At 34.3% G+C, this 288,358-nt stretch overlaps 1 long non-coding RNA gene across 1 annotated transcript; it reads right to left on the minus strand.

Moving 5' to 3' along the window:
• Window positions 54,780–181,798, minus strand: LOC110262111. The gene is made up of 3 exons (XR_002346688.1): window positions 181,722–181,798; window positions 145,027–145,099; window positions 54,780–55,016 (listed from the first exon to the last, which is right to left on the minus strand). It is a non-coding gene; the product is annotated as an uncharacterized LOC110262111 (long non-coding RNA).

Consider the following 288,358-nt stretch of genomic DNA (forward strand, 5'->3'; position numbering starts at 1 on the left):
AGGATGCTAAGGAATGCCACACATCTATACATCTAAGGGTGGGTGCACTGGAACACACAGAAATGGTAAAACTGGGGGAATATCAGAGGTAGTGCCTATGATCCTAGACCTCTGGTCAAATGGCTGAGCTTGCAGTCCCAGAAAATCTAGTAGCATCAGAGGAGATGGCACAAATTCCCACCTGTTGACACCAGGAACTGAACGGCAGCAGCATAGGGACCTGTGACTCTGTTCATACAGATGTGGAATTTACATGACAACTCTGGTTTCTCGGCTCACGGTGATGGCACCTACAAACCTGACAACCCTGGATGTGGCAGAGGCACCTGAGGCCTCAAGTCTTCCACCTTTCCCTCCCTCCACTGAGGGGGAACCTGAAATCAGAGACACCAGGCAGAGTAGAGGTAACTACCATCTCAGTGCCCCAGGTGGTGATGGCAGTGACCCCCAGCAGCAAAGCACCAATGACCCTGGAAGCTTTAGCAACAAGAGCAATGGGCAACACCTCTGACAGAACTGACAGAAGGTGAAAAATGCACATTACCAAACATCACCAGAGGTAATTCATGTTTGGGAGAAACGCAAAACTTGTACTATATCGCCACCCACTGGAAGAAAAAAGAAAAGCTTCTAATTTGTAACCTGTTGAATCCTTAGAATCAAGTTTAAAAAAAGAAAAAAAGGGGGGCTATACCTAGAGAAAAAGGGTATTCACTACTTCAAATGGAGAGGAACAAATCATCCAGCACCATGACAAATTATGGTGAGATGGTACCACAAAAATTAAGTGACATTTTCCTAGAGACCAAACTTGAAATCACAGAATATTGAGATCTGATAGAGAATTTGAAATAATTATCAGGAAGAAACTCATCAGGCTAAAAGAAAACTCAAAAAAAGCAGGTCATTGAGATCAGGAATACAGTTAGTGAACAGAAGGAACGCTTTACCTAAGAGACGAAAACTCTAAAAAAGAACCAAACAGAAATTCTGGCACTGAAGAACTCAATAAATAAGATGAAAAATACATTAGAAAGCACTAATGATAGATCAGACCACAAGGAAGAGAGAATTAATGAGCTGAAAAATAGAAATCTAGAAACTATCAAATAGATGATGAGACATAAAATGAAGACATTCTGTGAGAACTCTCTGACTCTACTAGGATGGGCGACATTAGAATAATAACTGTCCCAGAAGGAGAAGAAAAGGAAAATGGTGCAGAGTGTTTATTTAAAGAAATGATAGCTGAGAATTTTCCAAACCTTGGGAAGCAACTGGAAAGACATGTCCATGAAGCTAAGAGAATGCCCAATTACCTCAACATAAAAAGACCCTTTATAAGACTCATTATACTAGAGCTGTTAAAAGTCAGTGACCAAAAAAAAAAAAAAAAAAAAAAAAAGTATTTTAAAAGCTGCCAGGTCAAAAAGGATAGCAACTTACAAGGGAACAATTTTAGGCTATTAACAAATTCCTCAGTAGAAACTAAGCTAGGAGAGAGTGGAATGGTATAACCCAAATTTTGAAAGATAAAAACTGTCAGCCAGAATATTCTGTCTAGCAAAGTTATAATTTAGATATGCAGGAAAAGTGAATGTTTCTCCAAACAAACAAATGCTGAGAGAGTTCATCTACACCAGACCTGCCTTACAGGAATGCTGAAAGGAGCTCTTCTACTTGAAATGAAAAGGCAAAAGTATACTAAATTTGACTAAAGTAATAATTAGACAGAATCAGAAGACTGTAACTCTTTATCAGGATAGGTTGTTAAACAATTATAGCCTAAAGCTTAAAGGGGAAAAGGCAGCAAAATAACTATAGTTATTTCAGTTTGGTTACAACATACAAAGCATACAAAGGAATAATTTGACAGCCAAAAAAAAAAAAACCCTCAAATAAGGAAAGGAAAAATATAGAACCTCTATCATCAAATGAAGGTGAGATGCTATCAGCAGAAAATAGGACTGTTTTATCTATGAGAGGTTTTTTTGGTTGTTGTTTTGTTTTTTGTTTTTGTTTTGTTTTGTTTTGTTTTGTTTTGCCTTTTTTCTAGGGCCGCTTCCTAAGGCATATGGAGGTTCCCAGGCTAGGGGTCTAATCAGAGCTGCAGCAGCTGGCCGACGTCAGAGCCACAGCAATGCGGGATCCGAGCTGCGTCTGCTGGAACTACACCACAGCTCACAGCAACACTGGATCCTTAACCCACTGAGCAAGGCTAGGGATTGAACCCACAACCTCATGGTTCCTAGTTGAATTCGTTAACCACTGTGCCACGATGGGAACTCCAATGAGAGGTTTTATACAACCACAAAACATAAATCTAGAGCAGGGGGAAAAAAAAAGAAACTGAGAAAAACTTTATAGATAATAAAACTAAAATGCCAAACAGAAGTAAAAAGGACAAAGAAACAATAGAGATATAGAGAAACCAGAAAACCAAAGATTAAGGTCTATACTAGGCCTTATTTATCAATAAATTCCCTAAATATAAATGGATTGAATTCTCCAAACAAAAGATGCAGAGTGGTGTATGGATTAAAAATATATACTGCCTCCAGGAGATTCATCTCAGGTCTAAAGACAAACACAGGCTCAAAGTGAAGGGATGGAAGTTCCTCAACAAATGAAGAGTAGGAGGTCTCTCGTGGGTCAGTGGGTTAAGGATCTGGTGTTATCACTTCTTCGGCTCTGGTTATAGCTGTGGCGAGGGTTTGATCCCTGGCCTGGGAATGAATAAATAAAATAAGGATAAAACTACTATATGAACCAGCTATTCCATTTCTGGGTATTTATCTCCAAAATATGAAGACATTAATTGAAAAAGTTATATGCACCCCTATGTTCATTGACCCTAGCATTACTTACATTAAACAAGATATAAAAACAACCTAAATGCCTATCAACAGATGAATGGATAAAGATATGGTATATAATACATATAGTTGAATACTAGTCAGTATTCAATCTCAATAAGATGAAAATTTTCTACTTGCAACATTAATGGACTTGAGTGTATTATAATTGAAGTCAGATGGAGAAAGACAAGTGCTATATCATTTCACTCATATGTGGAACATAAAAAATTTGTTTTGATAAATAATCAAACACATGGATATACAGAACAGAGTATGATTACTAGAAGGAAAGGGGGAGGGAGGAGAGAAAAATGGGTAAAGGGAGTCAGTTCTATGGTGAAGGATGTAAACTAAACTCTGATGATGAGCACACTATAGAGTATACAGAAGTTGAATTGTAAATGTTGTATATGTGAAACAATGTTATAAAGCAAGGTTATCTCAATGGATTTTTAAAAACTGGATAATATAGTTTCTCCAAATATATATTCTTTCATATTATTTTGTCTATTATGGGACTTTTATCTTCTTTATAAATTTTATAATCAGACTGTATCCACAAAATAGTTTGCTGGGATTTTAGTTGGAATTGCATTGAATCTATTGAATGAGTTGGGAAGAATTGATATCTTAGCAATATTGAGTCTTTCTACCCATGAACATAAAATCTCTCTCTCTCTCTCTCTCTCTCTCTATATATATATATATATATATATATATATACATTTTTTCCTTCTTTTATTTCATCAGGGTTTTATAGTTTTCTTCATTTACATATTTTATTTAACATACACCTACATATTTCATTTATTGGTGCTAATGTAAAGGGTACATATTTTTTAACTTTAAATTCTAGTTATTCATGGATGGTATATAGGAATATATTTTATAAATAAAATATAAAACATAAAATAATTATAAGCAATTATAATTTTATTTCTCCCTTTCCATTCTGCATAAATTTTATTTGCTTTTCTTGGTGTTGCAGTGTATTGGGTATACATTCTACTGCACTTAGAAAAGAATCATCCAGTGTTTCATCGGTTTTTAATGTAGGTTCTTTGTGACAGAGAGGATATTTCAAACTCTTCTTAGTTTCTGATAATTTTTGTCACAAGTAGGTGTTGGACTTTGTAAATGACTTTCTGCCTCAATTGATATGATCTTATATTTTATCTACTTTATCATGTTGATGCTGTATGATTGTTCAGCCTTTGTATACCTGGAATAAATCCCACTTGTTCCTGGTATATAATTATTTTAAAGCCTTGTTCATTCAATTTGTTAGTGTTTTATTGACACTTTTTTCCATCTGTTATTATAAGAGATTACTTTGTTGAATTCATCATTTCTTGTTAATTCTTTATATATTTGTATTAGAGTAATGCTTATCTTATTAAACAAATTCAAATGTGTTCTATTCTCTGCTCTTATTTTCTGAAAGAGATGGTGGTGGGTAAATATTTTATTACATGTGTTTGGTAGAATTCACCAATGAAACCATCTGGGTCTGCTTTTTCTTTTTTGAAAAATAATTAATTTTAGGTTTAATTTCTGTAATGCATAGAGACCTATTCAGATAATTTATCTTTTCTTGTGTTAAGTATTTTAGTTCATGTCTTTTAGGATATAGGACCATTTTAACTGTTACCAAATTAATGGGCACAGAATTGTCCATAGTATTCCTTTATTATCCTTTTAATGTCCATGCAATGAGTAGTGATACCTCTTCTTTCATTTCTGATATTAGCCATTTGTGTCTTCTCACCTTTAGTTAGTTAGTCTGTCTAAAGGTTTACATTTTTTTTTGATATTTTCAAATAATCCATTTATGGTTATGTTGGATTGGTTAATTATTTTCCAGTTTTTAATTTCTTTGATTTCTGCTCTAATTTTAATTTATTTTCTTCTGCTTGCTTTACACTTAAATTGCTCTTTATTTTCCCAAAGTGATTTTTTTCAATTTTTTATATTTTCTAATATATATATTTAATTCCGTAATTTTCCCTCTAAGCACTGCTTTTGACCACAAATATGGTTAAATTATATTTCATCATTAATTAATTTAAATTATTCAAAAATTTATCTTGATTTTTTTTCTCTGTTGACCTACGTGCTATTTAGAAATTTGTTGCTTGATCTCTAAATACTTTGAGCTATTTCAACTATCTATTATTAATTTCTAGTCTAAATCCACTATGGCCTGAGAGCGTATTTCATATGATCTCTATTTTAAATATGTTAGGGTATGTCTTGAGGCTCATACTGTGTTCTATCTTAGTGAATTTCATGTAAGCTTGACAAGGATGTGTGTTGGATGGGCTTTTCTATATTCTATAAATTCCAGTTACATCAAGTTGGTTTATGGTGCTTTTCAGGCCAACTGTATTCTTACTGATTTTCTGCTTTCTTTTTTTTTTTTTTTTTGTCTTTTTGCCATTTCTCGGGCCACTCTCGTGGCATATGAAGGTTCCCAGGCTAGAGGTCCAATCTGAGCTACACGGGATCCAACCCACTTCTGCAATCCACACCACAGCTCACGGCAATGCCAGATCCTTAATCCACTGAGCAAGGCCAGGGATAGAACCGGCAACCTCATGGTTCCTAGTTGGATTCATTAACCATTGAGCCATGATGGGAACTCCAATTTTCTGCTTTCTTGATATTATCAGTCTATGAAAGAGGAATATTGACTTCTCTAACTATAATTGGACTTATCCATCCTTTAGTTATACCTGATTCTCCCTACTATTTTCATACTCTGTTCTTAGGTGCATTTAGAATTACCATGTATTCTTAGAAGATTGATCCTTTCATTGTCATGTAGCATCTCCCTTTATCCCAGATAATTTTCCTTGTTCTGAATTCCGCTTCGTTTCAATTTAATATACTATTTTAGATTTTGTTTGTTTGCTTTTGTTATACGGTTAACACTGCCTATGTTTTTTATTTATTTATTTTTAATGGTTATTTCCCCAAATACAATTTTTTTTTCCTACTGTACAGCATGGTGACCCAGTTACACATATATGTACACATTCTATTTTTGCACATTATCATGCTCCATTATAAGTGACTAGACATAGCTCCCAGTGCACACAGCAAAATGTTTATCCTTCCCTTTACTTTTAACTATTCAGAGTATTTGCATTTTAAGTGTTTTCTAACATACAATTTATGCTTGGGTCTTCTTTTATTGATCCATTCTAACAATTCCTATCTTACCAATAGTGTACTTAAAGCATTTACATCTAAGTGATGATTGAATAGTTGAATTAATATTTACCATGCTTTAACTGTTTTCTATGTATTACCTTGTTATTAATTTTACTTCTTCCCTTTTTCTGTCTTCTCTGATTTTAATTAAGAATTATAATTAATTCTATTTTATGTGACTTCACTTTCCATGTGTCTGGCATGCCCTTGGGAAAGAATCTCATTAGTTCACAAACATTTTTCATTAAACCCTACAGTGAAAAAAAATCAAATATAATTTTAAAAAGTTAGTAGTTTTCAATGTACATTTTCAGCTAATCTAATCTTTTTCCACCTAAAATAAAACTACACCATTTCATTTGTAGTGCAGCAGTTCTAATTCCCCCTTTTAATCAATCTATCATTACTTTCATTCATTTCTTTTATACATATTCTATAATCACCCAATTTTAAAAGAAATATAGTTTATTTACAATGTTCTGTTATTCAATAATTTCAATATTATTAATTTAAATGGTTAACTTTTATACCAATTAAGAATAAAAAAATATGATTTATTTTACCTTTATTTTCTCCTTTTCTGACACTCTTCCTTCTTTTATGTAGATCTACGTTTCTGACTTTTACCCTTTCCTCTTGCTAAAGAAGAACTTTTAACATTTATTACAGGATAAGTCTCTGACAGTGATATACTTGAGTTTCTGTGTGTCTAAAAAAAGTCTATTTCTCCTTCACTTTTGGGGGATAATATTGTGGGGCACAGAATTCTACATTGTTTACCTTTGTCTTTTCAATAATTTTAAATGTTACTCCCTTCTTTTCTTGATGCATAGTCTGATGAGAAATCTCCTATAGCCTGTGTCTCTAAATTTAAGGTGTTGGGGGTCCCTGGTGGCTCAGCAGGTTAATGATCTGGTATTGTTACTGCTATGGCTCTGCTTAGAGCTATGGCATGGGTTTGATCCCTGGGTTGGGAACTCCACATACTGTGGGCATGGCCAAAAATAAATACATAGTGAGACTTGCAATTTTCAAGGCAGTTATATACCATTTGATCATAATAGAAAAACTACTAAAATTCAAAGACACAATGTCTTAAAGTAATCTGAGGAGAAAAATCAAGATTATATTTCAAAAGAGCAGCAATAGAGTTCCCCTTGTGGCACAGTGGGTTAATAATCCAACTTCAGTGGCTCTGGTTGCTTCAGAGGTGCAAGTTTGATCCCTGGCCCGGCAGAGAGGGTTAAAGGATACAGGTTTGCAGCAGCTGCTGCCTGGGTCACAGTTGTGGCTTGGATTCAATCCCTGGCTGGCGAAATTCCATATGCAACAGGTGTGGCCATAAAATTAAAAAAAAAAAAAAAAGCAGCAGTAAAACTGACTGTGACTTCCTACAAAATGATATAGTACAGGCTGTAAGATGATAGGCATTTGATTTCTGAAGATTTCATTTGTGATATAACATTTGAAAATATTTTTTACTCTCTATGTTATATTTCTCTTGTTTGCAATGCCATAAATATATTTTTTCCAGTTAAAAAAACTAAAATCTTTATTATAGGCTCAAATAAAAAGATAAATAGGAGGTTACTTGTAATTTTTATATTTGAAAATATGAAGTTGTCCTTAGAAAGTTCATTACTACTCACTTTAGCTTTTATCAGATGTGGCAGGATGATATCTAAAGTAACAATGAATTGTGCAGAATTATTAAATTAGAAATGACTCTGCAGCTTACTAAGTTGCTAAATGACATGAAATATTGAGGGAAACGCTGAATAGATTGATTAGGTAGGATCAGCTAGGCAGTTGCTGTTTTGGTGTCTGTAGTTTTACACATTATTTTCATCTTATAGGACTTTTAAAGATAATACATAACCTCTCACATTATACAACTTCCTCCTAAGATTAAGAAAGTTCTTTACTTTGGAATGGCAATTTAAATTTTCTGCAGTTGATAGTCTTACAGCCTCTCCAATATAGATTCGATAAGATATGGAGGAGACTTCACATATCCGTGAGCTAGGGTAAGGTAGTTTATTCAAGCAATCTCTAAAGTTTCAACTTCAAAATTACCAATATTAGGGCTATATTGTGGTAACATTATCCTAAAACATACATATACCCGTTCTTGCCTTTTACAGATAAGGACAAATAAAGAATGCCTGCTTTTCAGAGTTCCTGCTGTGGTGCAGTGGATTAAGAATCTGACTGCAGCGGCTTTGGTCTTAGGTTCAGGTTCTCAATCCCTAGTCTGGGAACTTTCATATGCTGCAGATGTGGCCATAAAAAAGAAAGTAATGCCCACTTTTCAAGTAAATGTTTCCAAGAAAAGATTACTTACTGAAATATTTGAGTATCTGTGTATCTGCCTCTGTGCTTGATTTAATTGTGTTTTCTTTTCCTTCCTGAAGTTGTTTCGATTCCTTGAATAACCTAGTATATATGAGAGTTAGGGTATATCCTAGTACATCTAAGAGTTGTATCTTAGATAACCTAGTATATCTAAGAGTCAGGGTAATTGGTCCCTTTGATTTGATGACTCAGAATGCTTTGAACAAATATAGAGGAAGTAGAAAACTTTCCTTCTAATGTTCACTTAGAGATAAATAAAACCTTAAGGCCAAGCATGCTTGCTGCTGCCTTCAGAAACCTCTTGGTTTCCTGAAACATAATGCCGCATTTGTAATTTTTGCCTGTAATCTGACTAAGGAGTCAAAATTCTGAAGAAATGGTACTTTTAAACAGTCATGATTATCATTTATTCTACTTAGAATAGTATAACTCAAAGCCTGAACCATTACCACCTATTTCAGAACATTTGCTTATATTTGGGAGGGGGAAGATACAGAATATGCATGCATTACAACTCTCCAAGTGATTCTTATATACCTTAAACTTTTACGGCCTTTGGTCTAAGATAACACATTATAATAACTCCCTGAAACATAATTCATTCCATTCCAAAGACTTTATCTTAAAACAACACTACAGATCTTTGTCAGGCTTGATAGTCCTAGAGTTTGAGCTTCCAGGTCACAGGAAGTTAGAGTATGAAATTGCTCTTATCACTGTAATGTTCATTTCTCTGGTGTTTAAAGTTAGTACCACATATGTATTGTATATACCATGTGAAAGGATTAATAATCTTTAACGTACCCTTTACTTTCTGTTTTGCTTATCCTGGTAGGGATACGGGTTTGATGCTACAGTTTTGTTGTCAGAATTCTAATATAGCATTTTTGTCTATTTTTTTTTTCCATTGGATAAATTTGACCTGGTTGGTAATAAATTCAGCTGCTAGCTAGAAACTTTTTCTAAAAAATAAGGAATTTAAGAAAAAAAAAAAAAAACTACTGGTGTATCTAACTTTCTTCATATTTCCATTTTTGCTCAGAATGCCGTTCTATCCAACATTCAATTGCTGCTTAAATACTAAAATTGGCTAATACCATTCCTAGTGCATCACATCCTCTGGATGCCAAATAACGCACTGTTTGCTAGCACTCCCATGGGTTCACTCCATTGCAATTGCAATTCCCTGGCCACCTGGTCCAGATTTTCCCCTGTTCTCACTGGCTCTGGTTGAGATTGCAATCATTTTGATAGTCAGTCTCTCAGTGAGATATAAATTGTGAAAACAGGCTTCCCTTATAACATACAGCACTTATCTTTGTTTAGAAACACAAAGTGTCTCCTCAACATTTCACATAAATTGTAATTAAAACAGAATATGTCATTTTATCCAATATTTTGATCTTCATATATGTTATAAATACACATATAAATAATACATATGAAATCATGACATATCATTTTATTAAAGGGAATCAGTTTTCACTTTAGATAATTGTTGAGGTTATCATTTGTGTTATTTAGGATCATGATGACAGGCACAGAGATGGGCCATATACAAGATACATACATTTTTAGTAAAATGTATTCTTATTTATGAGATGACTTAAGATAGTTCTCAGGTATAAATATCCTTATAATAAATAGAATGCCAGGAATTTTTAAAATTAAAGTTCTGCATCGACATATGTCTATTCTTTTTCAGATTATTTTCCCATATAGGTTATTACAAGCTACTGAGTATAGTTCCCTGTGCTATATAGTAGTGTGCATTTGTGTATATGTTAATCCCAAACGCCTAATTTTTCGCTTCCCCTTGCCCTGTTATCCTCTTTAGTAACCATAAGTTTGTTTTCTCTCTGTGAGTCTATTTCTGTTTTGTAAATAAGTTCATTTGTATCACTTTTTTAGATTCCACATATAAATGACATCACATTTGTCTTACTCTGTCTTACTTACTTCACTTAATATGATACTCTCTAAGTCCATCCATTTTGCTACAAATTGCATTATTTCATTCTTTTTTATGAATGCCAGTTATTTTTATTCTTCATTATAGGTACACAAAAAGAGGGAAAGTGTTTTCAAAAAATAATTTCACATATTCTCACTCATCTGTGTAAATAACCAGACATATAAGAAAAAATAAATTATATATTAGTGAGCCAAAGTCACTAAGCTGGATTACTGACATATCCCTCAGCATTATAAAATTCTATAAACATTACAAATATTTTAATCAAAATTACTTTAAATCATAATTATTCTCTCCTGGCCTCCCTTTCTATAAAAATGAGAATTTTGAATATGTGGAGATGGGTCTAAATGTGTTTCCTTCTTACTTCAAGAAGAACTTATGAATGCTCAGATTATATAATTTGCTGAAAGAAATTAATAGTTTTAGGTTTCTTTAGAAGAATACAAGAGACTCTTCCTGCATATATCAGTGATGACTGGATAGTCAGCAGCCTATTACCAGTAGAATTTTCATTTCAAAGTAGACTAATAAAAGTTGACTGATGTCTGCCTGTGCACATTTTCAAGTGATAATCAGTATAGAATTACTTGTCGGTAGAGGCTTATGTCATAAGCTGAATGTCTAAATGATGAATATATAATGAAATTAAACAGAATTGAGACAGATGGTTCTAACTTTTGATAAATGTGCATATCTTCATAATTAGATAATAAGTCCATTGCCTGGAAGATCAATTGGGACTTAATAACTTTGAAAACTAAATCATTTCATTGTTTGGCATTTATAAGACATGGTAAAAAGCAAATTCCATTCTAATTTACTTAAAATATTGCTTATTGTCTTCCTAAGCACTTGATTAAAAATGGAAAGCAGATATTCTCATTTTGCATCCTTCTTATATAAAATTATTTATTTTATTATATAGACTTTGGAAAATCATTTCAAAACCAAATTTTCTCAAATAATGGTTTCTCCTGGGTAAGAAAGAGGACATACAGCAGTTAAAGTATTGTAAGTCAAGTACCAGACATGAATGTGACAGAAAATGTGAATAATATTGTAAAATTTGTCTAAAATTACTTACTTTTTAAAGATAAATCTACAAAGTAAAAGTGGATCACCATGCTTGTTTTACTGGGAAGAGACTTGAGATTTGATATAGTCATATTTTCTGTACTTATTAAGCATTTTCAAATAAAATACACATATTAAGAAATAACAATAAAAGTTTCTAAAAAGTTTGAACTAGGAAGATGACTAAGTAAGACTAAGTAAGATAGTAAGATAGGAAGATGACTAAGTAAGATATACCTAGCTCCTATCTCTCCCTCACAAATATGTGGCTCTCATCCATGGACAAAAGTGCCTTGGTGGGAGCTGCAGGATTCAGCACCATACTTCAAGGGACCCTGGCAGGAGTTTCACATACCTGTGTGTCAGGTAATAGACATATAGACCTCAGCTCCAGCAGTAAATCATGAAGTGGCCAGTGAACTGGCTCCAGCTCCTCTTGGCCATTATCTGAAAATCTCTGGAAAATATTGACTTGGAATCATCCATGGATGAGGAGCCTCGCGGAAGTCCAAGATTCCAGCAGAGAAGTTTCAGTACATTGCTGGAGGAAAAAAAAAAAAAAAGGCTAAGATTAAACATACTGGAGAGTGTAAGAGGAAAACGTGACATTACCTATGATTCCTGTCCACCCAGGCGATGCAACTCAGTACCAAGAAAGTCCTTCTCGGCCCTGGATTTTTTCTGTGGGCAAAAGTGAGAGCACATGGGTGAGTGCCCAGTCTCCCTGTTGTGTGAGATGCAAAGAGGCCCTTTTCTCCCTCACCCTATGCAGAGTCCTGAACTGTGAGCTACACACTAGGGTTTTGTTATCAGCTGGGAGAATAGCATCTGGGGCTATGGAGACAGCAGAGGGACGTGAAGCCTACTAACCAGAGCACAGATTCCATCAGGATGCTGGCCCATGACTACAGATCCCCAGAACTGGACCATGGGCACCTAGAGCTCGCCTCACCTATACACATCTCTCACCCACTTCATGTCCAGCTCCTTGTGCACACTCCCAATTGCAGAGAGGGAACTTTGGCAAGTGGCTAATGAGCACACAGATAAAGCCTGCCCACATCTGTATACTGAAGGAGAGACATCAAAAAAAATCAGCATTTAGGGCTACCCTTAGATAAACAAAAGGTAGACTGTCAGCATGCAGACTGGTGTGCTGCAGGAGCTAGAGAAAGCATAAAATCTTAAGAAGTCTGCCACAAGAGGGAGCAAGAAGAGTAGAGAGGCATAACCAGAGAGGGTATGAACAAGTTTCAAAATTCCTTGCAGGGCTGTTGGAAGGTAATTCTCTACCAAAGTCAGTCAGTAAAGTCTAGAGGGAGTGACTGCTTCTTCAAATGCAAAGGCAGCAATACATGACTTCATGGAACATGAAAAATCAAGGAAACCTGATGCCACCAAGTGATTACAATAATCTTCTAGTAATTGACCCCAAAGACATGTAGGTCTGTAATTTACCTGATAAAAAATTAAAAGTAGCTCTTTTGAGGAAGCTCAATGAGCTAAAAGGAAACACAGAAATATAATTTTAAGAAGTCAGGAAAATAAGACATAATATGGGAAGGTTGACAAAGAGATAAAAATCATAAAAAAGAATCAAAACAAAATTCCGAAGCTGAAGAAAACAATAAATGAAAATGAAAACATGCAAGAAAGAGCATTAACATCAGATCAAAAAGAAGAAAGTATCTGTGGAGTTAAGATACCTTAGAAACCATCCAATCTGGGGATAAAAAACGAAAAAAGAATAAAAAATAAAGAAAACCTCTATGAATTATGGAAAACCATGGGGAAAAATATCTTCAAATTATTGGACTTACAAAAGGAGAACAGGAAGAGAAGGGGCAGAAGGCTCATTTAGATTTTGGAACTGCAACTGGAATAATAGCCATGTTTCCCTACTGATGTAACAGAATGCCATGATATCTACTTTAGTTGGCACACAATCACTGCACTTCATTATTTATTATGCCTTATTGCCTTGTCACTACCAACTGGGGAATGTACACTTTGTAAATGTAAATGCCACTTAACTTTGCTATTACCCTTGTGCAATTATTCACACTTTTAAAAATTCAAAATTTCACTTGACATTGCTACATTATTTGATATATAAATAAGAATTAGGTTTATTATGAGGTTTAAAATGCATTCATGCCTGACTATGTTTATTATCCTAAATGTATATAGATCTCTTAGAAACTGATACATTAATACATGCAAAATGTAGGAAATAAATATTTCAAAAGTTAAAAGGTACAGATACATTTTAATGCATCATTTGTTTCTTTTCAGTGTTTGTGCCTTAACTTTTTCACTGTACTTTTTTAAACTTCTAATTTATTACATTAATTTTCCAAAATTATTTTCTACCATAGCATTACTTCATCCACTCACTTTTGAAGACTAATTATCATTTAGTAATGTTAGAAACATTTTCTTATCCATAAATGTGGTATGTACTTATTGATATATAACCATGCCACTATTTACAATTGAAAAGTTACTATTAGGCTTAGATGAGATGAATCTGTGGCAGATCTTAAGAACATGTAAGCATTTGAGAGGAAAAATAAGCAAGTGACAAAAAAATGCAAAAGTAATAGAAATTTATTATAAAAATTTCTTCCAAGTCAGATTGTTTTGTTTATAAAATTTTAAAATATTTTAGTAAGAAATAGGAGATAATTACTCTAATGCTGAATAGTGATTTCCCACATTAAGATCTCTATACAGTTAATTTTAAGCTAAATTTGCCAAAGCTTTGTATTTAAATTTTAATAGTAACCCATCATGTCTCAGTGGTTAGTGAGTCTGACTAGGAACCATGAGGTTGCAGGTTCGATCCCTGGCCTTGCTCAGTGGGCTAGGGATCCAGCGTTGCCGTGAGCTGTGGTGTAGGTCGCAGATGTGGCTCGGATCCCGCATTGCTGTGGCTCTGGGACAGGCCAGCAGCTACAGCTCTGATTGGCCCCCTAGCCTGGGAACCTCCATATGCCACAGGTGTGGACCTAGAAAAGACAAAAAGGCAAAATAAAATAGTAAGATTATGCCATTGTGTTCAAAAAAGAGAAAATAAATAACAGACTTTTGATTGAAAGATAAATTCAATGTTAAGCAAAAATATGTTAAAGTTAACGTCTTCCGGTATCATGATGGAATAGTATATATAGACAGATGGATCGATGGATGTCTAGACAGATAGATTGGCAGATGTATTTGATAAACAGCAGGGAATTATTGTAATGACATCAATTACCAATAGAAAGCCTTGCATTTTGTTATATTAGCAAAGTTAAATGGATTTTATTTTATCCCTGACACTTCCGTATTTTCTTTTCATTGCATTGAAACATACTCTTTGTCAAAAAGCTTCTGTTCATTTATTTCTTTCACAGCCATGAACCAACAGTATGTTTAGTAAAATAAAGAACAACTCTATGCCATGTAATTCAGTTACTCTGTGGTCGATATCCATATCTACTCTTTAAAACATAAACTTGTCATGGTACCTATGTTTAAAGACTTTGAGGTTTGTACCATACAGAAATGCTATGAGATAGTAAGAATAAGAATAAATAATGATATATGTCAAATTAAAGTAAAATTCAATTGATTGGGTTTGGTATTGAAGTGCATTGATATTTGATCTTTAATTGCCCTACAATATCAAGATTTACATTAAATATACAAGTTATAGTTTTTCTTGGAGAAATAATTTATTCCCTCTGTCTTAGGAACATTTAGATTGTTAGGTTAAATCACTATGTTGGATTGGAAGAATTAATATTATTAAAATGGCCCTAGCAATGTACAGATTGAATGTGATCCCTATCAAATTACCTATCATATTTTTCACAGAACTACAACAAATAATCCTAAATTTATGTGGAACCATAAAAGACCCAGAATTTCCAAAACAATCCTGAGGAAAAAGAACAAAGCGGGAGGTAAAACCTTTTCAGACTGAGATAATTCTACAAAAATCCAGAAATCACAAAAGTGTGGTATTGGCACACATGAAGACATAGGGATCGATGACACAGAATACAGATCCCAGAAATAAACCCACACACCTACGCCAATTAGTCTTCAACAAAGTGAGAATATACAATGGGAAAAAGTCTCTTCAACATGTGGTGTTGAGAGATCTGGACAGTAGCATGTAAATCAATGAAGTAAGAGCACACCCTCACAACCTGCACAAAAATAAACTCAAAGTGGCTTAAAGACTTAAATATAAGACACAATACCATAAAACTCCTAGAAGATAATATATGCAAAACATTCTCTGACATAAATCATAACAATGTTTTCTTAGGACAGTCTCCCAAAGACAATAGAAATAAAAACAAAAATACACAAATAAGATCTAATCAAACTTGCAAGATTTTGCACAGCAAAGGAAACCATGCATAAACAAGATGAAAAGAAAACCTACAAATTGGGAAAAAATACTTGCAAATGATGTGACAGACAAGGGTTTAATTTCCAAAATACACAACAGGAACAAGCAAGGCCCACGCCATTTGTAAATGGGCAGAAGACCTAAATAGACATTTCTCCAAAGAAGATATACAGCTTCGGGTTAATAGATACAAACTATTGGCTTTGGAATGGATTAGCAATGAGATCCTGCTGTGTAGCACTGGGAACTGTGTCTAGTGACTTATGATGGAGCATGATAATCAAATGAAAATGTGTTCAATGCCACTAATCATTAGGGAAATACAAATCAAAACTACAATGAGATGCCACCTCATACTGGTCAGAATGGCCATCATTAACAGGTCTACAAATAATAATAGCTGGAGAGGATGTGGGAAAAAGAGAACCCTCCTACCCTGTTGAGGAAATGTAAATTGGTTCAGTCAATATGGAAAACAGTATGAGGTGCCTCAAAAAGCTAAAGAGTTGTCATATGATCTTGCAATCCCAGTCCTGGTCATATATCTGGACAAACTATAATTCAAAAAGATTATGCACCCGTCTGTTTATATCAGCACTATGCACAATAGCCTAGACATGGAAATAGTCTAAATGTCCACTGATGGATGAATAAAGAAGATACAGTAAGTCTATACAATGGAATACTAATCAGCTGTAAAAAGAGTTAAATAATGCCATCTGCAGCAGCATGGTTAGATTTGAAGATTATCATACTAAATGAAGTAAGTCAAAAAGAAAAAGGTAGATACCATATGATATTACTTACATATGGAATCTAAATGACACAAATGATCTTATCTACAAAACAAGTATAGAGACAGACTCAGACGGAGAGAATGGACTTGTGATTGCCAAAGGAGGGAGGAGGGATGGAGTGGGAATTTGGAGTTTCCAGATACAAAATATCTATATATAGAATGGATAAACAACAAAGTCATACTATATGGCACGGGGAACTATATTCAATATTTTGTGATAAATCATAATAGAAATAATACAAAAATAATATATAACATGTATAAAACTGAATCACTTTGTTGTACAGCAGAAGTTAACACACTATAAATCAACTATATTTCAAATTAAAAATCATTGTTGAACATTTTCAAAAGGAAGTTTTAAAAAGGAAAACTTGAAATGCACTGTTTATAAAGTTAATAAATCTAGGTAAGAAGCTTATAATGTTTTTAAGAAAATATTTTCTGCCTTTAACTAATTACAAAATTTTAACTTTCCTATGCATCAAAAATGCTATAAGCAACTTGCAAAGATAATTTTATTTAATGATTCCTCATTATATTTATGAATATCTAGTATTATTCTAAAAATACTGATTTATTTTGGGTGATGTTTTGAAGGGAGTCATTCACTTGCTCTTTTGTCCAGAATTTCATCAGAGAATCTCCACTTTAGTTAGCTAGATTCTATTTAAGAATAATAGTATTTAGAAATGCTTTTTTCAAATTACTTTTTACCTAGAGTACTCTGTTTTTAGCAACCAGATTGGCAATTAATATAAATTAACTTCACTTCTTTCTAATGACTACCAAATTAACAAGATCTAAGTGTTCATTTTATCTTCTAAAACTCTCTTTTCTTTGTTGGTATCTTATTGTTATTCTCAACATCAAAATTCTATTTGAAATGTCCTAGCTAAATCACTGTAATTTATACTATCAAATCCCTTCTTTATTCACACCTCTAAGTATATTTTTCTGGGACTAAGGTAAATAGGACCATTTAGTTTTACTTCATGAAATTTAAGGATCTAGAAGTAGTTCTTAATTAGGAAACATAAGCTTTTTTGATGACAGCAAAAGAAATGAAAAATGTGAAAACACTCTACATTTCTTAAGCTGTTGATAATGCTAAATATTAGATGCAGTTGGGGTTGGGGATCAATATATACAGCTGTGTTATGTTAAAGAATGAGAAGAATTCTAAAAAATGTCCTTTCACTACATATTACTGAAGACAGCCCCATTTTAGATTATCTCTGTTTCTGAGAGAATAATTTTCTTTCTGATTGCTGGTGATTTCTTTGGAAGTTCCAAGTAGTTACTTGATATTTGGTACAATCTTATAAACTTTTGAAGTTATGTGAATTGTTTTTTGATACTATTTTTCTTGACATTTTCATTTTTTTCCTAGGATTACTATAAAACAAAGTACCACAACATAGGTGGCTTAGAAATTTACCATCTTACAGTTCAGTTAGAAGTGTGGGATCAACGTGGTGGCAGCGCCTGTCTCCCTCAGAAACCACGAGTGAAATCCCTCCTTGCCTTGTTCTAGTTCTGGAAGCCTCAGATTTTCTGGGTTTGCAGTAGCACAGCTCCAATCTTTACATGGCATCCTGAATTCTCCACATACCCTTTCTCTGGGTATCTGAGTCTGTATCCAAATTTCTCCTTTTTATAAGTACAGATTTGGAATAGGGTCCATCTAATGAACTTCATCTTAAACTGACTGTGTCTGCAGAGACCCTGTTTCCAAATAAGTTCAGATTCAGACACAGTGGAGACAGAACTTAAACCTACCATTTGCAGAGAACACACCTCCAACCCATGAGAGCATCAGATAATGTGATCATCAAAATAGTATTCTTTACTGTCCTCTCCCCATCTTCATTTTTCTACTCCCAATACCTTCAATTACTAGATTCAGCTACCTTCTTTCCAAAAATATATGTACTATCGATTAATGTTAGTAAGCCCCAAGATAAATACACACACACACACACACACATATATATATTTCCCATTTATTCCACCACATGCTCTCATCCATGTCTGAACTTGGGTTTTCCAAAAGGTGATAAGATGATGAAAGTGTAGACGCCTCCTTGAATTCTTTCCAATATAAAATTTAATTATCAAATTAATAAGCACATTGATGTTTTTAACAGCTGAAAACCCTGTAAGATCTTGTGCTCTTCAATTCATTTGTGTAAAAGATATTTATTGGGTGCCTGCTATGTACTTTAGGTGCCAGGAATATAGTGGTAGATAAGAGAGAAAAGGCTCGGCTTCATGGAGATTATATTCTAATCCTGCATAACTAGAAAATCTAGAAAAAAGCAAACATTAGATTGAAAGGTACTTGAGTCGACATAGTGTCTTAGAGAGTATGCATTCTTAATTAGGGAGGTGCATTATCAGGAAAATCTTCTCCCAAAAAGTGGCATTTAAAACAAGATCTGCATGTTTGAGAAGTGGCTGGGAGAAGTGGCCTTTAGTAGTGGACAAAAACAAAATCATGGGACCTGTGGTTCCAATGACATGGTGTTACTTGTATACAAAGAATTTCAATGTAATTAGACTTTATATAATGAAGTTGAAGATGTCATCAGCAGCTTACTACTTTTGAATAGGAAGTTCTTTGGTTTTGGTTTTGTTTTTTCGGGGTTTTTTTTTTTTTTTTTTTGCTTTTTAGGGTCATATCTGTGGCATATGGAGGTTCCCAGGCTAGGGGTCAAATCCGAGCTGTAGCTGCCGGCCTACACCACAGCCACAGCAATGACGGATGTGAGCCACTTTTGTGACCTACACCACAGCTCATGGCAATGCCGGATCCTTAGCCCACTGAGCAAGGCCAGGGATTTAACCTGGGTCCTCATGGATGCTAGTCAGATTTGTTAACCATTGAGCCACAGTGGGAACTCCTGAATAGGAGTTTTTAAAAGTTTGCATTTTATTCTGAAGCAGGGAGCTCTTGGATGCTTTCAAGCTAAGGAATGACATGCTTTATATTTTAAAATGAAAATTACACCTTTGATTTAAAAATAGTGATGAAAGCAGCACCTATAGATTACTGAAAACAACAAAGGAGAGGAGCTAACAGAAACTCAAACCGCATTATGAGTGATAGTAATGTAATTCCAAACTATAAACCCAGTGAAAGCACGGCCAAAAGCAGAAGGTTGCTGGATAGATTTGCACAAAAATAAAACAGAGAGTTCATAATTTTAGGTCTCAGGAAGGAAGCTTCTAAGAGAACTCTGACCAGACCTAAAATATAAATATACTTTATAAGAAAAAAAATAAAGGATAAAGAAGAAATGAAGAAACAAATATAGTCACAACAGAGCAACTCGTTAAATAATAAAAATACTATTCATCTTGGTATATACCTGACCCTGTAAATAAAATAGCTGTGTGGTCTTGGCAAGCTATTATATTCTAGACTTTATTTTTATTTTGTTAATGAAATAAGGCAGTGACCATATATATGATAAAATAGTTCATTTAAATTTTAAAATAAGGGCTTTTTTTTTGGTTTGTTTTTGTTTTTACAAACTCCTATTACGTTAAGTCTGGAATTTCCCAGCTATCCTGATCTGAGCTGTTCTGCGATCTAGCATGCGCGGCATACCTCCTAAGAGAACTTTAAGTTTTCTCTGTGCATCTGCTCAGTTTTATTTTTCTATCATCCACTCCTGCTTACTACCATGTTCTCTTCCAGCATAACTTTGTCTTGAATGTGGTTTGCCAGTTTATCGTGTCTCATTCCACTTATCAAAACTTTTAAAAAGTGGCTTTCAAAACTCCCTGATTCACATTCTCAGGACTTCTTAGTTCAAACTAGTGAGAAATGACTAGGTTTCTCAAGTTACAGTTTTGATACAAGAGATGTCAAAATTTAAGAGGCAGCTTATCAATTCCCTTCTCCTTGGGGAAGGAGAATATATCACTGATTCAGCAGCTGCTGGCCTGGATAGGAGTCATGTAACAGTAAATAAGCACAGAAGGCTGCATGAGAATCTCTATTATAAACACATCCTTTACATAGTGGCATTTACACTCTTCTTCCAGTACTTAGAATATCAGCCATTCATACATTGCTACTGAAACTTTAAATTGCCACAGCTTTCTGTATGAATATCTATTAAAATTAGAAACAAACATAGATACCCTCTAATTCTGTATTTTAACTACTAGGAGTCTCTTCTATAAATATAACTGCCCTGTGGGAATTAATATTCAGTACAAGACTGAAGCATGATTTATAGTATAGATTGAAAGAATCTAAATTTTAATTAACCAGGACCTCATTTAGTAAATTATGCTATACCACTTAATGAAATAGTCTGCTAAAATAAACTGTATTAAAGATTTTACTACATATATTATGGAAATGTATATGCCTTTTGCTTGTATACATGATCTGATATTGAGAATACTGCTAATTGTTGTTGCTCTTGGTAGTCTCCCCAGGTAGTGACTAGGAGATAGGCGAGTGGGGAAAATTTTTGCCAAATTTGATTTTTAAACTTTTGCATTTTTTAATTGAAGTATGATTGACGTACAACATTATTTTGGTTTCAGGTATACAACATAATGCTTTGTCATGTGGGTATTGGAAAATGATCACACCAATAGGGAGTCCATTTACTCTCACCATAAAAAGTTGCACATTTCTCTTCTTGTGATAAGAACTTTTAAGATTTAATTTCCCAACAACTTTCAAATTTATAATGCAAATACATTACAAATTATTGATATTACTGACAAAAATCCATATGCTGTACATTTTGTTCCCATGACATTTATTTTATGACTAGAGGTGAAACCATTGAATTTTAACTCATCTAAATGTAACTACCTATATAAAGCCTATCTTGAAAAGAATAAAGCAGAATCATCACAGCCTATAAGGATATTATAGGAAGTTAAGTTCAGCGGCCATTTAGAAGGTTTTTAAAAATGATGAGAGATGATTGGGTTAGTAGGCAGATTTAAGACACCTTTTCAAAGCAAAATTGACACTATTTACTGAAGTGTAACTCTCAGAGTTTCGACTTGATTATCAGGATAGACAATGACAGCACTTGTAGAGACTGGAGAATTTTAGGGGGTCATGGAGGAGATTGAATCAGATCATGTGAGTGCCTCTTAGGAGATCAGAAACTGTGTGTAACCATAAATGTCCCATCATGTAAGTCAGCACAGGGAACACTCTAGGACATCGTCATCTCTCATCATTTTTAAGACCCTTCTAAATGGTCTCTGAACTTAACTTCCTATAATCTCATTATAAGCTATGATGATTTTGCTTTATTCTTTTCAAGATAGGCTTTATATAGGTAGTTATATTTAGATGAGTTAAAATTCAACAGTATGGCAAAAACATGCACGGAGAAGACATGCTCGGGTGTCTGTGGTGACTGTGGCACCATGGAGGAAGGGAAGGCTTCAGAAGGGCTTCCTTGAGGCCAACTACTTAGGCTGAGAGATACAAGGAGCAGAAATTGACTAGAATAAATGGAACCTGTACATTAAAAGGTCATAGGCTAGAAAGAAACATTTAAAAAAAAAAAAAACAATTTTGGGGAGTTCCCTTTCTGACTCAGTGGTAATGTACATGACTAGTATCTGTGAGGATGTGGGTTTGATCCCTGGCCTTGCTCAATGGGTTAAGGATACCACATTGCCGTGAGCTATGGTGTAGGTCGCAGACATGGCTCAGATCCTGTGTTGCTGTGGCTATGGAGTATGTGGGCAGTTGCAGCTCTGATTCACCTCTGGCCTAGAACCTCCATATTGTCACAGGTGTGGCCCGAAAAAGCAACAAAACAAAATGAAAAACAAAGAAAACAAATCCTGGCTGAAGTACAGACTGAAGCACATACATAAAAGGTATAAATAGCAGGAGAAGCTATTAAAGCTGGGAAATGCTTTTAAAAAATGAATCACGTCTAATAGATAACTGGGAATATATACTTAAAAAAATCTTCAATGAAATTTTACTTAAACTTTAAAAATTATTAATTTAGAACAGCGTTGTCACTGTATTTTATTTTTTCTACTTAACAGGCTGATTTTCTTTGAATAACCACTTTAGGGAAAAGTTACTTCACCAGTAGGTATATTTAGGGTGGTTTTATAGCACAGCAGTGCCTTCACCATATTTATTGTTGAAAATGTAGAGCTTTAAATGCTGAGATTAATTTTAAATTAAAATGATACATATATGACATAAATTTTCTAAGAAAATTAAATATCAGAATAGAGTTAGTATGAAAGTGGAGGTCATAAGAGGGGGAAAGTAATTTAGTTAAGAAAATAGAAAATGCTTTTTATAACAAATGATAGAGAATGTCTAATATTCATGCTGGGTGCTTTATATAGGTATTTCCTCTTAATGGGAGCAATAGCGCACACAAGACATTTGTGCTACATTTTTTCTACATTTTGTCACACAGTGGCAATTTGTATCTATTTGTAATTAAAAAGACTTTAAGCAGAGCTATTTTCAGTTATGTAATATTTCATAGTAAAGATCTCATATAAAAACCTTCACTAAGTCTATAGACTCAATTATATAATATGGATTACTGTGTCCCAGTGTGAAAAACAATGATACATTGTCCAATTACCTTCAAAAGACGACTTTAGTTTGAAACTTATTCATATCTTGCCTTTCATTGTTTCTTAATTGATTCATTCATATATGATTTGTCTGACCAACAGCTCTAAAAATGTATGGAACAGAAAGACTACAAATTAATTCATACTTTTACTTTATACCACTATGTACAGTAAAGGTGTTTAGAAATATCTACAGAGCCCAATGAGACAACAGAAAGATCTGTTTGTGAAATGGATGCATTGACTCCAGTGTCCTCTCTTTCCTTCCCTCCCTCTTTTCCTCCCCCCACCCCCACCCCAAGTCTCTTTGCTTATTTCTAAAATGGGATTAAGAATAACTACCTCCCAAGCATTGACAGCTTAGCACATTAGTTGGTTATGATGGCTAATAGAATTAAATTCCATTGTGGTATATAATTCTACGATTCTCAAGCCATTTCCAAATCATAAAAACTACAGATATAAACAATACAAATGCAATATTTTCTTTAAGATCTATTTGTCACTTATTCAATAATAGCTTTATGTACACTGTATTAATTTCTGAGGATTGCTGGAACAAAGTCCAAAACTAGATAGCTAAAACTCAGAAATGTATTCTCTTGTAGTAATTGAGTCTAGAAAATTGAGATCAAGATATTGGGAGTGCAGTGCTCCCTCTGAATCTCTGGGGGTAGATCTTTGCTTTCCTCTTCCAGCTTCCGGTAGCCCCAAGCATTCCTCGCCTTGTGATAGCATAACTTCAATCTCTGACTTCATCTTAATATGGTTATCTTAACTCCGTCTATATGCAGATTTCCCCCTTCTTAAAAGACATTGCTCATTTTAGGATAAGGGTCCACACCACTTCAGTGTGAACTCATCTTAAGCAACATCTGCTTTGACCTCATTCTCAAATAGAGTCTCAGTCACAGGTACTAGGGGCTAGGGTTTCAGCTTACCTTTCAGGAGACAAAATTCAACCTTAACATACACTAAAATGCATATAAAAACAATACATTCAGATTTGTGTTCATGGCTTCACTTTATCCAATGGCATAAAAATATTTGTGCACATAAGTGCATAAGTAGCACTTGACAAATTATAAGGAGTTAAGTAATAAAATTAGTACAAATTATAACTTAAATCTTACAACTAAAATTTAAGATGAAGTGATTTTTTTTTCATTGAAAAACCTTAGAACCCACTTATATAAAATACTCTTATAATAATTTTCCCAGTTTTTAAATGCTCCACTAGTTTAGGAGCTATATAATTTATGTCAAATAGAAAAAGAATCCAATATGTTTCAGAATATATTTGCTATATTATTTAAAACTATAGAGCTCTATTATAGAAAATAAGACACTATGAATAGATCAAGTAGCTGCCTTCCTAAACTAGTTTCTAAACTAGTTTTGCTTAGAAACTACTACTTCAAAGGTAGTATTCACAAAATTATCCTTAATAAAAGGATAGTTGAAATAAAAGTACAACAGATCCAATTTCATAGGATTCAATTAAGATGGTGCATAGAGAATAATTTCTAAGTATCTTTTTAAAAAGGAAAATAAGATTTTAAATCAATGACCTAAGCTTTCACCTTAAAAAACAAGAAAATGAAGATCAATCTAAACTCCAAGCTAGCCAAGGAAAAAAATTTAAAAAGATTAAAGTGTAAATAACAGAAACAGCAAATGGAAACACAATAGAAAAATAGTAATAAAATCCAAAGTGTCTTTTTTTAAAATATGAACAAAACTGACAAACTTTTGGTTAGGTTGACCAAGGGAAAAAAAAAAAGTCATGAAATAGTAAAATAATAATAAAATGAAAGAGAAAGAATTAGTAATGACATTATAGAATCAAAAGGATATGAATGTACTCTTATAATTTATGCCAACAAATTAGATAATCTTTAACAAATGGACAAATATCTAGAAAGACACAAAATCACCAATATAATAATCAAATATAAATTTTAAATAGATCTAAAATAAGTAAAAACAGTGGGTGAAAAATTTTGAACACTATTCAAAAAGAAAAGCCCAGAAAGAAGATTTCATTGGTAAATTTTACCAAATGTTAAAAGAAGAAATAGTACCAACACTTCACAAATTCCTCAAAAAACAGAAAAGGAAATGCTTTCTAAATCTTTCTGCAATGTCAATTATCAAGCTAGTACCCAAACCAGACAAAACCATGACAAGAAAACTACCAATACCACTCATGAATGTAGAAAAAATTTTCCTCAATAAATAGCAGCTAACTAAACTCAAAAATAATAACAAAAAAAGCACTATACCCCATGACCAAGTGAGGTTTATTCCAGAGATTCAAGATTAGTTTAACATCCGAGAATAAATCAATATCATATACCATATCAATAGGCTAAAGACAAAAAAATAACGATAGGATCATCTCAGTAGACACAGACTTGTGAAACCCATTATCATCTCATGATAAAAATATTCAACAACCCAGATAAAAAGGAATTCCTTCAATCTATAAATGCATCTGAGAAAGAAATGAATCCCTAATATTATACTTCATGGTAAAAAAATTGCATACCTTCCTGAAATATCAGGAACAAGACAAACATGTCTATTCATTGTACTTGTACTCAACATTTAAAAACATTTGACTATATGTTCTAAAAGTAGCAGTTAGACACACACACACACACACACACACACACACAAAGGAATCCAGATTAGAAAAGAAGAAAATAGACTATTTTGACTCAGAGATAATATAACAAACACTAAGGAATCTTACTTCATCTGAAAAAAAAAGAAGACACAGTATTAGAGTCCTAATAAAAGAGTTTGGCAAGGTTGCAGAGTATAGTTAGAATCAATCTACAAAAACTGATTATATTTTGTAGACTTGTAATGAACAATTAAAAAACAAAGATTATGATCCTGTATATAACAGCAACAAAAATAAACAAGCATAAGTTTAACAAAAGATGTACAAGTGTTATCTACTGAAAAGTACAAAATGATTTTCAGGAAATTTAGATATACCATGTTCATAGATTGGAATGCTTAGTATTTTTAAACTGGACCAAATTCCTAAATTTATCCACAAATTCCAATCAATTCCATTGAAAACTCTAGTAGCCATAAATATATATATATTTTTGCAGAAAATTAGTTATATTTAACTCTATAATGTACAGAATTCACAAAGACTAAAAACCTACTAGATATCAAGCACTAAAAAGTCATTGATTTTGATCTCAGTGAATCAGTTACTTCTCTGTATAGTGTATGTGTGTGTAAGGGAGAGAGGCAGAGAGGGAGAATGGGGACAGAAAGGATGAACATGTGTTTTAAATGAATATTCTTTTACTGCACACCATATTCTATGTTTAGAAATCTTTTAAATATTAGGAGTTCCCGTCATGGCGCAGTGGTTAACGAAGCTGACCAGGAACCATGAGGTTGCGGGTTACATCCCTGCCCTTGCTCAGTGGGTTAAGGACCCGGCTTTGCCATGAGCTGTGGTGTAGGTCGCAGATGCGGCTCGGATCCAGCGTTGCTGTGGCTCTGGCGTAGGCTGGTGGCTACAGCTCTGATTTGACCCCTAGCCTGGGAACCTCCATATGCCATGGGAGTGGTCCAAGAAATAGCAAAAAGACAAAAAAGAAAAAAAAGAGAGAAATCTTTTAAATATTAATGTAACAAAGTTGTAAAATTATATATTTCATTTAATTCATCTTATATTTGCTATTAAATATAAATAAAATACTTGAAATATTTGCAATAAAACAATATTAACTTGATATCATTAGGAATCAGTGCTTCTCTCATTTATATAATTATAGCAAAATGTTCCCAGTTAAGTTACTTAGACATTTCATCAAAAAGATTATGCAAGATGGAAAAAACTTTAATGGAAATAAAATAACTGTAAGGCAAATGGAAATTAATGGGATAGACAAGTTATTTTTTATAAAAAATCATTAAATGATACATTTAGAATAAAAATAGGATTGAAGTAACTTTAATGGGTCCTTAATGATTCAAAGGAATAATTCTACTGAATAATGACACATATTTACCACAAATATCAAATAAACTGAAGCCTGTGCCATTCAGAATCTCAAACTCAGTAGGCAACATGGGATAGAAGTCTCTATTAGGATAATTAATTTTATGTGTCAACCTCTAGGTCACTGGGTTCCCACAGATTTGGTTAAGCATGATTCTAAGTGTGTCTGTGGGGATGTTTCTAGATGAGATTAACAATTGATTTCAAAGACTGATAAAGCAGATTGCCCCCCTCCCAATGTAGGAGGCCATCAAACTGAAAGGAAGATTAAGGCCCTGTTGGTCAATTCATGATAAATTCCTTTTCACTATTAAGGAAGAAACCCAAATAGATCAGTTTTTTAATTTTCTATATAACATCTCAAACTTTCCAAAACTTTAAAAAATACATAATGGAGTTCCTGTTGTGGAGAAGCAGAAATGAATCCAACTAGGAACCATAAGGTAGTAGGTTCGATCCCTGGCCTTACCTAGTGGGTTAAGGATCCAGCGTTGCCGTGAGCTGTGGTGTAAATCACAGACGCAGCTCAGATCCGACGTGGCTGTGGCTGTGGTGTAGGCCAGCAGCTACAGCTCCAATTAGACCCCTAGCCTGGGAACCTCCATAATCTGTGGGTACGGCCTTAAAAAGACAAAAAAAAAAAAAAACATAATTACAGCTAAACACAATAATGTTAGACTTTTCTAGATACAGTTTGGCTCTTTTTCTTAAGTAAAAGAGAGGATGATAATATTAATAACTTCAGTAATATTTATTTCACTGCAAATTTGTCAAACATCCAAGACTTCAGGCAAAATTCTTCAATTTTTTAATTTAAGAATATTTTGAAGGTTAACATGCTAATCTTTGTTAATATTATTTGCTGTTAGACTAAGTAAGAAATATGGCATGGCTTAGCAAATTAGGGTTATTAAGAGAGATGCTCAAATTTTATATTAGATCCTCACAGACCATATTATAGAGAATATATTAGAACACTACATTTTGGGTTTTGTTTTCCTGAATTTCTTATAGTTGCAAAACTGCAAAGCAAATGCTACAATAGTTATTGCATCTGTATGTGTATCTTGGGAGAAAGAAAATCCTTTAGTGGTACAGTTACATCACCATTCCCTGCTGTTTAGTATTGAGGAGATGATAGAAGAGCCATTTGTCTACCTCACCAATCTGAGTAAAGATGCTGTAATGAAAGTGAGATCCAATAAGAGTTAAAAAAACAACTCATGTATGTCTTCATGGTTCTTACTGGAGTAGATAAAGACGGCACTTTTATTGCTCTTAAATACCGTCTTTATTTTAGCCGAGCATTCCTCTGTGCACATTCAGGCTCAGCAGGGTATTTCAAAGAGAGGCAATAGAGAAGAGCCTTGATAAACCAATATCTGAATAATTGAGGTGGCACTAAGGAGAACTGGGAATCATTAAGAGAGGCAATATCTTAGAGCAAGAGTTTCAAGTTTTGAGTACTATTAGTAAGAGAACCAATATAAAGCAATCGGGAATTCCCCTGGAGTTCTGGAGGTTGAAACTGTGGAGCATAGCTATTCTATGATAGGGCTCCAGTGCTTACGTTGAGAGTAAAACCTGTCCTCACAAATGCATCCAAATTTATCCACAGGTACTAGTAAGCAGCCTTTTTTTTTTTTTTTTTTAATGAGAAAATCTGTGCTAGGACTAATGGCCTACCTTCCATTCAGTTTTATTGACTCTGGTGTTGGATTTATCATCATTAGGTTGTTCTCCTCCTCCTCCTGAGCAATATCATATAGGTCCTTAAAAAGGGAATTAAACATTTTCAAATGCGCCAAAGCCTTCCTTCCAGACTTTCACCATTTCTTACTTCACAAAAATGAGCCAAGTTTTTACATGTACATGATTTTGAAACATATGGGAAATGGTACAATTTATTATGACAAATAGGTATGAAAAGCTGAGAAAAATTTATGCAGCAAAGATGAAGGACAAATGGCAGCTGTTTTCACTGCTCTCCTTTGGATTACTAAAAATGGTAACATATTTGGGCCACTGCTACCACTATGGTGCCTGATTTAAAATTCCCTAAGGAAATTACATTTAAATTAAAATCTATTTACATTAACAGCAAGGTGTGAAAACGGACATTAGTGACTAAAAGCAAAATTAACATTTAATTTAGATTTTTTTTTCCTCTTTAGTTATTAAGAAAATACCAAGAAGGAAGAAATGCTTCCTTTCGGTGGTGAAACAATTGTAGGCAATAGCATGGAAATGACAAGTAGATTTAACTCTAAACCAAGAGACAAGGAGTAACTATTAATTTCTTTTTGCTAGAAAATGTTGTCTTAGAATGGTCTTGAATGCCTTCTTATATATTTGCTGTACTTTTCTCCTGTATTTTGAGGCAGTCTCTTGGCCACTATTTTTCTTCATGAGAAGGTGTTTCGTTATAGATTCAGTATTTTTAATAAAGTAGTGTCCAGTTAAAAACTATATTTTTGAGGCATTTGTCCAACTTATTTAAGTTCTGACTTTATGGGGATAAAGTTTTTTCATATCTTGTTATTATCTTTCAAAATGGCCTGAGAACTGGTGGTGACCGTCCCCTTTACCTCAGTTCCCTTTTTTATTCTAACATTAACAAATGCTTATTTCATCCTTTTTTTTAAATATCATTCTAGAGTGTTATAAATTTAATCTTTGGATAAAGCTTTTGGCTTGATTTTCTATTTGGCTATTGAAGGAATATATGCTTCTAAGTGCTCCTAAATTTGAATAGAGCTACTGTAATATTCATGTGCAGGTTTTGTATGGATGTAAAATTTCAATTTATTTGAGTAAGTACTAAAAAAAAAGACTGCTAGATCATATGGTAATAATGTTTCATTTTGTAAGGAACTTCTAGCCTGTCTTACAAAGTGGCTGGAACATAATTCTTCAAAATAACTTTTAGAAGAAGTTTTAAAACCAAGGTTTTTTATGGACAGAGATCAAAGACAGAAAGTTAGGATAAACATATTATGAGGAGTATTTAGAAGTGAGGTTAGAAGACTGCACAAAGTCAAATCAAAATTTCAATTTCTGAACAAGAAAAATAAGAGTATATGAGACACTATAAATAGATAAAAGACCTATTATTTAAAGACATGGTAACTAATTAATTGAATAAATAAATTAAGAGGTGGAAGAGATGTAAAGAATAACCAAGAACAGGGTAAATTCTGATATGTTAAAATTTTACCAAGAATTTGAGGTAAAATACTCTATTTTAAATGAGCAGTTCTATCTCTGTATTAGTCCCTGCCCTCATGTTATATTAAAAGAATCTTTTCCTTATTACCAAAATCTTCAGTTGCAACCCTGTCAGCATTACAGAACAGGAAGAACATAAACTCCTAAAAATTTAACCACAGGTTGATGTAATATTATTAAAAGTGAACTTCAGATTTTTGTCATCATCAGAAGGCCAAATTGGAGAAGAATGGAACATCTGCCCAAAATCAATTGTTGCTACCTTAGTAAGTTTTCTAGAATACACGCTTTTTGTTATTTATAGTTGGCTTTTACAAAAAAAAAAAATTTACTGAAATAGGTTTAAGAAATTTTAAACTACTCTTCAAGTTAAAGAAAATAGAATTATACTCAGCCCTTATTTGTAATATGTTAAATCAGGTATAGGTAAAACTATAATTACTGACAGAGAGAAACAAGGAGAAAATAATGGCAAAATGACTTAGATACTTAAAATACATTCTTTCTTTGAAAACAGTGCATTACATGTGCTATAAGATGAATGTTTGCTTTTTCTCACTTTTAAAGTTTTATTGAAATATGGTTGATTTACGATACTTTGATAATTTCTGCTGTTCAATAAAGTGATTCAGCTATAAATGTGGACACATTTCAAATTCTCTTCCCACAGAAAATTGGGAAGAGTTCTCTGTGCTATAAAAAAACAAAGTGATGTTCCAAAGGAAGTAATTCATTGATTTATTTGCTAAGGAATAAAATCATTAGGCACTTGTTAAGATTAATAGAAAAGAGGGAGGAGTACTAATGTTAAAATTCAGAAAAATACAATCTAAATTTTTGAAGAACTGGAGAGCAGATGTGAATTAATACAGAGAAATAACTAATTATGCACACCAAGGAAAATAATTAGAATTACCTGTACACATATAAATTAATCAGAACCTCTCTGGAGGTGAGGAACACTAAAGATGATTGAATGGAAATGTTTGTTGAAGTGCTTCAAGGGTGCAAATGATGTGTTAGGTTTCACACATGCAGAAGAGTTTCACTACTTTCAATATAAAATAACTTCTTGAGGTATTCAAAGGCAGGTATTAATCCAATAATTCACCAACAAACAATTACTTATTTTTGACCAAAAAACCTTGTAATTAGTGAAATAATATTCAACTACCTAATTTGATTCCTCTTTTTTATTTCCTTAGAAAGTATAGTATATGACAGTGATAGTGATACTTGCAACTATGTCACTGAATGGGTTGTGTGCGTGTCACATAACTACATATGTAACTACTATGAGAATCAATGTGGAAAGCATTCTTTTAAACAGCTGGTCAATTCAAAGGGAAAATTTCAGGTAGTGCATTGTAATTGAATAGTGAAAACTATATATAGTTATGACATTTTTTTTTTCATACCGTAGAGTTAATGCAAACAAACTTTTAATAAAATTTATATAATTTGAATAAATACATAGTATATAATCTACTGTAAATATATACATCTTCATCTTAGGATGGGGTTATATCCTGATGAGCATACTGTAAATCGAAAATATTGTAAGTCAAGATACATTTAATACACCTAACCTATTGAACATCATAACTCAGCCCAGCCTACCTTAAACATGCTCACAATACTTACATTAGCCTACAGTTTGGCAAAATCATCTAACTCAAAGCCTATTTTATCATAATACTAAAGTCTTGAACATTTCATGCAATTTATTAAATATTGTACTCAAAGTGAAAACGGAATAGCTGTATGGGTTCAGAATGGCTGTAGGTGTATTGGCTGTTACCCTCATGACAGCATGGCTGATTGGGAGCTGTGGCTCGCTACCATGGCCCAGCATCATGGGAGAGACTGTGCTGTATAGAAAAGATCAGAATTCAAAATCTGAAGTATGGCTCCTATTAAATGCTTATTGCTTTTGCACCATCCTCAGGTTGAAAAATTTTTAGTTAAAACTATTGTTAAGTCATGTGCACTCAAAATAATTATATATCATTATGCTTAGGTAAAATATGACATTTTCCTTTTTTAATATTTGCATTCTTTTCCCTTTTTATTTTTTGTTATTATTATTTTAATAGTTATTTCCCCAATATGATTTTTTTAAATACTGTACAGCATGATGACCCAGTTATACGTACATGTACGCATTCTATTTTCGCACATTATCATGCTCCATCTTAAGTGACTAGACATAGTTGTGCCACACAGCAGGATCTCATTGCTAATCCATTCCAAAGGCAATAGTTTGTATATATTAACCCCAAGCTACTGAACTACCCCATTCCCTCCAATTTTTAAATGTAAATAGCCTTTAAAAACAGAAATGGGAAAAAAATTTCACAACTATGAATAAGCATTTATCTTAAAATCTTTCACTGTGATTTCATGTCAAAAGCCATTACCCAAATCAATGATATCTCTTAAAGGGAAAGATAAATTAAGAAGCCTTGAAATACCAAATGGCAACTTAAATCAGTTAATAGCGTCCATACTGCCAACATATAAGAAACATAATTTGAAATGTATCATACATAAAATTTTTATAGGCTGAAGTTAGTTCACTCATTTAAAAATTAGTATTTTAAAAATAAAGCATGAGATCACCAGATATCTTTTGTTAATGTTAATGCATTCATTGAATGAATATGAATGCTATGAATATTGTATTAGGTGCATGCACTCCATATAATAATACAGTACACTTTTTAGTCATTACAATTTGTTCAGATTTTTAAAGTCAAATTTTATCCAAAGGTGATATATTTAAGCATATAGTTCTACGAGTATATATATAGTTGTATAACCATCCCCAGCATTAAGATATAGAACATTCCATCACCCTAAATCATACCTTCATGCTCCTTATATTCAATTCATTCTACCTTTTCCCAGTCCTGATCTTATTCAGTCACTATAATTGCCATAACAGAATATAACATCAATGGAATCATGCAGCATGAAGTCTTTTGAATCTGACTTCTTTTACACAGAATAATGTTTTTGAGTTTCCCCCATGTTGCTGAATGCATCTGTAGTTTGTTCTTAACAATAAGTTTTAATTTAATTTCTCATGCATGCCTTCCATGGGAAAGGCTCATGAAAACTTATTTCTGTAAATCTGGTTATTGGAACTAAGTTCGAAGGTATCATGAGAATCAAATATTTCTCCTCTGGGTTTAGGAACAACGACTGAGATTCAAAGAGGTACCTTCTTCAAATGAAAGAAAATAATTGCTACTTGTAATAAAAGCCTTTGTAATAGCCTCATAAGCAACTGTTAAACATTATCCGTCTACATCTTCCTATTGGTCACTAAAGACTGTACAATTCAGAACAGGTTAACCCAAAGTATAAAACTCTTGATAAATATTGAAGTGTGACTTAAGATGGAACAGTAGATCCTTATGGTGACCCCTCCTCCTCTATTGGAGCCGGATTTCATGTAGTTATGTTCCTTGGGCATCCTAATAATTCTTTCCTGATGTCACCTTCTCTCTCCGGAAATATTTTCAGTTGGATTCTTCCCCACAGTCTGGCTATAAAAGTTGGTATTCCTTAGGTATATATTTTAGAACCTTTTTTCTTTGGGCTTGATAGCCACTCCTTGGCTTCATTTGACTTTATTTGACATCCACACGTCATGACCATATAAATAACAATTTCAAGATATAAATACCCTATCAAATACCTTTTTTTGTGTTGAAAACATGCATGAAACAACTTAATAAAATATCCAGTTAGATATCCAGCAGGAATCTCAAACAAATATCCAAAAATATACTTATTCTCTCCCTTCCACTTATTTCTTATCTGTCCCCACTCTCAAGGAGTGACACCATACTATGCTCATCTTCTTTATCCAGACAACAGGGGTGTATATTTGACTGTTTCTTGTCCTCTAAACCAATTTCACTCAGGTACCATGCGTTGGTTATCTCTTTCTCCTGTGTCTCTCTACGTCCTCAGTTTGTCTTCTTTTCTGCCACAACTGTCCTCAGTCCACAACATTATATACCCTGATCTTACTTCACTCTCATTCTAAATGCTTTCCCCCTTATCTGCATTCCATACTGTAACACATTAGAATATTCATGCTTTCTCAGAAATGACATTGACTATCCTTGCCCTAGAAAATCTAGGCTATCAAGTCTAATGCTTATGATCCATCAGCAATCTCTGTAGTTTCACCTTTCAGTAATTGCCCCTCACCTTCTGTGTAGAAAATTTACCTGAAGAGCCTCACCTCTTTGCCTTTTCTTCCTGGGGCAATGACTGCTTATGTGCCAAGCTAATTTCTACTCTCTTTTTAAAAAGAAGTTTTAATACCATCTTCTAAATGAAATTTTGCCTGATCCCCCTACAATAGATAAGGGTTTTTTTTTTTAGTATCTTTTTGTCTTAGTTTTCTATTGTTGTCATAACAAATCAGCACCAATCCAGTGGCTTAAACCCTGACATATTTATTACTTACAGTTCTGCAGAAGTTGAACACAAGGTGTCAACAGGGTTGTATCCCTCTCCAGAGGCTCTAGGAAAGAATCCATTTTCTTGCCTTCTCTTCTTTCCAGAGGCTGCTCCCCAGCCCTGCCTCATGAGCCCCTTTCTCCATATTCAAATCAGCAATATCACTTCTCTGTGACTCTTCTTCCAAAGTTAATGTCTCACTTTGCCCACAGGTGGGAAAGAATTTCTGATTTTAAGTACCTATGTGTTAGATTGGGCCCACCTCCATAATCCAGTATGTTCTAGCCTCACAATTCGAACATTTTAGGGTTTAGGACAATCACAGCTAGGACATCATGACAAGGGCAAATTGGAGAGTTTCACCCTACTCCCCACAGTCCCATTTTACCTTTACTTCTCCCTTCAATGTGTTAACAGCATTGCAATTTTTATTGAATGCCTATTTTCTTGGATTATTCTGTGAAGTACAAAGTTTGAACTTTGTTTCCCACTACCTTGAAAACGGAGATTTCTTCTTGAATATTTGTTAATCAAAGAAATGTCTACCTATTACCTGGATGAAAATGAACTTGAGACTATAAAAGAAATAATGTGTAATGTAATAAAAATTATTTTACAATATTCATAGTTATAAAATGATCATTCTCTTCAATTTTTTCCTAGGAACTCCTAGTCTTTAAAAGTCAGCATCCACAGAGAAAGAACAATCATTGGAGGCAGTTGGTATTATTTGAACTATGCTCCTAGTTAATGACTAGTAGGTTTTGGTCTTTTCTCCCCAACAATATCCAATTTCTTTTTAATAGAAATTTATTCCAAATCCTTATAAATTTTTTTTAAATTTAGATGTTATGATTGTATTTTTTTAAAAATTTTTTCATAAATCTCCATGTGTAATTTCATGGAAAATAAGAGACAATCATCAATAGCTTCTTGGCTAGGTCTTCCTAAACTGAAATAAATTCTTCTTCCACTTGTTTTTATGATATATTGGTTACTATTTTCATTTTTTAAATAAAAGTCATATCAAATGGTTGTATGGATTTATTCATCTTTGCTCTATATGCCCTCAAATATATTACCCACCCATCTTCTGTTATTCTAAGTTTCAAAGGGTGGGTTGTCTGCCTCAGCCTCCCCGATCCACCTGCACACATCGTTACAGGTTGAATTTGGACAACAGGTGACACTGGAATAGAATTAGATGGCAAGACACGAAGGGAGAAGCCAAGATATATTTCTCTTGCTTTTGGTCTTGAGCACTATCTACCTACAGCAATGAACATCTCTCTTTCATTGTTCCAGATTCATCATGTACTTGCCTCCTCTTTTAGTTTTCCTTTATTGCTCTCAGCTTTATGCTTTACTCATGATTCTATCATGAAGTATCACCAACTCGTTTGACTTTTTATCATTTTAACTATATTCATGAATTGAATTCTCCTTCTTTGAACCAGTCATATTTATTTTTTTATTTTTTGTTTTCCAGTTCAGACTCTAGCTTATATACTTGTTTTTATGTGCACATAATTAAAACATAAGTTCTTAGGCACACATTTAAAAGAGTTCTGGATAATACATAACACCTTATTTCAACAATAAGATATTTAAAGTTAGGAATACAGATGAATATAATCAAATATACATTTAAAACATCAAGCATGCTAACTTATTTGTACATTTTCTAAATATGACATACAAAAATATATTTACTGAGACATTTTGGCTTATTCTCTCATTCGTGAATGCTTTCTTAAGTTTTATTGAAGTATAGTTAACTTACAAGTCTGTGATAATTTCTGCTGTACAACAAATTGACCCAGTCATACATAGACACATATCCATTTTATTTCAGATTCTTTTCCCCCATAGATTATCACAGAGTACTAGATAGAGTTCCCTGTACTATACAGCAGGTCCCAGTTGGCCAACTGTTCCATATACCTCAGTGTGCATATGCCAATCCCAACCTCCCCCCATCTATCATTCCCACCCCCGACCTGTCCCCTTTGGTGACCATAAGTTTTTCAAAGTCTCTGAGTCTGCTTCTGTTCTGCAAATTAGTTCATTTGTATCCATTTTTTAAATATTCCACATATGGGTGATCTCATATGATATTTGCCTTTCACTGTCTAACTTGACTTAGCATGATAGTTTCTAAGTCTATCCATGTTGCTGCAAATGGCATTATTTTATATTTATGTCTGAGTAATATTTCATTGTATATATATATATATATATATACACAGCACATCTTCTTTATCCATTGCTCTGTGGAGGGCATTTAGCTTGTTTCCATGTCTTGTCTATTGTAAGTACTGTGGCAATGAACACTGGGATGCATGTATCTTTTTGAATTATGGCTTTCTCTGGTTAGATGCCCAGGAGTGGGATTGCTGAGTCATATGGTAGTTCTATTTTTAGATTTTTTAGGAACCTCCATACAGTTTTCCATAGTGACTGCACAATGAACACTCCCACCAACAGTGTAAGAGGGTTCCTTTTTCTCCACACCCTCTCCAGCATTTATTACTTATAGACTTTTTGATAATGGCCACTCTGGCTAGTGTAGGGTGGTGAACTGCAGCAGTCTCTCCAATAAGTTGTGCTGTGAAAACTGGACAGCCACTTGCAAAACAATAAAATTAGAACATTCTCTAATACCATACTCAAAAATAAGCTCAAAATGGATTAAAGACCTTAATATAATACCAGACACTATAAAACCTGTAGAGGGAAACATAGGCAGAACACTCTCTGACATAAACTACAGCAACATCTTCTCAAATTCACCTCCTAGAGTAATGGCAATAAAAACAAAAATAAACAAATGTGACCTAATTAAACCTAAAAGTTTTTGTACAGCAAAGGAAACCATAAACAAAGCAAAAAGACAACCCACAGAATGGGAGAAAATATTTGTAAATCAAACAACTGACAAGGGATTAATCTCCAAAATCATGTAATGCTTTTAGTTAAAATTCCTAGTATTCATCTTTGACATTAGTGATTTTGTCATCATTAGAGCTTCTTGTGAGTTGAGAAAGGTAATGATTTTCTACAGTACATCATCTGCATGTCCCAGTGAATGTTTTACGTTTTTTTTTTTTTTTTTTGAAGATGAGAATTTAATCCTACAAGTAGACACTGGCATAAAAATTTGGCAGACACCCTTACTTGTTCTGGTAGTGTTTAACAGTATTTCAAGCATAATTTTATTGCTTTAAGTAATGATGTGTAATAAAATTTAATTTCAAAAAATTCAATTCCTGCAATTTCATGTTCATATTATTATAACTATTGAGTTGTGTTTTAATTGAGCACTTTTTAAAATAAAATCAATTCCAACAGGTAAAATTTTCCATAAGCGATCAATGTTAGAAATGACTGAGACCTGAAATGTCTAGTGAAACTTCCCTCAATAGAACTTGGTTGTTTTAAAAGAATTAATTTTGAGAGCACTTTGTATTATGAGACTATGTAAGGACTCTTTTCTCAGGAATATTTTATGAGATAACATCACATTATTTTTGATGCATATGTCAGAAACTTACCTTTGTCTATGTACTGTCTGGACAGGAAACATAATGCTTGAAATAACCTTAATAATATATTAAAAACATGCCATTTTAGCAAAATAAGTATTTCTTGGTGTATTCGCAAAAATTTTAATTTATTAAAATGTCTTCTTTTAAAATGTATATTGGGGACAAGAATAGGAAAATAGTATAACAAATTACATGATAGCAGTTATGTAGTGAATATTATAATGTATGATAGGTTTACAACAGAGACCATTTCATTGCTTTATTTCTCTTGAGAGAATTTACTCAACAATCAGTCACCGAAGGGGATAGTTTTATGCATCACGTAACCAATTTTACTCTCCTAGTCATAATGACTCAGGAAGATTCAATTTCAATCAGATTTTATCTGCTAAGTATTTGAAACTTGAACACTGGAAGACTGAGCCAGTTTTTTGGTGAACAGAAAACAAGTTGCCCTAATGTATCTAATTACTAATAAGAGTGGTGCTAGATGTACTTAAGATTCTGTGGACAGCAGTTCTAGAAGGGTCTTGGTTTCTACACTTGCTCCCTGGTTCAGTGTTTCCTTGAATCTGTGAAATACTTCTTATAATAAACCTAGGACAGCTTGAATGACTTTTCAATCACTTAATTTTTTCTTAAATTCAGAGGGCTAAAATAATTAATTGGATAAAAATACAAGATTTGGCCATCTTTGCTTCATAAGATACACTGTCTCACTTTTTTTGTCTTTTGTCTTTTTAGGGCTGCTCTTGCGGCATATGGAGGTTCCCAGGCTAGGGGTCCAATTGGAGCTACAGCTGCTGGCCTACACCACAGCCATAGCAACACAGGATCCAAGCCGCATCTGTGAGCTACACCACAGCTCCCAGCAACGCTGGATCGTGAACCCACTGAGCGAGGCCAGGGATCAAACCTGCAACCCCATCGTTACTAGTTGGATTCATTTCCACTGAGCACAGTGGGAATGCCCTGTCTCACTTTTCTGCTATAAATGTAAATAATACCATGTCCGCTACCAAAATTTTTACACAAATTTTTAAATAAAAAGATAAACATCACCTAAAAGCCAGCTGCACATTAAATATGGTGCTATAAAAAGTGAAATTTTTTTATTGAATAATTTTGTTCTCACTTATTAAGTGTTGGTTCTTTTATATGCCTTCATGTCTCTTTACTTGTCTCTTCTGTATATCTAGCTATGGAATCATGTTACTTCTTTTCCTGGTACAGTTCATTTATGCGGCTATTAATTTGATCATATCTATTTATTGTATCATGTTGTCAAAAGTCCTATTTTACTTCATATACGTGAGTACACACACACACAAACAGCCAATTTAACAAGCACCTGTCATGTTCCAATATCATTCTGATCTAAATTGTCCAATATGGTGTCTACTAAGCCATATGATTCAATTCAGGCACTTTGAATACAGGCCAGTAGAATTGACATGCTCTGTATAAACAATAGATTTTCAATACTTAGGTTACATTTAGGACAGAATGTAAAATATTTTGCTAATATTTTATTTGATTATATGTTGAAATTATAATATTGAATCAAGCAAAATGTACCATTAAAATTTAACTCAACTTTCTTCTGGACCATAATGTGATTCTTTAAAATGTAAAATTACATATTTGGCTCACATTTGTGATTCACATTTTATTTCTATTGGCTGACATTTGTTCTAGATATTGAAAGACTCATTCGCTTTCAAAGAATATATGACCAGTATGCAATAATCATGTGCATAATAAAAATAATACTATAAGCACCATATATATTTCTCATGGTAAAAATTCAATTGTTGAAATTTGAAGACTAGCTAGAAGTTTATGGCTACAACTAGGCAAAAATTTTTGCCACACCGTATGGCTGATTGATATTTCCAAAGACTTATATATATATAGGATGATATGAATAAGCAGAAGGCAAGAGGCATGTAACCAGGTAGGTAAGATATCGCATCTATAGTGAAGAAATGGTCAGACTTTAAGATGTCATGTTCAAAGAGGGATGAAAATCCTGTGTGACTAATCATCCTAGAGATCTGAAAAATAAAGATGAGACAATATCTCTGGATTCAGAATTATATTTTAAAATTTACTCTAGTGAATAAGTCTAATTTTTAAATATTTGAAAAGCATACAATCCATTTTTCCAAGTTATTTTTGTAATTTTTCAATGTTATGTTTCTTGAAAGGGTAAAAGCTTGGGCATTCACTGTATGTGTATGACACATACAAGTATCATGGTTACTTGTGAATTCCATAATTTCCATCTAGCTTTGGTTTTTAAAAGTTTTGAATTTTGAACTTGAGTGGCCAAAGAAAAAGAAAATAACACTGCTAGAGATTTCATGTCCTGTTTTCCCTCATTATCTCTTGTAGAGTCTCCTACTGTTTATAAAATTGAAAAATCATGCTGAGCTGAGTGTCCAATGGCCGGAATAAAATCGATTTTAACATTGTGTATCCCTCATCTTAACTTAGTCATTGGCAGCAATAAAAAAAAGTTATAGTAGTCAATATTTCTTTATGTACTACATGTGTAAGTGCTGTGTCTTTATGCTATGAATTTACCTTGTCATGAGGAAAAAACCAACATTAAGTCAATTCTCAATCCTCTCGTTGAAAGTGATAAAAATGACACCTAAAATTTAAGAATACAGTCCATTTTAAAGTCACTCTGTACTTCAGATTACAGAATTGTATTATTTAATTTTGAAGGAGATGGTAAAATATAGCTATATTGTAGAAACTTCATAAATATTAAAAATTCACATTACCTCAAAAATACTGCATTAAGAATGAGAGGTATCAGAGATCACCATAGCATACTAAGCTAGATAAAGTAATTTTAGCTCATCTTTTCAGTTCAAACATACATGAAAATTGGACAAAATTTTTTATTTCTACCAAGTAAATATAAAAACATGAGGTCAAGTTAAAAAGAGTAGTAATAGGAAGAAATATTTGCTGTATTTTGTACCTCGGCCACAGTGTGACTAAAACTGTAATTGCTGTAAGGTTTACAACTGCATTATTATATTTGGCCTTAAATAATTTCTATGAATTCATTAAAAATTTCTGATTTCCATTCCCAGAATCTGGGGGCAGGATTTCATTTTTAAACCAAAGTTCAAAAGCCCTTTTCTCTTGATGCTAATATAATGATACTTGTTTTCTTGACTCAATGCTTTAATTTAATTAAACTTTCCTGCTGTTTGGAAACCATTGTTCAGGAATTCCGTTTTGTACTAGGAAAAGAAAAAATACTGAAATGTTTCAGTCCTTCAGAAGATGGTCTACTGGGAAGTAAGATCCCAGCATCCCAGAAGCTATTAAATATAAAAGTAGCTTGGCACCAATTCACCTTAGCGCGACTGCTAGAAAATTAGTTCACATTAAGCTGCATTTATGTAATTTAGCGTAGTAATAGTCTTCTAAAATATCTCCAAAAAGATGCTGAATATAAAAATAATATCTACATATCCAAGTGTCTCAAAGAAATACTGATGCCGCTTTTGATCCCATGAGGGTAATCAAACCAGAAATGACAATATAAAAAGCACTAATGGCAAACAGATTATATAGCTTGCTTTTGATACTGTTGCCTATTTTAACAATATTTACAGGAGAATTAACAAAAGCATAAGCTTAGGAATCATTATCTCTATGCATGTTTGTTTTCACAGGTGTGAAAGTACAGAATTATTTTTTAAAGTAGCCTTGCTGATCTTCATAATTGAGAAAAGAATAATTAGTTTAGGTATCTGATGAGCAATTAGGTATAAAATGCTTTAAAACTTGAAAATGTGGGAGTTCTCGTTGTGGCTCAGTGGTTAACGAATCCAACTAGGAACCATGAGGTTGCGGGTTCAATCCCTGGCCTTGCTCAGTGGGTTGGGGATCCGGCATTGCCTTGAACTGTGGTGTAGGTTGCAGATGCGGCTCAGATCCCGCATTGCTGTGGCTCTAGCATAGGCTAGTGGCTACAGCTCTGATTCAACCCCTAGCCTGGGAACCTCCATATGGCATAGAGCAGCCCAAGAAATGGCAAAAAGACAAAAAAACAAAACAAAACAAAAAACTTGAAAATGTTGCACAAAATGTAGTTATTATTCAACTACATGACTGTTGCTTAGTTGTTCATGCTATAACCCAAGCCATGCCCATTGATTATTAGTGGTAAAAAAAAATATTGCTTGGTTTACTTTATCAGAGATAATTATTACATTTTGAAAAATTAAAATACTATTTTTCATTTTAATTAAAAAAATATATTTCCATGAATTGACTTCAGGAATAATCCTTTTCATCAAACTGAGATAAATTTAATTTGTCCCAATCAGAATGTATTCCTGGAAGCAGAGAGATATTTATTACTATCATAAATTATATTAAATATTAAGTAAGAAATGTCTACCAATACAGGTGTCCAGTTCATTTATAATGATTTTTATTTTTTCCATTGTAGCTGGTTTGCAGTGATTTTTCAGTTTTCAACTGAAGCAAGCTGACCCAGTTACACATACATCTATACATTATTTTTTCTCATATTATCATGCTCTGTCATAAGTGAGTAGACATAGTTTACAGTGCTATACATCAGGATCTCATTGCTTATCTATTCCAAAGGCAATAGTTTGCATGTATTAATCCCAAATTCCCAATCCATCCCACTCCCTCCCCCTCTCCCTTGGCAACAACAAGTCTGTTCTTCATGTTCACGATTTTCTTTTCTGTGGAAAGGTTCCTTTGTGCTGTATATTTGATTCCAGGTATAAATGATATCATAGGGTATTTGTCTTTTTCTGGCTTACTTCACTTAGTATGAGAGTCTCTAGTTCCATTCACATTGCTGCAAATGGCATTATTTAGTTCTTTTTTATGGCTGAGTAGTATTACATTGTGTATATATACCACATCTTCCTAATCCAATCATCTGTCGATGGACATTTGGGTTGTTTCCATGTCCTGGCTATTGTGAATAGTGCTGCAATGAACATGCGGGTGCATGTGTCATTTTCAAGGAAAGTTTTGTCCGGATATATGCCCAAGAGTGGGACTGCTGGGTCATATGGTAGTTCTATGTATAGTTTTCTAAGGTACCTCCATACTGTTCTCCATAGTGATTGTACCAGCTTTCATTCTCTCCAACAGTGCAGGAGGGTTCCTTTTTCTCCACACCCCCTCCAGCATTGGTTATTTGTGGACTTATTAACGATGTCTATTCTGACTGGTGTGAGATGGTATCTCATGGTAATTTTGATTTGCATTTTTCTAATAATCAGTGATGTTGAGCATTTTTTCATGTGCTTGTTGGCCATCTGTATATGTTCCTTGGATAAAAGTCTATTCAGGTCTTTTCCCCATTTTTCAATTGGGTTGTTGGATTTATTGCTGTTGAGTTGTATAAGTCGTTTATATATTTTAGAGATTAAGCCCTTGTCAGTTGCATCAATTGAAACTATGTTCTCCCATTTTGTAAGTTGTCTTTTTGTTTTTTTTATGGTTTCTTTTGCTGTGCAAAAGCTTGTCACTTTGATTAGGTCCCATTAGTTTATTTTTGCTTTTATTTCTGTTGATTCAGGAGACTGACCTGAGAAAACATTTGTAAGGTTGATATTAAATAATATTTTGCCTATGTTCTCTTCTAGGAGTTTTATAGTTTCTTGTCTTACGTTTAAATTTTTAAGCCATTTTGAGTTTACTTTTGTGCATGGTGTGAGGGTGTGTTCCAGTTTCACTGATTTACATGCAGCTGTCTAGTTTTCCCAGAAACACTCACTGAAAAGACTTTCTTTTTCCCATATTATATTCCTGCCTCCTTTGTCAAAGATTAATTGACCTTAAGAGTCTAGGTTTATTTCTGGGTTTTCTATTCTGTTCCATTGGTTTGTCTTCCGTTTTGGTACTCAGTCTTTTGTGGTTCCATATAAATTTTTGGATTGTTTGATCTAGTTCTGTGAAAAATGTCATGGGTAATTTGATAGGGATTGCACTGAATCTGTAGATTGCTTTGGATAGTATGGCCATTTTTTCAAAATCATTTTTCCAACCCAGGAGCATGGAATATCTTATCACTTCTTTGCATCCTCTTTGATTTCCTTGATTAACGTTTTATAGTTCTCAGCATATGTCTTTCACTTCCATGGTCAGGTTATTCCCAGGTGTTTGATTTTTTTGGTGCACAGTTTTAAAAGGTATTGTATTTTTGTATTCCTTTTCTAATATTTCATTGTTAGTATACAGAAATGCGACTGATTTCTGAATGTTAATCTTATATTCTGCTACTTTTCTGAACTTATTGATCAGTTCAGGTAGTTTTTGGGTTAAGTCCTTAGGGTTTTCTATGTATAATATCATGTCATCTGCATACAGTGACAATTTTACCTCTTCTCTTCCTATTTGGATATTTTAATTTCTTTTGTTGGTCTGATTGCAGTGGCTAGGACTTCCAATACAATGTTGAATAACAGTGGTAAGAGTGGGCATCCTTGTCTTATTCCATATTTAGTGGGAAGGCTCTCAGCTTTCCTCCTTTCAGTATTATATTTGCTGTAGGTTTGTCATAAATGGCTTTATTATGTTAAAGTATGTTCCCTCTATACCCACTTTGGTAAGAGTTTTGATCATGAATGGACGTTGGACTTTGTCAAATGCTTTTTCTGGATCTAGTGAGATGATCATGTGGTTTTTGACTTTTCTTTTGTTAATGTGGTGTATGACATTGATTGATTTCATATGTTGAACCATCCTTGTGAACCTAGGATGAATCCCACCTGGTCGTAGTGTATGATCTTTTTCATATGTTGTTGGATTTGGTTGGATAAAATTTTGTTGAGAATTTTTGTGTCTATATTCATCAAATATATTGGCCTATAGTTTTCTTTTTTGGTGGTATCTTTGTCTGGTTTTGGAATTAGGGTGATGGTGGCATCATAGAATGTCTTTGGGAGTGCTCCTTCTTCTTCATCATTTTAAAAATTTTAAGGAGGATGGGTAAAAGTTCCTCTTTGTATGTTTGGTAGAATTCTCTTGTGAAGCCATCTGGTCCTAGGCTTTTATTTGTATGGAGTGTTTTTATGACATATTCAATTTCATTTCTAGTCATCAGTCTGTTCACTTGATCTATTTCCTCTTGATTCAATTTTGGCAGGCTGTAAATCTCTAGAAAGTTGTCCATTTCTTCTAGGTTGTCAAATATGTTGCCATACAATTGTTCATAGTATTCTCATATGGTTTTTGTATTTCTGAAGTATTTGTTGTAATTTCTCCTTTTTCATTTCTGATTGTTTATTTGGGTTTTTTCTCTCCTCTTCTTGGTGAGTCTGGCCAGAGTTTTATCAATTGTGTTTACTTTTTCGAAGAATAAGCTCTTGGTTTTATTGATTTCTTCAATTGTTTTTTGAATCTCTATTTTACTGATTTGTTCTCTGATCTTTATGATTTCCTTCCTTCTGCTGACTTAAGGTTTTGTTTGTTCTTCCTTTTCTAATTCATTTAGGCGGTGGGTTAAGTTGTCAATTTGAGATTTTTATTCTTTGTAGGGAGCCGAGGAAACGCAGGGACTCAAAGAAGGGACCTTGCCTGATGGCAGAAAAACCCGAAGGCAGGTTCCTAACCAAGGAAGGGAGCTCACCTGAACGGTGCAAGCCAAAGGTGGGCCTCTGGTCAGGATAAAAGCCTGCCCTCAGTTTTTCACCATACAGGCAGTCTTCAGCCTACCCTCGGTTTTTCACCATACAGGCAGTCTTCAGCCTACCCTCGGTTTTTCACCATACAGGCAGTCTTCAGACTGCCCTCGGTTTTTCACCATACAGGCAGGCTTTTATCCTGACCAGAAGCCCACCTTCGGCTTGCACCATTCAGGTGAGCTCCCTTTCTTGGTTAGGAACCTGCCTTCGGGTTTTTCTGCCATCAGGCAAGGTCCCTTCCTTGAGTCCCTGCATTTCCTCGGCTCCCCACAATTCTTTATTGAGGAAGATCTGTATTGCTATGAACTTACCTCTGAGCACTGCTTTTGTGGCATCCCAAAGATTTTGAGCAGTTGTGTCTTCACTATCATTCGTCTCAAGGTATTTTTTAGTTTCTTTCTTGATTTCCTCATTGACCCATTGGTTTTGTAGTAGCATGTTGTTTAGTCTCCACGTAGTCAGTTTTTTCTCATTTCTTTTCCTATGATTAATTTCTAGTATCATGCCATTGTGGTCATAGAAGATACTTGAAATAATTTCTATACTCTTAAATTGTTGAGGTTAGTTTTGTGCCCCAGTATGTGATCAATCCTTGAGCATGTTCCATGTGCACTTGGAAAGAATGCATATTCTGATTTTTTTGGATGTAAGGTCCTTAAAATATTAAGTCTAAGTTTTCTATTGTGTCATTTATGTTCTCTGTTGCCGTATTGATGTTCTGTCTAGAGGATCTGTCCCTTGATGTGAGTGGGGTGTTAAAGTCTCTTACTGTGATTGTATTCCCATCAAGTTCTCCTTTTAGGTCTGTTAGTATTTGTTGTAGGTATCTGGGAGCTCCTATATATTAGGGGCACATATATTGATGATTATAATATCCTCTTGTTGAATGGATCCTTTAACCATTAAAGAGTGTCCTTTGTCTGTCTTTAAGGCCTTCATTTTAAAGTCTACTTAGTCTGATATGAGTATTACAATTCCTGCTTCCCTGTCTTGTCTGTTGGCATGAAATATATTTTCCCATCCCCTCACTTTCAATCTATATGTATCCTTTGCTCTAAGGTGAGTATCTTTTAGACAGCAGATTGTAGGTTTTTGCTTTTTTATCCAATCTGCCACTCTGTGTCTTTTGATTGGACCATTCAGTCCATTGACATTTAAGGTAATTATTCATAGATACATATTTTTTGCCATTTTAAATTTTGTTTTCCAGTTGATTCTATGTTTCTCTTTTTTAGGGTGGATGATTTCCATTTATTTTATGCTTGAGTACTTTTTAGTTTTTGTGAATGTAATGTTTTGTTTTGATTTGTGGTTGCCCTGTTTAAGTGTGTTAACCCCTTCCTATATCTGCTTGCTTTAGCCTGATAGTCATATAGGCTTAAACACATTATTAAATTAAAAAAAACAGAATCTATATTTTCTTACTTTCCTTCCCCACATTCTATGATTTTGAAGTCTTTTTTTTTTTTTTAACATCTTTATGTTTAGATTGGTATCCTGCTTACTTAAGTGATTGCTTTCCAATTGTGGTTTCCTCCATCCTCTTTCTTCCTTTCTTTTTTAGAGAAACCCTTTCAGTATTTCTTTTAGAATGGGTTTAGTATTGCTGTACTATTTTAGCTTTTGTTTGTTGGAGAACTTCATTTCCCCTTCTATTTTAAATGACATTCTTGCTAGATAGAGTATTCTAGGTTGCAAATTTTTTCCTTTCACAACTTTAAATATATCTTGCCACTTCCTTCTTTAGTGTTTCTGCAGACAAATCAGCTTATAGCCTTATGGGGGTTCCCTTATAATTAATGCTTTGCTTTTCTCTTGCTGCCTTTAGAATCCTCTCAGTATATTTAACTTTAGTGATTTTTATTATATGTCTTGGTGTGGTCCTATTTTGGTTCAACATGTTTGGGGCCCACTGTGCTTCCTGTATCTTGATATCAGTTTCCGTCAGATTTGGAAAATTTTCAGACCTAATTTCTTCAAATATATTTTCAATCCCCTTTTCTTTTCCTTCTGGAATTCATATTATGTATAGATTGACCCACTTTATATTATCCCATAGATCTCTTATATTGCTTTCAGGTTTTTTCATTTGATTTTTTTGTCTGCTGTCTTGTTTGGGTGATTTCCATTATTCTATCTTCCAAGTCACTAATTCTTTCCTCTGCATTATTCATTCTGCTCATTAGTGTCTTTAGCTCAGTTTGTGTCTCTGCAAATGAATTTTTTAATTTTCTATGGTCCTCCTTATATCTTATAGTTCCTTTCTAAAGGAATCTGTATTACTGTTGATATCTGCTCTTAATTCCTTGATATTCAGCCTTAATTCCTTCAATATTTTCACTACCTCCCTTTTGAACTCAGTGTCTGTCAGATTGCAGAAGTCTATTTCATTGTTTGCTCCTTCATGTGAATTATTTTAACTGGGAATGGTTCCTGAGCTTCTTCATCTTGCTTATGTTTTTCTATGAGTTTAGGGAAGCCAAACTATAGTCTTGGAGGGCTACTTCTATGCAAGAGTGCCCCTTTGTATTTTGGGGGGGGGTAATATTTATTTTTGGCATGGGAGTTTGAATATTTGCTGTCTCTTTGGTGTGAGCACGTTTTTATCCTCAGGGTGCTGAGTGTGTTTCCAGCAAGAAGGAGGCAATGGGTAGGGCTAGTAGTTAGTGCCTGGTTGCTGGGCTCTTAACAGCAACAAGGACCTGCAGGAAAGTAGTGCAGGCTATTCTTAGTTGGAGGGCCCTGGGAAGTGGTAATGAGCCTAGGCAGATTTACAAGGTGCCCAGAGCATTTGGCAGTGGTAGCAGCAGGGTATGTGAGTTCCCAGGGGAGTGAGAGCCACAATAGGTAGTGTTCAATTGCAATGCCCTCCTCTGAGGTGATTAGAACCCCAAGTGGTGCCTGTTCAGGGACCTCTAGTGGTGGCAGTCCATGCCTTCCTCTGGAGTCAGAGATAACTGTGGTGGTTTTCCCTGGCCACCTGCAGACCATTTAAGAAGCACACTGTCTCACTTAGCTCACACAGGAGGTGCTTTATATGTTGCTCCTAGTTGCAGGATCCTGGAATGTGACAGATATCAAGCATATGGGCACTGCCCAGAGAGTGTGTGTGTGTATATATATATATATGCGAATGATGTAAAGGACTAATTGTGTCGTATATGTTATGAACTAATGTGACGATTATTCTGTGCCAGGATCTTAATGTATAAAGGTATTACTGGGTGCTAAGAGAGGCTCTGTGTAAGCAACGCATTATTTACATTTTACCACAGAAGGGGGCCTGCCATGCCACACAGGCCCAAGTGGCCAACACCAGGTTTTGACAAGGAAGCAGTAGAGAGGTGCTCTGAGAAAACCTGAACCAGAGCCTTGGCTGGTGTCTCTGCAGGAAAGGTAAGGCATGGCACAGGAGAGAGTGTCAGACTGGCTACTTGAGTAATTCAAGCCAGGCCTGGAGTAGAGGGTTTGACTCCATTGCCTGTACCTGTCCCTGGGGTAATTTTGGGCAGGGGAGCTTAGTGTGTGAGACAGCCATAAATAAGAAGGTGGGTGGGGTCACAGTCTTGGATCAGCAGGTCCTTACAGGAAAGGCAAGCTGACTTACAGGAGAGAGGTAAATACTTTGGTTGATAGTTTGGTCTGGTGTTAATGGAGGGGAAAAGACATACAGAATCTAAGAAAACACAATCAGAACAACAATGAATGTGGAAATTTTAAGTACAACACAAGGTGAGAAGAGATGGTTATTTCTGTGTGGAAAATTCTCTGTATGTTTTTGTCTAGATTCTTCTTTCCTCAATCAACCAGCCGGCTAGCTAGCTAGAAAATAAAGGATTAAACACTGTGTTTACCTGCAGGATTTTCCAATTTGACTTAGAGTGTGGCCTAAGGAAGAGACTGGATAAAACTATTTTCTTGAAGACACTTTACTTGGGCAATATGACTGACCGAGTTTCAAATATAAGCTCTGGTAAAACTAGCCACATGTCTGAGTAGCTTAGGGAATCTCTTTTTCTCCTCTATAAAACCAGTGATAGTGATTTTAGGCACTACTGTTCCCCACATTCTCCCTTTAGACAGGTGTTCTGTTGAAAAGATAGTTTTATTTGTTTTGAGTTAGAAACTGGAAATTATCAAGAGAACTTTCTATTACCTTGAAGTCTGTAAATTTAACCTCACCAGAAAAAGATGTATAAAATCTATTACAGTTTAATAACATAAAAATGAATCAACTTAACTTAAAAGATATTTAACTTTATAAAACTATGATGTCAGTGTTTTCAGATTACTTCAAATTGTTAAGAACAAAAGATATGACCCCATATGTTTATATGTAGATATATATCATTGAAAAGTAAAACATATTCAGTGTTACAAAACATGATATAGCATTGTTAAAAATAAAGCTTATCAGGAGTTCCCATCGTGTGCAGTAGAAATGAATCTGACTAGGAACCATGCGGTTGTGGGCTCAATCCCTGGCTCAGTGGGTTAAGGTTCTGGCATTACCCTGAGCTGTGGTGTAGGTCACAGACGTGGCTCTGATCTGGTGTTGCTATGGCTGTGGTGTAGGCCTGCAGCTATAGCTCCAATTAGACACCTAGCCTGGAACCTCCATATGATGCGGGTGTGGCCCTAAAAAACAAATAAATAAATAAATCTTATCATTTTCTTTCATTGTTGTTTAAAATAGGAAATTAAAAGTTTTCCTCTTTCAACAGTAAACCACCATAATGAATTGTCAATTTATTAAGCAAAACTTAATATTTTGGTCCTTGGTATTAAGAATCTAACTAATAAAGATCAAAATAATTATATGACCTTATAGAGAACATAATTTTTAGACAACTTGTTAATTTGAATTTCTCATTTTACTAAACGATATAAGGGAAGGTGAGTCATGGCAACTAGGACATGTAATATGTGAATTACATTAAGCACTGGTAGAATAAATAGCCAGAGTAGGCCCAGAAATTGAGATTCTTTAAAATTCATATATATACACACACACACACACAGAATTATATTATGTCCAAGGCATTGTACTATGTATTACAGAGTATATGAAGAGGATGAAGATAAATTACTTGTTATCAAGGAGCATATACAAGGAGGGCATGCCCATAGTATAACCATTGTCTGTTCTTCCTTAACTTTTCAATCAATAAATAGATGTTCTTAGAGCACAAATACCATAATAATTTGCAACTGATAGAAGATGCACTAAATCCTGAGACTCTCTAGATAATCAGGGAACAATTCTCCCTTCAATATAAGTGGCAAAGGAGAAGGATTGCTTTAAATCTAAATTTAAAATCATTACTTAACAATAAACATAATTGTTGAAACTCTCCAGTTAGGTCATGAATCTTGTTCTCTTTTAAGAAGCATTCTGTTTTTTTTTTTTTTTTCTACCTCAAATATAGTTAATAATAGTTTGTAACATATGGATAGCTAATTGTGCCAAATGATGGTGGCAGTGATAAGCTTAACAGAATATGGTGTGGTTATAAAACAGTTTTAGACTTGATTTATCATTTTGTTTCCTAGCTCATTAGTAGGGGAAAAAAAAGGCACATTTAATATTTTTTATAAATAAAAGGTAGAGCATATTATTTTTATCTAAGTTTTTAATTTTTCCACAGTTATTGAGTTTTTGGTGGTTTCTGACTTCAGGACTGTAAGAATAAAGATTTAGAATCAATAGAAATGTCAGGAACTCATGACAGTGCAATTAATTACAGAACTGTTAACTCACCTTTGGTTTAATTAGATATAATGCTTTAATATGAAGTTTCATCATTGTTATTTATGCAGTAAAACACTATTATTAAAATTACTAAATTTGCTTAGTGTATTTTTTCATTTATATTAAAATTTCATTTATAGTATTGCCAATATAAATACATTTGCTGTTTCTGGATATCTTCAGCAACGTGTGAAAAGTAACAGAAACTCAGTTTCCAATTATTGATCCCAAGAATGCTAAAATCTATCTGGGGTTTGGATGTAGTTCCAAGAAAGGCAATCACAGCACCTGTGTATTTTTAAATGCTTTGTACTCAAGCTTTATAATCTCTAAGATATGAAACCGTCACTCTCAATAAGGATATCACTGTCATTGAAAACCCTTTCAACTAGCAGCACATTATTAAAGTCTACATAGCTCATAAAACATGACAAGTTCATATATAAAGCAATACAGAATTTGAAATCAGATTTACTTTTTATTAAAAAATTATACAAGAATAACCTAGAATACTTTAATGTGTGATTGTAAATACTGACATAATTTCTCAATATTTTCAAATGTTTATTTGTCCTTATCAATATAACCAGATTTTCACAAACATTTTAACTGTCAAATGTTCCTTATGACAAGATGATTACATATTTTCCTTATTTGACAACTAAGTGTTTCAACAGCGTTCCACAAGCTTTCAAAAGTCTTTATTACATTAAATGTATCAAAATGCAAATTAAATGTATCCAAATTGTGTTTTAAAAAAAAAAAAAAAACAATCAACTGTTGGAGTTCCCTTGTGGTGCAGCACGTTAGGATCCAATGTTGTCACTGGAGCAGTATGGGTTGCTATTGTGGCATGGGTTTGATCGCTGGCTCAGGAACTTCCACATGCCATGGGTGCAGCCAGAAAAAAAAAAAAAAAAAAATTTAACTGTCAAAAGCTTTTTCAGTGTGAATTCAGTGAGAATATTAATTCAAACAATTAAAATGTTTAGCTAATTTTAATATTATATTTATGTTTTTGATTTCAAATAATTTTGTTTTTAAATAAAAATTTATACAAAAGAAATTCAAAATATTAATTACAATATAAAAAAAATTCAGTATTATTTCTAAATTTACTTAGGATCTTGGAAGCAATGGGTATTAATTACTGAGTGCCTTTCAAACTTTAAGATCTAGTTATAAATTTCTTGATAAAAATTTATAGCATCAGAATTGATGATTCTCATGAGATAAAGAATGCCTGACTGAGGTACTACCTTGTTTTATTTATAATGTTCTAAAATTAATATTTATATTAATAATTATATTAATATAAAATTTAACCTATTTTTCTTCAAGCTTCAACATCTCTTTAAAAATTACCATCATTTACTCACCATTTAATCAATCTTTGATTATACTTATACCTTTATGCCACACGAATAAGGCATCCATAAGTCTTCTTTTCAAATTATAATCCATTCCACTCTTTGTTTTTTGTTTGTTTTTTAAACAAACTAGTCCAACACACAATCACAGCCATGGATTCTTTTTACATTTACTCATCCAAAAAACATTCCCTCCATGATAATTAGAGTGGTCTCTTTAAAACTTCATAGATTATAAGGCTCATATGACTTCTCATTGACAAAATTTAAAACCCTAATCTGGCCTAGCATGACCTGCATTAATCATTTCTTATAAGTCTATTTTTATTTATTATTAGCGCTTAGTGATGATAAATTGCGGAAGGGGCAGAACTGCAAGATAACTGGGGAAAGGAATATAATAATTGTGAGAAATGGTAGTGATTTGAATCAAGATGCTAGCAGTGAAGGTTATGAAAGCAGTCATTCTTATACTGTGAAAGAAATGCCAACGGGTTTACCTGGTTGACTGGAATTAAGGTGAGAAATAATAAAAGGCATCAAGAGTGACTTACAAACTTGGTCCTGAAAAATGGGTTTGCAATTTGCTGACATGGGCAAAGCTGTAGCAGAACCTGAACTGAAGGTGGTGTTGCAAAGATGAGGCATTTCATTATTATACACGTAATAATTTTGAGAAGCCTATCAAATACCAAAATGTAGAGTCAAAGAGGCATTTGAATATATGTGCTTCTAGTTCAGAGGAGAGATGTATACTGTAAGGGTGAGAGTTGTCTACAGAGAGATGGCATTTAAAACTTGAGACATTCAACCAAAAATTTCAGTTGTTACAGACTGCGTGTTTCTCCTCAAAATTCATATGATGAAGTCCTGCTCCCTCAATGGGATGATATTAGCAAGTGGGGCGGGCATCTGGGAGTTTTTAAGGTTATGAGGGTACAGTACTGATAAAGGGGACAAACACCCTTATAAAAGAGGATCCTAGATAGTTCTCTCCTCCTCTTTCTCTCATGTGAGGATACAAGGAGAAGTCAGCAGCTTGAAATGAAGAAAAGGCTTCTCACCAGAACCTGACCATGCTGGCCTCTTGATCTTGGACTTCTAGCCTTCAGAGAAATGTGAGTGAATGAATTTCTGTTGCCGATAAGTGACCTAATTTATGGCATTTTGTTATAGCAACCCAAATTTGATTAAGTCATCAGTAGACATGAATAGATAAAAGAGGGAAAACAATATCCAAACCGGACAACTAGATATAGTGTCTGAAATATGGCCCCAAATATCATTATGTCAGATATAAATAACAAAGCAAACAACTGTATTCCTTTGATACAAAATAATAGTTATTCCCATTAGTGACAGGAGCATATTTTATTATATAAAATAACACAAAATTTGAGAGAACACTGACCTGTCTTACATGCCTTAGATGACCATCAAGTAGTTTAGAAATTTTGCAAATCTGAGAAATTCTACTCAAGAAAAACTCATTTTGTTGTTGGCTTCCTTTTACCAGGCAGAAGCTGTTTATTTTGATGTAGTCCCATTTGTTTATATGCTTTTTGTTCTTCTGCCACTGGAGTTAGATCTAAAAAAAAAAATACTAAGAGTGAAGTCAAGAAGCTTACTGCTTACATCTTCTTTTAGGAATCTTATGATTTCAAGTCTTACATTCCAGTCTAATTCACTGTGAATGAATTTTTGTTTATGGTATAAAATAGTCATCTAGTTTTATTCTTTTGCATGTAGCTATCCAATTTTTGGAATACCATTTTTTGTGAAGATAATGTCCTTTCCTCACTGATATTCTTGCCTTTTTTTAAAATCACATATTGACCATATATGAGTGGTTTTACTTCTGGGCTCTCTATTCTATTTCATTGATTTATGCGTCTGGTGTTTTCTTTTTTAATTGCTTCCCCCACCCCGGATTTATTGAGGTATAAATGAAAAATAATAAACTGTAAATTTTAAAGCTACATAGTTGGATAAGTTTTGACATATGTGAATACCTATGAAACCATTACCATAATTAAGATAACGTACATACCTATCACCCCAGAGGTTCTTCAGCCTCACTGTCAATTTTTCCTCATTCACATACAGACACAACTCTACCTACAGCTAACTACAGATGTGTCTCTGTCACTATAACTTAGTTAATATTTCCTATAATTTTACGGAAATATAATCATACAACTCTTTAAGATCATTTTAAAAATTATTTATTGAGGTATGGTTGACATTAATTTCAGATATATGACATAGTGATTAAAGATTCTTATAGATTATGCACCATTTAAAGTAATGGTTATATTCCTTGTTCTGTACAATACAGCCTGTAGCTTATTTACATAGCAGTTTGTACCTCTTAATCCACTAACCTTATCTTTCCCCTCTCCACCTCACTGTGCACACTGGTAGGCAATCGTTTGTTCTCTGTATCTGTGAGTCCTTCTACTTTGTTGTCTTTTATTTTTTATATTCCACAAATGAGTGATAATATAGAGTATTTGTCTTGCTCTGACTTATTTAACTAAACATCATACCCTCCAGGTCCATCTATGTTGTTGCAATTGACAACATTTCATTCTTTTTATGGCTGAGTGGTTTTCAATTGTATACATATACTACACCTTTTTCCATTTATATTTTGATGGACACTTAGGTTACTTCCATATCCTGGTTATGGTGAGAAATATTGCTATGATCATTGGGGTACACGTATCTTTCTTTACATTTTTTTAATTTTAAATTTTTTAAAAAAATTATTGATGTACAATGTTATATTAATTTCTGATACACAGAAAAGTGATTCAGTTATACATATACACTCATTCTTTTTCATATTCTTTCCCCATATAACTTATGACAGAATACTGAGTAGAGTTCCCTGTGCTATATAGCATGTTCCTACTCACCATCTATTCTATATATGTATAGGGGTACACGGATCATTTTTAATTATTTTCATTTTCTTCAGATATATAAGCAGGAGTGGAAGGGCTGGGACATATAGTAGTTCTATTTTTAATTTTTGAGGAATCTCCATAGTGTTTTCTATAGTGGCTGTACCAACTTACATCACTACCAACAGTGTAAAAGGGTTCCCTTTTCTCCGCATCCGTGCCAACAGTTGTTATTTGTAGTCTTTCTGATGACAGCCATTCTGACAGGTGTAAGGTAATAGCTCATTTTGGTTTTGATTTGCATTTCCCTAATGATTAGTGACACTGAACATCTTTTCATGTACCTGTTTGCCAGCTGCTTGTCTTCTTTGAGAAAATGTCTATTCAGGTCTTCTACCCATTTTTTTAATTGAGTTTACTTATTTTGACATTGAGTTGTATGAGATGTTTATATACTTTGGATATTAACCTCTTATTGGTCATGCCATTTGTAAATATTTCTCCTGTTCACTAGCTTATTTTTTCATTTTGTCAATAGTTTACTGTGCAAAATTTTTTAAGTTTATTTAGGTCTCATTTGTTTATTTTTGCTGTCTTCTTTGTACCCCTGGAGACAAAACAAAAAATATTACTATAATTTACCTATGCTTTTTTTCTAGGGATTTTGTTGTTTCAAGTCTTTAATATATTTTGAATTTTTTTTTGTATATGGTATGAGAAAATGTTCTAATTTCATTATTTTATATGTAGCTGTCCACTTTTCCCAGCACAACTTATTGAAAAGACTGTTTTACTCCCCATTATATATACCTGCTTCGGTTGTCATAGAATAATTGAACATAGTGTGTGGGCCTATTTCTGGGCCCTCTCTTCTGTTCTATTGACCTATGTCTGTTTTTGTTCCAGCACCATACTGTTTTGATGACTGTAGCTTTGTACCTTTGATTTACAATGCTATATTTACAATGATAGATAGTCTGAAGTTAGGAAGTGTGATACTTTCAGCCCTGTTCTTTCTCAAGATTGTTCCAGCTATTTGGGGTCTTTTGTATTTCCATACACAATTTTTTCTTTTTTTGCTTTATAGAATCACACCCATGGGATAGTGAAGTTTCCAGGCTAGGGGCTGAATCAGAACTACACCATAGCAACAGTAACATGAGATCCAAGCCACACCTCTGACTTACACCACAGCTCATGGCAATGCCAAATCCTTAACCCACCAAGCAGGCCCAGGGACTGTACCCGCACCCTCATGGAAAGTAGTAGGGTTCATTTCCACTGTGCCACAACAGGAACTCCCTCCATACACATTTGAAAATTACTTGTTCTGTGGAAAAATTCGTGGTATTTTGATAGGGAGTCCACTGAGTCTGTAGATTGCCTTGGGTACTATGTTCATTTCAACAACATTAATTCTTACAATACACAAACATCAGTTATCTTTCACGTATTGGTGTCATCTTAAAATTTTTTTCATCAATATTTTATGGTTTTCTGAATACCAGTCCTTTCCTCCTTGGGAAGGTTTATTGCTAGGCAATACAATCCTTTTTGTGTAATGGTAAATGAGATTGTTTCCCTAATTTTTTTTTATAGTTTGTTATTAGTGCATAGCAATTCATCAGATTTCAGTTCATTTTGTACTCTGCATCTTTAACCAATTCATTGGTGAGTTCTAATAGTTTTTGTTGGCATTTTGTAGATTTTCCATGTATAGTATGTTATCTACAAATAATGACAGTTTTATTTCTTCCTTTTCAATTTCACTTACTTTTTTTTTCTTGCCTGTTTGATAGGGCTAGGACTTCTAACATTATGTCAAATAAAGTGACAAGAATGGGCATCCCTATCTTGTTCCTGATCTTTAGGGAAATTCTTTTGAGATTTTCTCCATTGAGTATGATATAATCTATGCAGTTATCACATATGAGCTTTATTATGTTGGGATATATCCCTTCTGTACCTATTTGGTGAAGTTTTTATCATAAATGGATGATGAATTTTGTCAAAAGCTTTTTCTACATCTATTGAGATGATTATATGATTTTTGTTGTTAATTTATTAATGTGTTACATCAAACTGATTGATTTGAGGATACTGAACCATCTTTTCATCCCTGGTATAAGTCACATTTGATCAAGATTTATGAACTTTAATGTACTTTATTGGATTTCATTTGCTAATACTTTGAGAATTTTTTTTTAAATCTATGTTCATCAGTGATATTGGCCTATAATTTTCATTTTTTTTTTTGGTTTTGGTATCAGGTAAAATGGTTTTGGAAGAATAGTTAGAGAAGATAGGTGTTCATTCTTCTCTAAATATTTGGTAGAATTCACCTGTGAATCCATCTAGTCCTAGACTTCTGTTTGGTTGGAGACTTTTATTATTGATTCCATTTCATTACTGATATTGGTCTGTTCGTATTTTCTATTTCTTCCTGGTTCAATCTTAGGAGACTGGACATTTCTTGAAAGTATTAATTGGAATGTAGTTGTTGGTAGTAACCTCTTAAGAGCCTTTGTATTTCTGTGGATTCAGTTGCAACTATTTTTTAATTTCTGATTTTGTTTATTTGGACCCTCTTTTTACCTTGATAAGTCTGTCTAAAGATTTATCAATTTTGTTTACCTTTCAAGAGCCAACTCTTAGTTTAATTGGCTTTTTCTATTGTTTATTTTTAGTCTCTATTTCATTTCTTTCTTTCTTTTTTTTTTTTTTTTGTCGTTTTGCCATTTCTTGGGCTGCTCCCGCGGCATATGGAGGTTCCCAGGCTAGGGGTCTAATCAGAGCTGTAGCTCCCAGCCTACGCCAGAGACACAGCAATGCAGGATCCAAGCCGTGTCTGCAACCTACACCACAGCTCACGGCAACGCCGGATGGTTAACCCACTGAGCAAGGGCAGGGATCAAACCCGCAACCTCGTGGTTCCTAGTTTATTTCTGATTTTTATTACTGCTTTCCTTCTACTAACTTGGCTGTTTGTTCTTTTCCTTGTTCCTTGAGGTGTAATGTTAGAGTTTTTTTGTTTGTTTGTTTGTTTGTTTTTCTTGTATCCTGAGGTAAGCTTGTGAAACTATAAACTTTCCTCTTAGAACCAATTTGATGTATACCATATTTGGGAGGTTGTGTTTTCATTTTCACTTGCATCTAGGTATATATTTTGATTTCTTCTTTAATTTCTTTAGTGATTCATGGCTGTTCAGCAGCATCTCATTTAGCTTCCACATAGTTGTATTTTTTGCATTTTTTTTTATAGTTGATTTCTAGTCTCATACAATTTTGGTTGGAAATGTTGCTTAATATGATTTCAATTAATTTTCCTGAGACTTGTTTTGAGGCCTCACATATGATGTTCTTTGAGAATGTTCCATGTGCATTTAAAAAATTTATATTCTGCTATTTTTGGAAGGAATGCTACATAAATATATATAAATAAATATATATATATATATATATATACATATACATATGATACAAAAAACAAAAACGTAAAATATGATGTAAAACTACTGATGGTTGGATTGGAATAAAAATAAAGGGTAGCTAAAATGTATTTGAAATTAATACATAAGCAACTTAAAATAATCACACATATATATAGATTGCTATATATAATCCTTATGGTAACTACAAACCAAAAATCTATAATAGACACATGAAAAAGAAAATAATCATCAAATTACAAGGGGAGCAAACAGAAGAAGAACCAAAAAAGCCTATAAAAACAACACCAAAACATTTAACAAAGTGGCAGTAAATAATTATTTTATGTGTTAATTGACTACAATCTCCAAACAAACGACATAGAATGGCTAAATGGATATAAAAACAAGCCCCATAAATATTCTGCCTACAAGAGACTCACTTCACATCTAAAGAAATACAGATTGAAAATGAGGAGTTGGAAAATGTATTTAAAAACAAAATGGAAATTAGATGATAGCCAGGAGTAGCAGTACTTGTATCCAATAAAACAAACTTTAGAACAAAGGCTTTCTTTCACAAGAAATGAAAAAGGACACTATATAAGGATCATAGTATCAATCCAGGAACAAGGTAAAACACTTGTAAATATATATTCTCCCAACATAGGAGCATCTAAATAAAACAAGCAAATATTAACAGATATAAAAGGAGAAATGGACAATGATGCAATAATGGGGGGGAGGGGCTCTAACATCTCCTTACATCAATGGGCAGAAAATCCAGAAGAATATACACATGAGTGTACATCTTGTACTAAATCTTTTTGACACAATCATAGAAAGTAAAGTGGTTAAAACAGTAAATTTTCTATTTTGTATATTTTATCACAATAAAAATAAGTCCAAACACAAAAACCCTGGAAAACATTAGTTTTACTTTCCTTTGTTCCTCACTAATTTGCAGAGAAAGCATTACTAAGAATTGCTTAATTAGAAAGATCTTGTCTTGCTTTAGTCTCTGGCATAAGTAAATTGCATCTGTTTCTTTCTACTAATAGTTTATATTTGTTTTGTCTCTTTTGACAAGATGTAAATACATATTTCAAAACCATTCTTTAGATCAAACAAGATGCTGGGGTTTCCTTCACGGCTTAGTGTAAACAAATCTGACTAGTATCCATGAGGACACAGGTTTGGTCCCTGGTCTTGCTCAGTGGGTTAAGGATTTGGTGTTGCTAGGAGCTGTGGTATAGGTTGCAGATGCAGCTTGGATCTGGTGTGGCTGTGGTGCAGGCCAGCAGCTACAGCTCTGATTCAACCCCTAGTCTGGGAAACTCCATATGCCATGGGTGTGGCCCTAAAAAAAAAGATATGTTTTAGATATAACAATATTAAATTTGGATTTCTGTTTATGATTTAATGAAAAATATCTTGGGCTATAAAACCAATATGCATTCAAATCATAGCTCTACTAAATATTGTCTTTGCTTTTCCTTTATAATGAAATTGAACAAATCCTGACTTTTTTTAGTCTCCTGAAACTATACAATATATTTAACTATATATCTTTTGGACTGAAACAAACACAATATCAGTTTTCAAGCAACAGTATGGATTCTAAACTGAAAAAAAAAAAAGGCAACATATCAAGGATAAATTTAATCAATTTATGGAACTATATAAAGGAGATTTTTCATCATTGCAAACTATTTCTTATTTATAAACACAGCACTAATTACCTAACTTTAGAAAAAAATTAAATATTTTAAAATGCAATATATATGTATGCATATATACTTTATATATACATAATGTTATCAAAATATTTTATCTTCTTCACCAGAGGATGGAGCAGAATAATTGAATACAAGTTAGTTTGACTAGTTCCATGATGAGAATTTCAAATTATGAAAAAACCTTTATTTTTGCATATTAATGTACTTTCTCTCTAGAATTCATGTGACAAGTTCAGACTCTTGTTGGAACTTCTTTTAGGGATGGACAATCACATTCTACCAGGCAGCAGCTTTGGTAAACCACACATTATCAGAAACGTAAACGAGTGTGTAGATGATATAAAACTGACTTGGAGAAAAGACTTGTGGCTGCCTGATGGGAGGGGGAGGGAGTGGGAGGGATCGGGAGCTTGGGCTTATCAGACACAACTTAGAATAGATTTACAAGGAGATCCTGCTGAATAGCATTGAGAACTATGTCTAGATACTCATGTTGCAACAGAAGAAAGGGTGGGGGAAAAAATGTAATTGTAATGTATACATGTAAGGATAACCTGGCCCCCTTGCTGTACAGTGGGAAAATAAAAAAAAATATTAAAAAAAAATAAAAAAAAATTAAAAAAAATAAACTGACTTGGCTTCTACCCCATCTCATTAGCTTCAAAGTGAGGATAATACTAGTAGCAACTTCATATTCACTAGTAGCAACTCACTGTAAGGCTTTTCTAAGAATCTATTATAGAATGTCATATCATATATCATATAATAAGCCCTCAATAAATGTCAAATTACTAGTATTGTTTTTTATTATAGTGGCTCTAGTTTCTTTGTGGCTTAAAAAAACAAATAGGATGTGGGTGGATAGGTGGTTATTTGTGTCTGTGAGAGGCTAGCAGTCCTTAAAATATACATCTCCATCACTGCAACCTAATGACTATTTTTATAAAATCATATTAGAGTACAACATATTATATTATATTCTTGATGTTCATATATACCCTTCCCTCTCCTTAGAATTTTCCACTATCCTTCCTCAACCTACCCTTCAACTATCTTTTTTCTTCTTCCCAGGCTAGGGGTCTAATCAGACGTGTACCTGCTGGCCTACGCCAGAGCCACAGCAATGCAAGATCCAAGCCACATCTGCGACCTACAGCACAGATCCCTGCAACACCAAATCCTTAACCCACTGAGTGAGGCCAGGGATTGAACCCTCAACCTCATGGTTCCTAGTCAGATTCGTTTCTGCTGCGCCACGAGGGGAACTCCCATTTTTCTTCTTAACTGTTACTTTTTTTCAGAAGACATTCTGGTTTTCATCAAAGGACTGACTAGAAGCTGCCTTTTTTTTTTTTTTTTTTTTTTTTTGTCTCTTTAGGACTGCACCTGTGGCATATGGAAGTTTCCAGGCTAGGAGTCACATCAGAGTTACAGCTGCTGGCCTACACCGCAGCCCACATCTGTGACCAAGACCACAGCTCATGGCAATGCCAGATCCTTAACCCACTGGCCGAGGCCAGGGATCCAACCTGCTCCTTCATGGATACCAGTCAGATTCTTTTCCATTGAGCTACGATGGGAACTCCTGACTCGAAGCTTCTCAAGAATAAAATTAAATTCCAAATTCTAGTAAAGGATTATAGGGCTCAGAAAATATTTGTTTAATGACTGAATTTAGCTCCATATTTTAAGGGCATATTGTGTATATTTCATTCACACAAGCTGAGAAGGAGACAAACTATTTGGGAATTCCTTCTTGATAGTGTAAGGATATTTAATGGTATTATGCACTGTATGCAGGTGGAATAAGGCTGTAGAGATAAATGACTAGAGAGGAAAAAGAAAACAATTTAAAATATGACAAGCCTAAACAGTGGTCCTATAACATATTAATGAAAAAAGCGTAGTAGCAATAGGCTCTAGAATTCTAGGCTTTCTAAGTCAAGAATGTGGGACTATTCTGCAATCTGTAGAAGTCCAACAGATCAAGTTTGTTTTGTTTTGAATTGGAAATGTCAGTTCTATATGAGGTAAAGGGAAGTGGAGTAATGATTAAACTTGAGAAACAAGGATCACAGTCATGCATCAAGAAAGCACACTGAGTCAATTTCTGGTTTACTAAGAGGTCCCTATATACAGAAAGACCAGTAAATGCAATGTGAAACAGAGCTGGTTAGAAATGACAAATATTAGACAAGGTACAGACAACGTCAGACTGGCAAAAGTAAACTCCTGACCAATCTGTCCTTAGAAGTTTAAATTCTGTCCACTTATATTTCTTTGCTTCGATCCCAAATATTGTAGTAGAACAACACTACACTGAAATTCCTTTTTTTTTTCCCCAAGGGCTATAGATCATATTCTTTTTCTTTCTTTTTTTTTTAATTTTTCCCACTGTATAGCAATTCCTTTTTAATATCAAGAATTGTGGATTGTCTAAGATTTCACTCTACTTACAAGCTTATAAGCTAGCTAGTTACTTCTTCATGGATACTGGCAGAAGACTCCTGAGTGAGAAACAGGACTTTATTATTCATGGTAAAAGCAGTAGTGTATCAGTTCTCTTTTCTCTCAGTCCCTACAGGGGTTAATCTAAGGGCCTATGAAGAACGCCTCTATATGGGAGTTACAGGACAGGTAAGGATCACTGCATTGTGGGACTGCCTGATTTAAGAATAAGTAGAAGCAAGCTTGCTCTCTGTCAAAGGGAAGATATAACTCCATCCCTCAGAGTTGTTTATTATAAACATAGCATTGAAAAATGATCCAGTTAATGAACAGTAAAGGCCTTGCATTCTTGGCAGAGTCAGCAAGAACTTACAGGGGATTTCAGAGTCCATGGTGGATTGCCTCTATAGACACTTAACAGCTATTGATATAGCCTGTCAGGTGCAATGCCAAGTCATGCTAAGAGAAAGCTGAGACAGACTGAAAAAAGTATAGACTGACAAAGATGAGGTCTGAATGTCCTTTGATTATCACTGAGAGGGCAAATATTATTGTACCATCTAGCTATTTCACCATATAACTAATGGAGGTAAAAGATATTGCATCTTATTCAAAGAAATGCCATTTGCTATTAACAGACATTGGAAACCAAGGAAAATGCACTATATTCAACATTCTTTCAGTCTCTATTTAGAGATATCAACATTTTAAAACATCATAAATCTTCCTCAGATGCTTTTTATTACTTTAGGTCAAAAGTAATTTTCAGTTATTATCTGGGAATTAGCTTGCACATAGCAGATCAAAACTAAAATGTAATGTAGAAACATTTCAAAATGAATAATAGCTTTTTCATATTGGAAGAGAATAACTGAAAATATTTAGTTTAATGTATTTTTGGTAATAGTACTCACCATTTAAAAATGCCAGTAAGTTCTTTTCAGAGAAACACTGAAATCTTATGCAAATAAATTAACATTCCATATCCTGTACTTCTGTGTCAGGATAAACTTTAAAACAAAAGCTTCTAAGCTGACCAGGCTGATGTGTCCAGAAAAAACAACAACAAAATTTTCACACAAATAAGAACTGAGAAGTGGTAAGCTTTTCCTTACTATTTTCATGTAAAAAGAGGGAGAATATATAAGAAATTGAATGAGACAAATACTGTTTAAATAGAGCCATTATACTGTTAATTTTTTATGGTGAACAAAATATTTATAGCAAGCTTTATGAATAAATATTTAAATTTTCATTTTAGATTTAATTATATTATCTTTATTTGATGAAAAACAGTAGGTTAGCTAGATGTTTCTAACATTATTACTAGCCATATGATTACGGTAGTATTTCAAAAAAAGCGCCATGTAATAAAGAAATAAAATGTTTTAAGTACAGTTTGGCTCTTTTATTTTTCATTAACTGATAACAAAATAGAAAAATCAAACTTAGATTTTACAACTTAAATGAACATAATAACTACATATTTTGAGAAATAAAATTTTAAAGAAAATGAAGTAAATATTTTTACTTTGGTAAAACCAACAAGTCAGAGATAAGAGCACACTAAAGAATTATTTATTAATTCTATTTATGCTACAAAAATCAATATCAATTAAACAGTTTTGGGATCAATGTTTCATATGATGCAAATACTCTTATCAACACTGCCTTATATTATTTTTAAATGATACTCCTGGCTTGGGAGCAAGATGGTGGAGGAATAGGACATGCAGCAAACCTTCTCAGACAAATACCTCAGAAATACATCTCTATGCGGAACACAGAACATCTCCTCAATGCTGGCAGATCTAAGATTTTCAAAGGGGGTGACAATATCTGTAAACTGGGTAGGACAAAAGAAAAAAAGGAAAAAAGAGAAAGAGAAAGGGAGTGGGACAGAACCACAGGCCCTGGAAGGGAACTGTGAAAGAGGAAAGGTTTCCCAACCCTGGAAGGCTTCTCACTGGCAGGGAGAACAGCTAGGACAGAGGGGAAGCTTCAGAGCTGCCAAGGAGATTGCAGGAACTGGTTTGTGGAGGGCACACCAGAGAATGATCCGCACAGTCAAGTGCTGCTGCCCAGAACACCCAAACCTGAGACGCTCGTCCCCTGAGGTGGGGGTGGGGGGTTGGGCACTAGGGCTTGGGTTTTAGAGAAGAGACCTGGGAGAGGCCTGGGGATGGCTGTGTACAGACCACCTGAGGGGCCTAGGGTGTGGTGTGGTGCACCATAACCTGGGGAGTGTGGGAAGAAGCCTAGGCCTGAGAGAGGCAGGACACCACCGTTGGAGGGTGCAAGAGGGGAGGGGCGGGACAACCAGAAATGCTTCTTTTTTCATATGCAGGTTCTCAGGCCACATGGCACCTTGGCCCTGGATGAGCTACTGGGGCAGTTCCAGAGGTGGATGCAGACCAATGTCTTCACTGAGGGTCTCAGGAGTGGGCAGTGGTCCTACCGCTACCTTCCCAGGAGTGTGCATGGCCTACCACTGCCATCACCCTTGAAGGCCACACAACCAGGCACCGATCCCCGCCCCCCACATTCCTGGGAGTGAGTGTGACCCATCCCCTACACCAAGGTTCCTAAACGAGGTGATGACCCTTTGGTATCATTGAGAGCGTGCATGTAGCCTGCCACCAGTGATGCTGCCATCAAGGGTCCTTCAACCTGGCACCAACACTTGCACCTGCTTTCTCAGGAGTGCATGCGGCCACCAATGAGCATCCTGCAACTGGGCACCAACCTCTGCCCTTGCCATCTTACCACCTGAGAGGGAGTGAGGCCCATAGCTACCACCAAAGTGCCTGTGACCAGGTGACAACAGCTGACCAACACTGGGCTCTGGGAGGGGTCATGAAAGACATTGCTACCTCCCTAACAGATTTCATCCCAAGCCTGCATCCAGATCTAGGAGCAATTTTGAGGCACTGCTGCTCCTATCACATGCTCTGAGTGCTATTGTTAGCCATTGCCACTACTGACAACTCCAGGACTAGATACCTGTGTACCTACTGTCAAGGGGATGATGGCCAGCAAAAGCCGAGGAAAGAAGAGACAGGCACATGTACTAAAAACAGATCTGTGACTAAGAGCTGAAATCTCTCCTTCTAAGTAGGTGAACGGTGGGTTAATACTTCTATTGATGGCCTAATAAATTCAGTGCCAGTGGAACATCTGAAATTATATGCTCTCACAGCTGAGGTGAGTGGGTCCAGGTACATGAATATTGCAGTCCTGGGTCCTGACCTCTGTGTACCTGTGCTGGTGGCCTAGTCAAAACAATGGCTAAGAGACACTCAGGCCAATTAAAGACATATCCATGGTTGAAGTGGGGCTGAGAGTAGCACCAACAACAGTGGGCTTTATGAGCCCACACAATGGGGAAAAGATGACACAACAGAGCACACTCACAGGTGAACAGCTCCAGTGGAGGAATACTCAGTGGCTACTCTTTTCAGTGGGAATTTGACAAAATGAGATGACAAAGTAATATATTTCAAAAAAGGAATAATATAAAAACCTACAAAATAAACTAAATGAAGAGGAGATAGGCAATCCACCTGAAAAGGAATTCAGAATAATGACAGTAAGGGTGATCCAAGATTTTGGAAAAATAATACAGGCACAGATAAAGAAGTTATAACAAAGTTTAATACAGAGCTAGAAGATTAAAAGAGCAAGAAAACAAAAATGAACAATACAATATTGAAAAATACACTAGAAGGAATTAATAGAATAACTGAGGAAGAAGAATGAGTGAGGTGTAAGACAGAGAAATCAATATCATGGAAAAGAATAAAGAAAAAAGAATGAAAAGAAATGAGGACAGTTTAAGAGATCTCTGGGACAACTTTATTTTTATTCTATTTCTTTCAATGTATGGCTGCCCCTGAGGAACATGAAAGTTCCCAGGCCAGGGGGTGAATTGGAGCCACAGCTGCAGGCCCACACCACAGCCACAATAGATCCAAGCTGTATCTGTGACCCATACTGCAGTTTGCAGGAATGCCAGATCCCTAACCCATTAAGCAAGAACAGAGATCTAATCCACATCCTGATGGAGACTATGCGGTTTCATAATCCACTGAGCCCAAAAGGAATGCCTTCTTTTCAAGGGCACATGGGACATTCTCAGGGATATATCACATTTTGAGCACAAATCAAGCCTCAGTAAATTTACTAAAATTGAAATCATATCAAGCATTTTTTCCAACCACAATGCTATGAGACTAGAAATTAGCCACAAGAAAAAAAAAAACTGCAAAATAACATAAACATGTGGAGGCTAAACAATATGCTATGAAACAACCAATGGATCACTGAAGAAATCAAAGAAGTAATAAAAAAATGCTAGAGACAAATGACTATGATAAGATACACAAAAACCTATGGGCAAAAGCAGTTCTGAGAGGGAATAAAACCTCACCTCAGGAAACAAATAGAATCCCAAATAAACACTCTAACCCTACATTAAAGCAACTGTAGAAAGAAGAATAAAACCCTAGTAAGAGGACAGAAATTATAAAGATCAAAGCAGAAATAAATCATATACAATAGAAAAGATCAATGAAACTGAAAGCTGTTTCTTTGCAGTGATCAACAAAATTGATAAAATTTTAGCAAGTCTCATTAAGACACAAAGGAGAATGCAAATCAATAAAATCAGAAATGATAAAGATGTTATAATACCACAGAAATATAAAGGATCATAAGAGACTACTACAAGCAACTAAATGCCAAAAAAATGGACAACCCAGAAGAAATGGAAAATTTATGAGAAAGGTACAAACTTCCAAAACTGAACCAGAAATAAATAGAAATTAGAATAGACAAATCACAAGTACTAAAATTAAAAATGTAATAAAGAATGTTCAAAAAACAAAAGTTCAGAAACTGATGGCTTCACAGGTGAATTCAACCAAACATTTAGAGAAGAGTTAACATCTATTTTTCTGAAACTCTTCCAAAAAAACTGCAAAGGAACACTCCCAAGTTCATTCTATGAGGCCACCATGACCCTGCAGCAAAATCTGACAAAGACACCACAAAAAAAGAAAATTACAGGCCAATGACACTGGTGAATATAGATGCAACTATCCTCAAAAAATAAGCAAACTGAATACAACATTACTTTAAAAGGATCATACACCATTCTTGAGCAGATTTTATCCCAGGGATGCAAGGATTCTTCAGTATCTGCAAATCAATCAGTGTGATTCATCACACTAAAAAAATGAAAATAACAACCATGTGGTCATCCCAACAGATGCATAAAAATATTTTAACAAAACTCAACACCAACTTTTTAAACAAAAACTCCCCAGAAAGTGGACAAAGAGGAAACATACCTCAACAACAACAGAAAAGGCCATATATGACAAAACCACAGCTAACATCATGTTCCACAGTGAAAACCTGAAAGCATTTCTGCTAGGATCAGGAGTAAGACAAGATGTCCAGTCTCACTACTTTTATTCAACATATCTTTGGAAGTCATAGCCATGTCAATCAGAGAAGAAAAGGAAATAAAATGAATTCAGACTGGATAAGAAGTAAAACTATCACTGTTTGCAAATTACTTCATAATATACATAGAAAATCCTAAAGATGCTACTAGGAAACTATTAGAGCTCCTCAATGAATTTGGTAAAGTTGCAGGATACAAAATTAATACACAGAAATCTCTTTTAAGTTGTAATCTCTTGTAATCCTATAAACTAACAATGAAAGATCAGGAAGAGAAAATAAGGAAATGATCTCATTTACTATCACATCAAAGAGAATAAAATACCTAGAACTAAACCTACACAAAAAGGCAAAAGACTTGCATTCTAAAAACCATAAGATACTGATGAAGGAAACTCTAAAAACCATAAGACACTGATGAAGGAAACTGAAGATGACAGAAACAGATGGAAAGAAATACAGTGCTCTTGGATTGGAACAATCAACATTGTCAAAATGACTATACTACCCAAGGCAATCTGTAGATTCAGTACAATCCCTATCAAATTATCAAATAGTTTTTCATAGAACTACCAAAACCAAAATTTGTATGGAAATACAAAAATACAAAAGTTTCCATATAGCTCAATAAATCTTGAGAATGAATTCAGACTTTACTACAAAGCTACCATAATCAAAATAGTATGGTACTGGCAAAAAAAAAGACAGAAATAAAAAAGCAGTGGAAAATATAGAAAGCCCAGAGATAAATCCACCTATGATCAATTAATCTATGACAAAGGAGGCAAGAACATACAATGGAGAAAAGACAGCCTCTTCAATAACTGGTGCTGTGAAAACTGGACAGATACATGTAAAAGAATGAATTAGAAGATTCTCTTAAACCATGCACAAATAAACTTAAAATGGATTAAAAACCTAAATATAAGGCTGGATACTATAAAATTCTTAGTGGAAAATACAGGCAGAACACTCTTTGAATAAATCACAGCAATATATTTTTGGATCCACCTCCTAGAGTAATAAAAATAAATACAAAAATAAACAAATGGGACCTAATAAAATTTAAAAGTTTTTCACAGCAAAGCAAACCATAAAAAACAGCAACAACAAAAAATCCCAAAAAGCCACAGAATAGGAGAAAATATTTGCAAACATGGTCAGTTACAGGGGATTAATCTCCAAAATATAGGACAGCTTAGACAACTTTAGATCAAAAAAACCAAACAACCCAATCAAAAAAATGGTCATAAGACATACATAGACATTTCTCCAAAGAAGGCATATAGATGGACAAAAATCACTTGAAAATATGCTCGACATCACTGATTATTAAAGAAATGTAAATCAAAACTGCAATAAGGTATCATCTCACATTTGTCAAAATGGCCATCATTAACAAGTCTACAAATACAACAATGCTGGAGAGGGTGTGGAGAAAAGGGAGCTTTCCTACACTGTTGGTGGGAATGTACATTGGTACAACCACTGTGAAGATTAGTGTGAAGTTTCTTTAAAAAACTAAATATAGAATTACCATATGATCCACAACCCCACTCCTCAGCATATATCCAGAAGAAAACATAATTCAATCAGATACATGCACCCCAGTGTTCAGTGCAGCACTATTTACAGCACTATGACATGAAACAATCTAAATGTCTATAAACAAAGGATAAGATAAAGAAGATGTAGTACATATATGCAATGGACTATTACTCAGCCATAAAATAAAAATGAAATAATGCTATTTGTAGCAACATGCCTGGACCTAGATATTTTCATACTGAGTGAAGTAAGTTAGAGAAAGATAAACATCAAATGAGATCACTAATATGTGGAATCTAATAAAAAATGATACAAAGACCTTTTTCACAAAACAGAAAGAGAATGGAAGATTTTGAAACCAAACTTATTGTTACCAAAGTGGGGGGAGGAATATATAGGGAGGTTTGGATTGGCATATACACTCTACTATATAAAAAATTGATAAATAACAAGGACCTACTGCATAGCCCAGGGAAATCTACTCAGTACTCTGTGATAGCCTATATGGGAAAATAATCTGAAAAAGAACATGTGTGTTATACATAACTGATTCACTTTGTTGTACACCTGACATGATAACATTATAAGTCAATTATACTCCAGTAAAACTTAAAAAAATATTACTTACAGAATATACTTGTCTGATCATCATTCCCACCCTCTTAATACACAATTTGTCTGTCCATTGGAGGAATCCAGTGTGTGTGAATCTATTGGAAACTTTGTCAACTGACTGGCCAAAAATATAACAATGTAGCTTAAGGAAAGTGTATTAGTTTTTGTTATCTGTTTAAGCCAAAAACTTACCAGCATACAACAACAAAAATATGTTATCTAACAGTTCTGTAGGTCAGTAGTCCAAAATGGAGCTCACTGGGCTGAAAGTAGGGGGTTGGCAAGGTCTAGGTCTCTTGGCCCTAGTGGAGAATCTATTCCCTCACTTTTTTTTAAACCTTTCAATGACCATTCACAGTCCTTGGCTCATAGCCCCTTTCTTGAGCCGCAAATATGATGAATGATTCATTGCATATGTTTGAGGTAGACTGCACAGACAAATTCATATACAAAGCAGCTAAGGATAAAAGGAAAAATAATCTATGCTCTTTGTTAAAGTATTCATTTAAGATGTATGGATTACGAAATCTTCATACATTCTATACAGAGTAGAAATGATTATCAAGACAAAACTATTTCAAAATATGTAATCTAGTATCAATACAATTTGCGGAGTTCCCATCATGGTGCAGTAGAAATGAATCCGACTAGGAACCATGAGGTTGCAGGTTCGATCCCTGGCCTCGTTCAGTGGGTTAAGGATCTGGCATTGCTGTGGCTGTGGTGTAGGCTGGCAGCTGCAGCTTCAACTAGATGCCTAGCCCGGGGACCTCCATATGTCACGGCAACCCTCAAAAGAAAAATCAATTAATCAGTCAATAAGTCAATCAAAGCATAAATAAAAAAAAAAAGTTTTGGGAAATGAGACTTTTTAGCACAGAGGGAAGTCAGTGCTGTTCATTAATTTACAAAAAGCATGGATGACTTAAAACTCTATGCGTACTATAAAGTACTTTGGCAACTCCCTGGTGGCATAGTGAATGAGGATCTGGTATTGTCAATGCTGTGGCTTGGGTCACTGCTGTGGCATGGGTTCGATCCCTGGGCTGGGAACTTTCACATGATGTAGATGCAGCCAAAAAGTACCAAAAAAAAAAAACCAAAAAAAAACAAAAAAAACAAAAAAACCTTTGTAATCACAGAAGTACTTCATTTCTTAGTAACTGCACCCAGTGTTTTTGATAAAGCAGTTAAGAAGTCAATTATTTATATAAGGCAATCTTTAACATCTTATTTTAGATATATAAAAACAAAATATAAAATTAATTTAGCATATAAGAAAATTTTATTTTGCCTTTTATGTTAAAGGTACAGTGTTTAAAAAATAAAAATATGTATTATATAAAATGATTCCACATTTTTTCCAGTTTGGAACTGGGAGGAAATGTAGTTGGCTTTATGGTGTTTTGCTTACCACTGATTGATAATTCAGATTTTTTTTTTTTCTATCTTTTCTAGGGCCACTCCCAGGGTATATGGAGTTTCCCAGGCTAGGGGTTGAATCAGAGCTGTAGCCACCGGCCTACGCCAGAGCCACAGCAATGCGGGATCCGAGCCGCGTCTGCAACCTACACCACAGCTCACGGCACCACCAGATCCTTAACCTACTGAGCATAGGCCAGGGACCGAACCTGCAACCTCATGGTTCCTAGTCAGATTCATTAACCACTGCGCCATGATGGGAACTCCTGATAATTCAGATATTTAATTCGCTTTCCTCTGCATATTGGATTAAAATACTTTTAATTCTTGGGACTATATGCAGCAATTTGCCAATGTGCAAATTGTCATTAATAAACATAACTTATACTCAATAAAACATAACTCGAAGGTCTTCTCATTAATAATTTGTATTTCTTCATATGAATTTATAAGAGGAATGACTGGTATTTAGTAGAATGATATAGCATTGAAGTGAATAAACTGCCCTACATCAGTCACTTTATGACTAAGAGCTTAAAAAACTGAGCTAATAATACACATATCTATGTGTGCTATTATAAGGCACTAAACAAAAGAACAATAAAAACTTGTTCTCTGAATCTAGTCATATAATTAAAAAATGAATTAAAATGTCAATATATGTTTAATATAAACATTATAAAGGAAAAAACTACATAGTTGACAACAAATAAAATTTTCTTTCTCTGAGAAAAATCTGCCTAGCATTTCTCCTGTTTAACAACTGTTAAGGGTCTGATTATCAACAACTTCTAAAGTTCAAATACTAAAGCTGAACATAAATATCCAAATTTCTTACTCAAAAAGACCCATCATCATGATGAATCACTTGTTTACTTTCATTGATAAATCATATTCTATTGGGTTTTTTTTTTTGGCCCCACCCTTGGCATGTGGAAGTTCTGAGGCCAGAGATAAAACCTGCACCAGAGAAGCAACTTAAGCTCTTATCGTGACGATGCCAGATCCTTAACCCACTGTGCCAGAAGGGAACTCGACATTCTTTTTTGCGGTCTCTACTCACAACAGTGGTTCTTCCCCAATGACTGTATCCTCTTCTACCTTTTTATTCATGACTCCTGTCTTGTCTGGGATTTCCTCCACTGGTTTCTCACCTTCAGAAACATACCTAAATGCTTTCTCACTTAGGACTTGTTAACTTTTACTCGGCAAGCACTTCACATGAAAATTCTCTTTAGGAAGCCAGAAGACTGGCTAAATTACTTTACTGATATATTTCCATGTGTTCTGTGCATATACTCATCACAGCATTTATCTTTTAATATTGCAGTTAACTGCATCTATTATATTCTTTCCCATGCTTTTGGAAAGCAAGAATATACTTTTTCAAACATGTATACACAAATGCTCCTCAAATTCCCAGAACAAATTAACTGCCTAATAAACACTTGTGGAAAAATATTTATAATTCAATGACTGATGAAAAACTACTTGAATTGCAAATTAACACTATATTTTAGAGTTATGCTACTAGAAGCTACAATATCTTATGTGTTGGAGGATCGTGGGAATGAAAAGTGCTCACCAAAACTGAAAAAGTTATTTTGAGGAAGAAAAATGAGGCAGGCAGCGCCATATCATCAGTGGATCAGCTTATTACAAGGTAATTTACTTATAGGGTAGGTTCAGGTGGACAACAATCTGAAAGTATTCACAACTTCACTCTGTACCACTGGAAAGCCAATGCAACAGTTAATAGTTAACCTTACTATGATGTATGGGCTTAGAAACATGAAGAACATTCCTAGGTCAATATTTATGAATGGATAACTAGTTTTATGGGTGACTGGAATATGTCAGTGACGCTTTTCATCATTGTTTGGAGACTAACTGAACATAGAGGCCACTTGGACCTAACTATCACTAAACGACATCTATTAATTACAAAGCTCATTATGACAGAGAAGAGATTTATGATACAGTACAGCCCTAGGTAGGGACTGGAGGAACTGAAGAGGCCCAAGATTGCATCCTTTATGCTTATAGCCATACATGTATGTCTACTATAGTCTTATTATTTTATTTCTGACACAGCCTGAGGGGCTAGGGAGCCCAGTCCACCATGGGTTGGGGAGTGGAGCATCATGTCCGAGGGAGCACAGGAAGAGGCCTGGGCCTGCAAGAGAAGCAAGGTGCCCTTGATGGGGAGAAAGAGAGAGGAGACACAGGACTGTCAAGGAAATATCTTTCTCTGGGCACAGGAGTGTGGGCTTTGGGTGGCTATGGGCAGCAGAGATGAACCACCATAGTCATCTCAGACTGCAAGAGGTGGAAACTGCCCATCACATTTAGGAGTCCATGAAAAGGCACCACTTGCAGCAATAGTCACCTCAGGGACTGCTGATGAGGAGGGCACTGCAGCTGAGTGCCACTCATTGCCCTCTCCCACAAGAATGCATATACCCTGCTATTGCCACTGCCAAAGGCTCTGGGTGCTGTTGAGAGTCACTGCCAATTCCCAGGGCACTGCAACAAGGAGAACCGTGCACAACCTCCCCATGGTTTCTCAAAACTGTCAAGGGCCCAACACCAGGCACTGGCTATAGGCCCAGCCCACTGCCTCTGTCTTCCTGGAAGCATGCACAGGCCATACACTGGCACACCCCCTATCAAGGCGATAACAGCCTGCATACAGTGAAGAAAGATACAGCAAGCATCCAAATAAGAGATACCCCTCAAACAAACAACAAAAAAATTAGTAAGCCCTCACAAACCACCCGTGGGTCTCACATATAAATAGCCCTCCAAGACCACAGTAATTGTTTTCTCTAAATTCAAAGAGTAAGAAAAATATAAGCAACATGAAGATCAGGAACCACTCCCAGTTAAAAAACAAAAACAAACAAACAAACAAAAACAGGAGTATTCCCCTGAAGGAGAAAACAATAAAACAGACCTCTGCAGTCATCAGACACCAAGTTCAAAAAAGAGTAAAAATACTGAAGGAATTAGGAGTGGATATGAACAGTAATACAAATTACTTTAGAAAGGAACTAGAAAATATAAGAAAGAGTCGAGAAAAATTAGAAAATTCATTTACAGAGATACAAGCTGAGTTAAAGGCACTGAAGAGCAGAATGAATAATGAAGAGGAACAAATAAGTGACTTGAAAGATAGAATAATGGAAATTACCCAGTCAGGACAGCAGATAGAAAACCAAATGAAAAAATATAAAAGCAATATAAGAGATCTATGAGATAATATAAAGCAGGCCAATCTATGCATAATCAGGATTCCAGAAGGTGAAGAAAAGGAAAAGGGGATTGAAAATATATTTGAAGAATTATGGCTGAAAATTTTCTAAATTTAAAGAAACAGATATCAATACACAGGAATCACAGAGAGCCCCAAACAAACTGAACCCAAACAGACCCACACCAAGTCTTATAACTAAACTAGCAAAAGGTGAAGGAGAAGATTATAAGGGCAGCAAGAAAAAAAATTTATAGGAGAACCCACATAAGGCTATCAGCTACTTTCTCTCAAGAAACAGTATAGGCCAGAGAGAGTGGCAAGAGATATTCAAAGTTCTAAAAGGGAAAAATTTGCAGCCTAGAATACTCTACCCAGCAAGATTATTAATTTTAAATGAAGGAGAAATAAATAATTTCTCCAATGAACAAAAACTAAAAGAATGCAGCAATATTAACCTATTCTAAAATAAATACTGAAAGATCTCCTCTGAAGAGGAAAGATAAATGAAGACATAGGATGGAGGAAATCACAATTGGAAAGTAATCACTTAAATAAACCAATATACAGCTCTAAAAGGGAAAAAAAACTATTTATAAAAGTAATGATAAACACAAGGAATAGGAAAAGATAAATATAAAGTTGTAAAAAAAAAAAGGACATCTAGATCATAAAATGTGGAAAAGGAAATGAAGAAAATCTACATTTTTCATTTTTAGAATATGTTTGAGCCCATATGACTATCAGGCTAAAACAAGCAGCTACAGGAAGGGGTTAACTTACTTGAAAAACAGGGGAACCACAAATCACAACCAAAAAATAGATTCACAAAAACTAAAAAGAAGAGAACACAAGAATAAAATAAAAGGAAAGCTTTCAACCAAAAAAGAAAGAAACAAAGGAGAAACAAAGAACCTACTGGAAAACAAGGTTTAAAATGACAATAAATACATATTTATCCAAAATTACCTAAATGTCAATGGACTGAGTGTTCCAATCAAAAAGAACATAGAGTGGCAGACTGGATTAAAAAAAAAAAACTTCCTCATGCCACAGGTTTGGCCCTACACACACACACACACACATATACACACATACATATACATGTATATATATAGAGAGAGAGAGACTTTCTTGAAATTGTATGAAGTTTCTGAAATTTGGATATGTTCTTGTCTAATGTAATTCTAGTTATTTTAAAATGTATGTCACAGCAACTTGCTTAAGCTTCTTTGTCAAAAAATATAATCAGATCTTTAACTTTGCTTTTCAGTTCTTTGTTATTCACAGACATTTAAGCTGATGCTTGGCAAAACTAATTATAAGAAGACTCAAAGGAGTTTTTGACAAGTACAGTTTTTGATAACTTTTAAATCATATTCTTGAACTGGGTATGATAATTTTAAAAGTCTGATCGGGGGAGTTCCTGTCATGGCTCAATGGTTAACGATTACAAATAGGAACCAAGAGGTCGCAGGTTCGATCACTGGCCTCGCTCAGTGGGTTAAGGATGCAGCATTGAAGTGAGCTGTGGTCGGATCCCGTGTTGCTGTGTCTCTGGCGTAGCCAGCGAATACAGGTCCGACTGGACCCCTAGCCTGGGAACCTCCATACACCACAGGGTGCGGCCCTAGAAAAGACAAAAAGACAAAAAAAAAACAAAAAAAAAAAAACTCTAATGGAAACCCTGATTTCATAAAATTTAATAAAAAAAAAAAAAAGAAGAAGAAGAAGTGTTGGTTACCTAGGATTGAGTAAACTGATGAATGTGGTTATAATTTTTTGTTTTCCTCTGCAATATTATTGGCTTTTAAATCTGTTTTTTTCCAGATATGAGGAAACCTTTCCTCTTAAACCAACTATGACTTATAGTAAGTTGGTAAATCATACTTTTGAAGTAGAACTGAAAGATTTTTCTATCAGATTCCTATAGAAATTAGCAACTCTTAGGTACCAAAGCTTTATCAGGTAAATTAGGAAGTCCACTTCTGAAGAGGTGCAAAAATTATAAGGTATTTTGGGGACTTTGAAAAAGGAGGAATTCACCCAATTCTGTAAGGTTAAATCTGTGACAATTCTATGGCATAACTTTCCTTGCCCTGAGAGACTTTTCAAAGTTTAGTCTGAGATGCCTTATGAAAAGTTCCAGGACAGCCAGTTTAAAAGAGCCTGCATGATCAATAGTTCAGACATACTCTGCAGACAAGTTAATCTTGATTTATCTATATTTGATAATAATGAGGGTAATTTTAGAGAGAAAAAAATTATTCTCAAAGGATATCAAGTTCTGACTCTGTTAAGTGAGGTCTGCACTTACTGTCTAAGACTCACTTCCCAGGTACTTCCTTGTTGTCATGCTACATAATCATAAAGGTAAATAAATTACTAAAAGGATACTCTAAATGTGTTTCTGAAGCTTATCACAATAGTCTATCTATGGTTGAGTATCGGATGTCCCAAGACCTGCAGCAAGAGGATTAAATATACTGGAAGGAGCATCATTTAAAGGACTGTCTCCAACCTAGATAAAAGGACCCTAATCAAGCACTCTTAACTAGCTCATGTGTAATAAACAATGAAATTGACCCTTAGATTCATATTACCCACTTAAAAAGGGCCTTTGCATGGGGCTAGTTTGTAGAGTGAACTGCTGACCCCAAGTGACAGCCACACCAGAATAAGAAGGAAAAAACAAAAGACAAGCGTGGTGGGCAGCTGACCTAGGAGTGTGGACCATGCCTGTAAGACCTATCATAATAACCTAATTGAGCTATTTACCAAACTGTTTATCAACATTGAAAATTACTGTTTTACTTCCAATCACACTGTTTTCCTCAGTGTTTTGAGATGTGAAGGTAATCCTCTAATGGAATTGTCACAGAGTGTAACTGCTTATGATGTACAACACTGCTTGAAGCCTATTGCTAAAGGCACATGTACAATGCTTGTGTTACAATCGGGTATAAGTGATCAAATATATGGCCTATAAACTGTTTCCCAATTAACATACCTCTGAGCTGGTTCACAATATTGGATTAATTTACCCCGACATGGATAACTAGGCAAATATAAAGGAGGCATAGCACTGAAGGACATGATCTGGACCAGGGATCCACCTTGGCTTTGAGGGATGGATATTTTTATCATCAGTACTTTCTGCTGAAATATTTATAATCAAAAGGAGAAATGATAGAAAAATCTGCACATACTGTGGTATGGGGAAGTCATTCTGGCTTATCCATGGTATAACCTGAAATTTACTGAATAAAGCAGCCTGTTTTATAGCCTTTTGGCCATGCATTATACATCTGCTTTGGTTGCTGAGGAGAAGAAATGCATTTATTTGAAAGCCAAAATGAAGTAGCTGTAGTTCAGACATCCAAGGTAATGCCAACTGGCTTTTGCGGATGATTTCAGACACATTCCTGTATTTTTGAGAATTGGCATTTCCTGAGCTGTGTCAGACTCAGGATGCCATCAGCTATTTCGAAGCATGGTCTGTTGATGAAACTGAGCAGGGCCCTTTGAGTTCCTCTGTCAAGTGTATGATTAACCTCTCTATCCAAAACTTTCTTCTTTTTCATGTTCTGCACATTTTTCTCCTCATGATTGAGAAGTATCAAAGAAAAGAGGGAAGTACTGAAACTGAGCAGAACTCTGTGGAGTCCCTCCACTCCAACTACAAAGATCTCTCCCTGTCCCCTGCCTCTTGTTTGTAGAAAAGGAGAAGTCTCCCAGGCCTCACCGAGTCACAAAAGAGCAGACTCAGAAGTTAATGATTAGGACAGCTTTTAGGGTTTGATGTATATTCCTGAGTTATTCTACAGATACTGTAACTGACACCAGAGGTAAAAAGCTAACTGCATGATTCCTAGACTCTAGTCATGACATTAGCTGATCTATCTAAGGCTAGCACAATTCCAAGAACTGGCCTCAAGAAAACAGGATTAACATTATTACTCATAATAATCTATATATTTGTGGGCATCAAAATAATTGCAACTTTCTCTGCCCGTATATGTAAGTAGCAACCAAACAGCCACAAGATGCTACAGACCCATGTCAACATCTTCCACTATGAGAACACAGCACCTTATGTCGGCATGAAGAAGCTATAGAAGATGGACTTTTGCCCCTAATCCCATAGAAGTGGAATTATATCGGATGAGGGAGGATTTGTAAGCAGCTCTTTCTCCCCTTTCCTGTCTATTTCTGTTCCCTGTCTATTTCTGTTCCCTGTAAACCTTAATTATAGAAATGAGATCACTATGTAACATTAACCTAACTCTTGACTTATGCTCTATTGGATGCACGTGACGCCTTGCCTAACCTGTTGATTCTTTTCCCAGATTAAAAGAAGTAGGAATGAATAATTAAGTAGGTAAAGAATGACGAGCTCTCAACTTACAACAGCCTCCTTAGCTATCCTACGGGTAGACAACTAGGACAAGGTAACATCCCTGAAGAAAGATCATGAGAAATCAACCAGCCTGCATGCAATGGAAAATGATGCAGAAACTAACCCTGTGCTGCAATGGTTAACTCAATTGTTTCCCTTTACCACTTTAAAAACTGTCATGGTTGAGCAGAGTCTTTGAAGTTGGTTTTGGGGCATGAGTCTGCCTTCTTCCCAGAATGTAAGCTTTTCTGATTAAAGCAACTTTCCTTTCAACCAGCACTTGCTTATCAAGTACTGGCTTTTGAGTGACCAGCAGCAACACTCTATTTTGGTAACAATAACCCTATCACATCCATTGTACACACTGTAACAATCTGAAAGTATTATGAAATTACAAATTAATTTTGTAACTATATTTCCTGTATATCCAAAATGATATTAATATCTGGAATTTGCACTATTTAGTTTAGAAAGTACTTGTAATTTTAAACCATGAAAACAAGCCTACATCTGTTCCAATAATATAAACTACAAATGGACAGATTGAGGAACTGTATCTATGCTAAACTCTGTTTGAAAAATAATCCTATATTTTTAAATAAGAATATGTTTATTTTAATCAACTTTCTCATAAAACCGAATAATTTAACCCAAATAACCCATGTAAAATGTTTCAAATCCTCACAGACTTATAAAAATATATTGATCTCATTTCTGCTTTAGTCTCTACAAAGAAAATATTATTACTTCACTCCTGACTACCAAGATTACCTGACAGAAACAGTAACATAGCAAAAATAATGCTTACATTTATTGGACAAAAAACATGCCAAACATTTTTCTACATACTTTATATATTATCTCATGTAATTTTTATCATCCTCTCATGTATTGGTGATATTCATAAGTGTAGAAAATACCAAATAGATTTTTCTGTAGTTGCCATTTTTGTACGTATAAGTAGAAACAGCAAAAAGCAACTTCAGTAAACATGACAGTTCTGGTTATGCTATATTGCTCATTTTTTGAAGCCCAGCTTTGGGATATATACTTGAAAGTGCTTGTGATGTAAATTCAAATTATATTCTAATTATAGAAGTCTGTAGATACTATTTTAGCATTGCCTGCAGCTAAAATGACTGTCAGGAAATAATTGGGTTTAACACTAATTATAATATTAAAAGACCTGGGCTTAAATTTTATGTATTGCAGAAGCAGAAATTTACATTTAAATCTAGAAATATTAATACAATTTTATTTCGTTTATTCTGATGCACAGATACAATCATTACTTTAATTCTGTCTTGGGCTCTTGAGTGATTTGCTCCTTTAGGAAAACCATACAAAAGAGGCAAAACAGTAGAGATGCTAAAGCTAATGGGCGTTAGAAATGACAGAGCTGGACTGGACTCCTGGTCCAGTTCTTTATAGACATGTGACTGTAAACAGATCACCTGACCTCTCTATGCCTATGGTGTTCTCATCTAAACTGTGTATAACAGTTCTGACCTCCTAAGGCAAATGAAAGGAGTAAATGAGATACTGTTTGTAAAAACTTTAGCCAGTATGAGCAAGGCACATAGCATTTACTTGGTAGATGTAATGACTTCTTGGAAATTAACCACTATAGTATTAGCAAATTGATATTCATGGTGAGTAAATGAGTATCGAGCTTATAACAGAATCAAGACAAGTCATTTTCTAATGATCTAACAATGGTTCTAATTGACCCTGATTTGCTATTCATTAGGTGTGAATTAGTAAAGTTTATTTCAAATAGGTTAACCTATATAATCATTATTTTAGCCTGAGTTCCTTTTTAGTTAATGTTGCCTGAAATGTGAATCTGGTGAGTAATGCATTTTAGTTTCATTGCTGAGAATTCTGAGAATATTCCCAAATTTGCTTGGCAAATGAAGTGTATCTCCATAAGGTCACAAATTTAACACATTGATATAAAAAAGGGGGGGAAGCATATAATCATAAAATTTAAAATCTTTAAAAAATTATAGGTACCATATGGTAATTTTTTTTGTTAATTGCAAATGCAATTACTTAAACATTTATTTTCTAGACCATATCTTTATCTATGTGGTATGGAAAATAAAAGTAAACTTAATCCCTGCATTTGCAAAATATAATTATATATGCTTTCCACTTTTGCTTAAAGAGTATTAATGCATCTCATATCATTATTAATATATTTTTACACAAAGTAATTAGTTTGAACACTTCCTATTCATAAACTATATGTCCTGGGAACTTTCCCCATTGGTCCATATAGTTACATTTTATTCTTTTGAATGGTATGTAAAATTAACATATGTATGATATGCATTAGAACTTAATGAATATGGCTGTAACACATAACAAGGGAGAAGTGACAGACTCAGTGGAATAGTTTTATTCAGCTTTGCATAAATTGTGGATGAGCCCAAGGATATTTAAGTAGTTTGTACTTTAATCTTCCATATATTTCTCAGGGCAAGTACTTTACATACCACCAAATTTTATTGACCCAGAGAGGTTCTGAAATACTTAAAATGACAAACTAAAATTTTATGTCGGAAAAGAAAAAAAAAATACCTAATCTATTTTTATCTCTTTTTGTTTTAAATGTCTTTTAAACTGTTGATAAAGAAGGTGAAGCCAGAATTGAATGTTCCATGTACTTTCAACAATAACAAATTGCTGACACCACTTTTTTCTTCAATGTAAACCATTTTTGGCTCTTTATAGAAAGGCTCTTAGTGAAAGAGGTGAAAGCATCTTTTGAGTCACCAGCAACATCCACATAAAAAGATAAACCTTCAAAGGATTTTTTTGCTGGACCATGTTCTAAAATGATAATGCCTTTTAAGTCAAGCTTTAAGAAATGCCTTTCAACTGATATTTCTGCCTTTGCGGTGCAGCGTGAGTGGCATATAACCTTATAAGCTGCAATGTAGCACAGTACTTTAGCTGAAACATCTGAAAATAACTGTTCTCAAAAATCAAAGTGAAAATTGAGAATAAAAATCAACAGTTTCCGAACAAATCATACTTATTTATAGAGCCTATAATTTTCAAAAGTTTTGAAACAAGTTCTATTTTCAGAAATGTACTTTCAGGAGAATGCCCAAATAATGGCATTCTGCATTTTTAAGTAAACTGGTAAATTTACATCAATTTATTGAATTTTCTTTCTCTTGCTATCTTCAGGAAACAGTGAAGAAGTTTCGGAATATGTATTACTGGGTTAGAATAACTCATTTTACTTTGTTTTTTAAGAATATTCATTTCTGGGAGTTCCCGTCGTGGCGCAGTGGTTAACGAATCCGACTAGGAACCATGAGGTTGCGGGTTCGGTCCCTGCCCTTGCTCAGTGGGTTAACGATCCGGCGTTGCCGTGAGCTGTGGTGTAGGTTGCAGATGTGGCTCGGATCCCGCGTTGCTGTGGCTGTGGCGTAGGCCAGTGGCTACAGCTCCGATTAGACCCCTAGCCTGGGAACCTCCATATGCCGCGGGTGCGGCCCAAGAAATAGCAATAACAACAACAACAACAAGACACACACACACACACACACACACACACACACACACACAAAAGAATATTCATTTCTGTTAAAAATGAATTAGTATTACTAGAATGAAATATAACTAATGACTTATTTAGGAATGTAATTAGCTCACATGCAGTAGTTATGGTCAGAGGTAATGAAGTGGCCCAGGAGCCACCTGGTGACAGATATGAAAAATACCACATGGAAAAGGGTCCTATTCTGGGCCACATACTATGGAGGGTCCCATGTATACTAATAGTCGTGAGCTGTGGTGTAGGTTGCAGATGTGGTTCAGATCTGGCGTTGCTGTGGCTCTGGTGTAGGCTGGCGGCTGCAGCTCCAATTGGATCCCTAGCCTTGGACACTCCATATGCCATGAGTGTGGCCCTAAAAGGACAAAAGACAAAATATATATATACTTTAGAAAATATATATAGCTGTGAATATATTCATTACATATAGAATTACTTTCTTTACATTCTCTCAAGAAAGCTTGTTGAAAATTTGTAACTAATTTAGTGAATGAAATATACTAGAGCATGTGCTTTGAGAACTTTTCATGGCAGGCCAGAAGACACAATGAAACTGAGAACATGTGAGCAGGTGGAAGGGAGGAGAGAACTCAAGTCACTGGGAGAGTGTGTCTAAACCACCCAGTTCCCCAGACAAAAGGTCCTTCTTTTCTACCCTCTGCTGTTGTAGGTCTGGGAATTGCTGAGTGAAGTGTGGTATGGGGGAGGGGAACCAGCCTGTCTTACTACCCTGGAGTCTTTGACCTTGTCAGTCTCTGGTATAGTTTTTGTCCCAGGAGTCCTGGGCCTCAGGCCACTTTCATGACATCCTGCCTCAGCACATCCTTGCCACCAGCATGGCCCATAGGCAGAAAGTGTGGCGAAAGAACGAAAGAACGAACGAAAGAAAGAAAGAAGCTCCTTTGTTTTCCTATGATGAAGAAATCCCTGACAAGGAGCCACATGTCTCTTACAACAGGGAAGAGCAGGCTGTGAGTAAAATTGCATTTATAACTTTTAAGTATTTAGATGTATGTATGTGGATCCCACATATGTTCTGGGTGAAATTCTTTACAGTAAGATGGCTGTGGTGGAGCTGACAAGAAAGCCCAAGCTTAAAGACCCACCAACAGAGATTACTGATTGATTATTTGACCTGTGAGACAAAAGTCACCAAGAGCAGTCACTTACCAAAACAGAGAATACTGAGAGATCATCAGGCTTTGAGGAAAATGAAGTTTTTAAAAAACATGTTAATTTTGATACATTTTACATATCAAAGAGGAAATATTAAGAAGATTAATTTAGTTTTAAGTTTGGGTAGAGTCAGATAATAGATGATATTAAAATATGTGGGACTACATATGATCACATAGGGACTGAGTTTAGAGAGCAAAGTCCTAGAGAATGTCAACATTGAAAAATTAAAGTGAAGCAAAGGAAACTGAAAAGATGTGGCTAGTGAGAGCAAAAAAGAAAACCTTCTATTAAGGGTGAGGGTGGGATAAATCATGTTAAGCATTGCTGACTGGCGAAATAAAAGAACTGAGAAATAACCACTGGGATGGTAATAAGGAAGTTATCAATGACAATAACAGATCATATGAGGACAGGTGAGGGGATGAAATTCTGCTCATAATCAGTTGAGGAGAAAATGGTGGGTGGTTAGGAAACAGGGAAAATAATTTTAACTAATAAAATTTAATTCCTGTAATTGACAGCTTGGACTTGAACATCTGACCAAATAATACTAGCAGTAAGCAAGCATGGCTCAATTCCCACACTTTTCTCACATCAGTCTTACTAGTGATCATTATTTGCCTTCTCTATCATGTCAATTTCTCTCCTGAAACTGTGCAATTATAAAAAGCACATGCAATAGGCTCATCATTGTCTATGACAATATCTTATGAATAAATAATATTTCTTCATACATAAAAATGCTCACACTAAACGAATAATGAAAAGAATAGATTCAGGTCAGACTAGGTAATTTCCAAATAAATTGTAAAAATATACTTTAAGGATTCTTAGATTTTGGAATTACAATAAATGTATCATAAATCTCTAACATCACTGAAGCCAGAAGTCTCTTTGTAAACAACATCTAGAAAAGTTTTCTAACTACAACACATTTTATTTATTCATGAGAAGACAACTAATGACAACATGTGTAATATAACCTACATACACAGTATAACTCAAAACTCTAGTTAATTCTATGACTATGGAATCAATACCAGGCACTTTGTCTAACTTGCTTACTACAACACCTTACATTTGCAATATGGTTGGGCATAATTAGAGTTAAATAGCTACTATTCCTTTCCTCTTTCTTCACAGAATGCTACTAATTGTGTGAAAGAGTAAACAATGAAAAAATTCTCCTAAAATATCCAATTTTAAATAATCTTATACTGTAGGAATGAGTCTCAGGTTTCTGGTGATGTAATTTTATTTTTTCAACCTCAGTTTAATACAAAACCATATTATTATCTTCCCTATGTTTTCAATTCCCCATCCATGTTTTTTCCTCATTGGACTTGTCAAAATTCAAGCTTTATTTTATATATTAAATGATATCTTACCAATATACTATACCTTTTCACTTTAATATATATTTTAATAGCTTAAAATATTTTCAATCTCTTCCAATTAATCTTCATCAGACTTGACCATGTGTCAACTAACAGAGCATCTGTTCCAAAATTCTTATGTGGATTAAAATCCTAATCATTCCATTAACCACTGGGCAATAAAGTAAATCAAATAATTTTGTGCCTCATTGGTCTCACTTGCAAAATAAGGATAAGTGTGATACCAGCTCTATATGATTGTTGAAAGAATAAAATTGCTTAAGACAGGTAAGACACTTAAAAATAAGTGCCTGGCATAAAAATAGGCCTTATGTTAAATGTTTTATCTTATTACTATTTTGTTATTTTTATGATTAATAGCATAAATATTTCTACCATCATCCTTTATTTGTTCTCAAATTGGCCTATTTCTTATATAAATCTTCTCCCATCTACCAATACTATTATCTTTCAAAGCCACTTCTGATCATTATCTTCTGATTTCCATTTATGTTGTCTCAATGTCTTTTTCAATTTCGGCCTTCTCTATCTTAACTGCAAAGTATTAAATATCACTAATGTGGTGTGATTTGTATTTGGTGAAAAGTGCAAGGAAAAAGAAAAGGACAAAAAGGTTAGGGACTAATGTTAACCTTCAGGGAATTTCTTGTGCGAATGAGGTCCATTTCCCAAATAGGTGCAGTTAACACTGATATGGACGTTAACATATAACTGAAAGTGAAAGACACTTGTAAATTCTACAAATGAAACATGACATACATGTAACCAAGAATGTCCTCTTATCATACAATTAGGATCCATGTAAAGTCTACAGATTCAGTTCAGAGGAGGAAACATGTTAAGACACTTTCTCTCTGAAACAATAGAAAGACTGGCAAATGCTCTTATGTAATAGCAAAATGAAAAAAAATTTTGTCAATTCTTCATATAAAAAGTAAGGTAATTTAATATAATATAGAACCATCAAACCAAAGCAGCCAGTAAAAATTAAAATTCTAATACAAGACAAATATTTAACACTAGAATTAATTCTTCAGGTTGAAAGACCATCCTATACTCCAAGATGACCTCATACAAGTCACAAAAAAAAAGAGTACTTCTTGGAAAAAAAGAAAGATCATTTACAATGAGAAAGATAAGCTTACTATGAGGGAATGTCTGAGCAACATTTAGTGCCAGAAGGCAATGAAAAAATGCAGACAACATTTTGTAGTAAAGAAATTTGAACAGGAATTCTCTTGTGGTGCACTGGGTTAAGGATCTGGTGTTGTCACTGTGGTGGCTGCAGTCACTGCTATAGCATGGATCCAATCTCTGAGTCCCTGGCTCAAGAACTTCCACATGCCTTGGGCACAGAAAAAAAAAACAAAAAAAAAAGAGGAGGTGGGATCAAGATGGTGGAAGATTAATACGTGGTGCTCACCTTCTCCCACAAACACATCAAAAAAAAAAAATTTTAATGTAGAATGACTTACATGGGACATCTACTAAACACTGGCACCTAAAGTCAGCAGAAGGAAGTAATCATAAAGATCAGAGAGGAAATAAAAAAGTGATTCAAAAAAATATTAAAAAGCAATAAAACTGAGAGCTGGTTCTTTAAAACAGTAACCAAAATTAACAAACCTCTGGCCAGACTTACCAAAAAGAGAGAACACAAATAAAGAAAATAAAAAAGGAAAAAGGAAAAATCTCAATACTGCAGAAAAAATAAAAAAACACAAGAGAATACTATGAACAATTATATGCCTACAAATTTGACAACCTACAAGAAATGAACAACTTTCTAGAGACATACAGCCCACCAAAACTGAATCAAGAAGAAACAGATTATTTAAACAAACCTATCACTAAAAATGAAACTGAATATATAATAAAAACACTCCCTACAAAAGTCCAAAACAAGATGGCTTCAGAGGCAAATTCTACCAAAAATACAAAGAACTCATATTCACCTTTCTTAAACTTTTACAAAAGATTGATGAAGAAGGAACGCTACCAAAGACATTCTATGATGGTGCCATCACACTAATACCAAAACCGGACAAAGATACTGCCGAAAAAAGATAATAGGCCAATATCTTTGGTGAATATAGATGCAAAAATTCTCAGAAAAATTTTAGCCAACCAAATCCAACAACACATAAAAAATATCATACATCACAACCAAGTGGGATTCATCCCAAGTCCAAAAGATGATACAACATAAACCAATCAATCCACGTCATACACCATATTAACAAAAGTTGGAAACCATGTGATCATCTCAATAAACAGAGACAAAGCATTTGACCAAATTCTACATCCATTCATGATAAAGATTCTTACAAAAGTGGATTATATCTCAACATAATAATAGCAGTTTATGACAAACCCATAGCGAATATATTATTCAATGGAGAAAAGCTGAAAGTCTTCCCACTAAAAACTAAAACACAACAAGGGTGCCCACTCTTCACCACTTTCATTCAGCATAGTACTGGAAATCCTAGCCACAGCAATCAGACAAACAAAATAAATAAAACATATCCAAATTGGAAGAGAAGATGTAAAATTGTTACTATACACAGATGACATGACAGTATATATAGAAAACCCTAAGGACTCCATGTAAAAACTACTAAAACTGCTCAACAAATTCAGCAAAGTAGAAGGATATAACATTCAGAAATCAATGGCATTTTTGTGTATTAACAATGAAAAATTAGAAAAGGAATATAAAAAAAATCTTTTAAAATCACACCCCTCAAAAGTAAATACATAATAATAAACCTGACCAAAGAGGTTAAATATTTATATTCTGAGAACTGTAAAACATTAATCAACAAAATTAAAGAGGATTCAAAGAAATGGAAACATATCCATGCTTCTGGATTAGCAAAATTGTTAAAATGGTCATACTACACAAAGCAATATATAGACTAAACGTGATCCCTATTAAGTTACCCATTATGTTTTTCACAAAACTAGAAAAAAACAATTAAAAATTTTATATGGAACCATAAAGATCCAAAATTGCCAAAACAATCCTGAGGGGGAAAAGAAAAAAAAAAAATCAAGAGGCATAACACTCCTAGACTTCAGGAAATATTACAAAGTTACAGTAATCAAGACAGTGTGGTACTGGCACAGAAACAGACATATGGCTCAGTGGAACAGAATAGAGAGCTCAGAAATAAACCAAGACACCTAAGGTCAATTAATGTTTGACAAAGAAGACAAGGATATAAAATGGGAAAAATTCTCTTCAGCAAGTGGTGTTGGTGAAACTGGACAACTGCACGTAAATCTATGAAACCAGAACACACCCTCACACCATGCACAAAAATAAACTCAAAATGGTTTTAAAACTTTAACATAAAACAATACATTACAAAACTCCTAGAAGAAAACATAGGCAAAATATTCTCTGACATCAACCATACAAAAAACATTTTCTTAGGTCAGTCTCCCAAGGCAACAGAAACAAAAATAAAAATAAACAGGACATAATCAAACTTAGAAGCTTTTGCACACCAAAGAAACCATCAACAAAATGAAAAAACAACTTATGGAATGGGAGAAAGTAGTTGCAAATGATGCAAGAGACAAGGGCTTAAACTCCAAAATATATAAACAACTCATACAACTCAACAACAAACAAACAAATAACCCAATTGAAAAATAGGCAGAGAATTGCCGAGACCAGCTCAGCAGGATGGGGCTGAAGAACGGGTGCTATGGAACTTAAGGAAAAAAAGTTAACATAAAAAAAGACACAGAGACATTTATCTTAAGTAAAGGTGGGAACCGGGGGACTCAAGGTCTCAGGGACCAAGAGCCCTGCCTCAAGAAACCACACTGCTTCTATTGTGCTCTGGAGGATTGTAGGTACAGGGTATAGGTTTTTTTTTTATTATTTTAAAAGCCACTTAGCTGGTAAATGGTTAAACTTTTTACTCTAAACTTTAGGCATTTAAGAATCATTAGCATTTGAGTTAGCTATCTATGCATAGCATTTCAGAGAATCCTCACTGTGCTTCTGCAAAAGGCATGCTTACTTGTGGCAACCCTGGGTGCCTAGGTTTGCACCTTGGTTCTCTTTGCTAATGCATATTCTGTTAATGACCACTTATAAACCACTTGGTCATGAGGTTCCTCTTTCTCTTATTCTTTAGAGGACATATGCTTGTGCAAATGGTGTGCCATTCTGCACAGGTCCAGTGCGCCTAGACCATTGTATTATATCCACATTCAGCTGACCCTGTGAATAACTCATACCCTTAGGTCTTTGTTCTTAAGCTTAAGTCATTTACCATCACCGAGACTGTTTCTCAAGCAGGAAGACAGGACAAAGTAAGGAAGGACAAGATGGAGTTTTCAGCAAAGAGGCTAAGAAAATATTATAAAAACATGTCTCGTAACAGAGGACCTAAATGGACATTTCCCAAAGAAGACATATGGATGGCCAACAGGCATATGAAAAAATACTCAACATCCCTCATATTAAAGAAATGCAAATCAAAACTACAATGAGGTTTTACCTCACTCTGGTCATAATGGCCATGATTAATAAGACTACAAATAACAAGTGCTGGAGAGGGTGTGGGGAAAAGAGAACCCTCCTGCACTGTTGGTAGGAATGAAAATTGGTATAACCACTATGGAAAACAGTATGGAGGTTCCACAGATAAATATTCAGAAATACCGGAGTTCCCGTCGTGGCGCAGTGGTTAACGAATCCGACTAGGAACCATGAGGTTGCGGGTTCGGTCCCTGCCCTTGCTCAGTGGGTTAACGATCCGGCGTTGCCGTGAGCTGTGGTGTAGATTGCAGACGCGGCTCGGATCCTGCGTTGCTGTGGCTCTGGCGTAGGCCGGTGGCTACAGCTCCGATTCGACTCCTAGCCTGGGAACCTCCATATGCCAAGGAAGTGGCCCAAGAAATAGCAAAAAGACAAAAAAAAAAAAAAAAAGAAATACCATATGATCCAGCAATCCCACTCCCGGGCATATATCCAGACAAATCTACAATTCAAAAAGTTATATGCACCTGTAGGTTCATAGTAGTATTCACAACACCCAAGACAATAAAACAATGTAAATGCTAATTGATGGATGAATGGATTAAAAAGATCTGGTATATATACACAATGGAATATTACTCAGCCATAAAAAAGAACAAAATAATGCCATTTGCACCAATATGGGCATAACTAAAAATTATCATACTAAGTGAAGTAAGTCAGAAAGAGAAAGGTAAATAACATGATATCAATTTTATGTGGAATTTAAAATATGGCACAAATAAACCTATCTACAAAGTAGAAACAGAATCGCATACATAGAGAACAGACTTGTGGTTGACAGGTGGAGCAGTGAGGGAGTAGGATGGATGGAGAGTTTGGGTTTAGTAGATGTAAACTATTACATTTTAAATTACACAAGCAATAAGTTTCTCCTTTTTTGCACAGGAAACTATATCCAGTCTCTTGAGATAAACCATGATGGAAGATAATAAAAGAAACAATGTATGTGTATGTGTGTGTGTATGTGTGTGTGTGTGTGTATACACTGAGTCACTATGCTGTATAGCAGAAATTGGCACAACACTGCACAACATTGTAAATCAACTATGCTTTAATAAAAAATAAAATTCAATCTGATATCTAAAAAATTGATTTATAGTATGTTACTGTTAAATTATTATTATAAGAAGAATAAAACAGGAAGTTCACTTGTGATACAGTGGGTCAAAGAGCCTACTTTGTCAGAGCTATGGCACAACTGTAAAGCAGGTTCAATCCATGGCCCAGGAACTTCCACATACTGCAGGTGCAGCCAAAACAAAATTATTTTTGACAATGAAAATAATGTTAATGAAGAATCAGCATGAATAATCTCATAACAGAAAAATTATGGTAACAGGGCTCATAGTATCAAACACACTGGAATAATTAATACTTATTATAGTGAAGAATCATTGCAAAAAATATATAAATTGTATAAACATTGGTAGCATAATGTGAAAAACATTATTAACAAGGAGGAGCAGATGGAGGGAAGCACTCGAGAAAATTATGAAAGTGCTAATATAGAGACTTTCATAACCAAAAGTTAACTAGTATTATATGTAATTGAAACTTGTTTGTAAAAATAAACCACAATCACCACAGATTAAATTCTTTTCATTTACTATGACCAGAGTTGCTTTGGTTCAGTATATTTGTGTTGGTAAGGGAATATTTTTTGAAATATGGTAGGTCATTCCTTTTATTCCTGTTTTCTATTGATTTCAATGTATATTCTATTTGATAATGTGTAAGACTATTGTTTTTATAAACATGTTTCTAAGCTGCAATCTACTCATCTTTTTCTGTAAATATGTAGAGGAATATCTGGAATAATAATGTTGTCAAAAATAATGATTTTTTTCCTCATGGGTTTTGGAATTTTGTAATTCTTCCATATTGCTTAAATTTCTTATAATAGGTATACATACCTGTATCATTTTACAAGTGCAAGAGAGTGCATTTTTAAATGGTAAAATAAAATATAATAAAGTCTCTGCTCATCAGAAAGTTTCCTGTAATAATAAAATTGTTTCTTTATGCATCTCTCATTTACAACTGATTATATTCTATAAAATAATAGGCAGAGGGAGTTTCCATTGTGGCTCAGCGGTAACAACTGGTAACCATGAGGACGCGTGTCCAATCTCTGGCCTCGCTCAGTGGATTAAGGATCCAGCATTGCTATGAGCTGTGGTATAGGTCACAGACACAGCTCAGATCTGGCATTGCTGTGTCTATTTATTTTGTTAAAATAGAAAGAAAAAAAAAAAGAGGCAAAAAAATGATACAAAGATCAAGTTTTCTAAACCAGGTATGACTATGTTAAAACAAAATAAATTTATTGCCATTTTAATTCATACCATATTTTGAGAATATTTTACAATATTTATACACAAAATATTTAGGAGACATTTATTAGGCTCTGCTGCTAGACCCAAAATTGTGCTACTTTTGAAGTCTGGGTTCAAATTCATTAGATTTACTAGTTCAACAAATTTAATAAATATACATGTATTTTCATTTTTATTTCTAATGTACATGCCTATGATATTTGCCCTTCCTGGGTACCTCCTTTATTTCTTTAAAGGAATCTATTTTATTGCTTTATTACATTCCTTTGGAAGTATTAGAAGTTAGAGGCTTAAGGAAGACATTACTTATGAATACTGAAGTGACATGAATTGTTAATATTCTAAACACTCATCTAAGATTAGAAAAATCCTTAAGGGCAGATGAACATGAGTTACGGAGTTTAAATTTTGTCATATCTAACTTTGTCTCTCATGCTAATTCCACTGTTATTGTCCTCGAAAAGAATGAACACAACTAAATCCCAGCAAACTCCACCCCTTTATCTTTTAAATCTATTCATTAATGTTTCTATAATTTTCTGAGCACATTTTCCTTAAATATAGGAATATTTAAAATACTTTCTGTATTTATATTATATTGTCACATAAATAAATGCATTAGAAATTAGTATTTAAATTTAGTCACCCTGGGTGCATGCCTCAGGATATCTAAATGAGAAAATTTAAGTTCACATTCTGGAAAATATGCCACAGGCTATTTTGAGTTTCTATGGAATAGTTTCAGTTTAGAACCATGTTTAATATGCACAATACAGAGAGAAGACCTGGTTCTTTCCCTTTTCCTATCTCTTAAGTCACCATCTTTAAGGATCATGGATCCCTGTGGAGAAGGTCCAGGAGATTATTCACTATATAAACTGAGACTATGTTGAAGGGTTCTTCAAAGAGACCCAGCTTGCCCCTCATCAAATGCTTTTAGAAGAGAGGAAGAGTCCTGTGAATATTTATGATAGTAACTCAAGTTAGATTTCTGTCCATTGGGTCTAAGTTTCTATATTTTTGTATTAAAGAGATCTTCAACGCATAAGCAATTTGGGGGGTTTGTTTTAATTCCTAAGGACCCTGAAATTGTTTCAAAACACTCTAATATCATCCTATCCCTAGCTTACTGTTGCACTTGTAGTCTCATTTTCTCTGTCTACTACCGCCATTCCAGTATCTCCTTTTATCCATTCACCTTCATCCCGGCCCTACAGATATTCATGGACATCTTGAATATGTCCCTTATCACCAAGGCAGTTTTAATGCCTTAAAGAAAATGTCCTCCTACCCTCCTTTGGAGTATGGTTCAAGGATAGCTGAGCAGGATGCGCATAACAGGACAACTTTAACGGTTTATTTCCCCTTAGACTTATTCCTTTACACATCAACAAAGCTCTGGCATTCCAGGCTATGAATTATAAAGCATGGTGAAGCATAGGCTTCATTTAGTCAAATTAGTAAAAAAATAATAGTAAAAATAAAAATAAACGGCACTCCCACATGATCAATGAAAATCACTGAATTCTTAAAAATTTGTTAACAATTTATGAAAGAGAAAGTGCAATTTTCGAATTGGTCTCTGCAACTGCTACTACCTATTTCTTATGAACCACCTTAATCTCTACCTGTTCCTCTCCAGCCCTCTTGATAAATCCCAGCTGACCAACCAAAACTTCCTACTTCTTTAAGAATGATTCCTCCATTTTTGAGAAACTTTTTGATGAATTATTTCTGAAACTGAAGACTTTTACTAAAATTTTATAAAATCAATCTCATTTTCTCTCAGTCTCAGTGTCTGCCCTGAATAATTTAGTATAAATAATATCTATGTACATTAGAATCAAAAATTTCAAAAATTTTAATTAACTAATGGCTAACATTGGTTAAGCCAATTTTAGATTGGCCTGAAAAGACCATTAAAGGACAAAAAAATTCTAAAGTTATTCTTCCTAGAGACTCCTGAATAAAACCTAATGAAAATGTGAAATATCTAACATCCAAACTTAAATTTTCCTCACCCTATTCTGTTGCAACACAGGATTGGCATTCTGTTTCTTGTACTTTTTTTTTTTTTTTGCTTCTCCTGTATCTGTTGCACTTCACCAGACCCTTTACTCTTTCACACACTGGCTTTCTTAAACATACTGCACTCATTGAACCTTATCAAAATGCCTTATATTGTGATGGGATATAATGACCAAACTCTGGCTCCTTAATTTGAAATTCTGCTTGAGATCATAACTGGTCAGGAAAGATGAAAGTTTATTGAAGAATTTATGATTGTTCTATGAACTTTTAGTCCAGGAATCTCTGATCTCTATCAGTAAATTTCTTTGCAGATCTTAGATATGTGAAAACTTGGTTAGAAAAAGCAAGAAGGATTGATTATAAAAAGGTTATCAAATGTATGAATCAAAATTTGACCATGGATGAATATAAAATTAATATAAGAATAGGAAAATTCAATTTAGTATTTCTATCTGTGGTCTTTTTCTTAAAACTGATTGATCAAAAATTCAGTCTGGTAAATGGCGGAAATAAGCATCCATTTCAGAGTCCACTTACATGTCACCTTCTGGAAACACACTGCTCAAGATAAGGGTGAAGGTATCACAAAACTGTCTCTGTGCTCTTTGTTGCTCATATTAAACTTTCTGTTACAAACAGAAAATAAAATGGCAGACTGCCTTTCTCTCCTAAATTCAAAGCACTTGCTGAGCTCTTGGAAGATACTGTGACGTAGAAAAAAAGAGAAATTACACAACAAATTAATAGCACTTAAGATCAAGTAATTAGCTGAACCCAGGATAAGGACACCAGGGCTAGTCTAGAAAAGACACCATCAAAACTGTAAAGAAAAGAAACACTGAAAGAAAATTGATTTGATAGAATGACTTCTCTCCAAGGAAGCAGTCTCTCTTGTCTACCCACAATTTCTTTAACACAAAAGGAATGTGATTATTGAAATCACATCTAGGCTTTACTGTTCACCAAAAACCCTTCCTCCTTTCATCATTCCTTTGTCAGGATAACAAAAGGACTTTCAGTAGTAGGAATCTCAAATAACCTTCAGATTTGGTCTTATCTCAGCTACTGCCTGTGTCTGCAGTATCTTTTTTAAAACACTTAAAAAAAATTGTGATTCTGCTCAAGTTAATAAGACTTACTTTGTAAATGTGATGTCATTTTATTTTTTTATTTTTTTATTTTTTTTTAATTATTTTCCCACTGTACAGCAAGGGGGTCAGGTCATCCTTAGATGTATACATTGCAGTTACAGTTTTTTCCCCCACTCTTTCTTCTGTTGTGACATGAGTATCTAGACATAGTTCTCAATGCTATTCAGCAGGATCTCCTTATAAATCTATTCTAGGTTGTGTCTGATAAGCCCAAGCTCCCGATCCCTCCCACTCCCTCCCCCTCCCATCAGGCAACCACAAGTCTCTTCTCCAAGTCCATGATTTTCTTTTCTGAGATGTTCATTTGTGCTGGATATTAGATTCCAGTTATAAGTGATATCATATGGTATTTGTCTTTATCTTTCTGGCTCATTTCACTCAGTATGAGATTCTCTAGTTCCATCCATGTTGCTGCAAATGGCATTATGTCATCCTTTTTTATGGCTGAGTAGTATTCCATTGTGTATATATACCACCTCTTCCGAATCCAATCATCTGTCGATGGACATTTGGATTGTTTCCATGTCCTGGCTATTGTGAATAGGGCTGCAATGAACATGCGGGTGCATGTGTCTCTTTTAAGTAGAGCTTTGTCCGGATAGATGCCCAAGAGTGGGATTGCAGGGTCATATGGAAGTTCTATGTATAGATTTCTAAGGTATCTCCAAACTGTTCTCCATAGTGGCTGTACCAGTCTACATTCCCACCAGCAGTGCAGGAGGGTTCCCTTTTCTCCACAGCCCCTCCAGCACTTGTTATTTGTGGATTTATTAATGATGGCCATTCTGACTGGTGTGAGGTGGTATCTCATGGTAGTTTATATTTGCATTTCTCTTATAATAGACGATGTTGAGCATTTTTTTCATGTGTTTGTTGGCCATCTGTATATCTTCCTTGGAGAAATGTCTATTCAGGTCTTTTGCCCATTTTTCCATTGATTGATTGTTTTTTTTGCTGTTGAGTTGTATAAGTTGCTTGTATATTCTAGAGATTAAGCCCTTGTCAGTTACATCATTTGAAACTATTTTCTCCCATTCTGTAAGTTGAAGAAGAGGAAGAACTAGGACTGAGGAAACTGCAATCAGAGAGAAGTCACTCAAATAAGCCAGCATACAGATTTAATCATGAACATGCTTCAAACAAAATAAAATTAAAAAGAAAAAAATAAAAAAGAGTCATCAAAACCATAAAATGTGGGCAAGGGATGTCAGGAGGTAAATAACCCTTTTTGTTTATATGTATGTCTCTCTTCTTAATTTTAATATAGTAATGAAGTGTTTGAACTTACAGGACCATCAGGCTAAAACACACAATTATGGGAAGGGGTTAGCATACTTAAAAAACAGGGCAATCACAAGCCAAAACCAAATATTGCATTTGCAAAAAATGAAAAAAAAAAACCACTCAAGCAGATAATAACAGGAGACCATCCAACCAAAAAAAAAAAAAAAAAAAATGGAGAACCATAGAATCAACTGGAACACGAGGTTCAAATGGCAATAAATAATCATCTATCAATTATCACCTTAAATGTCAATGGACTGAATGCCCCAATCAAAAGACACAGAGTGGCTGAGTGGATAAAAAGGCAAAAACCTTCAATATGCTGCCTACAAGAAACTCACCTTAGGACAAAAGATACATATAGATTGAAAGTGAAAGGGTGGGGAAAAATATTTCACGCCAACAGATATGACAGAAAAGCAGGAGTCGCAACGCTCATATCAGACAAAATAGACTTTAAAACAAAAGGCATAAGGAAAGACAAAGAAGGACACTATTTAATGATTAAGGGATCCATCCAAGGAGAGGATGTTACTATTGTCAACATATATGCCCCAAATACAGGAGCACCCAGATACACACAACAAATACTAACAGACATAAAGGGAGATATTGATGAGAATACAATCATAGTAGGAGACCTAAATACCCCCCTCACATCAATGGACAGATCCTCTAGACAGAAAACCAATAAAGCAACAGAGATCCTAAAGGAAACAATAGAAACGTTAGACTTAATTGATATCTTCAGGACACTACATCCAAAAAAAGCAGAATACACATTCTTCTCAAATGCTCATGGAACATTCTCAAGAATCGACCACATATTGGGACACAAAGCGAATCTCAATAAATTTAGGAGCGTAGAAATTATCTCAAGTATCTTCTCTGACCACAATGCCATGAAATTAGAAATCAACCATGGGAAAAGCAAAGAGAAAAAACCTACTCCATGGAGACTAAACAACATGCTACTAAAAAACCAATGGGTCAATGAGGAAATCAAGAAGGAAATTAAAAACTACCTTGAAACAAATAATAATGAAGACACAACCTCTCAAAATCTATGGGATGCTGCGAAAGCAGTGCTCACAGGGAAATTTATAGCAATCCAGGCCTTTCTCAAAAAAGAAGAAAGATCCCAAATTGACAACTTAACTCTCCACCTAAACGAATTAGAAAAAGAAGAACAAAAAAGTCCTAAAGTCAGCAGAAGGAAGGAAACTATAAAGATCAAAGAAGAAATCAATAAAATAGAGACTCAAAAAACAATAGAGAAAATTAATAAAACCAAGAGCTGGTTCTTTGAAAAGGTGAACAAAATTGACAAACCCCTGGCCAGACTCACTAAAAAGAGGAGAGAAAGAACCCAAATAACCAAAATTATAAATGATGTCATTTTAATTGTGGACCAGTCTCTTTCTGGAAATTCTAGAAAGAAAAACCATTAGACTATAATTTGATGATAAGCCACACTGGTTACTCTATAGTTCTTTACAGCTTCTATAGCAAATTTACACAGTCTTAGTGGCTTAAAACTACAAACATTTATTACCTCACCATTTTGGAGGTGAGACTCCCAAAATGAGTCTTAAGGGACCAAAACCAAGGTGTCTACATTCATTCCGGAGGCTTCAGGGCAAAATCTCTTCACTTGCTTCTTTTAACTTCTAGAGGCTGCCCAAATTCCTTGATTCATGGCCCCATCCTTCGCCACATCTATCACTCCATGTCTCCAGTCATATATTTTCCTGACTTTGACTGAAGATTTCCTCTTATAAAGACCCTTATGATTACATTGTGTCCACTGAGATAATCAAGTATAATCTTGCCAGCTTAAGGTCATTAATGCAATCAATCACACCTTTAAATCCCCTTTTGCCAAGTAAGGTAATATATCCATTGTTACCTTAACCACATCTGAAGATGTGAACATCTTCGGGGGGTCATTACTCAGCTGATCACAGTTACCATCTATAGTCGTGTTAGTTATTCAATCTGTTCCTAATTGTCCTTCGCCCAAAACATCTTTCACTTAAGACACATAATCCTAAAAGTTCTTGACTGACCTGCCTACAGCCTTACCAAAAGTGTCCTGGGGCAGGGGGTTAGCAAGATTGAGGCCCGCTACAATTGCATACTTTCAGGAAGGTCCCATTCATCCTTTTACTGGCCTCTATAATATCTTTTGCTGCTGATCCAAAAAAAAAAAAAATGATTGGTTGAGGCTACTATTTTGAATAAGATAACTGAAAATATTTCACAAGTTTATATATCAAAAGGGCTCACAAGAAACCACAGAGCATAATGTTATAAGAATTTTATTTAAAGGAAAATAAATGGTGCCGGCAAAGACAAACAGAACAGGTAACACAGGAGGTTTGAGACACATCCAGGAACAAGCTCTCTAGAGACCTTATGTGTATTATGAATATGTTTTGTCTACAAGGTAAATCCTACCTGTGTTATAAATCTTAACTGGGGAGACCACAAAGGAGATGTTTCCTGCCATATTTTTGGTTACGTCATCTAGTGAGGCTGTCTGATCTGTTATGCCTTTTGACAATCATCAGTGAACAAACTGAGCTGGGGGTAGCCAAATGAATTTTGAACTTTAAATAGCATGTCACAAATAAATCTGTTTTCATCTTGGACAGGAGTCAAAACCAAACATACTGGCATTCCCAAATATAAGACAGAATTTACCATTTCAGCTGTAAATTCACTCTCTTCTAGGAAGTCAACTCCTAACACTTGAGCAAGTCTCCTTAATTATGAATTGCTATGATCATTTCTTCCCATGCATTTCTTGAAATATTCATAGAACAAAAAAGCAAAAGAAAAACTTACAAATACTATTTTTGCATCATCAAATGAAGTATAGGTAAGTCAAATTATTCTTACTAATTATATATTACACTAAATACCAACTGTATTATTAGTTAATCCAAAATTATTACAAAATAAGTCATTTAGAATTATCATAGTTTTTATTTTAGGGTTTCCTAACAAAGCAGTCTTGTCTGTATTATCAAATGCTGCCATGGATTGTGTCAGGAGTCAAATTTTGTTTTTTACAGCCACAACTGCGGCATATGGAAGTCCCCAGGCTAGGGGGTCGAATCATAGCTGCAGGTGCCAGCCTATGCCATAGCCACTGCAACACCAGATCCAGCTGCATCTGTGACCTACACTACAGCTCATGGCAATGCTGATTGATCCTTAACCCACTGAGCAAGGCCAGGGATCGAACCCGCAACCTCATGGATAGTAGTCTGGTTTGTTACCACTGAGCCACAACAGAAACCCCAGGAGTCAATTTTTTGTTAATTCTCTACCTCACGTCTTTTATGGGGGCAAAGCCATATGACCTGTTCTATACTACAAGATTATGCTAAGTTTCATGATGAGCCTTATGTTTAAGTAAATTTTCAACCACTCCCAGCCCCATTTCCCCAAACATACACATACACACACGTAAAGTCTTGGTTAAGCTGAAAGGTTTGCAATTCCAGCTATTCTATTAGGTATTTCTGATGTTTGTTTATACCCAGGGCCTTGACAGCTGGTTAGCACCTATGCAAATTCCATCCTTCATTTAGGGATTTCCATAACATTAGGTAGACCAAAAGTCTCCCATAAAGTTTGTCGCTTTTCCTCTGTTGCCAAGATTCAGACCATTGTCCTTGAGCTACCTCTGGTTTCAGCTCAAGGAACCTTCTTAGCACCCCTTGGTTCAGTGTCCACGCTTTTCCTATTGTAACTATCACACTTTTTAACTATCCTTTGAGGTTATTATATCCATTTTTCAAAGAAGTGTGATCTGCTAGGGGGCTTGCATTCTTTTCCTTTCTCCTGAAATAAATTCCCTTTTAAGTGGCCAATAAAGGCCAGTAAGACTTTGTCCTCAGTAGGTCTCTCCTTAGCAAAAGCAAAATTGGCCTTGTCCAAGAATTCCTATACTTGTCCCAACTTCTCCCAGGGCTCTTTTAGGTAGGATATTTCAGTAAATGTTAGTTTATCTACCAAACATTTTGTTGCCTTAGAATATTTATTTGATACTTACAAACTGAGTACATATTTTGGACTCAAAAATGTTGAATTTCCCAGGGCAGTATCATATGGATTGCAATCATCAAAACAGAATTTAGTGTGAGCATGTCTAAGTTTCTCACAGGCATACTTGGCAGCCATTTGAGCTGTTAGAAGCAAGAAAATATGCTACCTATTCATCTCTAAGCCAATACAGATCTCTGTTTTCCAAGTGTTCTTTACCTTAGCAATTTCCCTCACTTCCCTCCATACACACCCACAAACACACAAATGCACACAAATGTTCTATATGCACTAAGACGCTGTTGATAAGTCAGGAATGGAGCAAGTATTTTGACACAATGGATACCTTGAGTGTCAAGATAATTTTTTTGTCCCTCTATAAAGAAGCAGTTGAAACTAAGTCCCAACAGCAAACTAGCAACTGTTTTTTAAATAATGTATGACTTGAAACTGTAACAGTAAATTTGTCCCAAATCCAGATGATCTCTGCTGGGTGGCAGCAACAGGCTTTAACCTAGTACCTGACCATTATGGCCCCAAATTCCAAATACTTCCAAAATTATCTGTATATACTGGATTATACCATGCATTTTTTTTAAGCTCCAAGGAAGCTTTTTCTTGAACAACAACAACAACAAAAATATCAAATTTAAGTATTTTGCTGGTTACTCTGTATACAGGTACTAATAATATTCCCCAGTTTGTTACAAGATATCTTTAGAAACTAAACAACCCAATAAATCTATATATTTCTTAACTGATTTTAGAGCCAGCAGAGGTAATAACTTATTGCTGATTGAGCAATGTTTCTATTGACCCCTATTTAAGTGATAAGAATTTTTATTATTTGCTTTGAGTTCTGTAATTTATTTGGGTTAATTAGCCATCCTCTGATGGTCATATGATTTAGAATTTTTAATTATTTCTTGAATCAATCTTTTGCATGGGCTATCAATTATTAATATAATGAGTAACAGCACTTTCCAACTAGATCAAACCTATATCTCTTCTTGCCAAGTTGTGGCAATCAAAGAGAAATTAGATACTCTTGTGGTTACACAGTAAATGCATATTAGAGTCAATACAGGTGAATGTGAATAAACTTTAACTTTCTTCTAAATAAAGCTAGAAAAACCAAACTATGTCCTTTAGTTTGTGGCATATTTTGAACTTCTGAATTGTTGAACTTCTGATTGTTGATACCATCATAGGTATAACTGATGCTTTTGAATGCACCATTTTATGCTATTCTCCATGATCTACAGTTATCTTTCAAATTTCATCAGTGTTTTATGGGCCATGATGGACTATTAAAAAAAAGGAGTTTGGTGATAGTAATATATTTGCATCTAATAGCTCCTTTATTAAACCAGAATAGTTATACTTCCCAGGTATCCTAAATTATTTTAAATGGAGCATTTGAGTACATTTAGATTATTCTAAATGTTCCCATGTAAATTATCAAATCAAAACAGCTGGAAAAGCATATTTGCATATCACCCTTTTTCTCTATATTTTGGATAAGGGAGAACTCTTCCATTTAATTATCACATATATTCAATAATACATTGTCCTTTTTTTTTTTTTTTTTTTTTTTTGCTTTTTAGGGCCGCACCTGTGGCATATGGAGGTCCCCACCCTAAGGCTCAAATCAGTGCTGCAGCTGCCGGCCTACGTGCCAGAGTCATAGCAATGCCAGATCTGAGATGCAACTGCAACCTATATCACAGCCCACAGCAATGCTGGATCCTTAATCCACTGAGTGAGGCCAAGGATAGAACCCACAACCTCATGGTTCCTAGTCAGATTCATTTCCACTGAGCCATGACAGGAATTCCTTTCCACTGAGCCACAACAGGAACTCCATATTCTGTCAATGGTGAACCAAAACCCCAAAATAACTTTTCATCATAAATTCCTACTTTGGGATATATCTCCACCTGACAACTTTCTATATTTGCATCACTGTATCCTACTAATTTTATTATCTTCTAACTTTTCATTAGCAGGTTCATAAAAGGATAGTATACTAACACCAGGGTCCAGCAATTCTAATACATTTTCTTCACCAGCTCCAGTCCATAAAATCCATCTCAATGCAAATGACCTTTGTTCCTCTACTGGGGATTGTGCCAAGACCCTGGCCCTCTTATCATTCAGCCTCTTGATTCTGTTTTAATTGGCATTGACTCTACAATGCTAGTATACTTCACTTTTCTATAATCATCAGATTTTTAAAAGTGTATCAAAGCCAAGATAAGTGAATTTGTTACAGTCCATTTACAACCTGAGTAGTTGGTAGGGCTGGATGACCTGGTCTCTCCTAGTCATCAAAATTTTAGTAGCTACTCCATTTATTTCTTCCTTTTTTACATGTCATTTTTAATTGATGCTTGGAAGAATTTCACAGAGTTCAATTCCACATCCCAAGGGTTTTCCTGCTTTTTCTTTCTTATTGCTCCCTTTTTTTGGCATAATCCTGAATAATTTCCCACCATTTAGCTCCAATTTGGGGGCTTAACATCTCTAACACCTTTTCACACATCATCTTTTCTCCTCAACAATAAAGTCAATACAGGGCATACTTATAGGGTCGCTTTTATTGGAGCATCAGTCATCACTTGGTGAGGGGTATGGAAACAGTGGAGACTTTAGTACCATGCTGAAGTGCAGGTCATAGTTCCAATAGCTCTGGCAACCTCCAGCTGATTCTCTGTTACCTTCAATTTTACTAGAATATATTAAAAATACACGGAGTTCCCGTCGTGGCGCAGTGGTTAACGAATCCGACTAGGAACCATGAGGTTGCGGGTTTTGTCCCTGCCCTTGCTCAGTGGGTTAACGATCCGGCGTTGCCTTGAGCTGTGGTGTAGGTTGCAGACGTGGCTCGGATCCCGCGTTGCTGTGGCTCTGGCGTAGGCCGGTGGCTACAGCTCCGATTCAACCCCTAGCCTGGGAACCTCCATATGCCGCGGGAGCGGCCCAAGAAATAGCAACAATAACAACAACAACCAAAAAGACAAAAGACAAAAAAAAAAAAAAATACAGCAAATTCTCGGCTGATTTATCTTTTGTAATACATTGAGCTATCCCTCTAGCCCTGGATCCATAAATTTCAAGTCTCATTTGCAGTTTTCCTCTGGTCAGTGTAGTGATGTTTGTGGAGGCTAAACCCATCAAAGGCCAGAAAGTCAATCTGGAAACAGTGATTCTACTTCTTCAGCTTTATTTCTCCCAAACCTTGTCTTAGCCATTATTGTCTAAATTGTATTGTCAGGAAGGGTTTCAAATATCCCATTTCCTTGCCAACTACAAAGATTCCATACATTTTTTTTTTTTTCTTTTTATGGTCAAACCTGTGCCACATGGATGTTCCTGGGCCAGCAGGTTGAATCAGAGCTGCAGCTGGAGCCAATGCCACAGCCACAACAACACTAGATCTGAGCTACATCTGCAACCTATGCCACAGCCTACAGCAACGTTGGATCCTTAACCCACTGAGCGAGACCAGAGATCAAACATGCATCCTCACAGAGATAACAATTAGGTCCTTAATCTGCTGAGCCACAATGGGAATTTCAAGATTCCATATATTTTGGTTTTTAAAAGGTCTCAAAAGTTGTACAGGACATCCAAATATAAGGCTTATTTAAAAGCAACAGAAAGAGGATGGTAAATCAGTGGGAATCAGGAGACATTCAGGTGCAAGCTTTCAGGATCCTTATTCACATAAATTTTCTTTGTCTCCAAACTGAACCACCAATAATTGTGCAATGAATCTTGATTTCAGAAATTTCCATGTAGAATGAATGTACCTGTGGGGTTTTCATGTCCTCTGATCACATATTCAAGCCAAGGTCCCTGAGTATTCAATCCAAGGTCCCTGAATATTCATGCCAAGGTGCCTAACCAGTTACGCCAGCTAAAAACCACCAGTGAGCAAAACCAATCCTGCAGTTACTAGTGTCCTAGAGCAGTGCCTCAGAGGAACACAACTGTGACCCATCAGCATCTGGAGTACAGCCTAGCCTCAAGGAAGGACCTGGAAAGGAACTACAGTATTTACTACAAGTAATCAATAGTTCTAAGGCACATCCTGGAATCCATATATACATTTCACCGAATCATAAAGTGAGAAATGGAAGGTATCTGTTTAGTGCTTCCTAAGTTAAAAGGCAATATTATGCTAAGAGCATTACACTCATCATCTCTGATCCTGGCAAAGTATTTATTGTATCAGTTCCATATTACAGATCAGGACACAGAGACTCATCAACTCAGACTGGTAACTACTTGTCCCTGTCCACTCAGCTGGTTAAGTGGTGGAGCCAGTTTTGACATCCAAGCGCCCCCCCCACATTTAATCCCTAGTTCACCACATAGCATGTGGAGTATGTCTCAGGATGCTTACAAAAGCATTAATGTTCATAAACATCAATCTGATACTACAAGATTCTTAGTCCTCAAATAAAGAGAAGATCATATTCAGTAAACTGAGCTTCTTAAATAGGTTAAAAATGCCCAACCCCAACTGATAAAATATTAAATGAGGACTGAAGTCATCAAGGAGGTCTGGACTTCAAATGGCACATTATAAATGACCCTGCCTTTACCATGGTAAAGAGTTAAAAGATAGACCAGGCATCTCCAGAGGTAAAAAGAGTTTTTCAGCCCATCTGTGAATTCACTCTGTCTTAAATAGGAAGACTTAAAGCTGTCTATACTAAAAGCAAAGCTATTCTGTTTATCCAAATACAGCACAAAGGAAATGAATACTCAAACTAAAATAGGAATAATATTGCACATAAAACTAAATTACATGAATTTTATATAAATTATTACATAAAAATAATAGTTCCCATATAATATGGATACCTACAAATAAAGATAAGCTAAATAAGTCAATTATGTAATGTTTTTAAAACTCAAATACATTATTCATTCAGGAGGCAACCTGAATAGCCAATAATAATATGAAAATGATGCTTGTCATCATTAGAGGTAAACATAATGAAAATTAAAACTAATAACAGTTATGCTGATGATTTACATTAATCATCTTTGGCATGCAATATTTAATGAAATAATTTTATGAAAATATAAGTTAAATATGTATGTAACTTTAAAGTATATTTAAATAAGAAATGCCAGATCTAAAAGGGGCTGTATCTACTACACAGAATATCACTAGCCAAGGACAAAGGTGTTTCCTTCATTCTATTAAAAGCATTCTGACCTCAACATTAGCCTCTTTCAGCTTATTTCTACTTTTTCACCAACAGGCACTATTCTTCTTTATATATTCCTGAAAAAATGGAACTTGGTTTTAAACACATATTCTAGCACTATGATAAACTATTTTGAGACAAATAAGGCTGGTACAAAATATTTTTTTCTTATATGTGTTCAACAAGAGTAATGACAATAAGCATCCCTTTTTATCATTTTCCCTGACTTTTTTTTTTTTTTGCATGAACATCTAGATATTTTATTTCCATATAAATTAAGAGGGACACCACTTATCAAATCTGCAGGTGACCCAAAGCTGGGAGAGATTTTTTTTTTAATGTTTTATAATTACTCAATGAATTTTATTACATTTATAGTTGTATAATGATCACCACAACCAAATTTTATAACATTTCCATCCCAAACCCCCAGAGCATCTCCCTATACCCCAACCTGTCTCATCTGGAAAACAGAAGTTTTTCAAAGTCTGTGAGTCAATATCAGTTCTGAAAAGAAGATAATTTTGTCCTTTTTTTAGATTCCACATGTAAGTGGTAGCAGTTGATGTTGGTGTCTTATTGTCTGACTGAATTCACTTAGTATGGTAATTTCTAGGTCCATCCATGTTGCTGCAAATGCCATTATTTCTTTCCTTTTATTGGCTGAGTAATAAGATTCCATCGGGTTTATGTACTACATCTTCTTTATCCACTCCTCTGTTGAAGGACATTTAGGTTGTTTCCATGCCTTGGCTATTGCATATAGTGCTGTAATCAACATTGGAGTACATGTATCTTTTCAAGTCATGGTTTTCTCTGGATAGATGCCCAGGAGTGGAATTGCTGGATCAAATTGTAGTTCTCTGTTTAGTATGCTGAGGAATCTCCATACTGTTTTCCACAGTGGTTGCACCAATTTACATTCCCACCAACAGTGTAATAGAGTTCCCTTTTCTCCACACCTTCTCCAGCACTTACTGTTTGTAGGCTTTTTGCTGATGGCCATTCTGGCCAGTGTAAGTTGGTACCTCATAGTGGTTTTGATTGGCATTTCTCTAATAATGAGTGATGTTGAACATCCTTTCATGTGTTTTTTGGCCATCTGTGTGTCTTCTTTGGAGAAGTGTCTGTTTAGAATTTCCACCCATTTTTTTCATGGGTTTTTTTTTGGGGGGGGGTATTGAGTTGCATAAGATGTCTATAAATTTTGAAGCTTAATTCCTTGTCAGTTTCTTCATTTGTAAAGATTTTCTCCCATTCTGTGGGTTGGCTTTTCATTTTGTTTAGGGTTTCCTTTGCTTGCAGAAACTTTTAAGTTTAAGTAAGTCCCATCTGTTTATTTTTGTTTTAATTGTCATTACTCTAGAAGGTGGATCTGAGAAGATGTTGCTGTGGTTTACCTCAGAGGTTTGGCCTATGTTTTCCTCTAAGAGTTTTATAGTATCTGGTCTTATATCTAGGTCTTTAATCCATTTTGAGTTTATTTTTGTGTATGGTGTTAGGAAGTGTTCTAATTTCATTCTTTTACATGTAGTTGTCCAGTTTTCCAAGCACCACTTATTGAACGAGCTGTCCTTTCTCCATTGTATATCCTTGCCTCCTTTGTCATAGATTAGTTGGCTGTAGGTGCATGGGTTGAATTCTGAGCTTTCTATCCTGTTCCACTGATATATATTTCTGTCTTTGTGCCAGTACCATATGGTTTTGATGACGTAGCTTTGTAGTATAGTCTGAAGTCTGGGAGCCTAATTCCTCCAGCTCCATTTTTCTGTCTCCATTTTTCTGTGTCTTTGGCTATTCTGGGTCTTCTGTGCTTCCCAACAAACTTTAAAATATTTTGTTCAAGTTCTGTGAAAAATGTCCTTGGTAATTTGATAGGGATTGCATTGAATCTGTAGATTGCTTTGGGTAGTATGGTCATTTTGAAAATATTGGCTCTTCCAATCCAAGAGCATGGTATGTCTTTCCATCTGTTTGTGTCATCTTGGATTTCTATCAGCATTCCATAGTTTTCAGAGTACAGGTCTTTTGTCTCTTTAGGTAGGTTTATTCCTAAGTATTTTATTATTTTTGATGCAATGGTAAGCGGGATTGCTTCCATAATTTCTCTTTCTGATCTTTCATTGTTAGTATAAAGAAATGCCACCTATTTCTGTGTATTAATTTTGTATCCTGTGACTTTTCCAAATTCATTGATGAGCTCCAACAGTTTCTGATAGAATCTTTGTGATTCTCTAGATATAATATCACATCATCTGCAAATAGTGATAGTTTTACTTCTTCCTTTTCAATTTGGATTCCTTTTATTTCTTTTTATTCTCTGAATTTCATGCATAGGACTTCCAAAACTATCTTGGATAGTAGTGGCGAAAGGAGACATCCTTGTCTTGTTCCTGATCTCAGTGGGAATTCTTTCAGCTTTTTACCATTGAGCATGATGTTAGCTCTGGATTTGTCATATATGGCCTTTATCATGTTGAGATAGGTTCCATCTATGCCCACTTTCTGAAGGGTTTTTATCAGAAATGGGTGTTTTTGTCAAAGGCTTTTTGCTGCATTTGTTGAAAGGATCATATGGTTTTTAGTCTTCAGTGTGTTAATGTGATGTATCACACTGATTTGCAGATATTGAAGAATATTTGCATCCATGGGATAAATCCCACTTGATCATGATGTACAATCCTTTTAATGTATTGTTGGATTTGGTTTGCCAGTATTTTGTTGAGGATCTTTGTATCTATGTTCATTAGTGAAATTGGCCTGTAATTTTCTTTTTTGTGTGGTATGTTTGGTTTTTGTATCAGAGTGATGGTGGCCTTGTAGAATGAGTTTGGGAGTGTTCCTACCTCTGCAGTTTTTTGTAATAATTTCAAAAGGATAGGTGTTACCTCTTCTCTAAACGTTTGATAGAATTTGCCTGTGAAGCCATCTGGTCCTGGGCTTTTGTTTATTGGGATTTTTTAAAATCACAGCTTCAATTTCAGTACTTGTGATTGGTCTGTTCATCTTATATTTCATCTTGGTTTAGTCTTGGAAGATTGAACTTTTCTAAGAATTTTTCCATTTCTTCTAGGTTTTCCATTTTATTGGCATATGGTTGCATATATTATTCTCTTATGATCCTTTGTATTTCTGTGATATCCATTGTAACTTCTCCTTTTTCATTTCTAATTGTATTGATTTGAGTCCTCTTTTTTTCTTGATAAGTCTGGTTAAGGGTTTATCTATTTTGTCAATCTTTACACAGAACTAGCTTTTAGTTTCCTTGATATTTTCTATGGTTTTCTTTCTTTCTATTTCATCGATTTCTGATCTGATCTTTATGATTTCCTTCCATCTGCTAACTTTAGGTCTTGTGTGTTCTCTCTCTAGCTGCCTTAGTTGTAAAGTTAGGTTGTTTATTTGAGCTTTTTCTTGTTTCCTGAGGTAGGCTTGTATTGCTATAAACTTCCCTCTTAGAACTGCTTTTTCTGCATTCCATAGGTTTTGGAGTGTTGTATCTTTGTTGTCCTTTGCTTCTAGGTATTTTTTAATTTCCTCCTTGATTTCTTCAGTGATCCATTGGTTGTTTAGTACCGTGTTGTTTACTGTCCACGTGTTTGTGTTTTTTGCAGTTTTTTTCTTGTTGCTTTTTTTTTTTTTTTTGTCTTTTTGCCTTTTCTAGAGCTGGTCTCGTGGTATATGGAGGTTCCCAGGCTAGGGGTCTAATCAAAGCTATAGCCACAGGCCTACACCACAGCTACAGCAATGCCAGATCTGAGCCGTGTCTGTGACCCACACCACAGCTCATGGCAATGCTGGATCCTTAACCCACTGAGCAAGGCCAGGGGTCAAACCTGCAACCTCGTGGTTCCTAGTTGGATTTGTTAACCACTGAGCCACAACGGGAACTCCTTGATGATGATTTCTAGTTGTATAGCATTGGAGTCAGAAAATATGCTTGATGTGATTTCAATTTTCTTAAAAAAGTTACTGAAGCTTGATTTGTGGCCCAGAATGTGATCAAGCTTAGAGAATATTCCATGTGCACTTGAGAAGAATGTGATTTCTACTGCTTTTGGATGGAATGTCTTATAAATATCTATTAAGTCAATCTGGTGTAGTACTTCATTCAGGGCCTGTGTCTCCTTATTGATTTTCTGGCTGGATGATCTGTCCATTGCTGGAAGTCCCCCACTATTATTGCCAATTTCTCCTTTTAAGGTTGTTAGCAGTTGCCTTATATATTGTGGTGGTCCAATGTTGGGTGCATATATTTTTAAAATTGTTATATCTTCTTCTTGGATTGATCCTTTGATCACTATGAAATGTCCTTCCTTGTCTCTTAAAATATTCTTTAAGGTATATTTTGTCTGTTATGCGTATTGCTACTCCAGCTTTCAATTCCCTTTTGCATGGAATGTTTTCTTCCATCCACTCACTTTCAATTTGTATGTGTCCCTAGAAGTGAATTGGGTCTCTTGAAGACAGCATATACATGGATCTTGTTTTTGTATCCATTCAGCCAGTCTATGTCTTTTGGTTGGGGCATTTAGTCCATTTACATTTAAGGTCATTATTGATATGTATGTTCTCATTGCCATTTTATTAACTATTTTAGATTTTTTATTGCTTTTTTTCTCTCCTTCTTCTCTTGTTTTCTCCTCTGTGCTTTGAGGATTATCTTTAGTGTTGTATTTGAGTTGACTTTTCTTATTTGTGTGTGCATCAATTGTAGATTTTTGGTTTGCAGTTACCCTGAAGTTTTGCTATAGGAGTCTCTCTCTATATATATACATGAGACTGTTTTACATTGTTGGCCTCTTAATTGTAAGTGCATCTCCAGTGTCCTGCACTTGTACCTCTTCTTCTTATGATTTCTGATTTTGGTAGCATATTTATGCATGGATGATTTCCTATCTTTACTGCATATATACCTTTACTGCTGAGCCTTGTAATTTGTGGTACTTTTAGTTCTACTTGTAGCCTTTTCTTTTCTGACTAGACAAGTTCCTTTAGTATTTGTTGTAAAGCTGGTCTAGTGATGCTGAATTCTCTCAGCTTTTGCTTATCTGTGAAGCTTTTGATTTCTCCTTCAAATCTGAATGACAGCCTTGCTGGATAAAGTAATCTTGGTTGGAGGTTTTTTTCCTTTCATCATGTTAAGTATATCGTGCCACTCCCTTCTGGCCTGCAGAGTTTCTCCTAAAAAATCTGATAACCTTACTGGGGTTCCTTGTATGGTATTTGTTTATATTCCCTAGCTGCTTTCAGTGTTTTCTCTTTGTCTTTAATTTTGGTCCTTGGACTATGTGTCTCAGGATGTTCCTCTTTGGGTTTATTTTATATGGTACTCGTTGTGCTCCCTGCATTTGAGTGAGTGGTTCCTTTCCCATGTTAGGCAAGTTTTCAGATATTATCTCTTCAAATATATTTTCCATCCCTTTCTCTCTTCTCCTTCTGGCACCCCTGTAATGTGGATATTGCTCTGTTTAACATTGTCCCAGAGTTCTGAATCTCTCTTCATTTCTTTTAAATTGTTATCTCTTCTTTTCCTCATCAGTGATTTCCACTAGTCTGTACTCCACCTTGCTTCTTCATTCTTCTGCCTCCTGTATTCTGCTCTTGATTGCTTCTAAAGTGAATTTATTTCAGTTACTGTATTTTGCATCTCTGCTTAAGTTTTAAATCTTGTATTTCTTTGCTCAATGTCTCCTGTTAATTATCAACCTTTGCCTCCAGTTTATTTCCAATGTCTTGCATCACCTTCAGCATCATCAGTCTAAAGTCTTTTTCCTGGAGGCTGATAATCTTCAGATCACTTAGCTGTTTTTCTGGTGTTTCTTCTTTCTCTCTTATATGAGTTATAGGTCTCTGCTATTTCATTTTTGTAGGTTTTTGGTGTATTGTCCTTTTTGCAGATAATAGATTTGTAGCCTTCCTTACTTCTGATGTTTGCCCTCCTTGTGGCTGAAGTCAGTACAGGGGCTTACTGTAGCCTCCTGATGGGAGGGACTGATGCCTGCCCACTGGTATGTGAGGTTGATTCATATCCCTCTGGTGAGTGGGGCTTTGTCTCTCGGTGAGATTAGAAGCAGCTTTGTGCCTGGGGGTCCTTTAAGTAGCCTGTTTACTGATGTGTGGGGCTGTGATCCTACCTGGATTGTTGCTTGGCCGGAGGCTTCTCAGCACTGATCGGTGGGGCCAGATTTTCCCAAAATGGCCACCTCCAAAGAAACACAAGCTGATGAATATTCCTGAAAGCCTTGCTCCAATGTCCTTCCCCTACAATGAGCCACATTTACCCCGTTTTTCCAGGATATCCTCCAAGAGCTCTAGTCAGAGCTGACCCAGATTCCTGTGGAGCCTCTGCTTTGCCCTGGGACCCAGTGCACATGAAAGCCTGTATGCGCCTTTCAAGAACAGGGTCTCTGTTTCCCCCAGGCCCATGGAACTCCTGTGCACAAGCCACACTGGCCTCCAAGGCCAGATGCTCTGGGGGCTCTTTCTCCCACTGCCAGATCCCCAGGCCTGGGGACTTGACGTGGTGCTCAGAACTCCCACTCCTGCAGGTGAGTCTCTGTGATACAATTACTTTCCAGTCTGTGGGCTTCCCATCCAGCAGGTATGTGGTTGCTTATATCACATAATTGCCCCTCCTACCTCTTGATGTGGTCTCCTCTTTGTCTTCTGAAGTAGGATATCTTTTTGAAAGTTTCCAGTCCATTTGGTTGAATGTTGCTAGCATAAGGTTGTAATATTGTTGTTTCTAGGAGAGAAGTTGAGCTCCCTTCATTCTATTCTGCCATCTTAATCCCTAAACTAGTTTTTTTTCAGGTGCAGCAAGCTGGGAACCAAGATGAGGGAAAGTGGACCCAGGTGCATTGTGCTGGCTGGCAAAGCATCTCACAAGCTGCATGCCCTTGCCTGTCTCTTGCGCATCTCCACTTCGGGGAGCAAGACTGAGGATGCCAGGGACACTGTGAAGTTCTCTCATTTTCCATATGTCTAATGTACATTAACTCATTTGATCCTCAAGAACTGTAAGAGAGTTTTTCTCCATTATACAGAGAAGAAAACAGGCACAGAACAGTTAAGTAATGTACCCAAGTACACATGACAAGCAAACTGGGGAAGGATGGCTTGAATTACTTCCAATTTCAGTTCATGGAAGGAAAAAAGAAAGGACTTAAGTGTCACCAGGACTTTAATATGTTAATAAAAAGTTAACGATTGTATTAAATTACTTGGTTGATATTCATGACCAATTTATGTTTATATGATTTATAACTGACCAATTTATATGTTTATATGACCAATTTTTATGATATTTGTGACCAGTTAAGTATGCTCTTATTAAATATCCGTTGAAGCTGTACCTTATGCAAATGCTTGACACTAACTGTATACATGTGTATCTCTATTTCATTAGATATAGTATCATTTATCCAGATATTTTTCTACTGTATAAATATATGTATATACATGTTTGATTTTTAATAAATGAAACAAGTTCTAATTATTACATCCACTTAAAGTATACCCTCCTGAGGTATTTCAAATAGTTAATATTTGCTTTTTAAAAAATCTTTTATTTTTTAATGCAAAATGTCCAAACTGAATACATTTATTCCACAATAAAGATTTCTCAGTGGCTCAGGCTGTAACATGGTCAGATCATTTAAGCACACATTCTGTAACACAAAACTATAAACTTGAAATCAGACTGTAGAAACAAAGGGTTAAAATTAAGGCTCTCAGACAAGAGGAAAATAAAATGCCCCATGTAAACACAAGTGAAGAAAGACCCATGATTCTTCCTGAATAGTTGCAAGTAAAAATGAAACCTCATGTTTCTCCCTAAGAATTTCCTGTCATTTCAAGCTTAAAGAAAAGTGAAGTGTATTTGGTTTACAAGTGTATACATATTTGTGATTCAAATTAGCATCAATATTATTTTTTGTCAATTGTGTTTTGTGTTTGCTTGAATGGCCCTTGGTGGCATCTGTTGAGGGACCAATGAGAATAGTGATGTGGTGAGTCAAGTTTTATTGTGTTTTGCCAGAAGCAGCAACCTAGCACCACTGCAGTGACAACACTGGATCCTTAACCCACTGAGCCACATGGGGACTCCTCAAGCTTTTTGACTTTTATTGTTCTGGATCTGTTTGTTTATGACTAATTTCACAGAATGATAAGTTTCTTTTAAGCAGAACAGACCCTACTCCTCTGGGAGATCTGCTGTCTCAATATATTATTTTTAAAGTCATTTCAAGAAAAGATCCCTTTAGAATGAAAAATTTTAATAGACATCATTGAGTAAAAGAAATGGTTCTTAAAGTAACTCAGTTTTTGAATAATCATGAAACAAACCAAATTTCTGCTACTTAAAATATTTTAAATGTAAAATGAGAGATATGTCTAACTATATCACGAATACATTGTTAAAATTAATTTCTATCACTATTACCTACTGTCCTCTCATTAAGGTGTCATTTCATAAGTATTAAAGCAACCAAATGAATAAATTACTTAACATTCTGGAGTGCAGCAAAATTCTATAATTAATACATTACTTGTATGTTTAATAAAAGAGTTTAAGGAATCCATAAACTGAATATTCTACCATTTCTTTTGGCCTTTAATTTGTTGGATTCTGAGAGTCTTTCCTTATGCTCAGTGTCTCCAGATGGTCACCAGACTGTATTAGGTACAGCCTCATTAAGTAACTTTTCACTTCTAATTTACTCTTGTGTGGACTGACCTATGTCAGGTCCACACCTCGCCCTGCCTCCTGAGATACCCAAGCCATCTAATTCCTGATCCTGACTGGACTTCTTCAGGATAAACTGTCTTGAGTCATAAGATATTTATTGTGGCCAACATTTAGGTTTTATTTTTTTCTACTCTTTACATGAGTTTCTGATTCTTCTAATTTTGCCCTTCAAAAACTGTGTGAATCTCTCTCATCAACTACTCTCTCCTTCATTCTCTTTTCAAGTACAATATAGAAGAGGACATTCAAGAATGTTCAATTAGAAGTCCATGCATATTAGTCCATGTTACTAGCACCTAAATTAAAAATGCACAAAAGGGTTGATACACTTTTTAGTACTATATAAAATAATTCACAATAACAAATTTCAATCTTTCTCTGTTGGTGTAAGAATTATAAGCAAATGAAGAATGAAGAGTCTAGTAATCTTCATTTCTTTTCATTTGGTTGATCTACTGAATAGCAATATGTAGTCCTCATCAGCTGAAATTTTGACAGACCCATATTGATGCAGCTAAAGTCTCTGAAATAGAATTCCCACATGTAATGGAGAAAAGAGTATTTTTCTCTCTTTGTTTTAAAAGGCTCTAAGGCATTCACTTCTTAGGAAAAAAGGTACTATATTTTGGATGTAAGTTAAATCACTTTGATATAGTCCAACTGCTATTACACCCATAACATTCACATAGTTTATTCTCTGAGTATATAAAACCTTCCTGGCTATCCTATGCTCAAGCAGAAAGTTACCCATTTCAGCATCTTAAAAGAAATACACTTGTGATTATTTATACTCAATATATTTATGATTGCATATATTCATTATCCTTGAATATCCTATTACTGACTATACACATTTAAATTATGAATTCATACTGATTCATTTAAAATCACAGTACCTACTAAAGGAAACGCCTGAAACTAATCATGTGGGGAAGATATATTTTATTTTCATCTTTCTAAGGATAATCTTATATACAATTTTCCAGGTGAGGTTTGTCAAAAACCTTTACTCATTAATTACTGTGATATTCTGGTTTTCATTTTATACAGATTTACTCTAATTGTTCCATTTTGGTACAAAATATCAAAAACTATATAAGATTGCTTGTCTGTTGTCATTGATTGTCATACAAATTCTGTGAAATCCATAATACCTTTAGAAATGCACTTATCATACTAAGTGAAGTAAGTCAGAAAGAAATATCATGTGATCTCACTCATATGTGGAATCTAAAATATTACACAAATGAGCCTATCTACAAAACAGAAATAGACTCGCAGACATAGAGAACAGACTTGCAGTCGCCAAGAAGTGGGTGGGCTGGGATGCACTGGGAATTTGGGTTAGTAGATGCAAACTATTACATTTAGAATGGATAAACAGCAAGATCATACCATACAGACAAGGAACTATATCCAGTCTATTTCCTGGGATAGACCACAACGGAAAACAATGCAAAAAAAAAAAAAAAAAAAAAAGAAGAATGTGTATGCATACACACACATACACACACACGAGTCAATATGCTATATAGTAGAAACTGAAAAACATTTTAAATCAACAATACTTTAATAAATTTTTTAAATTAAAAATGCACTTAAAAAACATATCCCCTATCTTCAATACGCTCCTCTTCCTCTAAATAGAGCTTGTTCTAGTGGTGGGTGGTTATAGTGTTTTCATTATACATAAAGGAATTAAGAAAATATTAAAAGGAAATAAGAGCAAATGTATAGTGCTGAACTTAAAAAAATTTGATTCTTATTACAAGTTCAACGATAGTGGGGAGATAATGGGAAAATTTTTAAAAATCAGGTAAAAGTATTATGTGTAAATTGTACAGCACATAGTACTTTAAGTTATATTACAGTGGTTTTTAAACATTTCTGAAAATATATCAGGCAGCTTAGAATAAGAAGAGCTCACAGTATGCAGAATTTATGTGTTTGAAATGGTCAGAATATGATTATTTATGGATTGAATACATGTTTAAAAGCATTTAATAATAGGCACAAAGTGTTTTTTAAAAAGTGAGTATATTAAGAATACACATCATAAATCTTTAAAAATTATATTCTGCCAAAGGGTTATTTTTTTTATTCAAGAGATTTGAAGGGTGAGTCATCCAATGCAATATGGAGATAAACTGGCTTGGGCTCTATTTTCCTGGAATTAGTAAAATGTGTCATAAGCAAAACTCTCATTGCATACATACAATGAACAGGTAAGAAGAATAAATCTTAAATTCTAAGGTACTGAAAGATTTAGGTACTCCCCATGCTGATGTTAAATATTACGGTCCTTGAGCTTACTGCAACTGAAGTCAGAGAACAGTGCCTCAAACTGACAAATACTGTGTGAAGCACATGTGAAACAACAAGCGAGACTTAATGGATATTCCGATAAGTATATAAGCTTCCTGCTATTTCCTATCAATATTCCTGGCAGAACTATTTTTTCCTAATATAAATCTTATGTCAATGCCCTGCATAAAATCCTTTCTTTTGCTTCCCATTCAAAAAGATAATTGAAATCCAAACTCCTTAAGACAGAGGGAAGAAGCCTGAGCAATTTGGCTGCCTGCCGTCACAATTTCAACCTCACCTGTTGGACTGCTACCAATCCTTTGTGTGCTCAAGGTGCACAGCTACAACTACTTAGTTCATGAACTATCCCAAGCACTTTCTTAACTGAAAATCTTTTATTACTACTTTTTCCTTAGTCTAGAACACTCCTCCAATCAATCCACCTGCTATTTTTCAGTCACTAACTCCTATATATGCTTTGGATTCTATCACTGTAATTCTTCAGGGAAGGCTTGACTTGTGCTTTCCCACTAAATTTGTCCTCATTGCCATTATGTCTATATTATATTTTCTTTGCCTTCACAGTATTTCTCAGAGTCTGTAATGATAAAATCATTAGTGATTGTTTATAGTTATTTCTCCCACTGGACTCTGTTCATCATTGTATTACTAGTGATCTGTTAAATGTCTGTGACTTGTAGACACTTGATTGCATGTGAAATAATCACACTAAAGAAACATACAAACATAGCATCACTTGAATGAGATAAACATCTCTGAGAAGTTATTGTGGGCCAGGCCCTCATGCTAGATTCTGATGGTACAGGTAAGTGGGTCTTCTGCTAGGACATAGAGTCTATTAGAACAAACATACAATTAAAACAAAGGTACAAATTGGTTATTCAGAGAATGAAAACCTGAGTGGCTACCATTTCTGGTGACATTATGGCATTTATTGGCATATTGAGCTCCCTACAGAAGAATGGGTTAATGTTTGCTAATTAAAACTGAAAGAAACAGCAAAGCTTAAAACTGGTATTATAAGAAGCTCCATGGAGAAAGGAGTGAAGACATGTACAGTTGAATTTTACACTGTCATTAAAAGGAACACATTAAAAAACTACAGCAACGACTTGATCAGTTTGTGTGTGTGTGTGTGTGTGTGTGTGTGTGTGTGTGTGTGTGTGTGTGTGTGTTAGAAAGATGCTTCTGAGATACAGAATAAAGACTAAGTTTGGGCCAAATACAGCAACATGAGCATCTCTTGGGAGTTGGATAGAATCAAGAGTCTCAGGCCTGCACAGAATTACTGAATTGGAATCCATATTTGAAGACACCAGGTGACTTTTATTTACTTTTATTAACAATCACTGCTATAAAGGATAGGGTAGAGGGAAGATAAGATTGGAATTTAGAAAATGAAAGAAGAGTTATTTCAAAGGCCCAGAGACTTGATGATGATAACCAAAGGAGAACAAGAGCATTCCTATTTCAAGGGGAGGTCTAAAATTAAGTATATATGAAATATATTCTTTCCAAATTGAAGTCCATGTCCAAGAATCCCATATTGCCCCACACTAGTGGATTACAGCACTGTTCAGCAAATTTCAGTTCATGTTCTCCTCCCCTAACTGCATGGAAGGAAGTGCTTATGCTTTACCAAACTCAATGTTTCTCTTTTATTGTTGGTTATCACCCTCATATCTGCCCTGTGACTTTTGTCTTGATCATTGTATGTTTTCAGGATTGGGGCATTAGCAGACAAGGAACAAGCAGAGGATTTCAATACATTTGCCTGTTGAGCACTGTTCTTTTCCTTCTGGAATTTCCAAGAGAAGAACTGAATGACCAGCTAAGAGGAAAGAGATGAGATGCACATAAGGATGACCTGAACTGAATAACTCTTTTTTCCTTTTCTTGGCCACACTTGTGGCATGCTGAAATTCTGGCGCCAGGGATTCAACCTGTTTCCTAGCAGTGATCCAAGCTATAGCCATGACAGCGCTGGATCCTTGGCCCACTGCACTACCAGGGAACACCTCAATAATTCTTTACAAGCATATTACAGCTACTCTTAGATATTTCTTACATAATAATTTGCCTCAAAAAAGTGAGAGCAACAACAAAAACCTGTTGAACTTTTGAATTAATAGCATTAATTTAGGAATACTGGAATTTTATATTGTTTTCCCATTTAAGAACATCTAATTTTATGTCCTTTGAAGATTTTATATTTTTGAATATATACAATGTAACATTTTTATAAAGCCTGTACATATTTTACAAATGTACTGATATCATGAGGGATATTTTGCTTTTCTAAGTGGTTTGTTTTACTACAAATAGAGAAAAACACTTGATATTTAAAATTTTCCTATTATGCATCTTGCTGAATTGGTTTTGTTTCTCTAGAGAACCATGACTAATACAAGAGGAATGAATTTTCTTCCCAAATTTTCTATTTCTCTAAACACAAAGCATTTTGTTTTATCATCTCTAATGATTTGATTTATTTCACTCAGGAATTTGGAGTTGGTTTAGCTAAGCCATGCCAGATCAGGGTGTCCCTGTGATTGGCCCTGGCTCATTGTCTCTAGTTCTTCATGTAGTCTGAATGATTTTTCTCTGTGGTTTTTCCACTTGTGGTGCCTACAGAGCAGCAAGAATATTCATGTGAAAACTCAGGGCTCCAGTACCAGTAATCTAGAGAGACAGGCATAAGTAGCAGAATAATTTAGGATATAAATCTGAAATGCAATTGTATCACTTCCATTATGCACTATTGCCCATAGTTACTAAGGTTGTCAGAGCTTCAAATGGACTAGAAAAGTAATCAATATAATTTATGCAGAGTAATCACTGGGGTTTTGAACTTGTTGTTAGAGAAAGAGTGACCATGTGTTCATTTGTACACAGATGTTAGTTAAAACTTATTAGTCACACACATTGTTTTATCATTGTGGGTTAGAAGTTTAACAGAGGTAAAACAGAGTATAGATACCAATAAATATACTGTTTCATATTATATTTTTTTTTAAAAAATGTTGAATTCTCTTTTGTATACTTTTTCCCTGCAGAGAAAGATAGAAAATTACAGTCTCTCATGTTTTGACACCACACTTATAATTGTGGTTCTGCTAGAGAGGGATATTTACAGAAGTTTTGGAAGATGGAAGAGAAATTGAAAGTATTCTTAGATAAGAGCTTCAGACAACTGCATGGGCACTTAGCAAAGTATGGGTTTGTAGTGGCTTCTGGCAAGCATCCTCCAATCACTTGTGTGTTATAGTATGGAGAGATTCTGCACTTCTGGATTTTCCAAGCTACTTCAGGACCTTTATTCTTCAGCCTACCAATTATTTAAAAATACTTCTAATATCTAAAAAACCTCCTTATACTAGGAATATTAAAAATAATTTGCAGTACTTAGAATTGTCATCAAACATGGAAACAACATACTTCAGAAAATGGTGGAATTTAGTATTTATGAGCATCTCAGTGATATTTTACAATATGACTTCTCAGGTCTATACGAAAGACTTAATGAGCAAACACTTAACCTATTACAAAACAACAATATAAAAAATAAACTAATCTAAACCTCTCAGTATTTTTTCTTTGTATAATCTGTCTATTTTTCTGTTCATCTATCAATCTAATAATACAATGTTCCTTACTTACATTTCTCCTACTCCTTTTCCCAAATGTCTTTGTCTAAATAAATACTGGTATGAATGTTTAGGCAAGTAAATTTTAGTCTAGTTTTATATAATTAAAGCATATTTATTTATCATTTTATTAGTCTTGAAATGTTCACATTTAGTTTCCTGAACACAGTATATATATATATATATGCTCAAAATTTTTCTGTGGGGACAAAATATGCATCTCCTAGGGATTCAAAATACATAATGGAATATTAAATGTTCTGAGAATCTTCTCTTAAATATTCATGATAACTTTGAGTGGCTGTCTCTGAACTATTTTTGATAGAGAAATCCCACTAAACTCTTGATATTAGAAAAGGCTGACACAGAAGGTTTGATCAGAGCTGTCAAGCATTCTAAATAATTAGCAGAACAGATTAATTTATTTTCAGATTTTCAACTACTTACACTGATGTCAACACTATCCAGAGTCATCACATAATCACTGTGCTGTGAAAATAAAGTCAAATGCATCATTAAATGTGTTGATCAGCAACTCTTAGTGTGAAAGGGGAGAAGTAGTATAGGGAGAGGGACCAGCTGTTTCTCAAAAAGGTAGAGAAAAACAGAGAGCAAGAGAAGAGAGAAAGGGAAAGAGAATGAGAGAGACAGAGAGAAGCAGGTGTATTTATTGAGCATGTGGCACTCCCAGGAGAAAACCAAAAACATTCCCCAATATGTAATTATTCTAATATGTGTAACCATTCTAATAAAGTTAGCATTTATACTGTACATATGAAATGTTAATTTTATATCAAAGATGATTCTTGAGAGAACAATGAAGTCATTAAAGTATACAATTTTATAATAATCTTCAGTTTCACATACTTACAGACTTTAAGTTAGATGCCCAATACTCATTAGCTTAAAATTGAACCATTCATTTTCATCAATGTTTGAATTCTCAATTGAGAGCTGACATTTTATCCCTGCCACTACATCAATCTAGAATCTTTTCAGAAATAAAATTTCAAAGCCTTACTGAATAAATTAATTTATGGTATATTAACTAGTTTCAAATTAATACTACACTGTCTTTCCTTCTGCAGATAATTATAACTGAGCATTCCTTCTCCAGACTTTTAAAAATTAAAATTATTGCCATAGTTTGAAACTAAAACAGGAGAGGAATATTAAAAAACTTACTGTATGAAATAAAAATTTAACTATGGAAGAAAAATTATGTCAGTTTCCTTTGCTAATCTGATGTATTATATTAAAATAGTTTATTATATTTAAATCCAGGCATTTTATCCCACAAGAGTATATTCTATAATGGTTTTCAAAACTTTTCTCAAATGCCAACTTTATTAGGATACTTAGTCTGGCAGAACTATGTTACTAATTCACCAAACTATAACCTGAATTGTTTACACTTCAGAACTGCCAAGCAGGGACATTTAACTATGTTCTGGGAATATGAATGTGGAAATCATATATATATATATATATATATATATATTACATATATATACACACACATACATATTATATATACACACACACACTTATATATATATATTTATAAAACAATTCTATACCCTAAAATCTATGTATAATACTACATGCTAACTTTCTTCTTTCAGACAGATGATACCAAGCTAACCTTGAAGCCATAGGCTAAAAGTAGCAGACTGAATTATAGAAGCCATCTTGTTCCCTGAATGACCGTGTGGAGCACAGTTTTCTTTTCCTCCTCCCCATCAACCAAAATGGGCTGTAAGTTGAGTAACAAATGATCATTATACAAAGAATATGAAATTTCTTATTTTATCACATAGAATAGCTCTCATTAAATACCCTAAGAATGTTCCTGATTAGAACACATGTAGACACGCTGTAGGATCTAGGAGTGGTTGCAGGAAATTACTGCCCTTGTAGCCAGGGACTCTTGGGGCAAGTGCAAACAGCCACCACTATGGGCTCTGGGAATAGAAAACAGCCATCATTGCTGCTTCCCCAGACTCTGGGACAGGGGCAAGTAGCCACCACCACCATCAACACCAGCTCCAGCAGTAAGCACAAACCACCACATCTGCAAATCCCTTACCAAGGGGATAACATAGCACAAACTGAGGAAAGAGACAGCAGACATCCATAGTAAAAACAGCCCTCAAACCAAAATATTAAATCTGCAGAAGCTACATAGGAACACTCTCACATAAATATAGACTTCCAATGCCAAAGTAGATAATTGTTTCTCCTAAATTCACAGACTAAGAGAAACAGAAGTAAAATGAAGAAGCAGATACACCACTCACAGTTAAAAGACCAAGAGAATTCCCAAGAGAACAATGAAACAGATCTCTTTGGTTTAATAGAAATCAAGTTCAAAAGGAAATAATAAAAATGCTGAAGAAATTTAAAAAGGCTGTTGAGAAAAATACAGATTACTGTGAAAAGGGACTAGAAACTATAAAGAGGATCCAAGAAAAATTAGAAAATTCATTTGCAAAGATAAAAAGTGATATAAATCAATAAATACCAGAATGAATAATGCAGAAGAACAAATAAATTATCTAGAAGGTAGAATAATGGAAATCATCAAATTAGAACATCAGACACAAAGCCAGATCTTTTTTTAAAAAATGAAAGCAATGTAAGAGAGGTACGGTATAACATAAAGCATGCCAATCTATTCATAACATGGGTTTCAGAAGAAGAGGAAAGATAAAATAGGATCAAAAACTATTTGAGTATATCAGGGCTTAAAACTTCCCATACCTAAAGACGAAAATAGATATTCAAGTGCAGGAATCACAAAAGATTCACATAAGATGAACCAAAACTGATCTACACCAAGCCATTATTAAAATGAAAAGAAAAAATTAAGATAATTATGAGATTCTAAAGGGAGTAAGATAAATGTAAAGAGTTAATTATTAGAGAAGAGCCGTAATGCTAGCAGCTGATTTCTCTACAGAAACATTACAGGCCAGAAGGAAGTGAAAAAATAAATTCGAAGTCCTGAAAGAGAATAATCTGCAACCTAGAATACCTTTCCCATCAAGATTATCACTGAGTAGGAGATAAAGAATTTCTCAAGCAAAAACTAAATGAATAAAGCAATACTAAGCCTATCCTAAAGGAAATATTGAAAGGCATTCTCTAAGTAGAAAATACATGAGAAGCTATTTGAAAGAGAAAACCACAATTGGAAAGTAAACCACTTTAAGCCAGTATACAGATTAAAAAGAAAAAAAATGATGAAAGTAGTGATAATCACAATGAATAGTAAAAGGATAAACATGGAGACACAAATGAGAATATCAAATTAGAGAATGTAGTTTTTTTTTTAGAATGAATTTGAGCTTATAGACTTCAAATCTTAAGTAACTACTCATGGGAAGGAGTAAATGTACTTGAAAAACAGGGTAAAAACAAGTTAAGAACATACAATACAGTAACAAAAAACAAAAAGCAGAGAACAGAAGCATGAAATAAAAGGAAATCCTCAAATCACAAAAGGAAAAACAGAAGAAGGAATAAAGAAGAAACACTGAAGCAAATAGAAAGCAAGGTTTAAAATGTCAATAAATATTTATCAATAATTACCTTAGGTGTCAATGACCTATATGCTCTATTCAAAAGACACAGAGTTGTACACTAGATTAAAAGAACAGGAGCCTACATTATGCTGCCTACCTAAAACCCACTTTAGGGCAAAGTATACACATAGACTGAAAGTGAGGGGTTGGAAAATAGTATTTCATGCAAATGGAAATCACATGAAAACTAGAGTCACAATGCTTATATCAGACAAAACAGACTTTAAAACAAAGACTATAAAGAAAGATAAAGGACACTAAATAAGACAAAAGGATCAATACAAGAAGAGGATATTGCTCTTTCCAACATGTATGCACCCAATTTAGGAACACCCAAATACAGAAAATACTCACAAACGTGAAAATATAAATCTACAGAAATATAATAATAGATTTTAACACTCCAGTCACATCAATGGATGGATATTCTTGACAAAGTCAATAAGGCAATTGAGATCCTATATGATACAACAGAACAGCTAGACTTAAGTAATATTTTCAGGACATTACATCAAGCTAACAAAAAAGAATACACAGTCTTTTCAAGTGCATATGATATATTCTCTAGGACTGACTACATAGTAGGGCCTCAAAAAAATAAGAGGATAGAGGTTATAAATGTATAATTAGTTTAAAGAACTCTGGAAGAACATCACACATACCAACATTTGAATTTTAGGTGTTCCAGAAGGTGGAAAGAGAAAAAGTGGTAAACTATTATTTTAAGATATAATGGATGAAAACTTTCGTAATCCGGGGAAGAAAGGAGATATCCAGATCCAGAAAGCAGAGTGTCCCAGAGAAGATGAATCCAAAGAAATTCACATCAACACATATCATAATTAAAATGACAAAAGTTAAAATTAAGAGAGAATTTTAAAGCCAAAAGGAAACAAACAAAAAACTAGTCACACAAAAGTGAACACTGTTAAGGTATCTGCAGATTTTTCAGCAGAAACTTTGCAAGCCAGAAGAGAGTGTCATAATATATTTAAAGTGCTAAAAGGAAACAAAAACCTTACAAGCCAGAATACTTTAGCAAGCAAAATTATCACTCATAATTGAAGGACTGAGTTTCCCAGACAAGCAAAAACTGAAGAATTCATCATCACTTAACTGTCTTACAACAAAAGTTAAAGGACCTTCTTTAGGCAGAAAAGAAAGAGCTATAATTTGAAATATGGCAATATATAAAAGGAAAAATCCAGTGATGAAGGCAAATATATAGTAAATAAAGTGAAATCAGTCACTTAAAACTTAGTTTGAAGTTTAAAACAATAAATTTATAAAACCCAACTATAACTGGAATAAGTAGATAAGGGAGACACAAAGAAATAAGATGTAAAATATGACAGCAAAACATAAAATATGGAAAGAACAAATGAAAATGTAGTGCTTTTAGAGTACATGTAACTTAAATGACTATCAGCTTAAAACAGAGTGCTACATATATAGGTCAATATACATGAACTTTATAACAACCACAAAGCAAAAACCTACAAAAATACAGAGAGAGAGAGAGGAAACCAAACACTAAAGAAAATTGTCAAACCACAAGAGGAGATAATAAAAGAAGAAAGGAACACAGAAGAAATATAAAACAACCAGAAAACAATTAATAAAATGCATTAAGTACATACCTATCCATAGTCAGTTCAAATGTTAACAGATTAAATGTGCCAATCAAAAGACACAGAGTGGCTGAATGGATTAAAAAAACAAAAACAAAAACAAAAAATAAGGATTTTCTGTAATGGCACAGTGGTTAATGAATCTGACTGGGAACCATGAGGTTGCAGGTTCAATCCTTGGCCTTTGCTCAGTGGGTTGAGGATCTGGTGTTGCTGTGAGCTGTGGTATAGGTCACAGATATGGCTCAGATCCCACATTGTTGTGGCTCTGGCATAGGCCAGCGGCTACAGCTCCGATTAGACTCCTAGCCTGGAAACCTCCATGTGCCATGGGAGTGGCCCTAGAAAAGGCAAAAAGACCAAAAAAAAAAAAAAAAAAAAAACCAAAAAAACAAACAAGCAAAAATAAGATCTATATGCTACCTACAAGAGACTCACTTTAGATCTAAAAAGATAGTCCAAGCAAATGGAAGCAGAAAGAAAGGTAGGGAAGCAATACTCCTGAAAATAAAAATAGACTTTATAGGAAAGTCTGTACCAAAATAAAAATAATTACAGGATGATAAAGGGGTCAATCCAAGAAAAGTAACTATTTATGTACTCAACATAGGAGTACCTAAGTATATAAAGCAAATACTGACAGACAAATTACAAAATTTACAGGAATGAAATAAAAGTAGTGAACTTTGATAACTCACTTCCATCAATGGATAGATACCCAAACAAAAAAACAATAAGGAAATATTGGCCGAAAACAACACCTCAAACAAGATAGAATCAACAGATATATATAGAACATTGCATCCACAAACTGTTGAACACACATTCTTTGCAAGTGCACATAAAACGTTAGGCTACAGTATACATCTCGAAAAATTTGAGAAACCTGAAATTATTTAACACATCTTTTCCAACTGCAACAGCATGAAACTAGAATTAATCACACAAAGAAAACTGGAAAATGAACTGCATTGAAATTAACCAACATGCTAAACAACCAATGGGTCAATTAAGAAATCAAAGAAGAAATAAAAAAAAATTTGAGACAAATGAAAATCCCAGTACAACTTTCCTAAATTAATGGGACACAGCAAAAGCAGTCCTAAGAGAGAAGTATATAGCAATACAGATCTATCTCAAGAAACAAAAAAAGTCTGAAATAAGCCATCTAACTTCACACCTAAAGAAAGCTCAAAATGGAAACAATGAAACAAACACTGCATACATATATACATAAACATACATATTATATTAATATATGTATGTGTGTATATATATAAGATTAAGGAAAATAAGAGCTGATTAATATTATTATTTTTTGGCTCCACTCATGGCATATGAAAGTTCCTGAGCCCAGAATCAGACCCATGTCACAGTAGCAGCCATGCCACTGCAATGACAATGTGAGATCCTTAAACTGTTGTGCCACAAGGGAACTCCAAGAACTGGTTCTTTTTAAAAGATAAACTGACAATCTTTAGCCAGACTTATCAAGTAAAGGAGAGGGCCAAAGTAAATAAAATCAGAAATGAAAAAGGAATGTCACCAATATCACAGAAATACAGTCATAAGCATTTACTACAAACAATTACCCACAACAAATTGGACCACCCAGAAGAAATGCATAAATTCTAGAAACAAACACTCTTTCAGGACTAAATCAAGAAGAAAGAGAAAATATGAGCAGACTGGTTACTTGTAATTAATTCAATCGTTAACAAAATTCAATCTCAATAAAAACAGAAAAAAGTTGACAAAATTCAACATTTATGATTAAAAACTATCAACAGGAGTTCCCATCGTGGTACAGTGGTTAAAGAATCCGACTAGGAACCATGAGGTTGCGGGTTCGATCCCTGCCCTTGCTCAGTGGGTTAAGGATCCAGCATTGCCGTGAGCTGCAGTATAGGTCGCAGACGCGGCTCAGATCCCTCATTGCAGTGGCTCTGGTGTAGACCAGTGGCTACAGCTGATTAGACCTCTAGCCTGGGACCCTCCATATGCTGTGGGTGCAACCCTAGAAAAAAGGTAAAAAGACAAAAAAAAAAAAAATCTCTCAACAAAGTAGATGTAAAGGGAACATACTTCAACATAATAAAGGCCATATATGACAAACTCACAGATAATATTATATTCATTGGTGAATAACTGAAAGCTTTTCTTCCATGATCAGGAGCAAGACAAAGATGACCACTCTTGCTTTTATTCAAGCAAGTATAGGACGTCCATCCACAGCAATCAGACAAAAAATATACAGCATCCAAATTGAAAGGGAAGAAGAAAAACTGTCACTATTTGCAGATGACATGATATGATACAAAGAAAACCTTAAAGACTTCACAAAAAACTATTAGAATTAATGAATAAATTCCTTAAAGCTTCATGATACAAGATGAATATACAGAGGTCTGTTGCATTTCTATACACTAATAATGAACTATCAGAAAAAGAAATTAGGAAAACAATACCATTTACAATTGCACCAAAAAAACTGAAATACTAAAGGATAGGTCTAACCAAGGAAGTGAGAGACCTATACACTAAAAACTATGAGATAATAATGAAAGAAAATGAAGATGACAGAAATAAATGGCAAGATATACCATGCTCATGAACTGGAAGTTTTAATATTATTAAAATGTCCACAGTATGCAAAGTAGTCAACACATTCAATGCAATTCATATAAAAATACCCATGGCATTTTTCACAAAATTAGAACAAACAATCCAAAAATTTGTATGGAATCACAAACACCCCACATAGCCAAAGCAGTCTTAAATAGGAAGAACACAGCTAGAGGAATCATGCTCCTTGATCTCAAACCATCCCACAAGGCTGCAGTAACCAAAACAGTATGATACTGGCACAAAAACAGACACACAGACAATAGAACAGAATACAGAGCCCAGATAAACACTCACATCAATTAATGTATGATAAGGGAAGCAAGAATATACAATGGAAAAAAAGCAGTCTCTAGAATAATTCACATTGGAAGAAATGGACAGCTATATGTAACAGAATGAAACTAGATAATATTCTTACACAAAAACAATAGACCTATAGAGTATCATGCTATGTGCAATAAGTAAGAGAGATAAAAACAAATACCATTTGATTTCACTTATGTAGAATCTAAAGAAAACAAATTAACAAACAAGTGAAGGCTAGCAGAGGGGAAAGAGGGGGATGGGCAGAATAGGTAAATGAGAATAAGAGGGAAAACTCCAGTTATAAAATAAATAAGTCATGGGGCTGTAACATATAGCATAAAAAGTGAGTCAATTAATATTGTGATAACTTTGTATGGTGACGGATGGTAACAGAACTTACTGTGGGGATCATTTCCTAATGCAAATAAATATTGTGCACACCTGAAACTGATATAATTTTGTAAATCAAGTATATTCCCATTAAAAAAAGAAAAATATGATTTTTGCTTATCCATTTGTATTAAAATATAGTTAATTTACTTGTGCCAATTTCTTTTGTACAGCAAATGACACGTTCATTTTCATGTTCTATCACAAGAGATTGGATAATATTGTAAGTCAAGCATACTTCCATTAAAAAAAAAAACTAAAATATGACTGAGGAAATAAAAAAGTATCATGCAATGAAGTATGTAGAGATGTTAATCATTAAACCATATTATTGTAAAATTCATCAATGAATATATACTTACGATTATCAGAAATAGTTAATGTCAGGTTATGTGCTATGACAATAGTTATTAGGTGATACTAGCAAATATAATTATGGTGATAAAAAGGATCATAAAACATTGTTTATTATGAATTTTAAATTGGAAACTAGATATAATGTTGGAAATAGCAACTCCATTTTACTACTATTTTGTATGATAAACATGGACTGTCAGAGTTACTGATAGGTTTTGGAAAATACAAATCTTTCAAGGGCTAGAAATATAAAACAACTCAAAGGACACTGGGAAATTATATTCAGGGGATTAAGCTCTCATTCAGATTTGATGGAGAGATTAAAAGCTTCAGAGACAAGCAAAAGCTAAGAGAATTCAGCACCTCCAAACTAGCCCTACATCAACTACTAAAGGAACTTCTCTAGGCAGAAGAGGAAAAGCCATAGTTAGAAACAAGAATATTAAAAATGAAGAGTCTCACTGGTAAAGGCAAAGATAATTTAAAAACAGGAAATCACCCATTGACAAATATGATATCCAAACTAGCAAGCATGGAAGAGGAGAGGACAAATGCATAACATTGAAAATGCATTTGAAATTAAGGAGACCAGCAAGATGAAACAATCTGCACACATATAGATGGATATATCAAAATAGGGAACCACTAGTCAAATGGTTAAACACATAAATAAGAAAAACCAAGACAAAGATAAAATATAACACTAAACATGGTCAGTAAATCACAAGAAAAGACAGTAAAAAGAGTAAGTGAAGAAAAAAGACCCAAAATAGCAATCCAAAAAGAAAAATAAATAAAAATACATACTTATCCATAATTACATTGAATATAAACTGATTAAATGCTCCAACTAAAAGGAAAAGACTAGCTGAATCGATTCAAAAGCAAGATCCATATATATGCTGTCTCTAGGAGACCCACTTCAGAGCTAATGACATATACAGACTTAAAGTGAGGGGATGGAATAAAATATTACATGCAAATGGAAATTATAGAAAAGCAAGAGTAGCAATACTCCTATCAGACAAAATAGATTTAAAATAAAGAAGGTCACAAGAGACAAAGAAGGACATTACATAATGATCAAAGGATCAATACAAGAATAAATAACAATTTTAAATATATATGCATACAACATAAGAGCAATACAATATATATAAGGCAACTACTAACAGCCATAAAAGTGAAAATTAACAATAACACAATAATAGTGGGGGACTTTAACACCCCACTTACAGCAATGGACAGATCATCCAGACAGACATCAGCAAGGAAACATAGGCCTTAAACGATACACTAGACCAAATACACTTAACTGATATCTATAGAACTTGTCACCCCAAGCAGCAGAATTTACTTTCTTCTCCAGTGCACACAGAACATTCTACAGGATAGATCACATCTTGGACCACAGATCAAACCTTGATAAATTAAAAAAATAATTGAAATTATTTCAAGTATTTTCTCTGATCACAGTGCTCTGAGACTAGAAATAAACTATAAGAAAAAAACAACAAAAACACAAACTTTTGAAAGCTAAACAATATGCTACTACACAACCACTGGATCACTGAAGAAATCAGAGGAAATTAAAAGATACATAGAGACAAATGATAAAGATGCAACATTTCAAAACCTATGGGACACAGCAAAAGCAGTTCTGAGAGGGAAGTTTATAGTAATACAATCTTATCTCAGTAAAGAATAAAAATGCAAATAAACAACTTAAACTTACACTTTAAAATCTAGAGAAGTACAGACAAAGCCCCAAATTAGTAGAAGGAAATAAATCATAAAGGTTAGGGCAGAAATTAATAACAGAGAGAAAGAAAACAAAGCAACTGTATTCCAATAAAATAGACAACCTAGAAGAAATGGACAAATTCTTACAAAGCTACAACCTACCAAGACTGAGCCAGGAAGAAACTCAAAATATGAATAGACCAATTACAAGTACTGAAATTGAAATTGTGACTAAAAAACATCCAAAATACAAAAGTCTAGGACACAGTGACTTCATAGCTGAGTTCTACCAAACAATCAGAGAAGAGTTAACACCTCTTCTCAAACTTTTCCAGAAAATTGCAGAGGAAGGAACACTCTGAAGCTCTTTCTATGAAGCCATTTCCCGATACCAAAACCAGACAATGATACTACAAAAAAAGAAAATTACAGGCCAATATCACTGATGAACATAGATGCAAAAATCCTCAACAAAAATTAGCAAACTCATACAAATATACATTTAAAAGATCATACACAGTGATCAAGTAGGATTTTTCCCAGAGATGCAAGGATTCTTCAATATCAGCAAATGTATCAACGTTATACACTACATCAAACTGAAAAATAAAAACCACATGATCATCTCCGTAGATGTAGAAAAGGCTTTTGAAAAAATTCAATATCCATCCCTGATCAAAATTCTCAAAAGACTGGGCATAAAAGGGAACTACCTCAATATAATTAAAGCCACTTATGACAAACCCACAGCTAACATCATTCTCAATGATAAAAAACTTAAAAGAATTTCCACTAAGATCAGAAACAAGACAAGGATGTCCTCTTTCACCAATGTTATTCACCATAGTCTTGGAAGTCCTAGCCATGGCAATCAGAGAAGAAAAGAAATAAAAGGAATCCAGATTAGGGCAGAAGAAGTAAAACTATCACTGTTTGCAGATGACATGATTCTATACCTAGAAAATCCTAAGACACTACCAGAAAACTATTACAGCTCATCAATGAATTTGGTAAAGTCACTGGATACAAAATTAATACACAGAAATCAATTGCAATTCTACATACTAACAATGAAAGATCAGAAAGAGAAATTAGGGTAACAATCCCATTTATCACTGCATCAAAAATAATAACATACCTAGGAATAAACCTACCTAATGAGACAAAAGACCTGTACTCGCAAAACTGTAGAACATTGATGAAAGCATTCAAAGGAAACACAAATAGATGGAAAAATACACCATGCTCTTGGAATGGAAGAATCAACATAGTTAAAATGACAATACTACCTAAGGAAATCTGCATATTCAAAGCAATCCTTATCAAATTACCAATGATATTCTTCACAGAACTTGGAGAAAATATTTTAAAATTTGTATGGAAACACAAAAGACTCGAGTAGACAAAGCAATACTGAAAAGAAAAAACGGAACTGGAAGAATCAGGCTCCCTGACTTCAGATTATACTACAAAGCTACAGTCACCAAAATGGTACAGTGCTGGTACAAAAACAGAAATATAGATCAAAGGAACAGGATAGAAAGCCCAGAAATAAACCCAACACCTATGGCCAATTAATCTATAGCAAAGGGAGAGGAGGAAAGAGTTGCTTCAATAAATGGTGCTGAGAAAACTGTACAACTGCAAGTAAGAGAATGAAATTGGAACACTGTCTAACACCATACACAAAAATAAACTCAAAATGGATTAAAGACCTAAATGTAAGGTCAGACACTATAAAACTCCTGGAGGAAAACACAGGCAGAAAACTCTTTGACATAAATCAGAACAACATCTTATTTGATCTACCTCCTAGGATAAAAACAATAAAGACACAAATAAACTAAATGGGACCTCATTAAACTCAAAAGCTTCTGCTCAGCAAAGGAAATCGTTAAAAAATGAAAAGGCAAGCCAAAGAATAGAAGAAAAAACATTTTTGCAAATGATTCAACTGACAAAGGATTTAACCTCTAAAATATACAAACAACTCATGCAACTCAACAACAAAAAAACCAACTGAAAAGGACCAAAATAGACAATTCACCAAAGAAGACATACAGATGGCCAGCAGGCACATGAAAAAAAATGCTCAACATCACTAATTATTAGAGAAATGTAGATCGAAACTACTAAGAGGTACTACCTCATACTGGTTAGAATGGCCATCATTAGTATGACAACAAATAACAAATGCTGGAGAGGATGTGGGAAAAAGGTAACCCTCTTACACTGTTGGTGAGAATGTAAATTGCTACAACCACTATGGAAAACAGTATGGAAATAACTCAGAAAACTAAGTAGAGAACTACTATATGACCTGGAAATCCCACTGCTGGGCAAACATCCAGACAAAAATTTCATTGAAAAATATAAATGCATCTGCATGTTCATCACAGCACTATTCATGACAGCCAAGACATTGAAACAATTTAAATTCCCGTCAAAGGATGAATGGATTAAGAAGATGTGGTACACATAAACAATGGAATACTACTCAGCCATAAAAAGGAACGAAATAATGCCATTCGTGGCAACATGGATAGAACTAAAGACTCTCATACTGAATGAAGTTAAGTCACAAAGAGAAAAACACATATGACATCACTTACACGTGGGGTCTAAAATATGGTACAAACAATCTATGGAACAGAAAAGTTCATGGACATGTAGGACAGACTCATGTTTGCCAGGGGGCTGGCAGCAGAAGGAGGAGTGGAATGGACTGAGAATCTGGGGTTAGCAGATGAAAGCTCTTGCATTTTGAGTGGATGTGCAATGAGATCCTGCTGTATAGAATAGGGAACTATATATCTAATCACTTGTGATGGAACATGATGGAGGATAATGTGATAAAAAGAATGTATATATATGAATGACTGGGTCACTTTGCTCTATCGCAGAAATTGACAGAACACTGTAAAAAATGTCAATCATAATAAAAATTTTTTAAAAAATAAATTGAAAGCAACCCCCCAAAATGAAGTAAAAAAATAATTATACTTTTCAAAAATAATAGTCAAAGAGTAACACTGTTTTACATTTCCACAAATTTCCTTAATAACTGGTGTGATGAAGGCATAGAATTCTCAACTTCTTGAATTCAGTCTGTGACAAGATCACTTGTCCTAAGGCCTTTTGAAAAATCAACTATATACTCATTAGGGAATGTGAATGAAAAACGATTGTCATGACAGTAGTTGTGACCTCTGGAGTCCCTAAAGGTTCTTGGGAGTTCAATTTGAGATCCATTACTATAAAACATACTATAATACTACTACAAAAGGGAATATGATTCCCAGGAGATTGGTTAACTGTTTTGTAGCCTAGGTAGAGATAGAAAAGTTGACTATATTTAGACTAGTCAATGTTATTTAATATCTTGAACTATCTCATGCTACTTGTTACTATGGTTTCAGAATTCTATGCTTAATATTGACATCTTTCATCTACTGTCTGAAGCTATTCAATAGCTTATTCAGGAATCCACTTCAAGGACCTTCCTGACCTTAATGAATTTCTTAATTTCATTTATTTTTTATTTTTTATTTTTGTCTTTTCTGGGGCTGCATCCGCGGCATATGGAGGTTCCCAGGCTAGGGGTCTAATCAGTGGTGTAGCCACCAGCCTATGCCACAGCTATGGCAATGCTAGCTGCCTCTGCAACCTACACCACAGCTTACAGCAATGCTGAATCCTTAACCCACTGAACGAGGCCAGGGATGGAACCCACAACCTCATGGTTCCCAGTTGGATTCGTTAATAACTGAGCCACAACGGGAACTCCAGCTTTATTAAATATATTGTTTAACTAGGAAAAAAATCTGTTGAACAGGACTAAATAAACCAAGAATAAAGCAGGATTTAGTACCATACCAATTGTAATTAAAATATTTAGCCCAACAAATAGAATCAGTGCTTACATTTTGATGAAAGTATTTTGAAGTCATGTGAATCAGAAGAATATCCAACATCTCTGGACTGGTAGAAGTTGAATATTTGAGACAAATTATTCTCAGAAACAATAATATGAATAAAAACTTCTTAATGATATATGGAGACAATTAAGCCTATTTTAAATAATTTAATTAATAATATAAAATGACTTCTGTTCATTTCTTTCCTACAACATCATTAAATATTATTGAGTTAGGTCCTGACATTTTATTCAGAATTATATTTCTGGCATTTAATTATTCAGCTCTAAATGTTAAGGATGTCAATTATATAAGCATCCATCTTTTTCACTATGGTCTCCCATCAAACATTAATAGTGGAAGCCTTAATTCATTTCAAGTAGTCTCAAATATCTGTCCTGAAGAAGGCTAACACTCTACAAGTGCTCTGACATCCTCTGTTAAGTAATTACTCTTAAAAATATCTCAGTAAATTCAATGCACTCCCAGAGGCATTTTAAATTATATGTCGTTAAAATGTAATGCTTTCTAAAATGACAAGGTCATGCCAAAAAGCAAAACTACGCTCTATTTTTATCTGAGACATATCTACTCCAATAAAAATGTTACAACTTATGCTTTAAAACCAGGAAAATGAGCCTGTGCTACACTAAGAGATGTAGTAATCAGGGCAAATTGTTATATACACCAACAATAAATCAATACTATGGTCTAATTCTGTGTGATAAAACGCTCCATTTGTGCATAGAGTAGGGCACTGAATATTTTGATATAATTTGGGACAAAATGTACTCACAAAACTGCATGTTGAACTGTCTCTAACATTCCCTCCTGACACTTCAACAGTTTCCTTCTTTTGGGTAGCTAATTTCTAAGTTAGAAAACATGGAAGTTACATGAAATTTTACCTCCGTGTTTAAATGAATATATAAATGAAGGAATGCCTTGCAAGGAAAACTGACCACTATACATTTTTGCCCCTCATTGCAAAATAATAAATACAGTTGGAAAAAATGTAAACATAAAATCCAAAGAGAGTTATGGGGGAAAATTAACCTAATTCCATTCTTACACTACAGAACAGAAAAATTTTTCTTAGTAAAACTACTTTGATAATCTGGAAATAATTATGTACTGGGTATGCTTTCTAAATTGTCCAGAGTCAGGATATTGACCAAATAGAATCTATTTTATTATTTCCATAAATTCAATCCCCTAGGAAGAATAAATATCATGTCTATGGAGACTGGATACTTATAACAATGACTGAATATACTAAGATTAATACTTTGCTAAGAATTTGATTTTGACATTTAAAAAGAAAAAAATAGTGTATAGAAAGATACTCATTTTCTAGTCTATTGTAAACATGAAAAAGGTATACACAAGTGATAGTTTTAATTTAGATGATTTTTAAAATGTTTACATAATATCAACTCTTACTTGAGTAAATCACTTCTAATATCTCTTCCACAAATATTCTTAACAAATTTTAAATAAATAGCCATCTCACACAAACTCTTCTAGTGAAAAGAAAAAGAGAGAACTCCATTTCTGAAGACATTTGAGCAAAATGAACTAGACAGCAAAACACAAAAAGAACATTAAAAGAGAGGGAAATAAGTTAATCTTGCTCATGGACCTAGATGAAAAATCTTAAAATACAAATTCATTTAGCAAAAGATTATCAATCAAATGAAGATTATTCCAGAAGTTGAAGTTTTTTGTTTTTTCAGTAATATTCATGTTATTTGTTTCAATGCATAATAAAAAAAGAAAGAAAAATTATGTTTTCTTTTTTAGATACCCTGGAGAGCATTTTATAAAAATGTATTGATATGTTTACAATATTAACAATAAGCATATAGCAGACATCTTATCCATAATGAATTATTTAAAGTTTTTCTCAAAAGGTAGACAGACCACCAAAGGAACAGAATTTGGTGTCCAGATAGCTATCTGTACATATATTGTCATTCAAATTGTGCTAACAATGACACTAATTCAAACTGAAGAAGAATGATCTTTCTGAAAAAATGGTTTTGGATAACTGAATGTCTCTAAGAAAATAATTGAAAAAGGCAAACCAATTAAAAAATCACAGAATAAAATATAGGAGACTATTTTATGTCCTTAGTTATACAAATATATCTTTAAAAAGACATGGAAGTGGAAAAGAATTTGGTTATATTAAGAAACCGTGTTTATTGAAAAACACAATTAAGAGAATGAAAAGACCAAAGAGAGTGGTTGAATATTTTCAGTATGTACATCCAACAAAAATTCATATATAGAACACAAAAGGCAAATTAACAACTCAATGGGAAACAAAAATAGCTACCTCAAAAAGTTTATCCAATTATCCAGTTAACACATTGAAACAGTATGTAACTTAGTCATCAGAAAAATGCAAGTTAAAATCAAAAGGCAATATTATTACACACCACAAAGACTGGCTAAAATTAGGACAAAAAATTCAAATTTATCTGAATAAATAAAATATAAAATTAATTCAAAAATAAATTCAGGAGTTCCCATTGTGGCGCAGTGGTTAATGAACATGACTAGGAACCATGAGGTTGCAAGTTTGATCCCTGGCCTCATTAAGAATCTCATGTTGCCAGGAGCTGTGGTGTAGGTTGCAGACACAGTTCGGATCCCACATTGTGGGGTAGGTTGGCGGCTATAGCTCCGATTAGTCCCCTAGCCTGGGAACCTCTATATGCTGCGGGTGCGGCCCTAGAAAAGACAAAAAGACAAAAAAAAAATCCAAATGTAGGTTATAATATAGAGAAAAGGAATTCTTCTGCACCTTTGGTGAAAGTGTATTATTTTTAACTAATTTGGAAAACTTCTTGGCAGCATCTACTGAGCTTAATATATGAATATTATTTAATCAGCAACTACACTCCTTGCTATAATCCAAGAGATCTTTTTATGGATGTTTGCCATGATATAGGAACAAAAAATATAACTAACTACTCTTATTGTAGGAAGCACAAATGAGAAACAACTCAAATGCCTTCCAATGCATGTGGTATATTCAAACATTGAACCTTTACATGATACTGAAAATAATTATATACACATGTAACAAGAAAGATGAAACTTAAAATATTTTAATACAAAAAAATGGAAACTTAGGTACATGTAAAAGCTCTACATATTTTATTCTATTTAAAATTTAAAACACAACAAAAATCTTTCTGTGAAAAGTCAGCATTGTGGATACTCTTGGAATAAGAAGTGACTGGAATCAGTATTTGGAGTACTTCTGGGATGCTATAAACTGTAGTTCTTAATTTGGGTACTGTGCAACTCATTAATCTGTGCTCTTGTAATTTTAGCACTTCTCTACAAAGTACTTCTAAACAAGCTTATAATATACAAAATATAGGTTGGGAAAGAAAAAAGTTAATATATTAATGTACACGCTTAAATTGAGAAAAGTGATAGAAACTGATATAGTAAGAAATAAATTTATCTTTGCAAACATTTGAAAGCAGAACTGAACAGCCGGACAGCAAGGACTATGAAACTGCTGTGTTACAGTCTATATGTAAACAGTGTGTTTTCTTTATATTTTTACTTTAATGTTAAGATTTTTCTCAAGACCATTACAGATTCCTTTCAGAAACGATATACAAATACAGAGGAGTGAGAGAATGAATCCGAATAAGAAATTAGATTTATTTATCTATCATCTGAGCCAATGTAGAGTGCAAAATTTTCATTAATGCTAAACTAGATATTCACTTTGTCTCTGAAGAAATTACTGTAGATGTGATGTTGGATGTGATGTTACATTGAGCTAATATTTAATATTTAGGAGAATTAACATGTGAGAGCCATCAGAAATATTTTTTTAGATTACATGTTCGTTAGTCATCATTATACTAAGAAATGGGATGCATATGTTAATAAACAGTATTCAGGGAAGTTCCCTTTGTGGCTCAGCGATTAACAAACCCAACTAAGATCCATGAGGATGTGGGTTCAATCCCTCGTCTCGCTCAGTGGATTGAGTATACAGCATTGCCATGAGCTGTAGTGTAGGTTGCAAACAGGGCTTGGATCCTGCATTGCTGTGGCTGTGGTGTAGGCTGGAAGTTACAGCTCCGATTCATCCCCTAGCCTGGGAACTTCTATATGCCACAGGTACAGCCCTAAAAAGCAAACAAATAAACAAAATACAAAAAAAAAAAAACAGTATTCATAAAGGACATAGTGAGAAATTATTTAAAGGAAATGTAAAAAAATAAGTTAATATTACAGGTAAGTCTCATCTACTATTAAATAATAAAATCTATTATATATTTTTATAGCTAACAATAATTGCTAATTTTATTCTTTACCATTTAATGCATTTATTATGCTGACTCTAATGAATTTTATGCTATTACTAGTTTTTTTTTTATTGTGGTGAAGTCGACAGTACAAAATGTACCATTTTAAGAAGTGAAAGCAAGGACTTAGCTATTTGTATACTCATATTCAGTAGCATTATTCACAAGAGCCAAAAGATGGAAGCAATCCGAGTTCAATGATGACTGAATGGAGAGAAAAAATGTGGAATATGCAGATGGTGGAATATTATTCAGCTCTAAAAAGGAAGGTAATTTTGACACATACTGGGTGAATCTTGCAGACATTATATTAAATGAAGTAGTCAGTAAGAAAAATGATTCCACTTATCTAAGGTACCTAGAGTAGTCAACTTCATAGAAACAGAAATGAGAATGGTTGTTGCTAGGGGGTGGGGGGATTTTTAACTATTTTAAAACTATTTTAAGTATTTTAAACTAAGCAAAAAAGTTAAAATGGAAAATTTATCACAATAAAAATTAAAAATTACCTTATAATCATTTTTAAATGTACATTTCTCTAATACTAAGTAAATTTGCCTGTTGTACAACCATCCCCACCAACAGTTCCCAAGACTTCTCATTTTCCCAAACTGACTCTGTTGTTAATAAAAAATAACTTCCCATTTCCCCATTCCTCCAGATCCTGATAATCACCTGTATGATGTTGCTGACACTTTTTCTTTTGTTTTTATGGCCACACCTATGGCATATGGAAGTTCCTGGGCCAGTGGTCAAATTGGAGCTGCAGCTGTAGGCCTATGCTACAACCACACCACCACCAGATCCAAGCCGTGTCTGTGACCTATGCCGCTGGTTGGGCAATGTCATATCCTTAATCCACCGAGCAAGGTCAGTGATAGAACCTACATCCTCATGGATACTAGTTGGATTCTTATCTAGCTGAATCACAATAGGAACTCCCTACTGATGCTCATTCTATCTACCTATCAACAGGCATACTTCAGAGATATTCTGGGTTTTGTTTCAGACCTCTGCAATAAAGTGCCTATTGCAATGAAGCAAGTCATGCAAATATTTTTGGTTTCCTAGTGCATGTAAAAGTTATGTTTACCCTATACTTTACAGTCTCTTACGTGGAATAATAGCATCATGTTAAAAAAAAGCCATACTTTAATTAAATATACTTTATTGGTAAAAAACACAACCATAATCTGAGCCTTCAGTGAGTCAGAGTAGTAACATCAAAGATCTCTAATCACAGACCACCCTAACAAATAATAATGAAAAAGTTTGAAATATTGCAAATGGTACCAAATATGACACAAAGACAGGAAGTAAGCAGATGCTGGTAAAGAAAATGCTGCTTATAGTATTTCTAAATGCAGTGCTGCCACAAACCTTCAATTTGTAAAAAATGCAATTATCTGCAAAGTGGGATAAAAGGAGGTATACCCGTGTCTGTTTCTCTACTTCCCATCCATCTTTTGATCACATATCTATTTATCTATCTCCATCTGTTCAACATCACAAATACTACATTTACATTTATTTTCTTTCTTTTTCATTCCTTGCTACAACTATTCCATATTATCTACATTTTTGGTTTCAAGAAAACCCTTTAGGATGCCCTTTAGTGGAGGCCTATTGCATCAAATCCTCTTTCACATTTTTTTGTACTAGACATATCCCTATTTTACCTTCATTCTCAAAATATATTTTCGTCGGCTATTAAATTTTGTGTATGTTGTTAATTTGTCACTTTTAAGATAAATGAAATTATCTTCCATTATTTGTGCCAAGAATTTAACACTGTTAATTTAATGAAAGCTTCTCAGAATGTAATCTACTGTTACCTTTTCCCCTCACTTTAAAAGAGGTATTTTACTATGATATGTTTAGAAAAGAATATGTTTAGAAAAGAATATTTTACAATTACTTATACTTGTCATATTTGTTCATATTATTGAATCTTTCCCAATAAGTTTCATTTCTTTTAAAGATGTAAGCCAGTATTTTCTCAAATACTGGATCCTCCCCATCCTCTTTTCCAATCTTTCTGGAATTCCAATTACATGTATGTTAGATCTTCTTCTTTTTAATATTTCCATGTTTATATATTTTCAGGTCTGATTACATGTAGTTTCTCCTGAGATGTTTCTTCATTCATATATTCACCTTCAACTATGTCTAACCTGTTAAAACTATATGCTGAGTTATTGAGTTATTTTAATAATTATATTTTTTCATTCTTAGAATTTATGTTTCATAACTGATATGAATATTCTATATACAGTCCACTCCTGTTGTTACTACCAAGTTTTTAATATCAAGGAATATAGTCAACAGTGTCACTATGAAAAATCTATGTCTATTAATGCCAGTATTTATTAGTTTTCAGTCTATTTCCTTTTTTTCCTATTATTTTTCATAGACCTCACATGTAATACACTTATCTTTTCAAACATATTTTTAAGTAGTTTGTAGAAAATATTTGGAGGTTATGAATGATATTATCTTCTTTTAAGTTCCTAAGAAATGTGAAATCTGGAATCATATGATAATCCTTTATATAGTACTACGCTGATTCAAAGCTATGTTGAAGTTCCTATTAAGTCCAGTATAATTCTGTTTAACCCTTATTCCTAGGGAATAGCTCTTCAAGATTCCAATCCAAATGCTAGGTCACTTCCCAGCTCATGTCCTCAAACTATAGTGGTTTCTGAATTCCAATGTTATATATCCATTTTCAGCCCTTCCCCTGACAAATCCAGAAATAGCAAATACTAAACTGGAGAAAATCAGCCTCATATACTGACTTTCATTTCTGAAGCCTGTCTTCTTTTGAATCTTAGCCCAGAGATTAATAATTTAGTAATGTCTAAATGGTTATCTAATGTCTTCAATGTGTGTGTATGTGTATGTTCATACACTGTGACAAACACACAAGACATCTTTTGACATTAGAACACTCGTTTAGTATGAGTCAGAATCATATTAACATATGTTAGACAGAGGTTATATATTTCTATTATAATAGAAATGTAACACATATGCTAATACATAATGTACATGGTAAGTAACCCTATGTCAAAGAATGGAATTGCCTTAGTTTGGCCAGACACATACATACACACGGACATACAACTTCACTTCTATGTTAATCTTCATTGACTATCTTCATAAAGTAGGGCAAGAGCTCATGAAACTAAAATTATGTTAAATCCACACACTAATAAGTTTAAATGCATATAAAATTTATATCATTTACTGGCATCATTAAAAAAGAATACAAGTAATGCACAACTACTTATAAGAGCAGTTGCAAATATATACATATACATACATTCATATATACACTAATATATGTGCAAATAATTATGCATATACAAATGCACAGATAAGAATAGATTTTCAAATTTGTACCACATATTAAAATACTGTGTATAGACTTTTTCAGTGTTATAAATTCTGACTGGTTTTGACCTTTCTCTTTGAGATTTTGCTCAAAAGAATATAAATAAGAAAATATAAGCTCAATAAATCAATATTCAGCCCATAAAAAGTCAACATTGAGAGTATTATCAGAATATTTCACAAAATATATGTTGTATTAAAATTCACATACTATAGTTTTTACATGAAAAACTATACATGGATCTTCTGTCAAGGGAATCAAAAATTTTTATCTGTGTATGTTTTTAGGATTTCTCTTTCTTTGTATAAAGCAATTACCTTAAAATCTGTAGTTAAAATATAACTGAAACAGGTACAAATAATTATCATAACTTAATTTTTAGTGTAATTTATTCTTTGGATTGAACTGATTAAACTTACTGAAAAAGCTCTAAGTATGTTCTTTATCTAGGCATTTAAGTTGCTCTGACTTCTCATCAACGTTTCTAAGCAAGATGATTTATGTAGAATATTTTGAATTATAGTAATACACACCTTAAGAAATCCAGAAAATGGTGTATCTTCCAATTATAATACCACATTCACTATCCAAGGCAATATCTTCCTCCTTTAGTTGGGAATGGGTATACATGGTTAGGAATAATTTTGACAATATTAACATAACATCTGAATAATATAATGTCATAAAATGATGGTGCTAGGAACAAGTCTCTCCCAAAATTTATTTTGACCTAAAAGTATTTGACATAAAATTGGAATATAAAGACTAAATTTTGGTCACACCTAATTGTAAAAAACAGTATTCTAGAAAAGTTATACCATATTTTGGAATAGATGCACAAGTCTAAGGGAATACTGATATTTAAAAAGAGTGGTCACTTTTGGAAAAAAAATTTTACATTTTAAATAATTATAATTATTTAATCTTAATTTTTCTTACTTATCTATCTACTCCATGATCATCTTTACTCCATTTTAATTTTATTTAATACTTCTTAAAATAGTTCCCTCAAAACCAACAATGATTTATTTTATAGAATTTAATAATACTTTGAATACCCAAGCCTCATGACATAGATTCCAGAAATACTTAGTTTCAAATGCCTTCTTAGAAATTGTGTGCCAATCAACTTAAAGGTGGTAAATTCATGTCTTTGAACTTTTTGTTCATTTTAAAAATGGGAAAAATAATAAAATCCAATTAACCTGGTTGCTAAATTAATCTGTTGAGAAACAGCTTGGTGGTTGGCAGAAAAACAGCACTCAAGAAATTACTACCACTATTAAGTATGATTATTAGTAATACACTTAAACTGGATTATTCTGGAAATAATACATTTTTAATAAAATTGTTTCCTAGTCTAATGATTTAGCTGGATTTTCAGAAAGTTTGCTCTAAACCTTACACTATATAGTTTTGAATCGTCTTTCAACATTCAATTTTTTTCCAAATGTGAACTAATAATGTATTAGCTACTACATTCTAATAATTTTAACCAAAGCCACATGACAAAACTCATTCGTATTACTTCTTCTGTAAATTAAATATTTTTCTACAGAATGATAGTGTGTTAAATATATTAAAATACCTGATAGAAATATGCAGAAAAATAAGACAATTATTACATAATCCCAAATGCCAATTATTTCCATTCTGTTTTTGGTCGTTTCCTTTCTTTGCACATATTCATTTACAGATTTATGCAATGACATTAGAAATGGATTTTATGAGGTATCTGAAATAAAGACTGAAGATGAACTTAACATCAAAGCTAGAGACAAACTAATGACAAAAAAAATAAATTCATAAAAAAGATGGGAGATTGGATGTTTTTGTGGTATTGCACATATATCAGGTAAGCTGTGCATACCTAGGAAGAAAAATTAGTCTTTTTGGTCATTATGCCATACTCAGAGTTCTCAAACAAAAAATTGAAGAAATAAGGAAGCCAGATAGCACACAAATGCAAGTGTCTTAGGATGACAAAAGAGGCTTAAAATCAAATCCATACTGTTAAAATATAAGGAAGGAGCAGTTGAAGAAAAACAAAAAATAACTCTGAACATTCAATTCTACATGACTTGGAAACAAAAAGGATGTAGGAAGAGAGAGTGATAGAGTGCCTTTCTCTGGAGGTAGCCATTTTGGGAAAATCTGGCCCCACCTGTCAGCACTGAGAAACCCCAGACCAAACAACAATCTAGGTGGGATCATAGCCCTGTCCCTCAGTAAACAGACTGCCTAAAGACCCCCCAGGCACACAGATGCCTCTAATCCCATCCAGAGACAAAGCCCCACTCACCAGAGGGATAAGAATCAGCTCCACCTACCAGTGGGCCCACAGCAAGCCCCCATACAGACTTCAGCCCCAAGGGGTGCAGACACCAGAAGTAAGAGAGGCTACAACTCTATTAGCTATAAAAAGGTCACCACACCAAAAACCTAAAAAAAATGAAAAGGCAGAGAACTATAACTCAGATGAGGGAGAAAGAAAAAAACCCAGAAAATCAGCTAAGTGATCAGGAGAGTCTCAGCCTCCAGGAAAAAGACTTTAGACTGTTGATGCTGAAGATGATGCAAGACATTGGAAATAAACTGGAGGCAAAGATGGATAACTTACAGGAAACACTGAGGAAAGAGATACAAGATATAAAACTTAAATGAGACGCAAAATACAATAACTGAAATAAAAAATTCACTAGAAGCAGCTCACAGCAGAATACAGGATGCAAAAGAATGAATAAGCGAGGTGGAGAACAGATTAGTGGAAATTATGGATGCAGAAGAGAAAAAAAGATTGAAAACAAATGAAGAGAGTCTCAGAGAACTCTGGGACAACATTAAATGCACCAACATCCGTATTATAGGGGTGCCAGAAGGAGAAGAGAGAGAGAAGGAGACAGAAAAAATATTCCAAGAGATAATAGCCAAAAGCTTCCCTAACATGGGAAAGGAACCACTCACTCAAATCCAGGAAGCACAATGAGTACCAGATACAATAAACCCAAGGAGGAATACACTGAGACACATATTGATCAAATTGACCAAAATTAAAGACAAAGAGAAAATACTGAAAGCAGCTAGGGAAAACAAAATAAAAGGGAACCCCCATAAGCTTATTGGCAGATTTTTCAGCAGAAATTCTGCAGGCAAGAAGGGAGTGGCATGATATACTTACTGTGATGAAAGGAAAATAAACTCCAACAGAGATTACTTTATCCAGCAAGGCTGTCATTCAGATTTGAAGGAGAAATCAAAAGCTTCACAGATAAGAAAAAGCTAAGAGAATTCAGCAACACTAAACCAGCCCTACAACAAATACTAAAGGAACTTCTCTAGGCACAAAAGAAAAGACAGCAACAGGAAAAAAAAAAATACCACAAATGACAAGGCTCACCAGTAAACGTATATAAAGATACGAAATCATCCATGCACAATTATGCCACCAAAATCAGAAATCATGAGAAGAGGTGGGTACAAATGCAGGACACTGGAGATTAACTTGCAATTAAGAGACCAACAATTTAAAACAATCTCATGTACATATAGACTCATACCAAAACTTCAGAATAACTGCAAACCAAAAATCTACAATTGATACACAAAGAAAAATCAACTCAAATACAACACTAAAGATAGTCATCAAACCACAAGAGGAGAGAACAAGAGAAGAAGGGAAGAAAAAAGAGCAACAAAAACAAATCAAAAGCAATTAATAAAATGTCAATAAGAACATACATATTGGAGTTTCCATTGTGGTGCAGTGGTTACCGAATCTGACTAGGAACCATGAGGTTGCAAGTTCGATCCCTGGCCTTACTCAGTGAGTTAAGGATCCAGTATTGCCGTGAGCTATGGTGTAGGTCACAGATGTTGCTGGGAACCCACTTTGCTGTGGCTGCGGCATAGGCCGGCGGCTACAGCTCCTATTACACCCCTGGCTTGGGAACCTCCATATGCCATGGGAAGCGGCCCTAGAAAAGCCAAAAAGATTAAAAAAAATAATAACATACATATCAATAATTACCTTAAATATTAATGAACTAAATGCCCCAACCAAAAGACACAGACTGGCTGAATGGAGATGAAAACAAGACCCATATATATGCTGTCTTCAGGAGACCCACTTCAATTCTAGGGACACATACAAACTGAAAGTGAGAGGATGGAATATTTCATGCAAACGGGGATCAAAAGAAAGCTGGAGTAGCAATACTCATATCAGAAAATAGACTTTAAAATGAAGAATATTTTAAGGGACAATGAAGGTCATTGCATAATGATCAAAGGATCAATACAACAAGAAGATACAACAATTTTAAATATCTACACACCCAACATAGGCAACTGCTAACAACCTTAAAAGGACAAATCAACAATAACACAATCATAGTGGGGGACTTTAACACCCCATTTACAGCAATGGACAGATCAACCAGACAGAAAATCAATAAGGAGACACAGGCCCTGAATGAAGTATTACACCAGATGTACTTAATAGATATTTATAGGACATTCCATCCAAAAGCAACAGAATACACATTCTGCTCAAGTGCACATGGAACATTCTCTAAGAATGATCACATCTTGGACTACGAATCCAACCTAGGTAACTTTAAGAAAACTGAAACAATATCAAGCATCTTTTCGACCACAATGCTATATGACTGGAAATTAACAAAAAGAAAAACTGCAAAAAACACAAACACATGGAGACTCAACAACATGCTACTAAACAACCAATGGATCACTGAAGAAATCAAAGAGGAAATTAAAAAAAACCTGGAAGCAAATGAGAACAAAGATATGACACTGCAAAACCTATGGGATGTGGCAAAAGCCATTCTAAGAGAAAAGTTTATATCAATAAAAGCCCACCTCAGGAAACAAGAAAAAGCTCAAACAAATAAGCTAACCTTATATCTAATGCAGCTCTAGAGAAAAGAATAGACAAGACCTAAAGTTAGTAGAAGGAAAGAAATCATGAAAATCAAAGCAGAAATCAATGAAATAGAAACGAAGAAAACCATAGAAAATATCAAGGAAATGAAAAGCTGGTTCTTTGAAAAGATCAACAAAATTAATAAACCCCTAGCCAGACCTATCAAGAAAAAAAAGAGGACTCAAATCAATAAAATTAGAAATGAAAAAGGAGAAGTAACAACGGACATCACAGAAATACAAAGGATCATAAGAAACTAATACATGCAACTATATGTCAATAAAATGGAAAACCTAGAAAAAAATGGACAAATTCTTAGAAAAGTACAATCTTCCAAGACTGAACCAAGACAAAATAGCAAAGATGAACAGGTCAATCACGAGAACTGAAATTGAAACTGTGATTAAAAAACTTCCAACAAACAGGACCAGATGGCTTCAGAGGAAAATTCTATCAAACATTTAGAGAAGAGCTAACACCTCTCCTGAAACTATTTCAAAAAAATTTCAGAGGAAGGGATACTCTCAAATTCATTCTATTAGGCCACCATCACACTGATACCAAAACCAGACAAAGGTCCCACAAAAAAAGAAAACTACAGGCCAATTTCACTGATGAACATTGATGCAAAAATCCTTAACAAAATACTAGCAAACCTCATCTAACAATACATTCAAAGGATTGTACATAATGATCACGTGGGATTTATCCCAGGAATGCAAGGGTTCTTCAATATCTGCAAATCCATCAGTGTGATTCACAACATTAACAAACTGAAGAATAAAAGCCATATGATCCTCTCAATAGACGCAGAAAAAGCCTTTGACAAAATCCATCACCCATTTCTGATAAAAACCCTTCAGAAAGTAGCCATAACGGGAACCTACCTCAACATGATACAGGCCATATATGATAAACCCACAGTGAACATCATTCTCAATGGTGAAAAACTGAAAGAATTCCTGCTGAGATCAGGAACAAGACAAGGATGTCTGCTCTCTCCACTACTCTTCAACATAGTTTTGGAAGTCCTAGCCACAGCAATCAGAGAAGTAAAAGAAATAAAAGGAATCCAAAATGGAAAGGAAGAAGTAAAAGTATCACTATTTGCAGATGACATGATACTATACCTAGAGAATCCTAAAGGCTCTACCAGAAAACTGTTAGAGCTCATCTATGAATTTGGCAAAGTCGCAGGATACAAAATTAATACACAGAAATCAATGGCATTTCTATACCCTAACTATGAAAGATCAGAAAGAGAAATTAGGGAAGCAATCCCATTTACCATCACATCCAAAAGAAGAAAATACCTAGGAGTAAACATACCTAAAGAGACAAAAGACCTGTACTCTGAAAACTATAAGACACTGATGAAAGAAATCAAAGATAACACAAAGAGATGGAAAGACATACCATTATCATGGATTGGAAGAGTCAATATTATCAAAATGACTATGCTACCTAAGGCAATCTACAGATTCAATGCAATCCCTATAAAATTACCAAGGACATTTTTCACAGAACTCGAACAAAATATTTTAAAGACTGTTTGGAAGCACAAAAGACCCAGAGTAGCCAAAGACATCCTGAAAAAGAAAAACGGAGCTGGAGGAATCAGGCTCCCAATCTTCAGACTATACTACAAAGCTACAGTCATCAAAACTGTATGGTACTGGCACAATGACAGAAATAGAGATCAGTGGAACAGGATAGAAAGCCCAGAATTCAACCCACGCACCTATAGCCAACTCATCTATGACAAAGGAGGCAAGAATATACAATGGAGAAAGGACAGCCTGTTCAATAAGTCATGCTAGGAAAACCGGACAGCCACATGGAAAAGAATGAAATTAGAACACTCCCTCACACCATACACAAAAATAAACTCCAAATGGATTCAAGACCTAGATATAAGACCAGACACTATCAAACTCTTAGAGGAAAACATAGGCCAAACCTCTCTAACATAAACAAGCAGTATATTCTCAAATCCACCTCTTAGAGTACTGACAGTAAAAACAAAAATAAACAAATGGGACCTAATCAAACTTAAAAGTTTCTGCAACACAGTAAAGAAACCCTAAACGAAATGAAAAGCCAACCCACAGAATGGGAGAAAATCTTTACAAATGAAGAAACTGACAAGGGATTAATCTCTAATATTTATAAACAACTTTTGCAGCTCTATACCAAAAAACCAAACAACCCCATACAAAAATGGGCAGAAGATCTAAACAGACCATTCTCCAAATAGACATACAAATGGCCAAAAAACACATGAAAGGATGTTCAACATCACTCATTATTAGAGAAATGCAAATCAAAACCACTATGAGGTACCAACTTACAGTGGCCAGAATGGCCATCATCAAAAATTCTACAAACAGTAAGTCCTGGAGAGGGTGTGGAGAAAAACGAACCCTATTACACTCTTGGTAGGATGGTAAATTGGTGCAACCACTGTGGAAAACAGTATGGAGATTCCTCAGAAAACTAAAAATAGAACTACCATTTGATCCAGCAATCCCACTCCTGGGCATCTATCCAGAGAAAATCATGACTTGCAAAGACACATGTACTCTGATGTTCACTGCAGCACTATTTGCAATAGCCAAGACACGGAAACAACCTAAATGTGCATCAAGAGAGGAGTGGATCCAGAAGATGTGGTACATATACACAATGGAATATTACTCAGCCATTAAAAGGAATGGAATACTGGCATTTTTAGCAACATGGATGGACCCTGAAATTGAGTCAGATTTTGTGTTATGTTATAACAGCATAAGGCTGAATTACAAGGAATGTGATGTGAAAATTGATAGAAAAATAAGTAGTTTAAAAAGATTAAGAATAAATCATTGGAGAAATATAGTTTTTTCAATATATAGCAATAATTAGATCTACATACTGTACAGCACAGGAAACAAAATGAAATTATTAAATTCATTATATATCTTAAAGATAAAAACATGTATGTATCATTTTAATAATTTTTAAAGATCCATATTAAGGAAATTTTTATCATTTTATCTTCTAAATAATATAGTTAGTTTTAATAGAGGTAATGATATCCAAGAAAATTCTTTCAAATCATGGGTAGATATAAATCAATATTGTGGTTCTCTTTGCTTTATCACTAAAAAACAAATCTTTATCTTCCGTGGTGTATTTTTTTGACGTGTGAACCAATGCAAAGTTTTTCAGAAAGTTCTTTTGTACAGGTACATTAGCAGTCTACATAGGGATCCTCTAATGGCATGGATATTATTTTAATGGTTATTTCCAAAATGTGACAAGAAATTCAAGCTAAAACAATGTTAATGAGAACAAAAAACAGACTCGGTGTCTGTCCATGCTCAGCCCATTAGCCCCCACCATTCTTGCTCCCCTCAGCAATACAAGTTAATGAGGGTCGGAGAGCTTCACCCTGAGTAGAGATTGAGAGGGGCAACCCTATCATGTTGAATGTCTTATGATTTTACTCTGTCACTCATGCTGTTAAGTTACTGATTTGTTGTTGTGATTTTTTTTCTTATAAATTTAACCATACTTGCTGGTAAGCTTTCATTTGTCTAAAAAATTATATTACTTTGTTCCAAATGCTATTTTTCCTACATAGCATTGCTTAAATTTTTTTAAGTGTTGTTTATACTACCTTAGTATAAAAACACTTATCAGAAAACTACAGCAAGACCTTATTTTTTAAACATATATTCACATCATTAAATTATAATTTTAGGTCCTATTATTCTCCTCATTCCACCTTGGTATTAACTACTGCAAAGAAAGTCCAGTAAATGACCCTCTTATATACTCTCATCTCATCAAAATAATAAATAATAAAAATAAATAATACTTGGAAATATAAATCAAATACAACTTAAATATTCTGTACTTTCAGAGTTACCTCTACTCAAAGAAAATACAGAAAGGATATAGGAGACACTGTGATTAACTGGGGGTTGGGGAGTATGCTTCTTCAGGCCAGAGAAATTATCTAGATCTATGTCCATAAATGTCAACAACATGGCACCAGCTATAGGTCCTTTAAAAATCATATAATCTCTTTGACTCTTGTTTGTGTCCTTTATAAAAGCAATAATAAAAACTAAGGAATATTCTAGGAAAAATTTCATCATGTAAAATATATGTGTGTCTATACACAAAATATTAATAACCAACTCCATAGTGAAATATGTGTATACACAAATACATGAGGGTACACAAAAAATACAAATATACACATATATTTACATATTTAACTTAACTAAAATAATGAGAATTATGATGTTTGACAATGGTGTGTAACAGTCCATTATTTTTTGTTCATTTATTGATCCAGTTGTTCATCTCCTTGATTTGAATATGAATTCCATGAGACATGGAACAATTTTGTTCACTACTTAATTTCTGGCATCTGGAACAACATCTTGCATCAATGAAATATGGACAAATGACAAAAGGATAGAAACATGGTCATTGGATTAGAACAGCATGATGACAGTAATCTGGATGACAACTGTAGCACTGAAGCTTAAAATAAACTGAAAGACATTATTAATGTTTTGAGGTGACATGCTTAAGTAAAAAGAAAACTTGGTCACAGATTCGATCTTAGAGTGGAAAAATGATACAAAAATAAATGGCTTTAGTGATGTGAAAAGTAGTTGGAAATTGACAGAAAAGGGAAACAAATTGAAATGATATAAAATGGACATGTACTTTACATTAATTTAGGAGACAGTTAAAAGAAGAGTTATGTAAGAAGTTATCAAAGAATTGAGCTCTTGTCAAGACTAAGAACTGAAAGAATGAAAATACTGGGACCAAAATAAAATTGAAGACTGGTAGGTATGGCTATAAAGGTAAGCAAAGATTTTTACCATTTAAAATCCTGTAGGGTAGTTTAAGAATTTTGAGATATCTTATAAGAGCAACATGGAGTACCTAAATAATTTTAGGCAAAGAAGTTGAAATAAAAGTTTTGTATTTTTTGAGAAATTACTCTCAGTGCAATGATAAAGCTAAGAATTGATATGAGTAGACTTGTAAGGGATGGCATAGGAAAAGAAACATGCAGCCTTGATATGGTATCAGTAATTAGCAAGGGAAAAAGTGGATGATTCAAGAATTTAGGAGAAGCCCAATTGTGAACTGGTAATTAATATAATGTAAAATTTATGAAAAAGCCATTTGGAACAAAGACTTAGATTTCTAGTCTAAACAAAACTATTGTGTGGTAATCACATTAACTGATATTGGGAATACTAGAACAATCATAGTGAAGAGAGTGATTATAAGTTATTACACTTTTGGGCACATTTGTCTCAGATTATCAATAAGACATTCATTTGGATAATTCAGTTATATAGTAGTTACACAGATATGAAGTGCAAAAGTATGGTCTGGAATTTTTCTATGGCAGATCAAGGTGGTGTAAAAGGACATGGAGCTCACCTCCTTCCACAAATACATCCAAAATACATCTACATGTGGAACAATTCTCACAGAATACCAACTGAACACTGACAGAATATGACAGACACCAAGTGCGAGAGAGATCTCTATGTAACCAGGAAGGACAAAAGGAAACACACACACACACACAAGGAAGCAGGACAGGACTTTCATCTTTGGGAGAGAGCTGAGAAATAAGAAAGGTTTCCACACCTGGGGAGCCCCTCAACCATCAGGAAGATCAGCCACGACAGAAGGAGAGGTTCACAGGCTCAGAGAAGAGCACAGCAGGCAGCCTGAAGCAGGCAGAAAGGCGACACCAGCACAGTGGATCTGTGCTACCCCCTGCAGTCCACAGCCAAGATATGCCCTTGCCAATATATAAGGGGGCTAGGTACAGAAAGCAGGACTGCAAAGGACAGGCCCAGAAGAGGACTGGGGTTTGCTGAGCAGAGACAGGCTGAAGGGGCTGAAGTGTGGTAAGGAACCCTACAGGTGGTATACAAGAATAACTCTGACCTGCCACAGAAGCAAAGCGCCATTATTATGGGGCATGTAAATGGATGAGTGGGGCCATCATAGCAGCCTCTTTCTCTGCACACACTCAGCCAAAGTGATGCTGCCTCTACAAGCTCTGGGAGCATGCTAACACCAACAGATTGTCTACATACAGAAGCAAGGCTGGTCCTCAGTGGTTGCGCCTAAAGCAGGGCTAAAACCAGAGCCCTCACCCTGTAGCTTTGTGATCAGCAGATTTATGCCACCACCTCCAGCTTTGTAAACTCAGTGCTTATGGGATATGCGAGTAGACAAAGGATGCTCCTGTGCCTCAAACAGGTCTGGCCTTAGCATTGTGGGCATTGTGGGTGTGTATGCAGGAGATGAACTGGGCCAGGGTCTGGGTTACAGAGTTCCCACAGCAGGTACCGGTGCAAGCAACTACAGTCCTGAGACCTAATATCAGTGGATCTTCCTTGGTAGCCTTGTGAAAACAACACCTAAGGGACACCAGGGCCAACTGTCATCATTTCCAAGGTTGAGGCAAGTCTGAGGGCACTGCCAAAAATGGTATAGTTTGTGAATCCCCACAGTGGGATACTGGTGGCACAACAGAGCACACTGCCTGATGGACAGTTCCAACAAATGAATACCAAGATATATTCAAACTTTTGAAAGGACAAAATATGTTACATAGAGCAGCAAGATTATCATTTAGAATAGAAGGAGAAATAAAGAACTTCTAAGACAAGCAAAAACAAAAAGAATACAATACTAAATCTATCTAAAGAAAATATTGAAAGATATTCACTCAGTAGAAAAGAAGCAATAATCTGTAAGAAATAGAAAATAACAATTGGAAAGTAAATCACTTAAACTAGTACACAGATTTTTTTAAAAATCCATTTTTTTTATTTTTTAGCAAAAGCAATGAGAACCACAATTAACAGCAAAATGATAAACACGGATATGTAAAAGATGACAACGAAATCATAAAATTTGGGGAAGGAGAGTAAGAAAATATAGATTCTTTCTTTTTTTAGAACATGTTTGAGCCTAGATGACAACAAGTCTAAAGTACTTAGATATAGAGAGGGGTTAACATACTTGAACAATAGGGTTACCACAAATTAAAAACATACAAAACAATTTCACAAAAACAAATAGAAAAGAATACAAGGGTAAGAAGGAAAAAAAATGTTCAAACTACAGAAGGTAAAACAAAAAGAAAAATAAAGCAACAAAGAAGTACAAAATCCACTAGAAAGCAAGGTTTAAAAATGACTATATATATATATCAATAATTACTTTAAATGTCAAATCAAAAGACAGTGGCAGACTGGATTTAAAAAAAAGAATAGTCTACTATACACTGCTTATAAAACATCCACTTTAGGGCAAAGGGCAAACATACATGAAAGTGAGGGGATATAAAAAGGTATTTCATGAAAATAGAAATGACAAGAAAGTGGAAGTTACAATGTTCATTTCAGATGAAAAAGACCAAAATAAAGGCCACAAAGAAAGATAACAAAGGACCCCATATATTAATAAAAGGATCAATACAAGAGAGGATATTACATTTGTCAGCATATATGCACCCGACATAGGAACACTCAAATACATAACACAAATTCTAACCAACATAAAGAGATAAACTGACAGTAATACAAGAACAGTAGGAGATTTTAACACCCCACTCACATTAATGAATGTATCTCCTAGTCAGAAAATCAAAAGGGCAAGAGATTCTAAATGATAGAACATATTTTCAGGACATTAACTGACATTTTCAGGACATTACATGCAAACAAACAAACAAAAAAACCCAGAATACACATTCTTTTCAAGTTCACATGGTACATTCTCTAGGCTGACCACATACTAGGACATGAAACACGCCTCTATAAATGAAAGAGTATAGAAATTATTTATAGCATGTCCCTGACCAAAATGATATGAAAACTAGAAATCAACCACACAAAAAGAAAAAAAAATAATAACTATTACACGGAGAGTAAAAAATATGCTACTAAAAAAACCAGTGGGTCAACATTGAAATCAAAGGGGAAATTTAAAAATACCTTGGGACAAATGACAGCAAAAACACAATCATATATATATCTATTGGATGCAGCAAACATAGATATTAGAGGGAAGTTAATACAAGTCTTCTTTAAATAAACAAGAATTATCTCAAATAAAGAGCCTAACCTATCACCAAATAAATAAAGAAAAAAGAAACAAAATCAAAAGCCATCAGTAGAAAGGAAATAATAAAGATCAGAGAGGAAATAAATAAAACAGAGATTAAAAAATAGAAAAAAAAAATAAGACCAACAGCTGGTTCTTTGAAATGGTAAACAATTTGACAAAATTCCAGCAAGGCTCAACAAAAAAAGAGAGGACCCACAAAAACAAACTAACAAAAAATTGATGTGGATAAATTATAACCAATATTGCAAAAATACAAAAAAAAATATAAGAGAATACTGTGAATATTACATGCTAACAAACTGGATGATCTAGAAGCAAATGGACAAGTTTTCAGAAACATACAGCCCAGCAAAACAAAATCAAGAAGAAATAGCTTGAACAGATAGATCACTAGCAGTCTAATAAAAGCTATAATAATAGTAATAATAATTTAAAAACTCCCTTCAAACAGAAGTCCAGAACTGCATGGCTTCATTGAGGGATTCTACCAAACATACAAAAAAGAACTCATACTGATTCTTCTCAAACTCTTCTAAAAGACTGAAGAGGAGAGAAAACTCCCAAAGTCATTCTATGAAACCACTATCATCCTCATAAAACTAGACAAAAGACACTACCAAAAAGAAAATTAAAAGCCATTATCTTAGATGAATACAGATGCACAGTCTCAACAAAATATCTGGAAAATAGAATCCAAAAATATCATACACCACAACCAAGCTGGATTCATCACAAGGTCACAAGGATGGTGCAACATATGTAAATCAACAAAGTGATACACTACAACAACCAAAGACAAAAAACTCATGATCAGCTTAATGGTTGCAGAAAAAACATCTGGTAAAATTCATTATCCATTTGTATTTAAAAAAATAAATTACAAAAGTGGGTATAGGAGGAGTTCCCATCATGGTTCAGTGGAAAAGAATCTGACTCGCATCTGTGAGGACACAGGTTCAATCCCTGGCCTTGCACAGTGGGTTAAGGATACGGCATTGCCATGAGCTGTGGTGTAGGTCACAGGTGCAGTTCAGATCCTACATTGCTGTGGCTATAGTGTAGGCCAGCAACTGTGGCTGTAGTGTAGGCCAGCAGCTACAGCTCCATTTGACCCCTAGCCTGGAAAACTCCATATGCTGTGGATGCAGCCCTAAAAATGCCAAAAAAAAAGGGTATAGAGGGAACATATTTCAACAGAATAAAATCTATTAATAATGAACCCACAGCTAATAAAAAACCCAATGGTGAAAGGTTAAAAGCCTTCCCACAAAAATCAGGAACAAGATAAGCTTCCCACTCTTACTACTTCTATTCAAAATATTATTGGAAGTCTTAGCCACAGCAGACAAAAAGAAAAAAATATATCCTATGTGTAAGGGAAGAGGTAAAATTGTCATTATATGCTGAAAACATAATACTATATATAGAGTCATAAATATTCCATATAAAATTGACCAGAACTATGAACAAATTCAGCAAGGTAGCGAAATATAAGATAAACATACAGAGATCAATTTTATTTATTTACACTAATAATGAAACATCAGAAAGGGAATGTAAAAAAAAAATCCTCCTTAAAAACACATTAAAAATAAAAAAAAAACTTAGGAATAAACTTGACTAAGGAGGTGAATAACATATATGCAGAGATCTATAAAATACTGATAGAAGAAAATATAGATGATTCAAGGAAATGGAAAATTACCCCATGCTCTTGGATTTGAAGAATTAATATTATTAAGATGGCCACACTACCCAAAGCCATCTTCAGATTTAATATGATCCTTATCCAACTACCCATGAATTTTTTCACAAAAGTAGAATACTAAAACCTAAAGTTTATATAAAATCATAAAACACCCAGAATTGCTAAAGCAATCTTGAGGGAAAATAACAAAACAGGAGGCATAACCCTCCCAAGACTTCAGTTGGAGGCTGCATGGTCCCCTGTGCCCCTGCTGTCTTTGAAACAGTCACTGTTGGGTTCCTTACACATAGAGATGGAGCTGAAAACACAGTTGAACCACAGGGATGCTGCCACTGGGGAGGAAGAACTGAAATCTCTCCTCCCAGGTATGCAAACCACAAATTTCCACCTCCATTGCTGATTTTAAAAAATCAGTGCTGCTAGAATATCCAAACAATGAGAGCTCCTGCAGCTGAAAGGGTTGGGCTTTTATAGCTGTGGGCTTTGTGAGTGGGTACACACTGAGCTTGGACCAGGCTAGAGTATGAGCTGACTCTACAGCTCTTACAGTGGCCCAGAAGCCTGACTGTTACAGCCCTGAGTCCTGAGCTAGTGGATCAGCACTGGAGGCCAGATTAAAAGATGACTGAGAGACACCAGGGACAATAATCAACATACCCATGGGTAAGGTGGAGCTATGAGCAGTATCAACAACAGTGCACTTTGTGAGCTGCCACAACAGGTAAAAACTGACAAAAGAAAGCACACTTGCAGGTGAACAGCTCCAGTGGACTAAGTGGCTCCTCTTCCAGTGGGAGTGCTGTAATCCTGCTTACCTTACAATGCAGTTCAGAAGAACAGTTCAGAAACAGATCTGGTGGCTTTTACATCAACAACTAGGGAGCAGACATTACCCTTTACAGGACTGTGACAACTGAAGAGTAAACAGGAGACCCCACCCTGCTCCTTATCCAGTGCAGGCTCCTGTACCCACAACATTGATCACATCTCCTGTCAAGAGGGTAACATCCAGCATACACTGAGGAAAGAGATGGCAGGCATCCAAACTAAAACTAGCTTTCACACTAAAAAAATACTAAGTACAGACAGGCTGCATAAAGTCTTACTGAGCTAAAAGCTATCTCTAAACACATCCTTGTCAAGGCCCTGACCACCAGAGGGAAAAGACCCAGCTCCACCCACTAGTGGGCTGGCTGCAGTCCCTCCCACTAGGAATTCTGCACAAGCCCCCAGACCAAACTTATCTACCAGGAGGTAGACATAAGAAATAGGAAATAAAATCCAATGTCTTTTGAAAAGGAGACCACAATCATAAAAAATTTAGACAAAATGAGATGACAGAGAAATATGTTTCAGAAAAAGAAACAAGATAAAAACCCACAAAATCAACTAAATGAAGAGGAGATAGACAATCTACCTGAAAAAGCATTCAGAGTAATGACAGTAAGGATAATCCAAGATCTCAGAAAAAAAATGGATGCATGGATCAATAAGTTATAAGAAATGTCCAACAAAGAATTGGAAGATTTAATGAACAAGGAAACAAAGATAAACAACACAGTATCTCAAAAGAAAAATATACTAGCAGGCAGCAACATCAGAATACCTGAGGCAGAATAACATATTAGTGAGGTAGAAGACAGAACAGTGTAAATCACAGCCATGAAAAAGAATGAAAATACATGAGGATGGTCTAAGAGACTTCTAGGACAACATCAAATGTACCATTTCCATCACAGGGGTCGCAGAAGGAGGAGAGAGAAAAAAAAACCTGAGAAAATATTTCAAGAGATTATAGCTGAAAACTTCCCTAATATAAGAAAGAAACATTCAATCAAGTAGAGAAGCACGAAGAGTACCATAAAGGATAAACCCAAAAAGAAATATGACAAGACACAAATTAATCTAACTGAAAAAAGTTAAATGCAAACAAAAAAATAGTAAATGCCAAAAAGGGAAAAGCAACAAATAACATACAAGAAAATTTCCATAAGGTTATCAACTCATTTTTCAGCAAAAAATGTTACAAGCCAGAAGGGAGTGGAAGATATATTTACAGTGATGAAAGGAAAAAAAACCTTCAACCAAGAATATGTAATGTAGCTCTCGTTCAGACTGACAGAAAAATCAAAAGTTTTACAGACAATAAAAGCTAAAAGAATTCACGGCCACCAAACCAGCTCATCAACAAATGCAAAACAACCAAAAGATAACAATGGACACACTAATAAAAAAAAAAAGAAAAAGCACTTCAAATACAACACTAAATATAGTCAGCAAATCGCAAGATGAGAGCAAAAGAAAAAGTCAAGAAAAAGCCCAACAATAACAAATCCAAAGTGATTAAGAAAATAGCAGTAAGTATATACATACCAATAATTACCTACAATGTAAATGGATTTAAAGCTCCAACTGAAAGATAGACTGGCCAAATGGACACAAAACTAAGAACATATATGCTGTCTAGAAGAGACTCATTTCAGATTGAGTGATACATACAGACTGAAAGTAAGGGGATGGAAGAAGATATTCCATACAAATGGTAATCAAAAGAAAGCTGGAGTAGCAATACTCTTATCAGGCAAAATGGACTTGAAAATAAAGCATGTCAAAAAATACAAAGACAGACACTACATAATGATCAAGGAATCAATCCAAAAAGAAGATATAACAAGTAAAATATATATGCACCAAACACAGTAGTACCTAAATATATAAAGAAACTGCTAACAGCCATAATATGAAAAATCTAAAATAACACAGTAATAGTGGGGGATTTTAACACCTCAATTTCAGCAATGAACAGATGATCCAGACATAAAGGAACACAGACCTTGAATGCTACAAGAGACCAGCTATACCTAATTGATATTTATAGAACATTTCATCCAAAAGCAACAGAATACACATTTTTCTCTAGGACTGATCACATCTTTTGATGACAAATCAAGCCTCAGTAAACTTAAGAAAACTGGAATCATAACAGGCATTTTTTCTGACCACAACCTATGATAATAAAAATCAACCATGAGAAAGAAAAAAATTGCAAAAAAAAAAAAAAAAGAATGAAAAGAAACACATGGAGTGGAGGCTAAACAATATGCTACTAAATAACCAATGGATCAATGAAGGGATCAAAAAAACCTAGACTCAAATGATAATGAAGAACTACCTAAGACCTATGTAATACAACAAATGCAGTTTTCAAAAGGAAGTTTATATCAATACAATCTCACACAGAAACAAGAAAAATCCCAAACAACCTAATTTTATATGTAAGACAACTACCAAAGGAAGAAAAAACAAAACTGAAAGTTAGAAGGGAAGAAATCATAAAGATCAGAGCAGAAATAAAGGAGACAGAGACAAAGAGAATAGAAAATACTAATGAAAAAAGGTGCCCAATCTCACCATTTTTATTCGACATAGTTTTGGAAGTCCTAGCCATGGAAATCAAAGAAAAAGAAAATAAAGGAATCCAAGTTGGAAAAGAAAATGTAAAACTGTCATTGTTTGCAGATGACATGATACTATACATAGAAAATTCAAAAGATACTACCAGAAAACTCATTAATGAATTTAGCAAAGTTGCAGGATACAACATTAAACACAGAATCTCTTGCATTCCTATGTACTAACAATCAAAGATCAAACAGAGAAATTAATGAAACAAGCCCATTTACTATTGCATCAAAAATAATAAAATACCTAGTAATAAACCAATCTAAAGAGGCAAAAAAAATGTATACTCTAAAAACTGTAAGACACTGATAAACGAAATCAAAGATGACACAAATAGGTGTAAAAAATACCATGCTCTTGGACTGGAAGAACCAATATTGTCAAAATAACTATATTACAACAAGGCAAACTATAGTTTCAATGTAATTCCTATTAAATTACCAGTGGCTTTTTCACAGAACTAAAACAAAAAATTTTAAAATTTGTTTGGAAATACAAAGACCCCAAATAGCCAAAGCAATATTGAGAAAGAAAAATGGAGCTTGAGGAATCAGGCTCTCAAACTTCAGACTACACTACAAAGCTACAGTCATCAAAACATATAATATTTCAATTAATCTATGACAAAGGAGGCAAGAACATAAAATGGAGAAAAGACAGCCTCTTCAATATGTGGTTCTGGGGAAATCAGACTGCTATACGTAAAAGAATGAAATCAAAATAATCTGTAACATCATACACAAAAATACATTCAAAATGAATTAAAGACCTAAAAATAAGACTAGATACTATAAAACTCCTAGATGAAAACATAGGCACAGCACTCTTTGACAAAATCACAGCAATATCTTTTTTGACCCACATGCTAGAGTATTGAGAATAAAAACAAAAATAAACAAATGGGACCTAATTAAACTTAAAAGCTTTTGCACAAAAAGGAAACCATAAACAAAAAGACAAGTCACAGAATGGGAGAAAAATCTTTGCAAACAAAGCCACCAATAAGGGATTAATCCATATAAACCTCTCACAGTTTTACACCAAAAAATAAATAAATAAATAAATAAAAATGCTCAGAAGATCTAAACACACATTTCTTCAAAGGAGACAGATGGCCAAAAAGCACATGAAATGATGCTCAACATCACTAATATTAGAGAAATGCAAATCAAAACTACAATGAGTATCACCTAACACCAGTCAGAATGGGCAGCACCAAAAAGGTTACAAAAAATAAATGCTGTAAAAGGGAACTCTCCTACTCTACTGGTGGGAATGTAAGCCAGTGTAAACACTCTGGAGAACAGTATGGAGAATCCCTAAATAACTAAATATAGAACTACCATATGATCCAGTAATCCCACTCTTGGGTATATATCCTGCGTATAACACCATAACTCACAAAGATACATGCACCACAATGTTCACAGCAACACTATTTACAATAGCCAAAACATGGAAACAACCTAAATGTCCAATAACAGAGGACTGCATAAAGAAGATGTGGAACATATATACAATGGACTATTACTCAACCATTTAAAAAGAATGAAATAATACCTTTTGCAGCATCATGGATGGACCTAGAAATTAGCATACTAAGTGAAGTAAGTCAGTCAGAGAAAGACAAATATCATATGAAATCATCAGTATGTGTAACCTAATAACAAATGATACAAAAGAACTTACAAAACAAAAACAGAAAGATTTTGAACCAAATTTATGGTTCAAAAGGGAAACTTGCATGGGGAGGTATAAATTATGGGGCTATGACTGACATATACACACTATATATAAAATAGGTAACAAAGACCTACTGTATAGCACAGGGTAAACTATTCAATACTATGAAATAACCTATATGGGAAAATAATCTGAAAAGGAATGGATATATGTATATACACAACTGATTTACTTTGTTGCATACCCAACACTAACACAATTTGTAAGTCAACTATATTCCAATAAATCTTAATTTTAAAAAATGGAAATTTCCAACTGCAGCACACTTGGATTGGTGATGTCTCTGCAGTGCCAGGATGCAGGATTAATCCCCAGCTGGGCACAGTGATTTAAGGATCTGGTGTTTCTGGAGCTGCGGCGTAGTTTGTAACAAGGGCTTGGATCTGTTCCCTGGACTGGGAACACTCCATGTGCCATGAGGTGGCCAAAAAAGAAAAAAAAAAATGGCATAGTATTGGTACAAAAACAGACATATTGATCAACAGAACAGAATAGAGCACCCAGAAATAAACTCACACATCTATGGTTAATTACTCTTTGACAAAATAGACAAAAATATGTAACAGGAAAAAGTCTCTTCAGAAGGGGTTTTGGAAAAGTTGGATAGCTGCATGTAGATCAATGAAGTTAGAATACACCTTCACGCCATACACAAAAATAAACTCATAATGGTTTAAAGACTTAAAACATCAAGACATGACACCATAAAACTCCTAGAAATGAACAAAGGTAAAACATTCTCTGACATAAATCAAACTAATGTTTTCTTAGGTCATTCCCCCAAAGCAATAAAAGCAAAGATAAACAAATGGGACCAAACTTTTAAGCTTTTGCACAGCAAAGGAAACCATAAAAAAAAAAAAAAACTAAACTAAAAGAAAGTCTATGGACTGGGAGATAATACATAAATGATGCAACTGACAAGGGCTTAATTTCCAAAATATACAAACAGCTCATACAACTCAACAACAAAAAAATAAATAACCTCAGGAAAAAATGGTCAGAGGACTTAAATAAACATTTCTCCAAAGAAGACATACAGAAGGCCAATAGGCACATGAAAAGATGTTCAATATCACTAATTATCAGAGCAATGCAAATCCAAAGTACAGAGTACCACCACCTCACACCAGTCAGAATTGCCATCACTAAATGTCTACAAATAGCAAATGCTCAAGAAGGTATGGAGTAAAGGGAACCCTCCTACACTATTGGTGGAGAGGTAGGTTGGTAAAAAGACTATGGAAAATAGTATGGAGGTTCCTCAGAAAGCTAAAAATAGAATTACCATATGATCCAGCAATCCTACTTCTGGGCATATATCCAGACAAAACCATGATTCAAATGATAAATGCAGTCCTATGGTCACGGCAGCACAAATTCACAATAGCCAAGACATGTAAACAAATGTTCAGATGTAAACAGATGAATAATGATGTGGTATATACATACAATGGAGTACTACTTAGTCATAAATAGAATGAAATTATGTCATTTGCAGCAACATGGATGGAACTAGAGATCTCATACTTAAGTCAGAGAAATATAAATATCATATGATATCACTTATATATGTAACCAAAAACATGTCACAAATTAACCTACCTACAAAACAGAGGCAGACTCAGACATAGAGAAGAGAGCTGTGCTTGCCAAGGGGAATGGAAGATGAGGGTAAAATGGATTAGGAGTTTGGGACTGGCAGAGACAACTATTATATATGGAATGGATAAACAAGAAGACCCTACTGTACAGTACAGAGAACTGTATTCAATACCTATAATAAACCATAATGGAAAATAATATAAAGAGAACATAAAATATATATGTATATATATCCTTCTGTTCAGCAGAAATTAACACAACATTGTAAAACAACTATATTTCAATAAAATAAATTTTTTAAAATGTCTGGCTTGGAAATAAATCATGTGTGGAAATTTCAGGATTAGATGGTAAGTGAAGAGATAAAAATAGAGGAATTGGAATAAATTTTACTTTTATGTATATGTGTTTAGACAACCCAATGATTTTATATTTTAAAGGTAATTTCAGATATTGACAAATTCAATTTATTAATATATTCATGAACAAAACAGTAATATAATCAGTCTTGTTAGTGTCTTTTCTTTTCTTGAGATCTTTCTCTTATGAAAGATAAATGGTCAGATTTTTACCGATACTCATTTACTCACTTTTCAGAAAGCATTTAAAGATGTCATATAAGAGCAAATAATTTAAGGTACATGTCCCATACTAAAAATAGTTCCATTGTGCATAATCAGAGACTTGTAGAGCATTGACTTTGCATATTACTAACGTTAACATTGCAACAACTTTTGAATATGAAGTTACATAACCACACTGTGACGACATTAATATGCATCAAATATTCCAACAATACATCTTACGGAAACATGATTCATCTTAAACACACTGATGATGTTTAAAGCAGAAGCATTATTGTAATTAATCTTGTCCTATGGGAGAATTCCATGAATAGTGCTGTGTTTATAATTTCAACTTCTAGATAATACACTGAAGCTTTAACATTTGTAATTGCACATATTTTGCTAAGTTAAACACCTTTTTATAGCCACACCCTCAGCATATGAAGTTCCTGGGCCAGAGACTGAAACTGAGCCTCAGCTGTGACCTAATACTGAAGCTGTGCCATGTGGGATCCTCTAACCGACTGTGCTGAGCTGAGGATCGAAACTGTGCCTCTCCATTGACCCAACCTGCTACAGTCAGATTCTTAATCCACTGTGCCATAGCAGGTACTCCTAGACATTTTTTATATACTAATGGTTATTCTGTTTTTATAAAACCTTATAAAATAAAGGTTAATTTTAAAATGAAGGATAAAATAATATATTCAGAAGTGGGATACTATCTTAAACTAAATGATGATAATTTGATGTTTTCTTTCCTGTGGAGACATTTTGGTTATTAGGGAAGCTCCAAAAATCTGCAGTACAAAATCTCTCCCCTTACATTAAACTGCCTGATGAGAAATCCTTTCTAACTACTTTAACAGTGAGTTAATAAAATTGTAAAATTAGTCTACGCATATAGTGAAAAAGCAAACTCGTTAAAAGTATGAAAACTGCAAAAAAGTCCAATTACCCAGAGTATAAGTAATGAAAAGTTTCTTTTACATTTTATAGAAGAATATGTGCATTCTTTTGTTTTTAGAAAATCATATTTATAAGTATATATATTACCTTGATACATGAATTACTGACTAATACTTTGGATATCTTTATGCATTACTAAATATAGATCTATATTTCTATTTTTTAATTTTTTGTCTTTTTAGGGCCACACACGTGGCATGTATAAGTTCCCAGGCTAAAGGTCAAATCAGAGCTGCCGCTGCTGGCCCACACCACAGCCACGGCAATGCTGGATTGGAGCCACATCTGTGACCTATGCCACAGCTCAAAGCAACACCAGATCCTTCACCCACTGAGCAAGTCCAGGGATCAAACACATGCCCTCATGAATACCACCAGTCTGGTTCATTACCACTGAGCCACAATGGGAATTCCCTTTATTTCCATTGTTTTAATAGCTGTTCAATATTCTAATAAATAACAGAAACTTAATTTGGCAGAAATTAAGGTAGTGTGGTAAATGTCAGATTAAATGAAACTGGAGAGTTATACAACAGACAGATTAAGAGGATTTTTAGGGCTTGATAAAGACCTTTTACATTGAACATACAAAACTTGATTCAGTTTCCCCTATCATGTAATAATCCAGCCCTCTGCCAGCATTACTTCACCCATTTCTTATAATCCTCTTTTAAACCATCAGAATTTACATAGCATTTCTTTCATTCACACTTGAAGATATCAGTCTTATTTTATGCCAATTTCTGTGTTGTTTGTGAATTTTAGGTTTTTTATTTGTTATGTTATCAGATGTTCATTTTACATCATTACATTTTTGTTGATTTTGAGAAAAGGGTATGGACTGTCAGAATTGCATTTTGTTTTCAAAACTAACACATCACTTTGTTAGAAACAGTTTCCCTTTTACAAGTGAACTTTCAGTTCCTGCCAGTTGAGACAAGGACATTAATGTTTGAGAAGATATATGCCAAGGTTTCTGAGAGAAATAAATGTCAGAATACTTTGTCACATCAAACCAGCACACACAAAATAGCACTACTGTTTCTAGAAAATATTATTTTTAAAATCCATATACAGAATAGTTACGAATGTACATCAGATAAAAAGTGTAAGTTAATATTCAACCAAACTTGTTAAATAGAATTTACTCCATATAACTCTTAACAGGTTAGCTACCTTAATGCTTGAAACTTTCTAATTAAAATAAATAAAGACCTTGAAATATACATATGCTAAAATTTTTCTAACAAGCAAATGCAATAAGTAGTTACTTTATCAAATTCAGTGATAATATTTTTTTGTCATTTGCCAAATTAGACTTTTTGAATTCTGATAGAGAATGACAATTTGCCCTCTCAAGCACAAGTGTGAAGAGAGAGAATTAAGTTTCCATCTATTTCTTGTAATAGGTACATTTTTTCCTTAAAAGTGATAAATTGTAATTCAATATGCCCTCACACTCAAGGTTCACTGCTCAAAGTTCAAGATTAGTCTAACCTTTGGGAGTCAGTTATCTCTGATATGTAAGAAATAACCTACTAGAGAAAAAAGAGTTTTATTGAAAAAATTGCACTAAATAAGGTCAGTATTTCTATTAAATGACAGGGTATTCATTTTTGAAACTATCTATAAGGTAATTAAGTAAGCAGATCTGCAAAACTCAAAAGTCATATATTAGACACGACCATTAAAACTTTATGAGCCTCAATTTTTCACCTGTAATGTAACTGTATTGGCCAATTTTGAAACTTTCCTTCTACCTCTATGATAATATCATTCCTACATTAAATAAAAAGCTGTAAAAGTGGTAAACAATTGCCTTTTAAAAGCCAATCTGAATTTTTTAATTCATGTTTTCTCATCACAGATTTTCCATGATGAAGTTATTAATAAGTAAAGTATTAGTAAGTGAAATTCTTTGTTTCTACACTTACTACCAAACGAGTTTAAATTTGAAGTAACTAAAACTAGAAAATTATCAAATATATTGAGGAGGGGAGAGAAGGGAGTAAAAACTGTATTAATGGAGGGGATTAAAATCAGTAACAAAATGAAAAAGAATCAGTTATTTAACATTTCTCTCTCCAAGTGAATGCAGAAAATAAACAGTAGTTTCACTATTCTGAGTGAAAAATTATTTGAAGGTAAAATTCTTCTCAACTGAATTACAGTAAAACCTTATAATGATTTTCCTTTGCTCTAATCGTAAAATCCCTTTAACTCAGTCTTATTTCAAAGCAATTCTTCCAAAAATGCAAGTGTGATTATGTAACTCCCAACTTAAAACCATTTAATGCCTTTTCATTTATTTTAGAATAACAATTCCTAAAAACTACTTACTATGTCACTTATGGTATAATTCCTACCTTGTTCTCTTTTCAAGTCTTGTTGCAACTAGCGTTAATTTTTTTTTATTTCATTAAAAGGGCCTCTCCTCTGATCTTAGCTTCTTTTAACCTATTAGAACTTTAAACCCAGCAATAAACATAAACTCGATTAAAATGTGGGCTAACAACGTTAACAGACATTTTACCAAAGAAGATATACAGACAGCAAATAATCATATGGAAAGATGCTTCACATTACAGATCGTCACGAAAATAGAAAAAAAAACCCAACAACTACAAACTTGTTACAAAGGCCAAAATCCAAGAGGCTGACAACACCAAAAGATAGCTAGGATGTTGAGCAAAGGAACACTCACACATTGCTGGTGGGAAAACAAAATGATACAGCCCCTTTGGAACAGTTTGGTGGATTATTACAAAACTAAGCACACTCTTCCCATAAAACCCAGCAATCTCAAGCCTTGGTTTCTAGCCAAATGAGTTGAAAGATATCCACAAAAACTTGCACAAAGATATTTATAGCAGATTTATTAATAATTGTCAAAACTGACAAAACCAAATGTTCTTCTACAATAAATAAACCTTGGTACATCCAAACAATGGAATACCATGCAACGCTAAAATGAAATAAGTGATCAAACTAGGAAAAGACAAAGAGGAAACCTGAATGCATATTACCAAGTGAAAGAGGATGATCTGTACAGGCTATATACTAAACGATTTCAACTCTATAACATTCCAGAAAGGACCTAACTACAGAGTCAGCAAAAAGATCAGTGATATCCAGAGATGAGAGAGGAAGGAATGAATTGGCAGAGAACAGAGGACAGCTATGGTTGGGAAGCTTTCCTGTATGATATTAAAATGGTGGATACATATCACTATACATTTATCCACACGTAAAAAAGGTATAACATCAAGAATAAGTCCTAATGTAACAATGAGTCAGTGTAGCTTCACTGGTTGTAACAAATGAACCACTCTGGTGGGAGATGTGGATTGAAGGTTGGGCTATTCATGTGTGGTGTGAGGGTACTGAGAAGTCTCTATAGTTTCAAATTCGCTGTGAACATAAAGCTGCTCTAAAAAATACCCAATATATACTTGACTTTATATAATATATATATTACATCACCATATACCCATTAGAAGAGCCAATACTTTTAAAAAGACAAAACATACGCAAAGCAAGGATAATCTGTTACCAGACCTCTCATACAGTGATGAAGAGAGTAAACTGGTAAAACTATCTTGGGAGGCTGTTTAGCTAAAGCTAAACATATGCAAGTTCTATGAATCAAAATCTCCATTCCAAGTTATACAGCCTACAGAACAGGTACATATATGCTCAAATGACAGGAATATGAATTGTTATATCGGCACAACAGGATGAAAAATACGGGTATATAAACTGCAATTTAATCACTTGCAGGAGTATTATAAAATAATGGGGATGAATGCCCTAGAACCACATGCAACAATATGTATGTATCTCACAAGCATATAGGACAGTTAAAGCACTAAGATAAAAAAGCATATACATTCTCTAAGTCTATATAAGGTACAAAAGTTAACATATTCCACAAAAAAAAATTGAAATACTGGTTCTCTAGGAGGAGACTGGCAGTTTTAAGTTGAAGGTTATAAGAGGGCTACTTGTGTACTGGTAGTATCTCTTCCTTAATCTGGATACTGGTTTTATGCTGCCATTCAATCTGTGAAAAGTAACTGAGCTGGACACTTAGGTTCAGTTTCCTATAAAATTTGAAAAAGTCTTCTTTGAGGATTAAAAACTAGCATTAATAATATGATCCCCTTTAGGAGTTCCTTCCGTGGCTCAACAGAAACAAATCTGACTAGTATCTATGAGGATGCAGGTTTGATCCTTGGCCTTCATCAGTGGGTTAAGGATCCAGCATTGCCGTGAGATGTGGTGTAGGTCGCAGGTGCAGCTTGAATCTGGAGTGGCTGTGGTGTAGGCTGGCAGGTGCAGCTCCGATTCCACCCCTAACCTGCGAAACTCCATATGCCACAAGTGTGGCCCTAAAAAGACAAAAAAGAAAAAAAAGATCCCCTTTAATATATAATATATATTACATATTTTATTTATATATATTTTAATAGCTATAAGGATATATCCAAATACTGTGGTGGCCCTAGTGATATCCCTAGTGATATATTATAGGAAACCTTCATTTTCTTTTTCTTTTACTTTGATAAAATGTGAATTTCATTGTAATATAAAAACTTAAAATTTAACATATTGATATAAATACATTAAAATATAAGAATATTCTATTCAAGGTTCATCCCTTCATTTGCTGCCCTGGCAAACTGAATTTCTTTTCTTAATAGTTTCTCCCTATGCTGCTTCTCTCATCAATTACTGCTACTGCTATGTTTCCCAAGTATGGGAAAATGTAACTTAAATCTAAAATAGTCAGACTACTACCACCCAGTATAATTTTCAACATGCTAATTGACTCTTATTACTCTAAAGTTGCAATTACAATCCACATGCCCATTGGAAATTTTCTACTTTATACTGAATTCATTTTCTGTGTTTGTTCACACTTCAAAAAATTCCTCTTAATGACTTCCTACTATTTTACCTATGCAAACATTTCCCTTTATTGATCATTTTGATCAATTCCTTCTTCCTTCCTCTATTCTGTCTTCTTTCCTCCTCTCACTTTTGTCCTTCCTTTTTTATCCTCTCTTTACTTTTTCCACTGACCTTTGCTTTTTTTCCCTTTATGGGAAAAGAATATTAAGTATCTTTGTAAATATGTATGTCTATAATGATTTATATCATGAGAATAAAATGTTTATGAGAATAAAATGTTTAACCATCTTCAAACTGATTATCATTATTACCATATCCTCTCTTCTCACATCAACTTTAGAACATTATATTCCAGCCTCCACTCATATCTTTCTTGACCAAGTTTTAATAATTCATTCATTTTCAAATATCCCCATTTTTGCTCAAACTATTCCCTCTTTCAGAAATAACTTTCCTCAACTGGGAGGAATCCTCCCCATCCTCAATACCTGGTTTTAGTTTTTATCCAATATGTGAAATATTCCTTTTCCACTCTTCAGAATAATTACCACCATCTTCTGTGCTACTGTATTTACGTTTATATCACTCTATGATTGATTCATTTAAATGGAATTTAAAAGGTCATCTGCATAGGACCTTGGTACATAATAAATTCCTAGTGAAGATTAAGTAACAAGTAATATATCCTTATACTATTAATAAAATTACAAATAAATATAATATGGTTATAAATTATAATACAGTATTTTCCTTTCACTAAATTGAAGTTCGTAAATAACACTGAGCTCATTGGAAGTACAAATAATGCTTTCTGTATTATGACATATGTATATCTATATATTGATATATAAGCACACACACACATAGCCCCCACAAACGCACATATATTTTTCAGATATTATAGTATACAGAAAGAAAACTTTTATTACAGCAAAATGAAATGCAAGAATGGCCTCACTTGCCCTCTCCATTCTGTTGGAAACTTATTTATCCTAAGAGATAAGTCTTAACCTCTGTAAAGTTCTTGAATAATGTTATCATACCATATCTTTTTTGCTAATTATTAGCAACCTCACATCAGGGAGCTTATCTAAATTATCTGTCATCCTCTTTCAAACATAGAGCTCAGTTCATCTGAAGGTCTCAGTAAAACTGTCCTAAGAAAGGTAAAGTGAGAAATAGGTATTTAAAAAAGTAAATTTTCTTAGGTTTCAACTCTACAACGTACAATTTTCTAAGTATGCTATACAATGTGCATATGTATATGTATATTTATGCATGCTTATGTTTACCTTCAAATAGCTTGAAAATGTGTTAAAGAAGCCATATGTTGATGTAATTATTTCAAATATACATTAAACTTAGAAATGTAAGCAACATAAATGCCTACTTTATATCTTATACTTGATTTAACTGTTTCACATTCTCTAGTAATGAAAGCAAAGTTATCTTTTATTGGATAATTTTTTAAAATGCTTCTCTGTGTTAAATACTCAGACCAATGTATTTTATACCTAACACATAGTTTTTTAAAATATGTATAAATTTGTCTAAGATTATACTTCATCAAAAGATTACACTCTAGATTTTTATTTTCCCAATCAAGATTTTAAGAACAATAAAACTTCTCTATTGATGGGTAATTTTAACAAATTCTTTAATGAATAATGATTTGTAATTTTTCATGCATAGGGATGATTAAGTTCCTAAGCATCCTTTTATCAAATATATTCCAATACCTATTCACAGATTAATAACTTTATGATTTAAATAAAGAATAATTCCCTGGTTAAGTAAGTATGTAGTTATTGAAAGACTGAAGCTGGTAAAAATAACAATAGTGATAATAATACCTACTCGTATTGAAAGATGAATTCAGAGTTAGAAACTCTATAATCACATACTGACTATGACTATATTACAAAAAAACATCCCAGATAGTTCAGTAACTTAAGCAGGTAAGTTGATCTAGAAATAGAAATAAATAACATTTGCTCTTTGATATGATTAGCATTATATTATACAACCATACCTTGTCTTTTCAGCATTCAAATGGAGACCCTCTTGTGGGCTGCTCCTCAATGAAGTATCACCTGCCTCTCTTACCTGACTAGGATGAATACACTCACATCATTCTGTCCCAGAGAAGTTTGTTCATGCTTCATTACTGTGTTAACTATCATGATCTCTGATTAAATTTGTGAGCTTCTTATAGGCAGAGGTTACATCCTATTCATCTTTGTACCCACCACATAAACAAAAAAAATCTCTATCTTAAAGAGTAATCAGTTCATCTTTGTTCACTAGCTTAATATTTTACTTGTTCTTTCTTTTGATTTTGGACTAATCTTTGAAAGAATGAGCACAAAAATAATAATATTTCTGAAGTGTCCTCTAAGTTCCAAGCATTATTCTATGTTCTGTTTCTGCTGTAATGGGATGGATGGCTTGTAACAAAATCTCAGATTCTGCAAAATCGTTCATTAAATCTGAAGTAAAGACTAGAGAACTTAAATCATAGGCAATTTTGTAACCAGAGAACCAATAATAACAATACTAAACCCAGTAATTATACCAGGGAATATAAAAGACATGTTACAATCTTAATAAGTAACAACATACTAGGGTATAGTATTTTACATTAAAATGAATAAAAGAGGGAAGACATTTGAAAAAGAGAGGACATTTTGTAGTTGTTTACTTATGGAGCTATGACAAAAGTATAATATCCGGTGGAACTCTGAAATTAGTATATCCAGGAAAGAGTGTGCCGTCAGCCTGAGCAACTGGGAAAAATAGAAGCATGAGGTGACTGGGCATCATGCAAAATACTGTAGTGGGTTAGGACTTACTGTTTCCTGTTGTGTATTTCACTTTTGAGTATAGCTGCTTTCATTTACAGAAAAAAATAAATTTTAAAATGTTGGTAAAAAATTTAATATGGACCACATACAAATTCTTTATCTTAACATTGCACTTTTTTTTTTTTTTTTTTTTTTTTTTTACCAATTGCATATAAAGTATTTTCCATTACAAAAACCCATTAAGGTGTATGTTTCATGAGGGTTTTGTTTTGTTTTGATTAAACCTATGCACTTAAAAACTGGTTTTTATAATCATTTTACAGGAAAAAAATACCTGGGAAAAATGTTTCTGAACGTGTCCATGAAACATAACTGGTGAAATTGGAGCCAGGGGTCTAATCTAGAGCACTGGCGCAGAGAATCCTCATTCTTATCTACGAAGATGTGTTTGCATTTTTGGATGGTTGCCTTTCTACTGAAGCTATAAGTATTGATGCTGATCTATTAAAATTCCACAATTCATAGGCCTGTAAATACCCAAAAAATTGCTTCTTTATGTCTTCTGCTATATATAGAACACAAGAACATATGAAATTAAACATGTCAATTCAATCTTTGTTTCTAAGGTCGCCTCCTCTTATATTACAGCCTTTTTATATCAAAATGCTAAAAGTAGTTGGGGCTTTGGTTTTTTTTTTTTTTTTTGGTCTTTTGGTCCTTTAGGCCACACCCGTGGCATGTAGAGGTTCCCAAGCTAGGGGTAGAATTGGAATTGTAGGCGCCGGCCTATGCCACAGCCACAGCAAGGCCAGATCTGATCAGTGTCTGTGACCTACACTACAGTTAACGGCAACGCCAGATCCTTAACCCACTGAGCAAGGTCAGGGATCAAACCTGTGTCCACATGGATGCTAGTCAGGTTCACTAACCAATGAGGCACGATGGGAACTCCTAAAAGTAATTACTTACTAGTAATCTGACATTCTAATTTATCAAATTCTCATACTCTGAGACATGCCCTCAGATCTACAAAGATAAACCCTTGACAGTCATGTGTAAATTTTATAAACTTTTCTTTCCTGCCTTGAGCCAACTGTGCCATAACTGGACACAGTATTCAAATGGAGTGTCATAATCTCTCTCTCTCTCTGAAATTAAGAATTTTGATCCACAGTTTTCATTTGCTCTTTGATATGATTAGCATTATATTATACAAATTTAGGAAAAGTGGGGCAATAATACCCTATCACATAAATTTTAAAAAGCAGAAAAATCAATCTGCAATATTTAAGAACAAGGCATATTTTCACAGCAATGAGGGATATGAGACTATGAAATTATATTTTCTCACTTATTGATGATTTCCAACTTCCCAGTTCCATACACTATTTAATGTTTTGCTCTTAATTTATAAGAATCACCATATATTAGAAAAGTATTTTTATATACGAAAATTATATATTTCAAAATATAAAAATTTTATATATTAAAATAAAGAATACACGAAGATAATTTAAATACTATTTTCTTTTAAATTTACATGTTATCTCTTTGATAAAGTAATTCTGAAATGATAAAGCATAATTTTATAACACTTCAGTTGGTAAACATTAGTATCTACACCATAAAAGATTATTTTGTTAGACGATAAATTATATGAATTTTGTAGCTCTTCTTCGAGATGTTAAAAAAACTCAAACATTCCTATTTTTATTGAATTTTTACAGAAATTCATTATAATAGTTGGTAATAAAAACTGACTGTCCTTGAAAAAGGAACTCAACTAAATATTTATATTTTAAAAAGGGCTTTATAGCCCACCAAGACTAAATATTTTAAACAAATCAAAAACAGTATCATATCTTGAGAGGAATCTGACACAGTTTTTCCAGGGGGGAAATTGTTTTCTATTAGTATTTGTGTCTCAAATAATGTTATGATCGCTATTGAGAATTTGCATCAAAAAACGAAATTCTTAAATGATCTCTGAAACTCTGTTTTATCCTCTCAAAATTATAAACTGCGTTAGGTCTTAGAGTAGTCACACTATGGAGTATTTTCATTTATTTTAATGAAAAGTAATATACAGTACAATTAAGATTTGAACATAATTTTCTTTTGATACCAAGTTCAAATCTGCTGATTTCTGTCTCATTAGAAGGTTAAAAAAAAAAAAAAAAAGACACAGAAAGAAGTAAGAATGCTTGATTTGTTCCAATGGAAAAAAAAAAAGAAAAGAAAAGAAAAATAGAGCTGATAAAAACATTTTTCAACAGCAGGAGGCAGTAGGTGTCTGTCAGAGACAATGGTCAAGCAGACCCAATGCCTGATTCAAGATACTGTTTTCAGGATCTCATGAGATCCTGAGTAGCATTAAGAATTATGTCTAGATACTTATATCACAACAGAACAAAGGGTGGGGAAAAAATGTACACATGTAAGTGTAACTTGGTCCCCATGCTGTACAGCAGAAAAAAAATAAATTAAAAAAAAGTTTGCGAAATAAAATTAATCAATACATTCAACCAAATGGGTATAATTTTCCTCCTCAGTTTTAAGTTGTTTGTCTAATTGGCAATGTGATTCTCCTCAAGCAGCTCTACGAAATAGTAGGAGCTTTTAGCAATTCAGAGTCAAGCTTATATTAGGATACTCTGAACTTCCAGTCTTACTTTTAAGTAATAAAACTATTATGAAAATCCCAAAAGTCTACTACTTACACCCTTGCTCTACAGAAAGCTTGCCTGTTGCATACAACTGCAAGTGCTCTGTCTTCCCATAAGCCTTGGTAAACTATCCAAACTTGTAGTTAGTTGTAGCATAGTTTTCTTTCTTAAATTTAGTGTTCTTATACTGAGTAGCTTTTTATGCTTCTTAATGATAAAGGCCTAAATTAAATATCAACATTTCAATGTCTGGTCACAGTGTTTATTTAAAAGCCTCTTTTATGCAAATTATGTATAAACTAATTTGAATATGAACTTACAATTAATTTTCTATCTAAAAAGTAGTGTAATTGCTAGTTTTGTCAAGAGGAATTTTTTTTTTTTTTTTAACAATTTTAAAACCCCAGACACAGTGACGTAATTTTAAGGTAATGGATCTGTGAATTATACTGGAGGCTCTCTAGGCTTTTTTATATTGTCTAAGCTGCTGGAACGTTTTGTAGGTATCATGTACTGCCTAATGATGCAGTTTTATTAATGTAATTAAAAACAAACAAAAATCACTACAAATTCTATAATATAAGCACTGATAAATTTTTAGTGTGGTAATATGGGATCCATATTAATAGCTCTTAATTTTACACACTATTGTCAAATAGGAAGTACATTTTCATTGCACTGAGTCAAGATTTTTTAATATATTTCATTAGTTTATTCATTGATGGATATTCACTTAACACATTTTGTACCAGACATTCTTCATGGAGCTTATATTTTAGTGGGAGAGATAATACAATAAAAGTAAAATATGTGTGACTTTAGGTAGTGTTATGTGCTGTGGAGAAAACTGAAGTGGAAAGTCTGATAAGGCATGGCAGGAGTGGGAAGTATTTATTATTAAATATGGGGGACAGAGAATTTTTCAGTGAAAAAAATGCCAATTTTGAGTAAAGACTGGATGGAGGTGAGGGAACATACTTTTTAGATGAAGTATGCTAAGAAGGGCAAAAGCCTTAGGAAAGTAGAGTATCTGGTACATCTAAGGAAAGGCAAAGAGACTAAGAAGGCTCAAGAAGAATAGTGGCAGTGGTCAAATAATGACAAGTGAGGGCAAGTAGGAAACAAGACAGTGGGGAAGACAGGTAAGACCGAATGTGAACTTAGAGCCTGGTGCTTCTGGAAGTGAAACGTGAAGATCTGCTGCTTTTAATACAAAAGAGTACCATACATTTTGACAGGAGCTGTGGAGGCTAGAATGAAGGTGAGCAATACTGAAAGAAGACCAGTTAGGAGGCCATTAACACAATGCAGGTAGGAGATGATGGCGACTCAGGCCAGCTCTAGGCAGTGACAGTAACAGTAGTCATTTACAAATGTACCTTGAAGATAGAGCCAACCAAATTTGCTGACAGTTTGAATGGGCAATGTTTAGAAAGAAAAAAAATCAAAAATACTTCCAGATTTTGGACTAAACTACTGGCACACATTAATTAATTTCTAATAATAAATGAAACTTTGAAAGTACCGTATTTCACATAAGGGGGGAAAGTTTCATTTTTAACATGTTAAGATGCTTTTTTGACATTCACATGATGACATGAGTTAGATAGGGAACATTTTAAGTCTGAGATAATCAGACTTACATTTTACGTAAAAGCATTAACCATGCAGGTTTGTAAAGAAGAGATGGAAATGAGCAATCCAGGCTAATAAAGTTGGAGGTAAGAAATTGGCTATTATCCATGTAAATGTCATACATAATGAACACATAACCCATGTTCCAGCTAAACTACAAAGATCAGAGGTAAAATGGTTACTCTTGGGATCCATAAAAATAATCAATAAAGAAATGCCTTGAACTAAAGACTTTTCAAGTTGAAGCCTTTTCTAAACACATCTCTGCAGGAAACAGCATTCAAAAAGACCAAGCCCAGCTATTACTTAGGATATTCATAATCCTGGCTAGTAATCATAATAGTATGTTTCACCAACACACAAATTATAATTTTGAACTTTACTCAGAATTGTATTAGCAGGTATAGATCTTAAAGCCATCCCAGTTTAGAAGCTGGATTTGCCTAAGGAGGTTGAGTGCTTTATCTATTTGCATTGTCTAGTGAAATTTTTAGGGAATAGAATAAAAAAGTATCCAACTGTGTTAGTGGAAATGCTTCAAAAAGTTCTGTTCTCATAAACTCACCATTGACTTGTGACTTGATTATCTTGGATATAATCACATTTTCCAAAGATTGTTCATCCATCAATAACACCAAAAAATTCTCCAGACATGGGAATTTCTTAAGTCAACTTTAATATCCATAAGTTTTCACTTTACTACATTTTGATGCAACTTTTAGAGTTGGGTGAGTAACTTATGTCAGTCTAGTAATAAACTGGGTCACGTCAAAAGACTTTCTTTTTAAATAGTGAATTTTATGGTACATGAATAATATCACAATGAAGTTATTTTCCAAAAGATCCAAGGAGAGAAAACAGGGACTTTCAGTACCCACCCGCATCTCAGAAATCAAATCCCATTCCCTGGGTCCCTCTGCAGACTGGCCAATGAACCCAGAGGTGGGCCCTGGGAGGCTTTACCACCATCTCCTCCCCACCCAACATCAAAGAAGCAGCAGCTGAGGAAGAAGACATGGAGATAATATTTCAGAGATTCTCTCCATCCAACAACAACTTGTGTTTTAGCACTTAAAGAGTTACATCCCAGTTGTGCAAACATCCCTTCATATTTGAGCACTGGAAACCTCAAAGAAGCAGGGAGCCCAGCAAAGCCTCCTCTTGTAGCAGAGCAAAGCCACTGCCACTCAGAGAGCAGTAACCAGACAGAGGCCCCATGGCTGGGTGCCAGCTCCACCCTAAACAGAGTTGAAAGTGCTTTCAGCAAGAGAGGGAATGGGCAGTTGGGAGAGGGCCCTCATCAGAGCAGCAACTGCTCCACCTGAGCTTCTTGGAAGACCAAGGGTAAAATAGTGCCTACCTCTAGGGGCAAGTTCAGATCCACCTCTAACTAGCTGTGCTTGTTCATCATCTCCCCCAAAGGTGGTTTGTACACTGGGGGAGGGAAGAGAACACAAGGTTAGGGGTCAAAAGAGGGGGGTCCTAGCCTGCACCCTCTGCTGAAGTGGCTAAGGAAGCCAAAAGGCCAAAACACATCTCCTTTCCTTTCAACGCAGCCAGAGTGCTGAGCAGGTTCAAAACAACTTCTCAAAAGAAGGGGCCCTGGATGCTCCTCTGTAGCCTCTAAAAGAACCTGGAACTCACTCAGGAAAGGCGTCCTGGCCCAGGTTACCCAGCAGGCGTGGGCTGTCCGGTTTGGGGCATCCCGCGGGGCTGCTTTTCCCACCCTCCATGGAGGGTGCACCCTTGACAAGCCCCTACTCACCTGTTCACTACCCAGGACAACGAGACTGAGGCCTGAGAGGCCTGCCGCTGGTCCAGGTCACACCTCCACTAGGATGCAAATCCTGGGGGCAGAGACTGCTTAGTAGGCCACACAGAGCCAGCACGACCGGGTGAGTGCCCCCATCCAGCGCCCCCTGCACAGATAGTAAACTAAGGCCTGAGAGACCAACTCAGAATTCAGAGTCCCACCAGGCATCCCCTGTACCTCTGCGAGACAAAGGTTTTGGGGGCTGCAGCAGGCAGAAACTTACCTGGCTGGGCACAGACACCGCAGGGAAGAGGCGCCCTGGACGCGGAGAAGAGGGAGGAGGTAGCAGTTTCTGTTTCCTTGCAATCAGTTTCCCCGCCCTCAACCTCCACCAATAGCAACGCAGTCGCTAGGCCGCGCCCCGCCCACCATGATTAAAAGAGCCCAGGAGGAGCGCAGTATGGTTAGTTCTGAGCCGTCAGAGGCCTCTGTCCACAGTCACTCATTATCCCTGATAAATTCAAAACACTTGTATGTAGATTGACTATTGCTCACTTAAAAACAACTGGCTTCAAAGTAAACCGTGTTAAAACCAAGAATACAGAAAGTTTACAGATTTAGCCAGTTTAGAAATCACCGCCAGGTAGATTGTTCTGCTGCTTAATAACCACTGATCTACTCCCAGCCTTGGTGATCGAGCTTAGGTGTCAGGCAACTGGAAACCTCCACTGGAGTGTACAAGAATTTACAATTTTTTTTTTCATGATGCTTACTAGAAATTTGGCAAAGGATTTACACTGAATTACCTTAAAAGGAACAAAAATTATATGCTTCAAGTAAATAAGGTTGATTACCTTGTATCGGTTCTATTGCGGCAAACAAGGAAGAACTAGAGGTATGTATGTGGGAAGGATCACGACATTGATGGAAGGGAAGGAAGCTGCATTAAGATAATGGCCTCACCGAACCATTCATTGGTCAAGATCCACTTTCCACGCTTCGTGGACTCACAAACTTGTATGCAACTTGGTTCCCATCTAACTTGTTCCCATTTTTTAGCCATTCCTCAGCAGTGTGAGTTGGCATTGTTACCAATGCTTCGCCTTGGCCTCCAAACACTGGAATCTCTCTAATGGACTATTACCTAACTTAGAAATTCTAGAGAAAAAAAGTAACTTTCAAAATTTAAAGTCCCACACATTTCCCTACCCTTGCCCATCAATCCGCAGCCACCCATGTATAAAAAAGTTCAGCCTTAAGACACACATACATTTAACACCTAAATATTGCTCTCAAATTAAAAACACATGTCTCATTAATCAGTTTCTAAGTACTTAATCATTCTCAGTTCCCCACTCCTTTTCTGTGGAGGGGGCCATAGTGCACAGATGGAACAGAAGGTGTTCAGGAGTGTCCAGTCAGTTAGATGTGAAAGGGAATCTGGATTAGGGCACCAAATCTTTTTCCTTAAATTAAATTCAATGGTAACATTATTTTCTGTAAAAAAAAATGCTATATTAACCATAATACAATATGTATATATGAGTATGAATATAATATATATGTCTGTATATTACAAGATATTTTTTAAAACCCTTGCATTAAATGATTTTCAAATTGATCAGTGTGTTACCCAAACACTTTTAGTAAAGATAAATTTGGAGATAGCTGAAAATTTTAACACTTGGTTACACTTCTATTACATTGGGCATGCATGGTCTTTCCGCCTGCATGTGTTAGGGAATAAAGAGGACATATGCAGGAATAAGGGCTTACACAGATGTAAACAGAACTAGGCTAGAAACATGTGAAAGGACAGCTGAGGCATGTGAGAAACTGCTGTTATTGAAAGGTCTGAGGAGCACTGCTGAAGTCTCCCACTGTGAAACAGGAGCAAGCAGAGAGGGCTGTAAAGCCTTTGTTGTACTTTAAAATATCAAAGCACAAACTCTTCAGAGAAAACTGCTAATCTGACACCTCTAGGTATCATGGTAGAGAATTAAAAAGTCACGGAGAAGTCTGCAGAGCCATCTTACGTTACCACAACAACCTCGAAAAATAATAGTTTCCCATCTTATCCACCTTCCAATTATCATGTGGGTTCCTCTTATTGGCCAGTTCTAACCCAAAATACACAGGTAAAGAGATTCTGAGAGATCTATACCAGGCTTCTCCTTCACAGTGGAAAAATTAGGTTGGGATAATACTGAGCTGACCAGGTAACACAGCACATTCCACTTCCTCACAAACTCAGGGCATATGTGTATCTCCTTATATATATCTTATATGTAATGATATCTATATGACATATATGATAAAAGGGATTACATATATTACATTTGACTTAATATAGGCAGTGATGACATATTTCCACCTAACAAGATGTAAATAGCTCTCATATCACCAAAGTCATGCTTAACTCTTCCATAAAGGCAGACACACACACAACCCTATATGCCACTTTACTATTTGATATTTACTCCTCTTCTAGCTCATTTACAATCTCAAAAGCTATCCTGTTTAATAAATGTAGAATTCAATACTGAAATATATGGTCAATCATTATTGCAACTCTTACTAAGAGAATGAGAGAAAAATATAGAAAAAATTTAATTGGGTTTATATGTTTCATATCTATTAACACACACCTGCACATCCTGACACTCATATCTATGTTGTTCTAGTGAATAATTTGGGTTGAAATGAGACATACTTATATCCAACATTTGTTTTTCTGACCTGTATTACCTGACTATGAGAGAAATAATTTTATCTATTTGTTGCCGGTTCAGATTCACTATTGCTTGGGACTGAAACTAAGCATTCAAAACATTATCCCATTATTCTTTCAGGCCACCTGTTCTATTCAGTACACAGTTAGACCAATGAATTATTTGACCTAGATACTACTGCTTTGAATCATAATGAGTTATATTTAGCAAAAATCTCAGCAGAATCTTATTCCAACAAAACAACAATTAAACTACTGAATACTGGAAAGTAATTGAAAGTCTCTGGAAATCAGCTGAAGTGATTTGGTATATAAAGAAATGTTAATGAATGAAAATCTACCAGATCTTGACAAGGACAGTGAAAGTGTGTGGCTTTTGAGGTGCCATCTCCTGTCTTATCACACATCCCTCTCCCATCTTTCCATGGTAGGGAAACTCTATGCCAGGCACGTGTAGTCACAGATACGGGACTCCCCAGTCCTCCAAGCTCCCCTTTTGGGTCTACAGTTTCCCTCCAGAGGTTCAGGCTGTTATTTCTTGCCCCCTGTTTTACAGAGGCTCTATTCTCAGGGGAATGGCTGAAAGAAGCATGTCTCCTTTCTCCCAAATGAGTGCGTAATTACAGGGCAGAAATCCCACTCCAGGTACCACAGACAGAGAATATTAGGACTCTATATTTTTCTTCCTCAGCTCTCTCCCCCATGAGGCAGAGGTTCAAAGGCCAAGTTTTGCTACTCCCCAAGTCCCAGCGCCCACTCATAAAGCAAAGGTATGTTTCCAGAAAAAGCAGGTTCCTGATCTCACCTCTGGTCCAGTAGTGTAGGGATTCTGCACAGTGGAGAGGCAAGTCACAGGATGGGGCATCTCATAGCTCTGCCTGAGAAGATTGATTTTATTTGGACCAGAGAGTGGAGAACGCCAGGCCTAAGCATGTTATAAAAAACTATTAAGGTCTTAGTGGAAAGCAATTCAGTGGCTCTATTAGCTCCACGACACAAGCCAAGTAGCAGAGAAACAGAAATTTAATAGGGAGAACCACAGGGAAGACAACTAAGAAAAGCCTTTTTGTGATCATAGTCAACACTGGGGCTCAGAAAAGCTGTGTATATATGTTGGGCTGCACCTACTCAGGAGCAACCAAAGCAGGATGTCAAGGAACCTTAAAAGCATTTTCCAAGATACACGCAACTTCATCAACAAGGGGCTGACACCTAAAGGGCTGAAACACAAAATTAGACCAATTAGTGGCTTATACCAACTCTGGAGGGAACCATAGATAAACAGGCTAAATGCTAAAAACAGGGGCAGGGGAAGGGGGACATCTGGGCATAGATATAAAAGGCTACACACTACAGAAGAACTAGCCTTTGTAGAATTGGTTTAAGCAAGTTAACTCTAAGAAAAAAAAAATCATCTGAAATGTTTAGAAGTTTAAAAAATTAGAAACATACCCTGTTGATGACTCAAGACAGTATTTTTAAAATTTCACTATTCTCTAAACTAATCTACCAATTCAATCCCTAATCAAAATCTAGACTAGTGCTTTTTTTTCCCCAGATATTTATAATTCGATCCTAAAATTCATATGGAAATGAAAGGAACCTAGACTAGCCAAAATCGTTTTTGAAAAAGAAGAAGCTGAAGGTCTTATAGATCCTGAATTCAAAACCTACTTCCAAGCTATAATAATCCATACTTTGTGATACAGGCTTAAAGAAAGACATATAAATTAATAGAATACAAATTAGAGTCTGGAAATAAACATGCATATCTATAGTCAATTGCTTTTTGACAAGCGGGACAAGGGAATTAAATGGGAGAAAGAATAGTCTTTTCAGTAAACAATGCTGATATACCTGCATAATGGTTTTCCAAAAAAAAAATGAAGTTAGATCCCCACTTCACACTATTTACAATAATTAAATCAAAATGGGTCAAAGGCTTAAATGTAAGAGCTAAAAATAAAAAAAACTCTTTAAATAAATCAGTAAAAATAAAAGTGGCTTGGAATTTGGTGCTGGTTTCTTTGATATGATATCTAGAGCACAGCAAATAAAAAATACATAATTATGAATGCATCAAGTTTTTAAGAAAACTTTTGATAGGATAATGGTAAGAAAGTGAAAGGACATAATGATTGTAAAGTCCTTAAAACAATGATTGTAAAGCTCCCTCCAGGGGAAAGTGGAGGGAGTAGGATGGATGGGCATTTGGGAGGTTTCTTGGATACAAACTGTTATATTTGGAATGGATGGGCAATGGGGCCTTACTGTACAGCACAGGAAAATGTGTACGATTAGGTCACTTTGCTATACAACAGAACTTGAAGAAACATTGTAAATCAACTAACTATAATAGTAATAAAATTTTAATTTAAAAGAAAGTGAAAGGACAAACCACGAAATGGAAGAAAATTTTTTAGAATAAATATCTATTAAACAATCCTATCCAGAATATGTAGTAAACTTTTAACACAATTTTTTAAATGGTTAGAAGATGGTAATAGACATTTTTTCCAGAGGATACAAAAATGGCCAATAAGCACATGAAAAAATGCCCAATGTGATTAGTTATTAAGGAAATACAAATCAAAATCACAATGAGGAGTTCCCGTTGTGGTGCAGCAGAAACGAATCTGACTAGTGACCATGAGGTTATGGGTTCGATCCCTGGCCTTGCTTAGTGGGTTGGGGATCCGGTGTTGCTGTGAGCTATGGTATAGGTCGCATACACAGCTTGGATCCTGTGTGTCTGAGGCGTGGGCCGGAAACTGTAGCTCTGATTAGACCCCTAGCCTGGGACCCTCCATATGTCTTGGCTGGGGCCCTAAAAAAGCAAAAAAAAAAAAAAAAAAAAAAAAAAGAAATCACAGTGAGATTCCATTTCACATCCATGGGATGGCTATAATAGAAGAAAGACAAGAACAAGTGTTGACATGGATGTTCAGAAATTAGAACAAATGCTTCTGGTGGGTATATAAATATTCCACATTTGGATTGTGATTTTTGCAACACAACCATGTGAGTATACCAAAATCACTGAATGGCACACTTTGGGGAATTATGTGGTATGTGAATTACAACTCAAAAATGATGTTAAATTGTTTCAAAAAGAAGAAAATAAGCATCTTCTAACAAAAGTTAAGATGTCATGATACTAAATAGTTAAGATTACATGAACTAAATAGTTCAATGTAATCAACTTGCTTTCATCTGACTTGCTGTCTCCTCTGTGGAATAGTGCCGCACCTAGAACTCATTGTAGTTTCTGCTGTTAGCTATGACCAGATCAGCCCGGTTGAATGCAAATTATTGTTGTTGGACTCAAATAAAACCTCCTTCTGTTTTTGTCAACATACTGTAATATGTCTCTTAAAGACAAGAGCAGCTGTGGAAGATTGCTGGCTCCCACAAACTAGGCTATCTTGATAACCCAATAATTGGGAGACTTCCTTTTTGTATGATTTATTTTGATGTGCACTTATTTTGGGAAACAAACATCTTCGATTTGCCAAAGTTAGGGGTCCATTCATGTTATTCTTTCCCCAACCTCTTTGTCATCAAGTCTCCAATCTTGCTCCTTCCAAGTCCTTGACTATTCAAACTACTGGGCTCATTTCATGACTTAATGTAGATTTCATTACTGCTCAGCTCTCTCTCAAAGTCAGCCAGGAGGCATGGAGTTTAAAGTTTATCCTACTTAGAGGATTTCCTTGCAGTTGTCCCCGTTCAGATTGTAACTGCATGCTTATTAGCACTATCTGTAAACTAGATCTGATAACCATTTTCTTCTTCAGCAAAGCAATCGTAGGGAAAGCTCCATGAAGCATTATGGGTTGATGTTTCATAAGCATCTGAGACCCTTCCTCATGCAACTTAGCTATGACTCTAGCACTTGCTACCTTGTATACTGCTTTATTTACATTTTGGACTTTATAATAGAGTGCTACTAATGCATTCAAATGTATAGCTTGATGGCTCAGACACTGAGTCCAAGATGTACAGTTGGATTAATTGGTAGTTTTAAGGTCCATGATAAAGCATTAAGTCTCTACTAGGCACAATATTAATGCAGAGTAGTCTTCTCAAAACGAAATAAAAAATAAATAACAAATTCCTGCATCATATGGCTTCTATTTTCTTGAAGATCCTTAGTGTATGCATTATAGTTTACTTATGGGGCCCTTCCTATGGCATTCCTATTTGTCACCAGCTTTTTATCCACCATCAGATCTGCTGTGTCATGTATCCCAGTGTCAGAGCACCCTGCCAGATCATCTAAATCTGTTGCAGAGTTTTTCTCCTGAAGAATTCAAAACACACAGACATATGGGTTACACTATAAATGGACTTTATGAAACATCATGAAAAAGAGTAAAATCTGTGGAAACCAAGAGATGATGTTAGAGAGAGGGTGTTAGGCAAGTTTGAGGTATTTTTTTTCCCCTCGTTCCTTCCTGGCAGGCTTGCCTTGCTTGCTATGTTATGTTTACTTTGTTCAAAAGGCACAGCCTCTTTCAGGTGGCCCACTTTACTTATAAAACTCTTAATATATTCCCTCTCTTTCTTTCTGTTATATGCATATCCATAGATATCCAGTCAGATAAGTCCTCTCTCATCCTTCACATTACATCTTCAGAACGGTATGTGGAAGTAGCCTCCTGCGTTATTCTCTCCAGGACTCTCCACTTACCCATGTGCTTTTCCTAAATATTCCCCTCACCTTGGAAACATCTTTGAAAGCAATCGAATTCACTGTGCTTTCTCCTACATAATAAAAACCTGAAGGATGTGACTGAATACCATCATTGCATTTCAACAGTCTACGATATTATAAATTAAAAATACTATTCTAACGTTGCTTTAATTTGCACTTACTTGCCTTGCCGATGCTTTAATCTTACTGAATTACTCTGTTTTGATATTTTTGTTTCAGAAGGAATTTAAGTGATTGCAGTTAGACATATGGATGAGAGTAATTTAAATTATGGTTATTAGTACTTATTCGTCATTTGTATTTCAAGTATTTTTCCCACATATTGTTTGTCATTTCAGCTCATGTATTTTATTTTTCTCTAATAAAGTTTTGATTATTACTTTCCTGCTATTTGTTCAAGATTATTTGCCAATGTCTCTTGAGAATTAGATTTCTACTTTGTATATACATATCACTTGTCATCACTTATAATTTTGACTTTGTCATTTTCTATTAAACATCAAAAGTCATCTTTTATTTGCTCTTTGAAATACAGATTGCACTTTTCTGGTCTCAAGTTTGCTTTCTATTGGTTTTTAACATTTAATTCAATTCTGCTCCTAAAATTTTAGACTCTGCTGGCTTTTTTTATTATTGCTTGGTCTCATTTCTTCTTAAGATTTTCTTTTGTCTTTTCTGGGGTTCCCGTTGTGGTACAGTGGAAATGAATCCGACTAGGAACCATAAGGTTGTAGGTTCGATCCCTGGCCTCGTTCAGTGGGTTAGGGATCTGGCATTGCCATGATTTGTGGTGTAGGTTGCAGACATGGCTTGGATTCTTTGTTACTGTGTGTATGGGTGGGCCAGCAGCTGTAACTCCAATTAGACCTCTAGCCTGGGAATCTCCACATGCTGTGGGTGTGGCCCTAAATGCCCCCCTCCCCACCAAATTAACCTTGAAAACAACGGCATTTGCAGCAACATGGATGGACCTGGAAATTATCGTGCTAAGTGAAGTCAATCAGACAATGAGACACCAACATCAAATGCTATTACTTACATGTGGAATCTAAACAAGGACACAATGAACTTCTTTGCAGAACAGATACTGACTCACAGACTTTGAAAAACTTATGGTTTCCAAATGAGACAGGTTGGGGGTTGAGGGGGTGCACTGAGGGTTTGGGATGGAAATGCTATAAAATTTGGTTGTGATGATCATTGTACAACTATAAAGGTAATAAAATTCATTGAGTAATAAAAAATAAATAAAAATAATTCAAAAAAAGATTTTGTCTTTTCAATCTGCTCTACATTGTGATAACTTATTTGTGGTCTATTATTTTACAGAGAGTAAAAAAGAGAAATTTCTATGGCTTTATTTGCTTTCTGACAGTAAGAAAATTAAAAGGCTTTCTTTAAAAATCCTAAAATTCGTGTTCCCTTCCAATTTTTAAAGTATTTTAGCGACACAAAAATGACCTCTGGAAATGATGAATTTATCCACCATCGTGGAGGGCTCTTAGTCCCTTTCTGACCATGCTCCTTCTCTCAGAGAATTCTCTTATCTAAAATTGGATTCCACGTTTTTGTGTGCAGCCTATAACAGGAATCTAGCAGGGGTTAATTTATCACGACTATAAACTTGCGAGATGTAGAGCATCTCTTGTTCCATTACTTATTCTCAGATTTCGAGAAGCACTTGTACTCTCCATATACCAGTGACAGGGCAGAAAAACTACTATCCAGGGATCTTTTAGTCTCACTTCTTGTTATAATGTGCAATCATACATTTTCTTTTAGCCACTGATGTGACAGAAAGTAGCATTTGAATTTCCTAAATAGATGCCCCCAAAGAAAAGCTTAGGTTCCTAGAAATTACTCTGGTGAGTCAGAAATATATTCTTACAAACTAAGTGCACTGGATTCAAGTAAATGCAGGCTTCATATTTCTGTACCAGGGGTGAGAGGAATGAGATATGAAGTGTCTTCTTTTTCTTAACTTTCTTACTATGGTTTTCCTCCTTTCTGATAATTGATGCCAAATATGTCTACCTCTTTATTGTTTTGCCTATTCTAGTAACATTGTATTAGATGACAATTATCTCCATATTGTCACATAACTCAGACCCTTTTTTCTATTGCTGTGGACACTTTTATTTGTTTTTGCTTCAGCAAGTTTTCCAGGATGTTTTAATGACAAGAGCTACTAGACTGCAGAATCTTTGGTCCTGAAGTTTGCCTAAATTTTTGACAAGCTAACATTTGTGCTTGTGACAGGTGTCCAGAAATTCAGCATAAGTCCATCTGCCTGTTGCCACAAGAGGTATTATGCAGGGTGTCAATAAAAATGCTGACAAATATAAAGCAGCTTTAGGCAACAGTACTACAAACACTAGGAACCATATGCTCCCTAGAATAAATAGCACTATCCAAGAGCATTTTCATTTTTACAGAGTGAGCCTAATGTTGTAGCATAAATGCTAATTGTTACTTCTTATAGTGGTAGGTATTTGTGGATTGTGGCCTCCTACAATATCCAATTTCTCTTCATGAATACAAGGCCACCACTGAATTTTATCATCCCTTAGGAAAGCAAATCTTTTGACTATGATAATGAAAAGTTCATTGTACCTTTTGATAGTGTAGCAAGATGAACGAGCCAGAGGGTAGAGGACTTAAGGCTGATGTAAGTCTTGGCTGTGCTTTTGATATGTAACTGGAAAAATTATCATTGCATTTTATCATTTGCAAAATGAAAATTTCCACTTGTGAATTTGTTTTTTAAACTAAATCACAGGCAACGTTGAAAAATATTTTACATATTAAAATATAGTCTTTAAATGTTGAGCAATTCAGTGGTAGAAAAGTTGTTTGTGCCAATGTTAACTACAGTAGTCATAATATTAAAAATTAGCAATTGTGTTAGAACTACCTAGTTTCTCAAAATATAATATTTTTATTTTTAGTCAGGCCCACAGCATCAAGTTCCCAGGCCAGAACTCATGCCACTGCAGCTACCGGAGCCACAGCAGTGACAATGCTGGATCCTTAACCCACTGTCCCACCAGGAAATTCCCTCAAAATGTAATCTTATAAATCTGCATTTTCACTGTAAGCATTACAGGTCAAGATCTCTGTTATTAAATGTAGTTCGTAACATAATCATAAGCCTTTAAATAAAATTATACCATTTGGAGATTTTATGAATATTATATTTTCCATTTACTTCTAAATCATGGAGTTTAAAGGAAGTTGTAAAGAGTCCTTTTGACAAATAATTTGAAAAACCATAATGAATATTAAACAAGAATGTTTCCTATAAACTTATATTTTTGTTTATGTCTTTAGAAAATAAATACTTGAAAATGTATAATAAATTTTTAAGTTAAAATTCATGTTCTAAGTACCAGCTATCCAAAAGGTGAAACTTTGCAATGAGAAAGCTTAACAGTGTATTTAACAACAACAAAATAAGTCTCTTAGAAAGAGAAGACAAAAGGAAAAATTCTTTCTGTAAGTAAAGACATTGGAAGGTGTTTCAGGGAGCATAATTTCTTTACACAATACATAATCACTTAGTTTCGAAAACAAATGAAACGCCAAAAGGCAGATAACTCATTACACTGCCGTCACAAATAAATATTATAATTAGTGTAAGTGGGCCACGTGGCACCAAAGAAAGGAGGTAGAATAAGACACATTCAAGATTATTTTGATTTCTAGAAAACTACTGTAGATGCGCAATAAATTCAGTTTGACTTTCATTCTAGTAAAATTACTTTACAATTTGAATAACAAAAATACCCATAATATTTTTAAGCACAGAATATATTAATATCTTAATTATTTAGTACAGGGATAAGCGAAGTACAACTCACAGACTAAGTCCAGAGCTGCACAGATTTTGTAAAGTTTCACTGGAACACAGGAACATCTACTCATTTAAGTATTATTTATGGCTGCTTTCCTGCTCTAATTTCAGATTACAGTACATGTCAGAGACTGAATGGTCTTGGAGTCTAAAATATTTACTGTATGGCCTTTAAAAAAAAAAAAGTTTGCCAAACCTGATTTAAGAGATTGTCTAGAACATTGTAAAAATTCAAACTTACTCACTGTTGCCAAAAATACTTAATGAGATTAAATACTGGTATGTAAAGGTTGAGAATCAGACTCAACAAAAAAAATCTTCACAAAATAATGTATCATGGGAAACATTTTTAAGAAAGGTAATGTTATACCATATAAAAATGGCAGTAGAACTGCGCAAAATTTTTGTTTTAATAATTATTCTTTTGAAAATCTATTGTAAAAAAAATTGAAATGTATAAAAGGCTGTTCATGACAGTATTTTTATACTTATAAAAATGATTAAAAATAAAATTGGGAGTTCCCATCGTGGCTCAGTGGTTAACGAATCTGACTAGGAACCATGAGGTTGTGCATTCGATCCCTGGCCTTGTTCAGTGGGTTGAGGATCTGGCATTGCCATGAGCTGTGCTCAGCTCGGATCCCTCATTGCTGTGGCTCTGGCGTAGGCTGGTGGCTACAGCTCCAATTCGACCCCTAGCCTGGGAACCTCCATGTGCCTCATGGGAGTGGCCCAGGAAATGGCAAAAAGACAAAAAACAAATAAATAAAATTTAAAAAATAAAAAAATAAAATAAAATTTGTATCATACTTTGTTCCCTTAATGGAATGGAATATAGCTATTATGAATTATACCTATTAATATGTCATAATATTTAGTTGTATTATTAATCTAACAACTATTACAATTTTACATATTTAGTTATTCTCATATAAAAATTAATTTTATATAAGTCAATGATTATAACAAATACAATCAAATGATAATGATATTTCTGAACTAGTGCTACTTCCCCTCTATTTTCCAAAAGTTCTGTTATATGTTTAAGATTATTATTAATGTGACCAAGACATATCATTATCTTCTGAGTTTTAATATTTTTGTGTATTATATATATTTAAATATATTAACATTTTGGCTATATTATATTTAATATTATAGAATCTTGGTATTAGTAATAAATTTAGATTAACTGGTCTAATATCCCAATCCAATTTGATACTTCTAGAAAGTTACTTGTAAAGTTTTTTATCCTCCCCTTCATCATTTCAAGCGACATGAACTTATAATCAAATAAACTTCGAAAATAATCAAATCATTTTCTTTCTTAAAGTAGAGAATAAATCTCTCTTCAATATAACTATCTACTTAAATCTTATGTTGCTCACTTTCCGAAGTGATGATCTTTTACATTATGATATGAAAATGGTTTCTATATTCTCAAGTTTTTCAATTTCTTATCTATGACATCAGTATTTCAGGAGATGCTCCATGTTTTTTCCTCGATGTTTCTAAGTTGGTAATACCAGAGGCTTTGCATCCACAGCCTTCAGTAATGTCTCTGAAAAGCAGGTGGCAGATGTCACAGAGGTCACTACTATCCATCACCTCCTCAAACTTGCTAATGTCTATAAATCCTGTTTTTATTTTTGGGATGCTTGGAATGCGATTTTGTCTTCAGAAAGACTGGGTTCATGTCCTTTTGTATATATCCAGATTTGTCAGGTGGTTCTATAAATCAGAATCTATTTGCTTTTTTTGTTTTTTCTCCTTTATGACACATGAAGTCATCTTAAAAAACTTAATATGCAAGAGGAACTTCTGGATCCTTATAAATTACAGAAATGGGGTGTGGCTGCAGATAGCAGACATATATATATATATATATATATATATATGTATATAAGTACTTTGGATGTTCCTTTAAGTTCCTTAATGTTTTCAGGGTTTTTTATAAATCAGATATTTTTTAAGGAGAGAAATATTAATTGAGGAGTGCAAATCCATAACATAAAATAGAGCTACTTCAAACTACCAGTAGTTTGTACTAGGGACATAAGCAAAAAAATACAGTTTAAAAATTATAGTAGAAATGTTATTTATTCCATTGCTTCATTGCTAAGATATTTTTTAAAGCTTGCAGTTAACCTTTGAATTTACTTCATTCTTTTTCTCATTCTTTTTTTTTTTTTTTGAAAGTCATTAATACATGCTTTCGGCTTCTGCAATGATAGACCGTTGTCTTTTTTATATCAGACCTATTGAGGAATTGTGAAGTGTTCTTATCCTTTTGTTTAAAGGTAATTAGTGTTGAACCTTTAAGTATGCTTATTTTGCCTTAATTAGAAAGACTCAGCTATATCTTTGCAGTGCTTGCAATGCTATATTGTCATTGGTATTACTGTAGACATGAAACTAAATTAGAAATAATGAGGATGTAAAATTATTTTTCATATGTACTAATTATTTGTTTTCAATAAAATATTGTTATTAACTTGTAGAGATGGTGGGAAATATTACCTGTACCAAAATAATCCTCTATAATTTGTTTAAACTAAAATGATTTTTAAAAGAATCTTAATTTATTAGTTGTGTAAGCTTGTATCTTAACAAAGCAAATAGAATTACATATACTATGTATATATTAATTGTATGTTATGCATTATATATTATTGACACTGACAATGAAGACATAACAGTTTTTCCCAAAACACCAAATGTGCAATATGTATCATCTATAACATCTTTTTTCTTATATAGATATTTAAATTGAATTTAGGTATAAAGTATAGTTTTGTCATTTTACTCAGTGCTAAAACTATATATGCATTATGGAAATAAAACATCATTCTATCCTTTGCAAAATAAATATGAATGTACCAGAATGCAAAGCAAAGATCTGTAGTTATTCTATAAGAGAAGACTGTTTTATAAAAATATGAATACCATGTATTTTAATAATGTGAAGAATACATTGAAATAATTTTATGAAATAAGGAAAATACAGGAAATACACTTTGAAGTGGCTGCTATTTGCACATATGTGCATGAGATATTATGTTGAGTAAATATAAACTCATTCGGATATGGTTAAAATCTGTTCAGACCGTGGACAGTAAAAGTCAATGAATTCACCAACTAAATTAGAAACAGACACTGTCATTCCAATATCAGAGATAACTAAACAAACAAACAAAATAGTAAACACAGTGTTAATAATTGGATTATTTTAGAGGGAGGCTTAAACAGATATTGTAACATTGACACTGGGCTTAATTTGATAAATCCCATGTCTTCCTAATGCCAATTTAGCATGGTCATCCAACAAACTTAGAAACATCATAGAAAACACTACAGAAAAGTATAAAATTCTATAATGGAGATTTTCTTCCTACATAGCTCATACCACAGCATTTGAGTACTGAACTTTTCCTTTGTATGTGGGTATATAGGTTTGGGGGCAATGAATGTTTCACTTTTTAAATCAGACGCAGATCCTTTAGATCATTAGTACTTGGCTATTTCCACCCTGAAATTTTTTTTTTGACTGAAATTTCTATAAACTTCATTGGATGTAGACATTTTTTCTCTCCAAAGTCTCTTCAAAATTGTATTCTTTGAGCATATTTATACATATCAATTAATAGTAGCAGCAATCTTTTAGATGGGAATAATAGATAAATAAATATATCCAACTATTTTCTTTTATCATAAAAAAATCTGAACCCTTTATTTTATTATTTCTTTCCATTTAATCTTTTTTGTAATATATGTAAATTTATATTTTAAAAGGACAAATATTTAATTTCTGGCACATGACATAATGATAGATAACATTTATTGAGTGCTAACTATATGTTCAGGCCCTTGGTTATATAAATATCCTCTAACCTCATTTAATAATGAATACCTCCCAAATATTCAGTGTAGGAGCAAAAACCAGCATTAGCATTTCCCAGTTCATGAAACTAGGAATTAAAGTAAAATAGTTACTTTATGATGGTGACACAGTTTGTAATTTACAGCGCTGAATTTTAAACGCAGGCAAACAAACTCTGTGACCATACTCTTAAACACCACGAAATATTTTCTGCCAAGGAAGTTTTGAAATCAACTGTAGACTAGAAAGTACATGAAAATAGCATTTCATTATTCTAGTAACTTGATGGAAGAAATAAAAAAGTCACTGCCTATATGATATATTTATGTCACAATTTCTTTAGAGAGGTATTTTCTTAATTCCTTCCTTCACATATAACTATAAAAGCTACCTACATTTTTCTTCAAATTATTGGAATAAAAACAATTCACAGCATAGGTGATAATAATATTCATCAGACAATACCACAAATATTTTTACGGCAAATCAACTAATGATTTTAAAACAAACCTTTATTATTATTAATATTATTTGATTTGATTCTTCTTTGTGCCACACAGGGTCAAGTGCACATTTTAAAGTAGTTCTTACCTGGTTATTAGAATATGGTACATTCACGGATTAACTTATTTTTCTCCTCACCTAGTGTATTACCTTGTTATAGTGACTGATATTCTTTTAATAAAATTATAATGGCAAATGCATGGCACAGAAGTATAATGGGTGTTCAATTATTGCCCACAACATGAACTCACATGCACACAGAATTTCTTATAATAATAATATTTATGTTACTGTTATGTCATATGATATGACAAATATTTATATACACACTTATTACCTTATTTCCTAATACATATATTTTTAGTTGAAAAATCAAAACCTTTTTAAAATACATTATTGAAAAATAAGAGTTCCCGTCGTGTCTCAGTGGTTAACGAATCCGACTAGGAACCATGAGATTGCGGTTTCGATCCCTGGCCTTGCTCAGTGGGTTAAGGATCCAGCATTGCCATGAGCTTTGGTGTAGGTCACAGATGCGGCTCAGATCCCCTATTGCTGTGGCTGTGGCGTAGGCCAGCGGCAACAGTTCCAGTTGGACCCCTAGCCTGGGAACCTCCATATGCCACGGGTGTGGCCCTAGAAAAGGCAAAAAGACAAAATAAATAAATAAATACATAAATAAAATATATTATTGAAAAATACAAAACACTTAAGTATTTATTTAGCACCCTCTTGGACAAACTATACCTATATCCTGAATTAGTGGCATATTTCTACATAAAATATTACAGAGAGTGGAAATGATATTTTTTAAAAAATCAATACTTTAGGAAACATATGCTGTTTTAATGTAAACTGTGTAGTATATGAGATTGGACCATGTTTAAAGTGAATCCATACTAAAAACTTCAATTTGCTTAATGACCATTAACAAAATTAACTCATTTTTCACATACAATAACTTGAATTTTTTTAGGGCTGCACCTGCAGCATATGGAAGTTCCGAGGCTAGGGGTCGAATTAGAGCTGCAGCTGCTGGCCTACACCACAGCCAGGGCAACACCAGATCTGATTCGCATCTTCAACCTACACCACAGCTCACAGCAACTCCAGATCCTTAATCCACAGAGCAAGGCCAAGGATCAAATCCACATCTTCATGGATACTAGTTGTGTTTGTTAACCGCTAGCCACAATGGGAACTCCTAAAATTTTGAACACTTAATAAATTTAAGTAACTCAGTCTCAGTAAAATTATGATTCAATAGACAATATAATTTCAATTAGGTTACATCAGGTATAAAAATAGAAATATTCAGATTTTTTAATTGTCAAAATAGGATGCATCATAACTTAATATCCAGAACTTCATAAAGGTTTTTCTTAGGACAGAAATCCTTTTAGTGAGGTTGAAAATAAATGGAAACTCTCTGAAAGTCATAATATATTTATGATAGCAGGAATGGAAATGAACAGATGCAGTATCTTTTTAAAAAAAGCCTCCCCCAAAAATAAGATCAAATGAACAAATTCTCAGATGTGGGACAGAAATAAATTTGAGGGCACCATCGAAAAAGATCAAAGAAAAAGAACCCTCTAAAGTAAACAGAGTGATATTTCTTTTGGGTTGCCATAACTTTCCTGGTAACTTGTCAGTCTTAATAAGAAAGTGTAAAAATGTTTCTGTGTGACACAAAAACATCACTCCTAAACCTGAAGCAAAGTCACATTGAGCAGAGAACAGTTTTTAAAAGAACCGAAGGAAAGATCAGAAGCTTTGGTCATATTGACTCCCTAATTTAATGAAAAACTTGCCTCTACAAAGTACAAACTCTAAGAAACAAGCAAACATTTTTTTTAAAACTCAAGAGATATTATATTTTTTAGAACATTTATTAATTTGGTAACTGAAAGGCTCCATAAACTATGAATTGGGTAAATTGCTCCTAGGAATCTCTCTGTGCAAACAAAATTCTACACCAATAATTCAGAAATGCTAGGTCTTGGATTAAATTCTAAAAACAAAAACAAACAAAAAAAATGATTACACTGCCAATGGAACTACAAATGAATAAAAATTTAGAAATAAATGTCCTGCTTACATATGTTTTATGCTATGTTTTAAAGAAAATTGATATAAGGATAATACGTATTTTGAAAAGGAAATTACTACTCCAAAACATATAGGAATGATATCTGACTTATAAATGTTCTGAAGTAGGACTGTTATTAATTATAACTGCACATAACTTCTCAAAAATTCTAAATGGAAGACGTTTTCCTGAAGTATTATTTTTACCTTTCTTCTGGTCAAAATACTGACTCTAACATTATTTACTAATAATTCTCAAAAGCATAATAGTATTAAAACTAAATATGGTTTATCTTTTAGATTAATATGTACATCATAGTTTTAAAAATATTTCAGAAAGTCTTCACGAATCTTGACTAAGTGGGAAATGACCTTTACCATAAAATTATGTATCTAATATGATATAAATTTTGGCTACATGCAATCCATTCTCAACCATGATAGTGGCAAAAATGAAAAAATAAAATAACAAACAAACATAAAAACCTACGCTAATGGTAATGCATAAAAAGGACACTATTAAATAATGCTAGAAGAAATATCAATTGTATATCCATTCTTCAAGTGTAATCTATCATACATCTGTCATCAATATAAATTATGACAGGACATAATAGCTTGTGACATTGTAGTACTATTGCTGGGAAAACTAAGAGAGCTGGATAAAACATAAAAACCCTCTTGTTAAAGTTATGAAAGGGAGTTCCCATCGTGGCTCAGTGGTTTGCAGGTTTGATCCCTGGCCTTCCTCAGTGGGTTAAAGATCCAGCACTGCCATGAGCCCTGGTATAGGTTGCAGATGCGGCTCAGATCCCAAGTTGCTGTGGCTCCGGCATAGGCCAGTGGCTACAGCTCTGATTTGACCCCTAGCCTGGGAACCTCCATATGCCGCAGGAGTGGCCCAAGAAATGGCAAAAAAAAAAAAAAAGTAATGAGAGAACTATGGAAGCAGTAAGAACTAGAACCACAAAAATATTTCCATAGTGAAGAATCAAGAAAAAGTAGGCTTGACTTAGGTACCTTTATGCCATGTTCAGTGCTGCAGGGCAATGGGAGATCCTGAAAGAGGAAGGGTGCAGCATAACAAAACACACAAGACTCTTTTACATTTGGAAAGTAGGGGCCACTGGGGGCGGGGGGCACTCTGTTCTGCAGAACAAAGGTGCCTGGGCTTTAGCCCATGTGACTTTTATTAGGGAAGGTGACTAAATAGATTAAAGAGCAAAATCAGGCATAGGCAATGTAGTGAATAACAAAGGAAACTACTAGCAACTAGCTACAGGTGCATACCTCTAAGGAATAGTGCAGCTGCTTATAAAATAGCATGGTTTTCTATGTATAGTATCATGTCATCTTCATACAGTGATAGTTTGATCCCTTCTCTTCCTATTTGGATGCCTTTTATTTCTTTTGTTGTCTAATTGCTGTGGCTAGGACTTCCAAAGCTATGTTGAATAGCAGTGGTGAGAGTGGGCATCCCTGTCTTGTTCCAGATTTGAGTGAGAAGGCTTTCAGTTTTTCTCCATTGAGTTTTATATTTGCTGTGGGTTTGACATAGATGGCTTTGATTATATTAAGGAATGTTCCCTCTATACCCACTTGGATGAGAGTTTTTATCATAAATGAATGTTGGGCTTTGTCAAATGATTTTTCTGCATCTATTTAGATGATCATATGGTTTTTGACTTTTCTTCTGTTAGTGTGGTGTATGATGTTGATTGATTTGCATATGTTGAACCATCCTTGTGAACCTGGGATGAATCCCATCTGGTCATGTTGTATGATCTTTTTGACATGTTGTTGGATTCGGTTGGCTAAGATTTTGTTGAGAATTTTTGCATCTATATTCATCAAAGATATTGGCCAATAGTTTTCTTTTTTGGTGGTATCTTTGTCTGGTTCTGGAATTAGGGTGACGGCGGCATCATAGAATGTCTTTTGGAGTATTCCTTCTTCTTCAACCTTTTGGAAGAGTTTAAGGAGGATGGGCACCAATTCCACTTTATATGTTTGGTAGAATTTTCCTTTGAAGACGTCAGGTCCTGGGCTTTTATTTGTAGGGAGTGTTTTTATGACATATTCAATTTCATTTCTAGTGATTGGTCTGTTCAGTTGGTCTGTTTCTTCTTGATTCAGTTTCGGCAGGCTGTAAGATTCTAGAAAGTTGTCCGTTTCTTCCAGATTGTCAAATTTGTTGGCATATAATTGTTCATAGTATTATCTTATGGTTTTTTGTATTTCTGCAGTATACATGTATGTGTACCTTGGTCCCCATGCTGTACAGTGGGAAAAAAAAAAGAATAGCATGATTAATGAATAACTCCCTTATCTTGTCTTTGAAGGAGACCCTGTACCTTAGAACTCTGCATCAGCATTCCTTAGCTTGTTGTACTTTTACATGTGCGCCAATTTTGCCTTCTGCAAAGTTCAGCAGTTTAGTGGTCTCCCACACCTTTTCTTCCATAGAAATTTGTTAAATCCAGGTTATGCAGGAGGTTAAAAAACAAAATGTGCTCTTTGCCTGGTACAGGGTTGCTACTGAAGGACAGTAAAATTGATAGAACTTTTTTTGGTGTCTTATGGTGTCAGAGTAAAGAAACTGAGGACTGAATAGATACTAAACCCATAGTCACCTTCCCAAAAGGAATCTACCAAATTCTGAAAATATGAGCATTAGAAGCAAATAGCTAAGGCAAAATCCTCTAAAAATAGAGCGAATGTTTTATATCAGTTTGTGGGAGTGAGAAAACAGAAAATGGAGACTTGAAACCTGATTCAAAAAAGGATCCCAGAAAATCATATTTCAGTTAAAATGTGTAATTCTAGACACAAGATAATTGTATGTAAAGCAGAATTAGAGACAGCAATACCCAAACTATAATCCAAATGATACTTCTCTATTCCTGATTAGTTTAATATGATAGCTGCTCAATAAATAAAAAGGCGAATCCACTCTGAAAGAAGTTGTCATTTAGAGTCAATACCAAATTTATATACCTAACATCTGTCGCTCAAAAACGACTGCATGTGAAAAAAGAGAAAAATAAGATTAGAAAGCAAGAAGGGAAAAAACACTTAAAAATGACTGTAGACTAGATTGAAAAGGCATTATGTAAATTTTGATTGAAAAGGCATTATGTAATTTTATAGGGCTTATAAAAATGGTATGTTATGTCAAGGCAAGAGCCAGCAATCCCACTCTCAAGTATATGTAAAATTTGAGCTACACATATAAAGTCATATTATAATGGTATTTAATTATTACAATATACTCTTAGACAATGAATTGAAAATTTTTCCAATAGAAGATATCAAGTAACAACAACAGATCCATCAACTAACAAACGCCACCTGATTTATGACAGACGTGAAACATCAGGAGAGTGGAGAATTGCTTATTTTTCAATCATTCAAATATTTCTTGAATTTAATAGTCAATTGTATATTTGCTTTTTTTTTTTTTTTTTTTTTTTTGTCTTTTTGTCTTTTTGCTATTTCTTGGGCTGCTCCTGAGGCATATGGAGGTTCCCAGTCTAGGGGTCTAATAGGAGCGCAGCTACCAGCCTATGCCAGAGCCACAGCAACGCGGGATCTGAGCCGCGTCTGCAACCTACACCACAGCTCACGGCAACGCTGGATCCTCAACCCACTGAGCAAGGGCAGGGACCGAACTCGCAACCTCATGGTTCCTAGTCGGATTCATTAACCACTGTGCCATGACGGGAACTCCAATTGTATATTTGTATATAAAAACAATAAATGCTTACTTGATGCATAAAAAAACAACTTCTGATTGATTATCAAAATATGAAAGATAGAAAAGTTTCTAGACGTAAACACAGATAATATTCTTATAACCTTAGGACAGCTATATATTCTCTTAGAAGTTTTCCTAGGAGCGCTAACCAAAGAATCAAATAATAAATAGGACAAAATTAATGAGTTTTTACTTATCAGAAGGAACCATAAATAAATGAAAAAAACTCAAAGAGTGAATCATATTTGTAATATCAATATTGGAAAAAAGTATACAAATGCTAAATAGTTCCTACAAATTTATAAGAAAATAACAATACAAAAAATGAACAAAATACTTGTATACACACTTCAAAAAAAAAACTTTCATGACAAAAAAGACAAAAAAAATAAAAAAACACTTTCAATCACTTTTTTTTTGCAAGTTAAACCACACGGAGACATTACTATGTGGTTTTTAGAATGGCTAAAAGAAAAGCAAATGAGCAATCACAATTACTATTGAGGTTTCACAGAAATTAAAACTTTCCTATAGCACTTTTGAGAGAGTAAATTGGGTTAATCAATTTGGTTTGAAAATTGCTTGACTATATCTACAAAAACAGACCACATACACACCTATGGCCTAGGAATTTCCCTTCTTGGCATATGCTGAATTGATATGTGTTCATATGCTAACAAAGACAGGAGAAGAAAATTCATAGTAGCACTACTGTCAAAAATTGTAAAGCACCCAGATGCCCATACAGTTTATGGATAAATCGATTTCACGATAATGTTATACTGGAATAATATACATTGATGTAAGTGCACATGATGCGATTATACAAGAAACATTGGTGAATGTCTCCAAAAGAGATTAGACGCAAAGCTAACAGGCAATAACCAGGCACAGATGTGCATTTACCACCTGAGTCCACTTACATAACATCTATAAAACATGCATAACTAAAGTATGATGCTAGATGTCTGAAAATTAGTTAACTTTATGGGGTTTAATGATTGTTAGAGCAGGAGGAGTCATCAGAATTCCTAGTAATATTTTTTCCCTTGATCTGTGTGATGACTGTCTGAGAGTGTTTATTTTATGGAAACTTTTTAAGCTACATATTTATATGTTGTTTCTTTTTATCAGTGCATGCTACGTATCAATAAAATTTCACTAAAATAATGCATGTCTTTCAAATCAACAAACCAATTTCTAGAAGTCATTTCTAACTATTTCCACAAAAATCATCTGTACTTTATTTCCAAAAGATCCACTTGACGATAAATATTAAAAGAAATTCTGCATGCAGAGGAAATTAATATAGATGGAAATACTTATTTGCAAAAAGATATAAAAAACACTAGAACTAGTAAACACATAGACAACTATACATATTTCCCTTCTTATAATTTAAATTTCTCTAAAATATAGTTAATCGTTTAAATAGAAACAACCATACAGTTTGGTTCATTGCATATGAATAAGTAAATATGCAATAAAAATTGCACAAAGATTGTGAAGGGAAGAATGAAAGCATACTATTGTAAGGTTCATATCCATATGTGAAGCAGTAAAATATAACTTTGGTAGACTGAGAAAAGGTAATGACATCTATTTCCAACTGTAAACCGATAAAAAATACTTCAAAGAATTATAATGAATAAGCCTGTGGCTGTGTTAAAAAACGAATAAAATATTCAGTTTGTTCATACAGGAAGAAAATACAAAAAAATGCAAAAAGAACAGGTAATAAAAGCAGAAAATATATTTAATTGTAACCATAATAACCATATTAACCATATTAAATGTTAATTATTAAAACACCCCAATTAGAAGCCAGACATGGTTAGATTATATGAAAATCAATACACTATCCATGTCTACCACAATACACTTTAAATATAAAACCACAAAGTGTATTAAAAGTAAAGGCTATACAAAAGATTTACCATGTTAAAACTAACAAAACAAAGCTGAAATAGCTAGATTAACATCAGATACATTAGATTTTAGAGAGAAAAATATTACCAGGGATAAAGAATTTCACTGCATAATGATAAAGTGTTCTGCTTATTAAGAGGATATAATAAATCTAAACATTTATGCCCCTAAGTTTCAAAATACTGGAGGCAGGTGAATGAATATGTAAACTATGGGGGATTCATATAACAACATATTTTCCAGTAATAAAAAGAAATAAACTGTTGATAACCTCAGCAACATGTTTTCATCTCAAAGTAACTGTACTGAGCTAAAGAGTTAGTTATGGAGTTCCTGTCGTGGCGCAGTGGTTAACTAATCCTACTGGGAACCTGAGGTTTCGGGTTCGATCCCTGGCCTCACTCAGTGGGTTAGGGATTTGGCGTTGCCGCGAGCTGTGGTGTACATCGCAGACGCGGCTCGGATCCCACGTTGCTGTGGCTCTGGTGTAGGCCAGCGGCTGCAGCTCTGATTCGACCCCTAGCCTGGGAACCTCCATATGCCGCGGGAGCCGCCCAAGAAATAGCAAAAAGACAAAAAGACAAAAAAAAAAAAAAAAAAAAAAAAAAAAAAAAAAAAAGCTAGTTATTTATAAAGTCTCTTCTGTTTATTGAAACTCCAGGAAGAGCAAACTAATCTTTACTGACAGAAAGAGGGTCACAGGTTGCTTTTGGGCAGTGGAGAGGAACAAACAAGGAGGATCCCAAAGCGGTAGGGGAAATTTTTTGAAGACGGTAGATATGTTTACTATCGTCATTGTGGTGATATTTTGATGGGTAAATACATATGTCAGTACTATCAAACCACACACTTTAAGTCAGTATAGTTTATTGTAATGTCTACTATACCGCCTCAAAATTGTAAAAAACAAAACAAAACAAAACAAGACTTAGCCACCTGCGCTTTAAAGTACAAGAACATTCATTACTTCATTGTTACTAGCAGCAAAAATAAATAAATAAACTCCTGAGTAAACCCTGGTTCGGGCTAATTATTACACTGTTATGTAGTTTCTAAATGAAGGAGCTAGATAATTTCTCTTTTAAATGAGGAAAATCGAGATTCAGATAAAGCATAAAGCACGACCTGTTTTCTTAAATGTCAAAAACCCATGTATGTGTTAATTTTGATTATGATTATAGGAATGTGAGGAAAGCGATGAAAGCATATACACGAGGCTGCTGATTGCTACCTTGTTGCTGATGCGCAAGTGACAGTCCAACAAAGAGACCAAAGAAGATGAATAATCTGGAAAGAAAACTGAATTGATTATTGGTTATGTCTCCTATCGCTTCTAACACCAACAGAAGTTTCAAAGTGAATTTGTTCGTATTAACTTTCTTGTTGAAATTGTACTTTAGGGGTTCTCCAAAGAAGTGTGCTATATCTGTCCTATATATAGGTTTTACTTAGTAAATCATAAATTTTCAGTCTACGCCCTCTTGCCAGGTCTCACATTGACAGTCTCATCCCATTAACAATCTAGCATGTTTTGATTTGGAAAGAAATGCTGCTGTTAAAAACAACTCCAAGCCTCATCTACTGCAGAACATCAGTGTTTTTCCCATCCCAACTTTCACCCTTTTCTCTCTTCACTCACACACATACACCACACACACATAGACTAGAAGACAACCCTCCAGTCTAGTGATTTTATTACTCTGTAAATAGACACTTTTGATGTTTCTAAGATTTAAAAAAAGATATTTTCCTTTCAAAATAAAATTGCTGAGGACACAATAAGAAACAGAATATTTTGGAATTTATACATAAACTTACCTGACACTCACATTTCAAATTGCTGAGGACACAATAAGAAACAGAATATTTTGGAATTTATACATAAACTTACCTGATACTCACATTTCAAATAACGCCTATAAAAAATATTCAACAAACAGAAAGCAGAATCTCTGATATTTTCCTTTTCTATTATTTTGTCTTTCACTTTTAGTAGAGAATTGTGATGTCTACAAAAAAAATGGAGGGAGCCATTTTACTTCTGGAAACAAAAGGCATAATACAAATTAAAATTTCTGCTCAATATGCCTTTTTCAGTGATAGATCTGATGAATTAATGGCATTAATGGAAATTAAATTTATAACACCATTAAATACATAGGTGTGTATATAAATTTAATATATAATTTATTTTAATATATTATATATTTGCATTTTATATAATTTATATATTATTTAAAATATATATTTAATGGTGTTTACTCTTTCACTTCCCCACCAAATTTACCTCTTTCATCAAAACTTTATCCCCCACTTCTTGTCTGATAAGCCTTCTATAAATTCTGTACTTCAAAGGAGCTTTCAGTGTGTTTCCTGATACTTTCAGACACAAAGACAAATTATTTTATATCAATAACAAACAAAATTTTTATAAATTTGACATGTCAACTATATTTGGAAATGTGGCAGTAATCAAGAGTGACTTCATTTAGGCATAAGTCAAGATCCCCATGGAGTCTTTTTAAATCCCTCAATGTATGCCATGAGTGACACGGTTTCTGTAAGATCAGACATGGTCAGGCAAAGCTATGAAGAATTCTGAGAGATTTTTACACTAAAGTGTTTTTAAATACATAATTGCTGTCATAAAATGGTGCTTGCACTGTATTGCCTTTACTCAGTTAAAGATTTACATGGTAGAAGCAGGAGGCATAACTCTCCCAGACTTCAAGAAATACTACAAAGCCACAGTCATCAAAACAGTGTGGTACTGGTATCAAAACAGACAGACAGACCAAGGGAACAGAATAGAGAACCCGGAAATAAACCCTGACACCTATGGTCAATTAATCTTTGACAAGGGAGGCAAGAACATAAAATGGGAAAAAGAAAGTCTATTCAGCAAGCATTGCTGGGAAACCTGGACAGCTGCCTGCAAAGCAATGAAAGTAGAACACACCCTCACACCATGCACAAAAATACACTCAAAATGGCTGAAAGACTTAAATATACGACAGGACACCATCAAACTCCTAGAAGAAAACATAGGCAAAACACTCTCTGACATCAACATCATGAATATTTTCTCAGGTCAGTCTCCCAAAGCAGTAGAAATTAGAGCAAAAATAAACCCATGGGACCTCATCAAACTGAAAAGCTTTTGCACAGCAAAGGAAACCCAAAAGAAAACAAAAAGACAACTTACCGAATGGGAGAAAATAGTGTCAAATGATGCAACGGACAAGGGCTTACTCTCTAGAATATATAAACAACTTATACAACCCAACAGCAAAAAAGCCAATCAATCAATGGAAAAATGGGCAAAAGACCTGAATAGACTGTTCTCCAAAAAAGATATACAGATGGCCAAAAAACACATGAAAAAATGCTCAACATCGTCTATTATAAGAGAAATGCAAATCAAAACTACCATGAGATACCACCTCACACCAGTCAGAATGGCCATCATTAATAAATCCACAAATAACAAGTGCTGGAGGGGCTGTGGAGAAAAGGGAACCCTCCTGCACTGCTGGTGGGAATGTAAACTGGTACAGCCACTATGGAGAACAGTTTGGAGATACCTTAGAAATCTACACATAGAACTTCCATATGACCCTGCAATCCCACTCTTGGGCATCTATCCGGACAAAACTCTACTTAAAAGAGACACATGCACCCGCATGTTCATTGCAGCACTATTCACAATAGCCAGGACATGGAAACAACCCAAAAGTCCATCAACAGATGATTGGATTCGGAAGAGGTGGTATATATACACAATGGAATACTACTCAGCCATAAAAAAGAATGACATATGCCATTTGCAGCAACATGGATGGAACTAGAGAATCTCATACTGAGTGAAATGAGCCAGAAAGACAAAGACAAATACCATATGATATCACTTATAACTGGAATCTAATATCCGGCACAAATGAACATCTCCTCAGAAAAGAAAATCATGGACTTGGAGAAAAGACTTGTGGCTGCCTGATGGGAGGGGGAGGGAGTGGGAGGGATTGGGAGCTTGGGCTTATCAGACACAACTTAGAATAGATTTACAAGGAGATCCTGCTGGATAGCATTGAGAACTTTGTCTAGATACTCATGTTGCAACAGAAGAAAGTGTGGGGGAAAAAATGTAATTGTAATGTATACATGTAAGGATAACCTGACCCCATTGCTGTACAGTGGGAAAATAAAAAAAAAAATATTAAATAAATAAATAAATAAATAAAAAAGATTTACATGGTAGCACAAAATGACTAGTAACCATAATATTGTTACTAACACAAATTAATTCCAAATCTAGTATTTTAAGTAACATACTCAAAATTTCCTCATTATTTTTCATAAAAAGGAACACAATTTAAAAAATCTCACTTATATTTGCATCTGTGAAAACGAGGTACCCTAAAGTGTGGCTACTAGATCTTCTAAAAATATTTTAGTGTTCTCCCTAATAATTGAGGAAATTCATTACTCGCATTAATAGAGAATTGTAAACAAAATCCATTATCATTAATCAATTATTATTGTTCTAATCACATTAACTTTCTCTTTATTTTAAAGAAAGTTACAGAAGTTAAATTTTATGTGCTGTTTTAGATTTTGGCAAATTGCACATATTTTCATTACGGAACTAAAACACTCACAGGATCTTGCTTGTATGTCTGCCTTATGGATAAATGCCAGTATCCTTTGCAGATAAGAGAGGAGGTGTGCAAATAATTCTACAACTTTCTCAAAATCAGAAATTGTTAGTCTGCTGGAAAATGTTCTCCAGCCTTCATTACAATGATAAATGGCAGAGTGATGGTGTGTACCAGGGCAGGACAATCAGTAGCCTGAAGAACCACAGGGATGTAGTAGGTCATCATTTCCATTTTTATTGAAATTCTTTTTTCCTCAGAGCATCATTCCTTTCAGCGTTAACAAAGATGCTTTTGAGTTCTAAGTCCTTGAGCAGAAGTAATTTCCAAGTCACCTGATGCTTCTTTGTGAACTTTTACCAAATTCCATCCAGTCATGTTTCAAGTGCCACCACACTATTGTTTCTCGAAAATGATATCTACAAAGACTGGAACATAAAGATAAATTTCTCTCTAAAATATCTAATGAATTATAAATCATATTCAAATTGAGATAAAATATATGAGAATATCATCTCATAATTTCTAGTCTATCCTATTTATTTTATTGATTTATTTATTGCTTATTCATTCATTCATTCATTCATCCACTGATTCATTTCTGGATGTAAGGTATGTACATGAAGTAATTATTTTGGAAAAAGTAATTTATAATCTCACACATAATGAATGGCAGTAAGGCAAATGGGAATTACTTTTTTCCTCTGTTTATTATATTCTTTAGCTCCTGGAAACCAATCTCACTCTAGCTCCAATCTTGCCAGGAATTGCTGAGTTCCAAAGAAAAAAGACCTGATTTCCAGGTTACAATTTTCAGCTACTCTGAAAAATGCTTGTTCCTTCAATTCTTCCATTAGCCTAACATCTATAAGGCTTGACAAACATTTTATTAGACCAGGACACATTTTCCTAGTATGGATTATTCACTGCGTATATGCAGTATTGGGGTGAATGCAGTTCTATCTCACTTCGCTTCCTCAGTGTGATGGCAATAAGCATAAAATTAAGAGTCATTAGAACTAGGTTTACAAATTAAACCTAGATAAATAACATTTGAAAACAAATTGATGTTCCATTTTCTCAACTGTAAAATATGCACTATAATTTAATTGCAGGAACATTGAAAGGATTAAATGAGATTATGTATATAAAGTACCCTGCATGTTTTGAATCCAGAGAATCCATTGACCACTGGTCACTTCCACAATCATCCATATTGCTTCATCTATAAAGCTATGAAAATACTAGTGCAAAAAGATACCGGTATCCCACTGTTCCCAGTAGCATTATTTACAACTGCCAAGATATAGAAGCAATCTAAGTGTTCATCAACAGGTGAATGAATAAAGAAGATGTGGTATACACAAACACACACCCATGCACACACAAACACTATGAAATATTACTCAGACATAAAAAAGAATGAAATTTTTCCATTTGCAACAACATGGATAGACTTGAAAGGTATTATGCTATAATAAATTTTTTATAATGACATTTAGCAGAGACTATTTGATAGATTTCTTTATTAACATGTATACTCTCTTAATACTTTTATCTACCTAAGTATTGTTTTCCAACATGTCTGTAATACAGAATAGGCAATACCATCTCTTACTAAAAAAATGTTCTCAGAAGGCCTGGTAAAGCACAATCTTATTAGTGAGATCAACAAATAACAAGGTTATTTTGGTAATTATGTGCTTACATTTTTATCAAAGGATTTGGGATGCACTTGCCTTACATTGTTTTCTAATTTATATTGACTAATTTATGGTTAAGTTCTAATGTGCTTTCTATTTTTCATAGTTCATTAGACTTAATTTTAAATTATTCTCAGATTTGTTTTCATATTACAATATTTTCAATAAAGACTTGAGCTACAGGTTTTCCTTGATTTTCCTTTTCGGTTTTTCAACATGCTCTTCATATGGTAAATATAATCCTAGCAAATAAAGAAATGGAAGAGTTTATACACACACACACACACAAAAACACACATATATAGATAAACAGAAATATTATATATTATACATATATAATCAAAAAACATTATCTTGAGATATCATGGAAACAGTGTACACACAAAGGTTCCTAAAATCTTCAAGAAAAATATTTTATAATACAGAATATTAATAATTACCCATTATCCAAAGTATATTGAAGACCTTTCTAAAGATGAATTATGCATGATTACACCTGAACTAGCTATGGCACGCTCTGGTTAAAATATAATACTTTCTGATTCAGATATACTGCCTCTATCTGACCTATATCATTTATTAAACTCAATGCACCACATATTGAAATAGCTATATCCCCAATGAACAAGACATACAATCTATCCAATCAACATTACTTTACACTGCCTCTAATATATCATAAAAAAACAAATTCTCTTTGACAACATTCAAGGGTAAGATACACTTTCTGGAGCTCATAATGACTCAACATTAAAAAATAGTGTTCAGGATTTGAAATCTAAATATATCACATTTAATTCATCGCTATTCTTCTGATTAAACATACAGACCAGTTTTCAAATTCAGGAACACTGAGATATAGAAACAAACAATGAAGTAATAGAATTTGTGTTTTCACATTATGCTTATCTAAAATATATATAAATATATAATAGGATATGCAATAGTAAAAATATAAAATTTTACAAAATAGTCTATCAGTCGAGTTTCTCTAGAAACATAGAATCAATAAGAATACTTATGATGAGATTTATTTGAAGGAACTGACACACAGTTTTGAGAGCCAGCACGTCTGAAATCTATAGGACAGGCCAACAAGCTGGAAAACACTCTAGTAGGAGCTGATGCTGCAGTCTTCTTTTTTTTTTTTTTTTTTTTTTCATTGTGGAAAAATATACCACAATACATTTTCATACAAAACAAGGTGTTCCCTCACATCTTGGTCCCTCTGCTGAACTTTGCCTCTTTGAGATCCTCATCTCCTAGCAGGGTTTCCTAACAGGTTTTATGTGTATGCTTCAAGGACATGAAATATACTCCCTCTAGATAAATATCAGTATTTTGTATATTAGTATTTCTTAAAATGGAATTTGCAAAAGAATTTGCTAAGTTTCAAAGAATTTTGTTTTTCCATTAAAAAAGACTTGATTATTACTCAAGATTAAGAATCACTATTCCAGGTAATACATTCATTTTACAATGTAGAATTTCTCTCAATAAATGAGTATCTTTTCTTTAGATGAGAATCATATACATTATGGTTTTCCCTTCTTTTCCTTCTTTTACTTGAAAATATAAAAGAAAATTAAATGTTTAACTGTGATAACTATTTTCCCTCTTTATAATGTAATTTGCCTGCATGTCTTAATCATAAATTGTCCAATTTTACATGTTTTATATTATATACCATGCTTCAAATTCTCTCCAAATAGAATTTGTAGGTTTTGAATGCATGCTAAAAAAAATTGGTTTGAAGTAGCAAATTGTAGATTGAATAAATTACAGCTTAATTGACTCTAAATTATACAACTCCTTTCTTCAATAATAGCAACTTTTTTAAGTACTTACAATGTGCCATGGGATTGTGCTAATCAATTTCTTGTAAATTTTTGTAAAACCCTAAGATGTAGGCACCATTATCACCGCCCCCCAACTTTCCCAGTATACAGAAATTCAAAGAAATGAATCTTCCACACTGTCATGAATAGGTCCTGTCAGGACTCGAATCTGACTGAATCCAAGCTCAAGCTCCCAATCATAATGCATAAGGCATCCTAAACTGCACATTCTGTTCTGCATTATTGATGGCTTTTCATTTTTCTGAGATTCTTTGTGGAAGAATATTCACTGCTACATCCAACAAAGCAGAACTCTTGTGTTCAAACAAACTTTTGGTCCCTCTGTTAAGTCTCTTATTGCATTTGCCCTCTTAGCGGAGTCCTAGCCCATCCTCCACCCCTGGTCCTGCCTCAGACCCTGGTTCCTCAATACAGCTCCTGTCCCTTACACCCTGGTAATCCAGCAGCCTGTTCCCTCACATCTGATCTGCGAGCAGGCCTCCAGCTCTTCAGACTGGTGATCCCCTGCTGTGTCCTCCACTGCAGGTCAACGGGAGATCCTGAGAGAGGGATGGCATGGCATACAAAACACACAAGACTCTTTTACATTTTAAAAGTGGGGTCCAGGAGGCACTGTGTTCCACTGAACAAAGGCACCTAGGCTTTAGCCCACATGAGTTTTATTAGGGAAGGTAACCTGTTTAGATTAGTGAGCAAGAGCAGGCATAGGGAGTGTTAAAGCTATCTCTTAGTGAGATTTAGGGAGACCACTAGCAATAAAAGTCACAGGTGTATACATCTAGGATATAGTGCAGCTGCCTAAAGAACAACACAATTAACGTATAAGCCCCTTTTTTTATTTTGACAGGAGACCCTGCACTTTAGAACTCTGTGTCGGCAGATGTGCTTATCTGGCTTTTGCGATCACAAGCATTCCTTGGCTTATTGTGGTTTGGCACATATCAAGTTTACTTTCTGCAGAGTTCAGCAGTTCAGTGGTCTCCAACAATCCCCATAGAGCTCCATAGCAGGCTGGCGATCCCCACAGAGCTCCACTGCTTCAGGCACCTACAGAACCTTCAGACCCTGCTTTTCCAGAAAAGTTGTGGTTCTTCTATCTCAGTGAACAGTACTCTTAGCAAACTTTCACAGAGACTTTTCCTTAAACAGGTTCAACCCCAACATTTAAGTAAGGGAACCGATACCTTTCCTCTCCCCCTTCTTCTCCAGAGTTGTGTCTTTTTTCTCCCCGTTATCCTCTTTTTCTGCTTCTTAATCACTCTCTTCAACTTCCACCACCATCTTTAGGCCTAGTTTCAGTTCATGGACTCACCCTAAAACTCACCCAATGTCTCCAGAGCTTCCAAACTGCTCTTTCCTTTATGTCTCCTTTTTTTTTTTTTTTTTTTTTTTTTTTTCCATTTTAGGGCCGCACCTGTGGCATATGGAAGAATTTTCAGACTAGGGGTTGAATCAAGAGCTGTATCTGCCGGCCTATGCGCCTATGCCACAGCCACAGCAACACAAGATCTGAGCCCCATCTGCGACCCACACCACAGCTCACAGCAATGCTGGATCCTTAACTCCCTGAGCAAGGCAGGGATTGAACCCATATCCTCATGGATACTAGTCGGCTTTGTTACCACTGAGCCACAATGAAAACTCCCATATTTTTCCCTTCTGTTGGAGGAATTTCTTCTTTCTTGGGGAAGCCTCATTTTTGCCCGTAAAATATTTAACTAATTGGATGAGTCCCACCCACATTATTTTCTTTACTTAGTCAATTGATTATAGATGTTAACAACATGGACTTCACACATCAACCACGTGTATTATAAACAATACAGTCACAGCAACACCTAGATTAGTATTTAATTGACAACTGGTTGCTATAGCCTAGCCAAGCTGACACATAAACCAAATCATCGCAAATGCTGAGTAAATGAGTTACTGAAGAGTTATTGGTTTATTTTGCATGTAAGAGAAAATAAGCACTAGAATTTAAACAAAATATATTTTAAAATCATTCCAGTTCTCATTATGGCTCAGCAGGGTTAAGAACCCGACATAGTGTCTGTGATGATGCGGATTAGATCCCTGGCCTCTCTCAGTGGTTCAGTGTTGCAGCAAGCTGCAGCACAGGTCACAGATGTGGCTTGGATCTGGTGTTGCTGTGGCTGTAGCATAGGCCTACAGCTGCAGCTCTGATTTGGCCCCTAGCCTAGGAACTTCCATATGCCACAGCTGTGGCCTTAAAATGAAAAAAAAAAATTCCAAAATTATATGAGAATTTACTGTTTTATATGTCTTACCCAAAGAGGATTAAGTATTAAAAGATATAACTCTCTCAGAATACCATTTTTTAATGGATGGTATAATCTACAATTTCTAAATATCCCAACTGCCAATTTGCCTTCTTGCATAACAAAGAAATGCCTTAAATTAGTCTTATAAAGGAAAAAAATGGTCATTAAAGGAGCAAAATTATAATTATCTTATTTAGGTTTTGCTGTTACAACATAGCAAAGATATAATATGCTTCTAACATTTATTCTCAGTTTCTACCCTTGTAACTAAATCCTGTATTCTTAGCCAGGGCTCAGGCTATTCAGGATCAACACTACATTTATGAGTCTTCCTTGTAGCTAGGTGTAACATGTAACTAATTTTGGGGATGGGATATATAAACAAAATGTTCTGTGACAACTCCATTGTTATTTATCCCCTTAAAAGCAGCTTCTTTCCTTTCTCTCTCTTTTTCCTGCTATCTGAAATGGAGCTAGAGCTCCATTTTTTGGAGGAGGAGCAGTTTTGAAATATGAATAAAACCCTTGAAAGTAGAGCAAAACACAGAAAGACTGCATGCCTGGATATATTATGGATTGCCTACTTCTAAATTTTTAAATGAGAGAAATTAACTTGTCAATGTTATGCCAAAACTAACAGAGATGATATATTTAACTATATAGTGAAAGTAAAGCTTCCAGAAAAATAAATTACATCATTCTATAGCATAATTTTAAAATTAAATTTAAACCTTTTAGTACAAAGGAATTAGAGAAAATAATGTGTGACTAAAGAAAAATGTCTTTTTTAAACTCTAGTAGATTTCTTTACTTCCATCTCCTTTCTCCCCATTTCCTTTTCTTTCTCTGTTTTCCCTACCCTTCACAAATATTTACATAACAATCCCAAACACAAGACAATACACCATATTTGGCTTTGTTGGTTTTGTATTCAGCTATAGACCAAGAAAAGCTTGCTGTTAAGAGCACAGACTTTTGGGTGATACAACTGAGTCGAAATCCTGGCTCTGCCACTTAAAAGCTGTGTGGCCCTAGAAAACTTACATAAAAGATTGTGTCAATTGTCTTATATACAAATTAGAATTGTGGTAAAATATGAACACTTCCTTTATGTAAAAATGCTTAGAATTTGACTGGGAACATTTTATTTGCTAGAGAGTGATTTTAAAAAAGCAGTATTTGTATAACATGATGAAGACAGAAACACATTAGATTACTGTCTTTTGAGAATATAAGATATGTAATCATAATTTGGGGGGACTAGAAAAAATAGACTCCTAAACATCCAAAATAGATAAGAAAAAGAATCTGATGTATTAGGAATGTTTTTTAAGTAGTTCGTTATGTCTGGAAATCCAAGTCCACAAAAGCAAGAATGACAACATAAGATGGAACCAGATTTAAAACAAAGAAGCAAACAATAAACAAATAAAATCCTAGAGCTTTCATTTTCATTTCATATTGTTTTATCTGCCCTGTTACTTAGAATAATTTTCTGCAAATTTACCTGTCTAAAATAGTTCAACACAAAGATCTTCAAAATTATTGTCCTGAGTGTCTATTTATATCAGTCAAACTACAATAAAGATACAGGAAATGGTATAATTTTTAAAAACCCACATGCAAACCACAGCATTTCTTTTTTTCAAACCTCTCATTTTAATTCATTTTTTCTCTCAAAAATGTTCTAAGCTGAACTAGTACAAATTTTTAAATTATAGAAATATAAAAATATTCAGCTATCAATAAGGTAAAAGTTCCCTTATACTATAAGTCTATAACTGATTTTTATTTACTTTTTACAGTTTAAAATCAATGCACTACACTACTTCATGTACAATATAAAAATAAACATACCACAGTAAATATTATACTTCATTTTAATTCTTCCTGGTCTTTATTGCTGTCATACAATTTAAGTCCACATTTTTTTAATTTAATTAAATTTTTTTTTTTTTTATATTTTTGTCCTTTCTAGGGCCGCACCCACGGCATATGGAGGTTCCCAGGCTAGGGGTCAAATCAGGGCTGTAGCCGCCAGCCTATACCAGAGCCACAGCAACGCCAGATCTGAGCTGCATTTGCAACCACACCACAGCTCACGGTAATGCCAGATCTTTAACCCACTAAGCAAGGCCAGGGATCGAACCTGAAACCTCATGGTTCCTAGTCAGATTCATCAACCACTGTGCTACGATGGGAACTCCTTAAGTCCTTATTTTTATAAGCTGCTATGTTTATTATTATTATTAGTCAATTATCTTAAAGATACTAGAATAAGATAAATGTTATTATATGTATACTGGATAATTAGTATCATCTACTAGTTTTCTGGATCTGATTTAATTAAATCTTTTCTGTATATGCCATGTTTTCTTGCCTCTTTGCTTGTCCGATAATTTTTCATTTAATGCCAGACATTTCAAAGTTTACCTTGTGCACTGAATTTTTTACATTGCTACAAATTTCTTTGATCCAGGATGCAGTTAATTTAGCTGGAATCAGTTTGACTGTGTTGAGGTCTTGTGCATAAAGCTTTATTAGGCAGGAGAGGAATGGCATTTACTTTAGCACTAATTTTGCAATACCACACAGGCAAAGCCATTTAAAACTTTCTATCCAATACCCTACAAAATATGAAGTTTTTCCCTTTTCCAAGTGGAAAAGGAACTGTTCCTTTTCTCACGTAATTTCGGTGCATTGTTCTCTACAGCCTTTTGGGGAGGCTTTTCCTCCTTTTGCATGTAGATTCCCCTTTTCAATACCATATTAAGTGTTCAGCTACAGAATCCAGGAGGTTCCCATTAGATCTCATTCTCTTTTCTTCATGTGTTCTCTCTTCCTCCCTCTCCCTTAACTTCTTTCCCTCACTTTCTCTCATCTTTCCCCCATCTGATCATCTTAGCTTTCTCATCGTCTTCAGATCCCTAGTTCTATTTCTTCATTTCAAGGATAATTCTGGGCTCAATTCTGAGTTTCTTCTTCCTAAGTTACATCTGGAAAACTTTCTCCAGGAGGTAAACTGAAGAATTTGTAGGATTTGGCTCTTTTGTTTCTCATCTCTGTGGAATCACTCTTCTCATTGCTTGATATCCACCCTCTTAAAAGTGCCTGGCATATATTTTGTCTGTGGGAGTTTGGGGGGTTTTGTTTTTAATTTTTTTTAATTCCTTTAGGTGAAAGAGTAAACCCATTTTACATTACCATTTTGACTTTATGAATTTAGATCTGGTTGGCAACTTTTATCATAAAAGTAGTCTGTGTAATCAATTCAGAAGCTTCAGTATTGTATTTCACTTTGACATCTAAAATTATTTCTCTGGAATTTACAAGTTTATTATAAGAATCTAAAATATCTTTATAGGGATCAATGTTTTTATAGCTTGGACTAAACAAAGTTTTGGTTTCTTACAGAAATGAGCATTTTCTGTGTATGTGTTCTACTTTTAGAATGAGATCATTCTTTAATGGTTCACTCAAACTTTCAAACTTCACATTATGGAGAGAATTAAGTTTAAGATGTTGAACTGTCTTTAAATAGGCACTTCAAAATATTTGTTTGCTCCTCTACTGATCTATATTTACTTTATGCCTGCATTAACAGTACTCAAGTTCCATCAAGTAGGAATCATTTGAACAGTAGTACTCTAAGTGATTTATATACAGACTAGAAGTTAATAAAGACAAAATTAGGGGGAAATTCTCATCAATGATGTTTCATTAAAAGTAGGTCATTTTGTCTTTTCTGGATATTACATGCTTACAGCATTTATAAATCATTCTCTGTTAGCTATTAATTCATAGCCCGCAAATACAGGATATAAATTACTGTTCCTGTTGCATAGAGCATGGAAACATCTGTTGGTTATTAACATAACATTTGAATCTGACAGAATTTAGTTCTGGTTTGTAAAGTTCATTACAAAAATTATGTGATTAACGCAGACACTTAACTATTATATTCCATTAGGTGTCTAAGATTATTCTTCTGGAATGATAGATTTTTTTTTCTTATGGATTTTAAAATTAGTTTCTAAATGTTTTGACATTAAAAATCAATGAATTTATTAAAACCACAAGCCACTCATCTTGAAAGCCTATATTATTTTTATTTATCTTCATTATTAAAACACCATAACATTTGCAGAACAAGTGTTAAAACACTTGGATACTTTATGTAGTTTGAGAAAAGTGATTACACTGTGAGTGATTTGATATTTGGTGGATTTTGTTCAAAGAAATTTGGACATATGTTTATTTATATTTGTATAAATACATGCATTTACTTATAATTTTATAAATGCATTTGTACAAAGGGCATCAATATGATATTTCTAATATTATGATTTGTTGGAATTTAGAAATGAATATCTTATTAATAAATACTATGTAAATGCTAGTTATTAATTTAAATCTGTATCAGAGTTATTCTTAAGAATAAATCTTTGTTAATGCACTGTGAACTGGCTTTGTTCTAACTTTGCCTGGTTTTTAAACCTCTCAGCTCTTTCTGAAAAGAGTTCTTCTTAGAGAAATCCCTTCTTCCATCCATGGTGTCTTACTGTAGTGATATTACTGGTCCTGAGTAGCTCCATATAGGTATGACCTTCCTTATCTCTAGCGGAAATAAAGTGAGGAAAAATATCAAACTAAATCTCAGTCTCTTAGGAAAGCTTATTATCATCATAAAAATGGCAGCATTAATAGAAGTTATATGATGGCACAAGTAAAAATCAAAGAGAAAATCTCACAAATACTTTATGGATGCACTACTATTTTTTAATGACTTAAACTCTGTTCAAGGCATGTGACAAAATACAACTAACATTTACATCTAATTGTTATCAAAAGTAGCAGAAAAGAAAATTTGTATTTCCAGTTAGGGATTATATCTGATTTTTTTTTTTCTTTTTAGGGCCACGCCTGCAGCACATGGGAGTTCCCAGGCTAGGGGTCAAATGGGAACCTCAGCTGTCAAGCACAACCACAGCCACAGCCACACTAGATCCAAGCTGTGTCTGTGATCTGCACCACAGCTAACGGCAATGCCAGATCCTTAACCCACTGAGTGAGGCCAGGGATCAAACCTATGTCCTCATAGATACTAGTTGGGTTCGTCACTGCGACACCACCACAGGAACTCCCTATCTGATTTTCTTAATTTTTTTTCTTGATGTATTTAACCCCTAATATTCTAGAAATTATGCCAATATTATGAAGATTTCAGAAATATTTGAGTTACACAATATTTGGGGCTGAGGTCATGCTTATAACTATATTTGATCTCCTTAAGTTTCTCTTATTACTAATCTTAAAAAATGAATACACTCATCTGTTACAAATCATTCTTAAGAATGAAAAAGCAAATAATAATTTCATTATCTAAGAATAAGATGATGACATGTGAGGCTGAATACACTGAATTAAAAAAATTTCTCAAGACAGATAATCTTTGTTAATTTTTTAGGATGAAATTATGAGTCATCAAATTATATAATCAAGAGAAATTAGTTTAAAAAATGTGTAGGGTTTATTTTATAAGACTATACCATTCAAACCAGACATCAAATAAAGATTATTCCAATTCTATTTCAGTGTTTCCCACTTTGTGCCCCCTTCATATTGGCTCATTGTGCTCCTCCTTTCTTTCATTTGATACTTTCTGAAAGTGTAAGCTACCATCTTATTCACATATTAAAACATATTGACTTCTGCTTTGGGTAAAATGGAGCAGAGGTGCTTTTCCCTATTCTTACCACTAAGTACAACTAAAAATCCTAGACATTATATATAAAACACACATAAGAAGATTCCGAATGGAGTTCTCGCTGTGCTTCAGCAGTAACAAACCCAACTAGTATCCATGAGGATGCAAGTTCAATCCCTGGTCTCTCTCAGTGGGTTAAGGATCCAGCAGTTGCCATGAGCTGTGGTGTAGGTTACAGACACTGCCCAGATCTCATGTTGCTGCAGCTGTGGTATACGCTGGGAGCTGCAGCTCCGACTGGACCCCTAGCCTGGGAACTTCCATATGCTGCAGACTCAGCCTTAAAAAGCAGAGAAGAAGGAGAAGGAGAAGGAGAAGAAGGAGAAGAAGAAGGAGAAGAAGGAGGAGAAGAAGGAGGAGAAGAAGAATCTTAAAACTACAGAGAAGTCAGACCAGCTAGGGACTGAGACCCTAAATCATTTTCTTTTTCTTTTTTATGGCTGTACCCATGGCACATGGAAGCTCTCAGGCCAGGGGTTGAGAACTACGGCTCAACTGCCACAATACCACTGTGTTCCTTTAACTCACTGTGCCAACAGGCATCAAATCCACACTTCCGCAGTGACCTGAGCCACTGCAGTCAGATTTTCCTAGATCTCTATCCTCTCAACACAGTGCAGAGGTGGATTAATACTCCATGGAGACAGCATTAGAAAGGACAAGTAGGGAGCCAGGAATTTCATCCCTTACTAGTCCTTCAAGAAGTGTTTTGCTGCTTTGAATCAGTGGAGCAAAAATGGGGAGCTTTATATCCCAACTCAACTGGAAGTGGGCCCTGTCTTACTTCCTAGGGTGGTATAAAGTAAAACTAGTGGAGTGTCAGGATTTTCACCACTGCCCATTAGGAATGAGGCCATGATCACTGCACCGTCAGTGGAAAGCACTCTGGAAGTGGAAACTCCCAGCTCTACTCTGCAGTAATAAGACCTTCCCACTAGGATGATAATGGAGGCCTCCTGGGAAACCAACTGTGCCTCTCCATATGGTATAACAGGCTAGAGTTCCCTTTACTCCTGCTAGAGCAAGAGCAGAAAAAGCCAATTTAAAAGAGTGAGTGAGAGCAAGAGAGAGAGAGGTTTTAAATAAAATCTCATAAAATAATGTGAGAATGTCAAAGTTTTAAAAGAAAATTACATGTCAAACCAAGAACCAGGAAGATCTCAAAGGGAATTGAATAAGACAATTAATAGATGTCAACACTGAGATGACAGAGATGTTAGAAATATCTAATCAAGATTTTAAAGCAGCCATGATAAAAATGCTTCAGTGAGCAATTAAAAACATAATTGAAACAAGTGGGGGGGAAGCCTCAAGAAAAGAGTCAGAGCAAAGAAACAAAAGGTATAAAAAAGAGCCAAAATGGAAATTCTGGAGCTGAATCACACAAACATTCTAAATTTTGCTCTGTGAAAGACCCTGATAAGAGAATAAAAAGACAAGTTACAGAGTGGGAAGGAATGAGGCAAATCACATATCTGAGAAAGGACTAGAGTCTGGAATTTATATATAACAAACTCTTAAAACTTAAGAACAAAAAAAAAGTTAAATTAAAAATTTCCAGTTAGGAAATGGGCACAAGCTATAGAGATATTTTATCAAAGTTGCAGAGATGGCAAATAAGCACATGAAAAAATGTGTTTAATGTCATTAGCCATTAGGGAGATCCTAATTAAAAACCTCTCAGAATTGCTAAAATAAAAAATAGTGACAATACCAAATGCTAGCAAAATACAGGGAAACTGAATTGCTCATATTGAAGGTGGGAATATAAAATGGTGCAGCCACTTAAAAAAAAAAAAAGTTTGGCAATTTCTCAAAAAAAAAAAAAAAAAGAAAAAGAAAAACTAAACATGAAACTATGATACACAGCAATTGCAGTCCTGGACATTTACTCCAAGTAAATTAAGACTTTAGTTCACACCAAAACCTGTATATCAATTTTTACAGCAGCTTAATTGAAATAGCTAAAAGCTGGTAACAACCCAGTTGTTTCAACAGGTGAATGGTTAATCAAACTGTGGTACATCCAGATCTTAGAATACTACTCAGCAGTAAAAATAATTAAACTATTGGTACACACAATGGCAGGATGAATTTCCAGAACATCATATTGAATGAATGAAGCCAACACTATAGGGTTATATATTAAATAGGGTTCTAATTATATAACATCCCTGAAATGACGAAACCGTAGGTAATGGAGAACAGATTAGTCATTACCAAGCATTAAAGGAGTAGGGTCAGAGGGAATCAAGTGGGTGTGGCTTACTGGGCATGATGATGGATCGTCATGGATTTGACCAAATCGATACCAGTATCAGGGCTGTGATGCCATAGCATGGTTTGACAAGATGTTTCCTTTGGGAAAACTGGATAAAAATACACAAGATACTTTTGTACCACTACTCACAAATACATATGGATCTACAATTCTCCCACGATAACGTCTAATTCAAAACACACACACACACACACACACACCATTGCTCCAATCTTAACTTGGATACCTGCTTTTAAACTACTTCAGATTACATAGACTGAAAATGTGTCTTCTCCCTCTTTTTGTTCTTTTTCTTCAATAGAAATCTTTATTATCCATTTTGAATTTTTGCAGTATACATAAGGAAAACATCTGCTCAAGAGTTGCTTATTTGTTCAACAGCCACCAAATATAGACTTCTGTTTAAAATGTGCCTTCAGATTTAGTAAAGGACCAGTATTTATCACTATTTGGACTCAGGAAGTCTTACTCTAAATAAGTCTCAAATTCTTAATTATAATGCATATTCCTTTCCTCAATAGTTCATATTTGGATCAACTTGTAAAATATATATCTACTCAAGAACTGTTTTTTGAGTTTTAGATGCATAGAAATAGTTGTGTAACAAATATAAACTATCAAAATCATTATGTTATATAGATTATATGACAAAATTTTTATTATAACATATAACATATTTGTTATAGAACAAATCACATATCTGTTAAAGAATATACAAATTTTATATATATATACAATATACAATAAATTATATATAATTATGTACATTAAAACCATATTTATTAGAATATCAGATTATAAACTCTGAAATCAGTCTGAGTTTATATTATTTATCTACCACTTTCTAATTGTATAACTATATGTTTTTTAACCTCTTTGTATATCATTTTCCTCGTCTGTAAGAAAAAACTTATTGCTTCTATGTTGGTTCAGTGCCTCGCACCTAAGGCTCATCGATGTGAATTATTATTGCTGTTACCATTATTCGCAGCAGCTGATGTATCATTACCGACCCTCACCCTTCTCCTGTACCTGATATCCAGATGCTGAGTCAAGAAACAGGACACACATGCACTTCCTTCCAGGGCACCGTCCCTCTGGCAGGCACCAGGCTCTCTAGGCCTGTGAAGTGGCCTGTCCTCATCCACTAGGCCATCTGTGTGAGGCTGGTAGTTCCCCACACAGCACTACTGGTAAGGAAGCTTCGGAGGAGGCTTCAGTCGATCCCATAGAATGCCACTCTCCTTAAAGGGCTAGGGACCTCTTTGGAAATAATGGTCCCCAGGTGGCTTTCATCTGCTGTATTCCAGGTCTGACCCAGAATGGCTTCTGAGATCCCTTGAGGTCTGGCTTCAGAAGAAAAATTGTTTTTGTTTCAGAGGCCCTGGACCTTGTCTGCACGCTGCATCCCCCAGAAGTATTGAATGTGGTTCGGACTACTCCTCCAGGTTTCAGAAGCAGGGGCCCCTTCTGCGAAGGTGGATGCCAAGCTTACAGTATGCGCATGTATAATTTGCTTTCTGGCACCAACCCTCCGGCACCCAGGCCCTCTAGATAGGTGTGGCCAGCGGCTGCACCTGCCAGACAGGCTATGCCCTAGGACATGGAGTTCCCCTAAGAGCCTAGAAAGGCCCTTACTACCAGAAATTCCTTAATAACTATCCAGGTGTGTTTTAAAACAATGTCATTATTTCTGATCTCTGTGAATGAATGATGGTGGTCCATCTTGTAGGCAAAAACTTGAATATTAATCTTTATTATCCTTCTCTATTGTGACATGTAACCAATCTTTAAATAGTGTTGATTTTTTGTCTTAATACATCTGGAATGTACTGCGTTTCTCTTCATGTAAGTTGTGCAATATTACTGATATTTGGTTGCAAAACAAATAGTAGTTAATTCTTGGAAAGGCAAATTACTTGAAGAATATTGCACGTAGCTCAAATTGGCCAGGGAGTCTGAAGTCAAAGTTGAAAACGGGAAGGAATTAAGGCACTTCCAGAGAGTTGTGTAAGAGAAACTTCTGGACAGCCTCCTGAGGAATTACCTCTAGAGTAAATAAACTCCATGATGTGTTGATTCTAAGGTAGATAACATGCGTCTAGGCAACTGGTTGATTTCCCTGAGATATGCTATTGGACCTTAAATGTAATGTTTACCAACAAATTAACTAGTCAGCACCCTTGATGAGGGGAGAGTCCATTTTGTTGATTCCATTATATTTCTGTCTTTAGCTCTGTAGTCACTGTCTATGATTCCATCCTGAAAACTGTGTCTAAGGAAACTGTTCCCCTGGCATCCAGTGAGTGGGCTGAACTGATGAAGAGACTATAGGACCATCTCTCTAATATTTATAATGGGCAGAACTCTCTCTTATTGCAGGATGTTTTAGAACATTTAGGCTGCTATCATGGAATAGCATAGACTGTGTAGTTTATAAACAGAATTTATTGCTTTTACTTCTGAAAGCTAGGAAGTCCAAGATCAAGGTACTAGAAAAGATTGTGTCTTGTGAGAGTCTACTTTCTGGTTCGAAGAAGGTCACCCTCCAGGTGTACCGTCAGATAAAATAAGAGGCAAGGGAGCTCTCTGGAACCTCTTTTATGAAGGCAGTAATCACTTCCCAAAGCCCACCCCCAAACACCATCACATTGGGAGTTATGTTTTAGCACGAATTTTAGGAACACAAACATTTGCTTTATAGCAGGGCACTTCCTTGGAGGTAAATTCACCTTATTTGGTTTATAACAGGGCACTTCACTTAAGGTCATTTCACTTACTACTTAAAAATCTTGTCACTCATATGCCAAATATACTTCTTCCTAGCCCATATGGTGGCTATAAGTCTGAATAGATACTAAAATTAGATAAATTGAACTTTTTCGAATGTACTCACAGAGAGTTTCACTTTTCAACTGCAGTTTAAGGGCACATTCATTCAAAACCATAAAGCAAGCAGAGTAGTATTTGATTTTCATCCAATACAAGTTAGAAGAAATTCGTATATATGCAGACAGGTTAGGGATACAATGGCTATCCATGAAAGGAATTTGCATAGTATGCATGCATCCACACTACTCAAGCATAACAATTATGCTCTCAGAAGCAATTTTTTTTTTTTTTGTCTTTTTGCTATTTCTTTGGACCGCTCACAGGGCATATGGAGGTTCCCAGGCTAGGGGTCGAATCGGAGCTGTAGCCACCAGCCTACGCCAGAGCCACAGCAACGCAGGATCCGAGCCGTGTCTGCAACCTACACCACAGCTCACAGCAACGCCGGATTGTTAACCCACTGAGCAAGGGCAGGGACCGAACCCGCAACCTCATGGTTCCTAGTCGGATTCGTTAACCACTGCGCCATGACGGGAACTCCTCTCAGAAACAATTTTGACCTTATTTTGAATATATTATTTTATTATAATTATGAGATGCTATCTTATACTAGTGAGTTGGTTATAGCTAGTTGGAAATCCTGTGCACAATGAGAAGCTTATAGCAGAGAACGTCTTTATGCCACACAGCAAGTCTTTCAGTTCTATCGGAGCTTAGCAACAAATAAGAAATCTTCCCAACATTAAAAATAAAATAAAATAAAATTTTTAAACGAGGAGAAATTATTTCCCAAACTCAGGATAATTCATTTCAATAACTTATGAAATTCATGATTCTCAACAAACAGATCAACACAGTACAAATATATTTTCTCCATTTGTTATAGATCCTGCACTACTGTGTCTTCTGTATCCTAAAGAAGAAAATCTATAAATAATGTCGACAGACAAGCTAGAGTAGCCATCTTCTTTTGTTGCCCATTAAACTGACTGTTAAGTCAGGTCATCTAGGATATTGTTTATAAATAACTAAATAAGCAGCAGTGTTTTCTGCAAAATCAAAAGTAACTGACCAAGATTGTCTTAACATTTCCTTCAGCTTGACTAAACTTTAGACAGGATCTTTTCTAACTCTATGTTCTAACCTCATTTTTCATAGAGAATTTACTTTTGAAAACTTGTAACTTAATACTCTGTGGCTTTGAGATTTAAATATTTTTAAAAGATCTCGCCAGCTTTACAATCCAGGAATGTATTTCTCAATGACCTAGGAGCCATCCTTTTGAAATAGAATCCTATACAAGTTTCTGTGGAAGGACAGGCACCTAACTCCCCTAGGGGCCAACGTTCAAACAGAGATGGCCAAATCCAGAGAAAAACACCCACAATCTCAGTTATAACTCCATGTGTGCAACACATCCTATTGACCAACCTCCCCACCAATATCCTCAGTAGTTTCCACTAGCTCATCTCAACTCTTTAAAACCCTTCTGGAGTTCCCATCGCGACTCAGCAGAAACGAATCTAACTAGCATCCATGAGATCGTAGGTTTGATCCCTGGCCTCGCTCAGTGGGTTAAAGATCTGGCATTGCTGTGTGCTGTGGTGTAGGTTGCAGACGTGGCTTGGATCTGGGGTTGCTGTGGCTGTGGTGTAGGCTGGCAGCTATAGCTCTGATTCCCTTAACCTGGGAACCTCCCTATGCCATGAGTGTGGCCCTAAAAAGATAAAAACAAAAAAACTCCTGCCTTTTGTGTCAGCAGAGTTGATCTGAGGCTGAATTCTGGCTTCTCTCTTATTGCAATAGCCTTGAGTAAAGTCTTTGCTGGCAGTTTACCAGTTTAACTTTGTTCAGCACAATTCTTGCTTTGGCATAAGCCACCCGTAATGATCACTTCTTTCTATAATGTCAGTGCTTTATCAACATATGTCCCAGCGGGGCACTAGAAATTTAAATAAGGTACACACTGAGCATAGTAATCTACCATTCTTCATTGTTTGTCTCTGTGCAAGGCATCTAAGGTAACTGCATGTTTTATCAAAAGGATCTCACCAATACAGTAAATTAGCATGCTGTCCTGTGAGAATGTGAACTTCTCAATGTTTGTGTAATTAAATTGGGGCACTGAGCAAGAGGATTAATGTTGAGATGATATTAATGATGATATTTTCATATGAGTACAATGTTAGGCTTTCTAGGTGCTTTTTAAAAGTGCCATTTTAAAGTTATTTTACCTTCAAGCAACTAAGCAAAAGCCTTCCTTGATGCTGCATCCATGCTGATTTATTCCAGCAAGGCCCACATCTGCAACATCAGCTACAGTTTTGAAATGTGACCAGATTAAACTCTTTAAAATTCACTACCATCCTTCCAAATTCATCTCTTTTCTGATGTAGATAAATTTTTAAAATAAAGTAAGATATGATAAGAATCACAAATGCATATTTCAAGTTATGTGATGGGGGCCCCAATATGCACACTGAACCCCAAGGATATAAGATACTGAAATAATTCAATAATCCCTAATTAGCATTCTCTAAGAGGAAGTAAGGTAGCATGGGATCAGGAAACACTGCTGCAAAGTCCTAACGTCAGGAATGTAGAACCGAAAATAGAAACTACACCGCTAGAGGAGAACATTCATAAGAAGATAACAGGCACAGAGAAAATGATAGAAAACTGGTGAGCCTTAGTCAGAGACGGGAAGAATACATAGTATCAGATGTGACTTGGCTGGATATGCAGATGGGTGACAGGATTTGGGTTTCCTTATAGATGATGTTAATGTGGCTTGTTTTCATCCTAAGAGCAATAAGTAGCAAGGAAAAGTATTAAGCATGGGAAGGTTTTAAAAATAATGTGATCAGTTGGCATTTTAACATAAGTAAACATGTTATTCATATCTCAGTTTAGATGCCATCTACACGTGGTTTATGAACCTCAGCTATTTCCATATGAAACACACTGATTATCTTTCATAGTATTTACTAAAGATATTATATACCGATATTATATTTTGTTACCTTTCACTTTTTTGGGTCTCTTCTAGACCATGGTTTCCTTGAAAATATGGGAAGTTCCCATCATGGCTCAGTGGTAACGAACCCGAGTAGTATCCTTGAGGATGCAGGTTCAATCCCTGGCCATACTGAGTGTGTTCAGGATCCTGCATTGCCGTGAGCTGCGGTGTAGGTCAAGATGTGGCTCAGATCCCATGTTGTTGTGGCATGGGCTGGCAACTGTAGCTCTCATTTGACCCCTAGCCTGGGTACCTCCATATGCCACAGGTGCGGCCCTAAAAATAAAAAACAGAAAAAAGAAAAATATGGGCTATGTCATTCACATATGCATTTCATAATAGAAAATTGATACATTCTTGTCAAGTGTTTAAACCGTAAGCATAATATTCATTATGGTTATGTATTATGTGCCATTACTTCAATTTCATATCAGCTACTGTGTTCTGGTAGTGACTCCCTGTATCACAGGACATATTCTCATATCTCATATCTCTCTAGTAATCTAATGGTTAACAATCTTCTGCAAATTTATCAAACTCCAAGCATTTTATCTGTAAGTAAAAACAAAACAAGAAAAATTAGCTCAAATATAATTTTCAATTACATATGTCATGATGCAAAAATGGAATTGATCAAAGGCAGATACCCTCATATGATACTCTCTAAACACAACTTAAGTATAATCTAGTCAGAACATGTTATTTCCAAGCTAATAAGTGTGTTGTATAAAGTTCTTTTACTTTGTCATTGAAGTTAAAGAGAAAACAAGCCATTGGAAAGTGAGGTCAGGATTTTATTATAGATGAAAAAATTATTAAAGCTAAAAAGACAGTCTCACACTGCGATTTTGCTTTGTTTTCACTAATTTACTTTCTGAAATGGGTCATATTTTCCCTTAAGCTCTTTGTAAAATAACCACAATTATGCTTTTTCTTCCCTAAAGCTACCATCAAATTAGGCAAATTAACAGACAATTTTCATTATTGCTTATTTTGAGTGATTTATCTATCCATCTTTCATTTTAACTAGCAAATTCCATTTACAAGGTAACCAATATTACATGATTTAAGATGGCAGGGATATTAATTTTAGTTTGTGTCATTTTTATGTTTACCATTGTCCAATGATATCCAAACACCAAATCTACGTATTATTTACTTATGGTTGAATAAAGTATGCTTTATCTCCATTACAACTTGAGATTATATAATGTAAAAATAATGCAAACTAGAAAAAATACTAGTGAAGTCAATAAGCAAACAAAGACTATATCTCAGCCCCTGGTCAAAGTCAGACAGTTCATCCTATTTTAATTTGAAATATGTGCCTTAGTTTGCCCTAGCTCTTTCCTACCTCTTGTTGAGATTTCCTTTCTTACTACCAGCTAGTCTGATTTATAGTCATTGGTCTAAAACTAGTTGCAGATGAAACAGTCTTGCATTGATTTCTCTATAAGCTCTCAGAATTAGCATAAGGTATAAACCTTACAATAAATCATTTATTCCTTGTGCATATCTATGTGAATAAATTGCTTATTCTATCTCTCATGCTCTTTTCATTTCTCCAATCGAATAGTAACTGATACATGGTTGAGGTATGTGGCATAATGTTCCAACCAACAAATTTTCATTTCTTTTTATATAAGATACAAACACATGAGAGTAGCATTACAAAAATGCCCATCAGAATTTCAATAATTATCTTATCTGCGTCTTGTCACTGGAACAATATTTAATGTAGATGTAATTTACAAAATGTCATGACCTTATTTTTGAATATTGGTTTGCCAATTAAAATTCAGATTAAAAGTATCTCTCTAAACATGTAAGAAGTGTCGATGTAATTTAATTAATCTACATAAATAAAATGCATAAAAATAAAATTTATGGTAGTAAAAGACTATACAATTGAGTAATGAACTGAACAATAAAATAAAACTACCCTTGTAAAAATATTGTACTGCAGAATGATTGATGGATCAGATGGCTTATTTTTATTAATTCAGACCCCCCTCACATGTATACATGTAAAATACCAGCTTTACATTGTTTTAAAAATATTAAAAATCTTAATATTGTAAGAGAAGGAGAAGTATATGTCTATTACCTATGAGCAAAGGGATTAGTAAAAAATTGAAAATGAACAATAAAATGAAAAGTTAATGACTGGTAAGTTTGAAAACATTAAATTTTTTAAACTATACAAAAAAAATATACCACCATAAACAAAGTTCAAATATTACTGCCTACAGAATAGAAAAAGTCAAAATTTGGGAAAAAACTATTAAGAGATTGTAATAAAAAGTGTCAGGGAAGCATTAACAAATTTCAAAGAAAGATCAGATCATCTTTTTAAAAACAATTCTTATAGCAAAAAGAAAAAAAAAATCCTGGTGAACCATTTAATTAGCTCATTCCTTTTTTTTTTTTTTTTTTTTTGTCTTTTTGTCTTTTCTAGGGCCACACCCATAGCATATGGAAGTTCCCAGGCAAGGGGTCCAATCAGAGCTGTAGCTGCCAGCCTAAGTCACAGCCACAGCAACGCGGGAACCAAGCCGCATCTGCAACCTACACCACAGCTCACAGCAACGCTGGATCCTTAACCCACTGAGCGAGGCCAGGGATTGAACCCGCAACCTCATGGTTCCTAGTCGGATTCATTAACCACTGAGCCACAGTGGGAACTCCTAATTAGCTCATTTCTAACTCATTTTCTAAGAGTAGTGTATAACACTGACTCAAAAACTTGTCGAGGTCAATAAAACAAAACACACTTAAAAATCATTGATATTTCCTGGAATCCTTAATTTCCTTTGGGCCTTAGAGGTGCTCAGGTCATTGTGATAATTTTTTTTAATATAAAGCCCTCAGTTTACTTACTACTTTTGGTAGGGCAGTAATTCTTGGCTATGCCTTCCATCTTGATACGAGATATATAACTTAACCTTAATAAATTCAACCCCCTGTAATACCTATTGTTTTTCAAGTCAAGTATTTCTGGCCTTATTTTGGATCATGAAGGAAACTGATTTTGTCCTGAGGGTAAAATATATAAGGCATTTGAATAAGATGCAAGATATGATAATTATATAGTATTTGACTGTTGGAAAAGTAATGCTTTGGGGAAAGACAAAGACTAAAGATAGTCATTCATTAAAAGTCAACTTTTAAAGCCAGAACATCTTCTTGGTAAAATATAGAAAGATTCAAATCTCTTGCATCAGAAGGCAGAAAGAGATGATGAGGAGAAGGCAAAGGATTAAATTATAAGAGAAGCAACCTAAAGGATTCAAGGATGGTGGGACCCTAATATACACCCTGCTTAATTCATCAGTCTGTTCCCCCTAAATCCTGATAGATCCGGAAGGATGTCAGTAGATTGTCACAAAAAAAATCAAATTGTTTCCCGTTGCAATTGCTGTATTAGATGTTCTGTCTCTGCTAAATCACGTACATCCTCAGGTATGTAGAATGTATCCGTTAATCTGCAAAATGCGTTATTACCCATCCTGCTCAGGAAAATGAATCATGTATAATTTTCAGTGGACACACTGGACAAGCAAGCACTATATTTACAGACTTACTTCCAGGGTCTGTGAACTTGCCACAGGCTTCTGCTATAGTATAGTCCAAAGAGAAATGGCACCCAGGCACTCTGTGGCACATCGCCTCGTTCAATTATATCAATGTCTCCATGTAATCAAACTAGGTAGGCAAAAAGTGACAATACAATGGAGACCTTGTAATGCTAATGCCTTTCAGAGTTTGGAAAATATGAAGTTTCAGGGGCCTATCACTAAGGGTCCTCTGTTTTAAAGTTACAGAGATATTCCCAAAAATGTAAAAGATGAACTATTGCATTTGATTTATTCCACAACTAAGAAGTAATCACAATGCCTATCATGCTTCTATTGGTTATGCAGGTAGCATGTTCTACAGTTAGGGATATAAACTTGACCCAAATATCAGATGACTCAAAATGCTGGTGAGCAAATGCATCTGCAAGGTGGTCTAGAACCTCACCCATTTCAACCACAGTTGTACCAGCACCTGTCTCTCAACCACCTCAAGACCTATGATGGCACAGGTATCCTTTATGACATATATATATATACACACACATATATATGTGTATATACAGAGAGAGAGAAAGGGTGAAATGAAAGCATTTTTAACAGGTTCACTAAGAATGTGGAAGAAAAAAGTGTTGCAACTGCACTACAGCCCCACTTACAGACACCCTGAAAGTTGCATGGAAGGAAAACCTTTCCAACAGGGCAGAGCTTTAAATGGTGCACCCTATCATCCACTGTGGAAGGATAAACAATCCCAAGTAAGAATATAAGAATACATGTGATTCATATAAAACATAAAAGGCCTGTCATTTTTTTTTCCAATTTTAGGAAGAGTTTTGGAGGCTGTGCTTGTATAAAATAATATGTCAGCAGTTTTGATGTGGTAAAAATTGAAAGTACAATGAAATAGGATGAAACCAAATCAAATACCCAGACCTTCAGAATTCATAATTTCACATATCAAATGCTTGTCATCTCTGCTTGTTTTCTATTCCCTTCTCTTTAGAAATCACCCACACATAGATGCTTTACCTCAATTTCAACATATATAAAATAAAAGACCTTCCTTCTCCAAATTTGTAGTATATTGTTAAATTTTCCCCAAAGGTGTTAATATTTTCCAGACCACAAGGATTAAAAACTTTCACAAAACAGATTCTTTGCAATATCTCTCAAACTTTAGTATTTATGACATATGTTCTGTGTTTTTCTATCGATGGTCCCTAAACCAGGAAATCATTTACTAAGGTGCATAAGTTTTGTATAGGACAATAGAGATTTAGGTAAAAATTTTCCATGCCTGAAAATTGGCACACTTCTGCTAGAATTTTCACACAAGGGTTTGTAGCAAAGCATGCCTCTTTTATTAAGTTACTTAAGTCTTTCTTGTGCCATTTTCACAGGGTGTATCTTGGCAAGCTTGTGTTCCTGTCTCGTCACTCTCAGCACCTGCTATCTGAAGTTTACTAGCCTAGTTGCCGGTCTCAGTAGGATCAGGGGTGGGGCTGGGGATCAGTACACTGGGATCTGGTTAAATCTCAATGTTGGGCTAGCTCTGACTACACAGCGTGGGCAGCACAGCCTTTTTTCCTTTCCTGAAACCTGCCCCCCGCCTGCTGCATTGTTCTCCCTACTCAATTTTGCACTTCCTGAATCAGGTTTAGTCTCCCCTTGCTTGCCTTCTCCAGCTGAGTACTCAGCAATATCTTAAGGTCAGCAGTGTTGCCATTTCCCCATAGTTAAGGCTTTTATTCCATTGTGGAGAGAGAGGAAAATTAGTTCACGGCAGAAAATTCCACTGGACAGCAGGGGTGTGGAGTTTTTGCCCCCAGTTTCTTTTTTGTACCTCTGCTACCCTGCCCAAGTCTGCACCAACATGGGCACCTACGGTGGCTCTTATCTTTTTTCTGTCTACCCTGTGGATTTACTGCAAAGATCCTTTAAGGGGGTGAGGACTCCCACTTTTGCATCTCTAGGGATTTCACCCTATCTTGCCAGGCCCAATGCAGCCTTTTGCAATCTATCAGTACATCTAGCTGAACTCTTCTTACGATTATCCTTCTTACAGATGCCTGTGTTCCAATCTCCTTTCTCCCTGCAGGAACTGTCTCTCCTTATCTTTTGGGCCATGTTTTTCCTCTCCTATTCCAAGTCTATGATGAGTTTGGAGAAAAAAAAGCTAGCAATTTGAAATTAACTGTGAATTGTCTTGTTGAAAGGAGGAAAAGAATCTCTTACAGTTCTCTACATTCCAGGGCAGAAAGTGGAAACTGCCTTCATTTTGAAGAATTTTTGTTTCACATGGAACTCTAGGAAAGGCTTTGCTTCTCTCAGCACTTTAAAGATGTTATTCCTTTGTTTTAAATTTAAAAATTTTATATACTAGGAACAATATATACTTCTATGTAATCACAATAAAAGTATTGTGCTGAAGAACTTTAATAATGTTAAAATGTTATTACCTAATATAGAGTCTATATTTGAATTTCTCCAACTGACTAAGTAATGTATGCTTTATAATATTCTTTATAACAATTTTTTTGGCAGCTTCCATGGCATGCAAAACTTCTGGGGCCAGGGATTCAATCCATGCCACAGCAGTGACCTGAGCTAAAGCAGGGACAATGTCAGATCCTTAATCACTAGGCTACCAGGAAACTCAACAATTTTTTTTTTTAATTGAAGGTTCAATCAAGGATCCAATCATTGATAATTTATAATTCTAGAATCATTTTTTTCCCTGCTTATATTGTGACTTGCATGACATTACGTTTTAGAGGGGTCTAGGGAAGACAGGACGTGAAAAATTAACATGACTAAAGAATAGCACATTCAAAATTTAGGTTATCAAAGGAATACATTGCTGAGAAATTGCAAGGTCTAGAACAGGCTGTCCATTTTGGTAGCCACTAGCTGCATGTGGCTAATTAAATTTAAATTAATTTAAATAAAATAACAATTAAATTCCCCAATGGCCTCATGAGACTAGTGGGTGCATTATTGTACAGTGCAGATATGAAACATTTTCCTCATTCCAGAAATTTCTGTTGAATGGTTCTAGTATACAACTTGACAGCCACATGGGTAGCTTAAGTGAAACAAGTATGCGTTAGGTTGTTTAAGATATATGTTGTAGTGTGTAACAAAAATGAGTTTTAAAACATTGATTTTATTTATCTTAACTTACTAGTCTAAGAAATGAAAGTCTGATAAAGTGTCTTTACAATGTTAGAAGCTTAATATATTTTTCTTATTTCTCTGTCATACTCAGTGCATGTCTTCATCATCCATCTGGGTTGAAGATGGCTACTTCATTTCCCATCATCACATCTGCACCCAAATCCAGATTTAAAAGTGAAAGAAAACAAGAATACTCTCGCTTCCATTAAATTTGAGATGTAAAAGCAACATATGACTTCCACTTGTAATCTTTGGTGAAAAAAATGGTCATATTGCCACAATTATCTCTAGGGTGTGCTGAGAAATGCTGTTTTTAGCTAAGCAGCAGATTATAAACTTGAGGAATTCTAAACAGTGGGAAGAACTGGTGGTGGAGGACAACCATCAATGTCTGCCAAAGTAATGGACTAAGAATAATGATCAGAAAAAGTAAGAAGTATCTTTTTTATATTCCATCACTACAGTGTTAAGTTTACTGCATTATTAATCCTATGTTCTTAGGAATTAATTATATGGATCACAATATTAAATATACTAATAGTCTTTCAAGGTTTGGTGACAATTGTTTAGTACTTTGTACTTTTTGAAACATTTTCCACGTTTATTTCACGTGTTCCTTTGGCAATACAATTTAGGGCTTAGTATGTTCTGAAAATAGTTCAAAGCCCTCAGGGTATATCAGTGAACAATGTAGACAGAGATTTTATCACTATGATCATATTAACACATAAACTCCTAAGTAAGGTTTTTTTACATATAGTTAGTTACATTGATAAAAATAAAATAGGAAAATATGTCTGGGCACCACTTTAGCAAAAAAGATCAGGTTAGGTTTCTCTGATTCAAGTTGGTCGCAGACACCCAAAAATTGTTTCATTTATTTCAGATACCATGTTGGATTCACAGAGAAAACTCACAGGCAATGAAATAATAAAACCTTCACTTATCTTAATTTTCACTATTTCATAGTATAGCACAGACATTCTATACGTTCCTTGGCACATGTCTAGCAGAAATGTCCTTCCCTGGATTGGCAGGCTTCAGGAAGGGCAGAGAGTATTTCAAAAGGAAGAATGTATTCCACAGCTACACTGAAATTAATATTTCTAGGCTAGGGTAATATGGCTAGGAAGCACCTAGTTTCTCTAGGATGCAGAAGTACATCCAAACCCAGAAGACATATTAAGGAATATGCATCCCAAAAGCTGAGAGCTATATTCCTAGGATCCTTGGAACATGTCGCATGCCAAGAGTGCTGCCTGAGCCAAAGGCCTTTTCTCAAAGGGAAAAGGAAATGAAGTTCCAGGGACAGTCATTATTAATTTCCTATCTCCATAGATTTTTACATTAGAACTACAATTTCAATGATGGGGTATAGATAGACATAAGAAAATCTCCAATGGAAAGTGGACTTAGAGAAAACTAGTATTTGTTAATTAAAGCAGATTTTGAAATTGATCATGCTACCAAGGAGACTTTGTCAGGGTTGTGAATAAAATTTACAAATTAGAGAATAACAAAGTCACACTTCTATGTAGGTAAAATTTAAACTCATAATGTGTTTTAATCAGTAATATTTACTATTTATTTACTTATAATTCAGGAAAAATAAAGCTCTAGGAATGCATTATTTACTAAATATTAAAGTTTGCTAATTGATCTTGGAATAATCATTATGAGATACCTAATGCTATCTCTATCAAAGGAAAAGATAAAGGAAGTTTCCATTGCGGCTCAGTGGTAACAAGCCCAACTAGTATCCATGAGGATGCGGGTTCAATCCCTGGCTTCTCTCAGTGGGTTAATGATCTGGTGTTGCTGTGAGCTGTGGTGTAGGTCGCAGATGCGGCTCAGATACTGCATTGCTGTGGCTGACAGCTACAGCTCTGATTTGACCCCTAGACAGGGAACTTCTTTACGCTTCATATGCGGCCCTTAAAAAAAGAGAAAGAGACTTAGTGTGATTTTTTTAAATTCCCCATGGTCACATTATTATAAAGGATCAAACTATCACTAGAAAAAATTGTCTGGTTCCAAACACCTATACAACACTGTTTCTTTCCTAATATTATCCCTATTTCCAGGATGAGAAATAGGAGAATCTTCTGACATCATATGTCTTGACACCATTCTTTTAATATACATTTTTTATTTGAAAGCATATTTGACACAAGAATTTGTCATAAGAATGACCAAAAAACTAAAGCACATCTGATACTAGTTTTCTAATAAACAGGTGTTCTGCTTCTGCAACCATAATGTACTAGCACCTTAGTTCATAAACTTTCAAATGATGGAGATTTTGTCCATAATGTTAATTTACAAGAGTTAATACAATGTCCTCAGTAAGTTATAAAGCTAAAATTACTAATGAAAGGGAGAGTGATCAAAGAATAACTTAGAAATTAGTTTTTGTTTTTTATAAATTGAGATCTTCATACTATAAATTGTAAAAATCACAATCTTCACATATTAGATAAGTATGCAAATTTTCATGTCAAGAATAAGAAATACTTTCTTTAATGAAAATTTTAATTTGATATATTTCTCTTTAATGTGGTATTTTTCCTTTTACCTTCTTTATATTTCCTACCTTTCTAAAAGTTATCCTAGAGTTTCTCATGCATTATAATGACTTTGTAATATTCCGTTGCTGCTAAGTTTTCGGTTTATTGTAAATCAAATCTCATCACCTGAGACAAAATTGAATGATCCTAGAAATATCTCAAAAAATCCTCCATGCCAGAAATAAGAATCTCTAAGATTCTATGAAGGTTATTCATAATTTTATCAATATATTCTTAACTGTCTCAAATGTTACTTAATTTATCCACTCTTTTATAATTCATTGGTAAATTTATTTATCAAACATTTATTCTTTCAATCTTCAGACACAAATGGTGACAATGACTTATGCCCTGGCTTCATCTGTTTCATCTGTTTTAAACTGAATCAGTGTAGCATAATGAGAAGAGCCTGGTTTTGGAGTCAGAGTGCCTGGAAGTTGGATCCTGGTTCTTTTACTTACTCTGTAAATTTGGCTAAGCTACTTGAACTCTCTTAGGTTCAGGATATTAATCTAAAAATAAGAATAATAATATCTCTCTATAAAAGTAATTGAAATATTAAAAATAATGTATTTTATTTCACAAATTCCAAATATACTATATGATAAGCATTATCTATTTTAGAACACACTGATCCATATTTATGTATTTTAATTAGTGCTTTCTTTGAAGTGAACACCTATGAAATTAACTTCCTGAAAAACTGTAGTCTCATTAAATTATATCTATATATTGTTTCCAATGAAAGTGAATCTTCTCAAGTTGGCCATAAAAAATACTCTAGATTTTTAAGGTTATTAGCCAGTTATATTGTAAATGTAGATGACAATTAACATGTTTTGGATTTTTATATATTACAGTAGCCAACAAAATGCAGCACAATGGTGTGCTTGCATATGTATGTAAATATTTTAATTATTTTCTTTTTCTTTTCTTTTTTTTTTCTTTTTGTCTCTTTAGGGCCTCACTCGTGGCATATGGAGGTTCCCAGGCTATAGGTCGAATTGGAGCTGTAGCTGCCAGCCTACACCACAGCCACATCAACATGGGATCTGAGCTATGTCTGTGACCTACACCACAGCTCAGGCCAACACTGAATCCTTGACCCGCTGCAGGAGGCCAGGGATGGAACCTGAAACCTCATGGTTCCTAGTTGGATTTGTTTCCACTGTACTATGATGGGAACGCCTATTTTTCTTTTTTAAACTTTTAAAACTTAGGTAAACTGTCAGTCCTGAACTTTAGCAACCTTAAGCCCACCATCTGACAAATGGGCAAGAAGCTTCCATAGACATTTTCATGTAATCACAAATGCATAAGATCTAATTCCTACAATAATCCTTTATTTCAATCACTCAGTTCATTCAACTATGAAAATATAAATCTCATGTATATCCAGTATAGGAGAAACATAAAACAAAGTATTATAAAATTAAATAAGCAATGGTAATAGAAAATGGAAAAGGTATATCAGACAAATGCAGATAATAGAAAAAAAAAAAGGACTGTGATCTTTGCATTAGGCAAAAAAAAAAAAAAAAAAAAAAAAAAAATGTAGTACCCAAATAAAACTCACACCACAAATGAAATAAATATTGAAATTATTATAAAAATGAAAAGATCTTGTGTATTTACTTGTTCATTTTCTACTATACTATAATACAACACTAAAGCTAAAGAGAAAATAAAAAAACAAAAGTAGAATTTCTAAGAACCAATAATACATATAAAAATGTATACATATGAAAAGCTTTTAAAAAGGGTGCTTTTAAAGAAGTGGAAAAAAGATATGGAAATAGAATAATAAATATAAGTTGGAGTTCTCTTTCAGAGCAGCAGGTTAAGGATTCAGTGTTGTCACTACAGTGGCCTGAGTTGCTGCTGTGGCATGGGTTCTATACCAGTAGGAACTTCCACATGCTGTGGGAGCAGCCAAAAAGAACATAAAAATCTAAAAAAGCATAAGTTAATGAATTATAAGATATAAAAATGGAATTGATCAAAGCTTTTTTAAAGATAAGAAAAAGCGCAAATACACAAAATAAGAAACTCAAAGGGGAATAAGCATGAAAGCAAGGGGAAAAAAACCCAGAGACTTACTTAATCAAAATTAGGCAAATAAATTTATCAATATATATGAGAGGTAAGAGATCTTTTTCTATGTAGGCCCATGTAGTAAATATTTTCAAGCATGTGAGTCAATATTGTCTAAACTCTTTAACTGTGATATTTTAATGTGAAAGTAGCCATAGAAAAGGCACAGATGAATGAATATGGCTTTATTTTTCCCTGGATCATAGCTTGCTGGCACTGTTGTAAATAATATAGAAATTTTACGAAGAAAATGTAATTTATCAAAAATGAGTCTTGTAAAGAAAGGATGTTTAATTAAATACATTTCCATTAAAGATACAGAGAATATTATTTTATCTACTCTTACAACAATGAACCCAAATCTAAATGGTGTTATAGATAAACTCGACCAAAATGGGAAAGGCCAGATCATCATGGTGCTCCTCGTCATGTACTTTAATTTCTGGATCATATAAAAAGAATTATGATAATAATATTTTAATCAAACAAGATGAACATTGGTTTAGTGATTCAAATATTAAAATATTAAAAAGAATCCAAAATACATTTAAATTATATATTATAAACTTTTTAAATCCAAAAATGCAAGAGTTATCCAATATAAATACACTCAATTATATATGATTCACTCCATTAAATATATCTAAAGAGAAAAATCATGTGGTTATCTTCAGTATGCTGAAGAGTGATTCAACAAATTTAACAAAAGTTCTTAATTTGTCACACCTATCTATATACTATCATCTCTTTATCTATCTATTTACCTATCTAGCTATCTACCTATTGTCCAGGATTTTATGTAGGTATCTAATAAGCCATTTGCAACACTAATGTCATTACTGGTAAAATAATAAAAAATAGGTACAAAAATGCTCTCTCTATTCAATACCATATAAAAATATATATGATATGCCAGCTAATGCAATTGGAAAAGCAAAAGATGCAGTCATAAGAAGCAAAAGAGAAGAAATAATGACCTTTCTATTTATAAATAAAATACTGTGAAAACTGGTGTTAAAATTCAAACAGAAAAAAAAGAATTTAATAATCTAGCTGGGTATAAGAATAATCTAGCAGGATATAAAACAGGCATAAAAAAAGCCTTAAATATATACTTAAAATAATCATTTGAAATGCATAATAGAAGAAAAAAATATTAACATTAGCAACAAAAAGATAAAGTATTTATAAATAAACTTGGCAAAAATATGAACATCTATATGAGGAAAACACTTCAAAATTATGGATTTGCATAAAATTAAAGACATCTTATTTAGGATGTGGCCACTTAACTTCTCGAGGATAAGTAAACAACTAAAACTACTTCTTGCTACAGAGAAATAAGTTTGGACTTTATTAAGAGATGGAGAAGCATTAGACAATGTTAAAAGAGATTTTATAGGTGGGAACTGAGATGGGGTGAAATCAGTCATGAGAAACTGTTTAAAAAGGGTGATAACAAGACTAGGGAAGGGTCACTGTATGAACACTGAAATCACTCTGAATGTCAGGAATATGATTGAAGAAAAATTGTGAACCAAGTACGCAAACCATCAATGAAGGGGAGTATCACAGAACAAGGAGATCTCTAGATGAATATGACATTAAGAAAATGATATTATACATTATAACTTGTGAGCAGATTAGTTCTCTTTCCTTAGTATTTCCATAATATTTAATGATTGCTTTAATTATAATTAAAGCATATATGTTTAATTACCATTGTTTGCTCTTACATTTTTCTTGTCTATGGGAGAATATTAAAAATTATAGGCACTCATTTTTTTATGTCTCTGAAGAGTCAAATTTTACATTGACCCTAAAAGAACAATATCTGTAAGGATAAGAAGGAAGTCTTGGGAGTCCCTGTCGTGGCGCAGTGGTTAATGATTCTGACTAGGAACCATGAGGTTGAGGGTTCGGTCCCTGCCCTTGCTCAGTGGGTTAACGATCCGGCGTTGCCGCGAGCTGTGGTGTAGGTTGTGGACATGGCTCGGATCCTGCGTTGCTGTGGCTCTGGCGTAGGTGGTAGCTAAAGCTCCGATTCGACCCCTAGCCTGGGAACCTCCATATGCCGCGGGAGAGGCCCAAAGAAATAGTAAAAAAAAAAAAAAAAAAAAAAAAAAAAAAGAAGGAAGTCTTGCGCATAATTCAAAAATGAAAATAAAATGAAGATTAGAATATTATATCTTTGTCTTTTTTATATAAAAATAACAGAGGGTAGTTTGGCTTTTTTTTAAGGAGATATTATGATTTTAGGCTGCAGGACTACATGGACTACAAAGCATGATTTGCTTTTTGAGTTATGGATCTCGAAATTTAATAGGAATACTGACATTGTAATATTCCTCATAAGAAGAACAATGAAAACTTAACTACAAAAAAAATTAAATAACTGGACAAGTACACTTCAGAAAAGAAAAGCAACAGGACTCTTCTGATATTTAACATTTTGTCATCTAAGAGAAGACATCATGTTACCAAATCATTCAGAATAAATGGATGGAAATTATAAAATGTTTAAACCTGGAGAAGGAGTCTTCAGGTCCTGTGTTTGAGAACAATCTTCCCTAGGAAAGAATAAGTTTCTTTTAACTTGATTGTTGTTAAGTGAAGACCTGAGTTCCATCTCTTTAGGGACAATAGAATGTGCCCCTTTTCAGGAATAGGACAGTATTAGATGGTTTCTAAGACTCCTTTATAACCCTTATAGTTAATAATTGTGGATATTATTTGATATAGTAAATAACATGTTCCTAAATTATTTGAATTAATAACTCCTTTCCATATACCAACTCCTAATCAAAATAGAATTTAAGTATAATTTCATCAGTATATTTTACATCAATGGAAAATAATTTCATTGATTTTTTCAAGATATCAATAGAAAAAAAATGTACTTTGAGTTCCCCATCATGAAAATAATTCCATCTAATCTTATAAAGCCAAGAGGAAAAAAGCATTATGTCTTGATGTCAAGGGTTAGAGGTAAAATTTTGGGGTTTAGAAAATGAATTTATTTGTCCTCTTAATTTCTATGGGAAAAGTAAGTTGATATCACTTCATAGGCAAACATTTATATAGTGAATTTGAATTTACATGAAATTAACAGGACTTGTACAAGTAATGACACTTAAAATAGTATATAGGGAGAGGAAGACATACGTACAATACACATTTTAAAATTCGTAAATTTATATGGTATCATAAGCAGGAAAATAATGCTGTAACCACCAGCCATCAAATTCAAGGTCACAATTTCCTGGGAGGGATAGATATTTATTAATATTCATATTCCTATTAGAATTTTTAAAATATGTTATGTATTATAAGTTCCATGCTAAAAATAGTTTCTGCAGAAATAGAGAATATGATGTCTGTGTCAAATGAATTAGGAGATCATCTACATTTAGACAGCATACACGATATATTGTTAAAATCACTAGTATAATTACTTCTCAGCATTACTCTACATACTTTGGAAGATTTTCCAAGTGAAGTATCAATTTATATTTTCTGAAAAGAAAAAAAAATAAAATACTTTACAAATAACTTTAAAACAATGAATAAAACATATTGATGTTTTTCAAGAATTTGCTCATTTATATTTATTTCTGCATTATATTAGAAATTAATTCATATTTATTTATGCATTATATTAGAATGAGAAAATCTAAGGTCATTCTCAAGGGAAAAAAAGCTGACACGAGATGAATAGCTTTGATCTCTAAAAATTAAAAATAAACTGTATGGATTAGATATGTATATTAAACACAATTTTACAATAAAAAATATTATGTGTATGAGTTGCAATTTGCTCATTTCTAATGAGCTTGTAGATGGAGTGAAAGCTGTAAATCAGTGTTATTTGTTTTTTTAATAAAGTAGAATTATATGGTTAGGCTTCATCAAATTTTTGTTGTGGCTTTATTGTTTGTTTTACTTTAAATTATTTCAGAGATAGGTTATATGATACAATGTAAGACATTTTATTGAAAGTGTCATATCCTTTGTAGTGTATTTTGTTAATCTTACGTAAAGAATATTATAGTGGTTATGTTGATATCAACACATTTTGGAAATGATTATTTTAACTAGCAATTAAGCACTGCAGAAATGATATAGGAGCTATATTGTGAAAATTACTTGTGTTTTATTGTAAACACAGAAAATATGTTATGCAATTTGTGTTCCTTGTCAATTTTATTCAGTACTTGGGGTATACATGTTATTACAATTTTTAATTAAATCCTATGTTTTGAAAGAGAATTCACATAAAAATATATAAAATTTTTCTTTGATGCAAAGGGAAAGAAAAATCAGCTGATTTTAATTATTAATTTAACTTAAATTTTGTTAAGCTTAAATGTTAAATTTTGGTATGCCAAAATCTTTAGCCAAGACTGATATCTTTCACGTGCTAAATATAACCAGTAATTGATTATTTCTGTTTTTTTAAAATGTCACTTCTGTTATATATAAAGCAGGGGCTATATGTTTTTATAAATCTGTTCTCAGTATCTTATAGACTCTCACACAGCTGTAAGATATATAACTATCATACAGTATTTATACATATATATATATATACATATAGTGTTTATTTCCTTAAGATATTGAGAATGAATACAGAATTTTTTCCAACAGTAAAAAGAAGTTGAATGAGAAAGCCACTTGCTTATTTTTTAAATTTTACTTTATTTACTGGCTTAAAAATGCATAAAACATGTACACATAACAATCAGCCAAAGAAACCAGGGTTCCTTCCTGCTCCCAGGAACTCAGGACCCTGTTTCACCTCGGCGCCTGCTGACTCCAGCCATCCCAGGCAAATTCCATAGCACTAAGCCTCTGGCAGGCTTCAGACTCGTCCAGGTCCAGTGCCCGCTAGCTTCAGTGGCGCCAGATACTTCTCATGGCTAGAGGAGGCTTTATTGGTTCCAGGCTCTCAGAAAGTCCCTGCAAACTCAGACTTCTGGCCTACATGGGTTCTATCCAACTCCAGCAGTGCCAGGCAGCTCACTTGCCACAGGTGGCCCCCACAGCTCCAGGTAAACTTCCTCTGCTCCAGGCTCCTTAGCGGTTCCCATGAACCCAGGCCCTGATTCACTCCAGCACTTGCCAGCTGCCATGGTCCAAGGTGGTTCCCAAGGCCCCTCCCCAGCATCTTCCATGGAACCTGGTCCTGGGACTTGCCCATGAACCCATGTTCCAGACTCACTCAACACTGCTTGCTTCTTGTCAGTGCGGTAGGCCCCAGGAAAACTCCATCACATCCTAATACCAGCTGGTCCCTGCAGCCCTGGGTGATTCTTGTGGCCTTAGGTTCCCAATCAATACTTTTAACCCCAGACTTCAGGGGGCAAGTTCAGATAACTACTATATATTGCTACTGGTATTACCCTCAACAAAGAAATCTGACTTCACAGTATCGCAGTATTTTGCAAAGTTCCTTTTCACTTTAGGAAAAAGTGAAAGAATTCAAAGTCTTATGGTATTTATCATGTTAAACTTTAAACTAAATATCTGTCAAGGAGTTCCCGTCGTAGCGCAGTGGTTAACGAACCCGACTAGGAACCATGAGGTTGCGGGTTCGATCCCTGGCCTTGCTCAGTGGGTTAACAATCCGGCGTTGCCGTGAGCTGTGGTGTAGGTTGCAGACGCAGCTCGGATCCCGCGTTGCTGTGGCTCTGGCTTAGGCTGGATGCTATAGCTCCGATTCGACCCCTAGCCTGGGAACCTCCATATGCCGCAAGAGCAGCCCAAGAAAATGGCAAAAAGACAAAAAAATAAAAATAAAAATAAAAATAAAATAAATATCTGTCAAGATATATTAAAGATTAATAATAAAATGTACTCAGAGAGTTTGTCAAGTATATATTAACAGAATTCTACATATGAATTACTGCAGTGACAGATTTAAAGGAAATGAGAATTATAAATTAAAGACATAACATAGAGTATGAAGCATAAATAGATGGGGAGCTAATTAATAGCAACAAACATATTGAATGTTATGAGAAAGAATGAGGAAGAAGGTAACAAATGTGGTATGTGATTTATACAAGTAAATACATTTTAAAAATCGGTTATCAGGCACTTGATAATAAAAAAATACAGGTCTTTATAGTTGTACAGGTTGTGAGAAGACATTTAGATCTATAGCATCCAAAACTTCCATATCATTTTTCTCAAATGATGATTCAAAAAAAGCTTTTATCAGCTTTATGGGAAACTCAGTATATTTGAATGCCGCCTATTTCATCTTTTATTTCTAACTCATAGATATTCTTCCTTAAATTGATATCTAAATTCCTCTCTTTAGTGATCCTATTTTTGCCCCAGGAATAAAATGTATTCAAAGCTAATGCTTCTTTTAAATGACACTCCTACACTGTGATAAGATATGTAGTAAAGAACAACATTGCATGTATTACAAAGCATGTCTCCAAATATCCTTTCCAGCTAACATAAAAGAACGAGAAGGGAAAATATAATTTCAACCAAAGCTACACAGCATAATTTAAAGACAGATAGTGACAAATTGCAAAATAGCAGTGAGTAAAAGTGAAATATCACTGAATTGCTGTGTGTAGAATCTTGGGCTGCCCTTACCTCAGCCCAGATGTAAGGCTTTGGGAAGAACAAATGCACACAGAAAATCTGCAGGGAAGACAGAAGACAGAGACTAGTGAAGGGCCATGAGCATGATTCTGAATAACCACTAAGAAGATTCAATCCACTTTGAACCAAAAACACTGGGAAAGTGTCTAGACAGATTAAATCATGGTCTACAGGGAAGGGATTCAAAGTATCAGTTACTTGAAAAGGCACAGTTTAAAGCTAAGTATGCTATTTAAAGAAACCAGTCAAATTTTAAAGGATTGCATGATTTAAAGACAAGTTTTTGCAGCACAAAGATTCTGTGGAAAGGAAAAAAAAAAAAAGGTAAAAAGAAGGGAAAAGTATCTATTAGCAATAAGTGGAAAGAAAAGGGGACTCTTAAGGTACTGAAAAACACCAGAAACAATTAATTTGGAATTCTCACAAAACCTCCCACATCCCCATAACAAACTTTTTAAAAATATGCTAAAGTAAATGCACTTTACTGACAGAATGGTTATCCTGACAGAAGAGGGCATCATTAAACTAATAATCTTATGACTCACTTCATTATCATAAAAATCAATAAGGAAAGTAAAGTCCTTACATAGCTATAGCAGAAAATTAAAAAAACAAAATTCCAAACAGATCAAATGAAGAACCACACCCAAAGAAAACCAGTTACGAGCCAAAAGAAAATGTAAGTCAACACTAAAACAGAGTTAAATATACTCAAATAAGCGTCAACCACTTGTAAAAGTATGTTAAATCAAAAACTAAAAAGCTAAATGCAAAAACTGGACAAAAGGAATGACTACTGAAGAAAACTGAAATCAGAAATATGTGGAAGAAAACCACCAAATCTCAGAGATGAAGAATAAATTTCACAAGTCCCCAAAGAGATTAGATTCATATGAAAATTTAATAAAAAATATTGAAAAAGTAAGAAAAGCAAACAAGAGAAGGACTATGACAGAAAAAAGAAAAGAGTTGGTAGATAAAGAATTGGCAAATAATCAAATATATTTAAATAATGAGACCCTGAAGATTAAATATGAACAATCTTAAAAACAAAACAAAACAAACATTAACCCAAGAGACTTCCCCAAAAAGGAAAAACAAATTGGAAAAATTTACAAAGAAATACAAACTGCAGGTCCTAACTTAATAAAACTATTAGATCTCAAAACAAACAAACGAATAAAATTTCAAAGCCTCAAAATGGAAAATAGATTCAATAACTTACAAAAATAAAAGTAGCATAATCTCATCAGATTTTTCAAAACCTGCATGAAAAAGAGGTAACAATGGAGCACATGACAAAGTAAATAAATGAAAACAAAATGTGAACCATAAATGTTATATCCTTTTAAATATCAAGGCTTTAGAAAAAAATAGGTTTTAGCACACAGGAATGCCTTATCTTTAGCTTTTCTTAAGGAATCTATGACAAAATGAATATAAACCAACCAAGTATAACTGGTAAACATCTTTAAACAAACAAGTAAAAATCATGAAAGTGGAAAAGAGAAAATGAAGAAGTCTATTTTCACATGGGCAAAGGGGCTGTATCAAAGGATATCACAATAAACTAAGGATATTACTGACAAACCAAGTTGTTAAAGGTCTGAGGTCATTAAAAACGTATAAGCAAAAAGGTAAGAACTAGAAACAATATAAACCTTCCTAAAACAAACAAAGGCAAACAGATAAAGGAAAAATGAATATATATCCTTTAGAGAAATAAATGTAGCAAATAAAAAATACATAAATTTATAAAATATCACTACAGGGTTTAAAAAATTCCATTAGTCATAACAAGAGAGAGATTGGGCTTAACTCATCCATTAAAAAAAAAAAAAAAAAGATTTTTAAGACATCTTCCATAGAGACCCCAACAATATATTGTATATGAGCAACATATTAAAAAAAAGTAAAACAGAAAGGCCAAATATGAAGTGATCCAAATAGATATTCTAGGTAAATGGAAACAAACGAAGGCACAGATATTTATTTTACTCTAAGGATAAATTGGCATCCACGTGCTAGAATATTAAACATGAAAAAGCACTTCTGAATGCTAAAAGCCAAAAATCCCAATAAAGATATTAAAAGTCTGAATATTTAAGCATAAAATAACACATAAATCATCTTAATGATGCATGTACTATAAGAGATGTAATGAGACAGATAGAAATACAATAATAACAGCAAGTTTTAATACATCACACTGAGTACAAGACAGATCAAGTGGACAAAAAAAGGTAAGAGGGAAAAGGTTGAAATTAACAGGGTAGATTTTATGGGTGTATATTGAACACAACACCCCATACATTCTTCTCAAGTGCCTATAGCACATTCACAAAAATAGAATGTATACTATGTTAAAACTATGTATGAGTCACTTTAATAAAGCAGAATGTCACAAAGGTAACTACAAAACTCACTCTCTGATCATAGTGAGTTTAGATTAAAAAAGTAGTTTAAAACAAAATATGAAGGTCACTTCTATTTTAAGTTCTGACATTTAAACAGCTTGAAAGGCATTATTCCCATTCTTACACTAAGAAAAAAGCTAAGTAAACAGGAAATCAATGATTTTTTATTAGACTTATTGGAGAGTTCAGATAATGGGGCAAAACATCACCTTGAAATCTGAAAAAATAGGCAAATATAGAAAGTCACAACTAATGCCTAATTACCTGGGGCAGAATGCTCTGGAGTCATATGCCAATAAAATTACGTAAATAGTAATTCTGACTAATTACTGGGCACTTAGTAAGAATTAGTGAGAAAATCTAAGGACTGTAGTCTTATGAGCTCTCCCACCTCCCAACTTTCATAAAGTTTGCCTCCAAAAGCCCCACCAAGTTCTCATGTGGAAGAGTCAGAAAAGATCCCATTTTGACTTTGGCAACAAGTAGGGGGAAAGTAACCATTATGGAATACATTCAGAATATTCTGCATAACAAAGGTCTACTCTCCAGGGGAAGAGCTTTAAAAAGAAATAAAAGCAAAAATAACAAATGGGACATAATTAAACTTAAAAGATTTTGCACAGCAAGAAAACCATAAACAAAATGAAAAAAAAAAAAAAAACCTACAGACTGGGAGGAAATATTTGCAAATGATGCTACTGACAATGAGTTAATATAAAAAAATATTCAAACAGTTTATGCAGCTCTCTCTCTTGCTCTCTCTCTTGCTCTCTCTCTCTCTCTCTCTCTCTCTCTCTCTCTCTCTCTCTATGTATATATATATGCCAATCCAGTAATGGAGAGAAGATCTAAATAGATGTTTTCCCAAAGAAGACATACAATTGGCAAACAGGCACAGAAAAAGATGCTCAACTTCGCTAATTATTAGAGAAAAGCAAATCAAAACCACTCTGAGGCATCACTTCCTATTTATCAAAATCGTCACTATCCAAAGGTCCACAAATAACAAATGCTGGGAAGGATGTGGAGAAAAGGGAACCTTCATGCACAGCTGGTGGGAATGTAAATTGGTGCAGCCACTATGCAAAACAGTATGAAGGTTCCTTAAAAAAAGGTAATATGACAAGGAGAAATCCTATAGACACCACTGTTACTAAGCGGTCACAGTTAGCACTACCTGTAATAAATAAGACATGAAGACATCATGATGTGGTGCACTGAGAACATAGCACTTCTGAGGTAGTCTAGTCAAAAATGTGTCTTCATTCTAATCAGGAGAAAACATAAAATAATCCCAAACTTAGGCATCTTCGATGAAATAACTGACCAGTGCCCATCAGTAGAGTTAAGATTATAAAAGACAAGAGGGGAGTTCCCGTCGTGGCGCAGTGGTTAACGAATCCGACAGGAACCATGAGATTGCGGGTTTGATCCCTGACTTTGCTCAGTGGGTTAAGGATCTGGCGTTGCCGTGAGCTGTGGTGTGGGTCGCAGACGTGGCTGGGATCTCACCTTGCTGTGGCTCTGGCGTAGGCCTGTGGCTGTAGCTCTGATTCGACCCCTAGCCTGGGAACCTCCCATATGCCGCGGGAGCTGCCCGAGAAATGGCAAAAAAAAGACCAAAAAAAAAAAAAAAAGACCAGAGAATTGCCTCAAATGCAATGTAAAACATTTGAATCCTGGATCCCGTGTGTGTGTGTGTGTGTGTGTGTGTGTGTGTGTGTGTGTGTGTGAGATTATTGGGAGGGAAAAAAAAAGACAAACTAGTGGAGGTCTGCAATTTAGGCAATACTATTGGGCCAATGCTAACTTCCAGGTTTTACGAGGTGTATTATGGTTAAGCTAAACAATAACAAAAGAGGAGGCTGGGTTAAACTGAAACTCTCTGTAACATTTCTGTAACTTTTCCTAAGCCTAGCGTTAGTTCAAAATTAAAACTTTGAGAAATAAGATAGTTATCACTCTCCTGATTTTTCATTTTCACCTGGCTAAACATCCTCAATCTCCACAAACAATTCGCACATTTTCATGGATTTACTCTTTCCTCTCCTGTCCAATATCATTTTAAAGTCCCCCATGTTTCTATTTCTTTCAAATTGTGTTAGAAACAATACGTAAAAGACCAGTTTATGGCAGAGAAATACGCAAAAGACCACCTAACATCAAAATAATATTGTGTCAAAAACAGCTCCCAAGTCTTTATCCTATAGAAATAAAAATGTCATATAAATTAGTGTATAAAGGCAACTTCTATAAACCAATCAATAAAAACTAGGTAAAAAGGTATTCTCATAAGCTACAGGCTAGAAGTAGTCACAAGAGCAGCAATGTCTATACAGATTTAAAAATCTCTTTAAAAGGAAGCAAAGGAATAGTAAAGAAGCATGAAATGGTCTTGAGAACCCCAAAAAACAGAATTCTTTTCAGAACTAACATACCTTCATTACATAAATGAATCTTCACTTTGGGTGGAAATTTGCTAGGCTTATCTGAGAAACAAAGTCGAATGAGGTTTTGAGTTCTAATTTGTGCTGAATGAAATAGGTATGAGTTCTACCAAGTATTGATATATAGTGGGCCCTAAAAATACTCACCCAGCTGGCAAAAACCAGCCAGAAGAAAATGAAAATGAGAGGACATTACTAAGTATACCAATCAATTTGAGTAGGACATAGTAGGGTAAAGGCAAGAGAAATTTCATATGGTAGAGGGGGAAGGGAAGAGAGTGAAAAAAATCAATGAAGTCTTGCTCTAAAGACATATCAATAATCAGATACATCTGTAACCCAGTATATCAAACTGAGTGAAAATGGAATTCTGAAAATAAGAGTAGCAATGAAAGAGGAGCATAAATCAGAATTAGCAAAATGTGAATTGGTGATGACTGAACCAACAGGAAAAAAGAGAATAATATCTGAACAGGAAAAATGCAAATAAAAAACTACTTCCTAAATACAGATTAAAATTAAAATTGAAATCAATATAATAATACATAAATGGACACCAGAGAAAGTGTTCTAAAGAAACCACAAGATTTAAAGTAGAAAAGAAGAAAGAAGTGCAACAAAAATGAGAGAGGCATGATAGGGTGAGAAGTTTGGCAAAATCGCATGCCAAAATAGCAACTACCAAACTGGGCAAAATTATGAAAAAATAGCCATTTTAGCAATCTGGAACTTTAATCAAAGAAATGTAACAAATTTGAAGCTTCTTTAAATTTAACATGTGTAATGATAAATGTAATTGTATAACTCTGCATCTGGCCAAGAAATATAATTAATATTTTGTGTTACATTTTAAATGCAGATCCAGAAGTTTTAATGTCACTTACTGTCTCAGCACAATGTTAAAACCAAGTCACACAGCTATTCCTGACCGTTTTGAATTCTAAAGGTTTAGGACAATAATGAGCTCAGGGAGAAAAGAAATAGGTAAGCCCATTATTTGGCAATTTCTGACACATTACAATTATAATAAATTTGAATCATTTTTGATATTTGACTGCATATGACTTTCAAGTCCCACCGCTGCCACTTCCCCTCTGTCCCATATCCGGACAAACTCATAAGAAAGCCTAGGTGCTCCATCCTTTGAAAATGGTAGAAAAGCCAATTATGCCCTCAGTAGCATAAAACACACCATAAAAACCCCAGTTCACTCCTTAACCATCATAAAAGTCAAGCCATAGAGTTGGAGAATAGACTTGTGGCTGCCCAGGGGGTGAGGGAGGGAGTGGGAGGGATTGGGAGCTTGGGGTTAACAGATGCAAACTATTGCTCTTGGAATGGATTTACAATGAGATCCTTCTGTGTAGCATTGAGAACTATGTCTAGATACGTACATCGCAATACAACAATGGGAGGAAACATTATGTATACATGTATGTGTAACTTGGTCCCCATGCTATACAGTGGAAAAAAAAAATTAAAAAAAAAAAGAAAAGTCAAGCCAGTTTCCTTTTCCTCTCTTGCAAGCCAGTGTTGGAGCAGGTTGAGAATATGTCCTGTATCCTCCTTGCATGGCACCATCAGTCTCAAAAAACCACACTTGGGCATGTGGGGGTGCAGTCCACCTCTAAGGGGTTTCCCACAGCAATGTGAAGATGTTTCTAACCACCTGCTATGGAGAATGTAATGCGGAGTCAAAAGTGACTGAAAATGAGGTCATAGTGGTACACTCTATTGATAATGATTCTGTATTCGGAAATGTTTTCATATCTTCAAATGTATGTTGCCTTGAGGGAAACTATTATTATTATTATTGTTATTATTAATATTATTATTTTATCTTTTGTGTTTTTAGGGCCACACCTACAGCATATGGAGGTTCCCAGGCCAGGGGTCTAATCGGAGCTGTAGCCACCGGCCTACGCCAGAGCCACAGCAATGCCAGATCCGAGCCAGCATCTGTGACCTACACCACAGCTCACGGCAATGCTGGATCCTTAACCCACTGAGCAAGGCCAGGGATCGAACCCAAAACCTCATGGTTCCTAGTCGGATTCCTTTCCGCTGTGCCATGACGGGAACTCCAAGGGAAGCTATTATTAACACATAATATATCAATTAAAAAGCAGTTTACTCGCTAATATATGCCCAGCAAATAGCAGGCAATCCGTAATGAATGTGGATCAAACATCTTCATGACAACCTTTCACACTTTGATTTTAAGCATATCCCTCATATATTTAGATTTACTCTTTGAAGCAAATTAGCCTAAATTCTCGGTATTTGTATGAAATTTGAGTGCAAAGTTTTAAGAAAGAAGGCACACAAGCAATGATACCAGCAAACTGAAACACTAATAAACTGTGCAGCTGATTAAATTGTTGAAGGAATCAATTTCACTCTCCTTCAGTTGTTTGAATCCATTAACTTATGTAGAAAAACAGCCTATGTTGTTGTGCATATTGGAGTAATTGCTTCTCTTGAATTAAAAGCTTCTTAAACAATTTTCCTAATCTTACTTCTTAAATCATTCTTCAATAATATGTGTTGCTTAGTTTTCACAGCTTCTGAGCACATAATACAATTAATTCAAATGAGCCTCCAAGCCAACAAGAACTTTTTTTTATTAATATGAGATTAAAGTCTGGAAATGATGGCTGTTGCATAATTACCAGCCCCATTTATTTTATTAAATCAGTATGTAGACTTTAAGGCATGCAAGAAAATCTCTTACTCTCTCTTTTTTCTTTTATTCCTTGCCATCTTTTTCTTCATAATTCATTTCTTTTCTAAATGTGACTGGATATTTACCCTTTACTTTAAAATATGCATAACATTTTATGACTAATTTTGTCATAGTCTTCTAATATCAAAATACATGTAGCTGAGAGGATATAGAACATAATTTTTAACCATTATGTTTACCTTACAAAAGTAGTTAGTTCTTTCTCACTTCATTGAAGACAAAGATGTGATTAATTATGAATATGATTCATGGCTAAACACCATGAAATTCACTATACAAGGAAGATATACTGAATTAACATGTATATATTAATTACTGCGATAATCACTGAAAGAAATAGATTTTAAGTTAAAATGGAAAATTGTCCATACGTCATTTCTATTTGCTCAGATGCCACCAAATGTGAGAGAAATGAGTAAAAGAACTTGATTCAAATCTTCAAATTTGTGAACAATATCAAACATACAAAAATATAAAGAATAAAATAAACACATTTACAGTTTAAGATGTAACACAGGGGAAACAGAGGACCACCCTCACTGTCTACTTCACTTCGCATATTGGATGGATCACTTTTCTGTATCTCTCCACCCTCCTTCACATACAGAAGTCACTACTTTAAATTAGATGTTTATCATTTCATATATGATTTCATATTTCATTACATATGTATATGTATATTTTAACAACTATGTTAAAAATCATGCAGATTAAGGAAAAGAAAAAAACTTAAAGGAGAAATTGTGTAGACATTAAGATACTATATTACACCAAAATGATGGGATACATCATTTCACAGCTAAAGAGCTGTTAAAGCAATTTAGGCAGATCTGTGTGGCAAAGTGAATTTTCCAGATACAGTGTTAACTGAAAAAGGCAGAAACTGAACATTAAATATAGTATGCCAACACGTATAAAACATGTATGCTACTTTATACCTAAACCATATGTGTATATATGTCCACCAACAACATACCAGGTGTACTATCTAGCTTCTATATCAATATTTTTGTGTATTCATTTAAAACATTTTCATTTGCTCAAAATTGAGTGACACTTTTCAAGGTAGACGTGAGAATGAATGTCAGAGCATGCATTTTTTTACAGTAGAGTATTTCATTTGCACAAATACAATATGATTTTTTAAATTTTTCTCTTATCACTAAAATATTTTTAATTGGTTTGTAGATTTTTCGCTGTTGTTGTTCATTGTTGCAAAGAACTTTCTTTACACAGTTCCTCATACATTTTTGTGAGTTTCTCATATAGAAATGACATGAAATTTCTGAACAGGTGCATTTTAAATTTTGCTGGATATCTTCAAATTTCTCTCCATCATAGTTATGTGAATGTTCATGTAGAAGAGCTTACCTGGTCCCATGACTAGTGTACCTCACTGAAATTTTACTTTTACTTTTTTCATTGCTAGTCAGATGGAGTAATGTTACATATGCTTATGATACACTAAGATTTCCTGTTCTGTTAATTATCTTTAGGAGATTTAACATTTAATTACTAGGTTTCAATAGTTGATAGAATAAGAAATATTTTTCTAGTTACAATACATATAATTTCAAGGTCAAATAGGGGATAATAGTGGTAAAGTCAGCAACATTTTTATTTACAATTTCAAAAATTAATAAATATTCTCTTAAATTAATAAGAGATCTGGAAGTATTAATTATTATTTAAAGAAAAGGAATTAACCATCAGAAATAGAAACTTACCAGTAAATACAATTTATTTATTGACAGTAGTACTAGCAATTGGAAAGAGGATTTCTTTCAATAAGTACACATACACAAACAAAATATTTATGTACACACACATATACACACATGGTTATACACACATACAAAAATTTTGTAAGAATATACAAGAGATGGATAATTGCAACCACAACTGGATCTGAATAAAGGGAAGTTGAGGAGAATGCTTATTTTTCCCTGCATACTATCTTTTTCCTTGTGACTATATTACCCACGAAAAATACATATAATTTAAAAAAAAAAATCAAGTTTAACAAGATGTAATCTGTTTTGAAGTATCCCTTGAGGATAACAGCTGTTAAGCTCTAACAAAATCTTCAGAGCAAAGAGAGAAAAACAGGAAGTAATGTATATTATCTATGTTTAATGAATTATAAATGCCTGTATATTTAGAATGCAGGGAGGTGTAATTTGATCTGTCATAAAAATATCCATACTGGTAATAGGTTTACAAAAGACCTCTAATATTTTCTGAAGTAAGTACTTTATATTTGTTAGATTGGTGATAATGTCTTAAGGGAAACAGCCCATTTATTAACTTTGAAATCCTATTTTACAGGTTATAAAGTTTGAGGTCATTCATCTTGCTTAACACAGATGCTCCACTTAACATTTTAAAGAACATGGCGACATTGGCAATTGAGGAATTACTACTAGTCCTTTTATGCATATTTTACATTTCATATTCATATCAGGAAAACCTAATTGTAGGATTTCATCTTCTTTCTTTCTTCCCTTCTGTCACCCTATGATTTCCAACCCTTTCTCAAATTTGCATACATTGACATTTTCAACATTTCAAAATTAGACAGTTTTATTTTGCTAAACTGGAATATGAAAGCATCTAGCAATTATGTCTCATTGATATTCAATCCTAGTAAGTATACTTCTCAAATAAGGGCTAGCATTTATTATTTTCAGAACTGTCTCCTGGTGTGCTTTGTTGTGATACATCCTTAATTTCCATATCTATATCTAATATCTATATCTTTTACAAAGTTGTAAAGTATTATGATACTGTAGGAACCATTTTTATGCCTTCCACACAATAGATGTAGAAATTAAATTATCAGATTTTTCTGACTTTCATAATAAATTCATTTAAGAAGGAAGGCAATGATGAGACATTTTCAAAATGTTGTTTAATAATAAACTAAGTGTTATTTGCAAGGTATTTTTATGTACATATTGATTGCTGATTGCTGCTTTAAAATTATTCAAATTTAGCACCTTCAAACAACACTCATTTATTATCTCACAGGTTCTGTAGATCAGGATCAGGGAGCAGTTTTGTGTCTCACAAGGCTGAAATCAAGTTGTCTGCTCAGGCTACTGCCTCATGTGGAAGTTTTACTAGGGAAGATTGTGTTTCAAGACTCCTTCAAGGTCTTAGAGAAATTCATTTGCTTGAGTTTGTATAAATGAAGTCCTCATTTTCTTTCTATGTGTCAGATAAAGATCCCTCTCAATTGCTAGAAAAAACCCTGAAGTCCTCATTGCATAGTTATCCCGTCTCACAATACAGCAACCTGCTTTGCAAGGCTCATCAAGAAGAGTATCTGCAGTTGTTTCCAGAGTCTTTTAAGAGCTAAGTTGATGAGCAGTTGATGAGATCAGGCCCACCCATATGCAAAAAAAGAAACATAAATAATGTAGAAAATCAACTGATTTCAAAATCTCTCCACCTTGCTATTTAACATCACTTACTTGCAGTAATTTTATGTAGTCATATTGATGACGCCACCCCTACTCAAGGAGGTGGGATTGCATAGCGAGCATATGCCAGGGCCAGAATCTTTGTGACTGTTTTGGAATTCTGCCTATCATAAAACCTGATTTTGTTTTTACTACCTGAAATATTAATTGTCTTTTAAAATGTTTACTCAAGTATTTTGTTTTTGTTTTCGAGGGCTGCACCCATGGCATATGGAGGTTCCCAGGCTAGGGGTCTTAATTGGAGCTACAGCTGCCGGCCTACACCACAGCCACAGCAATGCCAGATCTGAGCCACGCCTGTGACCTACACCACGGCTCGGTGGCAACGCTAGATCCTTAACCCGCTGAGCGGGGCCAGGGATCCAACCCGAAACCTCATGGTTACTGCTCAGATTCGATTCCACTGCCCCACAACAGGAACTCCTTATCAAGTATTAAACAGACTCAGTATACATTTAATTTTTTTTTCATGTGTAAGTTTCTGGGCCAGGGACTGAATCTGAGCTGCAGCTACCAACCTACTCCACAACTGCGGCAACTCAGGATCCTTAACTCACTGTGCCAGGCTGAGGATTGAACTTACGCCTTTGCAGAAAAATTTTCTCCTCTACTCTACCTTCCACTCCTTCACTCCTTCATCCAAAGTTATACTTCTTTTAGGGTTTCTTTCTTTTCTTCTTTCTTTCTCTTTCCCTTCTTCCTTTTTTCTCTCTCTTTCTCTTTCTTTTAATGGCTGCCCCTGTGGATTATGGAAGTTCCCAGGTCTGCGGATCAAACCGCACACCTTTGCAGAGCCCCAAGCTGCTGCCTTTGGATTCTTAACCCACTGCACTACAGCAGGAGCTCTAAACTCAGTACACATTTAAATGTCAGATACTATCCAGAATCTAGAATTACTATGATCTCAGCCCTCAAAGGATTACGATGATTTTATTCCAGAGGGGTTGCATGGTTCATATTGATAAGAGAAGAACTGCATGTCAGGAGAAGTTCCTTCATAACCCTTACCTCAGTCCAGTGCTCAACATAGTCTGCTGGAACTTGGTTATCTATGCTTAGGAATTGCTGCTGCCCTAACAAGAACAAGCCTCTTCTTGATGCTGCTCTTCCCCTAGGCTAAAGTGTTTACCTGTTTGCTTTCAATTCCTCTTATGTTTGAATTAATTCTTGATTCCTGCTTGTTGTGGATCAGCATGTACTTGATATTTTGGCTGTAATATCACATTTTAATGTTTACTCCTGACTGAATATTTTACTTCTCTGTGGTTTGCACTTGCAGTGTAAGTAAACTGGGGGATGTTTCTTTACCTAGTTTGGACTTTTGATTACTATTAAATCCTTTAAAAAAATAGCATCTAGTTTTTTGGACCGATTCTTACCTAACATGGATATATGATATTTTGTACCACCTTCCCCACAAAAAAAGATTGGGTGAAATATGAAATATAAAGTTTAACAGGCTCTCTTCAATCTCAGTTGTTTCTTCTCAGTCTTGTTTTTTTTATTACATTTCAGTACTTTTAAAATATTCTGGTTCTCAGCTGAGTATATTCTTGGATGCATTCATTCACTTTTTCCTCTCATTTTCTAGACTTATCAGAGGGAGTCAAGAGATCAGGCCTTACACACTAATTTGGGGACAGCTGAAGAAAATAAAAAACCTAGTAGCCTCAAACTAATTAGTTATGTTGATACAATTACATGTGACTCTGCTAGACTTTAGTATACTCAACACACTCCCAGATCAATAGACTTAATTTTTTCCTTGGGTCTCCTTTTTGTCAAATGTGACATTTATTTTCTGTTAAAAATATTTTTTAGTTATTCTACATATGGACATCTCTAAAGGTTCTTTTACTCTGTTTCTTAAGAAAGTGAGTATTCGTTTTCTCCTGCACATTTCCTTTTATTATCTGTCTTTAGCACTTTATTCTTTGTGTTTCTACTTTCAAGAAGGACAGTCTTGAATTCCCTTTTCCTTATCATATATCTCACGGTCTTTCAGTTGTGTGATTGGGAAATTTGCTTCAGGAAAAAAAGAAGTAAAAAACATGTAAGATGCTTAGGAACACACAAATGTTGAAGGTTTCAATAATGTTTACTTTTATTGCTCTGAGCAAATGTATAAGATTTATGCATTTTGGTATTCTTTATATAGAAGACTTTTTTTTTTTTTTTTTTTTTTTTTTGTCTTTTCTAGGGCTGCATCCATAGCAAACGGAGGTTCCCAGGCTAGGGGGTCTAATTGGATCTGTTGCTATTGGCCTATTCCAGACATAGCAATGCCAGATCTGAGCCATGTCTGCGACCTTCACCACAGCTCACGGCAACACCCTTGCTTAACCCACTGAGCAAGGCCAGGGATTGAACCCACAACCTCATGGTTCCTAGTCAGATTTGCTAACTACTGAGCCACGATGGGAACTCCGATATTGAAGACATTTTAGAATCTGCTCTTTCCTCTAGAAAATGTCTTACTTGACTTTAATGATTAAAGTATTAAAATTATTTAGTAAACAATGAAAGTTATAACTAAAATAATAATTATACAATCTATATCATTGGAAGAAATAAAGTGACAGTGTATACTGGAAAGGGGAATCATATTTTCTCAAACTGAATTTTGGCTATTTTGATTTTAATACTACTCAATGAACGATGCACTTAAAAAGATAAATATATGAAAGAGGCCTGCAGGTAAATTCTGTGCTTGTAATGTGATCAGAGAGAAAATAATTGATACTTGAACTCTAGAGTGTTAAAGTGTGTGGACAGATGAGTTAAAGATAATAAGAGCTGAGGGCATCATATAATGACCTAAAATCAATTTACTTAGACTAAGGGTTCAAGTTGATATGTGTAGATGTCACAACACATCACAGTTTTAATACACGATACATTTTTCTTTTAAACTAGAAACCACAGACAAGCTACTTAACCTCTCTAAACAAAAATGTTCTCAATTGTATAATTGATCCTATTTACATCAAAAGTTTGTGATTTTAGATAGTTATGTAAAGTGAGGATACAATATACATTTTTTTTGGAGCTGCCTATGTCAATAAATAAAGGCAGAATATACTGATTAAAGCACATACACACATACAAAATTTTCTTTATTTTCATTATTATGTATTTTATATAGGTTTGTATATTTTTAAGTTGTTATTTTTATCCCCAACTAAGAATAGAGAACTCTTACCTGTGAATGTAAACCAGGATGAAATCGTGTACCATTGGATTAAATTTTTATATAAACAGAACTGATAGTGAAGTGGCTAAAAGTGGGTTTGTAATGAAATATTAGACAAGAGCATTGCTTGTACAGTATGACAGTTTCAACACAGGAAGACAGCATGTACATTGTATATATGGCAGTATTTATGCTTTTAAGAATCTCCCTGAGGGAAGGAATCATAAAGTTTTTAAAAATTTAAGTCAGATTTAGGTCTCCAATACTCAGAAAAGGATACCAATCTCTGTGGAAGATAGGTAGATACCAAGTGCTGACAATTGCCTATTTGTCATCTGCTGCTTTGTCTTGACCAAAGTTAAGTAAGACTTCTCTCCTTCCTACTGGCCCTTGAAATTTGCTTGCCTCCAGGGTGAGCAGGCACTGAAAAGCCCGTTGACTCTGCCTATCACTTCCAGTCGTTTACTCAGCCTCTGCTTATTTAACTATCTATCCTTCCTATAAATTAACACCTCTTTCCATTTAATTTTCCATTTGATTAAGAACTTGCTGTTTGTAACTTTGGGTCCTTCTCCCTACTGTAAAAGTCTGCCCTTCTTCCATCCTTCCCTTCTTCCTTCCTTTCTTTCTTTTTTAATTTTTATTTTAGGGCCACACCTGTGCATATGGAAGTTTTCCCAGGTGAGGGATCAAAATGGGTCTATAGATGCCAGCCTACACCATGGCCACAGCAATGTGGGATACTACAGCTCAGAGCAACACCAGATCCTTAATCCACTGAGCAAGGACAGGGATCGAACCCACCTCCTCATGGATACTAGTCAAGTTTAATACTGCTGAGCCACAATGGGAACTCCTGTAACAGTCTTTCTAATTAACATTTCCCTATCTAAATCCAGATTTGTTTTTATATGGCACTGGATAGTTTATTAAACACCATCAGGCTTACATGTTCTGAAAAAGTAGCCTGATAATTTTAGACCAAAAGGAAACTGAGAGAACAGATACTCAACGTGCTCATTTTAGAGTCAAAGAATCTCATTTTAGAGATACCAAGGAAGTTTGGTAATTTGCCTACCAAAGAAAATGGTAGCATAACTCAATTGAAATTCCCCTACTACTCATCTAGTGTATCTATTACGAAGATAAACTAAACTCAAACTTGCCTAGGATTTCCCTCACTGATTATTCATTTTCTTAAAGTTAGTTCTTAAATATAGATAGTTACCATTTTATTTTGCTTTACTAGTATATATTTTATATAATATATTAACTATTCAAGGATCCATTGAGTATTAATTGTAAAAGAAGCAAACACACACACGCACACACACACACACACACATATATATACACACACACGTATGTGTGTATATGTGTATCTATCTTCTATTTGTTACCTATATCAAGACTGACAGAGACAAACTACATCTTACATTTGGACCCCAAATCTCTCATCTAAAAATCTAAAGATGAAAAACTTCTGATGAAAAAAATATATATTTATTCATTATAAAATATGTTTTCACTTGAACTTGATGAATTTTTATTCCACATATCATGGATATTCACATACTTCCTTGAAGAAATATATGTTCGATAGAGGGGTACCATCCTTGACCTTGAAAGTAGTCTCATAAAATGTAAGATACATATACTTATTACTCTCATTTCTAAAGCAAAAACATTCTGAACTTCAAATCATATCTTCACCTACATTTTGGGATTAGGTTTTACAAACTCACATATATCATTAAATGCACATATATAAAGCTATGTTTGTTGAATTTCCTTTTAAAGGATATAGAATGCAGTGAGAGTACTTAATTGTTTCTTCAATCCATTCATGATATTGCTTCCCTAAGCAGTAGAAATATTTCATAGTTTGAAAGAGTTTTTATTTTTTAGAGCTATTAGAATAAAATACCATCACAAAAACTGCATGCCTGGAGTTTTCATTTTTCATGTCAAAAATTATAGTAGATTTTCATAGTAGTTAATGACCCCTCAAAATATGGATAATTCACTTCATATACAGTGGAGCAATTCACTGTAAAATTCACTTTAAAATTTTCACATTTTTTCTTTTACGTTGTAAAAGCATTTAAAAATCTTTTCATGTTCCACATAACTTACTTGTTTTAAATATTTTTTTTGTATTGTCTTCATTTCTTTTGAAAAATGGAACATGTTTTCACAGATGCATGCTCTTCAATAGCATCTTTTTCTTAGTTAATAATTTAATAATACTGATGAAACTGTTTGGAAACTGTTCTGATATAATCTGTCCTCTTACAAAATATATGGTGCCACAAAATTCCTAACACCTCGCACTTGAATTGTTTATAGTCCCTCATCCAATCACAGACACAGGTGACCAAAGAAACACAGGCCTGTCTCACTAGAACCTCTCATCCTCCCCAAACATGCTAGAGAACAGTGTGAACACATAATTTTTCCCATGTGAAGAATGATTCCAAAGACAGAACTTTCCCACTTCTATTTCCCATTCTATATGTTGTTACAATGTAAGCCTACCTCGTAAGCTTACCTCATCAAGGGGTAGCCATCTAAGTCACCTCCCTTTGAAGATGGGCATAATTATGACTATGGTATGGTTCAAATAAGACTTTATGGATCTTGAGGATAGAAGGTAAAAGGCTGCATAGCTCTTCTACATGGTTATTTTGGACATTTTCTCTGGGAAAATCCACTCATTCTGAGACTGCCATGCTGGAGAGCCCATGTATTAGTGCTCCAGGCAACAGCACTAGCTAAATTTCTAGCCAACAGAAAGCATCATCAGCCAGCCATGGTCAGCCAGCCATGTAAGCAACCTGTTATGAATGTCCAGCCTACTTAAGTCTTCAGATTATTATAGTCACAACTGACACCTAACTGAAACAATATGAGACTTCCAAAGAAGAGCTGTCTAGCAGTGCTCTGGCCAAAGTCCTGAGCCACAGAGTACAGAGCATAATAGAATAGTTACTGCTTAACACCTAAATTGAGATGGTATAGTACTCACAGTAATTTGGGGAAAATGATACTAATAATATCTATGGTGATACTATTATCAATAAGATAACTCTTTAATTTAAGAAAAACCACAAATATGCGGGATGATGAAAATATATGTGGGTAGTGCGGCAAGCAATTTTGATTTTTATGTATCAAAATTTTCAGTATAGTTCATCTTACAAGACTACAAGACTCTTTTTTTTTTTTTTTTTTTTTTTTTTGCTGTTCAGGGCTGCACCTGTGGCATATGGCGGTTCCCAGGCTAGGGGTCAAATCGGAGCTGCAGCTGCTGGCCTGTACCACAGCCACCGCAGCACAGGGTCCAAGCCATGTCTGCACCTTACAGCACAGCCCACAGCAACGTTGGATCCTTAAACCACTGAGCAAGGTCAGGGATTGAACCCACATTCTGAGAGATATTAGTTGGGTTCGTTACCACTGAACCACAACAGGAATTCTGATAAGACTCATTTTTGAATTACTAACATTCATTAAAGTATCCTATTACCCCAGTACTTACATAATCATTTTTCCTTACTTAATATTTGTAAGAAACATGAACTGTGTTACTTTACTGATGCAGAAATGGATATTTGAGAGGATAAATGTCTTTTCAAAGATAGCACACATGGCAAGTGACAGGCCTAGAAAATCTTAACACTCTTTAGTTTTCAAACTATAGAGTATTCAGAAAAGAAAGTCACCACAATGGCTTAATGTTGAATTGGATATACTATATTAGATATTTTACAAAATTACATCGCTTCCCTCTCTAGCACATTCATTTATTTTTTGATCCTGCTTTTCATTAGAGTATATTTTTTTATATTTTCTGCAGAGAGTATGCTTACTTTATGTCCTTGTTTATTTTATACAAATGAATGGCTTTTGAATTCTGTGCTGAACAAGTGGCACTGGCCAATCAGTTATGGTTTGGGATATTAAAGAGGCCCAGCTGTCGGAGAGTAAGATAACTATGAAAATGTTGCCTGTGGTAAGATTAATTATTTATTTTTGCTGCAAATTTAGAAACCAAAGCCTATTTAAATAATTTGTGTTCTGTGAACCTTGACAAATGAGGCAATATATGTGGCTCACAGACTCAAGGGTGCATTTAAAGACATTTGCAAAATGAAGTTTATATCTTATTTTGAATACAATTTTCTTTATACAGATTGAATAAAATTTCCTTATATGTAGTTCTGCAATAAGTAAAGGCTAGGTATCTGAGTGGTATGAACATAACAAACATTTAGATTTAGACTGTGTTAAATGTGAAAGGACATTAGTTGTTATAAACACACTAAAAGAACATGTTTGTAGAAATAGTATTTCTATTTGTAAATCCATTTGTGTAGCTGCAAACCACATTAATATTGTCTTCCCTGACAAGTTAAAAAAATAAACTCCTTAGAAAGTGGGTTGACTTTTTTGAAATATGTCATTGAATCAATTTGCTTTGAGGTAGATTGTGATTTAAAATTTTCTTCTTTGTATTTGGTTTCTAGACAGTGAAGAAAAAATTGAACTGCTTTGTGCTGAAGAATTCTGTGTGAACAGGTTATCTTCTAGACACAATAGTAAAATGCAGTAGGAAACATATTTAATGCATATTCTGAAGAGATAAAAACTTGCAATCAACTATTGCCTTACCTCCATTTTCTCTGGAGTTGTATAAAATTCCTAGAGGATAATTTACCGATAAATCATAGGTGATTTTTAACCATATTTCATCTACCTATCATTTCTTTTGGTAACAGCTCACTGACTCTTCACTACTGCAAGACAAATTTAATGACAAGCTTTTTCTTCTTGATTTCCATAGAGCTCTCATTCACATGAGAAAGCATTCTGCTATTCCAATGCTATGTTAGAGTGAGTGAAAATCTGTATCAAGCTTATACTTTCTATAGATGTGCCACACATTTATTTATTTATTTTAGGGGAAACTGATCCTTCTCCAGGACGTTATTAGAAGAAGAAGGCACAGATTCTCACCTGCTTTAAATATCACAAAAATGAGGATTCTGTAACCCAACCAGAGTCCACCCATGTCTAAGCTCTCAAAGAATCTCCTCCAATTTCAATCAACCACAATTCTGGATTTTTTCCATTTCTGCTTAACCCTGTTTCTCTATAATGGCAATTAGCAACTGGAATTTTAAATTGAACATACAATACTATTTACAATAGCACCACTAAATAAAATTTCTGGGTTTAAATCTAACAAAAATATGTATAACATCTGTATACAAAAAACTATAAAACTCTGATATAAGAAATCCAAGAAAATATGGGTTATTATTCATTATCATGGAGTGGAAAATTCAATATTATGAAGATATCAATTTTTCCCACTCAAAAAACAAAAACAAACCAAAAAAAACCCCAAAAAAACCCCAAAAAACAAAAAGTAGTTCTTGTTGTGGCTCAGCAGTTAACAAACCCAACTAGGATCCATGGGGATGTAGGTTTGATCCCTGGCCTTGCTCAGTGGGTCAAGGATCTGGCATTGTCGTGAGCTGTGGTGTAGGTTACAGATGTGGCTCAGATCCTGCATTGTTGTGACTCTGGTGTAGGCAGCTGTAACTCCGATTCGACCCCTAGCCTGGGAACCTCCATATGCCACACGTGCGACCCTAAAAAGCAAAAAAAAAAAAAAAAAAAAAAAAAAAAATTCTTACCATTCAAATCTATTGAACACAATCCCAATAAAAATCCCAGAAACTTGTTTCGAGAATATTGAAAAGCTGAATTTAGGTTTATACTCAAAAGAAAAAGATCCAAAGGATCCAATGTAATGCTATAGGAGAACCGAGTTAGAGGACTGACACTGCTGAAATTCACAGTGACCAATTAAAAATCAGCAAAGTACCTTAACGGAGTTCTCACCAAGGAAAATAGGCAGATGGTAAATAAACACGAACAGCACTCATTACCATTTGTCATCATGGAATTGCAAATTAAAGCAACGAGAAGTCACTACACAATAGTTAGAATGGCTAAAATGCCAAATGTGGTGAGAATGTAGAGCCCCAGGAATTCATTCATTGCTTGTGGGAATGCAAACTGGTTCATGGACTTTAGACAGGCTGTCAGTCCCTTAAAGCAAAACAATTTACTGTACAATCCATCAAATTTGCTCCTAGATATTTACCCAATTAATTGAAAACTTATATTCACGCAGAAACCAGTATGGTCATTTTTAGAGCAGCTTTATTTATAATCACCAAAACTAGAAGCCACCAAGATCTCACTCAAAATGTGAATGGATAAATAGACTATAGTACATCTGCATAATGAAATATTTTTAAACAATAAAGGTAAGTCTATGGAGTGATAAAAAGACATGAGGGGAACTTAAAAATGCATATTGATAAGTGAAAGAAGCCATTTTGAAAGTCTACATACTTCATGATTCCAACTTTATAACATTCCAGAAAAGGCAAAATTATTGAGAAGCTAAAATGCTTAATGGTTGCTTGGATTTGGGGTGAGGGATGAATAAGCAACATTCAAGGGCTTCTTAGGACAGTACATTTATTTTGTAGGATACTGTAATAGCAGATATGCACTTATCAAGACCTACAGAAATTTACAGCACAGAGAATGAATCAATTTGTGCAAATATACAAAAAAGTCACGTAGGGTCAGTGACTCCAGGGTCCCTGCATCTAGCTGCATCACAAATGTATGAAAAAAATCTCCCAAAGGTCATAGGGAGGGGTGATGACTGAAGAAACCTGGGGAATATATGAAGTCTTTAAGGAACTGCACACAAGGCCTATGTACTAGTTGATAAAGTAGTTAAGAGAATACAGATTAACAATATTTGTAGTGCTAACTATACATTTATATGGGATGGAACAATAAAGTAAAAGGGTAACCGATGGTGAGAAACAGGTTTGTCACAGTGGGATTGGGAGTATGCAGATAAACAAAGTGAGGAAACTACAATGATCCATGTGACAATGAATTAGAATTGGAAACATCAGTATGGACTTATGTTTAGCTTAAAAAACATACAGTTGTTTATGTATAGAAATATTTATAGATATGTGCATATACATTGATTAGTGTAAACACATATATTTTGCTTTGTGACCTGAGAGCATCTAAAAGAAATGACACTGCAGAAGCAATGAGCACCCACATCTCGATTCCTAATACTTTTCTCCAATGAATGGAAACAGAGCTCCTTGGAGAAATGGCTGATTTGAGGATTAGAGCAATGAATATACAAAATGAAACTGGAACACTTTGTAGTGCAAAAAAGTAGGGTACAAAAAAAAAAAAAGATGGGGCTATTTTAAAGGAGCACAGGAGCTAACTGAAATGAGCCCCAGTGGCCAAAACTGGATAAATTGGAACAAGAAAAAGAAGCAGTATTGTGTTCTGACAGGAAATGCAAAATAAGCATCCATGAGTCCATATGGATATAAATAAATGGCTGAATAAAATAATAAATGGGAGAGAAGATACAAGTTCCATACAGAAGATTTTCAAACTGCTTATGTAGATATTCCACCCTCAAGAAGGAGGAACAGGGAGTTCCCATCGTGGCTCAGTGGTTAACAAATCCGACTAGGAACCATGAGGTTGCAGGTTCCATCTCTGGACTTGCTCAGTGCATTAGGGATTCAGCGTTGCCGTGAGCTGTGGTGTAGGTGGCAGATGCGGCTCAGATCCCGTGTTGCTGTGGCTCTGGCGTAGGCCAGTGGCTACAGCTCCGATTGGACCCCTAGCCTGGGAACCTCCATATGCCTGGGAGCTGCCCTAGAAATGGCAAAAAGACCAAAAAAAAAAAAAAAAAAAAAAAAAAAAAAAAGAAGAAGAAGGAGGAACATAACTTGTGAGCTGTCCTTTCAATGTGTGCTGTATGGAGAGGGAAAATTGAGGAACTTTACTATGGGATAATCTGACAAACATTACTTCAGCCAGCTGATCGAGGCCAGAATTGTGTTATAAATCATATTGATAGGCTCATGTTGATAGACTGTACCTTCAATACGGTGTGATAAAAATATCTATCTCTGTGCTCTTTCTCCACCCCAAAACCCATAACTCCATTCTTGAGAAAAACACTAGACAAATTCCAATACTGGGGCATCTCACAAAATATATAGCCAGTATTCCTCAAAATCTCGAGGTTATCAGAAACCAAGAAAGATTGAGAAACTGCCTCTAATGAGGATACTAGAGAAATAATAGAAGGAAGACAAGAGAGAAATTTAGGTAATCTAACAAAATATAGACCTTATCTAATAATAGTGTGTTAATATTTGTTCATTAATTGTAACATATATCATTCTAATGTAACATGTTAAAAATAGGGGAAACTGAGTTGGAGTGTATGAGAACTCATTCTACTATCTTCTCAATTTTCCATAAATCTAAAACTGTTCTAAAAATGAAATATATTTAAAAAGTAACTAATTAACCAAAGGAAAACATACTATGATAATTCAAAATAATTTTTATTATAAAATTATTAAGAAAATGCCAATGAATTTTCTATATAATCAAATTTTCTTTTTTTTTTTTTTTTCATAGATGGAACGGAAATTTGCTTGGGGTATGTTATGGGTTATTCTGAGATGCTCATGTATGTATGTCTGAGAAACTGGAAAGTTTGATGCATTAGGTGACAGGAACGGTTCATCTAGCAGGTCTTAGTGTACCTATTTGCCTGTAGTAAATACTTTTTTATCACTATTATACAATTGAAGGCTAATAAGTCTTATTTAGGAATTTAATTAATTTTTCAAAGCTTAAGTGAGACAGGGAACAAACACTGAGCCCTAATCTGAATATTTGCTCATAAGTGCTTATTATAACTGTCTTCTGTTTGTGTAATGTGTTTAAAGGGTGATAACTTAACATGCCCTCTTTTTTCAAGAAGTGTGCATTTCAAGAGGTTTGCGTGGATTGTAGTCTAAAGAAAATGAAAATTTAGTGGACCCCATAAAGATTTGGGATTAATGGCGTGGAGTCTAGTAGATGGAGCTTGCATACCATAATAGTCATAAAATATCATATATTTTATCAAATAGAGCAGAGATTCTTATTATTATTAGCCAGAATGAAATTATGTAGAATTGTGTTAATTTATATTGAGGTTTTGTTATGGGAAACTTCCAATTATAGTAAATATATTTTATTATATAACTTTCTTTCTAAGAAAAATCAAGTTAAAATTATTTTGTGAGTTCTCAAACATCTTATATATCTGAGAACAATTGTTTCACATTGGCTAAAAATTTAGATCACAAGTGCATTGAAGATAAAGATGAACAAAAGGTCTACAAAGAACATGTCATTGTTTATGTGATACGTGTCTAGGAATTTTCGAGTTGGAATCTACAGCTCAAATCTTAATCAGGTTTTAATGTAAAATTAAGGAAAAGGTTAAAAAGAGAGGGGTGACTGATTCTATGGTAAGAACATTTTATATATTAGAACTTATTGAGAAGATGAATTAAATTTTGAATGAAGAATTTTACCTCTTTATTTTTGATTAAAACAATTCTCAAGATGTCCAAAGAAAAGTAGCAGAAGACAAACAAAAGGTAAAATTACTTTGATGTACAAGTTAGTTTTTCATTTAGGCTTCTCACAGAACCTCAGTTGGCTCTTTTGATCTCTAGCTTAATTGGGACAAGGTCCATTACTATTATCAAGGTAGCTTGTTTACTTAGTCCACTGATTGGTAGATATTACCACTCTACAAAACACTTCCCTAGCAATTCCTTGATTAGAGTTTCGGTAAATAACCAATGAATAACTGCAGATGTGGAATTAATCCATGACATATATCTAACATAATGTGTGATTAAATCATGGACGCAAGTACTTACGCATAATGTTTGTGTAGATTAAATTATTTTAAATTGAGTTAGCGTGATTTACAATATGTGTTAGTTTCTGGTGTTGGCAGAAGCAATAGTTCACGTATTGTCTTTTCCATTATAGGTTATTACAAGTATAAAATAGTTCCTGTGCTATGCGTAGGACCTTGTTTAGTAAATTCTATCCACAGTAATGAAGTGTTCTTAAAAAAAACAACAAAACAAAAAAGCGAAATAAAATAGTAATTTATACAATCCTTTTTCCTTTGGCTCAATATTTATTTAATTATCTAATATTGTTAGTGTTTCGAATTAAATGTTTAGATTCCTGAAAAAAAAGTGAAAGGTTCACTCTAATTTTTACACGTGAAGTCCTTAACGTTCCTATTACAACCTCTCTGGATCTAGAGTATTATGTGAATTATAATGAAGATATTTTGATTTTATACATTTCTGAGTGATTTAATTAAAATCCTGCTTAAGCTTTGAGAGGACCCAGATAAAGATTATCTTTATAGCCTTTTGGCGCACAGTGGAGGTTTTTTTTTTTTTTTTTTTAAATAATATGTAACATTGAAGGTTTGGACAAACGCTCAGTAGCACATGATGGGGTTTTGTGGCATTCTGGAGGACAGAGTGTGGAAGTGTTAATTGGTATCTAAGACTAAGTGCCGGGGCAAAGGTTATATCAGTAGTCACATTCACAGCTACCACTTCTAACCACGACCATAAATCAAAATTCTTGAGCAACTTATTTTTTGCTTCTGTCCTATTTGGACTCTCTCAAGTTTATTTACTGATGATTTCCACATAATCCACTTATTGATAGTTAGAGTCTGAATATGCTTCAGTATTGAGCCTTTTGTGAGCAATTAAATATCATCCCTCTGCTTTCAAGTTACTATCTTACCCCCAAATGGCATAATAGCACTTATGAGAAAAGAAAGTTCCTTAAGTGAAGAAAATGAAAAAGTCCTTACCTGTTATAAAATGACAAACTGCACAAATCTCAAAGGCACAGAGAGGATATTAAAGAAATTTTATAGTCCTGTTGTATGCAGTGTTTCCCAAGAACCATTTCTTTAATAAAAATCCTTGCAGTCAGTAAGAGAGTAGGAGTTTATTTTGTTATACTTAGTAGTTAGACAGTCACATCTTTGATTACCATTAGAAAAAAAAAAAAAGATTTTAATGGTGCAATTTGAAGAATAAGCTGATGAATAAGGCCATTTCAGAGCCTCTCAGGGCTGTAGTAAATCTCCTGATCTAAAATTAAATATGTATAAGCTCCATTGCTAAACAAACATATTATAACTTTGCTTCTTTATAGTACATTTCAGTTAGATTTTTTACAGGAGATGTTATGGAAAATAATAATATGTAATTTTTTTATTTACACAAGAGATCTATCTATTTTCATAAAACATCGAGTTCTCTCGTATAGTGATTTTCAGTTGTGCACAGGAATTTTGACCTTGATATTGCCTTTATTTGGAAGTTAAGTACAGTTTAAGGAGATGCATGTGGGTGCCAAATAAGGGGTGGAATTGTCACGGTTAATGTTACATGACAACTTGATGGTGCATTAGGTGCCAGGTATTTGGCAGCACATGATTTCTGGGTATGTCTATGAAGGTGTTTCTGGATGAGATTAGCATTTGGATTGGTAGATTGAGTAGAGCTAATGCTTTTGCAAGTGTGAGCAGGCATCATCCAATCTGTGGGGGCCTGATTAGAATAAGAAGGTGGAAAAAAGGAGAATTTGTTCTCGCTGTCTGACTGAGCTGGACTCTGGTTTTCTGAACTGGACTCATCACCCTTAGTTCTCAGGCTTTGGACTTAGATTAGAACCACGCAAGCAGCCTTCCCAACTCCTTATAATAAATTCATTGGTTCTATTTCTCTGGAGAACCCTGACTAATACAATTGTCACAAAAAAAAAAAGATAACTTTTTTCCAAATTTCATACATGTATGTAGTTCAGATCAAAGGGGAAAACAGATGCATTTTCTTATAAATCACATCTTTTCATTTATTTTCCATTTTTCGTAAGTGCTTCATAAGGAGTTAGTAATGTACTTCTATATATTCCCTCTAGTGAAGTTTTGCTCATCTGTTTCTTCTGAAATTTTCATTTATTTACTATCACAGCTAAGATACTAAGAAATATTCTGTGATGCAAAAGGATTCGGTCATTAATTGTTTTTTTTTTTTTTTGCTGCACCCATGGCATGTGGAAGTTCCTGGTCCAAGGATCAAACCCACACACAGCAGTGACCTGAGCTACTGCACTGACAAAACTGGATCCTTAACCTGCTGTGCCAGAAGACAACTCCAGATTGAGTCATTAAGATGTGTCAGTTTCTTCATATTTGCTCTTCAAAAATATCAACATCAATCTCCATATTTAGGAAAACAAATATATGGAATGTAATTTAGAGTGAGAATCTGGTGTTTTTATTGAAACTATATGATCTCTTTGTGTAAATAAAAAAATTTACATATTTAATTTTTTCCATAACATCTTCCTGTAAAAATCTAACTGAAATGTACTATAAAGAAGCAAGAGTTATAATATTGTTCTGTTTAGCAATCTGGAGCTTATACTATTTAATTTAGATCAGGAGATTTACTACTAGCCTGAGAGGCTCTGAAATTGGCTTATTCATCAGCTTTATTTTCTGTCAAATTGCAACCATTATCTTTTTTTTTTTTTTCTAATGGTATTTCCAAAAGAGTGTTGACTGTCTTAACTACTAAGTATACAAAAAACTTCCTACTCTCTTACTGACTGCAGGATTTTTAAAGAATATGGGTTCCTTGGGAAACACTGCATTACACACAGGACTTTATAAAATTTCTTTATATCCTCTCTGCCTTTGAGATTTTTCAGTTTGTCATTTTATAAACAGGTAAGGACTTTTTCCATTTTTCTCACTTAAGGAACTTTCCATTTTCTCATAGTGCTATATGCCACGTTTGGGGGTATGATAGTCAACTTGAAAGCAGAGGGGATGATATTTACATTTCTACAAAAGGCTCTAATACTAGCATATCAGGACTCTAACTTAATCAAAAGGGAATTTGTGGAAATCATCAGTGAAATAAACTTGAGGAGTCCAAATAGACGAGAAGCAAAAAATGAAAGTTGCATCCAAAATTTTGATTTGATGGTCTGGTTAGAATGTGGTAGCTGTTGATGTGACTACTGAATATGACCCTTTCCCGGCACTTAGTCTTAGATACTCACTTTAACACTTCCACACTCTGTCACTCCAGAATGCTCACAAACATCATGCTGTGACTGAGTCGTTTTGCCAAACCTTAATGTTACAATTATTTAAAAAAAAAAAAAAAAAAAACCCTCCACTGTGCGCAAAAGGCAGTAAAGATAATCCTTTATCTGGGTCCTCTTCAAAGCTTAGCAGGATTTATAATTTAGAATCACTCAGAAAATGTATAAAATCAAAATATCTCATTATTTCACATAATACTTCTAGAATCCAGAGAGGTTTGGTATAGGAACGTTAAGGACTTCACGTGTAAAAATGTAGAGGACTACCTTTCACTTTTTTTCAGGAATCTAACATTTAATTCGAACACTAACAATATTAGATAATTAAATAAAATATTGAGCCAAAGGAAAAAGGATTGTATTAAATTAACTATTTTATTTCCTTTTTGTTTTTTGTTTTTTTTTTTAAGAACACTTCATTACTGTGGAAGAATTTATCTAAACAAGGTCCTACTGCATAGCACAGGGAACTATATTTAGTATCTTGTAATAACCTATAATGGAAAAGAATATACGTGTAACTGAATTGCTTTGCCATACACCAGAAACTAACACAATGTTGTAAATCAGCTATACTTCAATTTAAAATAATTTATCTACACATAACATTATGCGTAGATATGCGTCATGATTTAATCTACACATTATGTGTAGATTATATGTCATGGTTAGATCTACATGTCAACTTGGCTAGGCTGTATTCCATGGTTATTTAGCCAAACACTAATCAAGGAATTGCTAGGGAAGTGTTTTGTAGATGTGGTAAATATCTACCAATCAGTGACTTTAAGTAAACAGAGCTACCTTTGATAATATGAATGGACCTTGTCCAATTAGCTGAGAGTCAAAAGAGCCAAACCTGAGGTTTCTGTGGAGAAGCCTAATGGAAAACTAACTTGTACACAAAGGTAATTTTACCTTTGTTTTGTTTTCTTCTGCTACTTTCTTTTGGACATCTTTGAGAATTTGTTTATAATACAAAAATAAAGAGTGTAAAATTCTTCCATTCAGAAATTTAATTCATCTTTCTCAATAAAGTTTCAATATATAAAATGTCTTCTACCATAGAATACAGCACCCCTCTTTTTTTAACTTTTCTTAAGTGTTACATTAAACCTGATTAAGATTTGAGCTGTAGATTCCAACTACGAAAATTTCCTAGACAGTATCCAGTAAACAATGACATGTTCTTTGTAGACCTTTTTGTTCATCTTTATCTTCATGCACTTGTGATCTATTTTTTAGCCAATGTGAAACAATTGTTTCTCAGATATATAAGGATATGTTTGAGAACTCACAAAATAATTTTAACTTGATGTTTCTAGAAAGAAATGTTATATAAATAAAATATATTTACTATATTGAAAGTTTTCTCATAACAAATTTGCAATATAAATGTAACACAATTCTACAAATTGTCATTTCTGGCTAATAAGTAATTAAGAATCTCTCCTATTTGATAAAAATATATTGATTATTTTATGACTATTATGGTATGCAAGCTCCATCTACCTCACTCACGCCCATTAATCCAGAAATTTCTTTATGTGGGTCTCCACTTAAAATTTTCATTTTTCTTTAGACTACTATATCCAGCAAACCTCTTGAGAATGCACCACTTCTTGAAAAAGAGGCATGTTAAGTCTATCACCCTTTAAGACACATTACACAAACAAAGACAGTATACTATAGCACTTATGAGCAAATATTTCAGAGTTTAGGGCTCAGTGTTGTTCCCTGCTCACTTTAAGCTTTTGAAAAATTTAATTAAATTCTAAATAAGACTTAATTACCTCATGTATAATAGTGATAATAAAAGTATTTACTACTAGGCCAAATAGGTACACTAAGACCTGGCTAGGATGACGTTCTTGTCAGCTTAATGTCATCAAACTTTCAGATTTCTTCAGACAATACATTACATGGAGGCATCTCAGAATAAACCCAAATAAATACTCCAAGAAAATCTTTCCGTTCCATCTTATGATCCATTTGCCTTCCAAAGGACATGGAGATGCTGAGGTGCTTATATAGAACAGTAAGACTGTCTGCTGGCAATTTCTGAAAAGCCCATGATACTTTCCTTGGATAGTCTGTAAACAGTTTAACTTCATGGTAAGGGATGCAGGTGATGAGGCTACGAGTGAAGCTATTCATACTGAGTATTCATATGTTCAACCGTGTGTATCTCATGTGCATGTTAGTCATATTAATACGTTTTCACTATATTTGCTATTCTTCGTAAACTGTGCAACCTCATTATATATCAATATGATTCTCTATTTCCAGGTCAAAATTGAAGACCACAATTTTCAATGGCCAGATAGAACAGCAAATATGAAACTGTCCCAATTAGAGTGTACATAAACTAAAGTGATTGTGGTCATTTTGCCTTTTCTGTCCTCTACAGTACTGTTAAAAAATGAAAAATATGAAAACATAAGGGGATTAAAATATTTATCCATGAATTTTAACCAATATATGCTATTTTTTAAATTAAAAATAATTTTTTAAGTTATACTTAAAAAATTAACATGTGAATTTGAACATGAATCAATTCTGCTAATCTAGGCTAGTTGCTTAGAGAATAGCTGACATTACCCAGTGTCAGAGTCTTTTATTTCAGTGTCTATATACGTGAACATCCTCACTCAGTAACAGCTTTTGGAAACATCTGGTGACCCTACATAACTTGCCTACTTGTCTGCTTTCTATCAAAAACTGAACTTCTCAGTTTTCTAGTTGATTACTAGAAAACATATGGCAGAGACCGCTATTTATTATGAAAATTCAAGCAATCTAGAATATCCAGAATTTCTTTGGAAAAGAGATATCTTTTTTTACCTCAAATCACTTAAATTACATGATTTCCCGATATATGATAAAGTTACTATCATGGATCAACACATAGATTAGAACAAATAGAGAGCTCCAGCAGAGACCCATACTTTTACTCATTTAATTATTTTATTGTGATGATACATTAAAATAAGATCTACCTTTAACAGAATTTTTAGTGTATAAGACAGTATTGTTAACAATAGGAATGATGTTGAATAATGGAGCTCTAGAATTTATTCATCTTACATAATTGAAATTCATCTTACATAACTTAATTCTCCATTTATCCATATCCCCTATACCCACTGGATTTTTGACAAAGGTGCCAAAGCAATAGAATTTGAAGGGGAAAATATTTTAAACAATTGGTCTTGGGACCTCTGTACATCTCTCATTAATAAGATGATCTTTGAGTCTTCCTCACATTATACATAAAAATTAACTTGAGATGGCTCAGAAACCTAAAGATAAAGCTAAAACTATTAACCGTTTAGGAGAATATTTAGGGAGAGTGTTCTCTTGACTTGGTTGTAGAGAGATTTTCTTAGAAATTATATAGAATTATGTCTCCATGTCAGTGAAATTTTGCCTATGACCAGCAAAAGGTGAGAGACTTTGCTTCCCTCTCACAGTGAAGGCAGAGGTGGCTTGTTTTCACTCTCTGAACCAGAAATAAAATTTCTCCTATTCCCTTAGTTGTCTGTGATGAGGACAGGAGTATCCTCTTGGTTTGTTTAACTTCCTTCTCTGTGGATAAGAGCTTTTGTCTCTACAAGAACAATGGATCTTTGCCTAGATCTTGGTGGCAGAAGGGTATTGCTGCTTTTTCCACAGTGGCTTAAAACTTTTATTTCTTTGTACATCTGAGGCCTTGAGCTACATGAGGTAGTTTATGCTAACAATGTGATTTAACATAACATCTGCTTTTAATAGAATTTTTTAGGGTGGCAAATTTAGATGGTAAATGTCATCTATGACAATGGTATTATACACTACAAAGAGCTAAGATTGACTCCCAGGATACTCAATTCATACACCATCTGAAAATAATTAATACAAAAAAAATGAAAATAATTAATACAATGTATCATATTAACAAAATAAAGGACAAACCCCACATTATCATATTAATAGATGTATAACTATAGAACATTTGAAAAATAATTCATTTATATTCTCTAAAAATACTCAGTGAACTAAGACCAAAAGATTTTACTCCATTTGATGACGTGCATCTATGCAAAACCCACTGCTGACATATTTAGTAGAGAAAGACTGAAGTCTTTCTCCAAATATGATGAACAAACAAAGATGTTTTCTTTTGCCATTTGTCTTCAACATTATACTGTGCATCATTCTAGCTAGGATAGTAAGACAACAACAAGAGCCAGAATAAGTAAATAATTTAAGTGCATCTAGTTTGGAAAGAAAGAAGTAAAACTACATTTACTCACAATACAAGAATATGATCCTCGATTTCTCACAGAAGATGTGATCCTTTATGCAAGAAATCACAAGGAATACACAAAAGTTACTATAATAAGCCCCATGAAAGCTGAAATTTCATCTTCTATTGTTAAAGTAATTAAACAAGAAGTCCAGTAGACTGATTTAGCTTTAATGCCCTGGCAGCCTTTGTAAGCAAACTGAAAACTAAACCAGAGTAAATTCCTATAAATGCTTCAAGGGTAAGAAATCAAAACCTAAGAACAACCAATCACAGTCAACTAGGCTTTTTCAAATCAGGCAACCATGTAAGCTATAGCCAGTCAAATGGGTTCCCTTGCTTTGCTTCTGTAGACACTTTTAGTTCTGTAAAAAACTTTCCTGTCAGCTGAGCACTCCTAACCTTTTTTTTTTTTTTTTTTTTGGTTTTTTGCCTTTTCTAGGGCCACTCCCAAGGCATATGGAGGTACCCAGGCTAGGGGTCGAATTGGAGCTGTAGCTGCCGGCCTAAGTCAGAGCCACAGCAACGCGGGATGCAAGCTGTGTCTGCAACCTACACCACAGCTCACAGCAACACCAGATCCTTAACCCACTGAGAAGGCCAGGGATCGAACCTGCAACCTCATGGTTCCTAGTCAGATTCATTAACCACTGAGCTACGATGGGAACTCCAACTCCTAACCTTTTTTGATTTGGCACTGCCCAGTTCAAACTGATGTTTGCTCAAATAAAGTTTTAAAAATTTTAAAGTACAATTTATCTTTACCATTATTTTTTTATTTCTGAGCTCCGATATCTAGAATCATAGCATATGACACATCGGTGCCAGGATAGAGTCAAATTTTGAATAAGGTAATGAAAAGTTACGTTCAAAGTTGCATAATACTATAACATCCACAGTTTAGTTTCAATTTATCAATGAGAAAATTGAGATTGAAAAGAAGTTGGCTGAGGTAACAGCACATATATAAACTCTAAATACATTTTAAAGGTTACAAGGTGGAATATGCTAAATAAATGAGAATGTTGATATGAATATAAAGAAGTCACTGAATCTTTAATGTAGTGATTATTGTTGGCGTGATAACTGGAGTGCATAAAAATAAAGCCTGGAAATCCATAGTCAGGTAAAGTTAATGGATTATGTTTAGAATACTCAACATAGAATGTTGACTTTTGTTATGAACATTCCTCATTAATTCATAATTGCTGGCATATTGCAGTTAACACAGAACATCCTAAGGAAATATTTTATGCATTTTTGTCTTATCTATGTCTGCAACTTATTTCTGTTCATTTTCATTTTAAGTCCTTCCATAAAATGAGCAATATATTAAGTTTTCCAAAAAATGGTTCCTATTTAACAGTTACTTATTATTGCTTATTCAGTGAATGTAGCATTTGTATAAATTTAAAGTGATTGCAGAAAAATGAACATTTTGCTCTGGCCAAGAATGAAAATCATATTTACAATCCCTAACTTTTATTTGAGACCATAAATTCTGTTAATGCATACAAAATTTAATTTTTCCTATAAAAATGACTAAAATATGGCTGTTTAATAATAGGATAGTAGTAGAAATTACATTTAAGGATAGTAAAGTCCCAAAGACTAATACAAACTATGCTTTTGACAAAATTTGGCTATTTGAATGGATATTATAACCAAATTTGATATTTTTTTAATTGTAAAAATTTTTTATTTGCTCTCATTGGCAGTTCTTCCCCAGAATCAAATCTTGTAGTCATGTCTATGTAAAACTCTTTGGTGATAGTTAAGTTTCAATGTCCTGCATGTCTTTTTTTTTTTTGTCTTTTGTCTTTTTAAGGCCACACCCAGTGGCATATGGAGGTTCCCAGGCTAGGGGTCCAATCGGAATTATAGCTGCCAGCCTATGCCAGAGCCACAGCAACGCAGGATCTAAGCTTCATCTGCAACCTACACCACAGCTCACGGAAATGCCGGATCCCCAACCCACTGAGCAAGGCCAGGGATTAAACCCACAACCTCATCGTTCCTAGTCGGATTTGTTAACCACTGAGCCACAATGAGACCTCCTTTTTTTTTTCTTTTTTTAGTCTCCCTGTGGCATATGGGTTTCCAGGTGAGGGATTAGATCTGAGCCACAGTTGTGACCTAAGCCTTAGCTGCAGCAATGCCAGATCCTTAATCCACTGTGCTGGCTGGGGATCAAACCTGTGTCCCAGAACTCCCAAGATGCTGCCAATCCCCTTGTGCCACAGTGGGAGCTCCTCAGTGTTCTGGATATCTTAAAGGTTAACCATCCACCAGTTTATCAAGCACAGTACTGGCTTACTCAATTAGTAGAGCTCCACTTTTCATTTTAAATCTTCCCGTTTCAACTTAAGTTTATAAAATATATTGTCACCTTGTCTTGAATCTAACACAAAGATTTTTCTGAGAGAGACAGAGATAGAAACAGAGACAGAGTATATTTATGAGAAAATTAATTAAAAATGGAGTAAATTAGTAATAAAACTAATTGCTTTATTAAGATTACTGAATCAACTCATTACATCACTAAGCTGTAAGTTAAAATACTGAGATCATTATTATGTACTAATCAGGGTAATTCTAAAGAGTAACTGAATTAGATTTTAAAAATCCCACATATGATAGTGAATCCAATATTCTGTCCACTGTCTCAATAAGGAATCTGAATTCTACTCCAATGCAGAAACTTGAAAATTAACATAACTTTTTATTCTATGTTTCTTCACTTATAAAGAAGTTCCTAAACCACATGATTCCCAGTTACTTTGAAGTAACTTCTAGTAAGAAAAATGGACATGCATAACGGAAGTAATCGTAAACACTGTTCATTCTCTTTAGCTTTGTATAACCTTTTCTTTAATTCTTTTTCTAAGTCTTATTTATTCATCTTATTTATTACATTTTTAAGCCACGAAAAAATAATTTTCATTAATTGTTATTATATGTCCCACTGGACATTTCTTTACAAATGTGTGATAGTATGCCTTGTGTACAATGAATATTTTTGTATCCCCAGCTAGTTTATAAGATTCTGGAACTTCAGGCAATGTTTGTCATTCATGTTTTTATCCCCTGGTACTTATAAGAACATACATTATTTAGGAAGAATCCAAATATTTCTATTATCCTAGCAGCCATATTCACACACATAAAAAGTATTTGACAAAGAAAACTATATAGACTTCTATTCTTTAAAGATTCTCTTTGTTCTATGTGTATTAATTATTTAGGATCTTTCTAGTATTCTTGTTTACTTTATTTGCAGGTGTTTCTAACACCTTTCATGCTTTTTTCCCTTTCTCTGTAAAAACAGGATTAGTTTGTATGAAGAATCTTATTAGTTTGTGTTTAAGGAGAACTGTGTCTTACTTTGGATATATTAAAATTCAATCACACAAATATTTTAGCACATCATGTTTTCATTTGTGGTGTGAATATTTTAAAACCTGCTACAGAATATCATCTAACATTTATAAGTCAGTTGTAGATTTAAGCTCTTTCATCTGTCAGATGTTTTATTCTTATTAATCTTTTCAGAGCTAAAGCAAAATTAATAGGTTTATAATTCAGCCAAATACATAGAATCTAATGAACCAGATTTTGCAATTAATAGGTATATAAGAGTAAGTAATTCAGCCAATATATAATATAAAATAAATGATTTAGGGTTAAGCACTTGAGTTCAAAATGAATTATTTTTACATATATATTCTGATTTCCTATTTGATCTGAGAATTGCACTTGATTATTTCTCATCCTAACATACAATGTTACTTGTTATACTCAAGATCATTCACATTTGCCCACTGAATTCAGAAGTTAGAAGAAAAGGAAAGAAAATAGAATGTTTAAAAGAAACAAAATCTTGAAATTTGTGAGAGGAGTAGGCAGTGAGCCTGGAGAAAGAAAATAAACACAAGAGAGAAACAAAGTAGTCCGTGACATGATGACTAAGGAGCAACATGATGACTAAAGAGTAACATGATGGCTAAGGAGGACCAAAAGTAGTGGAATAAAACTGGTGTGTTCCATATGCCAGCCCTGAGGTACGACCATTCAATGCACACTGTGAGTCTCTCAAAGACAGGGGCAGAGCAATCATTTATTTTGGTTATTATATTATGTGCAGCTTCAATGTCTACTACAGTTTCTGAAACTCAGAAAGCTACTAGGTGATCATCTCATTTCATTCCAAAAACAATCTTATGAATTGTGGTTGCTACCTCTATATTAAAAATGAAGAAATTGAGGCTTTAAAAAAAAACTAACCACAACTGAGAAGCTAAGAGCCAGACTATAAGATTCTAAAACATTGCATTTCTTTTTTTTCCACAATGCTATACTCCTTCCTTGAGGCAGAAGGTCTGCGTGATACAGTATTAAAATCCACCATAGCTCTTCCAGCATTTCCTGTACATGGATCCCTCCAAAGGGGCAGGAGACTATTTATGAGGATGTTTTTCAAGGAACACTCATGAATTTATGTCATTGTAACTCTTCCTTCTATTGTTAAAGAAGAGTTAGCAATAGAAAAACTGTTCTATTAAATGTCCTAAATATAATGCAAAGATTGTTCTGATGCATCAGAATGATCTGATGTTACTGTTAAAACTTTAAATTACTCTAGAGCTATGAGGAAAAATCAAATTTTCTCGGGATGTTTCAGCAACTCCATGTACCACATTCTCATCCTAGATAGTTTCCCAGAGGAATCTGTGACTTGCCTCCGCCTTTAAAGGGCTCTGAAGTCATCAACAGTTGTCTGTTTAAGTCATTATGTATTTATAATGTGCTCGTGCTTAAATATTGACATTTAAGCCAGTTTTATATCAATTACTTGTGATTTACTTATGGACTCTTTGTATTATGCTCCCTAACTCTTCAGAGTTTTAACTGTTTCAATCACTTATTAACTGTCATTTGCCACGGACATTATGGGTTTTAAAATATAAATTTTATATTTTTTTATTTCTCATTAGGGCCTACATAACCAGGCTATAATTCTAACCTCCTGTTTATTATTGATACTATTTAAAAATTTCAGTATTAGTATAATATTCAAGGAAATATAAAGGCTATTGAAAAATAGTAAAGGAGTGGGAAAATATCAGCAGAATATTTAAGAAATAATTACATCAAGAATGCAAACATTTATCAAAAATCAAAAAGGAAGTATAGAAATTAATGGACTTGCATGTTGAAATGAAGAGTATACATAAGATTGTACACAGCACATTCCTCCAGCTCCATTTTTTCTTTCTCAAGATTGCTTTGGCTATTTGGGGTCTTTTGCATTTCCATATACATTTAAAATTATTTTGTTCTAGTTATGTGAAAAATGGCATTGGTAATTTGGGATTGCACTGTATCTGTAGATTACTTTGGAGAGTATAGTCATTTTGATAATACTGATTCTTCCAATTCAAGACATGATATATCTTTCCATTTGTTTGTGTAAACTTTGATTTTCTTCATCAGTGTCTTATAGTTTTCAGAGTACAGGGGTTTTGCCTCTTCATGTAGGTTTATCCCTAGGTATTTTATTTTCTTTGATGCAATGATAAATTGGATTATTTCCTTAATTTCTCTAATCTTTCATTGTTAGGTTATAGGAATGCAAGAGATTTCTGTATATTAATTTTGTATCCAGCAACTATAGTGAGTTCATTGATGACTCTAGGAGTTTCCTAGTAGCATATTTAGGGTCTTCTATGGATAGTATCATCCCATGAGCTACTGGCAATGGGAGGATGTCACAGGAGCAGCTACCACCCTCACCAGCTACAAGAACCTTTTAATTTATTTTGCAAGTATAAATTCTAAAATCATGACCTGATTTCAAATGACCTGATCTATAAAAGAGTATGAGTTGTCAATTCAAAGCCTATTTACCAACAATTGACCCCGAGCCCAGGAAATTCCATATGCTGCAGATGTGGCTGTAAAAACAAAACAAAACAAAAACCCTTAAGTTTCAGTTTTAGAACATAGTGAAATTTAGAAATACCAAATAGATGTTAGAGTTTCTCTGCCTAAATAAACCTTCTGGACAGAAAAGTCTGCAAAATTGAGAGTCCTATGTTAAACTGACATTTCATGAGCGATATTTTCGACAGCAAAACACTAGGAAATTTTGGTGAAAAAGATGCTGAAATCGTGCAGAAACATATGCAATACAAAATGGAAATAAAGATTGATAAAAATTGTGCCCTCAGTATATTTTAATTCAGTGAAAAACCTTTTTGTTTTTCATCTTTTGTCTCAGACAAAACTAAAGATTCAAAAAAAATGTAGATGGAAGAAATTATTTAGGATACTCTTGAACTCAAAACATGAAGAGATCTGTTCATGTTTCTCACCTGCTTAAACTTCATCAACTAAAACATTGAAAAAACTTTTTAAAATATATATTGATTCTTAAAGAATACCATGTTGAGAGAAAATGAACATGAAATTATGCCATCATTTTATTAAAGTACATACTTTACCCCATGTCTCCTTCTTTCCTGAAATTAGCCCTTTCTTTAAAAGAATTTCATGTTTTATTCAGTGATAAAGGGACAATGACTCAATTACTTCAGAGTACCAGGTCACTTTCTATGGGCTCTCATTAGAGACTAAGTACTTATTCAGCAAGGAATTTAATATGCTCCTTTAATATCAGAATATCATTCAGTGCAATTTTATACAGAAACTTTATTCCCTTTGAATTATTTGTCATGTGCTCAACCTTGGTTTCTTCTTTATTAGGTTTTATTAGATTCTCCTCTATTTAGTACCCATGAAAGCAAATTTGAAAATATCTTTACGTTTTTATCCAACAGCTCAACATATAAACATGCGATCTCACAATAAAGAATCTAACAATAAACTAACAATAAAGAACTTAATAAATCATGCTCTAAGCTGTATCAAGTGGTGAATTTTTCAGGGAATAGTTGATTCAACAATGGTTGATATGGAGTATTTAGCTAAGAACCTTATACTTCCATCTTAAACAATTAGAAGATTTTAGTCTAATATTAAATAGTTATAAAAATGTTTCCTCCATTGTCTATTAATATCCAAATTTAATTTTTGTTGTGTGAGCCATTATTACATATTATGTGTACATAATATACATAGCATACATATGAACAACTACCTCAACTATGGCAATAAAAATTAGTTTTTCTTTATATAATCCAGAAGTACATATTTTATATTTAATATATGTATATTTAACACTTTATATATTCAATATAGTACACACAATATTTTTCTGAATTATTTAAAGTAGAATACAAACACTTTTTCGTTATAGTTTTTCAAGTTACTATTAAATCCTGATTTGAACACTGGTACCCTCATTATTTCCTCTTAAAAATATCTACATTGAAAAAGATCACATGAGGACTTATTGTACTTTCTGTTGATATCATTTCATAATTGTTATGGTTTTCACTTAAGATGCATATTTCTTCTTAAAGTCAAGTGAATATTTATATTTCATTCACTCCTCATGTGATTTATTAATTTTTTAATGATAAGGATGGACATCAAAACACATCTAATAAACAACACCATTATATCTGTTTTGGTAAAAGTAGAACAGAAAAACTATTTCCAAGTAAGTAATGGCATCATGGCTCTATTTTGCTTTAAGACAGTGCAGATAAACACATGCTTTGTGGAACTTTGTTCTCTAAAAATGCTCTAAAAGGGTGAGAGAGAAAGTAGAATAGGGAGAGATGGGAAGTCAGGGAATAAGTTAGTGAGGGCAGAGAAACTTTTATTTGTATATAATTTGAAGAGTATGCATAATATCTCTTTATTTTCAAACTCATAATAGACCTTTAAAGTTTAAGGGCACTAAATAAATCAACTGTAGTATTCTATAATACCCTTCTAGTGTAGATTACTTCAATTGTTTTATATTGTTTAGCAACATTATTACACAATTATTTGGCTATTGAGCTGAGCCAGAATAAAAAGGGAAAATCCAATTTAAAGACTGACCAAGAATGATAATTTAGATTAGATTTATAGCTATTTTCACTTCTGTACATCTAAGCCAGGAATAGCTATGTAAAGCCTGATTAACGAAGGAAGTTGAAGTGGGAAGCCTCCTGAGTTATATAGCACTGAGTTCGAGAGGCTTGGTGGTGGGTGATAAAGAGACTGGTCTAGGAAGCTACACTTGGTGACTTACCACATGTGGTGGGGAAACATTAGCTCAACCACCTTCTACAATAACATGAGAAGCAGAAACTGTGTTTAAATGATTTGTGAGTTTGGGTGAAATGATTTCAGAGCAGAATGTTGATTGCTGAAATGTGTTGTTGCCAGAAAAAGTGGAAGCTCACAAAAGAACTGGTTAGATTGCAAGAGAATTAGGAAAAAATATAGATAACTAAGAAATTCCAGATAAGTAGATTTGGAAAATGAAATGTTTTGGCAACAATCCACAGGTGCAGTCATTAATACCTAATTTCAGATCAAAGACAAATCAAGGTTTTGGTAAGACCTAAAGAATTGGATGACTTCCATTAATTTCTTTCAGCTGGAGGAAATCTACCCAGGAAAGAGGGGTGATCACATGGCAACCTGACAAAATCAAGGTGCCTATAATAAAGCCTAACTAGAGGGGCATGAGTAGTAATCTTTCATCATAAATTTGAAAATTAAAAAAAAACTGGTATATAGTAGTATTACTTAGTAAATGGATATCAATCTAATTATTTTGTGGGTGATTTGTCTTATATTCTGATGCATTTTAGTCATTTCTCTCCTAAGATGAACTGAAGGTTCACTCACAGATTCAGATGTGAAGTTTATTTTCACATTCTCTTTCCCTTTCAAAAAATCATGATCTGCACAGTTTCTCTTTTCAACTGAGCAAACTCTCTTTCCTCAATTGTTGAAAATATACAACCTCTTTTTTCAAATGTTCATCTTCAGTTTTTCTTCTCTATGTCTCCCTTAATGCATCAATTAGAAAGGATCTGGGAAATTCTGGATCCATAATCCATGTATGTTTTCTTTCTTTCTGCCTCTTTGACTGTTCTATGTTCTCTGAGAATACTTTAAGCAGACCCTTCTATCTTACTAACATGCTTCAGCTCTGTGCAGACTTATATTAGGGACTCTGCTGTATGTATTTTATTCTAATAACTATGTTTATTTCCAAAGCATTTACTGCATAATGTAAGTGTGTAAACATTGCCTCATAATAATCACATATGAGCAATACAAATAAGGTTTTAAAACCAGGGAAAATCAT

The sequence above is a fragment of the Sus scrofa genome, chromosome 8 (assembly GCF_000003025.6).
Source record: "Sus scrofa isolate TJ Tabasco breed Duroc chromosome 8, Sscrofa11.1, whole genome shotgun sequence".
NCBI classification, from domain to species: domain Eukaryota; kingdom Metazoa; phylum Chordata; class Mammalia; order Artiodactyla; family Suidae; genus Sus; species Sus scrofa.